A 288358-nucleotide genomic window follows, 5' to 3' on the forward strand; every position below is an offset into this window, starting at 1 on the left:
CACTAGACGTATTATTATGGTTTATTTTGTCAGGTAATCTAACGTAACGACCGCAAAGAATAGTTGACAAACTAAAACCCTCGTCCTGTCCCACAGACCCAGTCCCCCCTCGCTTTTTTAAAGAAGTCTGGTGTCAGGCTTGCCCTTGACGTTTTGGTTGTGTTTTAGTTTTTCCTCTGTGTGTGTGTAGTATTTCCTGTCAGCGCTCTTGTTTTGGTTCTGTTTCCTGTTTGTCTCCCTGAGTGCTGTGTCCCCTCAGCTGTGGCTGATTGGCACCTGGCCACACCTGGTGTCAATCAGCCAGCTGCTATTTATACCTGTCCTACCCTCCAGTCACTGCTGGATTATTGTCATTGTCATTGTCATTACTACCTGTCTTAATACTTGTCGTTGTAGCTCTGTCTACTTTTGTTTCACTCTGCTCATGTCCTAGTTCCTTCGTGTCACAGTAAGTGTTTTTGTTTCTTGTCCACAGTTAGCCTCTGTGCTATTTGAGTTCATAGCCAAGTTTGTTCTCCGCCTTGTGCGCGCCTTTTGTTGTTACCCTTTTGTTTGTTGTTTTGCCTTAGTGTTTAATTAAATCATGTTTTCTCACTCAATGCACGCCGTCATCTCTGCATCTTGGGGTTTGTCACCAACAAACTCTGACATAATAATCCAGCCAAATTCGAACCTCGCAGAGATGTCCATGGCGGAGAGGCTTAGCAAGGCTTTGGAATTAATGGCTAATTTGAAGAGAAGTTCGGCCGCTTTTCAAGCCCTCTCCCACCCACCCCTGTCGTCTGTGGGCCTATCTGGGGACGTCTGGGATCCGTCCCTTTGGGGGGGGGGGGCTATGAGTAGCTGTGCAGCTAGGGAGGCACAGCCACTTCTCGCCCCAGTGGGTCTGCAAGAGACGGCGCCATCATCTCCGAGGGTTCTGCAACAGACGGCGCCATCTCCGAGGGGTCTGCAACAGACGGCGCCATCTCCGAGGGGTCTGCAACCTACGGCGCCATCATGCACTCCGGTGGGCCAGCAGAGGGCACCACCACCATGCACTCCGGTGGGCCGGCAGACACCACCATGCACTCCGGTGGGCCAGCAGCAGACGGCGCCACCATCCTCGTCTCCGGTGGGCCAGCAGCAGAGGGCGCCACTATCCTCATCTCCGGTGGGCCAGCAGCAGATGGCGCCACCATCCTCGTCTCCGGTGGGCCAGGAGCAGAGGGCGCCACCATCCTCGTCTCCGGTGGGCCTGCAGCAGAGGGCGCCACCATCATCCTCTCCGGTGGGCCAGCAGAGGGCGCCACCATCATCCTCTCCGGTGGGCCAGCAGAGGGCGCCACCATCGTCTCCGGTGGGTACTCCCACGCCGGCGGACGAGCCGCCTCGCCAATTGCGGCGGCGTTCAACTCGCCGTCGCCACCTAACTCTTCCCCGCTGGTTGCGGGGACACTTCGCCTGGTGTCCCACCTCCTTGTCCTCCCTCCACCCTCCCGTGACTTTGGACTTTTTTTTGGGGGGGAGTGGGGGGATTTTCTAGAATGTCTGGTATCCGTTTTGGGAAGGAGGGCTACTGTCAGGCTTGCCCCTGACGTTTTGGTTGTGTTTTAGTTTTTCCTCTGTGTGTGTGTAGTATTTCCTGTCAGCGCTCTTGTTTTGGCTCTGTTTCCTGTTTGTCTCCCTAAGTGCTGTGGCTGATTGGCACCTGGCCACACCTGGTGTCAATCAGCCAGCTGCTATTTATACCTGTCCTACCCTCCAGTCACTGCTGGATTATTGTCATTGTCATTGTCATTACTACCTGTCTTAATACTTGTCGTTGTAGCTCTGTCTACTTTTGTTTCACTCTGCTCATGTCCTAGTTCCTTCGTGTCACAGTAAGTGTTTTTGTTTCTTGTCCACAGTTAGCCTCTGAGCTATTTGAGTTCATAGCCAAGTTTGTTCTCCGCCTTGTGCGCGCCTTTTGTTGTTACCCTTTTGTTTGTTGTTTTGCCTTAGTGTTTAATTAAATCATGTTTTCTCACTCAATGCACGCCGTCATCTCTGCATCTTGGGGTTCGTCACCAACAAACTCTGACAGTCTGGGACTCTATTGACTTGTATGTTACGGACATCATCAACAGCAGTTTGATTTCTGGCAGTGCGCCCTCTTTTTGTAAAGGACTTGCTGTTGAGCCTTTGATAAAAAAAAAAAGGTCTTGATCCTACAAGTTTGTCAAATTATCGGCTCATTCTAAAATACCTTTTGTGTCAAAACATTTTTGGAGAAATGTGTTTTAGCACAACTGCAGCGTTTTTTAGATGAAAATAGCACTTTCTATCAATTTCAGTCTGGATACAAAGCTTTGCACAGTACTGATCTGCACTTTTAAAGGTTTTTAATGACTTGCTTTCAATGTCTGATTCTGGCAGCTCTGCCATTTTAGTGCTTTTAGATCTTACAGCTGCCTTTGACACAGTCGACCACACAATTCTTTTAGATCGCCTGAGAGACTGTGTGGGTATTAGGGGGACTGCATTAGAGTGGTTCAGATCCTACCTGTCAGAGAGGTCCTTCTCTGTCAGGCTGGGTGAAGCCACCTCTTCTTCTGCTCCGCTTTACTGTGGTGTCCCCCAGGGATCTATTCTAGGCCCCATCCTGTTTGCTCTATATGTTCTCCCTCTTGGAGAGATTTTTAAGAGGCATGGTGTCTTATCACTTTTATGCAGACGACTGCCAAATCTGTATGCCGCTTTCAGAAGGACACAGCCCCCTTACACCCCTTCTCTACTGTCTATGCGATGTTAAGGCTTGGTTAGCCCAGAATGTTTTAATAATGAATGAGGGAAAAACAGAAATTTTTGTTCTTGGTCCGTCCCTCACTGACTTGGGACCATTGCAAAATTATGTGCGTCCCAAAGTCACCAGCCTTGGCGTCACTAAAGACAGTGATTTTAAACTTGACAAACAAGTCAATGGCGTTTTAAAATCGTGTTTTTATCATCTTCGTCTTTTAGCAAACGTAAAACCGTTAATATCTTTTAACCTTTTTGAACAAGTCTGCATGCTTTTATTTCAAGTCGCCTGGACTACTGCAATGCACTTTATGCTGGCATTAGCCAAAAAGCTATTTCCCGGTTGCAGTTAGTCCAGAACGCGTCAGCACGACTTTTAACAGGGGCCAGGAAACACGAGCATATAACCCCAATTCTTGAGACTTTGCACTGGCTCCCTGTTCATTTTAGAATTGATTTTAAATCCTTGCTGTTTGCTTTTAAAGCTTAACATGGACTGGCACCTCAGTATATCTCGGACCTCATCCAAATTTACACTCCTGCACGCGCTCTGAGGTCCGAGAGCCAGCTCCAGTTTGTGGTGCCCAAGACCAACCTTAAAACCAGGGGAGACAGGGCCTTCTCTGTGGTCGGCCTTAAGCTCTGGAACACTCTGCCCTTCCATGTTCCAACTGCTCCCACAGTGGAGTGCTTTAGGTTTCGTATTAAGACCCACTTTTATTCTTTGGATTTTAACACTATGTGAGTTGTGTGGTCCTCTGTTGTCCTCTGTGTTTTTAAAATTTAGATTTCTATTTATTGTTTTAATTGGTTTTACCCTTTGAAATTGTTTTTAATCATATTTATTTTTATATTGTTTTTATATTGTTTTTATATTTATTTATTTATTTGTTCTTTTTATTTAGTCATTGGTGGAGCTAAGGATAATATTTGAATCTTGTTTTTAATATTGTTGTGCAGCACTTGGGAAACAGTTTTGTTGTTTAAATGTGCTATATAAATAAAGTGGATTGGATTGGATTGAACGACCACAATGCATGTTTCCGGGCACACCCGCACACGTCTTTGGTAGCAAACATGGCGCGTGTTGTTTATTTGGCCATGCTCTCTTTATACACGACTCTGCCCATCCGTGACTTTTACTGCCATCTCGTGTCTACTTTTAAAGTTAAAGTACCACTGATAGTCACACACACACTCGGTGTGGCGAAATTATTCTCTACATTTGACCTATCACCCTTGATCACCCCCTGGGAGGTGAGGGGAGCAGTGAGCAGCAGCAGTGAGCAGCAACAGTGGTCGCGCCCGGGATTCATTTTTGGTGATTTAACCCCCAATTCCAACCCTTGATGCTGTGTGCCAAACAGGGAGGTAATGGGTCCCATTTTTATAATCTTTGGTATGACTCGGCCAGGGTTTGAACTCACAACCCACCGATCTCAGGGCGGACACTCGTTGAGTCTGTGTGATATAAAAAGAGTAAAACATCAATAATAATGAATATGAATACATACATGTTTCAATTGATTGTTTTTTTTAATACTTTAGGTTAAGGTTCCAAGGAACAGGTAAAACATTGATAACAAATACAAAAAGTCCTCAAAACTTTTGCCGCAACTTTCTGAAAAGGCTGCTGAAAAATTCAAACATTTTAGATCACAACAATAAAAAAAAGACTGCTAAATCCTGGAGGGACTGACTGTTCGTGCTTATCACTGGATGGCAAAAGCTTAATTGTTGTCCCACAATTACACTCATGTTAGCATTTTGTTTGTAGCTGAGATAGGCTCCAGCGCCCCCCGCGACCCCAAAGGAAATAAGTGGTAGAAAATGGATGGATGGATGGATGGATGGATAGCTAATCAGTTCTAGGATTATCAAAATGAGGATCAGTTGTGTTGCACACTGAACGTTCATTTGCACTTTTTCTTGTTGGATGACTGTAAGTTCCATTTTATATCAAAAAACTGACTTCACCTTCATAGCCTGCAAGTGGTGGCGTGGAAGGACGCTGGAGAAAGGAGCCAACAACCTCATGTGTGGCCTTCTAAATTATCACACGCGTGAAGCCAGAAAGTGTTTGGCAGGTGCAAGCTCACGTCCTCATCCTGGTCCCCTCCTTTGCCAGCAGGTCCAACTGTGTCCAAAGACCACACTCCCGTCATCACTCGGTTGAAAAGACCAACGAACATCATGGTGGGCGAAGACTTGGCCAACAATCTGCTGCCTGAAGGACATAGCGACCTTGCAGCGGTAGCAGGTGGCGCCCCCTCTGGAGGAGAAAAGGTAATAAGGCATAAAGCTTGTAAGACAGGCTCGGTTTATCCTGTTTATATCCGCTTCAGAGCCCTGAACCTGACATTATTCCCGGAACAGGTGTACTGTAGCTCCTGAACGGCCATTTAAAAAGAAAGAAAAAAAAAACTCCATCACACATCAAGGGCTCTTTTGATGCTAAATGTAGCGTATGTGCTAATTTCTCTTCTGAGGTGAACAACAATGGGAGGAGAGCAGCCAGTGAACGCAGCACACAGTAGGTTATGGATCTACCATGAAAAATTCATGAGCGTAATTGCTGATGAAAGTATCCCATCATCACTTCAAGGGCCTGCTGTGCGTATAATATCGATCTTTAAACCCAACAGCAATGCGATGATGTAAGCCTCGTTTAACAACAATCGGACAACATTTGAATAAAACAGTAATCAACAAAATACATAATAATAATATATTAAAAAAACATATTTAAAAAACGCAAGTGTAAACTTTTATGTTTTTATTATTCCGGAAAAAAATAAGTGAAAGATAAAACTTTTTTATTTTTAATAGTCTACAAAAACTCACAACGTCTTGATCAGTGGTTCTTAACCTGGGTTCGATCGAACCCTAGGGGTTTGGTGAGTCAGGCTCAGGGGTTCAGCGGAAGTCAAGACACACCCGACTCATCGTGTAAATAAAAACTTCTCCCTATCGGCATATTACGGATACGGCAACAGCAGAAGTCACACTGATATGCAGGTGTGTAATTTGTTGTGAGTTTATGCACTGTGTTGGTTTTGTTCTTTGAACAAGGTGATGTTCATGCACGGTTCATTTTGTGCACCAGTAAAAAAACATGGTAACACTTTAGTATGGGGAACATATTCACCATTAATTAGTTGCTTATTAACATGCAAATTAGTAACATATTGGCTCTTAACTAGTCATCATTAAGGAGCGGCGTGGCATAGTGGGTAGAGCAACCGTGCCAGAAACCTGAGGGTTGCAGGTTCGCTCCCCACCTCTTACCATCCAAAATCGCTGCCGTTGTGTCCTTGGGCAGGACACTTCACCCTTGCCCCCGGTGTCGCTCACACCGGTGAATGAATGATTGGTGGTGGTCGGAGGGGTCGTAGGCGCAAATTGGCAGCCACGCTTCCGTCAGTCTACCCCAGGGCAGCTGTGGCTACGAAAGTAGCTTACCACCACCAGGTGTGAATGAATGATGGGTTCTCACTTCTCTGTGAAGCGCTTTGAGTGTCTAGAAAAGCGCTATATAAATCTAATCCATCCATCCATCCATCCATTTTCTACCGCTTATTCCCTTTGGGGTCGCGGGGGGCGCTGGAGCCTATCTCAGCTACAATCGGGCGAAAGGCGGGGTACACCCTGGACAAGTCGCCACCTCATCGCAGGGCCAACACAGATAGACAGACAACATTCACACTCACATCCACACACTAGGGCCAATTTACTGTTGCCAATCAACCTATCCCCAGGTGCATGTCTTTAAATCTAATCCATTATTATTATTATTATTAACTAGTCATTATTAAGTACTTATTAATGCCTTATTCGGCATGGCCTTATTATAACCCTAACCCTCTAACCCTGGCCCTAACCCTCTAACACTAACCCTAACCAAATAACTCTAAATTAAGTCTTTGTTACTTAATAATAAGTTCCCCATACTAAAGTGTTACCAAAAACATATAACTTTGTCTTGAATTTGAAAAAATATATAAATATATTTTTCACTAAAGAAGGGTTCGGTGAATGCGCATATGAAACTGGTGGGGTTCGGTACCTCCAACAAGGTTAAGAACCACTGGTCTTGATATTATCCTATTATAGTTTACATATTTTGTAATTTAAAAATATATCAAAAAATTAGTATTTGTGGACAGTATTTGAATGTATTTTATTTTATTTGTATGTATGTATAATAATACTAAATCATAGTCTATCACCAATGTATTTTAACTCGGGCTGTCAAATGTTGTTGTTGTTTTTTATTTAATTGGATTAATCACTTTTCAGAATTTGGATTAATCATGAGTAATCCAAATCATGCATAATTAAAATTGGCTTTAATCAATCAAAGTTTACTTACATAAGTCTTAATCACAAATGTCTCAAAGAGCTGCACAAGCAAGTCGAGAGAATGCCTAGAGTGTGCAAAGCAGTAATCAGAGCAAAGGGTGCCTATTTTGAAGAAACTAGAATATAAAACATGTTTTCAGTTATTTCTCCTTTTTTGGTTAAGTACATAACTCCACATGTGTTCATTCATAGTTTTGATGCCTTCAGTGACTATCTACAATTTAAATAGTCAAGAAAATAAAGAAAACACATTGAATGAGGAGAAGGTGTGTGCAAACGTTTGGCCTGTACTGTATTTACTGTAATGTATTTGTATTTATTAAATTGGCCCTAGTGTGTGAATGTGAGTGTGAATGTTGTCTGTCTATCTGTGTTGGCCCTGTGATGAGGTGGCGACTTCTCCAGGGTGTACCCCGCCTTCCGCCCGAATGCAGCTGAGATAGGCTCCAGCACCCCCCGCGACCCCAAAAAGGGACAAGCGGTAGAAAATGGATGGATGGATTATTACTATAATAATTAATTAATTAATAATGACAGACCAATTTCATTTCTTTCAATTTATACTAAAACCACAGGTCTCTGCCATTTAATGTATTTAATACTACAGAATTAAGTGAATAATGGTGGAATATGTTGTTCATTAATTATTATTATTATATTATAGTAATATATAATAATTATACCGAAAAACTAGATTTTTGTTTTTGGATTTTGTTGTTTTGTTTGTTTCTGTTCTGTGACGTGACGTGACTAAAATTGGGTTTCCAAGCAAGCAGTCTGACAAGAGAAGAGTGTATTTGATTGCATTTAAGTGTCTGCCAAAGGAAACACAGAAAGATAAGCAGTTTAGATCTATTGTAGATTGACAGACAATGTAGATGTACTGTATATAGATTGATGATGCAGTAAGTGAATGCATTGAAGGACAGATATAGAGCCTGCTGCATCCAGACCAGGCGTGAACTCCACAAGGCGTTGCAAAGTAAATTTTTTCACACCTTCCCAGCTTGCCTGGCTGCGGTGAGTAAATATAACAAAGGCTTCGCTGGTTTATCAGTCTTTTTGGCAGCGTTGGAACAACAGCTTCTGCGAGATTTAAGTAAGGAAACAAGCACAAATGTGCACGATGGAGTGGGTGGAGAGAATAACATGAACAGTGCCAGATAAACTGGATAATAAAAGTCATAACTAAGAACCTAAACTGTTCATGTTCCCAAAAAAATTGCAGACATTTTAGAACCACGGCAGTGGAACATTGTTTCCCCTTGTATGTTACACAAATATTCTCATTAAATGGTACTGTAATGGTGAGTTTGTTTACAACATGCTGAACAAAGTTACATAAAAGGTACATCAAATGTTTATAGTTACACAAGTTAACATGTCAGAAGAGGAGTAGGAAGATGTACATTCAAAAAAAGTACTAAAGCGAAGCACATGGCGCGAACTGAATGTGTAATATTTTTTGGTAATGTTAATAGTATTTTTTTGTATTTGTAAACATATAATAATCTTCTGGCATTGTTGTCTTGTCGACAATTAAATGCATTTACTTTTATCGTTTTACTTTCAAATTGGCAAAGGTGCTGCAAATATAAAAGCTAAATAAAAAGTCAAACACTCACACAGCTAATCCTTTCAAGAGCTCTGAAAAACAGCTTGTATAATGTCCGAGGCCTCTTTGGATTGAAAATGTTTCAAACTTTATGTCTGATAATTGTTTGTTTTTCAATGACACGTGTCGAGGGACGATGTTCGAAATCGGTTGTCCCGGTTGTTCGATAAGAAAAGAACTGATTCCATGGACTCGAATCACTTTTTGAGAACCGGTTCCCGGTTCGAGGCCACTATAGTAAAGAAAAAGAGTTGGTTCTTTATTCGAATCCCTGGGAACGAATCCCTTCCCACGTACAGGAAATGCCCTGTGGGACCTGCAATGTTTGCAAAGTGATTTCCTTGAAGAAATAAATAAATAAATAATCAATCAATAAATCAATCAAAGTAGGTGTACTGTCACCATCATCAGCCCAGTTGATTGTAGACTCTTACTGACACCTTGTGGCGATATGAAAATACTACGCGTCATTAGTTAGGGCACTTCCGGGTTGAGACAACTGAGAAGTAGACAAGTTGTGTTAACTCTTACAAGCCTTGGAAAAGATAAGTCTGTAAGTAAACTGTTTAACTTGTTTATGTAACTCAATATTAAGGCGGAAAGTGGTTAAGTTTGATACTAAGATGTTTATTGAAAAATGATTTTTGTGCACTGTTTCAATAGATGTTTTGAGGACTTAAAATGGCTGCCAGTCGTATATTTCCGCCATCGAAATAGTTTCAACACTCAGAAGTATTTGTTTGATGATAGTACTGTATATTTGTGCAAGACAAAAGTAAAGATAGGAAAAGACAAAGCAAGATCAACAACAATAAGGAGCCTAAATGGATTAATCTGCTTTGGATTGTTTGTTAGCTGTCTGCCAAGCTGTATAACCTCAACACGTATAGTGAGAGCAGAACAGGCAATATGCAATTATTGCCAGGCTTCGCTCATGTAATGGGGGAAGAATTGTTGATTGATGACTGTGGTGTTCTTAGTGTCATAGTGTGTGTAGTTAGTATGTTCCAATAGCAGCAGAAGTGCACTTTTTGGAGAGCTGTATTATTTTCAGTTTTTTGCCCAAGGGACTGATTTTATTTAACACGATATTGTTAGGAAATGGTGGGGTGGATCCCAAGGATGTACAATTGTTCTTCCTTTTATTTAGGAGGAAGCACAAAGTAGCAAAACAAAGGCGATGGTGGTAAACACAACAAAACACACCATGTAAAAAACTACTAAGAGAGATAACACACAAAACTAAAAGCGCTAGACAAGGCTAGGAAAAATACTTCATGAAAGAAGTTAATATCAAAACAAAGTACAAACTAAAAACGCTAGACAAGGCTAGGAAAAATACTTCATGAAAGAAGTAAATAGATAAACAAAGTACAAAAAATGAAAACGCTAGACAAGGCTAGGAAAAATACAGGCAAACCTTAGATGAATGGCACACGACAAACTAGTGAGATCTCTGGCAAGATCAACAGGTTGCAAGCAGTGACAAAGTTCCGGCGTTCACAGGCCGTCAGCAGCCAGGTTAAATAGGCTGCTTCTAATCTAAGTCAGGTGTGTGCTGCTGCCTTTCGCCAGCTGCACTCCATACTGTGGACGAGAGAGAGAGTGAACATGGTGTGCAGACAACAACAGAAATGAGCAAGGAAATTTCAGATTACCACAGATATTATTATTTATACACCTATAGTGATCACAGAGACAGGTTGTTTTTGTGTTACTGTATATATTTGTTTTTCTGAAAAATCCCACTTAATATACTTTGGGTAACAACAGTCAATATTTTATTGTTTTATTTTTTTAGTGGGGTAACAGTCAATATTTATCTATTTATTTTATTTTATTTCTTCTTATAAAATAAAAGTGAGCTTTTGTTAAACCAAATATTGGATTCCATAAGATAATCGATAAGAGAATCGCTAAGGAATCGGTTCGATAAGAGGATTCGATAATGGGCTCGAACTTGATAATTTCTTATCAAACATCATCCTTACACGTGTTCCAATGCAGCTTAGGTGTTGTTAATATATTTTGATATAATACTCTGTTATTACTTCTTTATTTATTATTTAGTAATGATTATTACACAGAAAATAACGTGGCGTGGCGTAACTTGAAGGTTCCAGGTTTGATCCCGTCTTCCGCCATCCTAGTCACTGCCGATGTGTCCTTGGGCAAGACACTTTACCCACCTGCTCCCAGTACCACCCACACTGGTTTGAATGTAACTTAAAGATGTACATCATTGATTTCATTATGTAAAGCGCTTTGAGTCTCTCGAGAAAAGTGCTATATAAATATAAATCACTTCCCCTCACACTGTCAACAAACTATTACATATCATTTTCTTTGACTGAAAATTGGTATCCGAGTAAAAGTTAAAGACAGGAAGTAAAAAGAGTATAAAAAATTGCTTAAACATGGAGAAGGGGTGGAGATTGACGTTTTTTTTTCCCACACCACATCTTACAGACGTAACAAGCTATATGCTGCCCGTTTTAAAAGTGTTTAAACGAAATTAAAGGGGAACATTATCACCAGACCTATGTAAGCGTCAATATATACCTTGATGTTGCAGAAAAAAGACCATATATTTTTTTTACCGATTTCCGAACTCTAAATGGGTGAATTTTGGCGAATTAAACGCCTTTCTATTATTCGCTCTCGGAGCGATGAAGTCACAACGTGACGTCACATCGGGAAGCAATCCGCCATTTTCTCAAGCACATTACAAACGCCGAGTCAAATCAGTTCTGTTATTTTCCGTTTTTTCGACTGTTTTCCGTACCTTGGAGACATCATGCCTCGTCGGTGTGTTGTCGGAGGGTGTAACAACACGAACAGGGACGGATTCAAGTTGCACCAGTGGCCCAAAGATGCGAAAGTGGCAAGAAATTGGACGTTTGTTCCGCACACTTTACCGACGAAAGCTATGCTACGACAGAGATGGCAAGAATGTGTGGATATCCTGCGACACTCAAAGCTGATGCATTTCCAACGATAAAGTCAAAGAAATCTGCCGCCAGACCCCCAGGAAAAGAGAGCGGATGAGGGGTATGTCTACAGAATATATTCATTGATGAAAACTGGGCTGTCTGCACTCTCAAAGTGCATATTGTTGCCAAATGTATTTTATATGCTGTAAACCTAGTTCATAGTTGTTAGTTTCCCTTAATGCCAAACAAACACATACCAATCGTTGGTTAGAAGGCGATCGCCAAATTCGTCCTCGCTTTCTCCCGTGTCGCTGGCTGTCGTGTCGTTTTCGTCGGTTTCGCTTGCATACGGTTCAAACCGATATGGCTCAATAGCTTCAGTTTCTTCTTCAATTCCGTTTTCGCTACCTGCCTCCACACTACAACCATCCGTTTCAATACATGCATAATCTGTTGAATCGTTTAAGCCGCTGAAATCCGAGTTTGAATCCGACCTAATGTCGCTATACCTTGCTGTTCTTTCCGCCATGTTTGTTTGCATCGGCATCACTATGTGACGTCACAGGAAAATGGACGGGTGTTTATAACGATGGTTAAAATCAGGCACTTTGAAGCTTTTTTTAGGGATATTGCGTGATGGGTAAAATTTTGAAAGAAACTTCGAAAAATATAATAAGCCACTGGGTACTGATTTTTAATGGTTTTAACCCTTCTGAAATTGTGATAATGTTCCCATTTAGGACTCTAATAATAATAGGTAAGTAATATTAAAGACTAAAATGGTGCCACAAACAAAATCTTGTTTAGGGCCATCCAAAACCACCCCTACCTCAATCCTACGTTGTTAATACATGACGTGTATTGGGAGCAAGTGCAAGTCTGATTAATGTTGTTTTTGTTTGCACGCACAAGTCTGTGTACAGTAATCACATGTGCACAGTAAAGAAAGTTCCAACAAAGAAGACGTTGCGCGGCACTGCAGTCATTGTCGCCGTGACAATCTTTGACAGAATGTGAGTTTATTTTCATCAGGGCTATTTATAACCGGCAGCAAACAATGCGACTTTAGACAATGTGCTGTCATCTATGTGCTCACAAACATGTGCTAATTCAAACAAAGACGTCTTGGTTTTGCCGCCAGCGAACACAATTGCAAACGCAACATTTTGTAGTAGGATGGATGTTGCCTTTGCCCTGGTGGGACAGCTTGGTGGCTCAGAAAAGACTTCTATTCATCTTCATGCAAAGATGCAGAAACATGTGAGGGACAGACTCTTCCTTGGCAACGTAAGATTTTTTGATTTTTTTAGTTTTCCTGACCACAGGAACAGGATTACTTGTTGGAATCCTTGACTTGAACTCTGTCTGGTGTGAGGTACGAATTTGTGAAATGAACGAGTGTCTGTCATAAACCACCGGAGTTGAACGATGTGTAACACAAAGGAAAACAACAATCTGCTGACAGGCAGAAACAGTCCACACCAGGGATATTCAACATAGTTGTTTCCGGGGCCACATTTCCAGAAAGCTAAAGTCCAGGGGGGCGGATTTCTTCCTTCCATTTTAGATTTATTTTGTATGTTTGGAACCAGTGTCCTCTACAGTAGACATTTGATTTTAATCTATTTATTGTGTCAGAGTTATAGAAGCACTCTTCTTTTTTTAAGTACCTTCTGCAAAAAAAGCCATTATAAGATCATCTCTATTACAGCACTTTAGTGCTGTAATAGAGATATTTTATCCCTACAAGCCTGTTTTGCAGAGAACAGGGAACGCTGCGAAACAGGCTTGTAGGGATGAAATAGCCTCTGTGTTTTGTCCTGACCTAACATATATATATATATATATATATATATATATATATATATATATATATTTGGGGTGTGGGAAAAAATCGATTCGATTTCGAATCGCGATTCTCACATTGTGCGATTCAGAGTCGATTCTCATTTAAAAAACATTTAATTTATTTATTTTTATTTTTTAAATATATATATATATTTTTATTGTATTTTTTTTTTATTAATCAATCCAACAAAACAATACACAGCAATACCATAACAATGCAATCCAATTCCAAAACCAAACCCGACCCAGCAACACTCAGAACTGAGACACAAACACGACACAGAACAAACCAAAAGTAGTGAAACAAAAATAAATATTATCAACAACAGTATCAATATTAGTTACAATTTCAACATAGCAGTGATTAAAGATCTCTCATTGACATTAGAGATCATAGAACATAGTCCTTTACCATTATAAAAGCTGTTTACAAAAATCTACTACTCTGCTTGCATTACAGCAGACTGGGGTAGATCCTGCTGAAATCCTATGTATTGAATGAATAGAGAATTGTTTTGAATTGGGAAAAAAATTGTTTTTGAATCGAGAATCGTGTTGAATTGAAAAAAAAAAAGATTTTGAATTGAATCGTGACTCCAAGAATCAATATTGAATCGAATCGTGGGACACGCAAAGATTTGCATGTTCTCCCCGTGACTGCGTGGGTTCCCTCCGGGTACTCCGGCTTCCTCCCACCTCCAAAGACATGCACCTGGGGATAGGTTGATTGGCAACACTAATTTGGCCCTAGTGTGTGGATGTGAGTGTGAATGTTGTCTGTCTATCTGTGTTGGCCCTGCGATGAGGTGGCGACTTGTCCAGGGTGTACCCCGCCTTCCGCCCGATTGTAGCTGAGATAGGCTCCAGCACCCCCCGCGACCCCAAAGGGAATAAGCGGTAGAAAATGGATGGATGGATGGATATATATATATACATACACACACACACACACATATATACACACACTATAAATGAATATATATATATATATACATACACACATACACACATACATACATATATATATATATATATATATATATATATATATATATACATATATATATATATATATATATATATATATACACATACAATTATATAAACAATCTGTATATTATATTATATCAATACTACACTTTTGCCGAGAGGTGAGACCAAACCAATCAGAGCACTCTGTTCAGTATCGGTGCCACTGATTGGCTCGGCCTTAGACAGCGTTACTATGTTGGATTTAACGGACGTACAGGTGACTATGTTGATGTTATTTCATGCTTAGAGGCCTCTCATGATTAAAAAAAAATCATATTTAGAAAGTTGTAAACATGTTTTGTATGCTATAGCTATGAAAATATTCCATTTATTGTTCCTCATTCCTTCTGAGCAGAAAATAATTTACCAAGGACATGCTAAATAAAAGCAATAAACAAGTGTTTATTGTATGGTTGTATTATTTACATTTCAAAAAGAACAATAATAAAATCAGTTCATCGACAGCCGTGATAAAAATGAATCCCGCTTTGTTAACCAAAACTGAGCATCATTATCTTTACCAAAGACACACTTTGGTGATGTACTGCAGCTCTTCAGTATATTTTTCTCTAAACTAGCATGATTACTTTTCAAATGAAATCAAAACCTAAACTGCAACTTCCAGCTTGCAATTTAGCCTGATAAATGCACCCATTTGGACTGTAAATAACAAACTGCATGTCATTTAACTCAAGACTGCATTTTAAACACAGTGACACCCTCAGGTCATACTCAGAATTGTTTAATCCTCTTTCCAGTGCATCGTTATTTACATCTCTCTCGTTAAAAAACAAGAAAAAAAAAGGATCTGGCATCTTCGACCAATGCACTGTGACTTTCCAGAGTGGCGTGTGTCCATGCTCAGCAGTGCGTGTGTGCCAGTCTCGCTTGCCCATACTGCTGCTCTGCTCTTACATGTATCCTGCCTCCCTGCCCCAGGCGCTCGCTGCACTGCGAGTGTTCCTCTCCTAGTGTTAAGACATGCTGCGTGCACTTTACACAGGCCTGCATCCATGCAAGGCCATCAATACCATCAATGCCATTGATGCACTGGCGGCGCTCGCGGGAAGTCAGTAAGACGCAATAGCAAAGCTCAATTTTCAAACAGAACTATGAATATCTACAAAGAACTGTGTCTAATGTAAATATGAAATAACATGACAATGTGGCAGCTACAATAAGTAGCAAATATGTTATGCAAACTATCAACAAGTGTACTTACAAACCCCGTTTCCATATGAGTTGGGAAATTGTGTTAGATGTAAATATAAACGGAATACAATGATTTGCAAATCATTTTCAACCCATATTCAGTTGAATATGCTACAAAGACAACATATTTGATGTTCAAACTGATAAACATTTTTTTTTTTGCAAATAATCATTAACTTTAGAATTTGATGCCAGCAACACGTGACAAAGAAGTTGGGAAAGGTGGCAATAAATACTGATACAGTTGAGGAATGCTCATCAAACACTTATTTGGAACATCCCACAGGTGTGCAGGCTAATTGGGAACAGGTGGGTGCCATGATTGGGTATAAAAACAGCTTCCCAAAAAATGCTCAGTCTTTCACAAGAAAGGATGGGGCGAGGTACGACCCTTTGTCCACAACTGCGTGAGCAAATAGTCAAACAGTTTAAGAACAACGTTTCTCAAAGTGCAATTGCAAGAAATTTAGGGATTTCAGCATCTACGGTCCATAATATCATCAAAAGGTTCAGAGAATCTGGAGAAATCACTCCACGTAAGCAGCATGGCCGGAAACCAACATTGAATGACCGTGACCTTCGATCCCTCAGATGGCACTGTATCAAAAACCGACATCAATCTCTAAAGGATATCACCACATGGGCTCAGGAACACTTCAGAAAACCACTGTCACTAAATACAGTTCGTCGCTACATCTGTAAGTGCAAGTTAAAGCTCTACTATGTAAAGCGAAAGCGATTTATCAACAACATCCAGAAACGCCGCCGGCTTCTCTGGGCCCGAGATCATCTAAGATGGACTCATGCAAAGTGGTCTGACGAGTCCACATTTCAAATTGTTATTGGAAATATTCGACATCGTGTCATCCGCACCAAAGGGGAAGCGAACCATCCAGACTGTTATCGACGCAAAGTTCAAAAGCCAGCATCTGTGATGGTATGGGGGTGCATTAGTGCCCAAGGCATGGGTAAATTACACATCTGTGAAGGCACCATTAATGCTGAAAGGTACATACATGTTTTGGAACAACATATGCTGCCATTTAAGCGCCGTCTTTTTCATAGACGCCCCTGCTTATTTCAGCAAGACATTGCCAAGCCACGTTCAGCACGTATTACAACAGCGTGGCTTTGTAAAAAAAAGAGTGCTGTACTTTCCTGGCCCGTCTGCAGTCCAGACCTGTCTCCCATCGAAAATGTGTGGCGCATTATAAAGCGTAAAATACGACAGAGGAGACCCCAGACTGTTGAACAACTGAAGCTCTACATAAAACAAGAATGGGAAAAAATTCCACTTTCAAAGCTTCAACAATTAGTTTCCTCAGTTCCCAATCGTTTATTGAGTGTTGTTGAAAGAAAAGGTGATGTAACATAGTGGTGAACATGCCCTTTCCCAACTACTTTGGCACGTGTTGCAGCCATGAAATTCTAAGTTAATTATTATTTCCAAAAAAAAAAAATTCAATTGAATATGGGTTGAAAAGGATTTGCAAATCATTGTATTCCGTTTATATTTACATCTAACACAATTTCCCAATTCATATGGAAACGGGGTTTGTATATTAAATGCATTCATTGAACAATATGTCAATCAGTGTGGTTGCAGTATGCATTACGTCAACTAGTGTTCTGGCGAGACGTGCTCTACATTGGCATACATGCACCCACTGCTTCTGCGCAACATGCACATAGAATCAATTATATGTGAGTGCAATCCCTGCACTACATAATGCTATATTGTTTTTTCTGTCTTTCATATACAAGTTTCACACTTCAAATGATCAAGAGCATGATTTATTAAGTTGTTTTGCTCCTAACAGGCCTTAATTGCCGCAGATGATATTCGACATCTTAACGTGAAAACATGACCTTATAAACCGTGTATTAGATTGCTTAATAGTTTGTAGTGTGAAAACATGTATATTGAATGACAAAATAAAAACATATAACGTTATTTAGTGTAGTGGTTGTACTCAACGTGAATGTTTTTTTTATGTGCAATTACTTTGATTCATACGCATGCGCAAAAGGGGGGCACGTCCAGATAGGTGTCTCTCATGTTATCATTTTGGCATCGTCGCTGTCATCACCCCAGCAGGCACAAGTCATCAAAACAACGTTGAGAACTTGTTGAATTAGGCAATTCAAACATAACGTTGAAACTAGGGATGTCCGATAATGACTTTTTGCCGATATCCGATATTCCGATATTGTCCAACTCTTTAATTAACGATACCGATATCAACCGATACCGATATCAACCGATATATACAGTCGTGGAATTAACACATTATTATGCCTAATTTGGACAACCAGGTATGGTGAAGATAAGGTACTTTAAAAAAAAAAAAAAAAAAAAAGATAAATACATTAAAAACATTTTCTTGAATAAAAAATAAAGTAAAACAATATAAAAACAGTTACACAGAAACTAGTAATTAATTAAAATTAGTAAAATTAACTGTTAAAGGTTAGTACTATTAGTGGACCAGCAACAGCACGCACAATCATGTGTGCTTACGGACTGTATCCCTTGCAGACTGTATTGATATATATTGATATATAATGTAGGAACCAGAATATTAATAACAGAAAGAAACAACCCTTTTGTGTGAATGAGTGTGAATGAGTGTAAATGGGGGAGGGAGGTTTTTTGGGTTGGTGCACTAATTGTAAGTGTATCTTGTGTTTTTTATGTTGATTTAAAAAAAACCACAAAAAAAACGATACCAATACCGATAATTAAAAAAACGATACCGATAATTTCCGATATTACATTTTAACGCATTTATCGGCCAATAATATTGGCAGGTCGATATTATCGGTCCTCTCTAGTTGAAACAACATGCTTTTCGACAATTTTTAATCCAGGGGTGTCAAACTCATTTTAGATCGGGGGGCCACATGCAGAGAAATGTACTCCCCAGTGGGCCGGACTGGTAAAATCACGGCATGATAACTTTAAAAATAAAGACAACATCAGATTGTTTTCTTTGTTTAAACATAGAACAACCCCATCCATCCATTTATCCATTTTCTACCGCTTGTCCCTTTCGGGGTCGCAGGGGGTGCTGGAGCCTATCTCAGCTGCATTCGGGTGGTAGGCGGGGTAGACCCTGGACAAGTCGCCACCTACAAAAAACAAGCACATTCTAAAAATTTACAAATCATAATGCTGTTGTTTTTTTTTAACACTTACATGTTGTGGTTAATAATATTCTATCTTTATTTGTCGTTATTTATACTTTCTGAATAAATTATGTGATAATGTTCATCAGTCAACTCATTGGTGTTAATTTTCAATCTATGAAGATAAAAAAAATAATATAAAAATCAAATTACAGTATGTAGTTTGATAATTTTCCTCGACTGGTGTACTAACATCACGTGGTTTATTTTTTTTTATACATGTAGCATAATCTACAAAGATACAAATAATTGCTATTGCAACATCTAGTGGACACATTTTGAACAGCTGTTTCTTTCATTCAAACATTTTGGCTAATTTTTATACTTAGCAAACTCATCCCGCGGGCCGGATACAACCTGTTTACGGGCCCGATCCGGCCCACGGGCCGTACGTTTGACACCCCTGGTTTAATCAATGTTGGTTTCTGACATTGATTTGACCATTGAGTTTTGGTCATTTTCCAACCAATATTCTACAACACCAATACAATGTTGAAACAACGTGCTTTTTGACAACGTTTATTCAATGTCAGGTTGCGACGTTGATTTGACCATTGAATTTTGGTCATTTCCCAATTTTACAAATACAACTATTTTGCAACATTGTTTCAAAGTCATTTCTAAAGGACATGTACGTATAATAGTAATAATAATACATTTTACTTATAAGGCGCCTTTCTGGGCACTCAAGGACACTGTACAAAATCAAAACAATAAAATCAAATTGGATAAAAACAACAACAACAACAAAGATAGAGAAGATGAGATGGTTACAATGAATAAGCAGTCAGGAATAGGTGTGTTTTGAGTCTTGATTTGAAGAGGGATATTGAGTGTAAGTTACGAAGGTCTGGTGAACAGTTTAAATAAGGGGACAGTGAGATGGATGGATGCAGAAGATCTTAGGGAACGTGAGGGCGTGGCGACATGGAGCAGGTCAGAGAGATATGACGGAGAGAGGTTATGGATGGCTTTGAAAGTGAGGATAATTATTTGAAAGTGGATATGATGTTTGATGGGTAGCCGGTGGAGTTGCTGCAGAACATGGGTGATGTGCTGGATTAAAGGGGTTCTGGTGATTATCCGGGCTGCAGAGTTCTGGAGAAGCTGAAGTTTGTATCAATGTCTTGTGCCTGCTGGGACCTTGCTTTATTTTTGTCTAACTTGATTTCACGCAATAATACTTGTAAAGTTACATTGATATACTAAAATGTTATTTTATGAATCAGTGATTTATTTTTAAGGATAGCAACATTTTTATTTAATATTTAATTTTTCGATCAGCATTACATTTGTGTAACTACCCAATCAGTATATTTTTGTTGGCGATTAGTAGTATCATTTATTTTGAGGAATTCACATTTGTCACATCATTTTGGTCTTGACCTCTGTATGAGATTATCGCAGATCTTCAAGATGCAACCTTTTAATCAAATTTGAATAATAGGATATTGAGACTGATTTGGTGGATTTAAAGATTCCTTTTTTATTTATAAATGAAATTGTAAATGGGTATTTGGTGGGTAGATTTTGAAATGTATTGTATTGTACTGTATTTTGTACATTATATGATGATGTATATATTAACTGCGGGTCCATCCATCCATCCATCCATTTTCTAGCGCTTGTCCCTTTTGGGGTCGCGGGGGGTGCTGGAGCCTATCTCAGCTGCATTCGGGCGGAAGGCGGGGTACACCCTGGACAAGTCGCCACCTCATGGCAGGGCCAACACAGATAGACAGACAACATTCACATTCACAATCACACACTCGGGCCAATTTAGTGTTGCCAACCAACCTACCCCCCTGTTCATAAACTGCGTGCTTCTAGGGATGGCCTTTTTTGCAGAACGGATTCTGATATTAACAAAAGAAACAATAATGAAATACAAAATTATGTATGTCTAATAAATTGTGGAGGGGGAGACACACAGGTCCGGTGGCCATGGATGAAGTGCTGGCTGTCCAGAGTCGGGACCTGGGAAGGACCGCTCGCCTGTGCATCGGTTGGGAACATCTCTGCGCTGCTCACCCGTCTCCGCTCGGGATGGTTTCCTGCTGGCCCCACTATGGACTGGACTCTTACTATTATGTTGTAATATTATGTCAGACCCACTCGACATCCATTGCATTCGGTCTCCCCTGGGGAGGGGGGGTTACCCACATATGCGGTCCTCTCCAAGGTTTCTCATAGTCATTCACATCGACGTCCCACTGGGGTGAGTTTTTCCTTGCCCTTATGTGGGCTCTGTACCGAGGATGTCATTGTGGCTTGTGCAGCCCTTTGAGACACTTGTGATTTAGGCCTGTATAAATAAACATTGATTGATTGATAATAAATAAATAAATACATTTATTTTGCCTGATTTTTTTATTTTTTTTGGGTGGGGGGTGGGGGGGGGCGCCTCTTTGTCCTATAAAGCCCTTTCTATTTAGAAAACAACCTTAATATTGTCTATACTTAGTTGAGCTTCACTTGTGCGGACACTATTGATATATTGGGTGGGGGTGTTTAATATTAAGGCAAAGTGGCCATTAAAAAATAAAAAAAAAACAAAAAAAAAACGGATGCAGATTATTTTGGAGCTGTGTACCTAATCAAGTGTCCAGTGTATGCAAATGTACATATTATGCTGCATTTTTTTTTTTTTTTTTTTTTTACCTATCCTCGTTTATTGGAAGTACTTATGTTCAACTTGCAAAAGTGCCCCTTCTCCTTACTTTGGGAATCGAACCGACATCCATCTCTTCACAGTCCATCACACTCTAACTGAGATACCCATGAGTGACTCTTGACACCCCCCCAACCCCCTCCCCCAACACACACACACACACACACACACACACACACACACACACACACACACACCCACACACACACACACACTCTTTGAAAACTCCACCCGCGGCTTTTTGTGTATACACTACCCCACTCTGACACGGGCATCATCATCATCATCATCATCATCCTCCCCATCCTCATCCTCACCCGTCTTCACGTTGTAGTGGCAGACTGCGCATGCGCCCGGCATTGGAATTACCGCACTGGCAAGAATAAGTTGTGGCTCGTCTTGTCTTCTCTCTCTTTTTTTTTTTTTTGTTTTAAATAAAAAAGAGAGGGGCTCGGCAACCGACGCCATAAGAAGGAGAACATGTTAAGAAGAAGAAGATGGTGTTTTTGTGCCGAGGTGCTCCCTCTCGTAGTGGCCGTGGTGTGCGCACAAAGGTAAGGATGCTCCCACTCCTTCTTTCCCTTCCCCTGGACCAGCCAGGGGATGACACTTTGTGGTCCAGGGTAAACATGTTTTTTGGTTTTTTTGCCACCTTAATCTCTTTAATTGTGTGTGTGTGTGCGTGCGTGCGTGCGTGTGTGTGTGTGTGTGTGTGTGTGCTCCTCCACAGTGTCGGTGTGAATGATCCGAGCAATATGCCTTTGGTTAAAGAGACGGTGGATAGACTGTTGAAGGGTTATGATATACGATTGAGGCCAGATTTTGGAGGTAAATACATGCATCCCCTGCTTGTTTATCCCCTTTTTAATCACTTTTGTTGCCCAACGCATGCTAGTGGGATATTTGTGCATGCATTGAAATGTTGCAGATTTCCACTGTACACCAGTCCTAAAATGAATGCACATTGAATTAAAACAACTTTTTTTTTTTTTTTTTTTGCAACAAATACCGTACATTGGAATAGTGATCTTATTACTGCATCTGCTTGTTTGTTTGTTTTATTTTATTTTATTTTTTAAATTTGATTTGCACCCTTCCCAGGTCCACCAGTGGGAGTGGGGATGAACATAGACATCGCCAGCATAGACATGGTGTCAGAAGTCAATATGGTAAGTTATCTGTCAGTCTGAGCTAATTATCCTGCCAGGGGGAGGGGGAGATGGAAGGGTGGGTGGGGGAAAGAAGGGGATGTCCTCCAAAAAAACAAAAAAAACAAAAAAAACAACACAGAGGGGGGAACCCCTACTTTTTGCATTGGTAGCTCAGTTTAAAAGCATGCATGCTTGCAATGATGTGTACATATGCATTGTTATCATAGTCATTGAAGTTATTAACATACTTCATAGTGCAGTGTTGGCAAAATGTAGTTGCTGATATAATGTTTGCATTATTTTTCTGGAATTAGTGAGACAAGTGGAAAGCCAATGTGGGAGATTTTGCTCCATACAAGTGCACCTTCTAGTGTTGAGTCGAGGGAACTGCAGCCAACTCTTCACAGAAAAGGTCACTCATGATGCTGTAGTTTTTCTCCTCAAGCAAAAAGACAAATATCATAATTGTACCCGCGTGTGCCTTTTCTCGGGTTGCCGCTTACTGTAGTTTTTATTGTGAATGCTGAAAACGTGACTCACGTTTTTTTCCATGTCATGGAGAATATTTTTGGCAGCAGCAAGAGAAAACCCCCCAAAGGCTTTTTTTTTTATTGCTCATGTTGTCGCTGATGTGTTCGTGCACGTGCGGACTCGTGTTTGCATGAGCGGAGATGTGATGGAGGAGGGGGGAGGGAGGGGGAGACGACAGATGACGCCATGTCTGTTTACCACCTGCCGACCTGCACATACATGACACGTATAGGTTCATTCTAAACGTGTCACTGGAAGTCTAAATAGGGCTGAAAAAAGAACATCAAACAGGAATTAAACACCAGTGCTTAATAGGAGGCCTAATTATCCACTTGCAAGCAATTTCTGTTAAATAGTTTGACTTCACTGACCACATCATTGCACGAGGGAACTGTGTCGAAGTTTAAATTTGGATGCAATATAGTGTGAAATTAATTTCATCAAGAGGGAGGAGCGCAAGTGTACACACTGCAAGTGTACTCATGCACACATGCTATAATGAGCCGATAGGAAACGGAATTTATTGTACTCTAGGTCAGGGGTGTCCAAACTGTTTCCACTGAGGGCCGCACAACAAAAAATTAAATGTTTATTGTTTATTTTTCAAAATATGTATATATATATATATATATATATATATATATATATATATATATATATATATATATATATATATATATATATATATATATATATATATATATGTGTATGTGTGTATATATATATATATATATATATATATATGTCTTAATAAGGTTATCCAAAAAATAGTGCTCGATACCGTAGTAGAGCGCAATATATGTATGTGTGGGAAAAAAAATCACAAGACTATTTCATCTCTACAGGCCTGTTTCATGAGGGGGGGTACCCTCAATTATCAGGAGATCTCCTGATGATTGAGGGTACCCCCCCTCATGAAACAGGCCTGTAGAGATGAAATAGTCTTGTGATTTTTTTTCCCACACATACATATATATATATATATATATATATAATTTTTTTTCTTCAAAATATGTATAAATATATATATATATATATATATTGAAAATGACCCCCGCATGCTTTAGTATATATATATATATATATATATATATATATATATATATATATATATATATATATATATATATATATACATATTTTGAAAATTACCCCCGCATGCTTTAGTATATATATATATATATATATATATATATATATATATATATACACACACACACATATATATATATACATATACATATTTTGAAGAAAAAAAAACATATATATACACACATATATATATACATATTTCGGAAAAAAAAAAAAAAAAAAAAAAAAAAAAAAAAATATATATATATATATATATATATATATATATATATATATATACCTGTATGTGTATATATATATATATATATATATATATATATATATATATATATATATATATATATATATATATATATATATATATATATATATGTATATATATATATATATATATATATATATATATATATGTATATATATATATATATATATATATATATATATATATATATATATATATATAAACCAAAAGTTTGGACACACCTTCTGATTCAATGCATTTTCTTTATTTTCATGACTATTTACATTGTAAATTGTCACTGAAGGCATCAAAACTATGAATGAGCACAGGTGAAAAGTGAAATAGCTGAAAACATGTTTTATATTCTAGTTTCTTCAAAATAGCCACCTTTTGCTCTGATTACTGCGTTGCACACTCTTGGCATTCTCTCGATGAACTTCAAGCACACCTGTGAAGTGAAAATCGTTTCCGGTGACTACCTCTTGAAGCTCATCAAGAGAATACCAAGAGTGTGCAAAAAAGTAATTAGAGCAAAAGGTGGCTATTTTGAAGAAACTATAATATAAAACATGTTTTCAGTTATTTCACCTTTTTTTGTTAAGTACATAACTCCACATGTGTTCATTCATTGTTTTGATGCCTTCAGTGACAATCTTCAATGTAAATAGTCATGAAATTAAAGAAAACACATTGAATGAGAAGGTGTGTCCAAACTTTTGGCCTGTACTGTATAAATAACCTTTAGGGCTCCCCTCAGTTATGGTGCCGGGTACCCGCAATAAAAATGTTAAAAATAAGTCAAATATTATTTTTATTATTATTATTATTTTTCGATGCCTAAATCTCTTCAACTTCAGGTCTGTCTGTTGCTCTCAAGTGTTCTTTATGTTTTATGGCCTTTTTGTCAAAGAAAGCCCTGGTTTTTTTAATGGCGAAAAACACTAAATGTGCAATACCCCCTGTCCCCATAAAAAAAAATGTTCAAAGTGAAATATTTGATGTGAAGTAATTGGAGCCTTAAATAGGTCAATAAGTCATAACAACATTGATTTGAATGCGCTTTTTTTTTTTTGAGCAATGGCAATTTTTTAATTCTTGGATGCACAACCTACCAAGACCTACACTCGGTCAAAAATGACCCCAATTAAAATCAATACGTTTTTGCAATTAACCGGGTTGTTGCTTTGATCCATTCATATTCCAGGTATTCCTCATAAAACATGTTTGTGACATGAGGCCATTTGCATTTGTATTTATTTTGCATTCATTTTGAGGAATTGCAGTTTTTGTATCACGACCCTACTCTTCCACAAGTGGTCAAACATGGGTGGTGATCTCCTGGGTGGTGAGACCGCTGACGTCAGATGTGCAAGTGAGACAGTCTGAGTTGCTTTGAATTAAAGGTACATAGAAGATTCAATAGGAACTGTGTGGGGTCATGTTTGACCTCATGTGTGCATCTAAGGGTTAAAAAAACATAAAAAATACAAATCCAGCTGAAATTCTTGGAATCCAAAAAGGACCCACTAATAAAACTGTTGAAAATAAGTCATGCATTTTTTTATTTATTTTACCACTTAAGTCTCTAGATCAACTTTAGACCTATCTGCTGATTATACATTTTTATTTAAAACATTTTAATGCCCTTTTTGTCCAAAAAACCCTTTGTTTTTTATATGGTAAACATACAAAATATGCAATATTTTCCCCAAACAATATTTTCAAGTAGAAAATTTCATGTGAAGTAACTGGAGCCTTTAATTGGTCAATAATTCATAACAACGTTGATTTTTATTTTTATTGTTTTTAGAGCAACGGCAGCTGTAAAGAAAAAAATAGCCTGCGTGACAGCTTTGTGTTATTCGAGTCAACATTGCAACTTCTTCTTGTTACATTTCTCCTGTTTGCTCTTTTTTTCAATAATATTTTTAGAATGCACACCCACCCGTGCTGTAGGTCCACCAAATATCCTCCTATGAGGAGCAGTTGTTAAGTAACGTGTCCTCCATTTTTTACAAAGTATACACTAATATACCTCGTCATGCTAATTAGTGTACTCTATTGTACATGTTAAAGATACAGAGTCAACTTTTAAAATATCTTTCCACATAAAAATGTACATAATCCGTTTGAACTGTCACCGTCTTGTGCATGTCATACTCCCGAGTAAGTGTAAAAAGAAGTTAGCCCCCATAAAAAAGTAACATGTTTATAGGCTGACTTGAAGCAATATTCCACCAAAAAGAAAGCGTTGAAAGGACATTACATATCGCATAATTGCTGCAGGTATTCTAATACATGTCATCAAAATAATAATATATATTCTGCTGGGATTTAATTTAAGGCCAACATGTTCTGATTTGGGGGAGAGAAAAAAAAGAATCCCTCATTATTGCTTTTAATTGGTTTCAGACATGCCCACAACAAATACATTTCTGCAAAGTAGGAATCATTAATTATTAACAACATATGTTCATAGCTAGAGCATAGAAAACCTGTCAACGACCTTCTACGTACGTTTTTCAAGATAATGAGAGCCCTCAAGACACAAAATAACACGCTTTGGTCACTTTTACACTCTTTTAATCCAATATAGTAAACTTAGCCAATCAGTTGCTACCATACCGAACAGTGCGCTCTGAGTGGTTTGGTCTCATCAAGTGGCCAATACTACTGTAATGTAGATATTAAATATTTTTAACCAGGTTTATGCTTGAAAATTCCTAATACTAATAATTCTTAATTAAAAAAAAAAAGATATTCATGTATATATATATATATATATATATATATATATATATATATATATATATCCATCCATCCATCCATCTTCTTCCGCTTATCCGAGGTCGGGTCGCGGGGGCATATATATATATATATATATATATATATATATATATATATATATATATGTATGTGTGGGAAAAAAAATCACAAGACTATTTCATCTCTACAGGCCTGTTTCATGAGGGGGGGTACCCTCAATCGTCAGGAGATTTTAATGGGAGCATTCGCATACCATGGTTTATATAGGGCACAGAGTGGGTGGGTACAGGCTGGCCTAGGGGCGTGGTGATTGGCTCATGTGTTACCTAGGAGGTGTTTCCGTCTATGGCGGCATGTTGTTACAATTTCGCTGCGCTTGTTGAGGGATGACAGGTCTGGACGGTAAATAATAAACAGTTTGTATATATATATATATATATATATATATATATATATATATATATATATATATATATATATATATTACAGTCGTGGTCACTTGTAAAGAACATACTGTCATGGCATGTCAACATCTTTTTCATAGACACCCCTGCTTATTTCAGCAAGACAATGCCAAGCCACATGTTGCATGTGTTACAACAGCGTGGCTTCATAGTAAAAGAGTGCGGGTACTAGACTGGCCTGCCTGTAGTCCAGACCTGTCTCCCATTGAAGATATGAAGCGTCAAATACGACAAGGCAGACTGTTCGAACTGCTCCCACAGTGGAGTGTTTTAAGTCTCGTCTTAAGACCCACTTTTATTCTCTGGCTTTTAACACTATGTGAGTTGTGTGGTCCTCTGTTGTCCTCTGTGTTTTTAAAATGTTGATTTCTATTTACTGTTTTAATTGGTTTTACCCTTTAAATTGTTTTTAATCATATTTATTTTATATTGTTTTTAATTGTGTTTAATATTGTTGTGCAGCACTTTGGAAACATGTTGTTGTTTAAATGTGCTATATAAATAAAGTGGATTGGATTGGATTGAAATTAAGCTGTACTACAAGCAAGAATGGGAAATAATTCCACCTGAAAAAATGTGGCTCCTCAGTTCCCAAACATTTACTGAGTGTTGTTAAAAGGAAAGGCCATGTAACACAGTGGTAAAAATGCCCTTGTGCCAACTTTTTTGCAATGTGTTTCTGCCATTAAATTCTAAGTTAATGATTATTTCCCCCCAAAATTTAAATTTCTCAGTTCGAACATTAAATATATTGTCTTTGCAGTCTATTCAATTGAATACAAGTTGAAAAGGATTTGCAAATCATTGTATTCTGTTTTTATTTACGATTTACGTGCCAACTTCACTGGTTTTGGGTTTTGTACTTTAAGAGCCATAGTTTCATCTAGTGGCCAAATACGACTGTAGTAGTGACATTTCTAGTTCATTTAGCATTTGTTATGCTTGAAAATGCTTAATTTAAGTCACAAATACGCAATAGAGAATATAATAAAACAAATTAAGAAAAATAAATATAACTAATTTTCTAAATTATTTCCATTCATTTAGATGGGAAGTGTCCAGGTTTGAATATTTTCTACCAACAAACATACAAAATGAAAACACAATCTAGTGTCAATGAGTCAAGAATTCCTAGACTTTTAGTGTTATCCTGCAGTTTGACATCATTGGTCCTCTATTGTTGTCTCAAGGCCTTACCACAATACCCACCTTTCTCGGCTCAAAGTACAGCATTGATAAATTAGCCGAAAGTGTGTGGAAAAAACACTTGAAATGCTTCTCGTCGTCCACACGTGGAACGATGAGGTCAGTGGTTGGTGTCAGAGGCTGGAAGGGTGAACATACATGCGAGTGTGTAAGACCTAGGGGTCACATGTAAACACTTCTGTTTGTGTGGGAGAGAGAGATGGTAAAGTTGGTAGAGAGAGTTGAGTTACCATGCAGAAAAGCCAAGAGTGGTGCCAGTGTTGTGGGGAAGGTCACGCACCTCGTGCTGCTCCGAGTCCACTGTGCATGACTCAGTGATGCACATACAAAGAGAGACACACACTCTGATTGCCAATGTCATGTTAGACATTGAACCCTGGGCAGGTGTCCTGGCAACTCTGTGGGCAGAGAAAGAATATTCATATTTTTTGCTGTGAAAAGCCATGCAAATGTCTCATCTTTCACGACTATTTTAGTGTCTGATTGTTCAGTTGAGCAAAGGAGAGCCCTAGTGGGATACACACAGGACCCATACAATCTTTCACACAGAGATATTATTATGGATGTTGGCTGGAAAAGGCCTGAGGAGATTATTGCTTGCCATATGATAATAAAAGGGAGGGGAATTTCTGGAGCCACTTACCCGCCATGTAATATCTCATCTGCACCTGAGAGCTTTAAAATAATATTAAGTCAGCCTCACAGACTTCATTTTTCTGACAGGAAGTAGCATTGTGACATTCAATGTTGGATGGGATACATGTTGTTGTTTCCGAGCGTTTTGCATTTATTAGAAGTTATAGTTTGATATAATCATCCCCTTATTATAATACAAAACATGTAGGCAATAATTAAATGTATTCTTCAACCTCATTAAAATAGGTTTTATTTTATTTTATTTCGGACACAACAAAACAAAACAAAAAACTCTTGATTTACAAAATACATAATAAAAAATAGCATCTCAAATTCTCCAATACAAAATTATCATTTCTAAAAAAAAAAAACCCAAAAACCCAAAAACAATAGTAACATTAAGATAAATATATATATATTTTTAAATAAACAATTGTGTGTCCAAGATGAACAGGAAAGAAAAACATGTTTAAGGGGCAATAATTTAATATAATCTTTAACCTGATTTAAATATTTTTATTTTATTTTATTTCGGACACAAAAAAAATCAATACATAAATAAATACAAAAAAATAGCATCTCCAATTCTGCAATACAAAATTATCATTTCTAAAAAATACAAACAAACAAAAAAACAAACAATAGTAATATAAAAATAAAAATAATAAACATTTTGTGTGTCCAAGAGGAGCAGGAAAAAAAAACATGTTTAAGGTGAAAAATGCAGGAAGAAGCAAAGGATGAAAATGTCCTGCAACATCACCTGGATTTAATAATCTGATTATCTGATTAAATGAACAATAAAATACAAAATCACCTCACTATATAACTATATTCACTAAATTATTACAATATATATATAATCTATAATTGCATCCACATACACTCAAAATAATAAACCCACTTGTATTATCATATTGTCAATAATGAAAAAAGATAGTTATAAATAAATATCATTACAAATGAAATAGTTTAAAACCATGATCACCTTACAAAATAAATCTATGGACAACAAACAACAAGAATTCATGATAAAAATCTTACATTCATTTTAAAATATAATGTAGTGTTAACATGAAAACAAATGAATACATGAAAAAAAATATAGAAATACATGGATTAATATTCTAAAATATGATTATTTACAGGCCCATTCAATGCACAATATATGGTTTTATTTACCTAAAATAGTAAAACAACAATGAGTAAACTATATTAGGTATATTTGAAAACAATACACTAATTCATTAATGCATTTATAAAATAATCAATAAAAAAGCAATTATGGATTAAAAACAGAAACAATGAAAAACAGCATTAAGTTGCACATAAAAAATAAAATCCCCACTTTATGACCATCTACTCATATTTTTTTTTAAACTACATATACTCTATTTCTTTAGTGTCCCTCACAAATGGTTTTACAGTGACTAAAAAGGTGGGAATAGGTTTGACATTTAAAAATAAAAAGTTTACAAGAAATGTGTCCCACCCAATTCAAATATGCCCTGTCTAACTATTAATGATCTCCACACTCTACTGCACTCAAAAGTTGTTGAAGTCATTACTGTAGCAGTGATTGTAGCAACGCCAGTCTGTATTAAGCCATTGAGCATATGCATCATCATGTACGTGAAGCTGACGATGTGTATTGAGGACATGTACCATCTCCCTGTGTCCCACAAAGCCTCACCACCGCCTCTTCTGTCGACTCCACTCAGGGCCTGCAGCAAAGTCAATGTTTGGGTTACGTAACGGACAGAGCAGTGACAAACACGTTCTTGGTTCATCGAGGACTTGAATCGGTACCGTAATAGTTGAAGAACAGACTCAAATGTAATTTAGTGTCATTGAAATCAATACAACAATGGGATTCTTCTGAAGCTTAAAACCTTCCTATGGTCAATACTTGATCAATTGTATTGGTTTGCATAGACTATACAGACTATTGCATCAATCATTCAACCAATCAAGTGACAGGTTAGACATATTAGTTCCATGAGGGTCTTTATTAGAAATATTCCTGACATAACAAACTTTATAAACCTTAGTAATTTTTGTTTCACCCTTCCGGGACTTATCGCCAAAAGGGTATTTCATTATATTTTTCCCCCCCAAATCTATTGTCCACTTCAGCCATCGTTTCTTTGACAGGTCCTCTCTGAGATGTAATATATAAGAAAGAAAATAATTTTAAGTATGTTCTCACAAGCGTATAGTAGTACCTCAACTTACAAGCTTAACTGGTTCTGTGATGGAGCTCTTAACTTGAAACACTTGTATCTCAAATCAACTACTTCTATTAAAATGTATTGAAATCAATTGGTGCTTGTCCCCCCACACCCCCAAAAACTCATTTAACATGCCTTTTAAAAAGAAAAGCTCACTTTTAGATAAGAAATATTGTATAACAACAATACAATAGCATGTACTACTAACAACTACAGACGTTTTATGAAGTAATATGAAAACATCTATCTCAGAGCATGGACTTCCTTTTAGTTGATTCTACGTCAAATATCAGCAGCTTTTCTATATTTTCAGGGATAAATGTCTGCTCCTTCAATATCATGTTAACAATATGCTTCAATATGGTGCAGACCAGCAGTCAATCAATCAATCAATCAATCTTTATTTATATAGCCCTAAATCACAAGTGTCTCAAAGGGCTGCACAAGCCACAACGACATCCTCGGTACAAAGCCCACATACGGGCAAGGAAAAACTCACCCCAGTGGGACGTCGATGTGAATGACTATGAGAAACCTTGGAGAGGACCGCATATGTGGGTAACCCCCCCCCTCTAGGGGAGACCGAAAGCAATGGATGTCGAGTGGGTCTGACATAATATTGTGAGAGTCCAGTCCATAGTGGATCCAACATAATAGTAAGAGTCCAGTCCATAGTGGGGCCAGCAGGACACCATCCCGAGCGGAGACGGGTCAGCAGCGTAGAGATGTTCCCAGCCGATGCACAGGCGAGCGGTCCACCCCGGGTCCCGACTCTGGACAGCCAGCACTTCATCCATGGCCACCGGACCTGTGCCCCCCCCCCCCCCTCAAGGAAAAGGGGAGCAGAGGAGAAAAGAAAAGAAAGGGCAGATCAACTGGTCTAACAGGGGGGCTATTTAAAGGCTAGAGTATACAAATGAGTTTTAAGATGGGACTTAAATGCTTCTACTGAGGTAGCATCTCTAATTGTTACCGGGAGGGCATTCCATAGTACTGGAGCCCGAATAGAAAACGCTCGATAGCCCGCAGACTTTTTTTGGGCTCTGGGAATCACTAATAAGCCGGAGTTCTTTGAACGCAGATTTCTTGCCGGGACATATGGTACAATGCAATCGACAAGATAGGACGGAGCTAGACCGTGTAGTATTTTATACGTAAGTAGTAAAACCTTAAAGTCACTTCTTAAGTGCACAGGAAGCCAGTGCAGGTGAGCCAGTATAGGCGTAATATGATCAAACTTTCTTGTTCTTGTCAAAAGTCTAGCAGCCGCATTTTGTACCAACTGTAATTTTTTAATGCTAGACATAGGGAGACCCGAAAATAATACGTTACAGTAGTCGAGACGAGACGTAACGAACGCATGAATAATGATCTCAGCGTCGCTAGTGGATAAAATAGAACGAATTTTAGCGATATTACGGAGATGAAAGAAGGCCGTTTTAGTAACACTCTTAATGTGTGATTCAAACGAGAGAGTTGGGTCGAAGATAATACCCAGATTCTTTACTGATTCGCCTTGTGTAATTGTTTGGTTGTCAAATGTTAAGGTGGTATTATTAAATAAATGTCGGTGTTTAGCAGGACCGATAATCAGCATTTCCGTTTTCTTGGCGTTGAGTTGCAAGAAGTTAGCGGACATCCATTGTTTAATTTCATTAAGACACGCCTCCAGCTGACTACAATCCGGCGTGTTGGTCAGCTTTAGGGGCATGTAGAGTTGGGTGTCATCAGCATAGCAATGAAAGCTAACACCGTATTTGCGTATGATGTCGCCTAGCGGCAGCATGTAAATGCTAAAGAGTGCAGGGCCAAGAACCGAACCCTGAGGAACTCCGCACGTTACCTTAACATAGTCCGAGGTCACATTATTATGGGAGACGCATTGCATCCTGTCAGTAAGATAAGAGTTAAACCACGACAAAGCTAAGTCTGACATACCAATACGTGTTTTGATACGCTCTAATAAAATATTATGATCGACGGTATCGAAAGCAGCGCTAAGATCAAGAAGCAGCAACATAGATGACGCATCAGAATCCATCGTTAGCAGTAGATCATTAGTCATTTTTGCGAGGGCTGTCTCTGTAGAATGATTTGCCCTGAAACCGGATTGAAAAGGTTCACAGAGATTGTTAGACACTAAGTGTTCATTTAGCTGCTGTGCGACAATTTTTTCGAGGATTTTCGAAATAAAGGGAAGGTGGGACACCGGTCGGTAGTTTACCATGAGGTCAGGATCAAGGTTAGGTCTTTTGAGCAGAGGATGAATAACCGCTTTCTTGAATGCTAGGGGAACAGTGCCAGAGGAAAGTGATAAGTTTATAATATTTAGCACTGATGGACCTAATAATACAAAAAGCTCCTTGATAAGTTTCCCAGGAAGTGGGTCAAGTAAACATGTTGTTTGTTTTATCCCACTTACACGCTGTAATAGTTCCTCTAATGTTATTTCATCAAAAAGAGAGAGACTATTTTGTATTGCAGTATCCGTCGTAGATACAGTTGTATCTGTGTTCATAGAACCCAGTTGTAGCTGGGATGCGTTGTCTTTAATCTCCTTTCTAATGAGTTCAATTTTCTTATTAAAGAAATTCATAAAGTCATCTGCCGAGTGGGTGGAGCTATTGGGAGGAGTCCCTTGTTGGGTTAGCGATGCTACTGTACTAAACAAAAATTTAAGGTCGTTTTTGTTGAGGCGGATGAGATTTGAGTAATATTTAGCTTTAGCTAAGGTAAGCATGCGTTTATACGATATTAAACTATCACTCCATGCTTGATGGAAAACCTCAAGCTTGGTCGCGCGCCATTTGCGTTCCAACTTTCTACATGATAATTTATGAGCTCTGGTTTCCTCTGTAAACCATGGGGTGCGCCTTTTAGGGGCCCTTTTTTGTTTTAGCGGTGCTATACTATCAATGGTTTTGCGCAGGGCATTGTCAAAGTTGTTAGTGAGGTTATCAATAGAGCCGACATAATTTGGGAATGGTGCCATTACCGAAGGCAGTAGGTCAGCAAGAGTCATCGTTGTGGCGGCATTAATGTTGCGGCTGCTATAGCAGTTATTATTATTAGTTTGTTGACAATGAGTCAGAACTTCGAATTTTATAAGGTAATGATCAGACATTACTTTAGTATACGGGAGTACCATAACTTTGGAGGTGGTGACACCCCTGACCAGCACTAGATCTATCGTATTGCCGTTGCGATGCGTAGGTTCATTTATTATTTGTGTAAGACCACAGCTATCAATTATAGTCTGGAGCGCCACGCACTGAGGGTCCGATGGGGTATTCATATGGATATTAAAGTCCCCCATTATGATTATATTGTCTGCGTGCGTCACTAGATCAGCAACGAACTCTGAGAATTCATTAATAAAGTCCGAGTAGGGCCCTGGGGGGCGGTAGATAACAGCCATATCGAGAGGCAGCGGTGCGACAGACCTCATAGTAAGCACCTCAAATGATTTGTATTTATTATTTAGGTTAGGGGTAAGGTTAAAGTTTTCATTGTATATTAGTGCGACCCCCCCACCCCTTTTAAGGGGACGGGCAATATGCGCATTCGTATAGTTAGGAGGAGATGCCTCATTTAGCGCAAAAAATTTGTCTGGTTTGAGCCAGGTTTCGCTAAGACCAATGACGTTAAGATTGTTGTCTCTAATGACCTCATTAACTAATAACATTTTGGGAGACAATGATCTTATGTTTAAAAAGCCCATATTATAAGTATTGGGCTGTTTTGACGAGTTTTTGTTTAAATTATCCGTAGTAGAAATATTAATAATGTTGCGTTTATTATACGTAGTGCACTTTAAATAGTTTCGACCATATCTAGGAATTGATACGACGGGAATTTTCAGATTGTTTGCTTGATGCTGCGATCGACTGAACGCATCATGATTTGCCACCTCAGTAGAATGCATATCTACCCCGGACACATTCACAACAGAAAACACATTATGTGAGTTGTGTGTTATTCTAAGAAAATTGCTATGCGTACAGAAATTATCCAGCCTGGTGCTGGCTAGTTCTAGCTTAACTGACTCCTCACCCGGACTAGCAGGCTCTGTAATTGCCTGTGACCGGGCTTGCTCTAGTGTAGTTAGTCAAATGTGACTTAAACAGTAGTCTATATTCTTAGACAGGATGATGGCGCCTTCCTGGTTAGGGTGAAGGCCGTCCCTCATCAGCAAGCCTGGTTTGCCCCAGAAAGAGGGCCAATTATCAATAAACGTTAGTCCCTGTTGTCTACAGAAGCTAGCCAGCCACTTGTTAAGCGAGACTAATCTGCTATATCTCTCATCATTGCCTCTCGCAGGCAGGGGGCCAGAGACAATTACTCGATGCCTGGACATCTTTCTAGCGAGATCACAAGTCCTGGCTATGTTTCTCTTTGTAATCTCTGACTGTCTCATTCTAGTGTCATTGGAGCCAACGTGTACAACTATATTCGCATAACTAGTGGTGCGATTAGCCTGTCGTACGTGTTTACTAGGCCTGTTGCGAGTTAGCTCCCTAAGATTAGCCTCTATGTCAGGTGCTCGGGCCCCCGGGATGCACTTAATTGTGGCTGGTTTGCTAAGCTTTATGTTTCGGGTGATGGAGTCCCCTATGACTAAGGTGTGGTGCCCGGTAGACTGGGGTGTAGGACTAGCTAAAGAGCTAAATCTATTATGCGTCTCAACCGGTACACCGTAGCTTGTAGGCCGCTTAGGACTGCTACAGGCTGGGCTAGTTAGCTCGCTACAGCTAACGCTAGCAGATGTGTCCGCAACATCTAAAGTTACGAGATTACTCTGCTCTAGCTGGCGGACACGGCCCTCTAGCAGAGCCAGCCTCTCCGTGAGTAAGGTGCAAGACGCGCAGGAAGCCATACTCACGGTGTTTTCTGTCACCGAGTGAAGTTCCTGCTGTCTTCCGAGAAGTCCTGGTCACGGTGTGCAGGAGTAGACTCCTTCTGACCGGCGCCCGGCGACGCCTTTCTCCGCGCTAGCTTCGTTAGCTTGCGGGAGGGGTGGAGAGACAGAGATCGGGTGATTTGCAAGTTAAATAGTACTACTAAATATGTTGAGAAAGTAATAAAGAAAGCTGCAGAACAATTTAAAAGCACACAAATAGAACGATACTTAGCTTTTTCGAAACAGCGAGCAGTCAGCGAGCAGTCACGCACGGTGAACCGGAACCGGAAGTTTCGTTTTGACAATGTGCAGTGACACGCTTGAACTGCTTCGCCAAGTCTGCTACACGCCGTCATGTTTCTGATGATTTCTTTCCTTAATTTGTTGAGTATCACCCGCTTCTTCTTATCAGCACTGTCCTCCACACTCACGTTCTTCTTTCCCATAGTTAGACAAACAAAGTTATGTCTATATCGAGCTGCTAGCGAGTAAAACCAGATGTTTTGGGCGGATCTTACAGGGTACACTGTGACATTTGCTACATCAACTTTATATTGCAACTTAAAGGATAACAATTAGCCAAGAGACAGCTCTTATCTCAAAACTCTTCATCAACGACACAGCAGTGGAGATCGTAAGCAGCACCAAGTTCCTGGGGGTGCAGATAACTGACAATATGACCTGGTTCCTACACACCGGAGCTCTTGTAAAAAGAGCTCAGCAGCGCATGCACTTTTTGCGTCGGATGAAAAGAGCACAGCTCCCTCCCCCCATTCTCACCACATTCTACAGAGGCACTATAAAGAGCCTACTGACCAACAGCATCTTTCTGGACTGGAGCCTGCAATGCCTCAGACTGGAAGTCTCTCCAGAGAGTGGTGAGGACGGCGGTAAAGATCATCAGGACTCCTCTTCCTCCTATCTAGGAAATCGCAAAAAGCCGCTGCCTGACCAGGGCTCATTAAATCTGCAGAGACTCCTCCCACACCCACCAAGGACTGTTTTCACTGCTGGACTCTAGAAAGAGGTTCCGCAGCTTCCGAAGCAGAACCTCCAGGTTCTGTAACAGCTTCTTCCCTCAGGCCGTAAGACTCTTGAACGCATCATAATTAAATTATCCCCTCAACTCCCCCCAAAATGGATTAACTCGCTGGAATAAAAAAGACAATATAACATACATCCATAAACGTGGACGCATGTGAAAAAGTGCAATATATTTATCTGTACAGTAATATATTTATTTATTTATATATATTTATTTATTTAGACTTTTATAAGACTCTTGAACGCATCATGATAATCCCCTCAATTCCCCCCAAAAACGGATTAACTTGCTGGAATATAAAGACAATATAACATACATCCATAAACGTGGATGCATATGCAAAAGTGCAATATATTTATCTGTACAGTAATCTATTTATTTATATTTGCACCTTATTGCTCTTTTATCCTGCACTACCATGAGCTAATGCAACACAATTTTGTTCTTATCTGTAATGATAAATGATAAATGGGTTGTACTTGTATAGCGCTTTTCTACCTTCAAGGTACTCAAAGCGCTTTGACACTACTTCCACATTTACCCATTCACACACACATTCACACACTGATGGAGGGAGCTGCCATGCAAGGCGCTAACCAGCACCCATCAGGAGCAAGGGTGAAGTGTCTTGCTCAGGACACAACGGACATGACGAGGTTGGTACTAGGTGGGGATTGAACCAGGGACCCTCGGGTCGCGCACGGCCACTCTCCCACTGCGCCACGCCGTCCTGTACTGTAAAGTTCAAATTTCAATGACAATAAAAAGGAAGTCTAAGTCTAAGTTTGAAACATTCTTAAGCACTATACTTTGTTTTGTTTATAATTGGGTTTTTTTATACCAATATGTAAATATAAGTTTTTCTTTTTAAGGTCTGTACTATTTGAACTAAGATACCTTTATATTTGTATCAAGTCTAAGTATATTTCTCTAAAAAAAAACAAAAAACTGTAGTTTTAAATGACAAATTTGAGCGCTATCGCCAACTACTGGTCTGGCATGCATATTACAGCCTTTTACAGTCATCTTGTGTTCACTCCATGCAACCCAAGTCATGCAAAGCGCTGCAACTTGACTTTCAGCCTGAGCTGTACTGTTTTCCGTCAACAAGGTGCGATAGAGAGAAAGCATACATGATGATGCATAGCTTTTTATACCCGGCGTAACAAACACTTCCCTGGTATGTAAAACAAGCTGCATGTCACCAGCCAAGCAGAAGGTACTGAGCCTTGACATTTTGGGAGACTATAAAGCTTGGGAGGACTTTTATCTAGTGATCCGCTTACCTCAATGGAGAAGTTGTTTTCCGCAGGTGAAAACATTGCAGGAGGTGCCTGGGTGACTGACACCTTCACAGACTGTCTGTCACCACACAAGCTTGACTGCACTATTCTGTCACAGGCACATCACGCTGACTTGACAACACTTTGGCCTCCTTGTGGCTCTGTGACGAGTGATTTTCCGGATACAGACAGAATTTAGTTGTTGTTTCTTAATCAACAACCGAAAAAAGAAAAAAAACGCTCTCTGGTATTACAAGAACATTTATGTGGGAGGTGACGTCGTAGGATTTATTTTACAGTTCTACACGTTTTTGTTTAAAAAAAAGGTCGGAAAAAACTGAATCATGCAAAACATTTTTGTTTTACCGTAAGAAATCATTTATATCCACATACACCCAAATATACACTATATTGCCAAAACTATTTGGCCACCTGCCTTGACTCACATATGAACTTGAAGTGCCATCCCATTCCTAACCCATAGGGTTCAATATGATGTCGGTCCACCTTTTGCAGCTATTACAGCTTCAACTCTTCTGGGAAGGCTGTCCACAAGGTTGCGGAGTGTGTTTATAGGAACTTTTGACCATTCTTCAAAAAACGCATTGGTGAGGTCACACAATGATGTTGGTCGAGAAGGCCAAGCTCTCAGTCTCTGTTTCAATTCATACCAAAGGTGTTCTATCGGGTTCAGGTCAGGACTCTGTGCAGGCCAGTCAAGTTCATCCACACCAGACCCTGTCATCCATGTCTTTATGGACCTTGCTTTGTGCACTGGAGCACAGTCATGTTGGAAGAGGAAGGGGCCCACTCCAAACTGTTCCCACAAGGTTGGGAGCATGGAATTTTCCAAAATGTTTTTGGTATCCTGGAGCATTGAAACTGGAACTAAGGGGCCAAGCCCAACTGCTGAAAAACAACCCCACACCATAATTCCTCCTCCACCAAATTTTCACATGCAGTCCGAAATGTACCGTTCTCCTTTGTACTTTGTCAACACTTTAAGTTAGAAGAGTTTCTTGAAGTGGATAATATTAGTACATTGTTTGATTGCTTTGCTTAAACCATTCTCCTGGTAACTTCCAAACCCAGAATATTTAGGAGCGAGGAAATTTCACAACAGCATCCTATGACAGTTCCACGCCGAAAATCTCTGAGCCCCTGAGAGCGGCCCATTCTTTCACAAATGTTTGTAGAAACAGTCTCTATTAGAGATGTCCGATAATGGCTTTTTTGCCGATATCCGATATTCCGATATTGTCCAACTCTTAATTACCGATTCCGATATCAACTGATACTGATATATACAGTCGTGGAATTAACACATTATTATGCCTCATTTTGTTGTGATGCATTAAACAATGTAACAAGGTTTTCCAAAATAAATCAACTGAAGTTATGGAAAAAAATGCCAACATGGCACTGCCATATTTATTATTGAAGTCACAAAGTGCATTCTTTTTTTTAACATGCTTCAAAACAGCAGCTTGGAATTTGGGACATGCTCTCCCTGAGAGAGCATGAGGAGGTTGAGGTGGGCGGGGTTGGGGGGGCGGGGTTTTGGGGGTAGTGGGGGGGTGTATATTGTAGCGTCCCGGAAGAGTTAGTGCTGCAAGGGGTTCTGGGTATTTGTTCTGTTGTGTTTATGTTGTGTTACGGTGCGGATGTTCTCCCGAAAAGTGTTTGTCATTCTTGTTTGGTGTGGGTTCACAGTGTGGCGCATATTTGTAACAGTGTTAAAGTTGTTTATGCGGCCACCCTCAGTGTGACCTGTATGGCTGTTGATCAAGTGTGAATGGCATTCACTTGTGTGTGTGAAAAGCCGTAGATATTATGTGATTGGGCCGGCACGCAAATAAAGTGCCTTTAAGGCACGCCCCCTATATTGTTGTCTGGGTGGAAATCGGGAGAAATTCGGGAGAATGGTTGCCCCGGGAGATTTTCGGGAGGGGCACTGAAATTCGGGAGTCTCCCAGGAAAATCGGGAGGGTTGGCAAGTATGACACGGAGACGCAACTGCTCTGTACGTCTCCCTACGTCCGTGTACCACTCCGTACAGCGGCGTTTTATAAAGTCAAACATTTTACTTCTTGAAACCGATACCGATAATTTCCGATATTACATTTTAAAGCATTTATCGTCCGATAATATCGTCATAGAGACATCTCTTGTCTCTATGCCTAAGTGCTTGATTTTATACACCTGTGGCCGGGCCAAGTGATTAGGACACCTGATTCTCATTATTTGGATGGGTGGCCAAATACTTTTGGCAATATCGTCTATTTTATAATAATGATCATAATTTTACACACAGAAACCAATGCCAAATAAATTTAAGCGACAAGTTAAATGGATAAATAAACATTTAACATCGGAGGGGAGAGGTTTCACTCGAGTCCGTTGCAAACTTAACCTTCAAGAGTGGATGATTAGAGCCGTTAAAGTTGCTCATTTAAACTTTATTGCAATCTTCATAACACACACTGGACTTGCCCACTTCCTGCACTGTGCCTCTCTTAAACATCCCCCTGCAACTTAGGTTAAGTCGGGACGGACACTACTTTCGTAATTTATGACGAGTTCTTCCAAGAATTCCGTAGTGGTATTAAACTTCTTTATCTAAATGCTGACACTCGCAACTTTTCCTTTGCTTTTTTTGCAGCCATACTCAATAAACAAAAGACTGCGGCATATATGCAAATTTTTTTTGTAAGCTTATAATGCAAGATCGCCTAATGGTTGTATCGTATTTATTGTTAAAGCAAAATATCGCATCGCTATGTCCATTGTGCAGTATCGATTCACCTGCATCAGCTTGCATAACTATCAGATATGACAGAAGTATCAGTACTTTTATATTAAATTACAATTAAGTAATACGTTATTTAGTGTATTCACTGTATTGTGATATTTGCGGTGTTTTTGCAAAATATTACGATAATATCGCAATACAAGTAACTTCCATTGCTATTGTTAGTACCAACTTTTCCTCTATGGGAGTTCAATGGAATCAACACATTGTAATATAGAGAACTACAAAAAAAAATGTCCCTGAGATACATCAATTTGATTGAATCCAAACAAACATCCAAAGCTAAATGAGGATAGTGGCCCCAATCAGCAGCTCAGTGGCCTTGTGGTTAGAGTGTCCGCCCTGAGACTGGAAGGTTGTGAGTTCAAATCCCGGCCGAGTCATACCAAAGACTATAAAAATGGGACCTATTACCTCCCTGCTCGGCACTCAACATCAACGGTTGGAATTGGGGGTTAAATCACCACGTGATTCCCGAGCGTGGCATAGGACACATTTCACCACACCTAGTGTGTATGTGACAATCGTTGGGACTTTAACTTTTAACTTTAACAATCAATATATATTTTTATTTATTCAAATTATTATTTAAAAATTTTTTTTAAATTTAAAACACAATTAATTGATTGTAGCAAAATTAACATTATGATTGTATCAAAAAAAACAGCTATGATGAATGAAATGTATTTTTCTTCCAGCCTTTATTCATGACCTTTCAATTTTTTCTCAATTAATTAAAAAGCCTGGAAGTGATGTGTAGTGACGATCGTAGGAAATATCCTCTGGGTTACAGCTGGATGGCATTTACATAACGCTATAAATAACCCATGTCTTGTTCACCCACATGGGCTTCTTTATTTCAATGTTGTGCAAATAAATATGCTGTACTATACAGACAGGTGTGGTATCATTTTTACATGCAATTGATAAAAAAATAATCAATGCTTAAAATGCATTATAATTATTTTATTAAAGACTTTCACTAATCCATTGTGCTGACCTTAAATGCAGCACAGGCAAAACTGAAAGTGTAGACATAAAAGTGAAATATTTTAACAACTTGTCTTGTTTTTATTCAACTGCATGTCTCTTTCAATATTAAAACTTCTGGATTTAGTTAAGTTAAAGTTAAAGTTAAAATACCAATGACTGTCACACACTAGGTTAGGTGAAATTTGTCCTCTGCATTTGACCCATCCCCTTGATCACCCCCTGGGAGGTGAGGGGAGCAGTGGGCAGCAGCGGTGCCGCGCCCAAGAATAATTTTTGGTGATTTAACCCCCAATTCGAACCCTTGATGCGGAGTGCCAAGCAGGGAGGTAATGGGTCCCATTTTTATAGTCTTTGGTATGACTCGGCCTGGGTTTGAACCCACAACCTACCGATCTCAGGGCGGACAATCTAACCACTAGGCCACTGAGTAGGTTTAGAGGAACAAATACACAAGGAATGTGTTGAGTTTTTAGTGGCAACCTGTCATATTTTTTCCTTGGTTCGATAGGTGCTGCTGTTTTGGTTAGCTACAACATCCTGGCGATAAAAAATGAAGTATTTGATGACCAAGATATTAATTGAGACATTATTAAGAGTGGAGGTCACTATTTGAAGAAACACATGAAGAAGTCCCTCCAGGTTAAACAAACTCACCAGTGAGGTGTCTGAGTCACTTGTTCTCGTGACAGTGAATGATGCACGTTTAAGCCGTTCAACAACGGCCTGCAGCTTTTGGCATGGACACCACATTGCCGTTGTCCTCTTCTTTGCCGTGTCCGCTGGCGGCTGTGTCCACGTGTTCCTCTCGCCTTCCATGGTGACACGAAGGTCGGGGCTTTGGCCTGCGAGGCAGATTAGACGAGAGTTACAAATCAAAGCGGGTTAATCGGCCGGCCGTCTGTTTGAGTCCGCCGGCCCACTGCTCTATTTGTTTTTCTCCTCACGCTCACTAGTGCGAAGAATTTACTATGTGAAAGAGAAGGAACATTTGATTCGATATTTAATACAGATCAGTGATTCAATTGCAAACTTGGAATACATGCATATATCAAAATACGGTTTTCCATTAAAGGCCTACTGAAATGTGATTTTCTTAAACGGGGATAGCAGGTCCATTCTATGTGTCATACTTGATCATTTCGCGATATTGCCATATTTTTGCTGAAAGGATTTAGTAGAGAACATCGACGATAAAGTTCGCAACTTTTGGTCACTGATAAAAAAGCCTTGCCTGTACCGGAAGTAGCAGACGAGTAGCGTAACGTCACAGGTTGTGGAGCTACTCACATCTGCACATTGTTTACAATTATGGCCACCAGCAGCGAAAGCGATTCGGACCGAGAAAGCGACGATTTCCCCATTAATTTGAGCGAGGATGAAAGATTCGTGGATGAGGAAAGTGAGAGTGAAGGACTAGAGGGCAGTGGGAGCGATTCAGATAGGGAAGATGCTGTGAGAGGCGGGTGGGACCTGATATTCAGCTGGGAATGACTAAAACAGTAAATAAACACAAGACATCTATTAGCCACAACACAACCGGCCTTATATTTAATGTGCCACAAATTAATCCCGCATAACAAACACCTCCCCCCTCCCGTCCATATAACCCGCCAATACAACTCAAACACCTGCACAACACACTCAATCCCACAGCCCAAAGTACCGTTCACCTCCCCAAAGTTCATACAGCACATATATTTCCACAAAGTCCCCAAAGTTACGTACGTGACATGCACATAGCGGCACGCACGTACGGGCAAGCAATCAAATGTTTGGAAGCCGCAGCTGCATGCGTACTCACGGTACAATAAAACACCAGCTGTGTTATCCGGCACACCAGTCAAGGGGTGCATTCTACGACGGGGGTGCGTTATCCAGGACAACACCTGCCGCAATACACCGCTTCCCACCTACAGCTTTCTTCTTTGCTGTCTCCACTGTTCATTGAACAAATTGCAAAAGATTCACCAACACAGATGTCCAGAATACTGTGGAATTTTTTGATGAAAACAGACGACTTAATAGCTGGCCACCATGCTGTCCCAAAATGTCCTCTACAATCCGTGACGTCACGCGCAGACGTAATCATACCGAGACGTTTTCAGCAGGATATTTCGCGCAAAATTTAAAATTGCACTTTAGTAAGCTAACCAGTCGTATTGGCATGTGTTGCAATGTTAAGATTTCATCATTGATGTATAAACTATCAGACTGCGTGGTCGGTAGTAGTGGGTTTCAGTAGGCCTTTAAAACACAACCATGAGCCTGTGGGGCGCAAGTGATGATGCTCCGTGAATCCTGCCTAGCAAGAAGTGGTCAAGCAAACGTGTGACTAAAAAAATCGGAACCAATCTCTTGCGATGTCTAATAATTATATAAATATAAAAACTAGTGCTGTCAAGCGAAAAAGTAAATTGGTACGTGTACCTTCCGTTCATTCTTTTTCCAATTCTGAAACGCAAATCAAAAAACAAAGTTAGGGACCGTTTTTCGATTTTTACTATATATAGCAGATTTGAAAGCAAACAAAAAAGGGTTGCTTTTCATTAAAATATTGCCAAAAAAATTGGATTTTGTGCTGTTTTCCTTTTATGGATTTGTATTTTTCCAGATAAACACAAAAATCCAATTCAAGTTCATCCAAAATGCAAAAATGCGTGTTTATCTTGTTTGTTGTTTTTAAAGTATTGTCACACACACACTAGGTGTGGTGAAATTAACCTCTGCATTTGACCCATCCCCTTGTTCCACCCCCTGGGAGGTGAGGGGAGCAGTGAGCAACAGCGGTGGCCGCGCCCGGGAATCATGTGGTACATTAACTTTAACTTTTAATAAAGGCAGTTTCATTGTCAGAAGGTCACACAAGAACATTTTCTAAAGTCTTGTTCATTTGTCATTTATTTGCTGAAAACGTCGTTAACAGTATGGCTGCTGCTTTTGATTCTCTTTCGTTTAGTTTGTTATCGGAAAGAACACACTTTACGGCCTCAATGCATAATTTCAAAGAAAATAGTTAAAATGGAGAACAATTGTTCTGCTTGCCATAACCTTCATTTCCCCTCTAATGGTTGCACATCATCAACATTGAAATTGCACTTTTAACATGTATGCATTGATTAAAAAAACAAAAAACAAAAACCTGCTGTTCATTGTCACACAGATCCCGATCATCTGCGCTCTATTGCAGGGTTAGAACTATGTCCATTTTTTTTAAAGTTACTGGCATTTCATGCGATTTTGATTTGATACCCTCATTAAATGATTAATCACAGCAATAGAGTAAAAATCACACCTTTTTTTCTGATCGAATTAATCAATTTAATCGATTAATCATTGCAGCATTATCTAAAGCAGTGTTTTTCAACCACTGGGCCGCTAGTGTGCCATGAGATATTGTCTGGTGTACCATTGGAAATGATCCAATTTCACCTAATTGGTCTAAAAATATAATTTGAAAACAAATCAATTATCATCCGCAGATAATGTGCCGTTGTCGAGTGCCCGTGCTGTTTAGTGATCGGCAGAGTAACCTCTTTCATATCAATAAGTGGCAGCGTATGCTTTGTAGACCTATTTTGACAGAAGAGAATTAGTGATTCATGTGTCAGGTGGCGGTGACAGTGGCATTGTGGCGAGCGAGACTATACAGTGACAATGATGGAGAAGGTTTTGATAAGGAAAGACGCTAACGCCGAACTGGACGCTCGACAAAATTCTGACCCAGATGTAGGCCCAAGTTTGAGGGGAGGTCAAAGCAAAGACGGTTGGTTCACGCAAAGTCAATGACCAATACTTTCATTTAGATTTACATTCACCAGGAATGCAATCAAACCGACTCTGTTGTTCTTGGTGTTGGGTGAAAAGCTATGGTCCCAAGAAAGCTTAAACGCCATCTCCAAACTAACCACCCTTCGCTTCAGAATAGGAATGCTGACCATTTTGTTCGTCTGTGTGAACACACGGAGAAACAGGCAACTTTCATGAGGAACAACCACAAAGGTAAATGAGAGAGCCCTTAAAGAAGGGGTGTCAAACTCATTTTAGCTCAAGGGCCGCATGGAGGAAAATCTATTCACAAGTGGGCTGGACTGGTAAAATCATGGCATAAAAACTTAAAGGGGAACATTATCACAATTTCAGAATGGTTAAAACCATTAAAAATCAGTTCCCAGTGGCTTATTATATTTTTCGAAGTTTTTTTCAAAATTTAATCCATCACGCAATATCTCTAAAAAAAGCTTCAAAGTGCCTGATTTTAACCATCGTTATAAACCCCCGTCCATTTTCCTGTGACGTCACATAGTGAAGCCAACACAAACAAACATGGCGGAAAGAACAGCAAACTATAGCGACATTAGCTCGGATTCAGACTCGGATTTCAGCGGCTTAAACGATTCAACAGATTACAAATGTATTGAAACGGATGGTTGTAGTGTGGAGGCAGGTAGCGAAAACGAAATTGAAGAAGAAACTGAAGCTATTGAGCCATATCGGTTTGAACCGTATGCAAGCGAAACCGACGAAAACAACACGACAGCCAGCGACACGGGAGAAAGCAAGGACGAATTTGGCGATCGCCTTCTAACCGACAATTGGTATGTGTTTGTTTGGCATTAAAGGAAACTAACAACTATGAACTAAGTTTACAGCATATGAAATACATTTGGCAACAACATGCACTTTGAGAGTGCAGACAGTCCAATTTTCATCAATTAATATATTCTGTAGACATACCCTCATCCGCGCTCTTTTCCTGAAAGCTGATCTGTCCAGTTTTGGAGTTGATGTCAGCAGGCTAGGGAAGCTAGGGTCGATAGGGGGTTTAGCTCGCTCGTCTGCGGGAACAAACTGCCGCCATTGCTTGCCGTGCTACCGAGGTCCTTTGTCCCTGAATTGCTCACACACTCCGGCAGATTCAATGGGGGTCTGGCGGCAGATTTCTTTGACTTTATCGTTGGAAATGCATCTGCTTTGAGTGTCGCAGGATATCCACACATTCTTGCCATCTCTGTCGTAGCATAGCTTTCGTCGGTAAAGTGTACGGAACAAACGTCCAATTTCTTGCCACTTTCGCATCTTTGGGCCACTGGTGCAACTTGAATCCGTCCCTGTTCGTGTTGTTGCACCCTCCGACAACACACCGACGAGGCATGATGTCTCCAAGGTACGGAAAACAGTCGAAAAAACGGAAAATAACATAGCTGATTTGACTCGGTGTTTGAGAAAATGGCGGATTGCTTCCCGATGTGACGCCATGTTGTGACGTCATCGCTCCGAGAGCGAATATTAGAAAGGCGTTTAATTCGCCAAAATTCACCCATTTAGAGTTCGGAAATCGGTTAAAAAAATATATGGTCTTTTTTCTGCAACATCAAGGTATATATTGATGCTTACATAGGTCTGGTGATAATGTTCCCCTTTAAGAAAATATGTATATTTCAGATTGCTTTCTTTGTTTTGTGAAGGCATCACATACTCCCCCAACAAACAAATGTGGCTCCTGACACATGAGAATAACATACCCATAAACCTATCTTGTACAAACTAATACCCCCTACCCCAGTGGAACAATTATTTTTTATCAACTCAAAAATCACAACATTCAAATATCTCAAGAACTGTTTCCAACAGATGTATAATACTATGAATGTTTTAAAATGTGAAGAGGCACTCCTATGCATCTCTTATCATAATCTTCTTTTCCCTTCGCACTTGATTGTTGACTGTTTAAGATTGCAATCGGGTATGCCTCACTCATGTTTCTAGCCCATTTCTCAACATATCCTCTTTGACTATCGACTTTTTCATCATTCATGAGCTCAAAGAGAAGGCCAACAGGGAGACGGGGGTGTCTGCCATACAACCATAGGGGGGTAAGCCAGTAGCCTCATGTTTTGTGCAGTTGTATGCATTAATGTCATGTGGTGAATGGTCCTTCCACTGTTCCTTCTCATTTTCTCCGAGGGTCCGTAACATTTGCAACAGGGAAGGGTTTAGTATTTCAGCTGGGTTGCCAAAAAGTGAACATTAGGGGTGCACAACAACATTGATTCACACCCGAATCGCGATTCTTACTCATTCCGATTCTTAATCAATTCATCCATACATCCATTTTCTACCGTTTGACGCTCTCGGGGTTGCGGGGGTGCTGGAGCATAGAAAGCGGGGTACACCTTGGACAAGTCACCACCTCGTCGCAGGGCCAACACAGATAGACAGACAACATTCACACTCACACTAGGACCAATTTAGTGTCGCCAATCAACCCATCCATCCATTTTCTACCGCTTATTCCCTTTGGGGTCGCGGGGGCCAATCAACCTATCCTTCAAAATGTTCATCCCACCTCTTTAAGATGCTGGATCTCTTAGTAAAAAGTGTTTGTCCGCCATTGCTGAGGATTGGAGAAGGGGTAGAAGTGAGGTAGAGTTGCGCACGGGTCAGCCTCATTCTCTTGTACCTCCCTATCTGGGACCACAGGCAAGACAAAATCAAGACGACTGGAGGTAGGTCGGGACGCAGCACCAACATTAAGGTCCACCGTTGTCCATAAGAGGGATCTTGAGGTGCATCCCTGCTGCCAAAATGCATTATCCATAGCTGGGACCTTGACATGTACTATCTCTCCAGATCAGAGCGAACCTGGGAGCGATAGGTGATTAAGGGGTAGCTCCACTTTCCCCAGATCTTCAGAGTCCCCACCGGTTGCAGTTAATTGACATGCCCCGGACATCAATTGACCGTAATGTACAGTAGGTGCTACTCCTAGAGGCCACAGTACAGAACATGTGTGTTACTAAAGTTTGAGCAACATACATATGCCCCAAAAAATCCACACCTCACTTAATTTCGTTGATTGCATACCAATTGAGTCATTCTAGTACAGATTGTTTGTCAACTTCTCATGCATCTTCCATCGGGATTTAAGAGCATTTATAATCCCTGACTAATAATCTGCCTTGTCCTCGCCTGTCTCCCTTCTCTCTGAATGGCCTCTAACTCCACTATTCCTCTCTTGGGACACAAAAAGGGCTTGCAGATGCCCCAATTGACTCTAATAAATTGTATGTCGTCCGTTAAGCTGCACAGCTGCCAACCGGCTAAACCAAGCATCCCTGCTTCAGGGGAAGAGAAAAAACACAATGGTTCCTCTATATTTGATTCACCTTTGGCAACGGAAAGTGATGTCCAAGCCAAAGTAAATGATGAAAGAGTCACATAGGGAAATGGAGGTAGTATAAAGAAGAGGGAAAGTGTTGTGATGAAAAGCGAGCCAAGAACAAGTAAACACATACCCAAGGAGAGGACATTACATTGTGTTTCAGTGCTTAAGGTTATGCCCTTATGATGAATCCAATTTAATAAGCTTGACACGCTCACAAAATGCTTGATTTCCCTCCTCTCCATTTGCAAGGAGTATGCAGTGAGAATTTAATTAGTCTAGTTGCTGTCTGGTGTACACAGACAGAACCTTTACAGATCTGGACATGTTTGTATCATTATTTGCCATTCAAATATCAGAGTTTAGAGTATGTCTGGCTGTAAGTGTTGTTGTTTTTTTTTTTACAATATAAATTGCTTAACATTTCATAATTTTATCAATTATCCTTAAATTAATTACATTAGCATATATAATCCTAAAGTATCGTAATAAGCCAATGTAGTTATTTTTTATTATTTAGCTTCTTTATTTCATGACATGTATATGCATTTTATGGCCAATTAATACAGGTAACATTTATTTATGGTCTTTTATAAAGGATGCTGCATTATGAAATACATCAAGTACCAAGAGTGACGTGAGCAAAAAGAGAACTACACTAAACCATTGTTTATTGCTATTAATTGGTTTCGGGCCTGACTGTAGTAAATGTATGTCTGTGAAGTGGCAATTAATGAATGACAAATCTAATATTTGCAAAGCTAGAGCATACAACACCTGTTTATGAGCTTCTGTATATTATTTTTAACAGCATGAGAGCCTTCTAGACCTTAAATAACCACCACATAATTACCTTTCCACTCGTTTAATCCAATATTACAGTAATGCTGCCTGAGACTGAGCTAATCGGTGGCCACGATACTGAACAGCGCGTTCTGATTGGTTTGGTCTCATCGAGTGGCCATTTCTACCATAGTAGTGATAAATATAAAATATGTAGAATATGCCTTAAAAAATATATATGGCAAACTTTAATGTGCGATGTGGCAATGGACGAGAATTTTAGTGGATTATGATTCACAATACATAACATTGCAACAGGAAAAGAAAATAGTCAAAATTGCACCAGAAATCATGTTAAAGGGGAACATTATCACAATTTCAGAACTGTTAAAACCATTAAAAATCAGTTCCCAGTGGCTTATTATATTTTTCAAAGTTTTTTTCAAAATTTTACCCATCACGCAATATCCCTAAAAAAAGCTTCAAAGTGCCTGATTTTAACCACCCATCCATTTTCCTGTGACATCACATAGTGAAGCCAACACAAACAAACATGGCGGAAAGAACAGCAAGCTATAGCGACATTAGCTCGGATTCAGACTCGGATTTCAGCGGCTTAAGCGATTCAACAGATTACGAATGTATTGAAACGGATGGTTGTAGTGTGGAGGCAGGTAGCGAAAACAAAATTGAAGAAGAAACTGAAGCTATTGAGCCATATCGGTTTGAACCGTATGCAAGCGAAACCGACGAAAACGACACGACAGCCAGCGACACGGGAGAAAGCGAGGACGAATTCGGCGATCGCCTTCTAACCAACGATTGGTATGTGTTTGTTTGGCATTAAAGGAAACTAACAACTATGAACTAGGTTTACAGCGTATGAAATACATTTGGCAACAACATGCACTTTGAGAGTGCAGACAGCCCAATTTTCATCAATTAATATATTCTGTAGACATACCCTCATCCGCGCTCTTTTCGTGAAAGCTGATCTGTCCAGTTTTGGAGTTGATGTCAGCAGGCCAGGGAAGCTAGGGTCGATATTCTTCTCTTGATCATCTTCGGTGGCATAAGGGACGGTGTGAGCCAAGACATCCAGGGGGTTTAGCTCGCTCGTCTGCGGGAACAAACTGCTGCCATTGCTTGCCGTGCTACCGAGGTCCTTTGTCCCTGAATTGCTCACACACTCCGGCAGATTCAATGGGGGTCTGGCGGCAGATTTCTTTGACTTTATCGTTGGAAATGCATCTGCTTTGAGTGTCGCAGGATATCCACACATTCTTGCCATCTCTGTCGTAGCATAGCTTTCGTCGGTAAAGTGTGCGGAACAAACGTCCAATTTCTTGCCACTTTCGCATCTTTGGGCCACTGGTGCAACTTGAATCCGTCCCTGTTCGTGTTGTTACACCCTCCGACAACACACCGACAAGGCATGATGTCTCCAAGGTACGAAAAACAGTCGGAAAAACGGAAAATAACAGAGCTGATTTGACTTGGTGTTTGAGAAAATGGCGGATTGCTTCCCGATGCGACGTCATGTTGTGACGTCATCGCTCCGAGAGCGAATATTAGAAAGGCGTTTAATTCGCCAAAATTCACCCATTTAGAGTTCGGAAATCGGTTAAAAAAATATATGGTCTTTTTTCTGCAACATCAAGGTATATATTGACTCTTACATAGGTCTGGTGATAATGTTCCCCTTTAAATGTATCAATGCCTAACCAAACCACATTGGTTATGCTGATATATTTGTGTAAAACCTCCAACTAGAAAGTGTGCACGTGTGTTGCAGACTGACTGCATGCGGTGCGCAAGCTGTTCCACCTACATCTCTTGAATATTAAGGCCTCCATATTCAGCGGCGGGGAGACAGGGAATATATGTCACTCAGCTCTGCAGGGGCTGCCATGTTTATTATTAGGCCTCTTTTGGAGAAGCTGTGCCCTCTGCCAAGCTCCTCATAGCCCGTCGCTGCCGGCAAAAGGACAGTGCGGGACAGGAAATTGAAAGTCACTTGTTGTCGGAGGGCTTTTTTTCTAAGAAAGAAGGTGGATGATGGAGTGTAGCTTTGGATATGTGGATGATTGGTGGTGGGATTACATTTCCTTCTCCTGCAGGTTCAAGGGGGGGTGAGAGAAAGCATATAGTAGAGAGGATCTGTTGAGGCTGATGTGTTGAGATGCTTTGGTTAAAGGGAGACATGACTCTTTTAAGGGTAACTAATGGTGATTGCATGACAACAACCTGGTGGCACTTTTGAAAGAGGATCACTGACAGATGACCCCTGTTCAGAGTGACTGGCAAAACCGATTTAATGCTGTAGTATGCAATCCCAGGTGTAAAATATGTTGTCAGTATGAAATATGATACAGAAAATGTACACTTTATACAAACAACATTACTCACACTTGTCCATGTCCTTTGAGATTCATTCATCAAATATTTGCTTTTTTTTTTTCCGATCAGGGTTTTATACTGCTCCTTCCGACACCAATCATCCATGAGTGAGATCAGCTGATACCAATACCAATAACCTACTTCGAATGTTTAAAATGTATTTATAGTGAGTGTATTATGTTTGTGGGCTCTCATGAAGTCTGCAGTGAGTAATAATCAGTTATGAAGGGGGAAAAAAGCAAACGTGATGCGTTTTTAAATTAATGTGCCGCATATAATCAAAATTCCCAAAAAAGTGCAGTTCCGCTTTAGGGAGCAGCTCCTCACTGTGTATGGAGAATTAGCTCCTAGCCATTTCTTGGCCGGAAGACAAAAAAAAAAAAAAATACAGTGTCAGCCAGAGGGGATCAGCGTTTGTGATCAGCATTAAAAGGCATCCATCGTCAATGGCGTACTTTTTACGGAAAAATCGGCCGATTTTGGCACATTCGCGTCACACCACTTTAGCCAATCACAAGCAAGACAAATTAACCCTGTAGAAAATGTTCCAACACAATCAACAACGGCAAAGTCAGGAATATACTAAAAACTTTAAGAGAGGGGTCAGGAACATGTTTACTGACCTGACAGTGTCCTCCCTGGTGTTTGGATGCATGCAAGGACAGTAAAAAAAAAATGGTAGGGAAAGCCTGTGTGTGTGTGCAGTGAGAGATACACTATATTGCCAAAAGTATTTGGCCACCTGCTTTTACTCACATATGAACTTGAAGTGCCATCCCATGGAATTGTCCAAAATGTTTTGGTATCCTGGAGCATTCAAAGTTCCTTTCACTGGAACTAAGGGGCCAAGCCCAACTCCTGAAAAACAACCCCAGACCATAATTCCTCCTCCACCAAATTTCACACTCGGCACAATGCAGTCCGAAATGTAGCGTTCTCCTGGCAACCTCCAAACCCAGACTCGTCTATCAGATTGCCAGATGGAAAAGCGTGATTCATCAGTCCAGAGAATGCGTCTCCACTGCTCTAGAGTCCAGTAGCGATGTGCTTTTTACACCACTGCATCCCACGCTTTGCATTGGACTTAATGATGTATGGCTTAGATGCAACTGCTCGGCCATGGAAACCCAATCCATGAAGCTCTCTGCGTACTGTACGTGGGCTAATTGGAAGCTGTAGCAACTGACTGTGCAGAAAGCCTTTGCACTCTGTGCTTCAGCATCCGCTGACCCCTCTCTGTCAGTTTACGTGGCCTACCACTTGGTGGCTGACTTGCTGTTGTTCCCAAACTCTTCACTTTTCTTATAACACTGCAAAAAGTCAGTGTTCAAAAACAAGAAAAAAAAAAAAAAAAAAATTAGGGGTATTTTATTTAAACTAAGCAAAATTATCTGCCAATAGAACAAGAAAATTTGGCTTGTCAAGACTTTCCAAAACAAGTAAAATTAGCTAACCTCAATGAACTCAAAAATACCTTAAAATAAGTATATTCTCACTAATAACAAGTGCACTTTTCTTGGTAGAAAAAGAAAACGAGACCTTTTTCCTCAATATGTTGAAAAATATTCTTAAACTAAGTAAATACTAGTGCCATTATCTTGACATAATGATATGCGCTCGGCATGGTGATTTTTTTTGTCATGCTTGAAGTAAGAAATTATTACTTTAAAAAAGTAGTTTTGTACTTGTGAGTGTTGATGACACAGCTTTGCATCAGTTGATATTCTAGTTTCAAGCATGTTTTACTCAATATAGGTCATACAATCTCAGCAACACGCTGTAATATCTTACTGAGATCATTTAGGACCAAAACCCTTAAAACAAGTAAAACACTAACATAAAATCTGCTTAGTGAGAATAATCATCTTATCAGACAGAAAATAAGCAAATATCACCGTTATTTGAGATATTTAATCTTACTTAGATTTCAATTTTGGCAGTATAGAATATTTAGGAGCGAGGAAAGTGGCACTCCTATGAGAGTTCCATGCTGGAAATCACTGAGAGTGGCCCATTCTTTCACAAATGTTTGTAGTGATTAGGACACCTGATTCTGATCATTTGGATGGGTGGCCTAATACTTTTGGCAATATAGTGCACATTTACACGAGAGAGACATGACCAATGACAAAATTAGGTGTGCTGACAGAAGTCACCATCCTGTCTGTGCATGTCAGTATTATTAAAGAGCTGCTGTTATGCTGCCATCTGCAGCCTGTTTCTAGTGCAACACAATGGAGAAGACGTGATTGGAGTCACACATTAGTGATTAGTGCATATGTATTGTCTGCAAATAAATGCGACTTTGATGGAGATGGACGGAAAGTGGAAGTGGGGGTGACTAAAAAAGGGAAACAGAGCGATGGGAGAGATGATAAGAGGGCCAAAAGCGGCAAGCGTAAACATCAGACGGAGGTCACCGCTGGTGCCGAAATCAGATACCGGACGGAAGTGGCGAGCTGTGAGAATAACAGCAATTTGCATCGCCGCTCTACTGAGCTTTTGGACGCCTTTCATTTACCCTCTTGAAAACCTCCATAACAACCCTACCGCTCCATTCTGCGCCTCTCAAATGGAAATCAGGCTTTAAGCAAAGAAGAAAGACATGTGTAAACTAAGTGGTCCTTATTTTCCCTGCAGAGCTCCAACATCACCGCTACTCACATCAAACCAAATTCTGCCCGTTTTGTTTTTGTTTTTAGCCTTCCTTTCCTCTTGATTTGACCAGAAAGGTCTGTCTTCTAGCAAAACGTATATCTTTGCACAAGCATGTTCCAATCAACCTGCGAGAGCAAATGTCACCTCCAATGGTAAATTGAATCTCACATGTTGAGTGAAAAACTTGTCTTAGCTCCATCCTCACAGGGATCCTGTGACATTGGAGCCAAAGTGGTGACAAGACATGGTTCTTACGTAAGAAATGAGCCTTGAAGAGACGAGGGACGTGGTAAAACACTTGCTTATTTCGCCGCTCTTTACCTGATCTCTCGGCATGAATTAATGTAAAATAAAATCTAAAATGTAAATTAATGAATGACAGGGAGCTTCGAAAAACATATCCCCATCCCTTTCCTGCTCCATTATTGATAAGACTATGACGGTAAAATTCCCTGTATTGTTATGTTTCGTGTCACGGTGGTGTTTGTTTATGACCATAGAATCAATCAATCAATCCCCCCTCCCATCCATATAACCTGCCAATACAACTCAAACACCTGCACAACACACTCAATCCCACAGCCCAAAGTACCATTCACCTCCCCAAAGTTCATACAGCACATATATTTCCCCAAAGTCCCCAAAGTTACGTACGTGACATGCACATAGCGGCACGCACGTACGGGCAAGTGATCAAATGTTTGGAAGCCGCAGCTGCATGCGTACTCACGGTACCGTGTCTGCATATCCAACTCAAAGTCCTCCTGGTAAGAGTCTCTGTTGTCCCAGTTCTCCACAGACCAATGGTAAAGCTTGACTGTCATCTCTCGGGAATGTAAACAATGAAACACCGGCTGTGTTTGTGTTGCTGCAGTCGGCCGCAATACACCGCTTCCCACCTACAGCTTTCTTCTTTGCTGTCTCCATTGTTCATTGAACACATTTCAAAAGATTCACCAACACAGATGTCCAGAATACTGTGGAATTTTGCGATGAAAACAGACGACTTAATAGCTGGCCACCATGCTGTCCCAAAATGTCCTCTACAATCCGTGACGTCACGCGCAGACGTCATCATACCGAGACGTTTTCAGCAGGATATTTCGCGCGAAATTTAAAATTGCACTTTAGTAAGCTAACCCGGTCGTATTGGCATGTGTTGCAATGTTAAGATTTCATCATTGATATATAAACTATCAGACTGTGTGGTCGGTAGTAGTGGGTTTCAGTAGGCCTTTAATAACAAAAACATTGTGCAGCAGGGCAGTGTTTTTCAACCACTGTTCCGCGGCGCACTAGTGCCGTGAGATACAGTCTGGTGTGCCGTGGGAGATTATGTAATTTCACCTAATTGGGTTAAAAACATTTTTTGCACATCAGTAATTATAATCCACAAATAATGTGCCGTAGTTGAGTGCCGGTGCTGACTAGAGCTCGGCAGAGTAACCGTGTAATACTCTTCCATATCAGTAGGTGGCAGCAGGTAGCTAATTGCTTTGTAGATGTCGGGAACATGGTTTGTCGTGATCACAATATGCAGACGACAGCGGGAGGCAGCGTGCAGGTAAAAAGGTATCTAACGCTTAAACCAAAAATAGACAAAAGATGCGGCCCGTTAACCTTTTCAATCTGGCCTGCTGGACGTTACCAAATTAGAAAGTGTAGCTGCCATTATGATGTGCAGTGATGAAGTCTTGAACTATACTAAGTTTGCTTGCTTAGAATCTGTGCTTTTGCATGATATACTAGTTACTATGGTAATCTAATTAGTTACTATGGTAATCTAAGTCACAGCAGCTCAGACGAGGCACCAAGCAGTGTGGGTGGGCAGCGTTTCCACAGTGTTTTGCCGGAGCGGCCAGCCTGAAATGTGAGTGTCAGGGACAGATGCGGAAGGAGATTTTTACAACAAATTTCTAAGGCTTAGTGATGTATCACATATATCAGATTGTAGGTGGGGTATTTCTCTGTGTTTGTTGCATATTTGTTGCGTTTCGCTTCATTGTAAAATATGTTGATCAAGAGCGGGTGTGACGTTCATATGTTGTCATTATTCAGTGTTTTATCCTTCGTAGTTAATATTGTAAATCCCACATATTTTATTTTCATGTACATTCTGGGTGTCTCATTCAGTAGAAAATGTAAAAATCAATTCCGTTTTTTAAGACGGTGTGTCATAACGTTTTTAGCATTCAGACATTATTGTGAGGTTTTGTATTAGTGTCCTAAAAATAGATATATCGGCCCCCAGACACATTTTATTCTGTAAATTTGGCCCCCCGAGTCAAAATAATTGCCCAGGCCTGGTTTAAAGTCATATCCAACATTTGCGGGAACGACTTTTTAATTGTCAATATCGGCTGCTGAGTTTCATTTTTCAATGATTTCTGCTGGTGATGTGCCTCAGGATTTTTTCAATGAAAAAAATGTGCTTTGGCTCAGAAAAGGTTGAAAAACACTGCAGTAGGGGAGTCCACAAAAAGGCAAAACAGTCTCAGGAAACAGGGAAAGCTATGCAGCATAGAGGTATTAGCACATCCATCTAGCCCAGTGGTTCTTAACCTGGGTTCGATCGAACCCTAGGGGTTCGGTAAGTCGGCCTCAGGGGTTCGGCAGAGGTCAAGACACACCCGACTCATCGTGTAAATAAAAACTTCTGCCTATTGGCGTATTAAGGATACGACAGCAGCAGAAGTCACACTGATTTGCAAGTGTGTAATTTGTTGTGAGTTTATGCACTGTGTTGGTTTTGTTCTTTGAACAAAGTGATGTTCATGCACGGTTCATTTTGTGCACCAGTAAAAAAAACATGGTAACACTTTAGTATGTGGAACATATTCACCATGAATTAGTTGCTTATTAACATGCAAATTAGTAACATATTGGCTCTTAACTAGTCATTATTAAGTACTTATTAATGCCTTATTATAATACCCTAACCCTCTAACCCTGACCCTAACACTAACCAAATAACTGTAAATTAAGTCTTTGTTACTTAGAATATGTTACCCATACTAAAGTGTTACCAAAAACATATAACTTTGTCTTGAATTTGAAAAAAAAAAAAAACATTTTATTTTTCACTAAAGAAGGGTTCGGTGAATGCACATATGAAACTGGTGGGGTTCGGTACCTCCAACAAGGTTACGAACCACTGATCTAGCCCCATCTGGAGGACAGGGCTGGCAATTAAAAGCATACTGATTGGCAAGCCGTCCTTTAGAGTGTTAAATATCTTAAAATAAGTTTTGTGCCAATTCCAACTTTGACCACAGCGTCAGTTGCTATGTAGAGTGGCGCTTTCCATCATATTCAGCAGACTGCATTGCAAAATGATTAACCCCTCTCACTCCATATCCTCTTACACAAGATCCACCCAGGAATGGGGACATTTGAATCCCTTCCCTACTGTATATATTACAAATGAGTGTTTGTGATACATATTTGTTTTGTTCCTCAAAAACGTGGTCGCTGTCATATGCCAACACAACAACAGATTGCGCAATAACCACAGTCACCAACCGTCACACACTTCTAGCCAATCACAAGCCTGAAGGAAGTAATTTGTGAAAATAAAAAGTCACAATAACAACGGCTTGAAAAAAGTTTTGACAAAAACCTCATTGTCACAAAATGGTCGTCTTGTGTAAATCCTCCTGTCCAAACAAAGTACTTTGTCATGCACTTTGTAAAGACTTATTGTGTTTTTCCCCGGGCAGTGCAAGTCATTCGAAAATGAGGCCAAAAGCAACAATGTACGGCTTAGAGCTGGTGGTGGGGGGCTTGAAACAAGTCACATATCCTGTGAATAACTTGAATATTAATTATTTCCAGACCAAAAATCAGCCATGAGGTTGGAGATCGGGTGTGAAGGGTTAGTGGACGCCACTTAGAGGACCAGAAGGTTAACTGAGGTTAAAGTGGGCAGCAGGGATTTGTTTTCTCATTTTCATGGCTTCGATAGAAACTGTCCAGATAGAAGTTCATACATAAGCCAATCGTGAAATATGTGAGAAAATACTGATAATTTTTGGCTTAAAATAGCGGTCCCATGTCAGATTTGACCATGCCAACATACATGTTAGTATATTAGGTGCAGTGACAAATGTGTGTCACAGTGCCCCAATAAAGTAGTGAATAAAGGTGAATGATGCTCTGTTTGAAAAAGGGGGCCTGAAAACGTGGCCCTTGTATATTTAGTATACAGTCAATTAGTACATATATTGTTTTACTATCTGTTGCATCATGATGACAATTTTCTCATAACTACTCCATTACCTTGTGTGATATTACACAATACAGTTTCATTTATTGTCCCACGTTTTTTTTTCTATAATACATACAAAATATTACACTTTTTTTCCAATAAAATTACACATTTATTCTCACAATATTTAAAAAAAAAAATCAATCAATAAATCGATGTTTACTTACATAGCCCTAAATCACGAGTGTCTCAAAGGGCTGCACAAGCCACAACGACATCCTCAGGGCATGAAAATAAAAAAAATAATAAAAAATGACGTGGTTATTTTTGTGATATACCACATTTCTTCTCCTAAAATGAAAACCTGTATCCCTTGCGCAACCAATTTTTACATCATTTTACATAATTGTATTATATTATTAGTTGCATTGACAATTTTGCATCAGGGGCAAGTGTCACAGTGCCCATACAAAGCTGGTGAATGTTGCTGTGTTAAAAAAAATTAGCCTGGTATATAGCTACACAATCAATTGGTATACTTTTTTTTTATATTTGAGAGCAAATAGGGATGCAACTATAAACCAGGGGTCGGGAACCTTTTTGGCTGAGAGAGCCATGAAAGCCAAATATTTTAAAATGTATTTCCGTGAGAGCCATATACTATTTTTTAACACTGAATACAACTAAATGCGTGCATTTTTAAGTAAGACCAACATTTTTAGAGTATAATATGTATCTTATTCTTTTTAATAACATTGGTATTCTGAAGCTAACCAATAATAAATATAATTCTTCTTAGCATTAATGCGACTTCTTGAACAGGTGCGATAGAAAACGGATGGATGGATTAAAATGCATGAGAATGTTTTATATTTTGAACGTCATTTTTAACACTGTGATTCCCAGCAGATTTATTCATTACTTATCCTGTTAAGCAATGTCAGCTAAGATTGATCTGAGAGCCAGATGCAGTCATCAAAGTAGCCACATCTGGCTCGAGAGCCATAGGTTCTCTACACCTGCGATAAACGGTAGTAATGATAACCGCGGTAAAACTCTCGACGGTGAGTATTACCATTTTTAATGAATTATCGAAGAAACTAAATTAATAACTGCATCTTGATAAAGTCACCAGCTCGCTAGCTTAAATGCTAACATGAAAACAAGAAACATTAACGTCGTTCCTCATTAAGAAACAACACAAACCAATTTAAACTTATATAAAGTGTAATCATTTCTGAAGTGAACAAATGATACAATGCTATGGAACGTGCTGACTGGTTATGGATTTTCATATTTTGTACACATTTATAGTGTAGACCAGTGTTTACCAAACCTTTTTCACCAATTACCACCCCAGAAAACACATGGCTCTCCAAGGACCACCATAACTACCAACATTAAATATAAAGTAGAGTAGTACACTGCAAAAACTGAAATCTAAGTAAGAATAAATATCTCAAATAAGCATACTTGCCAACCCTCACGGATTTTCCGGGAGACTCCCGAAATTCAGCGCCTCTCCCGAAAACCTCCCGGGACAAATTGTCTCCCGAAAATCTCCCGAAATTCAGGCGGACCTGAGTGACGTGTCGACAGCCTGTTTTCACGTCCGCTTTCCCACAATATAAACAGCGTGCCTGCCCAGTGACGTTATAACTGTAGAATGATGGAGGGCGAGTTCTTGGTTTCTTATGTGGGTTTATTGTTAGGCAGTTTCATTAACGTCCTCCCAGCGCGGAAACAACACACAACAACAGCAGTCACGTTTTCGTCTACCGTAAAGCAGTTCGTCTGCCGTAAGCAGCAATGTTGTGACACTCTTAAACAGGACAATACTGCCATCTACTGTACATGCATATGTGACAATAACATCTACGGCTTTTAGAGAGTGCACTGCTGCGCACACAACAAGGAGACAAAGCAGAATGCATCATCAGAGAGGGCGTTCAGCATGGTTAGAAAAATAGTGACAAAGAATAAGACAAGGATGGACAATTCAACCCTTAACTCAACAATGAGTAGATGAGTGTCATGTGTGTGTATATGTGTAAATAAATGAATACTGAAATTCAAGTATTTCTCTTATTTATATATATATATATATATATATATATATATATATATATATATATATATATATATATACAAATATATATATATATATATATATATATATATATATATATATATATATATATATATATATATATATATATATATAATAAGAGAAATACTTGACTTTCAATGAATTCTAGCTATATATATATATATATATATATATATATATAGCTGTAAATATACTCCTCCCCTCTTAACCACGCCCCCAACCACGCCCCCGCCCCACTCCGACCACGCCCCCCCCCCACCTCCCGAAATCGGAGGTCTCAAGGTTGGCAAGTATGCAAATAAGGGTAATATTTGCTTATTTTCTGTCTGATAAGATCATTCTTCTTACTAAGCAGGTGTTATGTTAGTGTTTTACTTGTTTTAAGGGTTTTGGTCCTAAATGATCTCAGTAAGATATTACAGCTTGTTGCTGAGATTGTATGACCTATATTGAGTAAAACACGCTTGAAACTAGAATATCATCTGATGCAAAGCTGTGTCATCAACACTCACAAGTATAAAACTACTTTTTTAAAGTAATAATTTCTTACTTCAAGCATGAAAAAAAAAATCATGATGCCGAGCGCATATCATTATGTCAAGATAATGGCACTAGCATTTACTTAATTTAAGAATATTTTTCAACATATTGAGCAAAAAGGTCTCTTTTTTTCTATCAAGAAAAGTGCACTTGTTATTAGTGAGAATATACTTATTTTAAGGTATTTTTGGGTTCATTGAGGTTAGCTAATTTTACTTGTTTTGGAAAGTCTTGACAAGCCAAATTTTCTTGTTCTATTGGCAGATAATTTTGCTTAGTTCAAATAAAATACCCCTAATTTTTGTATTTTGTTTGTTTTTGTTTTTGAACACTGACTTCTTGCAGTGTAGGCCTAAGTATTCAATAAAAACAAGGCAGAGGTTTTATTTAACAAGTATATTTAATAATTTTGGCCACTGGGACATTGCACACAGTTTAAACAGTAACACTGTGTTTCAATATAGGAGAATGAAACACTTTACTTTAATCACGTAATTCTACGTCCAACCAGAAGATGGATCCCGCGTACCAGAGTTTGAGAATCACTGGTGTAGACAATTTAAACATAGCTTTTTATCGCCTTGCCATGACATGTTCATAAATTACCGTCCTGCCCCGCATCGCTCTTTGGCCGCGTCTCAGCTCACATAGTTTCTACAGTGATGCTCATTACCACTGTTATTATGACAGCCTCCCTTCCACTTCCGTGCGCGCGCACACAGCGTCTACAGTCTCTACGGTCATTTAGAGCCTCCTCCCACAGAGAGACGAGGCACACGACAGTCGGATTTTAGGAAAGTTTTTCGGGGGAAGCCGCGGTGTCACCTCCGCTGAGCCCTTCCCACAAATCAAGCATCCTCAAAGGCTGCAAGAAAAGCCTCTGGGGAATTGACAATGGAAATATTTAAAAGTCTGCCCCACTTATGCAGCAACACCCACTCTACTCAACAAAGATTGTCGGTTGTCTATTGAAGACGAATACTCATTTTGAAAAACGAAAAAGTGGACGCAATGTGGGAGGCTGCATTGTGCATATGCCAGGAAGTCTTCACAAAAACATGGGTTGCAAATTCTGGCGTCCGGGGTCTATTGTCTTCACGAGTTATGGAAAGCAAGGCACTACAGTGACAATAGTAGGCTTTTTGATTGATTGATTGAAACTTTTATTAGTAGATTGCACAGTTCAGTACATATTCCGTACAATTGACCACTAAATGGTAGCACCTGAATACGTTTTTCAACTTGTTTAAGTCGGGGTCCACCTAAATCAATTCGTGGTAAATTCAGAGCAATTAGTGTCAAGACTTGGTCCTTGGGTTTAGTTTTTCCAGAAGGCAACGGAAAGTTGGCTCGGACGAGACGGGAATGTGAGTACATATTTTATTTTATAATTACTAAAACAAAAAGAAGTAAACAAAAGGCGCACACAATGGCGGAGAACAAACTATGAAACCAAAAAGACTATAAACATGGAACAAAAACTTACTTTGGCATGGGACATGAAGCATGATCTAAGAGGATGAAAAGTGTGTAGAGCATAAAATGCAATGTTGCCAGGAAGACAAACTGAAAACATTGAACTTAAATACTACAGACATGATTAGTGAAAACAGGTGCGTGACTCATAACGTGAAACAGGTGCGTGACGTGACAGGTGAAAACTAATGGTTGCTATGGTGACAAATCAAACAAAAGTGCACACAAAGTCCAAAAACAAAACCGAACATGACTAAAACAAAACATGATCACACAGACATGACACTTTGCAGACAACAGGTGGATAGGCCGAGGTAGTCGAGGGCAGAGAGCTAGAAGTAGATGCTACAAAAAGGCGATGACAAAAGCTTGATTGTGTTGCAGATGTAATATGCATTACTGCCCCTACAGGGCTGGAGTAATTACTACAGTGTGGTATATAACATGTATATATTTTTTCAATCAAACTAGTTAAGCAGTTATTGTTCGACCTTGGTAGAGGTCTGTGCTCTGCAGGGGAGTTACTCGATAAGAATGTGTTTTTTTTTTCCATAAAAGTACTAAAAACAAATTGTGAAAATGAAGCCATGAAGCTAGAATAAGCCTAGCAAGTTTATGTACAAATGAAATATTATTATTATTTTTTTTTTTCAGGCTGTTGCACATTTTTTGATGTTCTCACTCTTAAAAAAGTTAGAGTTAAAGTACCACTGATAGTGGTGAGGAGGTGAGAGGAGCAGCGAGCAGCAGCGGTGGCCGCGCTCGGGAATCATTTTGGTGATTTAACCCCCCAATTCCAACCCTTGATGCTGAGTGCCAAACAGGGAGGTAAGGGGTCCCATTTTTATAGTCGTTGGTATGACTCGGCCATGGTCTGAACTCACGACTAGAGATGTCCGATAATGGCTTTTTTGCCGATATCCGATATTCCGATATTGTTCAACTCTTAATTACCGATTCCGATATCAACCGATACTGATATATGCAGTCCTTTGAATTAACACATTATTATGCCTAACTATGTTGTGATGTCCCGAGGTTTTCCAAAATAAATCAACTCAAGTTATGAAAAAAAATGCCAACATGGCACTGCCATATTTATTATTGAAGTCATAAAGTGCATTATTTTTTTTAACATGCCTCAAAAGAGCAGCTTGGAATTTGGGACATGCTCTCCCTGAGAGAGCATGAGGAGGTTGAGGTGGGCGGAGTCGGGGGAGGCGGGGTTTTTGATAGGGGGTTGCGGGGGTTGTATATTGTAACGTCCCGGAAGAGTTAGTGCTGCAAGGGGTTCTGGGTATTTCTTCTGTTGTGTTTATGTTGTGTTTCGGTGCGGATGTTCTCCCGAAACGTGTTTGTCATTCTTGTTTGGTGTGGTTTCACAGTGTGGCTCATATTTGTAACAGTGTTAAAGTTGTTTATATGGCCACCCTCAGTGTGACCTGTATGGCTGTTGACCAAGTGTGAGTTGCATTCACTTGTGTGTGTGAAAAGCCGTAGATATTATGTGATTGGGCCTGGGCCGGCACGCAAAGACAGTGCCTTTAAGGTTTAATGGCACTCTGTACTTCTCCCTACGTCGGTGTACACAGAGGCGTTTTAAGAAGTCATAAAATGTACTTTTTGAAACCGATACCGATAATTTTGAAACCGATACCGATAATTTCCAATATTACATTTGAAAACATTTATCGGCCGATAATATCGGCAGTCCTGAGACTGGGAGGTCGTGAGTTCAAACCCTGGCCGAGTCATACCAAAGACTACAAAAAATGGGACCCATTGCCTCCCTGCTTGGCACTCAGCATCAAGGATTAGAATTGGAGCTTGAATCACCGAATGATTCCCGAGCGCGGTGCACGCTGCTGCTCACTGCTCCCCTCACCTCCCAGGGGATGGAACATGGGGATGGGTCAAATGCAGAGGACACATTTCACCACATCCAGTGTGTGTGTGACAAATGTTGGGACTTTAACTTTAACTTAAAAATCCCCCCAAAAGGGCAGTTCGCCTTTAAAGGCAAAGACTACTCCCTGACGAGGCAACAAACTACAGTCTATACACTACTGAAGTGAAGTGAATTATTTTTATATAGAGCTTTTCTCTAGTGACTCAAAGCACTTTACATTGTGAAACCCAAAATCTAAGTTACATTTTTAAACCAGTGTGGGTGGCACTGGGAGCAGGTGGGAAAAGTGTCTTGTCCAAGGACACGATGGAAGAAGCGGCGATCGAACCTGGAACCCTCAAGTTGCTGGCACGGCCACTCTACCAACCGAGCTATACCAACCCACTCCTACCCTGCAAACTCTACTATAATACTTGTAAATGAGACTTAGAAATGTGGTAAGAAAACTACACATAACAACTGGACAGCACAGTACAGTATAGACATCTGTTAAGGAGATTCACATGTACAAACCCCGTTTCCATATGAGTTGGGAAATTGTGTTAGATGTAAATATAAACGGAATACAATGATTTGCAAATCCTTTTCAACCCATATTCAATTGAATGCACTACAAAGACAAGATATTTGATGTTCAAACTCATAAACTTTATTTATTTTGCAAATAATAATTAACTTAGAATTTCATGGCTGCAAATGGAAAAGGGTTGAGTGCCATCTCCGGGTTGGGGAGGAGATCTTGCCCCAAGTGGAGGAGTTCAAGTACCTCGGAGTCTTGTTCACGAGTGGGGGAAGAGTGGATCGTGAGATCGACAGGCGGATCGGTGCGGCGTCTTCAGTAATGCGGACGCTGTATCGATCCGTTGTGGTGAAGAAGGAGCTGAGCCGGAAGGCAAAGCTCTCGATTTACCGGTCGATCTACGTTCCCATCCTCACCTATGGTCATGAGCTTTGGGTCATGACCGAAAGGACAAGATCACGGGTACAAGCGGCCGAAATGAGTTTCCTCCGCCGAGTGGCGGGGCTCTCCCTTAGAGATAGGGTGAGAAGCTCTGTCATTCGGGGGGAGCTCAAAGTAAAGCCGCTGCTCCTCCACATCGAGAGGAGCCAGATGAGGTGGTTCAGGCATCTGGTCAGGATGCCACCCGAACGCCTCCCTAGGAAGGTGTTTCGGGCACGTCCGACCGGTAGGAGGCCACGAGGAAGACCCAGGACACGCTGGGAAGACTATCTCTCCCGGCTGGCCTGGGAACGCCTCGGGATCCCCCGGGAGGAGCTGGACGAAGTGGCTGGGGAGAGGGAAGTCTGGGCTTCCCTGCTTAGGCTGCTGCCCCCGCGACCCGACCTCGGATAAGCGGAAGAAGATGGATGGATGGATTCATGGCTGCAACACGTGCCAAAGTAGTTGGGAAAGAGCATGTCCACCACTGTGTTAAATCACCTTTTCTTTTAACAACACTCAATAAACGATTGGGATATGAGGAAACTAATTGTTGAAGCTTTGAAAGTGGAATTTTTTCCCATTCTTGTTTTATGTAGAGCTTCAGTCGTTCAACAGTCCGGGGTCTCTGCTGTCGTATTTTACGCTTCATAATGCGCCACACATTTTCGATGGTAGACAGGTCTAGACTGCAGGCGGACCAGGAACGTACCCACACTCTTTTTGTACTAAGCCACGCTGTTGTAACACGTGCTGAATGTGGCTTGGCATTGTCTTGCTGAAATAAGCAGGGGCGTCCATGAAAAAGACGGCGGTTAGATGGCAGCATATGTTGTTCCAAAACCTGTATGTACCTTTCAGCATTAATGGTGCCTTCACAGATGTGTAAGTTACCCATGCCTTGGGCACTAATGCACCCCCATACCATCACAGATGCTGGCTTTTGAATTTTGCGTCGATAACAGTCTGGATGGTTCGCTTCCCCTTTGGTCCGGATGACACGATGTCGAATATTTCCAAAAAAATTTGAAATGTGGACTCGTCAGACCACAGAACCCTTTTCCACTTTGCATGAGTCCATCTTAGATGATCTCGGGCCCAGAGAAGCCGGCGGCGTTTGTGGATGTTGTTGATAAATGGCTTTCGCTTTGCATAGTAGAGCTTTAACTTGCACTTACAGATGTAGCGACAAACTGTATTTAATGACAGTGGTTTTCTGAAGTGTTCCTGAGCCCATATGGTGATATCCTCTAGAGATTGATGTCGGTTTTTGATACAGTGCCGTGTGAGGGATCGAAGGTCACGGTCATTCAATTTTGGTTTCCGGCCATGCCGCTTACGTGCAGTGATATCTCCAGATTCTCTGAACCTTTTGATGATATTATGGACCGTAGATGTTGAAATCCCTAAATATCTTGTAATTGCACTTTGAGAAACGTTGTTCTTAAACTGTTTGACTATTTGCTCACGCAGTTGTGGACAAAGGGGTGTACCTCGCCCCATCCTTTCTTGTGAAAGACTGAGCATTTTTTGGGAAGCTGTTTTTATACGCAATCATGGCACTCACCTGATCCCAATTAGCCTGCACACCTGTAGGATGTTCCAAATAAGTGTTTGATGAGCATTCCTCAACTTTATCAGTATTTATTGCCACCTTTCCCAACTTCTTTGTCACGTGTTGCTGGCATCAAATTCTAAAGTTAATGATTATTTGCAAAAAAAAAAAAAAAAAAAGTTTATCAGTTTGAACATCAAATATGTTGTCTTTGTAGCATATTCAACTAAATATGGGTTGAAAATGATTTACAAATCATAGTATTCCGTTTATATTTACATCTAACACAATTTCCCAACTCATATGGAAACGGGGTTTGTACAATAATCAGTAGTGTATGTTTTCCATTTTAAAGATTACTTGCATGTCTAAATGTGAGTTTGATGCGCTCTTTTGGACGGCAGAGATTTCAAGATTTAAGAGTGTTTAATGCCTTGCCTTCACCCCCACGTGCCGCACTCCAGTGTACCAGTGCGAGTTGTTATATAACTGTCGACTGGAAAAGGAAGTGTTGCGAAAGCATCACGTGCAGTCGATAAGTTGGTGCAAGTGGGAGCCAAAAAGGAGAGAACGAGAGAAGACCTAGTTTCTCCCAAGTCATATCAGATGTGACAACATGCAAGCATAAAATGTGTTTTAAAATATGTATTTTTTTTTATGACTGTGCCAAAAGTAAGAATTTTGAGGCAAAGGGTTGATTTCATAATATAATGTGGCAATTAAGTCAAATTGGATGTATGGATTTTTTTTTTTACTGCTATCTAAACTCCTCCAGGCAACATCCAAGTCCCAAAGGTGCTGCGGAATATCACATTCATATCTTCCAGGCATGTTCAAAAATGCATGTTCAAGTCCCTTTGCCAGGACGTGGGTATGTCAGTCATGACGAAACAAAACAAAACAAAAAAAGTTCCTTGAAAAACCAAGTTTATGTAAGACTTGTTGTAGTCTATATCGAAAGTTTCTCCTGAATGATTGTGGGGGCTGATGGTGTCCTAGATTCATCATGAGAGAATTCCACAGGAGATGAAAAAGGAGTTCCTCTGTTTGTTTATGAAATATTAAAAAGTTTCGGCTTTGTATGTTTTCACGCGCGTCGGAAGTTTACAGAAAATATATCATCTCTCACAGTACAACTCAACAATTGAAAGAGACATGAAAGCAGTCTAGTGACAAGTGAGGAACAATTTACTCCCAAGGTAGAAAAGATGAGAGGATTGCAAGTGTATTGACATGCTGTTTGTGTCAGCTTGGGGAATTTGAGCATCGACAATTACAACATTTCGGTAATGGTTTATTTGTTTTGGACATGGTTAACATGTTACATGTCACGTTTACACTTAAACAATCCAACGTTAAAGGGGAACATTATCACCAGACCTATGTAAGCGTCAATATATACCTTGATGTTGCAGAAAAAAAGACCATATATTTTTTTAACCGATTTCCGAACTCTAAATGGGTGAATTTTGGCGAATTAAACGCCTTTCTAATATTCGCTCTCGGAGCGATGACGTCACAACGTGACGTCGCATCAGGAAGCAATCCGCCATTTTCTCAAACACCGAGTCAAATGAGCTCTGTTATTTTCCGTTTTTTCGACTGTTTTCCGTACCTTGGAGACATCATGCCTCGTCGGTGTGTTGTCGGAGGGTGTAACAACACGAACAGGGACGGATTCAAGTTGCACCAGTGGCCCAAAGATGCGAAAGTGGCAAGAAATTGGACGTTTGTTCCGCACACTTTACCGACGAAAGCTATGCTACGACAGAGATGGCAAGAATGTGTGGATATCCTGCGACACTCAAAGCAGATGCATTTCCAACGATAAAGTCAAAGAAATCTGCCGCCAGACCCCCATTGAATCTGCCGGAGTGTGTGAGCAATTCAGGGACAAAGGACCTCGGTAGCACGGCAAGCAATGGCAGCAGTTTGTTCCCGCAGACGAGCGAGCTAAACCCCCTGGATGTCTTGGCTCACACCGTCCCGAAGATGATCAAGAGAAGAATATCGACCCTAGCTTCCCTGGCCTGCTGACATGAGGGTATGTCTACAGAATATATTAATTGATGAAAATTGGGCTGTCTGCACTCTCAAAGTGCATGTTGTTGCCAAATGTATTTCATATGCTGTAAACCTAGTTCATAGTTGTTAGTTTCCTTTAATGCCAAACAAACACATACCAATCGTTGGTTAGATGGCGATCGCCGAATTCGTCCTCGCTTTCTCCCGTGTCGCTGGCTGTCGTGTCGTTTTCGTCGGTTTCGCTTGCATACGGTTCAAACCGATATGGCTCAATAGCTTCAGTTTCTTCTTCAATTTCGTTTTCGCTACCTGCCTCCACACTACAACCATCCGTTTCAATACATTCGTAATCTGTTGAATCGCTTAAGCCGCTGAAATCCGAGTCTGAATCCGAGCTAATGTCGCTATAGCTTGCTGTTCTTTCCGCCATGTTTGTTTGTGTTGGCTTCACTATGTGACGTCACAGGAAAATGGACGGGTGGTTAAAATCAGGCACTTTGAAGCTTTTTTTAGGGATATTGCGTGATGGGTAAAATTTTGAAAAAAACTTCGAAAAATATAATAAGCCACTGGGAACTGATTTTTAATGGTTTTAACAATTCTGAAATTGTGATAATGTTCCCCTTTAAGGAGTAGGAAAAGGAGTAGGAGTTGGAAAAAGCCCAGCTCATTTTCTTCTGACAAAGGGACCCAACACTACATTTTGCAAATCCAACAGTTATTATTTAAAACAACCTTTACTTTTGTTGAGTTGAGTTTAGTTGAGTTTATTTGGAACATGCATGCATACAACATGATACATCACAATTTCCAGTTTCTCTATTCAACATGTTCGAAAAGGAGTAGGAAGAAGCAGAGCTTATTTAATCCTACGCCTTTTCCTTTACATAGCAGTTGCTAAAACTTTTGTTCACTTCCTGTTCTCAATTTATTCACACTATACTCCATAAGTAAAAACAATAAAAATAAATTAATATATAAATAATAATTGATGAAGTAAGTTATATTTCATATGGTGAGATGAGTAAGATTATCTTGAAATTGAATGGATGGATGAGTTGAATTCAGAATGTTTATCATGGTTCTTCTTCTTTGTACTTTGTAAACACTTTAAGTTTGCAGAGTTTCTTGAAGTGGATCATATTAGTACATTGTTTGATTTCTTTGCTTAATCCATTCCATAATTTAATTCCACATACCGATATACTGAAGGTCTTAAGTGTTGTACGTGCATACAAATGTTACTTCGGTGCTCCACTCAGCACTTGTATCTGGTTTCTGCTACGAACATTCTTAAAAATCCATTCATCATGCCTTAATCCCAAATCAATGTTGTAACGACTGAGGCCATGCAACCTTAGGAAACACATTTCATTCCTTGAAGCTCTTACAAATATGATGCATTTTGACAAATTGTGACTGTTTTATAGCGCCTGGCTACGTTTTATGTATTGCAGAGGGATGTCTCACGTCTCAGAACATGACAGCTTACCACATGAAGCTAACAGACAACATGTAGCACTTACATCACGGATGCATGTATTTGTCATGTCTGTCTCTACCTAAAAGACATGTACAGTGTATAGGTTGACGTATCCTCCAAGATACATGAGTGGGTCTGCAAATGTAAGAACATGTAATACAAGGAACATTCATCTGGTGTTTTTTTTTAATTATTTCACTTGTACAGTTTTTCCTCAACCTCTCAGTGTGTTGAGGAAGAAAAGGGTGTGAATTTTTAGTTAAGACTGGACATTTTGTCAGTATTTCGTTATGCACCAGACAGACAGCCGTGACTTAGAGCCATGAACGCTATCCGTTCAACATTTTTTTTATCAATTTAATGTGTATTCGTAAAACATAAACAAACCTGCTCAGTGGCCTTTGTGGTTAGAGGGTCCGCCTTGAGACTGGAAGGTTGTGAGTTCAAACTTCCTTTTATTGTCATTCAAATTGGAACTTTACAGTACAGATAAGAACACAATTTTGTTGCATTAGCTCATTGTAGTGCAAGATAAAAGAGCAATAATGTGCAGATATAAATAAATAGATTACTGTACAGATAAATATATTGCACTTTTTCATATGCATCCACGTTTATGGATGTATGTTATATTGTCTTTATATTCCAGCGAGTTAATCCGTTTTGTGGGGGAGCGAATTGAGGGAATTATTTTGATGCGTTCAAGAGTCTGATGGCCTGAGGGAATAAGCTGTTTCAGAACCTGGAAGTTCTGCTATGGAGGCTGCGGAACCTCTTTCTAGAGCAGTGGTTCTTAACCTTGTTGGAGGTACCGAACCCCACCAGTTTCATATGCGCATTCACCGAACCCTTCTTTAGTGAAAAATATATATATATTTTTTTTTCAAATTCAAGACGAAGTTATATGTTTTTGGTAACACTTTAGTATGGGGAACATATTCTAAGTAACAAAGACTTAATTTAGAGTTTTTCTGACACTAGGAGAACAAATTCTAAGTAACAAAGTCTTAATTTCGAGTTTTTTGGTTAGGGTTAGGGTTAGAGGGTTAGGGCCAGGGTTAGAGGGTTAGGGTTATAATAAGGCCATGCCGAATAAGGCATTAATAAGTACTTAATAATGACTAGTTAAGAGCCAAAATGTTACTAATTTGCATGTTAATAAGCAACTAATTAATGGTGAATATGTTCTACATACTAAAGTGTTACCATGTTGTTTTACTGGTGCACAAAATGAACCGTGCATGAACATCACCTTGTTCAAAGAACAAAACCAACACAGTGCATAAACTCACAACAAATTACACACCTGCAAATCAGTCTGACTTCTGCTGTTGCCGTATCCGTAATATGCCGATAAGGAGAAGTTTTTATTCACACGATGACTCGGGTGTGTCTTGACCTCCGCCGAACCCCTGAGCCCGACTCACCGAACCCCTAGGGTTCGATCGAACCCAGGTTAAGAACCACTGGTCTAGAGTCCAGCAGTGAAAACCGTCCTTGGTGGGGGTGGGAGGAGTGTCTACAGATTTTCTGAGACCTGGTCAGGCAGCGGCTTTTTGCTATTTCCTGGATAGGAGGCAGTTCCGCCGTCCTCACCACTCTCTGCAGAGACTTTCAGTCTGAAAACCCCGGCCGAGTCATACCAAAGACTAGGAAAATGGTACCCATTGTCTCCCTGCTTGACACTCAGCATCAAGGGTTGGAATCGGGGGTTAAATCACCAAAATGATTCCCGAGCGCGGCCACCGCTGCTGCTCGCTGCTCCCTTCACCTCTTAGGGGGTGAACATGGGGATGGGTCAAATGCAGAAGATAATTTCACCACATCTAGTGTGTGTGTGACCTATCGTTGAGACTTTAACTTTAACTTTGTATAAACATGTTTGCATAAGTTTCTAATGGATAAGCGATTGGCAACACTGAATTGGCCCTTGTGTGTGAATGTGATTGTAAATGATCTGTGTTGGTCCGAGTGTGAATGTTGTCTGTCTATCTGTGTTGGCCCTCTGATGAGGTGGCGACTTGGCCTTCTGCCCGAGTGCAACTCGGATAGGTTCTAGCCCCTCCCGCTATCCCGAGAGGGACAAGCGGAAGAAAATGGATAGATGGATGGTAACATACGCTTGCCGGTAAATGTGTTTGTTCTGTATTTGGTAGTTTAAAAAAAAGAAGTCATTTTGACACAATGACATTCACTAGCTTCAACTTCTTTTTACACTTACGATTGTTATTTTAAAAAAAACAAGTCATAGCATCCCGGAGTGGGTGTTTGATTTGTGTCCACCGCATCAGTTGTAGATAGATAGATAGATAGTACTTCATTGATTCCTTCAGAAGAGTTCCCTCGGGAAAATTAAGTAGTCATACAAATTATGTTAGATCCACTATGGACTGGACTCTCACACCATTATGTTAGATCCACTATGGACTGGACTCTCACACTATTATGTTAGATCCACTATGGACTGGACTCTCACACTATTATGCTAGATACACTATGGACTGGACTCTCACACTATTATGTTAGATCCACAATGGACTGGACTCTCACACTATTATGTTAGATCCACTATGGACTGGACTCTCACACTATTATGTTAGATCCATTATGGACTGGAATCTCACACCATTATGTTAGATTCACTATGGACTGGGCTCTCACACTATTATGCTAGATCCACTATGGACTGGACTGTCACACTATTATGTTAGATCCACTATGGACTGGACTCTCACACTATTATGTTAGATCCACTATGGACTGGACTCTCACACTATTATGCTAGATCCACTATGGACTGGACTGTCACACTATTATGTTAGATCCACTATGGACTGGACTCTCACACTATTATGTTAGATCCACTATGGACTGGACTCTCACACTATTATGTTAGATCCACTATGGACTGGACTCTCACACTATTATGTTAGATCCACTATAGACTGGACTCTCACACTATTATGTTAGATCCACTATGGACTGGACTCTCACACTATTATGCTAGATCCACTATGGACTGGACTGTCACACTATTATGTTAGATCCACTATGGACTGGACTCTCACACTATTATGTTAGATCCACTATGGACTGGACTCTCACACTATTATGCTAGATCCACTATGGACTGGACTCTCACACTATTATGTTAGATCCACTATGGACTGGACTCTCACACTATTATGTTAGATCCACTATGGACTGGACTCTCACACTATTATGTTAGATCCACTATGGACTGGACTCTCACACTATTATGTTAGATCCACTATGGACTGGAATCTCACACCATTATGTTAGATTCACTATGGACTGGACTCTCACACTATTATGCTAGATCCACTATGGACTGGACTGTAACACTATTATGTTAGATCCACTATGGACTGGACTCTCACACTATTATGTTAGATCCACTATGGACTGGACTCTCACACTATTATGCTAGATCCACTATGGACTGGACTGTCACACTATTATGTTAGATCCACTATGGACTGGACTCTCACACTATTATGTTAGATCCACTATGGACTGAACTCTCACACTATTATGTTAGATCCACTATGGACTGGACTCTCACACTATTATGTTAGATCCACTATAGACTGGACTCTCACACTATTATGTTAGATCCACTATAGACTGGACTCTCACACTATTATGTTAGATCCACTATGGACTGGACTCTCACACTATTATGCTAGATCCACTATGGACTGGACTGTCACACTATTATGTTAGATCCACTATGGACTGGACTCTCACACTATTATGTTAGATCCACTATGGACTGGACTCTCACACTATTATGCTAGATCCACTATGGACTGGACTCTCACACTATTATGTTAGATCCACTATGGACTGGACTCTCACACTATTATGTTAGATCCACTATGGACTGGACTCTCACACTATTATGTTAGATCCACTATGGACTGGACTCTCACACTATTATGTTAGATCCACTATGGACTGGAATCTCACACCATTATGTTAGATTCACTATGGACTGGACTCTCACACTATTATGCTAGATCCACTATGGACTGGACTGTCACACTATTATGTTAGATCCACTATGGACTGGACTCTCACACTATTATGTTAGATCCACTATGGACTGGACTCTCACACTATTATGCTAGATCCACTATGGACTGGACTGTCACACTATTATGTTAGATCCACTATGGACTGGACTCTCACACTATTATGTTAGATCCACTATGGACTGAACTCTCACACTATTATGTTAGATCCACTATGGACTGGACTCTCACACTATTATGTTAGATCCACTATAGACTGGACTCTCACACTATTATGTTAGATCCACTATGGACTGGACTCTCACACTATTATGCTAGATCCACTATGGACTGGACTGTCACACTATTATGTTAGATCCACTATGGACTGGACTCTCACACTATTATGTTAGATCCACTATGGACTGGACTCTCACACTATTATGTTAGATCCACTATGGACTGAACTCTCACATTATTATGTTAGATCCACTATGGACTGGACTCTCACACTATTATGTTAGATCCACTATGGACTGGACTCTCACACTATTATGTTAGATCCACTATGGACTGGACTCTCACACTATTATGTTAGATCCACTATGGACTGGACTCTCACAATATTATGCTAGATCCACTCGACGTCCATTGCACCGGTCGCCCCCTCCAAGGTTTCTCATCGTCATCCCTTTGGGTTGAGTTTTTCCTTGCCCTGATGTGGGATCTGAGCCGAGGATGTCGTTGTGGCTTGTGCAGCCCTTTGAGACACTCGTGATTTAGGGCTATATAAGTAAACATTGATTGATTGATTGATTGAACGACAATGCAAACTGTTTGACTTTGGATTTTATTTGGATTTTAAAATGAAGCCAAAGAAAACACCCTCTGAAACATGCAAGGGAAGCTCAGATGGCGCTATCGTTCATTGGGTTATGGACTTGTATTCAATTATTGGTGTCTGGAAAGAATATTGCTCCAGTTCGGAGGTTCTGCTGTATAACATACAGTAGTGCTGTGTGATATTACAGCATGTATCGTCAGGGCTGCCTAACTGCACGATCGTACCTGGGCTGAACCCAGGGGGGCCCCCCGAATTTGACGGCGAAATGCAATGATTGTTGTTGACAGCTGTCAATCACAGGCAGCTCTGCTTCGTGTGGCGATTGTGTATGCTTGCTCTCGTCCACCTTGTTTTTTTTCCCGACTGCTCAGAATGGGGCGCCAACCCAGATTGCCGGTGTGAGAGACGAGTGTGCTGATTACTGGGCTAAAAACACAGGCAATCACCCAAATTGCCAGCACTATTTTTGAAGATGACTGGCCTCTGTTACACTCAAAGGAGATGTATGTCCCTTTTGTGGCCGCAGGGGGTGCTGGAGCCTATCTCAGCTGCATTCGGGTGGAAGGCGGGGTACACCCTTGACAAGTCGCCACCTCATCGCAGGGCCAACACAAATAGACAGACAACATTCACACTCACATTCACACACTAGGGCCAATTTTTAGTGTTGCCAATCAACCTATCCCCAGGTGCATAGGTGGATTAATGAACGGTGGGAGGAAGCCGGAGTACCCGGAGGGAACCCACGCAGTCACAGGGAGAACATGCAAACTCCACACAGAAAGATCCCGAGCGCAGGATCGGACCCAGGACTACTCAGGACATTCATATTGTGAGGCACATGCACTAACCCCTGTGCCACTGTGCTGCCCCAAAGCAGATGTATTATTGAACAAAATTATTTTTTAAACAGAATTATTAATTTGCATTGTTGCTGTTCTGTTGAGTAAAATTGTGATTTTTTTTTTTTTCTAACTGTGTTTCCTGGGGTCGGGGCCCAGAACCAACTGTGTATCGTAGAACGACATACAAATACCTCCATCCATCCATTTTCTACCGCTTATTCCCTTCGGGGTCGCGGGGGACGCTGGAGCCTATCTCAGCTACAATCGGGCGGAAGGCGGGGTACACCCTGGACAAGTCGCCACCTCATCGCAGGGCCAACACAGACAGACAGACAACATTCACACTCACATTCACACACTAGGGCCAATTTAGTGTTGCCAATCAACCTATCCCCAGACATGTCTTTGGAGGTGGGAGGAAGCCGGAGTACCCGGAGGGAACCCACGCAGTCACAGGGAGAACATGCAAACTCCACACAGAAAGATCCCGAGCGCAGAATCGGACCCAGGACTACTCAGGACATTCGTATTGTAAGGCACATGCACTAACCCCTCTCCCACTGTGCTGCCCCAAAGGAGATGTATTATTGAATAAAATTATTTTTTAAACAGGATGATTAATTTGCATTGTTGCTGTTCTGTTTCCTGGGGGCGGGGCCCAGAACCAACTGTGTATCGTAGAACGACATAAAAATACCAGTTGTACAATAACATTCTCTATTATATATACACTACAATATACTGTATTGAAGCAGACTTCATAGTGTCTTCTTCACACCGCTCTGAAAAGAGAAGGCATATCCCTCAGCTTTGTACTGACAGCTCCTCTGCTTTGTACTTGTGCTGTTCCACTTGCATTTAAAGTGGGCTTCATCTAATATTGAAGCGCTGTGTGGTTCTAAAATGAGAGCTGGCCATGTAAAAGTATCACAGAGCAGCAGTGTAAAACGCTCGCTTTTAAGAGTAACCCTCTCTTCTTCTTTTTTTTTATATATCCCCCCTATCCATCCTTCTCTCGTACTTTCCTTTGACTTTCTACCCTTTCGTTTTTCTTCCACTCCCTGCTTTGTCACTCCCATTCTAACAGGACTACACACTGACGATGTACTTCCAGCAGGCCTGGCGAGATAAGCGCTTGTCCTATTCGGAGATCCCCCTCAACCTGACCTTAGATAACCGCGTGGCCGACCAGCTCTGGGTGCCTGACACCTACTTCCTCAACGACAAGAAGTCGTTCGTCCACGGTGTCACTGTGAAAAACAGGATGATCCGACTGCACCCGGATGGCACCGTGCTCTACGGTTTGAGGTGAGCTTTTGTTCATGCCCTACACCACGACTTTTGTCGGTTTTATTTTTCAGAACATTGACTCGACACTTTCTCTCGGCCCAGTAATTAACTCATTAGTGCCAGATGAGGTTATTGACGCAAAGTGTAATCCTGCCTCAAAGCTAATAATAATACCAATAATAGAAGACTGATGAAGTGATCTGACCATGGCCCTTCATCAAGGACACATAACGACTTGTTTAGTGCTTTACGCTTTGGTTAAGTCTTTGCATAATTTATACTAGGACTAAAAATGGCTGGAAAAGCCTGAAAACTAAAAAAAAAAAAAAGGCAAGCCTGAACTGAAATGTATTTAATTCAGCAAACCTTTAGTTGTACAGCTTGCTTTCACCCTGTTATCAATTTCTTACTGACATCAGAGCATTTAATTAGTGTGTTATTTTTACATTTAAATTATTGATACATCCAATAACATAAAAGAAAATACCTATGATGAATCAAAATAAAAAATTAAAAAAAACATTCCAATGAGGCAAGATTTGCCGTGGTGTGCTGTAGGTGGGTTCAGGTGAGCAGATGAAGCGCTCCCTTTCTCCTAAGTCAGTGGTTTTTAACCTTGTTGGAGGTACCGAACCCCACCAGCTTCATATGCACATTCACCAAACTCTTCTTTAGTGAAAAATATTTTTTTAAAAATGTCAAATTCAAGCAAAGTTATATGTTTTTTTACTGGTGCACAAAATGAACCGTGCATGAACATCACCTTGTTCAAAGAACAAAAACAACACAGTGCATGAACTCACAACAAATTACACAACTGCAAATCAGGAGGTATCCATAATACGCCGATAAGGAGAAGTTTTTATTTACACGATGAGTCGGGTGTGTCTTGACCTCCGCGGCAGAGGCTCCGCCGAACCCCTGAGGCCGACTCACCGAACCCCTAGGGTTCGATCGAACCCTGGTTAAGAACCACTGTCCTAAGTGTTGTAAAATGACCAGTCGTAAACTTCCCCTGAGCTTACTGTAAACAAACACAATGTCGATAGTGTAGGGCTTCAAGACTGTTTCAGAAGAAGACATTTTCTGTGCTATTTGCACCAAATGATATGAAAAATGTCTGCGAGAAGGGAAAAAAAACATTTAGCTTCTATACATCAAATCTTGTCAACCGCCTAAAAGGCCAGCAGACATCGCAACAACAGTTGTAAAATCCTACGAAAAAGCCAGTGCTGCAAAAGAAACTACACAAACAAACTACAGTTAAATTTAAATCTAAAAAATAGTAGCTAGTGATTATAGGGGTGTGAATCTTTGGGCACTTAACGATTCGATCCGTTTCCAATTTCTTGGGAGATGTTTTGTTGATTTGGTATAATAATTAAAATATATCAATTATATGGCTTAAATATTATAAAACTTTTTAAAAACAGGTTAGAAAAGCTCATTGTGGTTGCATGGAGATGGCCTGAAAACTAATACAAAAATAGAATAATTAATTTCTTTTTTTTTTCAATCTATTTTTTTAAAATTAGATTTCAATTTAAAATCGGGATTAATAGGAATCATAAGTCGTTTGTGGATCGTTTTACAACTCGTTTACGACTGGTCATTTTTGTGCACCCTTAATAAATATGTTTACGATAACAGCTTAAAAAAGGAATTATTGTGCAACTACTTTGTCACTGGTTTAAAATTAACTGAAATAATGGGTTTCACTATGTAAATCGCTTTGAGTCGCTAGAGAAAAGCGCTATATAAATATAAATCACTTTACTTCTGCATCCTAAATGGTTACATTTGCTCAATTCAAATGCTCGAGAAGGAATAGGAAGAAATAGAGCTACCGGTAATTCAATCTGAACTCTTCTCTATGGCACAGAAGTTACTGATAGTTTGTTCACGTCATGTGTTTAAATGTTACAAATTTGTAATAAGAAATAAATTGCTAATGCATTGAGGAAAGAAGAGTAAAAAGAAAGAACAACATGTAAAAAAATGTAAACAAGTAAATAAAGAAACAATATAGAAAATAAAATAAAGATACATAAATTCAGGCGTAAAAACTGACAGAAAGACACTAAGTCATAGCTTTTTAATGACAAAGGAATTAAATATTACAATAGAAAAAAAACAAAAAACAATTGACTGACTTCCAATCCTCTACAGTCGCCATGATGACGGTGCACTTTGCTTACCACGCTGATGTCTCATCAGTTCATTTTTCTAAAATAGCCCTCTGACAGTCAAAACGCCATAAAACTGTTATTGAAAACTGTAACATCTTTATGGCTATTATGGTAACACACTGGCGCTGTTGAGGGAGACTGAGGAAATAGAGAATGTCGAAGAGAGGATTAGACACATACGTCTGCTGTTTGTCTCCATTACTCACCCACCGGCCTGCCACATTTATTGGTAGGACTCTGCAAGGACATTTCATTTTTTAACACCTATAGTGTATGCATTGGTCAAATCAATCAGTGTGTAATTCTATGCAAAATTCAGAAAAACATGCAAAAGAAAGATGAAGAGTTGAAGCTTCAGTGCATGAAAATTTCCAAGCAGCCATAAGCCCTCCGATTGTAACGCTATGTCTCTATTTATGTGCACCAACCACTTAGGGGCCAATTTGACACTGAAAGTGTCGTTTGTTTGCCGGTGTGAGCGCTCCCTGCTGCGCTGAAGCATTGTCAACTTCACTCCCCTCGCCTAAGCACATTTTGAAGATTAAAACATCGGACAAATTCATGTTCGAGCATTCGCACAGACATACAAATTAGAAGTATTGCATCATTAGAGTGATCGTTCGAATCACTACTCAGTATCAAGTATCAAATACCCAAAGACAGAACATCTAGAGAATAAGTGGGGCACTGCCAATGCTGCCCCTAACCTACAGTTACCACTGATCTACTTCAAAGGAACAAGCACTTGTAGGGATGTTCCGATCTAGGATTTTTATGCTGCCGATTCCGATTCAGATACCGATCATTAATGAGTGAGATCACCCAATACAAATGTCAATCAATTTCCATTCTAATTTCCCCCTCTGTCTTCCTTTTTCTTCTTCTTTCTATCCCCTCCTGCTATAATCCGGCTGCGCCAAATAATAATATAATAAACCCACTAAATAAAGTCAAATACAAATAAGGCAACAAGAGAAGTATCCCACACTTCTTTTTTGTAAAGTAAATCTGTACAGCAAATATGGGCAGGACACCCCCGGACCCCCCCCCCCCCCCCCCCCCCCCCCAAAAAAAATACCAATCACGTTTTAACTTAATTTTTTTCAGCATATTTATGGTGAGTGCTATTGATAGTTCAACAATAACAACACAATATTTAAACTGGTTCTTTATTAGGTTTTATTAAATACAATTGTTTGTTCAAAACAAAGTAAATAGTACACAATAACTTAGACTTAGACTTAGACTTAGATTTATTTTTTATTGTCATTCAAATTTGAACTTTACAGCACAGATAAGAACAACATTTCGTTACATAAGCTCATGGTAGTGCAGGATAAAAAAGCAATAAGGTGCATATATTAATAAATAAATATATATAAAATATGTATAAAATAAATAATTATATATAAATATACATAAATAAATAAATAGATTACTGTACAGATAAATATATTGCACTTTTTCACATACGTCCACGTTTATGGATGCATGTTATATTGTCTTTTTTATTCCAGCGAGTTAATCCATTTTGGGGGGAGTTGAGGGGATAATTTAATTATGATGCGTTCAAGAGTCTTGCGGCCTGAGGGAAGAAGCTGTTACAGAACCTGGAGATTCTGCTTCAGAGGCTGCGGAACCTCTTTCTAGAGTCCAGCAGTGAAAACAGTCCTTGGTGGGGGTAGGAGGAGTCTTTGCAGATTTTCTGAGCCCTGGTCAGGCAGCGGCTTTTTGCGATCTCCTGGATAGGAGGAAGAAGAGTCCTGATGATCTTTTCCGTCGTCCTCACCACTCTCTGGAGAGACTTCCAGTCTGAGGCATTGCAGGCTCCAGTCCAGACAGAGATGCTGTTGGTCAGCAGGCTCTCTATAGTGCCTCTGTAGAATGTGGTGAGAATGGGGGGGAGGGAGCTGTGCTCTTTTCATCCGACGCAAAAAGTGCATGCGCTGCTGAGCTCTTTTTACAAGAGCTCTGGTGTGTAGGGACCAGGTATAATAACCAAACAAAAGCAAAAAGTACTGTAAATTCCAGACTATAAGCCACTACTTTTTTCCTACATTTTGAACCCTCTGGCTTATAAAACACTAATGCATGTGTTTTTCTTTTCTGACGGCCATATTAAAAATACATTCATATATACAAAAAAAGCAAAAACACAGAGAGGGTGTTTTACTGTTTGTGCTATGGCGCCATCTTTTGGACGAATTCGCTCACTGCAGGTGCTGCAGTGTCCTTCCATTTGGTGCTTTTAACAACAGCAAGTAGAAGTGGCGTTCAGTCTTCTCGCTGTCCATAGCATTTTTATTCGTATGGATTCGTCTTTCATCACTCAAAGCAACGTTGGTAAGTTTTACAGTATAACTAAAACTGTTTATACTTTAAAAAAAAATGTCCCATGTGAAATGTCTGCAGGAGTGTTTTTATACATATTTGTACGTGCTATCATAATGTCGTTAGCATTAGCTAATATGCTAACACGTTTACGAGTGTCTGTGTCTGCATTCATTTTCACAAAATCCTCAGTAAATTCCCCAAAACGTCAGCGTGGAGTTATAGAGTCTGTTTAGCTGATTGGACAGCAAGCTTCCGCAGCTAGTGGGTCCATGACGATGACTTCTGTTTTGTTTGATCAGCCGTTTTACTGCCGTGTTAAAAGCACCGTTTGGAAAATGGGGAGACACACAATTAGCTGCTAGCGGCTTGTTAGCCTGGGGGACTAAAAAGCAATGCAGCATCAGCCAGAGGGGATTGGCGTTTGTGATTGACACTAAAAGGCATCAATTGGCAATGGAAATCCCATATTTTTTCAAGGCAATTGGCCAATCGATCGGCACATCCCAAACAATAAGACCTGAAGAATTGTTTTTTCCCAAATTGCAAACTCAAAACATTCTGACTGATCATTTTGGCCACTAAATGGGGCAAAATGATACGTATTAAGATAACTGGACTGACTACAAATAAGAGCCAGTCATGTTGAGGAAACTGAACAATAATTAGAAGCTCAAAGAAACACAGGTGATGTTTATAAGTTGATTACAAATATTGATGTGATACGTCCAACAAGACCGAGTGCCAACTAAACCAATCTACTCTCTGCATTGGGGGCAGATTGCGAGGGTTAGATTATACTGAAATAGACCTCAAACAGGACGCATCATCCCTGCGTCATGTCGTGTCATTCGAGTTAAAGCGCGTGACCTTCTGTATCGGCCTCGACGCCACCAAATCCCAATATGCAAATGAAATACCCAGAATCGCTGGGATTTGCTTGCCTGCGATGAGCCCAAGTTGTGACAAAAGTCGGCACAAAATATTACTTTGGATGAAGGGGTGGATTAGGAGGAAATTGGGGGGAAGAAATCCATCACCCTTGACACTCAATATCATGTGAGTAGGATGGCCAGAACTGGGTCAGGAGATCAGTAAGTTGCTGTTACAAGACAACACGTGCACTGTTCTAGCCCCCTAATACACACTTATTTATCTGCTATGAATTCATTAAATACAGTTAATGATAATTGGACAGTGGTTATGAAACTAAAAAAAACAATAAGTGTAAAATATTAATAGAGGCCATGTGTAAGCTTGCCAGGACTTTGCATGGTACTTCTTCCACCATCAGTTTATTCATGTTTATGTAAATGAGAGGCAATATTATAAATGACTTTGAGTACCATTAAGACGGAACAGCTTTGCCATTTCTCACCGGATAATAGCTTTATTATGTGACACAATAAATTCCAGTCTTGGCATCCCATTGCATTAGGTTGCCAAACAACCGGGTTATGATGTGCGTGTGTTGGGTAACTCTTAGAGGGAAATGTTACACTGTATAATAACATCCTCAGTTGTTTAAGTCATACAGTATATAAACACTATATACTGAGGGTGTAACGATTAACATAAAAATGGTAACTGTAGTAAAACTCCCGGAGGTCACCGTATTATTACCGTTTTAAATTCAAATCATCCAAATAACATGTTTGATAACTGGGTTTTGGTCAACTCACAGACTGACTGGCGCCAGCTCACTAACTTATATGCTAACATTAAAACGAGAGGATACCGTCTTACCCCATTAAAAAATCAAATTGTGGTTGCCATGCCTAAATATAACTACGAAGACCTGGTTGTGAAAATAAACTAACGTCGTGTACTAAGAAATATTTTTGATTGTTGGTCTAATCGAACGTATTTTCTTTCTCGATTTTCATAATATAAATTAAAAGCTTGGCTGTTGTTGTTGTTGTGCAGGAAAGCCAAGTGCTTTATTCGACACGGATGACCACATTATAGCGTCGTCGGTGCTATTCGTTAGCAACAAGAAAATATCCTCAATAGCATTGATAAACTAGATGAATACATTTTGCCGTAGGCTGAACAGGAATCTTGATATCGCTAGCAAACATTGCTGAACAACAGGGACATCTGTAGCTAAATAATGAGACACAATATGAACTTCACACCATAAAAACAACTGCAGACATGAATTGGAAATAAAACTAATATATGTAGCAGGAAATCAACTGCAAACAAACTTATCTTTTTTCTCATTAGCGTCACAATCACAGCAGCGTGGAACTCGTTATGTCAATCAAATACGGTACTTAGCAATGCACGATTAAGTCCAACTTTGTGTTTTACAGATTATTGTTTAATTTGTGGACCCCTCCAGATGTAAAGACATGATGCGCCTCCAATATTTTCCTCTCTAAATACCGTGATAGTCAAACAAAGTGAGGTCTTAGCAGGCAGATGATAAACGGTTAAAATCTTTAATAAATATATATTTTTCTTAAGAGTGTGAAAATCAACTTCATCCCATTTTAAATCTTTTTTTCATGATCACTTTTATATTTGTCTCTAGACCTTTCAAAATACACCAAAATCTACACTGATTCAAGTAAATAAACAGTGTCAGGGTGTCAAACTCTGGCCCGCCGGCCAAATTTGGCCTGCCGTGTGATTTCACTTGGCCCGTGAGGTGATATCAAATTAACACTAGAGCTGGCCCGCCGATTATATACACCGCTAATTCTCATACTTGCCAAACCTCCCGGGAGACTCCCAAATTTCAGTACCCCTCCCAAGAAGTTTAACGTCCTCTTTTCGTCCAGTCCAATGGGTGCTGGCTCAGTTACATAATATGTGCGGCTTTGGCACGCACACAGAAGTGAATGCAATGCATACTTGATCTTCAGCGATACAGGTTACACTGAGGGTGCCTGTATAAAAACCTTTAACATTGTCAGAAATATACGCCACACTGTGAATCCACACCAAACAAGAATGACAAACACATTTCGGGAGAACATCCGCACAGTAACACAACATAAACACAACAGAACAAATACCCAGAAGCCTTTGCAGCACTAACTCTTCCGGGACGCTACAAGGTGTGTGTATGTGTGTGTGGGTGGGGGGGGTTTGAAGGTAGCAGGGGTGTGTTCTGGGTATTTGTTCTGTTGTCTTTATGTTGTGTTACTGTGCGGATGTTGCGACTTGTCCAGGGTGTACTCTGCCTTCCGCCCGATTGTAGCTGAGGCTCGAGCGCCCCCTGCGACCTCTAAGGGACTAAGCAGTAGAAAATGAATGGATGGATGGATATATATATATATATATATATATATATATATATATATATATATATATATATATATATATATATATATATATATATATATATATATATATATATATGTATGTGTGGGAAAATATATATATATATATATATATATATATATATATGTATGTGTGGGAAAATATATATATATATATATATATATATATATATATATATATATATGTATGTGTGGGAAAATATATATATATATATATATATATATATATATATATATATATATATATATATATATATATATATATATATATATATATATATAAGTTACCTGTTGTTATACGATAATTCCTATCTAAAAGTTTGTTTTTCTTTTTTATAAGAGACATAACATTTCAAAATAGTGGCTTTTTTGATTTGATTTTATTCAATTTCAATGGGCAACTCTCTTTCACAATACAGCTATTTTGAGGTACGAGCTGCATCATAGAACCAATTAAACTCGAGGTACCAGTGTATACAATATATCCATCCATTCATCCATTGTCTACTGCGTGTACCTCTAGGGGTTGCGGGGGGTGCTGGAGCCTATCCCAGCTGCACTCGGGCGGAAGACCCTGGACAATTTGCCACCTCATCGCAGGGCCAATACAGATAGACAGACAACATTTACAGTATGTAAAATAATGAGATAACAACAATACAAATCGGACAACAAATAAAACACTATTAAGACTGTATTAGCTCATTTTTTTGGACAAATGCATAACAAAGCTCTGAAAAAAAAAAAACATTATTTTGGTAACTGGTGTCAACTTCAATTTTTTTTTTTAATCAAAGTCAAAATATCACAGATAAATATAACGTTAAAATTGTTTCACTGCTTTAACAAATTAGTATTGCATCTACTATTTACAAAAAGGATGTTGACAACCTTGAACCTATTCTGTACAACTGAGCATCATAGTTTTGAAGGCAATTTGTTCATACAATGCATTATTCTACACAGTATTTTATTTTGTATGAATGTATACTACCTATTTAATTTAGGTTAATACACCAATCAATACTTGGAATGTGTATTTATTTATTGACTTTAATCAAACCGTTAATCAGATGTGAATATATACTGAAAGTCTTAAAGGGGAACTGCACTTTTTTTTTATTTTGTCTATCATTCACAATCAATATAAGAGACAAGAAGACAAAACGTTTTTTTTTCCCGCTTTCTAACTTAAAAATCAGCTTGTTCTTGGTGGCTAACAATGTAGCTAATGGGATGAATCAATTTTACCCATAAATCATTTTAAAGATGGATTCAAAAACCATCGACAGTACTTAATTTATGTTCCGTAACCTGTATAATAACCAAACTGTAACCACGTAGTTATTGTAAGAGCTAACACTGAGGAACTCTTTTTCTAGCGTACTGTCACATCGGCATGCTACGGTATTAGCCGTAGAAGCTCACTACGGCCAGAGATAAGCTGGCTTCTATGTCAACACGAAACACGTTTGAGTTTGTAATGCACACACAACACAATGCGATAAGACACCGATTTGTACTGACTGAAAAACATGAACAATCATATTACAGTACCTGTAAAGTATTAGCCCACATTTCATGTTTTATTTGTACACAGCTAGCTCGACAACGTATGCTGTCTGTCATGATACACGCAGCGTGTAACATGATCAATATAAAGTGTGACTCACTCAATGGATAGTTGTCTGTTTGGTCCAGCTGGACAGGGACATTTTTTCCGGTTAATTATGGGTAAGGCACCATTTATGTCGAAATAGCCTGGCATTTTGCAGCATTGTTTCATTTTCACCTCACTCTCTCGGCTTCCGTCTACTCCAACGTCTCACTCTTCCTTTGTGCTGGCTTCGAGAAGCAGTAGTTCATCCTCCATAAATTCGGATTCAAAAAGATAAGGTTGTGAACCCTCGTTGTCCAAAAATAGTCGTCTTCTTTGTTTGTTACCAAGTTTGCCATGATTAGCTGCTATGGTAACGGAAATAAATGTGCCAAAGAAATAGATTAATCAGATGAAAATGACCAAACTATGGTAAATATTGTAAATATTACATATTGTTATGAACATGTCTTTTACTCCGTTATATATAGACTTGCAATGTGTATACAAAACGTTGATGGAGGGTTTTGAAGTTGTTTTAGAGCGCTTTGAAGGCTACAATGGTGACTGACCCATTAGCTGCATCTTCCAAGTGTTTTTTTAATCATCTTCAAAAAAAAAAATCCTCCCCCCCAAAAATTACCTGTGTGTTCTTGTCTCTCATTATGATTGTGAAAGATAGGCACAATTCAGTTCACCTTTAAGACAAACCCAAAAACAATAATGTAGGTCTGTCGATTCATATATACTGTTAGGGGTTGTCAAAAATATTGATACTTCGATACCAAGTTGATATCAATACAAAAAAAAACATCAATATCTGTTTTTTTCAGTGTCATTGATTCTGAATACTGTAAAGCACTGTTTATTTGGCAAGCTGCTTCAGTCCTCTTCTTAAAAAAAATTGCCATATACACTGTATTGTCAAAAGTATTTGGCCACCCATCCAAATGATGAGAATCAGGTGTCCTAATCACATGGCCCGGTGTATAAAATCAAGCACTTAGGCATGGAGACTGTTTCTACAAACATTTGTGAAAGAATGGGCCACTCTCAGTGATTTCCAGTGTGGAACTGTCATAGGATGCCACCTGTGCAACAAATCCAGTCGTGAAATGTCCTCTTCCCCTAAATATTCCAAAGTCAACTTTATTATAAGACAAGTGAAGAGTTTGGGAACAACAGCAAGTCAGCCACCAAGTGGTAGGCCACGTAAACTGACAGAGAGGGGTCAGCGGATGCTGAAGCGCATAGTGCAAAGGCTTTCTGCACAGTCAGTTGCTACAGAGCTCCAAACTTCATGTGACCTTCAAATTAGCCCACATACAGTACGCACAGAGCTTCATGGAATGGGTTTCCATGGCCGAGCAGCTGCATCTAAGCCATACATCACCAAGTCCAATGCAAAGCGTGGGTTGCAGTGGTGTAAAGCAGTGGTCCCCAACCACCGGTCCGTGGATCGGTGGATCGATTGGTACTGGGCCGCACAAGAAATATTTTCTTTAACTTTTATTTTTTTTAATTAAATCAACATAAAAAACACAAGGTACACTTACAAATAGTGCACCAACCCAAAAAACCTCCCTCCCCTCATTCACACTCATTCGCACAAAAGGGTTGTTTCTTTCTGTTATTAATATTTCTGGTTCCTACATTACAGTATATATCAATATCAATACAGTCTGCAGGGATACAGTCCGTAAGCACACATGATTGTATTTCTTTATGACAAAAAAAAATAAATAAATAAATAAAATAAAAATACCATTCCCCTTTCCGGTCCGTGGGACACATTTTCAAGCGTTGACCAATCCGCAGCTACAAAAAGGTAGGGGACCACTGGTGTAAAGCACATCACCACTGGGCACCTTCTCTGGAGTGATGAATCACGCTTTTCCATCTGGCAATCTGATGGATCACTCTGGGTTTGGAGGTTGCCGCAGGAGAACGCTACATTTCGGACTGCATTGTGCAGAGTGTGAAATTTGGTGGAGGAGGAATTATGGTGTGGGGTTGTTTTTTAGGAGTTGAGCTTGGCCCCTTAGTTCCAGTGAAATGAACTTTGAATGCTCCAGGATACCAAAACATTTTGAACAATTCCATGGAATGGCACTTTAAGTTCATATGTGAGTAAAGGCAGGTGGCCAAATACTTTTGGCAATATAGTGTATCTACTTATTCGTGGACGCCCGTCACGAATGCAGATTTGGCACATCTGGTTTGCCCTAATTTTGCCAGAAAATAAGACATAGAAATGATCCGTGATGCACTTTAGCAACGTTGTCACTATATTTAGCGAGTGGAGGCATATATTAAAAGTGAAAAAGAGTTGTATCTTACATCATGCATGTATTCCGTAATTCAACACAAGTGGTCAGGAAAGTATTCACCATGCAAGTGAGAGCGTAGATCCGCCACCACAAGCCTAGGGAGTGTGCATTATCATAGCGTGTAGAAAACCTCCCGAGGTGTGCAACCTAACCTTTATAAAGCACATTAGTGCTAAGAACACACAGCTTAGAGACAGTCTTCTGCCGTTTGGCAAAACTTTGAACACAACTGGTTTACTTATTTTACCATCGAATAAGTATCGAGAATCCTTGACATTTATAGGTATCAAATAATGAAATGATAGTATCGTGACAACCCTACAGTATATACTGTACATCAATTTCACTTTTTAATACCTCACACACACACACACACACACACACACACACACACACACACACACACACACGCACACGCACACCCACACACACACACACACACACACAATAATCATACTTTGATGAGGTTGTGTACCGTACATAAATAGTCGTAAGCATTGTTTGGATGTGATTTTTCATTATGAGACTCTTCAATGGAAATGTAATTGGATGTGTCAAGTCCATTGAAGCAGATAAGAAGAGTGGAATCGAGCGCCAACAGAGAATAAACACATGATGAATATTCACACGCTTACTTCCTGTGTTTGCCATTGAACTGCAAATTCATATCAGAGATTCATTAATGTGTCTTAAAGGAAAACAGCACAAAAGCTTTCACATCTAATATGCGTGACTTGCACTTACACTGCACTGTTATTTAAATAATTGCCAACATCTTTCATTGGACAGTAAATAGTAGAAATTGACTTTAATCTTCAACATGAGCCTTAGGCTGCAGAAAGTCCCCAGACTGTGGAAAACCTCATGCGTGGTCCCCATCCCCAAGTGCACGCGACCCAGCACGTCGAAGGACTACAGGCCGGTGGCTCTAACCTCCCATATCATGAAGACCATGGAGAGGTTAGTCCTGGAACAACTCCGCCCTACAGTCAAGCCCCACCTAGACCCACTCCAACTCGCCTGCCAGCCCCGACTGGGAGTGGAGGACGCAGTCATCTACCTGCTGAACCGAGCCCACACCCACCTAGACAAGCCTGCGAGCAGTGTGAGGGTCATGTTTTTTTACTTCTCCACTGCTTTTAATACCATATGGCCTGGACTACTGGGTGTGAAGTTGGAGACGATGCAGGTGGAGGCCCCTTTGGTGTCCTGGGTTGTTGATTACCTGACTGACAGACCATAGTACGTGTGACTGCAGGACTGTGTGTCTGACAGGCTGGTCAGCAACACCGGGGCCCCGCAGGGCACAGTCCTCTCCCCCTTCCTCTCACCATCTACACCACCGATTTCCACTATCACTCAGAGTCCTGCCACCTTCAGAAGTTTTCTGATGACTCTGCGATAATGGGGTGTATTGAGGATGGTGATGATGAGGAATACAGGGCACTGGTGGAGGACTTTGTCACATGGTGTGGAAAGAACCACCTCCAGCTCAATGTGACAAAGTCCAAGGAGCTGGTTGTGGACCTGGGAAGGAGGAGGAGTACTCCGGCGACCCCTGTTTCCATCAGGGGGGTCGATGTGGACATGGTTGAGGATTATAAATACCTCGGTGTACACATGGACAACAAGCTGAATGGGTCAAAACACGCGGAGGCACTCTATAAGAAGGGACTTCCTCAGGAGGCTAGGATCCTTCAACGTCTGTACAAAGATGATGAAGATGTTCTACGAGTCGGTGGTGGCGGGCGCCTTCTTGTACGCCGTGGCCTGATGGCGCAGCGGACTGAGAGCGAGGGACGCAAACAGACTGGACAAGTTGGTAGAGAAGGCCAGTAACGTGGTGGGAGTGGAGCTAGACTCTCTGGCGGTGGTGTCAGAGAGGAGAAGTCTAGCAAAGCTCCTAGCCATTATGGACAACACCTCCCACCCACTACACTCGGACCTGGCAGAGAGAATGAGCACGTTCAGTGGAAGGCTCAGACTCCCACAATGCAACACAGGAGGTCCTTCATACCGACAGCCATCAGACTGTATGATGCACATGTTCCTTGACTGCACTTAAATGTAGGGTATATGTAGAATATATTTATATTATTTATATATTATATCCATCCATCCATCCATTTTCTACCGCTTATTCCCTTCGGGGTCGCGGAGGGTGTTGGAGCCTATCTCAGCTACAATATATAATATAATATATATATTATATTATTTATTATTATTACTGTCTATTGTGAGCGAACTGTGGTGCTGAATTTCTCCCAGGGATCAATAAAGTACTTTCTATTCTATTCTAAAAAGCTGAGTAATGATAATTATCAAGAACAAGATTGTTCTGCAACAATTTGCGGAAATCTAAATTTGATTACTCTCTCTCTATCTTTAGGAAACATTGCAGAAATATGAGTATACTTCAAAATCCTTTGTTGCAAGTAGCTTTAAAGGAAAGATCAAGTTGTTCCATCTAATTTCATCTTTCATCTTTCTTGCTTTTGAACAATTTATGAGCAATCCAATGGAGATGAAAAGACATTCATTTACACTCAAATTTCCTGCACAGGGCTCAAACGTACAGCCGGGCTTATGATGAATAAATGACAGTACGAAAGTGTTCCTCGACTTAATCAATAATACATCTTTAGCATGCATTGAAGTGTAGTATTCATAGAGGGATTACATAGACTAGTTGTTTGGCCCGTGCCTTATTACTTTGTTGTGTATCATCTTATTGGCCCAAAGCCACGATTTGAGCAATTAATTTTGCAAGAAAGCCACTAAAAGCTAATAGAATATAACCATACTGTGCAAAAAAATATGTTAAATTAAGCATTTTACAGCCCATTTAATACAGTTAATACAATTATGGTTTAGAACGCTGGTACTGTAATAGAAACACAAACATGTTAAGCTTTTTTTTTTAGTAGTTCTGTCAATTTAAAGGGAACTGCACTTTTTTTTTGAATATTGCCTATCATTCACAATGCTTATGTAAGACAATAACACATATATTTTTCTTTTTGTTAATGCATTCCACCTAGTAAACAAATGCAATCAAAAGTCAGCTTATAATGGAGCCTATAGGAGTCACTCTGTTCTGCCTAAAAAGGACCTTAAATCATCCAAACACCTCCATTAAAATGTTATATAAACACTGTAAGTATATATGTAATGTAGTAACGGGCACATTAATATCAACACTTTATATATACGCATTTTGCTCATTTTAAGCATATGCATCATGACGTTCACTATCCCCCCCCCAACAACATAATTTATTATTACTCACTGCAGACTTCATTAGAGCCAACAAACATAATAAAACATCACTTACTGTACAATGTCAGCTGTCATTAGGACGCCGACTGATAGAATCTCGTTATATTCCCGTTTAGTTGAAGAATGACTCAGAATTGTCGCGGAAAAAAAGGGGGTGGAACCAAGCATCTTTTAGTGTCGTTCTAGCCATTCCCGGGTCTAAATTGTCTGTCAAAGTGTACCAACTTGTCGGATTGTGTCCTTGTCCTTCTACTATCCAGGTGACAGGCATGATTAATGATTTATGAATGAACGTCCATAAGCAAGGAAGCAGCTCACTACTCGATGATGTCAATATAGGCACATACATTTGTGAACACGGCACCGCTATAAATAGTTTGTCTGCAATAGCGCTTATAATAACAATATCACTAATACTTGGTTAATATTCAAGTCACAAAATGTAAATGGGGTGTTGTTGGCGGTTTTTGGATGGATATTTGGTGGCTTTTATGAGTGGAATATAGGACCTCCCATTGGTAAGAGGACTTTAATTTGTTTATTTACAAGATAGAATACATTAAAAAAAAAATACATGAACATGAACTATGGGCAAAGTTCCAAAAAATAGTGCAGTTCCCCTTTAAGACAACAATGTATTACATCCCTAATGGGTTCCGGTATGGTTTGCAGTTTTAGAATGGCGAATATGAGCATCTCGTGTGCTGACGAAGAATAACAAACATGCAGCCTCACTGATTGTATTGCAATCACTTCTGAACAGTTACATTTGCTGACCACCAATTTCGTAAGAGAAGGCAATACGAATATTAATAATAAATACTTAAAGTCCAAATAAAGACACATTTTTATGTCTGTTTTTCAGTTATATGAATGTAAGTGTTAATGAATGAGAGGCTAGTTGGCCCTAACACGACCTCAGTAGTGTCTTCCATGCAAACAAAGTGTAGAATATTGACGCCCATCGTGTCACTCTAACATGTGGAGCTCAGCTGGTGTGGTTAGTAACGTCCTCAGGCAGTCACAGCAAGCAAGCATGGGGATTAATTAAAAGGCTATTGCCAAGATCCCTGGTTTAATTGATATCATTTCGATTTTTTTTCTCCACGTGTAGCATAGTTATTACACAAAGACCTCAACTTACGTTCTGTGACAAAAACACTCGTTTCTCATTTAAATTAATTGAACTGTTTTGGGTGCTCCTCCCCCACCCAAAACAACACAATTTTAACATGCCTTTTATTGTATGAAAAACAAATATTGAATGAAGTACTAACAACGTCGGTAATTTGTAATAATGTCATAATAATGTACAACATTTACATTGAAGAGTGTACTTCAATGGTATCTCCTTCCAGTTGGTCCGCTGTCAAACACACTATCAGCAACATTTCCATAGTTCCATAGAGAAATGTTGGCCTTTTTTATTTTATTTTTTAATTCTACAATCCAACAAAATAATACTTGATAATACCATAATAATACAATTCCAATTCCAAAACCAAACCCGGCCCAGCAACATTCCGGATAGCAATCAATAGAGCAATTGAGAGGACACACAAACATGACACAAAACAATCCAAACGTAGTCAAACAAAAATTGATAATATCAACAACAGTATCAATATTAATTCGATTTCCAACATAGCAGTGATTAGAAATCCCTCATTGACATCATCATCACAGCCGTTTATAAAAAATTCAATAAAAACGTGAAAAAAAATGAACATTAATGTCACAGTGGCTTATACTTGCTTCACATCTCATAAGCTTAACAACATAGTGTGTCCAATATTTTACACAAAGATAAAATAAGTCAGATTTTAGGTTAATTTAATAGTTAAAACAAATTTAAATAATGGATCCCATATTCTTATACCTTAACCTTGTTGGAGGTACCGAACTCCACCAGTTTCATATGCACATTCACCGAACACTTCTTTAGTGAAAAATAAAATGTTGTTTTTTTTCAAATTCAAGACAAAGTTATATATTTTTGGTAACACTTTAGTATGGGAAACATATTCTAAGTAACAAAGACTTAATTTAGAGTTATTTGGTCAGGGTTATGGTTAGAGGGTTAGGGCTAGGGTTAGAGGGTTAGGGTTATAATAAGGCCATGCCGAATAAGGCATTAATAAGCACTTAATAATGACTAGTTAAGAGCCAATATGTTACTAATCTGCATGTTAATAAGCAACTAATTAATGGTGAATATGTTCCCCATACTAAAGTGTTACCATGTTTTTTTTACTGGTGCACAAAACGAACCATGCATAAACATCACCTTGTTCAAAGAACAAAACCAACACAGTGCGTAAACTCACAATAAATTACACACCTGCAAATCAGTGTGACTTCTGCTGTTGCTGTATCCGTAATACGCCGATAGGGAGAAGTTTTTATTTACACCATGAGTCGGGTGTGTTTTGACCTCCGCCGAACCCCTAGGGTTCGATCGAACCCAAGTTAAGAACCACTGTTCTAATATATGACTCATTATCTAAACTAAATGCAGTTAATCATGATCGCCTTTTAGATATGATTTTAGCATTCTTGGCTGGCGTTATACTTATTCTGCTTTATCACAGTTAGTCTACTGTGCAGACAAACTGTGATATGTGATTTTTTTTAAATGTTTTTTTATTCAATAAATGTCATCTGCTTCTTTTTCTCAGCACTGTCCTTCCCACTAACTTTGTTCCTTCCTATGGTAGTAAGTCAAAATAATGTCCAACTAAATGCCATTCTTGTAAATAATTTTTTGCTTGCAACATAAAGCACAACAATTAGCTCTTATCTCAAAACACTCCTAAGTTTCAGTACCACTGTGAATGTAAACATATACTACAACAAAAACTATAACATAAGCAAACTAGAAAAGCACTCGGAAAATGCAGACCTCTGCCTGGCCCTACCTCCCGTTATTAAAAAAGTCCTCAATTCAGACGGTGATGCCTTATCCAATTTCTGACATGTTCAGAAAGTTTATTCAAAATGTGGCCATAACGTTTTGAGTTATCGATAGTAGTAAAAAAAAACAACGAGTGAGACCTTTTTTGTCTCCACTGGACCATTAGCATACACAAAGACACAGAGTCGTAAACGTAAGGTTACGCAGCAGAAATTATCTGGATAAGGCCCAAAATGTAGTCAGTTGTTCCTTATCTCATTTTGGAGAATTCCTAAAAGTTGCATTAAAAACTGGCCATAACTTGTTGAGTTGTTTTGCTACTACTACTACTCACTCACTCACTCACTCATAAACTTGCCGGAGGTAAACATTTTAGTGAACACCATCAATGCAAAAGCTTCTGTGTCATATTGACACGATGATAACCTTTACCTCACCTGGCTCGTCTTCCCAAATTCGCTGCCAAAGGCCTTCAGTTACACGCCGCTGACTTCAAATCTTCACACCAACATCAGAGATTTGCCAGAACACAAGGAGCAATTTACTCCTTGGTTACACACTTCATCACCAGTCGCAAATCCACGCGGAAGGTAGAAATGCTGACAAAGACGGGAGACGAGGAACGAAAAACCCACCCAGCCCTGTCACGTCCAAACAGCATTTATTTACAACGCCTAAGGTGTGTAATACAAAAATACAATAGCTTGTTGTCTGCGAGTGGGTTTTTTTGGGACGGACAACAATGCCACACAATAGTATTGGTACACTAGGCCAGTGTTTTCAACCACTGTGTGCCGTGAGATACAGTCTGGTGTGCCATGGGAGATTATGTAATTTCACCTATTTGGGTTAAAAATATTTTTTGCAAACTAGTAATTATAGTCTGCAAATGATGCGTTGTTGTTGAGTGTCGGTTCCGTGTAGAGCTCGGCAGAGTAACCGTGTAATACTCTTCCATATCAGTAGGTGGCAGCAAGTAGCTAGTTGCTTTGTAGATGTCGGAAACAACGGGAGACAGCATGCAGGTAAAAAGGTATCTAATGCTTAAACCAAAAATAAACAAAAGGTGAGTGCCCCTAAGAAAAGGCATTGGAGTTTAGGGATGGCTATGCAGAACGGAACTACTTTGTAGCCAGTTCAGTTTTAAACAAAAACAGAATGCTGGACGACAGCAAAGACTTACTGTGGAGCAAAGACGGCGTCCACAAAGTACATCCGCACATCACATGACAATCAACAATGTCCCCACAAAGAAGGATAAAAACAACTAAAATCTTCTTGATTGCTAAAACAAAGTAGATGCGGGAAATATCGCTCAAAGGAAGACATGAAATTGCAACAGGAAAATACCAAAAAAAGAGAAAAAGTCACTAAAATAAGAGTGCAAGACAAGAACTAAAACACTACACACAGGAAAACAGCAATAAACTCCAAATAAGTCAGGGTGTGATGTGACAGGTGGTGACAGTACACCTACTTTGACACAAGAGTTATATTGATGCATGCTTGGTTATGGTTTGAAGTCAAATCCAACAAGTGCGACAACGACTTTTTACTGTCAACTGAGCTTCGTTTTTTAATGATTTTAAGGATTTTTTCAACGCAAAAAATGTGCCTTGGCTCAAAAAAGGTTGAAAAACACTGCACTAGGCTACTGCACTTATATACTTTACATTTGACTGGATGTATTTTATACAGCGCAGTGATACAAGTGTAAATGATGGCTTGATACAAAATCCCAACAGTTGATCTACACTACTGATTCAAAGAGTATTTGTTTATTCCATTTACACTATAAAGAATCATGTAGTCCAGTGTTTTTTCACTATAGGGCAGGGGCCCATTGTTGGGCCGCCAAAAAATGTGTTTCTGAGCTGTGGTCCATATGGGCCGCAGCGTTACTCGGTTGTAATACACTTTTTCACCAATCGTGGCAGTAGTGACACTATCAAACAGAAGAATTCTGGCGCTCAAGTAATTGGGAAGTTTTTTAAGTGCAAAAAAATATGACTAAAGTGGTGAAGCTGAATTTTTATCTGCACTTTAAATCTATTGATCCGTATGTGAAATTAAATCCATTGATGGATTAACTAAAGAAATCAAACAAAGCACCAAAATGATTCAGTTTAAGAGACTGTTCAAACTACAAATAAATAAATAAATGATAAATGGGTTATACTTGTATAGCGCTTTTCTACCTTCAAGGTACTCAAAGCGCTTTGACAGTATTTCCACATTCACCCATTCACACACACATTCACACACTGATGGCGGGAGCTGCCATGCAAGGCGCTAACCAGCAGCCATCAGGAGCAAGGGTGAAGTGTCTTGCCCAAGGACACAACGGACGTGACTAGGAAGGTAGAAGGTGGGGATTGAACCCCAGTAACCAGCAACCCTCCGATTGCCGGCACGGCCACTCTACCAACTTCGCCACGCCGAACAATAATTATGATGAATTATCTTGAACCCTTTTTTTTAGATAAAGATTATTTATGTATTTAATATTTGTTTACTTACTATGGTATATTATTATGTATTATTTATTCACTCTTCTGTTACAGAGAACAAGAAAATGTAATAGTATTGGTATGAAAAGGAGGTAGGATTAAATCAGCTCAGCTTCTTCCTATCCTTGGACGTGCTTTAATGAAACAACTGGAAATATGTAATGCCTTACATTTTATCGTATGCATGTTCAAAATAAACTGAAACTGAACTGAACTAATAGTTCAGTTAAGAAACATAGTCTTTTTTAATTTAATTTATATATTTTAACGAGGGCTGTAAAGTGATTCATCTTTTAATCAGATTAATTACACTCTTGAACTGTGATTAATCACAGGTTATTTCCTTGCATTAAAAAAAAAAGCTTAATAAAATACCCTAATATTTGTATACACATGGAATTTCATGAATAAATGTTTTTTTTAAATGTCTTACTAAACTGCAAGTAATTGATTTTCTCAAAACTTGGTGATGAAAAGTATAGTAGGAATTAAGTGCACATTTTGAAAGTCTTTGCAAAAATATAGCAAAAAATGTACAGGTACTAATAGTTAATGTAGTAAACACACACACACACACACACACACACACGTACACAAATTAAAATAGTGCACAATTATTTAGTTTAAATATTTGTTCAAACAACCTTATTTACCTTTTCAGATGCCAATGCTAATGTCATTTTTAGATCCAATGCTACCCCAGCTTGTCGTGATTACTTACAGATGTCCAACGTTTTCTATCGTAATCAAAATAAATTCACATTCAGCCAGTAGATGCAACTTGAAGCTCTTGTTTGTGTAGTACAGCTGGTTTATCCTTGCTGTAATTGTGCCCCTTTAAGTTATGGTAAGACGCATCAGCTGTGGTGATAAAAAAATGGCCTCTTCTTGCAGCTCTTGATGTTCACAGATGTTAATTGTCCTACATGCGGTGGCTGTCCATTTTGCAAAGGCATTGTCTAATTTATCTGTGGTAGTTTTGCTGACAACACTGACGCAGCGTAGCGTTCTCCTTTCCTTGTTGTCTATGCAGAAAAGAACAGGCTTTTATTGTCATTGCACATTTTAACAACAACAACATTGTGGAATACTGATGGCAGAAGCTGCCATGCAAGGCACTAACCACGACTCATCAGGAGCAGTTAGGGCAGGGGTCGGCAACCCGCGGCTCCGGAGCCGCATGCGGCTCTTTGATCACTCTAATAATATCGGCAGTCCGATATTATCGGACATCTCTACTTTTTTGTGTGGTTTAAACCATTGCTTGAATGTGTTTTTGTGCAAGAAATGTCTTGTAAGTAATGTACAGTAGGGAAGGGATTCACATGGTCCCATTCCTGGGTGGATCTCGCGTGAGAGGAAGGTGTGTGTGGGGAGGGGGGGGTAATCATTTTTTAAATGCAGTCTGCTGAAAATGATGGAAAGTGCCATTCTACATAGCAACTGACACTGTGGTCAAAGTTGGAATTGCCATAAAACACATTGTAAGATATTCAACACTCTACTGCCGTCTGGCGGTTAAAGTGGATAGTGTACGGCTCTAATGTGTCCACTGCCGCGCTGCGTCAGCGCTGCTGCCATCTTACGGCAGTCATTACTGCCCTGTCAACCAGTACAAGTCTATAAATAAAGTTGATTTGATTTGATTTGAAGTCAATGTGACAGCGATGTGTTTTATAACGTAATCACTCATGGCTGTCAAGAATCATAGTATAGATTTATTGTTATCAATGTACAAAAACTGATGAATGGGTGTAGCACACTTACAGTAGCAGCCATGGAGAGGAAATTCAATTAATTTAATTAAACTTCCCCCCTGAGTGCAGCTGGGATAGGCTCCAGCCTCCTCCGCGACCCCGAGAGAAATGGGTAGATGGATAAATGGTGACGGTCTTTCTTTAGAGCAGTTAAGTGACTAAATAGTATGTGAGGTACCATTTTGTTACTGTATGCATGTTCGAAATAAAATAAAATCCATAACGTTACATGATATGATTTATGTCAAAAATATTTGTTTTAAATATTAATTTGCGTAAGTTGTACGGCGTATAAGTTATACTATAGGATATTGCTGCTAAAGTCCCGAGCAATGACTGTTACAAGATGGCGGGCGAAGTGTTTAGTATATCCTGTATGTCTGTGGCCACCATATGTAGCCACTACCACAACTCAGCACGTCCTTATTATGCACCAATAATATTTACGGTGAGCAAGGTGCATTCACCAACCTCCGAAAATATGAGCATCAACATTACAATACAAGCTGGTCGTGTTTTGTATTTTTTTTATGTTCTGCAATAATCATAACAATTTTTTTGGGTGTTGTATTTATTTTTGTTAAATGTATCACTTATTTATCATCTAATTGATATAAATAATGTATTTCAATTAGCTGTCTGTTCAACTTTAATGCCAGAAAGTTCTTTAAATAATTAAAAAACATTGTTTGTGTTACAAACATGACATTTTTCCATTTTTAAGTATTGTCTGGGGACAGTTCAAGAACCGGTGTCATTTAAAAAAAAAAGTACACTGCTGCTAGCATTGGCTAAAACAGAGGTCGGCAACCCAAAATGTTGAAAGAGCCATATTGGACCAAAAATAAAATAAAAAAATCTGTCTGGAGCCTCAAAAAATGTAAAGCTTTATATCGGTGTTAAAATTAAGGCGACACATGAGTGTCTATATTAGCTATATTAGACTACTATCAAAATGACTATGTGTCGCAGGCTGATTCAAATCTTCGTTGACATCCATCCATTTTATACCGCTTGTCCTTTTTGGGGTCGCGGGGGATGCTGGAGCTTATCCCAGCTGCATTCGGGCAGTAGGCGGGGTACACCCTGGACAAGTCGCCACCTCATCCCAGGGCCAACACAGATAGACAACATTCACACACGAGGGCCAATTTAGTGTTGCCAATCAACCTATCCCCAGGTGCATGTCTTTGGAGGTGGGAGGAAGCCGGTGAAACGTTGAAATGTAATATTTATTTGACACATTTTTACAACATTGGAAACTAATACTAAAACGGAGGCTTTTCAGAGTGTGAGATAACTCCTGGAAATGACTGGCTTAGAATGGCCAAAAGTAAACATGCGTGTGTTCATGTTGAATGAAATGAAAACTACAAATAAAATGACTTAAAATATACCTCAAATACAAGGCATAATGATGCATTATGTATCATATGTTATCATAAATAGCATGTTAGCATTGATTAGCTTGCAGTCATGCAGTGACCAAATATGTCTGATTAGCACTCCACACAAGTCAATAACAACAACAAAGCTCACCTTTGTGGATTCATGCACAGCATAACATGTTGGATGGACAAATAGAGACAAAGAAGGAGTGGCATAAAACATGTCTTTCTGTGGCAGCATCAAGGAAAGTTGTACATGCAAACAAACTACGGTGCGTTCAAGGACTTCCGAAATCCGGACAAAATGGCGCGCACCAAATACTCCCATCAGTGAAGCATGTTTATTTTAAACAGTGGGATTTCTAACAATTAGGAAGGTTTGTGTCATGTTTGTCCTCCTACAGAAACCATATTAAAACAAAAAATACATTTTTTTTCCTCATCTTTTTTTTTTACATTTTCATACAATTTTTTAAAAAGCTCCAGGGAGCCACTAGGGTGGTGCCAAACAGCCAGTTGCAGCTCGAAAACCGCGCATTGCAGACCCCCGGGCTAAAATGTAAACGACACAAATCCCTAATTTCCATTGGAAAGTGGGATAGTCTCCACCGCGACCCAAAGAGGGACAAGCGGTAAACAATGGATGGATGGAAGCAAACAGTAGAGTACGGTAGTTTTCCACCAGAGCTGGATTTCACATAGTTTCTAGATTGAATGACAACTCTCAATCCTGGAAGAAGGAGTCCGGTTGTCTGCAGAGAAACTCACTAGGTGATTATCTCTGCACTTGGACTCGGAATGAGCTTCTCCACTGGCAAACATTTATCTGTGTTGTCAGGTGTGCCTACACGATTACCCACCATGCAACGCAGTGGGAGTCAAGTTTGCACACAAGAGCCGAGCCAGGGAAAGAATGGAAGGCTATTACTCACAGCTGCATCCTTATGTTCCCCTTACAAAGCCCGGTGGACAACACAAGCTTATCGACTGACTCATGGTTGGCTCTTGTCATCATCATGACTTCGTCCACCTATATGGGGGTCTTTCTTCCGCAGTGACGTGATGGCGACCATAGCAACAGTCATACACATAGTATGATATGGGTGGAGTATTATTACAATGTTGGTTCATGAATTCATCCATCAAGCAGATCCTATCTTAGGGAGTCAAGACAGTTGAGCTGCAGGGTTCACCCTTATGTCTCACTCTCTTTCCCTGAAGCTGAGTGTCAATCTGTATCAATCTCTAAGAGGCCATCTACCTTGAAATTAAGATAGCTATCTCTTTAGATTTATTGATCCTTTTTCTCTTATCCACAGAGTGATAAACCTAACTCCCTGAGACCTGCAGTTTAAAGCAGGTTTCAGTTGGCCCTACAACAATTTTATTTTTCTTAAATTTATTTTAATTTTTTTTGTCATCAAAATAACTGGGAGATTTGACATATGTCTACTACTAATCACTCAGTCGCCAAGGGACCACTGGAAATATTTTAATTTAGTGTATTTTAAATTGCATCTGACTATGCTTTAAAATATGGTTAAAATGGTAAAACAGGGGGAGCAAATCTGTTTTGTTCAAAATCAAACTTATTACACTTAGACTTAGACAAACTTTATTGATCCACAAGGGAAATTGTTCCACACAATAGCTCAGTTACAAAGGATTGAAAGGATAAGGCTGGAAAGGATAATGAACACAAGGGCACAAAAAAGAGGGCGAAAACAAAAAGGTATAAATTGGCTAAAAATGTACATAGTAGCAATATAAAATATAACATATATGTCGTATTTACATATTATATATACAGTTTATAATATATACGGATATATTATATTAAATGTTTATATACCATGTACAATATTACAGTATATGTGACAGCTGCAGCAAAAAAAAGGGCAGCATAAAATAGAGAGTAGATCCAGCAGAAAATATACATTATAAACAAAGAGAGATAGCTAGCATAGAAGCGGTCAGGTAATAGACAAATATTATCTATTGCTGTATGGGGAGTGATTATACAGCTGGATGAAGTGCGGAATAAAGGAGTTCTTATTTAGTTATTTATATGTTTACTGGTTTTGTTTGTTTTTATGATTTTTCAGAATCACGACTACTGCAGCTTGCATGATGGACCTCAGAAGGTACCCACTGGATGAGCAGAACTGCACACTAGAGATTGAAAGTTGTAAGTAATCCTTTCCTTTTTCAGATTCGTAATTTTGTGTTTGAATGTTGCCATTTAAAATCATTGTTTCCGGTGTATGTACCGTATTTTCCGGACCATAGAGCGCACCGGGAGATAAGCCGCACCCACTAAATGTTGGAAGAAAAACATATCCATCCATCCATCAATCTTCTTATCCGAGGTCGGGTCGCGGGGGCAGCAGCCTAAGCAGGGAAGCCCAGACTTTCCTCCCCCCAGCCACTTCGTCCAGCTCTTCCCGGGGGATCCCGAGGCATTCCCAGGCCAGCCGGGAGACATAGTCTTCCCAACGTGTCCTGGGTCTTCCCCGTGGCCTCCTACCGGTTGGACGTGCCCTAAACACCTCCCGAGGGAGGCGTTCGGGTGGCATCCTGACCAGATGCCCAAACCACCTCATCTGGCTCCTCTCGATGTGGAGGAGCAGTGGCTTTACTTTGAGCTCCCCCCGGATGGCAGAACTTCTCACCCTATCTCTAAGGGAGAGCCCCGCCACCCGGCGGAGGAAACTCATTTCGGCCGCATGGTCATAACCCAAAGCTCATGACCATAGGTGAGGATGGGAACGTAGATCGACCGGTAAATTGAGAGCTTTGCCTTCCGGCTCAGCTCCTTTTTCACCACAACGGATCGATACAGCGTCCGCATTACTGAAGACGCCGCACCGATCCGCCTGTCGATCTCACGATCCACTTTTCCTTCACTCGTGAACAAGACTCCTAGGTACTTGAACTCCTCCATTTGGGGCAAACATATTTTTCCATAAATTAGCAGCACCAAACTATAAGCCGCATATACGTTGTGAAATGAGTTATTTACACAGAAAGATTTTGTAAATCTTTATTTACATACTTTAATTGTGTCCAAACGGTGCTTGTAACACAGCAGTAAAACGGCTGATCAAACAAAACAGAAGTCATCATCATGGAGCCACTAGCTGGGGAAGCTAGCTCTCCAAATCAGCTTAACAGACTCAATAAGTCCACAGTGATGTTTTGGTGAATTTACAAAACTGGAAGCATACAAACAGAATAGTACTAACACAGACACTCGTAAACGTGTTAGCATTGCATTACAATAGCGCATACAAATATACATGCAAACACTCCTACAGACATCACACTTTGGACGGTTTGGTAAGTACGAAAAGTTTTAGTTGTATTGTAAAACTTACAAACGTTGCTTGGATTTAGGAACAAAAAATGTATATGATTAGAAATGCTATGCTATGCGTAGAAGACAGAACGGCCCTTGTACTTTTGGTTGAAAGCACTAAACGTAGCGTAGGAAAAAAGTAGCGGCTTATAGTTTGGAATTTACTGTACATTTCAACAAATAGGATTTTTTTTTTTAGAATTATAATGGATCAGTGTTTCCCACACATTAACGGCCCTACTTGTTCACCCTCGCTCATAAACACATGAATGTAGCTTGTCGTTACAACTCTGCACTGTAGATGGCATTGCAACTCTACTTTTAAACACACCTTATCAGCACGTGGTCTGCCAGAGAATAAGAGGACGAAGCAGGAGGGATCAGTGTTGCCAACTTAGCAACTTTGTTAATGTATTTAAGGAGTATACAGACCCTCCGGATTATCATGTTAAAAAAAACGACCAGCAACTAATCTGGTAACTTTTTCTGATATTATTTGACATTTCTGAATACCTTAGCGAAAGATGGTCCCATCTTTTTTTCTTCCAAGAACTACTTTTACAAAATAAGTATGGTCACGTCGGATTCGCATGATTTTGCGGTACTCGTTTCCCTAAGATACAGAAGGACGTCCGGAAGCAGTGTGCAGGTAAGAAGGGTGATTTATTCAAAATAAGCAGGACAAGAATACGAAAAAAGGAACACGAGCGTATGGCACGAGAAACTACAGCAAAGTTTAGCAAAAAGACAAGCTAAAAATGGAGCAGGAAGCTAGTAATTCTAAACTCAGATAAAAAATAACACCAACATAACTGTCGCGTGTTGCGAATAAGACAACCTATGGCGTCACATTAGTGCCAAAAATCCAAGCGCATAAAAACTGTTATCGCGCGCTGATTCTCCACTTCGTGCGCACGCACGACACCCTTTTGCGCGCGCGTGGTGCCTTTTTGCGTACGTGGTGCCTTTCTGTGCGCGCGCGGTGCCTTTCTGCGCGCGCGCCGTCTCGGTCTGTGCGCTGTCATGTTTCGTTTTGGCACTTTGGGGGCGGGTATGCATAGACGGCCCCTTCTTTCTGATTGGTCAGGCGAAAAATGCTCAGAGCCAATCAGAAGTATAGCAGGGCGGGTCATCGTCAATATGTATCAAGATTTATCAAGATTTACGGAGGAAGAAGTGGATAAAAAAATGTTGCGCGCTGATGAAGGTTATTTCATACCACATAAACACAATACAGGGTAATACAAAATGTGACCCAAATAAATAATAAGACAACAAACACCATAATCACATCTTTCAGCCAGAACTGGTCCACCAGCAATAACATCCAACCATAACATTATTTCATATTTTCACTTCTTCTTGAACATTTGTTTTCTAATTTATGGAATTTCTTTTGATTCAGCCATAAAATTAATGAAATAATCTTTGAATTTTGTTTTTAAAATGTTAAAAATAGCCTTTTAATAATGTATTCTGAAACAGTTTAAAATAATCAGAGAACTGACTAACACTGACCCTACACAACTATGTTGCACAATTAAGTCTTTTTTTTTTTTAAAGCGAAAGAGGTGATTTCAACAGGTACAGCATCCTATGTCATATCTACATGTAATAAGATTTGTAACAAGGCAAACCGTTTGTAAATTGGTCGAAAATCGAGCAAGTTATGGTAATTTAATTAGTACATGTATCATTGACATGAATGTAATGATTGAGGCTAGCTGTCCGAGGTAAGATGGCTACAACATTGCTACGCTGGAGAATTATTGGTCATGTGAAAAATGCTCAGAGCCAATCAGAAAGGAGGGGCCGTCTAAGCATACCCGCCCCCAAAGTGCCAAAAAGAAACATGACAGCGCGAGGAGAGATGCCAGGAGTACACAGAGAGCGCACAGACCGAGACGGCGCGCGCGCGCAGAAAGGCACCGCGCGCGCAAAAAGGCACCATGCGCGCGCAAAAGGGTGTCGCGCGCGCACGAAGTGGAGAATCAGCGCGCGATAACAGTTTTTATGCGCTTGGATTTTTGGCACTAATGTGACGCCATAACAGCCAGGCAGAGTGTGGTGCGAGGCAGGAATAAATAACTCTGTGATTAATGACCGGGAGTAGGTGAGCGTCCCGACCATTAATCAGAGGCAGGTGACAAAAATCAGCACCCATGGCAACAAAGAAAACAAACAAGGGTGCTGAAACAGAACTAAACAACTAATGAACGGATCATGACAAAAAAATGTCCGAGAGCTACTCATTTTTATACAATTTTTTTGTACAGCTTATTTCAACCCAAACCTAGGAAATACCCTTGTTTTGCCAGAACATGTTGCTATTGTTGCATTGCATTTGTTCAGTTTGTCAATGATGTGTGTGTAATCTATGACTCGAGTAGTTGACTTTACATCAGGACAAGGGAATGCCGTTGCATCTATAATTGAAGCATGTTTTAACCCCTTTTGTCCTCGGTCACTGTGTTACAAAACACCATTGTACTGTACGCTGTTATTCGGGTGCCCCGACTACAACAGAAAGCTGTTAAAATATGTCACATTGACTTGGCGAGTACAGCAGCGGCGCACCTTTTAATAAATCATGAAAAGTGTAGGGTCACTCATCCGTTTAACGCTGGAAACTACATTTTGTCTTTCTGATTAGCTTTAGCACATGTGCGATTGCAGAGGGCTCTTCAGTGCGGTAAAATTTAAAGTACGCAGACAGGCAAAGGTGACTCGCAAATGGAGACACACATCCGCAGTATTTCTGTGTGTACCGCCAAGACTGCTCTACCATCAAAATGAAAGCATCATTGCACTAATGTTTCCCTACCAAGTAATAGTTATATTTTCTGCACCAACGACCCACATCATATGGAGGAAGCCACATACACTCTCTCGCTACTGCTATCTATGGCTTATTTATTTAGTTATTTTCTTATCTTTAGATGTTTCGTGCTCGCCTGGGCATGCAGCCAGCTGCAGCCTTTCTGCACGCTGCAGAAATACAGGAGGCACTTTTAATTGGAGGCCTGGATTAACATTAAAGTCACTTTGAACTGCGCGGAATCAAGATTGAATCCTCAAGTTGAGCCATCTCAGCTCTCAGGGGAGTGTTGGAAAGAAGGCAGTTAGTGGTTAAGGTGCTTTATTTTGCTGCTTTGAATGTGACCAAGCGTGTATTCATCTGCGCTGAACCAAAATGCAAACTGTTTGTTTCATTTTAAACGGGTGCTTTCAGTTCCGGTAAATGAACGTCTCAGGTCGCCTACCGCTGCAGCCAGGCATGAAGGACTATTTGAGAGCCAATTTACACATCAAATTCCCTCTTCTATTGAAATGACATTGAACTTCCAGAACAATGTTTTCAAGTTGTGAAGAACAATAACAACACAAATGTGTTTGAATAAAACAAATGCCCCCTGTGGGCAATCGCAGTACTGCATGTTCTGCTGACTTGGTTACAGTAAGCTACAGTGGAAACTGTACAGGCGAAATCCCAAATTGACCAAGTGTTTTGGGGGGAAATATGCATCTGCTTACGAGCTTAATTGGTTCTGTGACGGTGCGCTCAACTCAAACCATTCGATCACCATTCGATCACCATTCGATCACCTACTCAGTGGCCTAGTGGTTAGAGTGTCCGCCCTGAGATCGGTAGGTTGTGAGTTCAAACCCCGGCCGAGTCATACCAAAGACTATAAAAATGGAACCCATTGCCTCCCTGCTTGGCACTCAGCATCAAGGGTTGGAATTGGGGGTTAAATCACCAAAATGATTCCCGGGCGCGGCCACTGCTGCTGCCCACTGCTCCCCTCACCTCCCAGGGGGTGATCAAGGGTGATGGGTCAAATGCAGAGAATAATTTCACCACACCTAGTGTGTGTGTGACAATCATTGGTACTTTAACTTTAACTTTAATCATCCTCTTCCACCTATCCGGGAAATCGCAAAAAGCCGCCGCCTGACCAGGGCTCAGAAAATCAGTAGATACTCCTCCCACCCCCACCAAGGACTGTTTACACTGCTGGACTCTGGAAAGAGGTTCCGCAGCCTCCGTAGCAGAACCTCCAGGTTCTGTAACAGCTTCTTCTCTCAGGTCATAAGACTCTTGAACGCATCATAATAATCCCCTCAATTCCCCTCATAAAGACAATATAACAGACATCCGTAAACTTGTATGCATATGCAAAAGTGCAATATATTTATCTGTAGAATAATTTATTTATTTGTATAAATATAAAATTACACTTTTTTTCTATTTTATCCTGCACTACAACAAGCTAATGCAACACAATTCCATTCTTATCTGTACTGTAAAGTTCAAATTTGAATGACAATTAAGGAAGTGCAAGTCTAAGTCTAAATTTGTATCTCAATTCCATCCTTCCATCCATTTTCAGCCTATCCCAGCTGCACTCGGGTCAAGACGCCACCTCATCACAGGGCCAACGCAGATAGACAGACAACATTCACACTCACATTCACACACTAGGGCCAATTTAGTGTTGCCAATCAACGTATCCCCAGGTGCATGTCTTTGGGGGTGGGAGGAAGCGGGAGTACCCGGAGGGAACCCTCGCAGTCACAGGGAGAACATGAACGATCAAACCCAGGACCTTCTTACTGTGAGGCAAAGGTGCTAACCTCTGTAAGACTGTGCTCAAATCAACGTCTCCAATTGAAATAATTGAAATCAATTGGTGCTTGTACCCCCAAAACAGCATGATTTTAACATGCAACATTCCTAAAAAACTGTTAAATAGGAAATATTGTATAAAACAATACAATAGAATGTACTACAAACAATTACAGTTGTTTTACGAAATAACGTAATAATAATGTACAGCATCTACCTTGGAGAGTGGACTTCTACGGGACAGTGGAACCTCGATCCACAAACTTAATTGGTTCTTGAACATGGTTCGCCGACCGAAACGTTTGTCGAGTGAAACAGATTTCCCCATACGAAACAAAGTAAACATGAATAATTAGTTCTAGCCTCGACAAAGGTCCCTATTTTATATCATAAAATGCACACTTTGAAGACACTATTATGTGTTTATATTATGTGTATTTTTCAAAATAACTGAAGTGGGAAATGGATGAACTATCGCTTTTCTTTTTGTCAACTTAACAATGCGTCCGTACACACACAAAATTCCCTTTGGTGCACTTCAAAATGTTACCACATTTGTTGCTCCAATTAAAAAAAACTAAACAGGAAAACCCTTTTGCGACTTTGAATTTTTGTGACATTTGTTGAACAGTCTGGGAAAGGTAAACAAGCATAGCGTCACCTTCCAGCCACCGCTAGCGTTAGCAAAAGGTATCAGTGAGAGGCAGTCCTTCATCGGTTTGTGTCCCGCTTGGGCTACTGCATTCTCTTTCGCTGTCATAAAGGTCTCCTCTGGATTCTTTTTCCAGAAAAAAGCCTGGTCTTATCACAGTTAAAGTTAAAGTACCACTGATAGTCACACACGCACACTAGGTGTGGTGAAATTTCCCTCTGCATTTGACCCATCCCCTTATTCCACCCCCTGGGAGGGGAGGGGAGCAGTGAGCAGCAGCGGTGGCCACGCTCGGGAATCATTTCGCTGATTTAACCCCCAATTCCAACCCTTGATGCTGAGTGCCAAGCAGGGAGGTAATGGGTCCCATTTTGTCGTTTGAACTCACGACTTACCGATCTCAGGGTGGACACTCTAACCACAAGGCCACTGAGCAGGCAATTAAAAAGATTGGTTGAAATCCCACTTCACGAAAAACGTTGTCCGAGCAGTCTCGCCATGCTGCACCCGGCGCTGTAAAAGACGGCTCCTCTTTTTAAATGTTTCCCATCTCCCAGGGCTTGCCTTAAATTGTTCTTCCGTGCTGGTTTCAGCATGCTTACTTTGTGACATCAAGTCGCCATATAAATGGCAAGCCATCTCTCAAATGATAACCTCGGGAATGCTATCGCCGGCTATCGGCTTGTCATTTAACTACACTATGAATAGCTTATCTACATTGTCTTGCACAATATCTCCGTCCTTGCGAAGATACTGTATTTAACTCTTTTGGCAAAGTCAGCAACCATTAAAGCCTCCTTTTTGATATTTGTTGCAATTGTGGACTTGTTTTTGCCATACATGTGAGCCAATCCATGTCCCCTCGGCGGCACTGCGAGGCGAGTACAGTACAGTACTAAAACGTAAACAAGATGTGACGTCTGGGGCCCGTCTCTTCAAAATGGTGTTTTACAGGAAGTGTTGTCATCAAAAAGGCAGCCTCCAATGAACATCTGACGGCAAACAAAATAAAATAAAAAATAAATAAATGAATGAAATAATCGTACACCAAGACATTGGTCGCACACGAGGCATATTTAGCTCTATCTCAACGTTCGTAGACCGAAAAGAATGTTTGCGAATTGAGGTTCCACTTTATCTCCTTTCAGCTGCTTCCATGTCGAACAGCAGCTGTTCCATATTTTCATGGATAAATGTCCAATGTAAAGATATTACTCAACGTCCTTGCCTGCCGTTAAACTCATTCTGCTTCAGTATGGCACAGACTAGCAGTGATACTCTCAAATACGAGCTATTGTGTTTTTGATGATTTCATTTTTTAATTCAATAAATATCATCTACTTCTTCTTTTTAGCACTGTCCTTCACACCCACTTTTTTCTTTCCCATGGTTGGAAAACAAAGTGGTCGATTTAGAGCGATAAGTTTACGCAATAGTGAGTAAGACGTTATGTTTTGGGCAGATCGTACGGTGTTCGCTGTGACTTTTGCTATGCCAATTAATGACGGGAATGCTTGTAAGTCAAATTGTTGCTTGTAACTTGAAGCATAACAATTAGCCGAGGGACAGCTCTTATCTCAAAACACTCTTAAGTGGATTTGATATGCAATCCATGCATTAAGTTTTAACTCCTAAGCTTTTTTTGGCTTTTAGCTGTATCTTTTTTTGTTTTTGTTTTTCAACACACATTCCAAATGAAGGTCCACAATAAGGATGTTAGGAGATAAAGACAAATATATACCAGAAGTGACAAATCATATTCAAAATATAAAAGTTAAGGTGGTTTGTATCATTGTTGTAAGCCTGTATGGAAGATAAGAATACATGTGTGAGAAACATCTCTGACTCACCTTTGTCACATTTAAGGTTTTTATTTCTTGGTATTAACTTATTAGCGATGAATGTTCAAATGTCACTTCCAAAAAAAGGTGTGACCAATAAAAAGTTTATTGACAGAAATTAACAGATAATTTTTTTTATTTCAAATAGTCGTCCAAAAGCACACCTACAAGTGTCCCTAGTAAGTTTTGAAAACTGAAAGTACCTTTGCGACAATCTGTATAACATATAAGCTGCCAGCCAGTATTTTATCGCACTGCAACATCCTCCTTTAACCATTAAAACAAATCAACAAAGACATCATTTTATAGGGCTGATAAAACGCCTGAAGTCAGATACAGACAGGGAGATAAGCCAAAGTCCCCGTTTAAAAAAGCCCTACTATTGTACTGCTATTTCCACAGATGGAATTGTGAACATTTGCCTTTAATATATTATATAATGGCATGCTGGTGCGTCCAGACTTCGGAAAACCAAGCTTTTGTACTGTCAGGAAATACTTGTTTTCTTTTCCAATAATAATGGGTTTTACAGGATGACGGTATTGATATCAGATATCGGACTGATAATATTGATATCAGATATCGGACTGATAACAGCAAAAAGATCGGATTAAATCGGCTTGCATTTAAAATCTCTGCTATAAACTGTGTTTACTTGTCAAAGCCAGTTAACAGTTAAATGTCCTTCAATAAGATAACAAGGTTGGTGTTTTCTTGTGTTTGAGTGACGTCACTAACAAAAGATAAACATGGTTAAACATAGGTTAGCTGGCAGCTAAACAACAGCTAAGCACACACTAGCGCACAAGCTAGATATACATAAGAAGTGTCCATAATTGAACAATATTGCTGTCATGTCTGTGATCATGTTTTGTTTAGTTATGTTTTGCTTGGTTTTTGGACACTTTTTAGTTCTTGTCTTCACTCCCTTTGTCACCATAGTAACCATTAGTTTCACCTGGTTCACATCGTCACGCACCTGTCTCACGTTTTCACATTTTGAGTCACGCACCTGTTTTCACAAATCATGTCATCACTATTTAAGCCTGTAGTTGCCAGGCAGTCAGGCTGGCGACATCACTCTTGACACACTCCTGACACTCTGTTTCATGTTCATAGTCCATGCTGCCCTGTTCACGTCATCGCAAGTAAGTTTTGTTGATTAATGCCACAGTTAGTGTCTTTTGGTTTCTTCGTCCATAGTTCTGCCTTTGTGCGAGTTTTTGTTTTTATAGCCAAGTTTTGTACTTCCGCTCTTGTGCGCGTCTTTTGTTTATTCTTTTTTTGAGTGTTAAAATTAAATATGTATTTACCTTCACGCCATGTCCGGACCAAATCCTTTGCACCATGGGAAAACAAACCACGCCAAAGTCCAAGTCGTGACAATTGCAGTCTAAAACATGCCATTTGTCAAAACAATTATAGTTGCATATTACTTAGATGCAAAGTCTCCAAGGCTGAAGCATATTAGAATGTATCCAGTAACAAACGTGTCTGCATCATCCGTGTCGTGAGCCGTGTCGGCAAAAAATATAATTAGCAGTCCACTTCAACTTAAAGACAGCATAAGTCCATTCTAAATAGTTAATAATAAAAATGTTACTAGTGTTTATACCTATCATTGTCCTCTAAGTAATTTTACTTAAACATAAACTTCTAACTTTCCACACTACAAAATAATTAACGTTGTTGTGTCAGTAAGCGTGTGAGGGTGTTCAAAGCACCCAATGAGGAGTCAGGTTTAATAATTCATTCCAACTAAATAGGCCAGTCAAAATTTAATTAAGGTGAGCAGGCGGCATGGATGGAACGGCGGTGAGGTAGAAAAGAGACAAATGACCACGTGCATACTGAACATATTCATACTGTCCTTTTCTAGCTGCTAAAGCTCCTTATCGCCACCATTCAGAATAGTAACACACGCAAACATACAATAAGGTTAGATGATATAACAATATCACTTATCATATGGGTTTTAGGATGCACGAAACTAGTGTATATTCATTTGTTTATCATGAGGAAGTGCTTGGCATTTGACATTGTGCAGAACCTTATAGTATAATCCTTGTGAAAGAAGGATTAATTGTAGTGCGGTTGTTTTAAACTGCATTGCTGAGTGAGTGTGCTGTATATACGCACACTTTCTACATGGTTTTAACTGAATTGCATGTAATTTCTGCAGGGCTTCAATAATAAACCACCCTCCGCATGCACAGGACCAGCTTCCACGGTCTAATGAGAATTGTTATTGCTTTTTTTTTTTAAGCAGCATTTGTCCTCAGATGTAACTAGAGTAGCATGTTACTCAATGATTTATTACTTGGGCCAGCTGGCCACTTTGCTGCCCATGTCTCCACTGATTTGGCCAAAATGAGAGCAAAAGTGGGAATAACTTTGGTTCAGATGAATATTAATGTACTTTTGCCCCTTTCACAGAGTCTACTTGTGATGAAAATGGATGCCATGTTCAGTTATTTAGTCATTTTTGTCTTGCTGTGTTAATAATTTAGTCTCACGTGGGACAAAGCATAATAGGCTGACTCATAGATTTAGTCCATATGTTGCATACATACACGCATACATACAGTAAAGGGGTTTCCTCTGCTACTATACATAAATAATGTTGTATGTTTAACATTACTTCATTATTTATTGGGCTTTTCCATAATTCATTTAAATAGAAGCATCAAGGCATTAGTCCATGCTTTGTTCGGGAGTAGGTCAAAGGTGGATGTTTGAAATCATAGTCAACATATGCAAAGCTAAAAGTGGTATATTAGGTTATTTAAGTACATAAACCCTAAATGAGACTTGTCAAGACTGAAAAAAACAGTTAGTCATTTAAATTATCTTTTAAAGTATTAATTTGGGGCAAATCATGCACCGTAATTAATGGGGTATAGAGCACACCTACAGTACATATAAACAGCACCCACGCCATATATTTGGACACATTTTATTGTGTACATATATTAGCCGCACAACTCCATGAGCTGTACACGTTTGAGTTTATTTACATATTTAACAAAAGATAATGCCTGGCATGGTCTTCATCCTTCTCCTGCTGCGTGCTAAAAACACTACAAACCCCGTTTCCATATGAGTTGGGAATTTGTGTTAGATGTAAATATAAACGGAATACAATGATTTGCAAATCATTTTCAACACATATTCAGTTGAATATGCTACAAAGACAACATATTTGATGTTCAAACTGATAAACATTTTTTGTTGTGCAAATAATCATTAACTTTAGAATTTGATGCCAGCAAGACGTGACAAAGAAGTTGGGAAAGGTGGCAATAAATACTGATAAAGTTGAGGAATGCTCATCAAACACTTATTTGGAACATCCCACAGGTGTGCAGGCTAATTGGGAACAGGTGGGTGCCATGATTGGGTATAAAAACAGCTTCCCAAAAAATGCTCAGTCTTTCACAAGAAAGGATGGGGCGAGGTACACCCCTTTGTCCGCAACTGCGTGAGCAAATAGTCAAACAGTTTAAGAACAACATTTCTCAAAGTGCAATTGCAAGGAATTTAGGGATTGCAACATCTATGGTCCATAATATCATCAAAAGGTTCAAAGAATCTGGAGAAATCACTCCACGTAAGCGGCATGGCCGGAAACCAACATTGAATGACCGTGACCTTCAATCCCTCAGACGGCACTGTATCAAAAATCGACGTCAATCTCTAAAGGATATCACCACATGGGCTCAGAAACACTTCAGAAAATCACTGTCACTAAATACATTTTGTCGCTACATCTGTAAGTGCAAGTTAAAACTCTACTATGCAAAGCGAAAGCCATTTATCAACAACATCCAGAAACGCCGCCGGCTTCTCTGGGCCCGAGATCATCTAAGATGGACTCATGCAAAGTGGAAAAGTGTTATGTGGTCTGACAAGTCCACATTTTAAATTGTTTTGGGAAATATTGGACATTGTGTCATCCGGACCAAAGGGGAAGCGAACCATCCAGACTGTTATCGACGAAAAGTTCAAAAGCCAGCATCTGTGATGTATGGGGGTGCATTAGCGCCCAATGCATGGGTAACTTACACATCTGTGAAGGCGCCATTAATGCTGAAAGGTACATAGAGGTTTTGGAACAACATATGCTGCCATCTAAGCACTGTCTTTTTCATGGACGCCCCTGCTTATTTCAGCAAGACAATGCCAAGCCACATTCAGCACGTGTTACAACAACGTGGCTTCGTAAAAAAAGAGTGCGGGTATTTTCCTGGGCCGCCTGCAGTCCAGACCTGTCTCCCATCGAAAATGTGTGGCGCATTATGAAGCATAAAATACGACAGCGGAGACCCCGGACTGTTGAACGACTGAAGCACTACATAAAACAAGAATGGGAAAGAATTCCACTTTCAAAGCTTCAACAATTAGTTTCCTCAGTTCCTAATCGTTTATTGAGTGTTGTTAAAAGAAAAGGTGATGTAACACAGTGGTGAACATGCCCTTTCCCAACTACTTTGGCACGTGTTGCAGCCATGAAATTCTAAGTTAATTATTATTTGCAAAAAATAAATAAAGTTTATGACTTTGAACATCAAATATCTTGTCTTTGTAGTGCATTCAATTGAATATGGGTTGAAAAGGATTTGCAAATCATTGTATTCCGTTTATATTTACATCTAACACAATTTCCCAACACATATGGAAACGGGGTTTGTACAGTCCGGCCCATTCGTGGTGGTGGATTTCCATTCCCTTTGTCAGCTTTTTCCTTTTTCAATGGCCCGGTCGATCGTATTCGGCTATGGAGCTGTGTCGGGTGCATTTTGTCGTTTCTTCTCCATGACGAGAATGAGTGCATAAAGCGCTAAATGGCTGATTGAATGATCGTGTGAGAGTGTTTGATTTAATGTGAACAATTTCACTGGTCCACTTTGACCCCCTGTGCAATTTCATTCGTCTGATGTGACAAGGCGACACGTGAAGCGTTTGAACCAGGGAACAATCCATAAATTGGCAGCAGGACTTTATAAAGTGCAGGGTTCAAAATGTTGTTATTGTACGGAAATGACCTTAAGTAATTTCAATTGTCAAAATTTGAGCAAAAGGTCAGACAGAAGGGACATTTCACTAATTTGACAGCAAGGCCCCACTATGTGAAATGTACAAATTTGCTTCAAATATCCGGATCAGGGGAAATTTCTGCATAGGATTAAAGAACGGAAACATGACCATTTAAATCGGGGAAATATCATAATTAGCTCTTAAAGGCCTACTGAAACCCACTACTACCGACCACCGGGTTAGCTTACTAAAGTGCAATTTAAAATTTTGCGCGAAATATCCTGCTGAAAACGTCTCGGTATGATGACGCCTGCGCGTGACGTCACGGATTGTAGAGGACATTTTGGGACAGCATGGTGGCCAGCTATTAAGTCGTCTGTTTTCATTGCAAAATTCCACAGTATTCTGGACATCTGTGTTGGTGAATCTTTTCCAATTTGTTCAATGAACAATGGAGACAGCAAAGAAGAAAGCTGTAGGTGGGAAGCGGTGTATTGCGGCAGGTGTTGTGCCGGATAACGCACCCCCGCCGTAGAATGCACCCCCTGACTGTTGTGCCGGATAACACAGCCGGTGTTTCATTGTTTACATTCCCGGAAGATGACAGTCAAGCTTTACCATTGGCCTGTGGAGAACTGGGACAACAGAGACTCTTACCAGGAGGACTTTGAGTTGGATACGCAGACGCGGTACCGTGATTACGCATGCAGCTGCGGCTTCCAAACATTTGATCGCTTGCCCGTACGTGTGTGCCGCTATGTGCATGTCACGTACGTAACTTTGGGGACTTTGGGGAAATATATGTGCTGTATGAACTTTGGGGAGGTGAACGGTACTTTGGGCTGTGGGATTGAGTGTGTTGCGCAGGTGATTGAGTTGTATTGGCGGGTTATATGGACGGGAGGGGGGAGGTGTTTGTTATGCAGGATTAATTTGTGGCATATTAAATATAAGCCTGGTTGTGTTGTGGCTAATAGAGTATATATATGCCTTGTGTTTATTTACTGTTTTAGTCATTCCCAGCTGAATATCAGGTCCCACTCGCCTCTCACAGCATCTTCCCTATCTGAATCGCTCCCACTGCCCTCTAGTCCTTCACTCTCACTTTCCTCATCCACAAATCTTTCATCCTCGCTCAAATTAATGGGGAAATCGTCACTTTCTCGGTCCGAATCGCTCTCGCTGCTGGTGGCCATGATTGTAAACAATGTGCGGATGTGAGGAGCTCCACAACCTGTGACGTCACACGCATATCGTCTGCTACTTCCGGTACAGGCAAGGCTTTTTTATCAGCGACCAAAAGTGAACTTTATCGTCGTTGTTCTCTTCTAAATCCTTTCAGCAAAAATATGGCAATATCGCGAAATGATCAAGTACGACACATAGAATGGACCTGCTATCCCCGTTTAAATAAGAAAATCGCATTTCAGTAGGCCTTTAAATGTCCCGATAAAGGGACAATGTTCATATGTATCATGCTTTCCGGACTATAAGCCAATACTTTTTGTTCAGCCTTGTCACATCAGACCAATGAAATTGCGGAACCAGTTAAGGTCGACCAATGAAATAGTTCACATTAAACCAAATATACTCACACAATCATTCAGTCAGCCATTTAGTGCATTGTGGACTCTCCGTCATGGGTAAAACACGACGAAATGCTTACAACGCAGCCCCAAAGCCGATCGACCAGGCCATCAAAGAAGGAAAATCCCACCGCACAGAACGACAATCACCCGCGCCATCCCCACACCCCAATAAAGGCCAGACCGCTGCGTGACAAAGACGACGACTGGTAGGCTACTGTATGCACTGTAACAGGCACTGACTTGTTACAACTGTGAATGAACACAAGTGCCTGTGTAAATAGTTCATGTTTCAATGTGTACACCTGTGGCTAATAAACGTGTGCAGCCATTATATGTACAAATTAAATTTGTCCAAAAATTAGGTGGGTGCGGCTTATTTTTAGGCGTGCTCCTCAGCCCGGAACTTACGGTAATTGGAATGTCTCAATAAGGAGGCAATGCCAGAATATACTGCAAATGTCTAGATAAGAGAAATAACCACATTGTCTAAAAAATGTCCCAATAAAGGGACAATGTTCATATTTAATTGGAATCTCTCATTACGGGAAATGCCTAAATGACCTCCAAATGTTCCAATGAATAGACAGTGTTGATATTTGAGTGAACTCTCCCAAAAAGGAGACAATGTAAAAATATGTAAAAAATTTCAAAGATTGTGAGGACAGAATTTCATATGGGATGAAAGGCATAATAAACACTGATTTCACAGACAAAAAGGGTCTCAAAATGTACTTAGAGTAATTCCTGACCTTTGTACCCTGTCTCAGATGGTTATACGACAGACGACATCGAGTTCTACTGGCGGGGCGGCAACAACGCTGTGACGGGGGTGGACAGGATTGAACTGCCGCAGTTCTCCATCGTGGATCACAAGCTCATCTCCAAGAACGTTGTCTTCTCCACAGGTGATGAGTCTGAACGGCATGAGCAATAATGAAAATAGTAACACTGTAATACGTGATGGGTAAAACAGTAGATTCAGTGATCGAGAAAGATTTTAGGTTGATTGTATCCAGCGCCCCCCGCGACCCCAAAAGGGAATAAGCGGTAGAAAATGGATGGATGTATGGATACATTTTTGTTTTGAGAGACACTACTGATGCAGTACCGCCAGAACCAATGCAGTTTGTTGCATGATTAAAAAGTAATAGCGCTATAAATAAAGATTGTAATGCAGCTTTTTGCTACTTCTGAACATCCTTATTATGCAGCAGGGAAATTCCCTTTAGTGGTTGCATGTATGGATCTGAGAAAATAAATAAAAAAATCCACTAATTGCTTGTACTATACCATGTCAGGATGAAAACATTCATACAGAGTTTATATCAAGGGCTACCCTCTGAGACGTAAGACACCATGACTTATTTAAAAGCAATAAACAAAAAGAGTGTTGTCTGATACAGTTAAATATTCATGTCTTACACACTTTCATACTCATGAGTCGGTTGTGCAAGCATGCAATGTGTAAACAGGACAGCTGTTCTGCTTTTTTCCGAGGTAGCCCGAGCAATGAATGATAATAATAATACTAGTCCTATGTAAAAGGGTTACAATGCAACATAACTCAATTTATATAAATGTTTGTGTTGGTTCCATTAATGGAATTTAAGGTGAGGCGGGGGGATTCCCTTTTAATACGCTGTCAAAGGCAGAGAGGAAGGAGTGACCCTGAGATGGCTCGAAGCTGCAAACATCAGCATCCTGTGTGTTCTTGGGCATTTATCCAATCCAAAGTGTCAAGTTTAAATCCAAGGAGAGCCAATGTCATTTCATCTCATGAATAACACATACTTGTGTGGCTTTGTTGTGTAATTTCTAACTTACAGTGTTTTCTTACCGTATGAACTTAAACCTACGGTGACTCATGCTTAACTTAGCTAAATTAAATAGGGGAGCCATGCCATGGTCTCACATACTCTTGGTGGTGTTTAATGTAATCTCGTCTCTTCAGCTGTTTGCTGTATCTGCATGACGTTTAAGTAAATTGCATTTTAGTTTGATCGTGACGCTCTTGTCAGGCCTTTTGTGCAACATTTTTCCATGTACTGGTAGTTATACACTATATTGCCAAAAGTATTAGGCAACCCATCCAAATGATCAGAATCAGATGTCCGATTCACTTGGCCCGGCCACAGGTGTATTAAATCAAGCACTTAGGCATGGAGACTGTTTCTACAAACATTTGTGAAAGAATGGGCCGCTCTCAGGAGCTCAGTGATTTCCAGCGTGAAACTGTCATAGGATGCCACCTGTGCAACAAATCCAGTCGTGAAATTTCCTCGCTCTTAAATATTCCAAAGTCAACTGTCTGCTTTATTATAAGAAAATGGAAGAGTTTGGGAACAACAGCAACTCAGCCACCAAGTGGTAGGCCCCGTAAACTGGCGGAGAGGGGTCAGCGGATGCTGAAGCACATAGTGCAAAGACTTTCTGCACAGTCAGTTGCTACAGAGCTCTAAACTTCATGTGACTTTCCAATTAGCCCACGTACAGTACGCAGAGAGCTTCATGGAATGGGTTTCCATGGCCGGTCTGCTGCATCTAAGCCATACGTCACCAAGTCCAATGCAAAGCGTCGGATGCAGTGGTGTAATGCACGTCGCCACTGGACTCTAGAGCAGTGGAGATCAATCACGTTTTTCCATCTGGTAACCTGATGGACGGATCTAGGTTTGAAGGTTGCATAGAAAACGGTACATTTTGGATAGCATTGTGCAGAGTGTGAAATTTGGTGCAGGAGGAATTATGGTGTGGGGTTGTTTTTCAGGAGTTGGGCTTGGCCCCTTAGTTCCAGTGAAAGGAACCTTGAATGCTCCAGGATACCAAAACATTTTGGACAATTCCATGCTCCCAACCTTGTGGAAACAGTTTGGAGCGGGCCCCTTCCTCTTCCAACATGACTGTGCACCAGTGCACAAAGCAAGGTCCATAAAGACATGGATGACGGAGTCCGGTGTGGATGAACTTGACTGGCCTGCACAGAGTCCTGACCTGAACCCGATAGAACACCTTTGGGATGAATTAGAATGGAGACTGAAAGCCAGGCCTTCTCGACCAACATCAGTGTGTGACCTCACCAATGCGCTTTTGAAAGAATGGTCGAAAATTCCTATAAACATACTCCACAACCTTGTGGACAGCCTTCCAGAAGAGTTGAAGCTGGAATTGCTGCAAAAGGTGGACCGACACCATATTGAACCCTATGGGTTAGGAATGGGATGGCACTTCAAGTTCATATGTGAGTCAAGGCAGGTGGCCAACCACTTTTGGCAATATAGTGTATTTCAGTTAAAGACACTGGTGACCAAAATACATCCAATTTCTTGAAAAGCATGCTGTTGTTTTCCATCCGAAACCTTGTATTTGCTGCATCATGACTGTCACTGATTCTCACTTTAACAATCTAAGGCGAGCGCATCCGAAACACTTGAACACGACAACTCCAAAAACAGACCCGCCTACTTTAAGATAGATTGGATGATGAAGCACTGACTCTTCCTTCCTTGTAGGATCGTACCCACGCCTGTCTTTGAGTTTTAAGCTGAAGAGAAACATCGGGTACTTTATCCTGCAAACATACATGCCTTCAATCCTCATCACCATTCTCTCCTGGGTCTCCTTTTGGATCAACTATGATGCGTCTGCCGCCAGAGTGGCTCTAGGTAAGTAAATCCTATGCTGGAACCACCAAATAAAACAACATTATAATGCTCATTCAGCTGAAATTTTGCAAGATTTTGCTGGACAATGCCTGTAATGATGTTTTTCAAACAGTCATGTTGCTAAATTGCATTGATATATCTACAAATATCTTCCCCAATTGGAAAGTTTGTGTCGGATGGTTTTCTTTTAGATCTATTGCAATCATCATGGTTTATTTTTGGTGTCTTTTTTTTCCATCACTTTCCAACAAATTTGGCATACTGGTTTGTTTGTATTTTGTTGATGGACAAATATTGTGGATGACTGACAGAAAGGGTTCACTCTGTTTATTCAATTCTGCCAATGAATAATTGCCGTCAGGTTGTGAGTGACACACAGAGTGAACCTTCTTGCACCCTGTTTTGGAAGCAAGAGATGATAAAAACAAACAATTTGGCAATGTATCGATGCCGACAAAGTAATTGAGTTTATTTTCATTTATCTTTTGATTAATTATTTATTGACTATCACCCAGGCTCATACAAACATGCAATTTCATGACAATTTTGGCTCGAAATGAAATTAAAAAAATTAAACCATACATTTTTTTTTACCAAAGATAGGTAAATAATAAAGGAAACTCATTGAGAGTGGCTCATAGCTGGGTTGCTATCAGGTGACCTAGAGGCACTTCCGGGTTTCAGGTGATGCTCTAGAGTCCCATTAGGCTATGGTTGATTTACCTGCATCAGTGCAAATATTTCAATTTGCATCACAGTAAGTTTATCAAACAAATCAAATGTTCAAACAAACATTTTACAAAGTGATCACTGCAGACACGAGCACGGTCTGATTGTGTTCCACAAGATGATGAAAGTGATTATCTTTAAGAGCCATTTCCTTCGACACACTTTAGTTTTTTCCCTGACTTTATAAAATTATTAAACCACTTCTTTCGGTACTCTATGAAAGCAATTTCCTATCTCTCTATTTGAATGATTGTATCACTCAAGAATAGAACAGTAATATGAAATTGTCTCCTCAAACTCTACACTCACACTCACTTGTTTTAATGCTACGCTCAAGCTGCTTGACCATTGTGTGAATTAAGCCGCGAAGAAGAAAAACAGATGTGACATCATATGCAAGCCAGCTGGGTAATGGGTAATGATGCTTGCTCTATGAACAAGGATACCTGTGTTCAAATCAATTAAGGTAAATAACATACTGTGTCATTATGATTATTTTCACTAAAATAATATTTATATGTGTATTATTACAATTGTATCTTTTTTTTTTTCCAGTGACTGCTGAAAAAATTATGTCTCTTGGAAAATGTGATTGAGGACCCTTAATCTAGACTTTTAAAAAACCCCACGTTTTAATAGATACCCAAAAAATACAGCATTAAAATGGATAGCATACATTTTTTTTCTCAACTTCGCTAGGATTTCTACCGTCAGACTCGATTATGTAAACCAAAACATTTCTTAAGTGGTTCCTAGCTTGCCGGTACTCTACCTGTTTACTGAGTGCTCCCTATCTTCTTTTGACCTGACACTGCCCTAGTCAGCTTCATCCATCCATCCATCCATCCACCCATTCCTCGCTCTAGTCGACAAGGCAATTTCGCTGATTGAAGACTGAGCTGCATTTAGTGATTTGGGGCTTGGGCGGTGGTCAGGGGCATTTAGGGGATTTAATGAAAAGAAAAAGGTAATGCCTCATAATGGAAACGGGTCAGCAGAGTTGGCAAAACGTTTAGTCACCCCTCAAGTTATATGAGATTCAGGGAGCTTTATTCTGACATTGATTTTCGGCATTAACATGTTTGTTTGCAGATTGTTCTTTTTTTGGGTGATGGTCAGCTGGAAGCTCTGTGGCAGATGTCTAATAATTTGGTAATTGTTAACTGATGGTCATAGGACAACATTGTATTATACTGCATATAAAACTATGGGGAATCTCAATTCCATTCATAAGCCTGGAAAATAATTTAAATGCAAGATCAATCCAACTAAAAAACATCTCTACAACCTTTGAAAGCAACTACAACTTTTCTCAGTTATAGTTCTCTGCTAATGAACAAGACCAAGTTTGACATTTGAATTAAACAAAGCGTATTATTAGCAAATCCCCCAATGCAAGGTTTAAAGTTGTTTAGGTAAGACTGACAAGATAAATAGGCAACCACAAGGTATTGTTGGAATAAACCACAACAACATTTATTTTCCAATCTTTGCAAATCCTCTGTTTTTTTTTACTGTGATGATTTTTTTTTTAAGGTATTACCACAGTGCTGACCATGACTACCATCAACACCCATCTGAGAGAAACCCTCCCCAAAATTCCATACGTCAAAGCTATTGACATGTACCTCATGGGATGCTTCGTCTTTGTGTTTCTGGCCCTCCTGGAGTACGCACTGGTCAACTACATCTTCTTCGGAAAGGGTCCTCAGCGCCAGAAGAGAGCTGCGGAGAAAACGGCTACAGCCAACAATGAAAAGATGAGGATGGATCCAAACAAAGTAAGATGGGCAGTGACATTCCAAGATAAAAAAAAATATAAGTGACCCAAAATAATTATTGTAATATCAATAAAAACATGTGATGAATTACTAAATTACAAACAAAATATTGGATTTATATTGGCTCACATCTACACCATATGCAGTAAACGCCTCTCAGGCAAACAAAAGTTGGATGTAAATAAAAAAAATAGCTTAGCATACCAATCCACAGAGTATTTGCTTTGTTATCTTTGCTTTAATTTCAATTTTTTTTTAGAATTTGAGAAAACTACTGATAGTTTGTGTCTTTATGGTCACCACCATTTTTGTGTGACATCAGACTATTCCATCTTGGGTAGATCCCAGTCAACGTTTTGAAATACACATGATTTTTAGACTTTCCCAATTTCTGGACTGTAACAATGGGATTGCATTAGCTTTTGCATAATCTGAACCCCAAAAAGCCACCGTCACATGTGCACGGTAGTTAAAATGGCCTATTAGTCCTGTCAAAACAAAGAAAATAATCTTCTAAGAAGTGATTTGTATACTGTAGCCGGTGTCGTTACCTGTGAATTTAAGTAGTAATTATTGCATAAACTGCATGTTAGTAATCGCTAGGTAACCACGGTGATCATGTGCGCTTCCAGTGGCTGGTGGGCAATGTCGTCGGCCGAGATGACACCTTGTACACGAGGATGAAACAACGGGAGCTCGATGGTCATGACTCAATGTGGGAGCCCATTTTTATGGACGACGCCGGCATTGGACTTGGGGACCAGAAGAATAAGGTAATAGAAAACGATGCAGTAGCTCAGCTCGACTGACTGTTTTATTTTATGGGCCGCTTGATGTCGTAAATATCAGTGTAAAAACAACTTAGCTCTTTATGTAAGACAGATAGTATACACCTGCAAAGCACTTTTTGCCTAAGTCACACTAAGCTAATATGTATTTTAATTTTCATATTTTCATATGAACAATTGAGCATTAATGTTCATCAAACAGTTATGTAATCCCCGGCTGAATTTTGCCTACTTACAAAGACATAGACAGTGCATAATTGGTTGGTAGCTTTATTTAACAGAGAGAGAAAGTAATAAAATATATAAAAGGTACTTGAAATTTGATTAGAGTTTAGATAATTAGGGATGTGCCGATTGATCAGTATCGGACGATTTTTCGGGAAAAAGTACATGATTGCCATTGCCTATTAATGCCGATGCTGGCTGACACATTTTATTTTTAGTCCCTTAGCTTACAAGTGGCCGGCAGCTAATTATGTGTCTCCATACACAGTGTGGACCCGCCCCCCTAAGCTAAAAAAGAAACACCTCCATTACAGGAAATAAACTAAATTTCTTAATATCTTAAGTTAACTATCACTGGAGGATGAGGCAAAAACATGTTACACACCGAGAGCAATCTAGAAGCAGGCATGCTAATAGTAAAGCTAACCACTAAGCTAGCGATGAAGAAGTCCAAGATACAAGTGCTTAGTTAACTTTAATGAGTGTAGATGGAACCACGTTATCGCAGAAAGTAAGCAGCTATTAACAGGAAATTAACAAATAGATCATACTTGCCAACCTTGAGACCTCCGATTTCGGGAGGTGTGTGTGTGTGTGTGTGGGGGGGGGGCGTGGTCGGGGGGGTCGTGGATAGAGTGGAGGCGTGGTTGGGGGCGTGGTTAAGAGGGGAGGAGTATATTTACAGCTAGAATTCATCAAGTATATATAAGAAACACTTGACTTTCAGTGAATTCTAGCTATATATATATATATATATATTTATTTATATATATATATATATATATATATATATATATATATATATATATATATATATATATATATATATATATATAAATACAAGAAATACTTGAATTTCATTGTTCATTTATTTACACATATACACACACATAACACTCATCTACTCATTGTTGAGTTAAGGGTTGAATTGTCCATCCTTGTTTTATTCTCTGTCACTATTTTTCTAACCATGCTGAACACCCTCTCTGATGATGCATTCTGTTTCGTCTCCTTGTTGTGTGCGCAGTTGTGCACTGCACTCTCTAAAAGCCGTAGATGTTATTGTCACATATGCATGTACAGTAGATGGCAGTATTGTCCTGTTTAAGAGTGTCACAACATTGCTGTTTATGGCAGACAAACTGCTTTACGGTAGACGCAAACATGACTGCTGTTGTTGTGTGTTGTTGCCGCGCTGGGAGGACGTTAATGAAACTGCCTAACAATAAACCCACATAAGAAACCAAGAACTCTCCCTCGATCATTCTACAGTTATAATGTGATTGGTCAGGCACGCTGTTTATATTGTGGGAAAGCGGACGTGAAAACAGGCTGTCGACACGTCACTCAGGTCCACCTGAATTTCGGGAGATTTTCGGGAGAAAATTTGTCCCGGGAGGTTTTCGGGAGAGGCGCTGAATTTCGGGAGTCTCCCGGAAAATCCGGGAGGGTTGGCAAGTGTGAAATAGATTGATTAGAATCTAGAGAGAGGATAATATAATAGCAACTGTTGGTGTGTCAGCACTGTAAATATATGGCTAGTGTCGATACCAATGGTCGTACCACTTTATGATTGATACTAAAAGGATAAGGTTGATATTTTTATTTTCTCAAAATATTTTTTTTTGTTTTGTTTTTATTAATGTTTACAAATTTAGAGAATACTTTTTTGGACACAGAAGGACAAAGGGCAAACACTGAATGATTTAAATGAGTAACAGATAGTAGTTTTTACTTTTCTTTATTTATTGTGTACTATTGACTTTGTTCGATCAAATAATTTTATGTAATAAAAGAGAACTAAGGAACTTGTTTAAAAACTGTGTTGATATTTTTAAATTGTCACTAGCACCCACTATAAATACACTATATTGCCAAAAGTATTTGGCCACCTGCCTTGACTCACATATGAACTTGAAGTATCATCCCATTCCTAACCCATAGGGTTCAATATGATGTCGGCCCACCTTTTGCAGCTATTACAGGTTCGACTCTTCTGGGAAGGCTGTCCACAAGGTTGCGGAGTGTGTTTATAGGAATTTTCGACCATTCTTCCAAAAGCGCATTGGTGAGGTCACACACTGATGTTGGTCGAGAAGCCTGCCTCTCAGTCTCCGTTCTAATTAATCCCAAAACGGTTCTATCGGGTTCAGGTCAGGACTCGGTGCAGGCCAGTCAAGTGCATCCACACCAGACTCTGTCATCCATGTCTTTATGGACCTTGCTTTGTGCACTGGTGCACAGTCATGTTGGAAGAGAAAGGGGCCCGCTGCAAACTGTTCCCACAAGGTTGGGAGCATGGAATTGTCCAAAATGTTTTGGTATCCTGGAGCATTCAAAGTTCCTTTCACTGGAACTAACAGGCCAAGCCCAACTCCTGAAAAACAAACCCACACCATAATTCCTCCTCCACCATATTTCACACTCAGCACAATGCAGTCGGAAAAATACAGTTTTCCTGGGAAACTCCAAACCAAGACTCGTCCATCAGATTGCCAGATGGAAAAGCGCGATTCATCACTCCAGAGAATGTGTTTTCTCTGCTCTACAGTCCAGTGGTGACGTGCTTTACACCACTGCATCCGACGCTTTGCGTTGAACTTGGTGACGTATGGCTTAGATGCAGCTGATCGGCCATGGAAATCCATTCCATGAAGCTCTCTGTGTACTGTACGTGGGCTAATTGGAAGGTCACATGAAGTTTGGAGCTCTGTAGCAACTGACTGCACAGAAAGTCGGCGACCTCTTTGCACTATGCGCTTCAGCATCTGCTGACCCCTCTCTGTCAGTTTACGTGGCCTACCACTTCGTGGCTGAGTTGCTGTTGTTCCCAAACTCTTCCATTTTCTTATAATAAAGCCAACAGTTGACTTTGGAATATTTAGGAGAAAGGACATTTCACGACTGGATTTGTTGCACAGGTGGCAACCTATGAAAGTTTCACGCTGGAAATCACAGAGCTCCAGAGAAATGTTTGTAGAAACAGTCTCTGTGCCAAAGTGCTTGATTTTATACACCTGTGGCCTGGCCAAGTGATTAGGACACCTGATTCTGATCATTTGGATGGGTGGCCAAATACTTTTGGCAATATAGTGTATATGAAAACATTTTAAAATTGATATTGGCCAATATTACGCATGGATGAACAGAATTGTGAGCATTAAACCCTGATTAAAACATCCTTGCTCCAAATCCGCAATATTTTGTGGCGATCGCTTAGCAAAGTTTCAGACCCCACAAATATTTTATTAATCCCTCAAAATTGGGCAGATAATGCTTATTCATCTCACTGTAAGAACAGACTGTTGCATTATACTGATTGACCGGAAGCAAACTTGATGTTTCCCTTAAACAGATGGACCAACATGAAAACATCTTGCTGAGCACTCTCGACATCAAGAACGACATGGGGATTACGGAGCTGGCCCTGGGTCTGAACGACCCCCGGAACACCATGCTGACGTACGACAGCTCCACCCTGCAGTACCGCAAAGCAGGGCTGGCCCGCCATAACTTTGGCCGAAACACATTGGAGCGCCACATGACTCAGAAGAAGAGTCGACTAAGGAGGCGCACCTCGCAGCTAAAGATCAACATACCAGACTTGACTGATGTCAACTCCATAGACAAATGGTCGAGGATGATCTTCCCAACGGTCTTTTCCTTCTTCAACATCATTTACTGGCTTTACTATGTCAACTAAAAAGGAGGACTGCAGAAAGAAAAATAACTTCAAAATGTCTTTTATGTATTTAATTTAAGTATTTATGTTTGTGTCTTGTAAAACTGGACTGACACTACATCCAGGACCGGATACATCATGTCTTGGAATGCCACATTTTGCTGACTTACACATGAAAACCTTATAGAGGGAAGATAAAACAAAAGGTGCCTGTTCTAAAATATTTTTTTTTAGAATTTACACATATTGGTTTTTCATACTTTTTTTTAATTAATTATATTTGCAGTACAGTATGTTATTGCCAAACTATATACACGTTTAAATGTATCAGGTCATTTGAGATGAATACTAATGAAATTGTTATGTTAATGATTTATTCTAACATATTGTAAATACTATTTTTCGGACACTCTTTATTTATCATTTGACTAATACAATAATAACACAGTTATGAATAAGCATTGGAAGTGTATTGATTTAGTGACATTTGACTATGTTTACACTGCAAGCCAAAGTAGCCCAAAACTGATTTTTTTTTTCATCAGCTGACTGGTTACACTGCAAGTAAAATGTGGTCTTTGTCAGACTCCAGTATTAACGCGCACAGGCCCCAATGTGGCCCCGACGTCACTTGCATGCGCAGTTCGATAAAGTAAAAACGATGGAAGTAAACCGGATTCCGGAAATGAACAAAGAAGTTGCTACTACTACTACTTTGCAAAATAAAAGTCACCACACCTTAAAAAAGTTTTTTTTTTTTTTACATGAAAATAAATTAAAGTTATAAAATGTATAAATGGATATATTTAGTGTAGTATATTTGTGAGGGTTCCAAGTTTTTTTTATGGCTGTTAAGTACAGGAGACACTGACATCAGCGTGGATCTACGTTAGCATTATTTTTCAACTCCGCTACGTAAAAAACGTACGTAATGTACGCAACATGCAAATACGCTACTGCGTACACTTCAATTTCAGTCCTTCAACAACTGCTATTTCTTTGCAATCAAAGTATATTATATATATATATATATATATATATATATATATATATATATATATATATATATATATATATATACATATATATATATATATATATATATATATATATATACCGTATTTTTCGGAGTATAAGTCGCACCGGAGTATAAGTCGCACCTGCCGAAAATGCATAATAAAAAAGGAAAAAAACATATATAAGTCGCACTGGAGCCCGGCTAAACTATGAAAAAAAACTGCGACTTATAGTCCGAAAAATACGGTATATATATATATCTTCATATATTACATATAGCCTATAATTTGCGCATTATTGACTCATGATGCACCTAAAATTTGGCTACTGATAAAATACTTTGATCAGCGAAACCAGGTGTTGTGATGACGTATCCACTTTTGCTGAAGAGCAGCGTCTTTTTTAGTGCACAGGAATGACGTAGCGTGCCCATTGATGACGTAAAAGTCCAATTCTGGCCGCATTGCTGTTTAGACTACAGTCACATTTGAAAAGATCAGATTACAGTCGGTTTCAGATTTTAAGCAATTCGGAGCGTCTAGACTGGCAAAGAATATCCGATCTGTGACACTTGCAGTGTAAACTGGGCCAAAGAGAATTTCATCCAGTAATATTTCTGTAAAGACAAACAACTGCATACTAGATGTACTAATAAGTAAAGAAAGTAGCTTTGCACACATACATAAAAGCACAAACTTTAGCTCATTATATTAATTCCTAAAATTACGTATTTCTCTTGCTGACAAGGCTGTGATTCAATCAGGTCATTATAAGAACAGTAAGTTGAAAATAATATAATTTAAAAATATACATTTCAGTGTCCTTTCGCATTTACAAAGGGAAATTGTATATAAACGTTTTGCACACAAAATGCTAAAAGCCATAGAGGCTGCACCATTGGTACAACGCCGGTGCTTATACTGTAAGGCTCTAATTAACTGGAACTTTAGTAGAACGTGAATAATCAAACATGTTAACATTTTCTTTTAAATAATATACAATTAAAACCAAAAAGGTTATTTCAAATATTTGAGAATGTTTTTTTTTTTCTATTTACTTCCATTTTTTTCGCTAATTAAATACCGCAGTGGGGCTTTAATACGAAAAAAAAATGTAGTTTGTTGATGTAGAATTTGAAATATACCAAATACCCAAATACCTTCCAAAACTGACATTTCAATCCACAATGTAGACTTTGATCCTTTGACTTGGCAAAGGTATACGGTCTGTTTTAATGGCTACAGTCACTATCAGATTTGAGAAAAATCTAGCTGTTTATGTGCTGTAACGGACACATCACTTTACTTTGTGTTTTCAGGGGAATTTTGTATGTTTATGTATGTTGGTTTTTCATAGAGTCAGAAAAACTAACAAATACATTTCCCGTGTTTACCTAAAACATTTATTTTGTCTCAGTGACTATTAGGGTTGGGCGATGTGGCCTAAAATCTATATTGCGATATGGTTTGCAGCCTACTGCGATAACAATATTAATGTAACTATTTCAAAACAAGTTATAAAGCCTAATAATTTGGCAGCCGATGTATGCGCTAACACTCGTGGCAGTATTATTACTTACTGTTAATAGCCGGTTGCTTTCTGTTGGACAGCAACATGGTTCTATTCACTATTCTGATCAAATGTGACAATATCTTATTATTCTGTTGTGTGGATATTACAATACGACACATTTGGGTATGACCCAAAACAAAGCAGTTATAGGGGCAGTATTGGCCATACCAATGTTCACATCTGTGAATTTAAACACAATCATAATCAGATAGACAACACAGAGGATGGCAGTGCAACAATACACATTAAATATCCTTATTCACTTCCATTACATACAATATTTTGAGCAAAATAAACCCAATACTTTAAAATAACTAAACATAAGCAAAACATTATATTGGCTCTGACTTAAATCCGTTGTTTTTATGCACTTAAAGCTTTTCTGAGTTTGTAAACAATAACATTTTTCTGAGTTTGTAAACAATAACATAGGTATCTTGAGATAGTAAAATCTTGATCTAATCACTGTAGTATTGGCCATATGCAGATAATATACTTATTGTATCCTCCGACACTATACACTATGGAGTGTAAGGAATTTACACGATTTACTACAATGGAGGTGATGTCTAGTTGGCCGCTACATTGCCTTGAGGACGCGGCTTTTTAACTGTGGAGGGACAATAGCCACCAGCTCTTTAGCAAAGATGCTACATTGCGTTGAGGATGCGGTCGTTCCCTTGTTGCTGTCAAATTTACGGGACACAGATAGAATGTGCCATCAACATGCATTATCACCATAGTACTAAAAGCTCTATCGTCCACCAAATGTATATCATTTGAATAATATATTGTCTATATCGCACAACCCTAGTGACCACTTAATATTTCAGGTGTCTACAAAAACATAGCCATGATGCTCTGTCTATAAATGACTAATTAGTCAAATAATTTTGATGACTCACATGTTTCTATGATATCATTTCAACTTGAGAAAATTCAGTTTCAACCTGGCAGCCTTGGACCTGATGTTTACATGCAATCATCAGGGTCATGACCTTGTGCTATGGAAGCCACTGACATTTGCACACGGACGTTTTGCTGTTTTTTGTTTATCGTTTAAAACAAAACATACCTTTATCTTTGATGAATGAGTTTATTGTATAAGTAAGTAAAAAAATATTTATCATATTAAGTTGTATCCGAGAAAATTATGTTTTATATAGGTAAAGATGATTTTAACGCGCATTTGAGATAATGTTCCTAAAGTCCATTCTAGCTAAGTATGTAAATATCAGATATAACCTTACTAATCAATTGGAATATGTAAGTGTTGTAAATAAATACATGATTGTGAGCTTTCTACAGAACTGAACAGTATGAGAATCCCAGTGTAATTTCTATTTTATCATAAGAACAATGCATAGGCTGATGTGGGAAACAATGTACATAGTATATTTTACAGTGTCACTTGATCACTTTTTGTTCCAAACTATTTTGGTTGGTTTTGCCAAACATGTAATCATGAATGTAGAATATATTATTTTGCAGCTTAAATGTTTTTTTTGTTTTGCAGCATTTGTTGCACCAGGAATTAGCAAAACAAAACTGTACCTTGTTTTCACTCACAAGCAGTAGCCCCGAATTTGAATCATCTCAGGTCACGGCGATGCACACTACTGAAAATATAACAATTACACACAAAAAACTTCAAGGACAGAGAACTCGTTTAAGATGTTTCTGTGGAAGATTTGTGTTTTATCACAGTTAATATTGTTTACAAGTGTTTTACTACATACGGTACACTAAGTAATAACATTACGGTTTCAATCCAAACAAAAAACATCAGCCATTTTAAATATGTTCAATTTTAGTCATTATTATTTACGAGGGAGTAGTAGGGCCACACTGAAAAGGAAACCATAATCATATTATGACAGTAGTTATAATATTACTGGAGTATCATCGAATTCCAAGAATAAATAGGTTATGTGACATTCTGAGCGCTGATCTTTTTTTTCTAATATTATTGCTTTTTTTCTTGAGAAAAAAACTAGAATTATATTATATTATGTTTTCCTCATTTTGTAACTTTTCAGTGCTGCCCTAATACTGCTTTGTAATAAATGGTAGTAGTTATTAGTGAATGTAAGATAACAAGGAGTATGTTTTAGTGAGAGTGCACTGTGCATATTTATCTTTTCATTTGTATGTATTTCCTTCTCAGAGTACACTGGCAACTGGCATGTAAGAAAGGTCTACTTCAAGTTCAACACTTTAATATGTCTTTGTACTTCACAGCATTTTTGTTTCATATATTTTTATACTTGTGTAAAAAAAAAAAAAAATGCAAAGACTGCTCTTTGGCAAAACCTTGTAAATTTAAATTTCACATATTTATACTATACAAAGTGACTACTGTATATTGTCCTTAAGGGGCTCTGAAAGCGGATTAACATGTATGCTCTTGAAAGCCTTTCAGAAACCCTTGTAAAAAAAAAAAGGAGAAAAAAAAGAAGATTCTTTGTGGTTGTCAATGGATTTAAAAACGGCTCTTAAGGTTTGTGGAAATGTTTTGGAATGGTCTCTAGGGGAGAAAGACAGACTGACATCCTAAAAGCCTAAATGACTCATCTTGGTGACAGTGTACTTTTGCACACACTCACAGAAGAAGCCTTAGACTCGTGCTGCCCTGGACTACTTTTAATCCGAGCGGCGTCAATCCTTCTTACCTTCTCAACACCATCCACCTCGAACAAATCTTTGTATGTGACCCTCACAGAAACATTCCCAGGAACTCAGAACTGTACCAGCTCCGCCTCCAAGATATTCCCTGTAAAAGCCAATGTCTGTCTCTACAATGAAAAAAAAAACATGGAAATGATAACATCATCAATAAATATTGTATACAGTTCCATCTGTAGATTTTAATTACTGCAAACCGCATTCCATATAAATATTTTCTTCATATCCAGTATGTTTTTCTTATCTGAAAACACTCAATATACAGAAGTTAAAGCCACTTATTGTTGATGCTCTTCCACACAATTACCGTATTTTTCGGAGTATAAGTCGCACCGGAGTATAAGTCGCACCTGCCGAAAATGCATAATAAAGAAGGAAAAAAACATATATAAGTCGCATTTTTGGGGGAAATCTATTTGATAAAACCCAACACCAAGAATAGACATTTGAAAGGCAATTTAAAATAAATAAAGAATAGTGAACAACAGGCTGAATAAGTGTACGTTATATGACGCATAAATAACCAACTGAGAACGTGCCTGGTATGTTAACGTAACATATTATGGTAAGAGTCATTCAAATAACTATAACATATAGAACATGCTATACGTTTACCAAACAATCTGTCACTCCTAATCGCTAAATCCCATGAAATCTTATACGTCTAGTCTCTTACGTGAATGAGCTAAATAATATTATTTGAAGTTTGACGGTAATGTGTTAATAATTTCACACATAAGTTGCTCCTGAGTATAAGTCGCACCCCCGGCCAAACTATGAAAAAAACTGCGACTTATAGTCCGAAAAATACTGTACACCTTGCAAAATATTCAGTTGGTTCAACAATGACCAAATGTTTTCATGTTCAATTAAAAATGTTATTATTTGAACAAGACGACGTACGTTAATGCAAAGTAAAGCGACAAAGCAATATCGAGCGATGTAGCTTTAAACTATATTGTAGACAAGACCAAATCTACAGTTTCTCTACAAATTGGGTAAAATCATAGCTAAATAAAACCTTAACAAACGTAATACAATTCTAGTCTGATTTATTGCAAAATGACTAAATATCATCTACATAAAAATTATACAGGTGTCATACTTTTTGCCTGGTCACTAACTGGAACGCAATATTACAATGCATAGAAATGCTATTTTAAAATGTATTAAAACAAATATTTGAAGCAACATATACAATTTTTCTTTTTGACAATTGTATTCATTTGGAAGTTGTTTATGGAATAGCCCCCAGCCCACCTAACATACATTAATGATGAATGATACAGGTTTTGGCACCAGAGCCTCCTCCAGAGAAGACCTTTACGTCCCCAACAGAAAAACAACCTTTGGACAGTTATGTCAGTCCAAGGAAGTCGTTTTTGGAATAGCCTCCCAATAAATGTTTGAGAATGTCACACTTTCTGAACTTTTACAAAGCATCCTAAACTATGGCTTGAGGATTTCCAGTCGAGTCATCACTTTCACAATTGTATTATTTTTTATTATTATTTGTACATTTTAAATTGATATTGTCATTTATTTATTTTTTCTGTGTACCTGTTTTTTCTGTTTCAGGACTACAGATAATCTGGCTAATGTATAGTCTGTAAAGCATTTGGTTTATTAATATTCACTCTCCTGAAAAAAATATTAATAACAACTGGATTGGGCTTAAAGCGGATCCATGAGGAACACCACTGGTTCCGTCAGCAACACTCCCAGAAAGACGTCGACAAAGAAAATAATACCAACTCATGACCAAATATGTCTAAAAAAAATACAATATATGTTTATAGATTATATACTTTAACATGTGAATCCTTCAAACATGCAAAGAAGACCATCTGTTCTCACGAGAGATGTGATGCTCAGTTGCATGAGAACAAAGAAACCTTCATATTTCACAACCACAGTTCTGAGCTCCTAGAACTTGGTTAATGCTCTTAAAGGATAGTTCTTCATGGCATTGTAATAAGCACCACACAGTCGAGGTCATCTCTTTTTCCGGGTTCATTTTCTCACTAAGCTCCAAATCTTCTGAGTAATATGATTGTCAAATGGAATAAGGCGGGCACATTTTTTTTTCTCCACCCATAGGTCAAAATAGCAGCAACCAGAGTACTGTGAGGATGAACGTGTCTTTACTTCACTGATTTCATTTTCTCATATCTTTTCTGAGTCTTTCACCATTTGTGAAAAACTCCAGAGCTACAGTAATAGTTTCTTGCCCTGATGTGGGATCTGAGCCGAGGATGTCGCTGTGGCTTGTGCAGCCCTTTGAGGCACTCGTGATTTAGGGCTATATAAATCAACTTTGATTGATTGGTGATTTTAAGTCATGTATGGTTAGTTTGTTGTAAGTCTGATCACCTGCATGCACCCCACATCTGCAGTCACCTCCAAGGTTTCTCATTGTTCCCTATGGGTTGAGTTTTTTCTTGCCCGGATGTGGTGTCAGAGCCGAGGACGTCACTGTGGTTTGTGCAGCCCTTTGAGGCATTTGTGATTAAGGGCTGAAGGATGATTGACTGATTTAACTTACAGTTGTGATGTCACGATCGATGACTTGCCTGCTGATGGCATCATAGGAGAAAAATTCAAATGAGTCCTTTTCAGTTTATCCCAGGTGTACACATATTACAATGTGGAACAATGTAAAAGCCACACATTTTGTTTTTGTTTTTGGCGGGAACTACTGACTTCCTAATCTGAAGATGAAAAGCATTTGATTGGCCGTCCTTCATAATTAACTCCCACCCCTCTTTCAATGTACGCCATCATAGAGCTGTGATTGGATATACTCCGAACTTGTCCCACCCATCGACAAGACAAAAATAAACATGATTGGATTTAGTTTAATTAGTTGGTAGAGCGGCCGTACCAGCAATTTGAGGGTTCCTGGTTCGATCCCCAGCTTCTGCCATCCTAGTCACGTCCGTTGTGTCCTTGAGCAAGACACTTCACATTTGCTCCTGTTGGGTCGTGATTAGGGCCTTGCATGGCAGCTCCCGCCATCAGTGTGTGAATGGCTGAATTTGGAAATAGTGTCAAAGCGCTTTGAGTAACTTGAAGGTAGAAAAGCGCAATACCAGTACAACCCATTTACCTTTTAGTTTATGTCAACCTTTTGGCCCTTGTTTTCATTAAATATTGTCATATTTTTTTCCTGCTCGGATTAAAATAAATAAAATAAACACCTTCCAGCCCAGGGCGGGCACGGCTTCCTTTGCAGGTGAGCACGGCTCATGACGCCTGGGCTGCTTCAGTCCGTAAAACTTATTTTAAGAACACACAACCACCATTACGGAGTATGTGAGGACGACTTGTTTATTTCTTATTTCTTGTGTATTTCTATTTCAACATACTTGACAACAAAGAAAAAAATAACGAAAGGAACTTTCGACTTGCAGGAACTTTTGTGGGGCATCTTTGAGCTGAAGAACGCTGATAAGTGGAACTATCTAGTAGTGTCTTTACTATGTTACAGTCTTTAAACAAGATGCAGTTTAATGATGTTTATTTTTTTTTGTACAAACTTAATTTCAATACGCAAAGCGACGAGAAGTGGACGGACTCTTTTAAACGTATTTACAGAGAATTCGAAGCAACGACCTCAGTTGTTTACTACTCTGAGACTTTGTTGGATACATTTGAAATAAAGGAGGCAGTACACGAGTGGAACGAAGGTAAATCACATCAAGTGTTCACCTTTTAGTTTGTTACATGTTGTAAAAAATAGTCACTGACACTCCATGTGTGTAGTTATTAGCCTCAACTCAAGTTGAAATGGACAGTATGAACTCACCTGACTGCCATTAATTCATCATTTACTGAGAGGACGACTCTTTGACTCTTGGACACTGAGGACAAAAAGCCTGCCTTTTTATGAACAGTTCGGTCCATTTTTTTAAAAATCATATTGTTTAGTATATTATTGTTTTGTATTTAATTTACTTCAATCAGTCAATCAATCAATTCCTTTATTGTCATTGTCATAATAACACTTAAGTCATACATGTCAACGAGATTTAGTTTGAGCTTTGTCTAGCGGCATAGAAACTGCATAAAAGTGCAGGTTGACCATAGTTTACAGTTTAGCATTGTCAAGAAGATTGCGAATAGAGGGGTGTGGGGGTGGGAACAGTCAGATATCTGATGTGTGTTATGTTGATGTTGCAGCAATGCAATGTCCAGAACACAATTATTGAGGTGGTGAAGAGTGGGGTAATAAGATGGTCCGGGGCAGCAAAGGGGCAGGCTGTTTATTTAGCAGTCTCACAGCCTGGGGATACAGACTGTGAGACATTCTGGTGTCTATACGATCTATACCTCCTTCCAGAGGGTAGCAGGTTGAAGAGGCCATGTGCTGGGTGGTATCTATTCTTCAGGATGTTATGTACTCGCTTTAGGCAGCGAGTTGTGTACATGGAACTCATCTCTGGGAGTATCGTCCTTCTAATTTTCCCCGCCGCCTTAACCACTCGCTGGAGGGCCTGTTGGTTCGCTTTAGTGCAGCTAGCAAACCACACTAAAAAGCCATAAGTCAGGACACTGCTGATGGCACAATTGTAAAAGTTGACCATTGATTTCTGCGGAATGTTTGCGCATTTTAGTTTCCTTAAAAAAAAAAGACGTTGTTGGGCCTTTCCGACTGTAGAAGCAGTGTTAATGTCCCAGCATAGATCTCCTGTTATGTTCACCCCTAAAAATTTGAAATGCTTGACCCTTTCTACGAGATTGTTATTAATTACTTGCACTTAAGTAAAATAAATTACCTAAGGTTGTCTGTTTATTTACATGCTATCAGTGTAGAAATATACTAAACCACACCTACATACTGTATAAACTACCTTGAACTGTGAAATGCGGTGGAAACACAAACCACAGACTTCTACAGGAACCTATATTTCCAAAAACTAGCGGTTCCAGGAACTTAAAGTTCCTGGACCTTTGGTGGAAAAGGGCCAACCCATAGTGATCTACATCAATGGGCCTGCTGTGTCGATGTGGATCTCGTTCTCTTTGGCCTTCTTTATCATTTAATTTATTTTTTTGAAATTGTCACTTCAAATCATGTGTGCTACGACATGCATGTTGGGTTTCTGCCTGCTGGAAATGTTTTTTTTAACGTTTTTTTCCCCTCAACCACAGCAACAAAGAGCCCCCCAAAAAATCTTAACGAGTCTTTTTTTTGTTTTGTTCCCCTCATTATTTTTTCATGTGAGCCACTCTTGTTCTCTCGCAAATCCTTTTGACTGCGCTTGTTTTGTTCTCGCCTTGCCGTCGTCTCTGTTTCATCACATTTCCATTACAGTTTCACCAGTTTTAAAATCCGCCTGCTCTGCGCCACGTGCCTTACTATGATGAAGGGGGGAATCCAGCAGCTGTAGGCTATAACAATGTGTGATTGCTCATGGAGTACATGGAGCTCCACAGTATTAAAGGGAAGTTTCATAGCTAGTCTTTTAAAAGGAGTCTGTTCTGAGTGCATAAAAAGCCAAGAATTGTAAAGAAGACTTGATTAGCAATACATTGGCTACCATTCTTAATGTACTTATGGTAGTTATCCATGTTTTCAGATCCCATCTAAAAACCTTTATTATTAACTATCTCACCACAATATTTAAAAGGGACTCACAATCCCCATGTGAGACAAGAAGACATATGTTTCTCTTCTTTGTGAATTTTAAATCGTAAAATACGTCTCAAACTAGATAGCTAACAATGAAGCTAATGGCAGTTATCTATTCTGCCTACAAAGACCTCGAGAAAAAACCCTCCAAAAATCGCTAACAATACTCCATTTACATGCCGTGGCCTGCATTTCCGTGAGACTCCTGAATTTCAGCGCCTCTCCCGAAAATCTCCCGGGACAACCATTCTCTCGAATTTCTCCCGATTTCCAGCTGGACTTAAGGCACGCCCCCTCCAGGTCCGTGCGGACCTGAGTGAGGACAGTCTGTCGTCATGTCCTCTTTTCCTTCATATAAACAAGAAGGAGACGAAGCAGAAGAACGAAGAAGAGACAGTAATGGCGACGACGAGGGACAGAGAACTTCATCACCTCGCCTGGTTATTGACTCCAACCCAGAATATTACACTGCCCATACCTACGCTCCTTCAAAGGCTGTGCTCCTGGCTGCAAAGCATTGCACTTTCAAATACAACAATGAATAGAGGAGTGTTATGTGTGTGTATATGTGTAAATAAATGAACACTGAAATTCAAGTATTTATTTTATTTATATATATATATATATATATATATATATATATATATATATATATATATATATATATATATATATATATATATATATATATATATATATATATATATATATATATATATATAGCTAGAATTCAGTGAAAGTCAAGTATTTATTTTATTTATATATATATATATATATATATATATATATATACAGTATATATATATATATATATATATATATATATATATATATATATATATATATATATATATATATATACACAGTATATATATATATATATATATATATATATATATATATATATATATATATATATATATATATACACAGTATATATATATATATATATATATATATATATATATATATATAAAATACTTGGATTTCAGTGAATTCTAGCTATGAATATACTCCTCCCCCTTTAACCCCGCCCACCTCAACCCCCCACCCCACCCCACCCCCAAATCTCCCGAATTTGGAGGTCTCAAGGTTGACAAGTATGATATTAACCAAGTATTAGCAACATTGTTATGACAAGAGCTAACACCGAGGAACTACTTTTACCCTCTGAGTTGGTAAAAGTTTGTGAAAGGTTATAAATCATGCTTCTCACTTGTATCGTAGAAGGTTGTGGCTATTAGCTAAGAAGTTGATCAACTCACATCTGCACATTGTTTACAATCATGGCCACCAGCAGCGAGAGCGATTCAGACCGAGAAAGCGACGATTTCCCCATTAATTTGAGCGAGGATAAAAGATTTGTGGATGAGGAAAGTGAGAGTGAAGGACTAGAGGGCAGTGGGAGCGATTCAGATAGGGAAGATGCTGTGAGAGGCGGGTGGGATCTGATATTCAGCTGGGAATGACTAAAACAAGACATATATATATTCTATTAGCCACAACACAAGCAGGCTTATATTTAATATGCCACAAATTAATACCGCATAACAAACACCTCCCCCCTCCCGTCCATATAACCCGCCAATACAACTCAAACACCTGCACAACACACTCAATCCCACAGCCCAAAGTACCGTTCACCTCTCCAAAGTTCATACAGCACATATATTTCCCCAAAGTTGCGTACGTGACATGCACATAGCGGCACGCACGTACGGGCAAGCGATCAAATGTTTGGAAGCCGCAGCTGCATGCGTACTCACGATACCGCGTCTGCTATTCAACTCAAAGTCCTCCTGGTAAGAGTCTCTGTTGTCCCAGTTCTCCACAGGCCAATGGTAAAGCTTGACTGTCATCTTCCGGGAATGAAAACAATGAAACACCGGCTGTGTTTGTGTTGCTGCAGCCACCCGCAATACACCGCTTCCCACCTACAGCTTTCTTCTTTGCTGTCTCCATTGTTTATTGAACAAATTGCAAAAGATTCACCAACACAGATGTCCAAAATACTGTGGAATTTTGCGATGAAAACAGACGACTTAATAGCTGGCCACCATGCTGTCCCAAAATGTCCTCTACAATCCGTGACGTCACGCGCTGACGTCATCATACCGAGACGTTTTCAGCAGGATATTTCGCGGAGAAATTTAAAATTCCACTTTAGTAAGCTAACCCGGCCGTATTGGCATGCGTTGCAATGTTAAGATTTCATCATTGATGTATAAACTATCAGACTGCGTGGTCGGTAGTAGTGGGTTTCAGTAGGCCTTTAAACTACCAATGATTGTCACACACACACTAGGTGTGGCGAAATTATTCTCTGCATTGCTTTCACCTGAATTAAATTGATGTGAAATAATGTTGATTTAATGCTGGCGTCGGGTCAGTCATGTGCCGCCCCACCCTAAATGCAGAATATGCACTCTACGTAGGGCTTCTTCATGCATTTTGCATGAAGAAGCACGCTAAAATGTAAATTATTGAATCACAAGGCGCTTCATATAATATTTTACCCCAAACGTATTCCTGCCCACGTCATGCTCTGTCACAGATTAGATTATTAGAAGAAAATGTCTTCCTTTACTTCCGGTGGCTCCGTGGCGGACGTCATTAGTACTTGCAGTGCAAAGCAGAAGATCTTGGCTTTGAACCCTGGTAGTGGTTGAACATTTGGTATGTCTTTTTTACATTTACATTTTAATGATGTTAAAATTGTTTAATATGGTAAACTTCAGGATATTAATAAAAAACGTGGACTGTTACAAAATCATGCTAATGATCAAAGATGTTAGATCAATTAAACATTCAGTTATTCTGGAAATTCATTGTGTTGTTCAAAGTAATATAAATTATATGGTGCTGTGATACCCATGATTTCAGCCTTTCAAACTTCCTCTTGGAAAACCAATTATTTAACCTCGGTATTTGTCAAATCCTAGTTACGACCCTCGTCATGATAGTAGTAGATGGAAATCAATGCACCCAAAAATGCTTAAAATGACCAAAATACGGTTAATATGACATGTTACTATGAATGTGCCTGTTAATACATTACATACAGCTTGTAAACACATTGTTGGAGGTTTTTAACTTGCCTTTTTAGGAGGGATAGATCAAATTGCCATTACTTGCATTGTCAGCTGGCTCTTGCTAGCGTTTAGTCGCGATTGAGAATGCAGAAGAAAAGAGAAAGACATATGTGTTCTTGTCTTATATGAAGATTGTGAATGATAGACAACATTCCAAAAAAAGGGCGGTTCCCGTTTAATGAGTTCTTATCGACCTTACTTAACATTACCGTTACTTGACATTTATTCATGCATGGTTAAAACATTTACACTAAGAGTAGACTAGAACATTTTATTAAAGAAAATTTCATGAAAAACACATGAACTTAAAGTTAAAAGAAATGTACAGCAAAAAGGGACCACCTATATTATTTAAAATGAAATGAATGGGACATTAGAGGACATTTTCTTGAGCTACAAGTGGTTTTTGTATGTTATTGAAGTGAAGTGAAGTGAAGTGAAGTATTTATATAGCGCTTTTCTCTAGTGACTCAAAGTGCTTTACATAGTGAAAACCCAATATCTAAGTTACATTTAAACATTTTTGGAATGCATCTACATTATGAAAATTAAAAAAAATAACTATTTGTTTTCCACAACTACAGTACCTCTGTTTTTGTACGACCCACTGGTCATATGATTCAACAAAAATATAATAAACTTGTTTGCCTGGGTATGTTTCCACAGACTTGGGTGCCCAACAAAGAATTTTTAACGAGCATGTCTACCAAATAATCAAATAAATTAGATTAGCATTACATTATATGGGAATCATTGTTTCAGCTTTCGTACAATTCAGTTTTCGTCTGACATTTTGCAGAGGACTGCTAACTAAAACCAAGTTACTGCCGTATTTTATCCTACCTTGCTTTTTTTTTTTTTTTTAAACATAACATGTTGAGATCTCCAGTATGGTTGCAAATGTGCAGAATATGAACATGGTTAAAAGAAAACTATGACCTGTGTTCGGCAGTGGCAGAATGAGCTCATCAATTCGCAGCATGCATGTCACGTGTGTGAAGGAAGAAGGGTACTGTGAAGGCCACATTGTGGGTCGACTGTGCCAGGTGACTCCTACAGGGAGCCCGAGCTGTGCACAAATGTTGTATGATTTTAAAAAGTATGCATGTACGGATGAGAAAGGCAAGGCAGGGGAAAAAATAATCTAACAGACAGGACTGTCCATCTGTTGAAAATGAAATAATTAGTCACACAAGTACTAAAATACAGTCTGTGTGTGTGTGTGGTGTGTGTTTGAAATAGCTGTGCTGTCACTAGGCAACAATACTGACAGAGAAAAATGAGGATCATCGACAAACGCAATACCAAACACACACAATCGTTCATGTTTTCATAAAATGTGACGCCATGTATAAAACTCAATCTACACGTATACAAGTGTTTGAACTATAAAAACAGTACATGTTTAGTCGTTTATTATTCTTTTACATTAGTACATACAATAATATTTTGAGAACTATTTAAACAATCTAAAAACAACCAATGCTCTAGCAAAATGTATAAATGATTTAATCTGATGCAACGAAATATCACCGATCACCTTTGATTCATTATAAAAGTAAGCAGGAATTGGATTTTAGCTACTGAGCACATTTTGCAAAGTAGATTTATGGAATTGCTCTGATTCCGTGTCCTAATTAGGGCAGGTATCATGGCCAATTTCAATTGTACTTTGTTTTTATTCTTCACCATAAACAACTTTGCAATCTTAAAAGAAGAAAACAATTCCAAGTGAAAGTGTATCGCATCATATCATGACTGCAAATTGCATTAAGGTAGTATTTCTTCTGGTGCAAAATATCAACAGTAAATATGTAAGCTATTCTTCCTGGGTTCCTATTTGATCAGTCAGTTGCCGTCAGATAAAACGTAACGCACAGCAATTTTATTGTGAAAGCCGGAATTGTGTGCTTTGTTTTTCTAGCACGCTTGAGAACAGTGTGGGTTTGGGGAAATTTACAAACAAAAGTACCTCCCATCTCCCGAGTTACGTCTTTTCTTCATAGTAAGTTTACACATCAGCAGACACCTTTCAAGACTCTCCGTTACATATCTAATCAATTAAAATAAGACTTTCATTCAGATATTTTTGTTGTATGATCATAATGTTGGGTGGTTCATTTTGAGCGCCCCAAAGAGACGCTTAAAGCTGGCGAGTACAAACAGAAATCTATATCTTTAACATCCTCCGCTGTTGCCATTTCTAATACAAAGTATAGCGTACAGTTCTAACTTATATCTGTCAGTAGACTCGCTATGAAAGCGCTAAAAATACCGGTACAACAAAGATGATGGGGAGAAGACGCTGTCGAAGTCGATCCACGTAAATAAATCCGACCACAAAACGGGGAATCCTAAAGAGACGGTCAGAAAGCAGCTTGAAGATGGTCTGTAAAATATAATTTATGCAACATTTTGACCAAAAAAAACACCATTACATTTTATGTAGACCACAAAAAAATGTTTTAAATTTAGAAAAACAAAAAGAAAATTAGGGACGGGATTAATGAGATTTTTCCGGTTCCTAGTTCACTTTTGATTCTGCTTAACAATTTGGTTCTTTATCGGTTCTTATTTGGAAAAGAAAAATAACAAAAAGGTGGATTAGCATCAATAACATGACCCTACAAAGCCAACCGTGAGGTATTAAGAGGCACATAGCCTAGAAAAAAATGAACAAAATAAGTATAAGAAATAAATATTCTTCTTTAGAATTTAACAAAATTGAACATATATGAAAATTACACAAGAATGTGACATTTAGTAACATTTTCGAAACTTAAGAATCGGTCATCTCTCTAGAAAATATACTGGTGAACAGGGCCGGCCCGTGGCATAGGCCGTATAGGCAAATGCTAAGGGCGCCGTCCATCATGGGGCGCCACGCCAGTGCCACAAATGTTGGAGAAAAAAAAAAAGAAAAAAAAAGTTGGTACTATTATTTCTAAATACAAAAAATAATCTCACGTTAATTAAACTGCAAAGTAAAGCCTATTTAATAGAAATATTATTTGTTACAACATTACGCACCCCCCCCCCCCCCCCTCCTCCCCCCGCACGGTGCGCCCCCTCCCTTCCCATATCATGACTCTTTTTGGACGTCACCACATCAAAAAATCAACACAAGATGTCAAAACGGCCAAAACTGTCAGGTGCCCAGGGAAGAAAAAAGAGAAAAGAAGAGGAGTAGAAACGGGAAAAGACAGAGGTAGCAGTTGGGTAACGTTAGCCTACATGAAATTATTTGTCTGTTACAGAATGTGATAGTAACCTGGCTTTTTAGCATTAAGCTAATGTTACATGATTCGGCAATTGCTAATCAATAAATAGCTAGTTCTGTTTTAACGTCGGGTTAATATTGTAGAGGGGGCTAAATTGTTATGGAAAATAATAATGTAACGTTAGGTAATTACAGTACTCCCACCTTACATTCCTCAGGGACATTTGTATTAGATCTTTTAAGCAGGTGTTTTTTTGTTTACATTGTTATTGCCTTCTGGTTAGCTAATGTTTGCCCTGCAGATAATAGTCACTTTTCCACCCCTTTATATATTAGGTATAGTTGTAAGTAAAAAAAAAAAAGGTCAAAGACAAAGCTATTCGGGTTCTTGTGAGTATATACACTTCACTGCCGATGTGGGGGGGCGCCACCTAAAATCTTGCCTAGGGCGCCAGATTGGTTAGGGCCGGGCCTGCTGGTGAATCTAAATAAAATTGAATATTGTGCAAAGGTTTGTTTAGATTTACAAAGTGAAACTAATATATGACAGGCTCATAATGTGCAACACAACATATTTCAAGCCTTCTTTTGATGCAATTTTGATGATTATTTCTTACTGCTTAACCTTCCTCTTGTGTTAGCTTTCTGCTCCCATCTCTTATGTTAACGGGTCGGTTTTGACCCATGTCTTAAATCAGCTGTAAAATACACTAAAAACAATTATCTATCATCCAATTTGTTTCTCATCTCTTGGTTACCTTGTTAGGCTTCCTTATCCATGAAAATATTGGTTTTAATATTTGTCAGTATACCCCTTGATTTCAATTAAAAAACTGTAAAATGAATCTCAAGAGAATTGTATAAATAAATAAAAGGTTGTTGTGTTACCTGACTATAACTGAGGGGTATTAGAACACATCTCTTAAATACATTTGTTTAATTTATTTTTTCATTTTAATAATTTTAACTAAAGTAACATCTATGGTGTTACGGGTCAATTTCGACCCATATATATTTACTTCAAGAAAAAGGCTAAGAAGTATTTTTTTCAGCAACAGAACTTTAAGACAAACACAAAATGAAAAGCAGAACAAGTCATAACACAAAATATAGATTTGCAAAGTCAAACAAACAACAGCAAATCAAGTTAAGTTAAGTTAAAGTTAAAGTACCAATGATTGTCACACACACACTAGCAGTGGTGAAATTTGTCCTCTGCATTTGACCCATTCTCTTGTTCACCCCCTGGGAGGTGAGGGGAGCAGTGGGCAGCAGCGGTGCCGCGCCCGGGAATCATTTTTGGTGATTTAACCCCCAGACCTACTCAGTGGCCTAGTGGTTAGAGTGTCCGCCCTGAGATCGGTAGGTTGTGAGTTCAAATCCCGGCCGAGTCATACCACAGACTATAAAAATGGGAGCCATTACCTCCCTGCTTGGCACTCAGCATCAAGGCTTGGAATTTGGGGTTGAATCACCAAAAATGATTCTTGGGCGAGGCCACCGCTGCTGCTCACTGCTCCCCTCACCTCCCAGGGGGTGATCAAGGGTGATGGGTCAAATGCAGAGAATCATTTCGCCACACCTAGTGTGTGTGTGACAATCATTGCTACTTTAATTCCAACCCTTGATGCTGAGTGCCAAGCAGAGAGGTAATGGCTCCCATTGTTATAGTCTTTGGTATGACCTCCTCATCAGACTCATCAGATGTGTCTGTGTCTTCTGGATGATACTCCTCCTCAGAAACCTGTTCATCCGTATCACTATGCTGCTCTGTGTCCTCTCCCTCATTTTTACCAGAAATATTATCCAGAATTTCTCTCACTGTAAATCTTTTTTTTTCATTTTTGCATGCTGCAAATTGGAGATGTGCACTCTGCAAGTCACCAACTCTATACTGAATTGACCTCACATGCCCGTCTTTGTTTGTTTTTGTACTGGATGACAAGGTAAAATGAGAATCCCCTTAAACTCACATGATTGGGAGAGGAGCTGGCTGTCAGTGTGTTCGGTTTTGCCTCGAATTATTGCTTTATAATCTTATTTTTATAACTGGGTCGAAACCGACCCTAACAACACCAAGGTCATAATTTCAACCAGAACATTTTATAATTAAGTGAAAAAAACAAAAACTGTTTTATTTTGTTGAAATAGAGGTTCCTGACAAAGTCAAAAAGCCTTGATGCAAAAAAATACATTTATGTGGTTCTTTTATGCATTTAAAAACTAAAACGGGTAGGTACCGACCCTAACACAAGACGAAGGTTAAGAAATAGTCAATTGTGAATCTCAGAAAATGTAATGAGTTAATATCACGTATTAGTTTCACATTTGAAGTTAAATTGCTGACATGAACAGACTTTTACACGATATTCTAATTTTATGAGTTCCACCTGTATAATATAATGACTGAGTGAAAATGTCATTGGAGGAAAACATTCAACTTTTCTCTGACTACAATTGAACATTCACATACCAAAGGAGCGTCTACTGTGGCAATTGTGTGCAAGCTTTTGACCACAAACTTAGTCACTGCTCTGTGACAACTGTCTTTCCCTGTTGCAGTGAAAGCTAGCGGCAGACGTGAACTGAAGCTATTACGGCCCGCCTCGAAACCAGTCAGAATATGTCTCCTCTTGCTTATCTAAATAAAAAGGCATTCATTTTAATTCAACAGGTAATAGTGTTAACATTAGAGGTGGTATTAGTACCTTTTGTATTTACGCCAGGTGCGGTTCTAAAACGCGACATTTATTTAAAGTTACTGTATTCTGTGTCTTCAAACCATTCAGCATATATTGCTCGTTTGTACTTGATAAAATTGCTACCTTGCAATTATTACAAACGGCGCTGTTGCATTTTTTTCTTGTAATATGTCGGCAAACTTTGTAGCGCTTTGCCGCCATTTTGCCCGCAAAAATTGTTAAGGGAATTGTTTTATAAAATGGCAAGTGATTCGAAGGAATTGATAAAAGGGGAACAGTTATAAACAAGAACCAAAAGACCCTGAGGTCTTTAGTTTTTGATTCCCATCCCTAATCATAATATGACCCTTTTGTAACACTTTAGTATGGGGAACATATTCTAAGTAACAAAGACTTAATTTAGAGTTATTTGGTTAGGGTTAGGGTTAGGGTTAGATGGTTAGGGTAAAGTTTAGAGGGTTAGGGATGTTGTATAATGCAGACTAAGGCATTAATAAGTACTTAATAATGACTAAATAAGAACCAATATGTTACTAATTTGCATGTTAATAAGTAACTAATTAATGGTGAATATGTTCCCCATACTAAAGTGTTACCGACCCTTTTCATGCGCCAAATCTGGTCCGCCTTTTGTATGAAAATAGACTTAAACTTAGACCAGCTCATCGACAGTGCGCCTTATAATCTGGTGTGCCTTATGGTTAGAAAAATATATTATTACAAACATGCCTTGCCATAAAAGAAAGCAATAACAATCACGACAAAGTAGATTTTTCTTCATCCAGATTTGTTTCATTATTTTTCATATTATGTTTTGTGCGTTTTGACATGAGTGATGAAACGATTATGTTTCCCTGCTGCAACGCAAGCTCCTGATGGGTCCAGACCGATGTGATAGGTAACACATGTAATGTGTGATGTAACATGACAGACTTGCCTCAAATACGCATGTTTTTAAGCACTGGGACCAAATAAAATGATCACATTGGTCGTGAAAATTGGCTGATCAAACACATTGGTAGATCCAATGTAGACTCTCTAATAACTAGCTTTTTTTCCCCGATAAAATCTATTGTCTGCACTGCAGTATGAGATGCCATCCATCATCTACTAACATCCTTTCATTACACACGAGACAATGATAGTGATTAAGAGTTATGGCCTTTTCTGTGATCCGAGATTTATTTAATATTCACTTCAAGTTTGCTCTTATTTGATATGCACGGCAGAACTGTTTGATTTATGACCGTGATGTTCTTATAGCTGTTCTATGTGATGTATAATTTTTGGGGGGTTTGTTTAAAAAGAAAAAAATCACGTTGAGCATCATTTTTCAGGCAAGTGCAATCCTCAAACTTAAGGGCCGTGTAAATGGGTGCTAAAAGATTATGTCCTAACTACGCTATTTTTTATTGCACATAATGCTGCATACAAACAAGAGCAATCAGGGAGCTTCTAAATTCAACAAGGCTAAATTGTGTATGTATTTACGTATGATTATACAAACACTACTTTTCAGTAGAAATTTTCACAAAACTTTGTGAAGAGCTCGACTCATGACGAAACCATTGCCCATTTGCAGTCTCGCAGCCACTAAGGTCGATCTATTAAAAGTAAAAAATACATTCCTGGATTTGCAACAAACAGGAATAGTTTTTTTTATTGGTCAGGATTCACCATTTATAGTGAATTACTTGCCAATTCGCGCCCATGCCTCTGCAAATCCCTATTTCTTGATAGCGGCCATGTTTTTCAATCAGTCTTGCGTGTAGATCCCCGAGTATTGTGTACAAATTTACATTGTGATTACGCTCAAATTATAACATGGACCTGATCAACTAAGATCCAAATATCAAGTGCTAAACAGCGTGAGCAAAATATAAGTTTGAGTGTACTATGACTGAGCATGTTGAGTGCGACCAACCAAGACTATGTGTACAATTGATAACAAATATAAAAATGGTGCAGATCGCCTTATTTAAATGTGGTATCTGTGTGTACTATGCAGCTTTCACCATGGAAACACTTATTTACTGCACATTCATATCCTCATGCTCCTACCTGTGACGTTTTGTTATGTTTTGAAACATGCAGCAGACATGTACCACTTTTTCAGGGCATTTTAGGTTTCGACAGGTTCCTATGTCTATAACATATCATAACCCCACTCCCAACATAGGCCACTTGGTTCACAAATTGACATCAGCAAACCGCTCTCCCACACGACGCAACACACTCTGACTGCCATCTGCCCTGAACAGTGAAAACCGGGATCCATCCATGAAAATAACACCTCTCCAATGTGTCAGACGCCATCGAATGTGAGCATTCGCCTACTCACGTCGGTTACGACGACAAACTGCAGTCAGGTCGAAACCCCGATGAGGACCACGAGCATGCAGATGAGCTTCCCTAAGACGGTTTCTCACAGTTTGTGCAGACATTCTTTGGTTATGAAAACCAATTATTGCAGCAGCTGTCCGGGTGGCTGGTCTCAGACGATCATGGAGGTGCAGCTGCTGGATGTGGAGTTCCTGGGCTGGTGTGGTTACACGTGGTCTGCAGTTTAGAGGCCGGTTGTGTGTGCTGCCAAATTCCCTGAAACGCATTTGGAGACAGCTTCCGGTAGAGAAATTAACATGAGCGCTCTCAAAACTTGCGACATCTGTGGCATTGTGCTGTGTGATAAAACTGCACATTTCAGAGTGCCCTTTTATCGTGGGCAGCCTAAGGCACACCTGTGCAATAATCATGCTCTTTAATCAGCATCTGGATATGCCACACTTGTGAGGTGGGATGTATTATCTTGGCAAAGAAAACATGTTCACTAACACAGATTTAGATAGATTTGTAAACAATATTTGAGAGGAATGGGTCTTTTGTGTATATTGTATGTTTAGATCTTTGAGTTCAACTCGTGAAAAATGGGAGCACAAACAAAAGTGTTGCGTTTATATTTTTGTTTAGTGTAATTCAATGCTTTTTCATGCCATTTTTAATGCCACTTAAAAAAAATAATGCCCATGTTCAACCGCATATGGTTATTAAAAGCTTACAAATTATAATTTTAAATAGTTGAACAATTTACATGAACTAATCTCGTGAATTAGAATTGGCTTGCAAGACAGTTGCATCTGAGAATTTATTCGTATTTATATATCGTTCTGTAGTAGCACAACAGTTGCTAATGTTAGCCAAGTTAGCTCATGTGTGTTGATTTTGCCATGATTGATTTTGCTACGATGACTCAGCCCTTTTCTTGCTTTCGGACCTCTTGTATTCAGTTTTAAAGCCAGAGACGAAGAAAATATACTCACAGATTTACAATTACAATTTTGTCAATGACCGCCACGTTCTTAAATTAATTTTCTTTTTTTTTTGATGGATTGACGTAGTAACTATCGGCCGAGTCCTACGATTGTATTACATATTTAATGCCTCTGGGCATCACATTTAATGCATTTTAATGCCATTAAAGGCGTTCATTTTTGCAAAATCCATTAATTTCTTTTAATGCTTTTTAGTGCCCCATGGAAGCCCTACAGCAGTCCTGCTGTGCAGCCACATCGGAACCCACTTTTTTAGCATGTTGAAGGTGTGTTCATGGAAAATGCTGGCACTTACTGCGGGTGTCCATTGGCATGTTCCAGACGCAAGAAAATGCATGTTGTTTATTAAAGTTGTTTTCATACGTATGACAAAACAAACCTCATTTAAAAAACGCCAGCAGACATCAAAATACATCCACTTAATTTGTTTTAATCAGTCCCTTAAGTCTTCCAGCAGCTATAAAATTACAAAATGACATTGCTGAATAGACAATATGTCTAATATTTATATTTTGGAAAGTCTATATACAGTATGTTGACAAGCATACGTACGAAGAGATACAGTGTAATCGTCTCTTTAAGAAACATAATCCTATGCACACAACCTTAGTAGATCAGCTTTGCGAGTGCTATCAAGTTTGCACGTGTTTTAATACACGCAAACCTTTAGAAGATTTGGCCCTAAGAGTTTTATCGAGTGCATTGAGATACTGTATGTGAGACATTTTAAGTTAATAGTCCTTATGATGTCAAACTTTAGGGGTTCATACCAGTGCAACTTTGTGATGTATTCGTAACAAAAATGATATCTCCGCTAGCAAATCCTATGCGAATAAAAAATGTACCTCCTTGTGTTTTTTTGGAGATAATAGGCACCATTGAATATGGATTAAGAATTCTGTTTATTGTGTGAAATTGGTTGTGGATTGATCTTGAAGCAATTGAGAAACTTAAGAGTGCTGTTTGGCCGCAACCAGCAAAGGCATTGCTGATTCAGTTAACTTGTTTGTATTTTAAAGGGGAACTGCACGTTTTTGATTTTATTTTCCCCATCGATTACAATTCGTATGTGAGACAACGACACACGATTTTCGCATTTCTGTGCATTCTAAATATTAAAAAACTGCGAGTACGAGGCAGCTAACAATAGAGCTAAATTAAATTGATCTATTCGGCCTATAAAACAAACATTGAAAAGCTGCCAACAACGGCACATTTACTTGCCCTGACCTGCATATTAACCAAACTAGAGCAACTTTGTTATTGTAGGAACTACTTTTCTGACATGGTGACACGTTGCCTTGCTCACATACTAGCTGTGTCTCAATTTGGTGGCTGGATCCTTTGCTGTGCACATTTTTGGGGTGCTGACATCATCGCCGTGAAACAAAGGATGTCCCAATTCAAAAAAGCTCCCTCCAAGTGTCCTTCGAATCCGCCTGACAAATGTGTCCTATTCTCCCATTAGCAACATGTGTGCATCTGTGTACACTTCGCCACCTTTCATATTCCAAGATCCTTTGCGCACTCAACCCTGAAAAATATTTTCAACATGGTTGCACTACGCGGAGCAGAAAGAGCTAATTTAGAATGCAAGTATAGTTTTATTTAATAATTAAAAACAGGCATGTCAAGCTGGGGTGACAGTAGTACTCTACATGCCCCTAAAGCTGACCAACACGCCAGGTTGTAGTCAGCTGGCGGCGTGTCTGAATGAAATTAAACAATGGATGTCCGCTAACTTCTTGCAACTCAACGCCAAGAAAACGGAAATGCTGATTATCGGTCCTGCTAGACACCGACATTTATTTAATAATACCACCTTAACATTTGACAACCAAACAATTACATGTGGCGACTCAGTAATGAATCTGGGTATTATCTTCGACCCAACTCTCTCGCTTGAGTCACACATTAAGAGTGTTACTAAAACGGCCTTCTTTCATCTCCGTAATATCGCTAAAATTCGTTCTATTTTATCCACTAGCGACGCTGAGATCATTATTCATGCGTTCGTTACGTCTCGTCTCGATTACTGTAACGTATTATTTTCGGGTCTCCCTATGTCTAGCATTAAAAGATTACAGTTGGTACAAAATGCGGCTGCTAGACTTTTGGCAAGAACAAGAAAGTTTGATCATATTACGCCTATACTGGCTCACATGCAATGGCTTCCTGTGCACTTAAGATGTGACTTTAAGGTTTTACTACTTACGTATAAAATACTACACGGTCTAGCTCCATCCTATCTTGCCAATTGTATTGTACCATATGTCCCGGCAAGAAATCTGCGTTCAAAGAACTCCGGCTTATTAGTGATTCCCAGAGCCCAAAAAAAGTCTGCGGGCTATCGAGCGTTTTCTATTCGGGCTCCAGTACTATGGAATGCCCTCCCGGTAACAGTTAGAGATGCTACCTCAGTAGAAGCATTTAAGTCCCATCTTAAAACTAATTTGTATACTCTAGCCCAGTGATCCTCAACAGGCGGACCGCGGTCCATGTCCGGACCCAGCAACGTGTCCGTCCGGACCCAGCACGAATTATAGTAAAAAAAAAAAAAAAAGTTTTTTTTATTATTATAATTATAATTATTATAAAAAAATATAATAATTGTATTTATCTGTGAGTTATCGCTAGCGCAAGTCAACGTTCTTTGTTGTTTTTAGTCAAATATCTCCACGTTTCGTTTACACTTCTCGTGTCTCACTCACTCCGTCTCTCTCTCTCTCTCTCTCTCTCTCTCTCTCTCTCTCTCTCTCTCTCTCTCTCTCAGAGAGAGAAAGAGAGAGAGACGGAGTGAGAGCGAGAGAATGCCACTCTGATTGGCTAATTCCGGGGTATGGGTTGTCATCTCTTTCACAACGACGCGCTGATAGGCTGTTACCACCTGGGTCATGTGCACAGTGCATGGAACCTTTCGCTGCAGGCACACAGTTGTCTCGTATCGCTACTTCACTAACTGTTCACTTGTCAGTCACTGAATGTGAATCAAATCACAATGGCATGCTCCAAGTTGGCTCAGGCTGGTAAAAGACAGGTGGACAGGGAAAACCGACGTTTCAAGGAAGAATGGACTGAGCAATATGTTTTCATCCTACCTACTGCAAGTACCAGACCAATGTGTCTACTATGCAACACTACTGTTGCTCTGGTGAAAAGTGAAAATCTGAAACGTCACTATCTGAAAGAGCACCGCGAATTTGAAGAGACATTTCCTCATGATTCAGAGCTAAGAAAAAAAGAAATCACGAGGCTGAAAAAGCCATATGAAACATCAAGCAAGATTTTTGTTAAATCTATGACACAACAACAAATAGCAACAGAGCAGTAACGTGCGGTGAGGTTGATGGCTGGTGAGGCACTGACTTCAACACAGTCAGATTTACAAACATATGAACCCTAAAGAGTATCTTATTCACCATTTGATTGGCAGCAGTTAACGGGTTATGTTTAAAAGCTCATACCAGCATTCTTCCCTGCTTGGCACTCAGCATCAAGGGTTGGAATTGGGGGTTAAATCACCAAAAATGATTCCCGGGCGCAGCGCCGCTGCTGCCCACTGCTCCCCTCACCTCCCAGGGGGTGATCAAGGGATGGGTCAAATGCAGAGGACACATTTTTTCAAAGTTCTTATTTATTTTTGTTTCAAAGAAAATATTTCATGTATTTTATTGGATATTTATTTTATTTTTGTTAATTTTAAGAAAATGTTAAACTACCTACCTCCTGCTATTATATAAGCTTGACCGATAATAAACGGACCCAGCCTGTTTCAAAAAAACATTTGTGGACCTTCAAGATTTGTACTTGAGGACCCCTGCTCTAGCCTTTAAATAGACCCCCTTTTTTAGACCAGTTAATCTGCCGTTTCTTTTCCTTTCTCCTCTGCTCCCCCCTCTCCCTTGTGGAGGGGGGGTGGCGGGGGGCACAGATCCGGTGGCCATGAATGAAGTGCTGGCTGTCCAGAGTCAGGACCCGGGGTGGACCGCTCGCCTGTGCATCGGTTGGGAACATCTCTGCGCTGCTAACCCGTCTCCGCTCGGGATGGTTTCCTGCTGGCCCCACTATGGACTGGACTCTTACTATTATGTTGGATCCACTATGGAATGGACTCTCACAATATTATGTCAGACCCACTCAACATCCATTGCATTCGGTCTCCCCTAGAGGGGGGGTTACCCACATATGCGGTCCTCTCTAAGGTTTATCATAGTCATTCACATCGACGTCCCACTGGGGTGAGTTTTTCCTTGCCCTTATGTGGGCTCTGTACCGAGGATGTCGTTGTGGCTTGTGCAGCCCTTTGAGACACTTGTGATTTAGGGCTATATAAATAAACATTGATTGATTGATAGTAATATATATTTGTGTTAAAATGAGACCTCAATTATCTGTGTTCTTTACCCCGAGGGAGAGCCATATATCCAGCCTTTGTAGACGGCTTTGTGCCCTGAGTTTATTTCAACATTCGGGGTAAAGCCTTCCACATTTTAATTTACTCTTCTGGACCGCAATAAGTTGACTTACTTATGTCCTATTTATGTGTGGTCGGAATAATCAAGTATTGTAAATATGTGCATCAATGTATCGATATTAGTTAATGCTGCAATATGGACAAGTTGCCACCAACACAAGTAGACAAACAACCATTCACACTCACATTCATAAACTAGGACTAACTTAGTGTTGCCAATCAGCCTTTCCCCAGGCGCATGTCTTTAGAGGTGAAAACTCCACACAGAAAGACAGAATCTCACCCAGGACCTTCTCGCTGTGAGGCACAAGCACTAACCACTACTCACCGTCCTGCCTGATTGCCAAATTGTAAATCATGCATCTCACAAGTATATCAGGAGGTTTAGCATCAAATGTGGTCAACTTTGTAAATACAAACACTACAAACTTGACACATTATGGCTCTCAACAAATGGAACACAGCATAAGATGACCGCAACATTGCGAGGAAGCATTTTTTTTATCTGAGGGGTGACGATTACAAGCTCAAGAAGAGCACGTGTTCTGAAAGATACAACCATCCCATCAGTTTCATCCCGGTGAGAGCAGACAGTGTAAGTCACTGTTTAATGTTCTTTTTTGAAACATTTAGAAATATATGCACCCAGAAAATAAGTTTTGGTAATGTTTATATAATAAAATACTGTAAATATGTTATCATGAATGTACCTGTTAGTTACTACATTACATATAAACGTACAGCATGTATATAAAACAGTGTTGGACGTTTTTGGATGTGTTTTAGGGGGCTTTGTAAGCTGAATTAGTGCTGGGCGATATATCAATATATGCGATATATCGCGGGGTTGTCTCTGTGCGATATAGAAAATGACTATATCGTGATATCGAGTATACGTTCTCACGCAGTTGCTTTTAGCTGCGGGCATTAAACTACATGCTCTACTCGCTCTTTCCTGTCTCTCCTTCTCACAGACAGCAAGCGCACCTTCTTACACACGTCACATACTGTCACGACATACGTCACATACGTATACGCCCTCCCTGAGCAGAGAGGTAGCAGCATTGCTAATGTTAGCTGTGATGCTAGCGGAGTGGTGTGAGCCGTAATACGAGAGAAAGAAGGTGCGAATCTGGCAACAAATGAAGGAATAATTAATTCCCAAGAAAAACAGCAGTCGTCTGGCGGTGGTTTGGCTTCAAGTGGGAAGATGTCGAACAGACAACCGTAATTTGTCAAGTGTGGGGCAAAAGCGTTGCTATAAAAAGTAGCATTACTGCTGTAACAAACAGTTCAGGGTGTCCCAAGTTACCGGAGTGTGTTAGGTAAGGAGGAGGAGATGTGTGTAGTGGTTGTGGAAGGAGGTTTGTGATGTTGACATTAAAGAAGTGGTGGCTACCGAACCTGCTCTAATGTCTCCCGTTTATTATTTTATTAGATAAGTACACTGTATAGGCGAACCCAGGACACTCGGCTACACTGCTAATATGTAGCATCATTTGAAAAGTCACCCGCTAGACAATGAAGAGTGCTTACTCCGCACGTCAACATCGTTCGGTGCCACACGTCCACACCATCACAATGCCGAGGCAAACATTTCCAGATCAACACCGAATGAAAAAAATAGTGATTTTTTTAGTTGTGATTTCCTTCTCTGCATGAAAGTTTAAAAGTGGCATATATTAATGCAGTATGAAGAAGAATGTTTTAATGTAGACACAGAGAATCATCATACTGCTGTGATTATATGCATCAAGTGTTCATTCAAGGCTAATCAAAATATCGAGATATATATCGTGTATCGCGATATGGCCTTAAAATATCGCGATATTAAAAAAAGGCAACATCGCCCAGCCCTAAGCTGAATATATTGTATTCATATTACCTGCATTGTTAGCTGCTTTTTATGAGCAGCATTTTTACTTTTTAGAACGCTCAAAAAAGGTAAAGATGTGTGCTCTTGTCTCAAATAGGGATTGTGGATGATGGGCAAGTTCCCCTAAAAAAGTGCAGTTCCCCTTTAAAAAACATTACATCATTTACAGGAAGTTCTGTTCAATGGTCTGTCCCACAATAATATAGAAATGTGCCTTCAAAAGCAAGAATTGACGAACAAACTAATGCATTTGTTGGTTCTGACCCTAAGCCAGATGGCTGAGTGTGAGTCAGTCAGTGTCACTTTATGGCAACTGCTGTAGGCCATCAGCATACATAATGATCGGCCATTTAAGTCATGACAGTACACGCCGAGTACCCTTCCATCATCATAGGCGGCAGATCCGTGAGAGCCGTACCCACCGTACTGGCTGCCATCACACTCGCAGGCAGTCATTGCATTATGATGGCTCCCCATTATCGCTTACTGCCTATTTATATGGTGATAGCAGGCTTCAGAAAAGACACACCCGACATAACAATGAGCTGAAGTCCGTCTGGAGAGTATGGTAATGATCACTTAGGGAGAACGCAAGAATAATCTCCTGATTGCTGTTTGGGGCGTAAACACACATTTGGCTGTATTATTTTATGCTCCATGTTTGAAAAATTGCTGGTGTGTAGGCAAAAATATTGAAATTAGACTTTTTAAAAAGGAATATCATACCTCGGCCCAGTTATGTCAGAGCAAAGTATCAAACGAAATGCAAAGCATATGACCCTTTTCTAGTGCACAATACAAAAGTGTATATACATGCATTTTCATTTCCTGGTCGTGGAACTGTGGACCAGCTCTATACTCTCGGCAGGGTCCTTGAGGGTGCATGGGAGTTTGCCCAACCAGTCTACATGTGCTTTGTGGACTTGGAGAAGGCATTCGACCGTGTCCCTTGGGAAGTCCTGTGGGGAGTGCTCAGAGAGTATGGGGTTTCGGACTGTCTGATTGTGGCAGTCCGCTCCCTGTATGATAAGTGTCAGAGCTTGGTTCGCATTGCCGGCAGTAAGTCGGACACGTTTCCGGTGAGGATTGGACTCCGCCAAGGCTGCCCTTTGTCACCGATTCTGTTCATAACTTTTATGGGCAGAATTTCTAGGCGCAGTCAAGGCGTTGAGGGGATCCGGTTTGGTGGCTGCAGGATTAGGTCTCTGCTTTTTGCAGATGATGTGGTCCTGATGGCTTCATTTGGCCAGGATCTTCAGCTCTCACTGGATCGGTTCGCAGCTGAGTGTGAAGCAACTGGGATGAGAATCAGCACCTCCAAGTCCGAGTCCATGGTTCTCGCCCGGAAAAGGGTGGAGTGCCATCTCCGCGTTGGGGAGGAGATCTTGCCCCAAGTGGAGGAGTTCAAGTACCTCGGAGTCTTGTTCACGAGTGAGGGAAGAGTGGATCGTGAGATCGACAGGCGGATCGGTGCGGCGTCTGCAGTAATGCGGACGCTGTATCGATCCGTTGTGGTGAAGAAGGAGCTGAGCCGGAAGGCAAAGCCCTCAATTTACCGGTCGATCTACGTTCCCATCCTCACCTATGGTCATGAGCTTTGGGTTATGACCGAAAGGACAAGATCACGGGTAAAAGCGGCCGAAATGAGTTTCCTCCGCCGAGTGGCGGGGCTCTCCCTTAGAGATAGGGTGAGAAGCTCTGTCATCCAGGGGGAGCTCAAAGTAAAGCCGCTGCTCCTCCACATCGAGAGGAGCCAGATGAGGTGGTTCGGGCATCTAGTCAGGATGCCACCCGAGCGCCTCCCTAAGGAGGTGTTTAGGGCACGTCCGACCGGTAGGAGGCCACGGGGAAGACCCAGGACACGTTGGGAAGACTATGTCTCCCGGCTGGCCTGGGAACGCCTCGGGATCCCCTGGGAGGAGCTGGACAAAGTGGCTGGGAAGAGGGAAGTCTGGGCTTCCCTGCTTAGGCTGCTGCCCCCGCGACCCGACCTCGGATAAGCAGAAGAAGATGGATGGATGGATGGATGGACAAATGGAGTGCTAAACAGTTGGACCAGAGTATCAACTAGTAATTGCTAACCATATGGCCATTTTTCACTGCACAATACAAAAAGCACCTGATCACTGATCTACAGTATATGCTTATCCATTGGAAAAATGGAGTACTAAACGGTATTATTTCTTATATCCGGTCAGCGAAGGTTCCAATCTGATATTATATGGGTGACGTACAAAAACCACCATTGGTTGCTCATTTGCCAACCATATTGCTTGTTGGTCCAACACCAACATTATATATTACATTCAACCTTGTGGGTTATAGTCCATTTTAGCACTGTGACGAGCTTTGTTGTCACATTTGACAACCACTGTAGGACTGGGGATAAGTTGATTGGCAACACTAAATTGGCCCTAGTGTGTGGATGTGAGTGTGAATGTTGTCTGTCTATCTGTGTTGGCCCTGCGATGAGGTGGCGACTTGTCCAGGGTGTACCCCGCCTTCCGCCCGACTTTAGCTGAGATAGGCTCCAGCGCCCCCCCGCGACCCCAAAGGGAATAAGCGGTAGAAAATGGATGGATGTAGGACATCTATTTACATGAGGTTTTGTTTTCCCAATGTTGCATTTGCCAATTATCAGACTGTCCTATCCATACCAATAGAGGACAGTAGTTAATGGCTAGTGGTCTAAACGTTGACCCTTTGTATAGATCAGTATGTTGGAAAAAAAAAAGCTACAGGTTTGATTAGATAAAGCCTTGTGTGACTCTGCAGGCCAACACAATGGATTATAGGGGAAATGATTAAGGCTGCAGGGCACATGATATAGATAGCAGAAGAGCAATGCATCTTTTAATAACAGTATGCAGTGAGAAGTCTCCTTTATATGGATTCAATATATATATATATATTTTTTCTTCAATTTCAAGACTTGCTGTAGGCTATGTCAGATAACATTCAATTGAATAAATACGTCCATGTGGCAAATACAAATGTGGAAATTTGCTGTATATACATAACAGAAGCAATGCAGTATTTGTAATGCTGCATAGGCTGGCTGAAGGCAGCAATGTTTAAAACAGTGCAACTCAACATGTGTGGCTATCATGGAGATCAGGATAAAAGCTTTTTCCAAAGTCACTGTGTGCAACTCCCAGTAGCTTGGCAGCCAATAAATGAATATGTGCTTTAGAGTTTAATCTTTAGCCCTAAATTATTTCTGCTGCAGCTGCTTCTTGACACTGATGAACTCATGGAAAGGCTTTCATGCCAAGTCATTATAAGAGATTGGCATGTTGTTTTATCTTGACATTAGTACAGCTATTCATAAATTAAACACGCAGGAAAACTTGCGATAGTTTGACTTGTGGCTTTAACAGTTGTATACATTTTAGTTAGGGCAAGAACCAACGGAAATAGTCATGGTGAGGTTTTAGATTAAGAAACTGTGATAAGATTTTATTAGACAGGAGGTGATCAAGGGTGATGGGTCAAATGCAGAGAATAATTCCGTCACACCTAGTGTGTTTGTGACAATCATGGGTACTTTAACTTTAACTTATTAGGGATTCCAATGAAGTTTTTACTCACAGTCCCAAAACAAGCCACCTCAGCGTAGAGCCGCTTTTAAGCATCCACCTGCAACAAACTTTCCTCGGCAAGATTAGATAACCCTCCAAAAATTAAATCAACGTCTGTGTTCGGGAGCCACTCGTGTAGAGAGAACGGTGTCACTACCACAGCTCTGGGCAGTTTCTCATTCTGCAGACATATGTGGCGTCTGGTCAAATAGTTGTCTCAAATCTTAAGTTAAAGTTAAAGTACCAATGATTGTCTCACACACACACTAGGTGTGGTGAAATGTGTCCTCTGCATTTGACCCATCCCCTTGTTCACCCCCTGGGAGGTGAGGGTAGCAGTGGGCAGCAGCGATGCCGTGCCCGGGAATCATTTTTGGTGATTTAACCCCCAATTCCAACCCTTGATGCTGAGTGCCAAGCAGGGAAGTAATGGGTCCCATTATTATAGTCTTTGGTATGACTCGGCCGAGGTTTGAACTCACAACACACCGATCTCAGGGCGGACACTCTAACCACTAGTCTCAAATCTTGTCTTTACAATCGTGAAAATAGGTCTTCAGAGGATACAGGTTACAGCCATACAGATGTGAGCCCATCGGCTTTGTTAGCCCCCAACCAGCACACAACACGGCATGTTTAAACGGCATAAAAGTTCGGAGCATTCATGGTGCTCTGAAGTCACCTGAGTGCCTTTTGAGCAATCATTGAAGAGATCGTCTGAAACCACGTTATCCAAACCCTCTCTATACACGGCTCTGACCAGCACAACACAGCAGCGCCTCCTAGAGCGCACCATGTTTTCTGCTTTCTGGATCACACTTTGAATACTGCACAGAAAAAGTGGTACATATTATGGCTCAGATTATAGAGACGCTGTGCCAGTAACTTGAGGGTTCCAGGTTGGATTCTAGTTTATGCCTCCTAGTCACGGCCGTTGTGTCCTTGGGCGAGACATTTCACCCCTCTTTGCTTCTAGTGCTGCTCACACTGGTGTATGAATGTAAATTAATGTTTGGTGGTGGTCGGAGGGGCCGTAGGCTTCCGTGAGTCTACCCCAAGGTAGCCGTGGCTACAAATGCACCTTATCCCCGTAAAGTGTGAATGTGGAGTGAAAAAAATTATGTGTTCTCGTTTCTCTGTAAAGTGTCTAGAAAAGCGCTTTGCAAAAATCTATCCATCCGTCCATCCATTTTCTACCGCTTGTCCCTTACAGGGTCGTGGGGGGTGCTGGAGCCTATCCGAGCTGCACACGGGCGGAAGGCGGGGTACACCCTGGACAAGTCGCCACCTCATCGCAGGAGCAATACAGATAGACCGTTTACACTCACATTCACACACTAGGGAGCATTTAGTGTTGCCAATCAACTTATCCCCAGGTGCATGTCTTCGGAGTTGGGAGGCAGCAGGAGTACCCGGAGGGAACCCACGCAGTCACGGGGAGAACATGAAACATCCTGACCCCAGGATCAAACCCAGGACCTTCATATTATGAGGCACACCGAACTAACCCCTGTATCACCGTGCTGCCCGCAAAAATGTAATCCATTATTATACTATTATTAGTAGTATTATTATATTTGTATGATGCATGTCAACACAATGAGAAAACAACACATGTTGGACAATGTAGTGCCATAAATGTGGAGGGAAATAAGTGTATCCATGGTAACAGCCGGTATACACTCAAAAACCTAATTTAAGCAGGGCCATCGGCACCACATTTGCACTTGCTATCAACTGTACGTGCAGACTTTGTATAGATCACCCGCAACACGCCCACTAATAGTACACACAATTGTATAGTTTGCACACACTATTTAGTACTTGTTATCTGGATCACATTTGGGTTTAGCTGGTGTTTCCCCTACCATTATATATGGGAGGGGCACTGCCCCCCAACTACCAGCACGCTTCCTACACAGTGAAGTTAAAGTTGGGTTTTTTTGCATTGTAGCCCTGTTATCAAGAGTCGTACCTCCAGTTTTTGTACGCCCACTTTTTTCCTATGACTTGGTTCCTGGTATCCCCTACCAACCCGCTCCCGCTAACTCCCACCACCTCAAAAACAAGCCCCCCAAAGTACAAACCTTGAAGACACACTTACACTCACTTCACCTCTGTAACTCATAGTGTTAAAGTACAAACCCCGTTACCATATGAGTTGGGAAATTGTGTTAGATGTAAATATAAACGGAATACAATGATTTGCAAATCATTTTCAACCCATATTCATTTGAATATGCTACAAAGACAACATATTTGATGTTTTTTTGCAAACAATCACTAACTTTAGAATTTGATGCCAGCAACACGTGACAAAGAAGTTGGGAAAGGTGGCAATAAATACTGATAAAGTTGAGGAATGCTCATCAAACACTTATTTGGAACATCCCACAGGTGAACAGGCAAATTGGGAACAGGTGGGTGCCATGATTGGGTATAAAAATAGATTCCATGAAATGTTTAGTCATTCACAAACAAGGATGGGGCGAGGGTCACCACTTTGTCAACAAATGCGTGAGAAAATTGTTGAACAGTTTAAGAAAAACCTTTCTCAACCAGCTATTGCAAGGAATTTCGGGATTTCACCATCTACGGTCCGTAATATCACCAAAGGGTTCAGAGAATCTGGAGAAATCACTGCACATAAGCAGCTAAGCCCGTGACCTTCGATCCCTCAGGCTGTACTGCATCAACAAGCGACATCAGTGTGTAAAGGATATCACCACATGGGCTCAGGAACACTTCAGAAACCCGCTGTCAGTAACTACATTTGGTCGCTACATCTGTAAGTGCAAGTTAAAACTCTCCTATGCAAGGCGAAAAACCGTTTATCAACAACACCCAGAAACGCCGTCTGCTTCGCTGGGCCTGAGCTCATCTAAGATGGACTGATGCAAAGTGGAAAAGTGTTCTGTGGTCTGACGAGTCTACATTTCAAATTATTTTTGGAAACTGTGGACGTCGTGTCCTCCGGACCAAAGAGGAAAAGTACCATCCGGATTGTTATAGGTGCAAAGTTGAAAAGCCAGCATGTGTGATGGTATGGGGGTGTATTAGTGGCCAAGGCATGGGTAACTTACACATCTGTGAAGGCGCTACTAATGCTGAAAGGTACATACAGGTTTTAGAGCAACATATGCTGCCATCCAAGCAACGTTACAATGGACGCCCCTGCTTATTTCAGCAAGACAATGCCAAGCCACGTGTTACATCAACGTGGCTTCATAGTAAAAGAGTGCGGGTACTAGACTGGCCGGCCTGTAGTGCAGACTTGTCTCCCATTGAAAATGTGTGGCGCATTATGAAGCCTAAAATACCACAACAGAGACCCCCGGACTGTTGAACAACTTAAGCTGTACATCAAGCAAGAATGGGAAAGAATTCCACCTGAGAAGCTTAAAAAATGTGTCTCCTCAGTTCCCAAACGTTTACTGAGTGTTGTTAAAAGGAAATGTCATGTAACACAGTGGTGAACATGCCCTTTCCCAACTACTTTGGCACGTGTTGCAGCCATGGAATTCTAAGTTAATTATTATTTGCTAAAAAAAAATAAAGTTTATGAGTTTGAACATCAAATATCTTGTCTTTGTAGTGCATTCAATTGAATATGGGTTGAAAAGGATTTGCAAATCATTGTATTCCATTATATCTAACACAATTTCCCAACTCATATGGAAACGGGGTTTGTACTACTTATCACAGTACCAGGTTTTTCTTTCATTCCCTGAAACCTCAACTTCATGAAAACTAGATGGGAAAATAATACATAAATAGAAATAATTGTGTCAAACACTTTCATGTACAATATAAGCAAGACAAAAGCAGCCCGCTTTGACTCATTATTCAGCCCGAATTGGAAAACTGTTGTGTTTGTTCGTTAGGATGCCATGGGAATCAGAAATGGAGGAAAGCTTTCAACAAGACCTGAAGCTTTACAGTTAAACCCCTGCATCAATTGTCAGAAAATTGAATCGCAGCCAAAAGTTGCCATTTGACGTCGGAAGATTCCTAAAGCGTGACGCGTTTCCAGCGGCATTTAAAATGCAAAAAGGGGGCTTTAGTTGCAGCTCTCTGAGGGGTAAGGTGGAGAGCTACTTGAGGGATCCATGTTTTTTAATGGGATATGTCATATCCATCCATTGTTGTTTATGTATGCTACAAACTACTTCTTGCGAGAATGTAATTGTAGATGTTGGTGCTTGAACACAAATTCTATTATTGTTTTGTGCAGATAAAAAGATTAATTACTTGTTCACTTGTTGGCATACAATGAAAAAAACATGAATTATGACATTATGGTTGACTTCCAATTAGGGATGCCGATAAATGCGTTAAAATGTAATATCGGAAATTATCGGTATCGTTTTTTTTTTATTATCGGTATCTTTTTTCTTTTTTTTTTTCTTTTTATTAAATCAACATAAAAAACACAAGATACACTTACAATTAGTGCACCAACCCAAAAAACCTCCCTCCCCCATTTACACTCATTCACACAAAAGGGTTGTTTATTTCTGTTATTAATATTCTGGTTCCTACATTATATATCAATATATATCAATACAGTCTGCAAGGGATACAGTCCGTAAGCACACATGATTATGCGTGCTGCTGGTCCACTAATAGTACTAACCTTTAACAGTTAATTTTACTAATTTTCATTAATTACTAGTTTCTATGTAACTGTTTTAATATTGTTTTACTTTCTTTTTTTTTATTCAAGAAAATGTTTTTAATTTATTTATCTTATTTTATTATTTTATTTTTTTAAAGTACCTTATCTTCACCATACCTGGTTGTCAAAATTAGGCATAATAATGTGTTGATTCCAAGACTGCATACATCTGTTGATATCGGTATCGGTTATCGGATATCGGCAAAAAGCCATTATCGGACATTCCTACTTCCAATACTTGTTTAGCCTTAACCTCAGCTCATATAGCGAAATAAAACAGTTTGTCTACATACGTGGGTCAGTGTTTCCCACAGGCCGGCAATTGGTGGTGTCAAAATGGCTATAACTGTTACTTTTCCTCATGGCGGATTTGGCGTGACCACAAAATGCGGAAACAGGAGACGCGCGTCCACATAAGAATTACATTTTAAATCCCCAAAAAACACAAGGAGAGTGCAGCGAGTATGCCATGTAGCATGGCATAGCATAATGTCATTAGTAAGGAATGACATTGTTTGAGCAAAGCCCGGGTTAAACAAACATTGACAACGATCCAGCTCCAACTAAACAGTAAGGCTGGCTTATAAAGCCCTCTGATTAGTGATTGAGTCCAAGCTGTCAGGGGTAATCCTGACAAAGAAATTGTATTAATTTATGTTATAAGTATCAGCATATCTTTTTACTGTTACTTTGTTGTTATCATATAATTGTGCTGTGTTTTTTAATAGTTGCTGCTTACTTTATTACTAAAATTTAACATAGGCTGCACTTTGTACACTACTGGTTTATTTACATATATTATTCCGCACTCCCTGATTGTTTAAATTTAGTCTGGCAGATAGGTAAACAGTCCTTTATATTCGAGATGAATAAACTTTCAACAGTGTGTTTATTGATAGTCTAGAGTACGCAATGAAGATACTCTAAGACTAATCACACAAAGAAAAGTAAATTAGCTTACACATGAAGTGCACAGACATGTAAGAATCCTATTTAATCAACAATGTAGTTGCAATAAACAGTGAAAAAAAAGGAATACAACTATACAGAATAAAGGTTGGCCCTTATGCCTCTGGCTTAATGAAAACATTAGCCCCATTGACAGGCTAAAGAAAATTAGCATCACTATTGTTTTAAACTTTTAAACAAATTCTATATATTTTTAAAACAAATAACGAAGTTGATATTTTGTGGAACATGATAGAAAGGAGATGGCAGCACATAACACCTGGAAGGTGTAGTGTTATCTTGCTGTATCTCGAAAACTTTAAAAAATAATAAACATTTTTGTCCATCCATCCATCCATTTTCTACCGCTTATTCCCTCGCGGGGGGGTGCTGGAGCCTATCTCAGCTACAATCGGGCGGAAGGCGGGGTACACCCTGGATAAGTCGCCAACATTTTTGTATTTTATTTTATATATATATAAATTAAGGGTCGCTACAAGTAGAAAAAATAGTATTCTTTTTTTGACGCTGTGAATGTATGGGGAACACTGGGTTCTGATTGAAAAATTATGTATTTTAAGTAGGGCTGTGAAATTCAACAATTTAACTCATACGATTAATCACAAAACATTATTGCATTAATCATGTATAAACGCAGACTAATTGCATAATTTATTGAACATAACTTTGGGTTATGACCGAAAGGACAAGATCACGGGTACAAGCGGCCGAAATGAGTTTCCTCCGCCGAGTGGCGGGGCTCTCCTTTAGAGATAGGGTGAGAAGCTCTGGCATCTGGGGGGAGCTCAAAGTAAAGCCGCTGCTCCTCCACATCGAGAGGAGCCAGATGAGGTGGTTCAGGCATCTGGTCAGGATGCCACCCGAACGCCTCCCGAGGGAGGTGTTTAGGGCACGTCCGACCGGTAGGAAGCCGCGGGGAAGACCCAGAACAAGTTGGGAATCTATGTCTCCCGGCTGACCTGGGAACGCCTCGGGGTCCCACAGGAAGAGCTAGACGAAGTGGCTGGGGAGGGGGAAGCCTGGGCTTCCCTGCTTAGGCTGCTGCCCCCGCGACCCGACCTCGGATGAGCGGAAGAAAATGGATGGATGGATGGATGGATGGGATATTTAACATTACGTTAACTGCGGATGGTTACCTGAAAGGCATAGTAGGTTGCTTTGTGGCCAGTAATCAGGTCAATGCATAGTGAGGAGACTGACTTGTGTGCTCGCTGGCAAATTGTGCTTTAAAATACACCCCAATTGGACTTTACATAAAACTGTTAGCAAATTTTGAAAAAACAAATGAAATCATGAAATTAAATTAAACAATGAATTCATGTCCATTCACGTGTATGACATTCTGACAATAAGATTGCATTTATGTCAAAATATGAAGGCCTTTAAGTTATGTTCCCTCAAGTCAGTTACTGTGATTAATCACAATTAATCAAAATGCAAACATGTGGTTAATCTGATTGAAATATGTAACTATTTGACAGTACTGTTCTCAAAATATGTTTCTGCTACATACATTTAAAGTCAAAGCCACTGTATAGTTGCACGCTTAATAATCCGATTAGTCAATTAATTATTAAGATGCTCAGTGACTAGTCGATTATCAATTTATTCGTTAGTTTCAGCCCTAGAGTGAAGAGTGGGGGAACATAGGGGAGAGGGTACCTACATATTTTGCTGCATTTTTTTTCAGAATTGTTTCATACTTTCTTCGTCAAAGTGCTGGCACGTTTGTTTGCCCCAAAGTGGCTTATTTAGCAGTTCGACTTGAATAAAAGAAGTAGAGAGACTGAGTGACTAATTCTTGGGATGCTTTGTTTGGGCAATCGATTCAGAGGAACAATATGAGGGCAAACTTTGTTAAGCGCAATGTTTAGCCGTATGATAATACAAAAAGACGGAGCATTATTATAGGGGGTGTATGAAAACCTAATGTATGTTTTTATTTATTTTTGTTCAAGGTAAAGCAAAACGCTTGCAGAATCAGAACTTGTATACTAGCTGAAGTGTGCAGAGACACCTTTTTTTCCAAAAATGTTAGTATAAAAAAAATGTACAATCATTAAGAACACTGTATAGCTGTTATTGTCTTTTGTGTAGTAAAATGCTGCTCAAATGACTTTTACTTAACTTGTATAATCAATCAAGTGCACACATATAAAATGACACAAACCCAGACTAAATATGTTTCAAAACATTTTATTTTCATCCATTTTCCACACCATTAGATTTGCAGGGTCAAATTAAGAAGAGGAACAAGATAACTATTGACTTTAATAAGGCCATGACAAGATAAAACATGCAAGTAAATCACAGCATGAACGAATGATAAAATCCAATTAGTTTGCTAACATTTTCTGGCATTTCATTATATGGTTTGCCAATTTCCATATGCCTTTTTGACCAGTCATAATGAAGATTGCATTAGAGCAGAAAGGACAGCATCTTATTCAGTATTGTCACAAGGATGGATGAAACAAAAGACGACCTTCAGGGTGCCATTGTGGTCCTAATTTCTCGATGACTAGATTTAATGGGTACTAAAACCGAATACCCTAAGTGCCCAGACGTTCTGCTGTGATTTGAACAAAACGGCAAGATTTGTAGTCCGTTCAGTAGAACTCTACATCTTCCGACATTTTGTCTTTGGTCAAACTTCAACACTATTTATTCTGTTTGAAGGATTTTAAGTCACTGCTGGTGTGCCCCTGCATTTAAACGTTGCTTAATAAGAATTACTCTGCAGAGTGCTGCTTCTCCTGCATTAGCATATTTCCTATAGGAAGAAAAACACTTATCAGACAGAGGCAGCTACACTAGAGTAGGAAATAGGGATCGACCAATTATGGACCGATTATTGGTGCCAATATTTTGCATTTCAAAGTATTTCAACATCGGCCTTCTTTTATCGGTATCGGTCAATTAAAGGCCTACTGAAACCCACTACTACCGACCACGCAGTCTGATAGTTAATATATCAATGATGAAATCGTAACATTGCAACACATGCCAATACGGCCGGGTTAGTTTACTAAAGTGCAATTTGAAATTTTGCGCGAAATATCCTCCTGAAAACGTCTCGGTATGATGACGTCTGCGCGTGACGTCACAGATTGTAGAGGACATTTTGGGACAGCATGGTGGCCAGCTATTAAGTCGTCTGTTTTCATCGCAAAATTCCACAGTATTCTGGACATCTGTGTTGGTGAATCTTTTGCAATTTGTTCAATGAACAATGGATTCAGCAAAGAAGAAAGCTGTAGGTGGGAAGCGGTGTATTGCGGCAGGTGTTGTGCTGGATAACGCACCCCCGCCGTAGAATGCACCCCTTGACTGGTGTGCCCGATAACACAGCTGGTGTTTCATTGTTTACATTCCCGAAAGATGACAGTCAAGCTTTACTATTGGCCTGTGGAGAACTGGGACAACAGAGATTCTTACCAGGAGGACTTTGAGTTGGATACGCAGACACGGTACCGTGTCTGCGTATCAACCCTTAACTCAACAATGAGTAGATGAGTGTTATCTGTGTGTATATGTGTAAATAAATGAACACTAAAATTCATGTATTCCTCTTATTTATATATATATATATATATATATATATATATATATATATATATATATATATATATATATATATATATATATATATATATGTATTTATATATATATATATATATATATAGTAAATATATATATATATATATATATATATATATATATATAAATAGAATTCACTGAAAGTCAAGTATTTCTTATATATATATATATATATATGAAATACTTGACTTGGTGAATTCTAGCTGTAAATATACTCCTCCCCTCTTAACCACGCCGCCAACCACGCCCCACACCCCACCTCCCGAAATCGGAGGTCTCAAGGTTGGCAAGTATGAATATTACTGCCAAAAGTTTTAACTTGACGAAAATTGTTTATATACTTCCAAATTGTTTTTATTTACTTGCAGAAAATAGATTTTATATATTTGCAAATTGTTTTTGTTTTTTTACATGCAATTGTTTTTTACGTGTGAATCGTTGGGCAACAGTAAAAAAAAATGTGTGTGTTTGTGGAGTTTTGGCAGTAATTACACTACATATTTAAGAGTGCAACTTTTTTTTTTTAAACATAGGACTTCATTTTTGGAAGACTACCAAGTAGTATGAAAAATACGACCTATGACTTCAAGCTTTTGACTTTATTCTCGATGTCAAAAACATATTTGTTTTTGCCTCTTACAAAATCTAATGAAAAAGATGGTATGGTTGTCAGAATATAAACAATGTCAATAATCAATCAGATTGACGTAACTTGTGGGATTAATTAACTAACTGTAAAATCTAAATATAACATTTAGATGTATGTTGGTAGATTGAGGTGGGGAAAGGGTGTAATTGGAAGTGACAACACAAACTTCAACAAGACATGTCTTTGAGGCTTTAATTAAGGCACATGTAGTGGGGAAATTCATCAATCCCTTAAAAACATAAAACTGATTAATTAACACGCATCTACCTTTTGTCCTAATTAGATGGATCTACGCCAAAGGGGGAAGGCTTTACTAGATAGAGATACACATGCTAACAAACTACTGTGCTGCAGTGGGATTGTTTTTTTTTAAGCATTCAGCATCACAGAGCATGCTCAAGTAGCTCGGCAAATATCAATATTGCAAAAGGATGCCTGTGTGTCTTTTTTACTCAGTGGCCTAGTGGTTAGAGTGTCCGCCCTGAGATCGGTAGGTTGTGGGTTCAAACCCCGGCCGAGTCATACCAAAGACTATAAAAAATGGGACCCATTACCTCCCTGCTTGGCACTCAGTATCAAGGGTTGGAATTGGGGGTTAAATCACCAAAAATGATTCCCGGGCGCGGCCACCGCTGCTGCCCACTGCTCCCCTCACCTCCCAGGGGGTGATCAAGGGTGATGGGTCAAATGCAGAGAATAATTTCGCCACACCTAGTGTGTGTGTGACAATCATTGGTACTTTAACTTTAACTTTATTTTGAATTCCTTTCTGGAGCCCAATTCAAACACACAATAAGCCATTCTCTATCAAAAGGCACTAGGGTGAAATTTCATCAACAGTCACATTGATATTGTTCAGTGTGCGGGAGATGTCAGTGAATACTCGCAAATATGAGTGCAAAGCGCAAATCGTTTTGACAACAAATAGATGTGTATGCTAATGTGAATTATAACCAGCAACAATAGCTTGCTACAATATTAGAACCAGCACCTGCACAGCTTATTGATATGATATGCTAAGAATGCATGTACAGCTGTCCTTTACCACAACATACACAGTCATTTGCTCCTCTGCGTCAAATACAGTCCTTTTTATGTGTATACATCACAATGTATGTTTGTAGTAGTCCAATTTTATATACTTGGCTACTTATATAGTATGTGTACATTTTTTTAGAGAGGCAATCAAAACATTCCTTGATTGCAGTTGTAACAAATAAATGTGTTGTTAAAACATCCTGTTTTAACCGCAGTCCCTGAACGCGGACCATATGCGTTTTTTTTAAAGGCGCTGTTAGCAACGGAAAGTTGGCTGCCTAGACGCTGCAAAAGGATAACATTAAAGTTACAAAAGTAGTGTGGGGAAAGTGTAAGTTTTCACTAACAGCTTCAACAGCAATATAGCAACATTAGAATCTGTTTTAAAATCCTTTAGATTTTGAACCAGTTGATCTGCCGTCTCTCTTTTCTGCTCTGCCCCCTCTCCTTTGTGGGATCTGGCATGAGTACTACAGAGTTCTCCCTCTGGTGGTTTCCTTGTTCTACTGGGGGACTTTAACGCTCACGTTGGCAACGACTGTGAGACCTGGAGAGGCGTGATTGGGAGACAACGGCCGCCCTGATCTGAACTCTGATCTGGTGTTTTGGTATTGGACTTTTGTGCTCGTCACAGATTGTCCATAACAAACACCATGTTCAAACATATTGTTGTCCATATGTGCGCTTGGCATCAGGACACCCTGGGCCGCAGTTTGATGATTGACTTTGTGGTTGTATCATCGGATTGGCGGTCTCATGTTTTGGACACTCGGGAGAAGAGAGGGGCGGAGCTTTCAACCGATCACCACCTGGTGGTGAGTCGGGTGCGATGCTGGGGGAAGATGATGGACAGACCTGGCAGGCCCAAACGTATCGTGAGGGTCTGCTGGGAACGTCTGGCAGCGTCTCCCATCAGAGAGTATTTCAATTCCCACCTCCGGGGATAACTTTGAATATGTTAATAGAGAGGTGCTAGATAATGAGTCTGAGTGGACCATGTTCCATGCCTCTATTGTTGAGGCAGCTGATCGGAGCTCTGGCCGCAAAGTGGTCGGTTGCGCACCATATTGCTTGAATGTGCTAACAAAATAAGAGTCCCAGAAGAATACCTTGCATATTTCGTGGTAATATTTTTCACATGAACAACAAATATTTTGATGCAATGTATAGCAATGGAATGTTCCAATACAAGTACATTTTTACTTGCAATTCCTTATTTCGGTAAATTGAGAGCTTTGCCTTCCGGCTCAGCTCCTTCTTCACCACAACGGATCGATACAGCGTCCGCATTACTGAAGATGCCGCACCGATCCGCCTGTCGATCTCACGATCCACTCTTCCCTCACTCGTGAACAAGACTCTGAGGTACTTGAACTCCTCCACTTGGGGCAGGGTCTCCTCCCCAACCCGGAGATGGCACTCTTTTCCTTTTTCTCTTAATTTACCGGTCGATCTACGTTCCCATCCTCACCTACGGTCATGAGCTTTGGGTTATGACCGAAAGGACAAGATCACGGGTACAAGCGGCCGAAATGAGTTTCCTCCGCCGGGTGGCGGGGCTCTCCCTTAGAGATAGGGTGAGAAGCTCTGTCATCCGGGGGGAGCTCAAAGTAAAGCCGCTGCTCCTCCACATCGAGAGGAGCCAGATGAGGTGGTTCGGGCATCTGGTCAGGATGCCACCCGAACGCCTCCCTAGGGAGGTGTTTAGGGCACGTCCGACCGGTGGGATGCCACGGGGAAGACCCAGGACACGTTGGGAAGACTATGTCTCCCGGCTGGCCTGGGAACGCCTCGAGATCCCCGGGGAAGAGCTGGACGAAGTGGCTGGGGAGAGGGAAGTCTGGGCTTCCCTGCTTAGGCTGCTGCCCCCGCGACCCGACCTCGGATAAGCGGAAGAAGATGGATGGATGGATGGATGGAATTCCTTATTTCAAAAATGTTCTTTTGAGAAAGCTTAAACTGTCCAAAGTTGTTTATGGTGAAGAGAAATAAAATAAATAAATACAATTGTATTTAAATTCATTCATTCAAATTTGAGACATTTTCAATATTTAAGTGCAGATCAAATCAAATCGAATTGTGATCAATCGATTTAGAACCTTACAAAGTGAAATCGAAACAATTTGAAAAAGTGGCCATGGTACTCAACCCGAGTCAACACTACCAAAGTTTTGCAATCGCAAACTTGTAAAAGCATAATCTCAAAGAGATACTGCCACAAAAAGTTAAATGGCTCTCATTATAGTATAGTTTTGTTGTGTATGGGAATGCAGGTTTAGAAACAGATCAACGTGAGCTTCAGCCATCAGACAACGTATTTCCAAACTAGACTGCATTGATGTCATTTTCAGGTAGGACCCTTGAGAAGAAGAAAAAAAATCCAGCTTGACCCCTTTTACAGCCTCAGGGATAAAGTTCAGCATGGGGGGCCGTGAAGGGTTCTTTGCAGTAATTACTCTTCCAGTAGCCTCAAGTCCAGGAGGTTACACGACACTTGCAAAGCTATTTTGTCTCAAGTCAGTGGAGGATTCCCGGAGAAATCGTCTGCCTGGTAATATTGATGTCGAAATAAGGAGTTCAGGGAGAGGCCAAGTTAGGGCGCACTTCACTGACCTTCAACTTACATACAACAATGCACCTTCACTTTTTTACTGCCATGTATTTATTTCCTTTCAGCTTGACGACGTAAAACACACTTGTTGAAACACATAGGATGTTACAGATAATGAAGGGCCGATCTTTCCATTGTCAATCCCATTTAAGGATGGGAACCTATCTCCTTTGAACCGATACAGAACCAATTTCCGGTAGCTCGGAATCCATGCTAGTACTCAACGGTACCAATTTTTGGTACTTACGCGAGTGTCTTGTGTTAATTGGTTTAATAGTAACGTCTATTTTTTATGTAACATTTAAAAGTGAACTAATAATAATAACTGTGCTGTCCAGTTATATGTATCTTGTTATTTTACACTTCTGCGTCTCATTTTCAAGTATGCATTCATTTCAGTTTGTCCTTGTGTGTGTTGCCATAGTCAGGAAGTAGTCTTTTCCCATTAAGCTGAATATGCCAGTCGTGTATTTTGTGGAGCCCTACAAAGTGTTTATACTGTAAATATGATACTTATTACACACCAGCTGTTTGAATCTAACATGCATCTTAGTAGTAGTTTTGATTGCCAAATTTGGATAACTAATGCTGATTGTTAGCATAAATATAATAATGAAAATTAGCATCGAGCTAGCACATTTTGGGAAAAGCAGAGCTCAACTTTTAGGCACTTTCTATCAGGCATTCTTGCTTTGTTTGCATGAAAAAAATGCAAAATTACCCAGAGGCCTCGAGTACCCCTGTTTGCCTGCCAAATGCTTGAGCCAGTGCTGAGTCTGCAACCAGGCGGGCAACAAATGTATCCAAACACCATCCGTTTCGCATTAATCGGTACATGGTAGCACCGACTGAACCTATAAAAGTAGTGAATTCAGTACCTATCTCTGATTCTATTACTAGTAAGAACTGACATGTACATATGGTGGTACCTCGGTTTTCAATTGTAATCCGTTCCAAAACATCCGGCCACAGCAATTTGTCCCAGAAAAAAATAACACAAACCCAGACAATCTGTTCCAGACATCTAAAAATATCAATCCATACCACATTTGTAGAGAATAAATAGTTTTACATCCAGATGCAAATGATAAATAAAATGAATAAGTGACCATCATGATACACGGGCAAACATACAAGCTAGCTAAACGCAGCATTTGGTCATACGATAACTGATAACGGTATTCAAACACTGGGGCAAAGTGTGGCAAACATTTTCGTCGGAAAACTAATCCTGCAAAGAGTGGGATGTACGAAATTTGAGGTACCACTGTAATGCGTTTGGAGGTGTCTTGAATCACATTTTCCACCATTTGGTTTGCATTGTGTAACCAAAAATAAATGTATTGGAGCACATTGACATTTTTTTTTGCCTTGCGGATTGTGTCAAATGTTGTTTTGAGTGTATTTTGAAGAAATTATACAGATGTTACCAGTTTAATTTTGCCTCAATTTTCACTTTAAGCGTGAGTAAAGAATGCACTACCGACCTGATAAGACCTAAAAAGTCCGAAAGAGAAAGAGATGATACCTGGTGGTTGTTTGAACACACTGCAGCTAGCCCTGGGTCGTCCTACTCCTTAATGCCTCAGTCACACGCAAGAATCTCACAAGAATGGGGCAACATTACAGTGGTACCTACTGTACATGGTTATTTACTTCGTGTTTTATGTCTCCATAGTTCATCCCTGAACTTATTGACTAAAATACATCACGTATGGTGATATATTGTACATAAAGAAATGAAACATAAGACCCTATTGCTGAAGAAATGTGTGATGACTCAATAAAAAATTACCCTTAACTAGGGATGTCCGATAATGGCTTTTTGCCGATATCCAATATTCCGATATTGTCCAACTCTTTAATTACCGATACCGATATCAACCGATACCGATATCAACCGATATATACAGTCATGGAATTAACACATACACACACACTACTTTAGACAACCAGATATGGTGAAGATAAGGTACTTTAAAAAAAAATAATAATAAGATAAATAAATTAAAAACATTTTCTTGAATAAAAAAGAAAGTAAAACAATATAAAAACAGTTATATAGAAACTAGTAATTAATGAAAATTAGTAAAATTAATTGTTAAAGGTTAGTACCGTATTTTCCGCACTATAAGGCGTACCGGATTATTAGCCGCACCTTCTATGAATTACATATTTCATAATTTTGTCCACCAATAAGCCGCCCCGGACTAAAAGCCGCGCCTACGCTGCGCTAAAGTGAATGTCAAAAAAACGCTGCGCTAAAGTGAATGTCAAAAAAACAGTCAGATAGTTCAGTCAAACTTTAATAATATATTGAAAACCAGCGTTCTAACAACTCTGTCCCAAAATGTACGCAAATGTGCAATCACAAACATAGTAAAATTCAAAATGGTGTAGAACAATAGCAACATAATGTTGCTTTAACGTTAATGTCACAACACACAAAATAAACATAGCGCTCACCTTCTGAAGTTATTCTTCATTCGTAAATCCTTCGAATTCTTCGTCTTCGGTGTCCGAATTGAAAAGTTGGGCGAATACGGGATCCAAAATGGCCGGTTCCGTCTCGTAGAAGTCATCGGGAGTCAGTGTCGCTGTTGTTCTGTGAATCCTGCCTTCCGGAAAGCTCGGACCACAGTTGTGACCGAAATATCTGCCCAAGCATTTACGATCCACTGGCAAATGTTGGCGTATGTCGTCCGAGGCTGTCTGCCCGTCTTAGTGAAGGTGTGTTCGCCTTCGGAGCTGTGTGAAAAAAGCCACCCGGCCTCTTCGCGTAAACTTCCCTTAACCACTCGCTCATCTTTTCTTCATCCATCTATCCCTTCGAGTTAGCTTTTATGATGACGCCGGCTGGAAAGGTCTCTTTTGGCAAGGTCTTCCTTTTGAATATCACCATGAGTGGAAGTTAGCATGGCAAGCTAGAACCACAGTGAAGGATGACTTCATTCCCTGTGGTGCGAATATTCACCGTACGTGCTCCCGTTCCACAGTGCGGTTCACAGGAATATCAGTTGCTGTGAAATACGGTAGTAATCCGTGTGCGGATGGAGAGATTGCGTCTTTTTATGAACCGGATCGCTTATTAGGAGCCATTTTGTGGTCTTTACAGATGTAAACAGGAAATGAAACGTACGGTGATATCCGCGCGTTTTTTCTTCTTCTTCCGGGGGCGGGTGAAGCGCTTCCTTTTCTATGGGGGCGGGTGAAGCGCTTCCTGTTCTATGGGGGCGGGTGCTTTCCTTGGCGGTTGCTTGCGTAGAAGAAGAAGCGCTTCCTGTTCTACCGGGAAAAAAGATGGCGGCTGTTTACCGAAGTTGCGAGACCGAAACTTTATGAAAATGAATCGTAATAAAGCGCACCGGGTTATTAGGCGCACTGTCAGCTTTTGAGAAAAATTGTGGTTTTTAGGTGCGCCTTATAGTGCGGAAAATACGGTACTATTAGTGGACCAGCAGCACGCACAATCATGTGTGCTTACGGACTGTATCCCTTGCAGACTGTGTTGATACAGTATATATTGATATATAATGTAGGAACCAGAATATTAATAACAGAAAGAAACAGCCCGTTTGTGTGAATGAGTGTGAATGAGTGTAAATGGGGGAGGAAGGTTTTTTGGGTTGGTGCACTAATTGTAAGTGTATCTTATGTTTTTTATGTTGATTTAATAAAAAATAAAAAAAATTAAATACAATTTTAAAAAAAGGATACCGATAATAAAAAAAATCGATACCGATAATTTCCGATATTACATTTTAACGCATTATTATTTATTAATTATTATATAATCGGACATCTCTACCCTTAACCTATTTGAGGTCCAGAACCACAGTTAGGGAAACACTGCTTTTGGGCTGTCAGATGTTTTCTCCACACTTATCTTCTGCCAGATAAACTTTTTATAGTGCTATTAAGTAGTTTCTCTGACAATGTCTACATTTTTGTTGTCAATTGGTCTTTAAATGCCTAAAAAAAACCATCAAGCGTTTCTTGTTAGTCACAACAAAGTGGTTCATCTGAGGTTCACGTATTCTAAATCAATCCTGATGGATAGTATGCTTGCAGAGATCCATTAGTGGAACCATCGGTGCATTTAAATGTTTTTGTATCTTTCTAAAAGAACACTTCTAGAGTTTTGTGCCTTATCCTATGTTGTTAAACCTTCACCATTCAGTGTCCACGGTTGTACTCTAGCTAACAGAATGGCGTGACAGAAAGACATGTTAACATCTAGTTGCATAATTGGCCATGGCACATGTGTATGTAATTTTTATGGATGCTGTAGGAGACAAAAAGTGAGCAATAAGCCGTCCATCCGGGGTTTTACTGTCTATTTTTGTGATTGTGGAAACTTTTTCAAAAAATTGCAAAAAAGTTGTGATGTTTTTAGGCTGATTTTTTCAATAACTTGTGATTTTAAGAATTTTAAGTGTCCATTGTAACCTTAATCTCAAAAAGCACAGGATTTAAACAAAAACTATTGATTTTATACCTAAAAAATAGACACTACAGTAGAAGGCAGTACAAGCACACACTCAGAACTCATTGTCAAGTGAATGTACTAGTTTAATTATTTATAACTAATAATAGTAATTAGGGCTGGGCGATATGACCTTTTTTTAATATCTCAATATTTTTACGCCATATCGCGATACACGATGTATGTTAGCCTTGAATGTGTCAGAGTATGTTGGTGACGAACCCCAAGATGCAGAGATGACGGCAGGCATTGAGCGAGAAAACATGATTTAATTAAACACTATGGCAAAAAAAAAAAAAAAGGGTACAAACAAAAGGCGCGCACAAGGCAGAGAACAAACTTGGCTATGAACTAAAATAGCACAAAGGCTAACTGTCGACAAGAAACAAAAACACTTACTGTGACACGAAGGAACTATGACAAGAGCAGAGTGAACAAAAGTAGACAGAGCTACAACGACAAGTATTATGACAGGTAGTAGTGACATCGACAATGACAATAATCCAGCACTGACTGGAGGGAAAGGCAGGTTTAAATAGCAGCTGGCTGATTGACACCAGGTGTGACCAGGTGCCAATCAGCCACAGCTGAGGGGACACACCACTCAGGGAGACAAACAGGAAATACTACACACACAGAGGAAAAACTAAAACACAACCAAACTGTCAGGAGCAAGCCTGACAGAATGAACATTTGATGCATATAATCACAGCAGTATGATGATTCTATGTGTCTACATTAAAACATTCTTGTTCATACTGCATAAATATATGCTCATTTTAAACTTTCATGCAGTCAAATGACCAACACTGTATTTATTAAACAGTTATTAAACAGTGGCACAAACATTCATGTCATTTCAAAACAGAAAGTACAAGATTGTCAGAGACATTTTAAAACAAGCTATTAGTGCACTTTTGTGCATGATGTCCTCAAGATGACATATCAAAACAACACTAAATTAAAGTGCACTTTTTGTACAGAACGCCACTACAATAGTTAAAAACAAATAAAGTGCACTTTTGTGCATGATGTCACACAAGATATTTCAATAACTGTCAAAAAAAAAATAGCTGCATAATAGGAAATCAAATTGTGTACATCCTTCGCTATGTGGTAGGTTCCGGCGGACGTTATCTCCTTATGTTGTGGACTATTTTTTTCATACGGTGTTGTTGTGGAAATAGTTGCCTCTGCATTTTGTTGGTGTGGCACCGAACGAAGATGTTGACGTGCGGAGTAAGCATTCTTCATTCTCGAGCGGGTGACTTTTCAAATGATGCTACATATTAGCAGTAATGCTACTTTTTGTAGCAACGCTTTCGCACCACACTTGACAATTACGGTTGTCTGTTCGACATATTCCCACTTGAAGTCAAACCACCGCCAGACGATGGACCCTGTGCTGTTTTTCTTGGGAATTAATTCTTCCTTCATTTGTTACCAGATCCGCATCTTCTTTCTATTACCACTCGCACCACAGCTAACTTTAGCCATGCTGCTACCTCTGCTCAGCGAGGGCGTATACGTATGTGACGTATGTAAGAAGGCGCGCTTGTTTAAGTATCTGTGAGAAGGAGAGACTAGAAAGAGTGAGAAGAGCCTGTAGTGTAATGCCTGCAGCTAAAAGCAACTGTGTGAGAACGTAAACTCGAATATCACGATATAGTCATTTTATATATCGCACAAAGACAAACCCGCAATATATCGAGTATATCGATATATCGCCCAGCCCTAATAGTAATAATTACAGAAATTGCCACCATAGGTGTCCAAAAGTTGCACTTGTGTAGAAAGGAGATCGTTTAACCCCAAATATGTGTTTTTGAAACTCTCTGTGTTCGTGTGGACATGGCCTTAGAGAATGTAAACACTTAGCTAACAAGCTAACTATAGCATCCGCCATGTTTGTCACCAATAAGTGGACAAAATGCACCATTCAACGCTCCTTAACGTGTTATTTGACTAGTTTCAGTACCATTCGAAATAAATACGGTTGTATTTGTAACATTTACCTGTAATGACGAAAAGTAGATCCACAATTGGCCATTGACTGACAGAAGTAGACATATTTCTTATTCTGCTGACACGGGTGAATGTACAGGGCGCCTCCTATTGGCAGTGGCTGGCATTGCAGGTATACATAAACACTATCAAGGAAGTGGCCCCCAGTGAATGCGTTCTACACACCTGATGGCTCAAGCAGCTGCATAGGGCAGTGTTTTTCAACCTTTTGGGGTTCCAAGGCACATTTTCTTCATTGGAAATAATCCTGAGGCACACAACCAGCAGAAATCATGGAAAAATGAAACGCAGCAGCTGATATTGACAATAAAAAGTTGTTTTCGCAAAGTGTGGATGTGAATTCAAACCATAACCAACCATGCTTCACTTTGACTCTTGTCTCAAAGTAGGTGTACTGTCACGACCTGTCACATCACACTGTGACTTATTTTGACGTTTTTTTCTGTGTGTCGTGTTTTAGTTCTTGTCTTGCACTCCTATTTTGGTTTCTTTTCCTGTTTTGTTGGTATTTTCCTGGAGCAGTTTCATGTCTTCCTTGAAGGCTATTCCCCGCACTTGCTTTGTTTTGGCAATCAAAACTATTTAAGTTGTGTGGACGTTATCTTTCTTTGTGGGGACATTGTTGATTGTCATGTCATGTACGGTCGAATGCCTTCTCCAAATCCACAAAGCTACATGTGCTTTGTGGATTTGGAGAAGGCATTCGACCGTGTACCCCGAGAAGTCCTGTGGGGAGTGCTCAGAGAGTATGGGGTATCCGACTGTCTGATTGTGGCGGTCCACTCCCTGTATGATCAAAGTCAGAGCTTGGTACGTGTTGCCGGCAGTAAGTCGGACCCGTTTCCAGTGAGGGTTGGACTCCGTCAAGGCTGTCTTTTGTCACCGATTCTGTTCATTACTTTTATGGACAGAATTTCTAGGCGCAGTCAGGGCGTTGAGGCTATCTGGTTTGGTGGCTACAGGACTAGGTATCTTCTTTTTGCAGATGATGTGGTCCTGATGGCTTCATCTGGCTAAGATCTTCAGCTCTCACTGGATCGGTTCGCAGCCGATTGTGAAGCGACTGGGATGGGAATCATCACCTCCAAGTCCGAGTCCATGGTTCTCGCCCGGAAAAGGGTGGAGTGCCATCTCCGGGTTGGGGAGGAGATCTTGCCCTAAGTGGAGGAGTTCAAGTACCTAGGAGTCTTGTTCACGAGTGAGGGAAGACTGGATCGTGAGATCGACAGGCGGATAATGCGGCGTCTTCAGTAATGCGGACGCTGTATCGATCCGTTGTGGTGAAGAAGGAGCTGAGCCTGAGCCGGAAGGCAAAGCTCTCAATTTACCAGTCGATCTACGTTCCCATCCTCACTTATGGTCATGAGCTTTGGGTTATGACCGAAAGGACAAGATCACGGGTAAAAGTGGCCGAAATGAGTTTCCTCCACCGGGTGGCGGGGCTCTACCTTAGAGATAGGGTGAGAAGCTCCGTCATCCGGGAGGAGCTCAAAGTAAAGCCGCTGGCTCCCCTCCACATCGAGGGGAGCCAGATGAGGTGGTTCGGGCATCTGGTCAGGATGCCACCCGAATGCCTCCCAAGGGAGGTATTTCGGGCACGTCCGACCGGTAGGAGGTCACGAGAAAGACCCAGGACATGTTGGGAAGACTATCTCTCCCGGCTGGCCTGGGAACGCCTCGGGATCCCCCGGGAGGGGCTGGACGAAGTAGCTGAGGAGAGGGAAGTCTGGGCTTCCCTGCTTAGACTGCTTCCCTGCTTAGGCTGCTGCCCTCGCAACCCGACATCTCATAAGCGTAAGAAGATGGATGGATGTCATGTACGGATGTACTTTGTGGACGTCGTCTGCTCCACGTGCTGTAAGTCTTTGCTGTCGTCCAGTATTCTGTTTTGTTTACTTTGCAGCAAGTTCAGTTTTAGTTTAATTTTGCATAGCCATCCCTAAACTTCAATGCCTTTTCTCAGCGGCACTCACTTTTTGTTTATTTTTGGTTTAAGTGATAGATACCTTTTTACCTGCACGCTGCCTTCCGCTGTCGTCTGCATATTGTGATCACGACAAACCATGTTCCCGACATCTACGAAGCAATTAGCTACCTGCTGCCACCTACTGATATGGAAGAGTATTACACCGTTACTCTGCCGAGCTCTAGATGGCACATTATTTGCGGATCATAATCACTGGTTTGCAAAAAATATTTGTAACCCAATTAGGTGAAATTAGATAATCTCCCACGGCACACCAGACTGTATCTCACGGCACACTAGTGGTTGAAAAACACTGGCGTAGGGGGGTTGGTCTACTTGCTAAAGGGCTTTTCAAAGTCATCACCATGTCCGCCTACCCCGCAGATAGCAGTGGCGTGCAACTCTAATTACCCTTGATGCATGAGTCCAAATAACATGGCAACACAGTGCACCACCTGAGTAAATCAGGACCAAATTAAATCGAGGTAACACACACACACACACACACACACACACACAAGTGGTGGTATTTTGGTGTCATCTCAATGGCCTTGTCTGGAAGTTGAATTCTCTAATCAGACCTCAATCATGTTACGAGACAATTAGTGTCTTGGGGGGAAAAAAATAAAAAATTATGAGGTACTGCCCATCACTGTCCCTTCTGCTTGGAATATTTTAGAGGAGAAAGTCACACAGGAAAGTTAAAGATCTTTATAGAGAACAGTGTCACCTACTGGCTTACCTTGAATATACTTTATTTATTTAATACACTTCAGGTGCTGGCCTAGTAAAAAAAAAAAAAAAAGGTAGCACTTTAGTATGGGGAACATGTATTCACCATTAATTAGTTGCTTATTGTCATGCAAATTAGTAACATATTGGCTCTTAATTAGTCATTATTAAGTACTTATTAATGCCTTATTCTGCATTGCCTTATTATACAACCAATAAGCCATTAAGTAAGAGTCTTACCTCAATAATCTCAGAATTATTGCTTATTAGTAACTCTAACCCAAACCCTTATATGTTCCCATAGTGTCCAAATAACTCTAAATTAAGTCTTTGTTACTTTAATAAGCAACTAATTAATGGTGAATATGTTCCCCATACTAAAGTGTTACCAAAAAAAAGACTTTGTACACTTTCAATTTAAAGCAGTGATCACTATCTGGAGATTTTTTCAGAATAGTAAGCTATTTTGGAGATGTTTAATAAAGGATCTGTGCTTAGTCGCAAACTGAAGGTCTGACCTAATGTGTGTTTGTATTTTTTTGAATCAGCTCTATTGAGTTAGTTTCCCCAAAAATGGTCTATGAAGCTAGATTTGACATGTACCCTCTGAGGCAGAGCCTGAGGGAGGCGTCACACTAGTTCACAAAATCATAGTTAAACACATTTCTCACAGGCCAACAAAGAGAAGCTTACGTAACATGCAAACTTTCAAGCCTTATATAGTGTGTGGTTTTTCTGTGTTTAAGGTTTAATTCGGTTTCGGCCGAAATAAACCTTTGGTTGCTAGGGGCGCTGATTGAACAATACAGCCTTTGTTTGTTTATTAGGACCCGCACCTGTGCTCAATCGTAATCATGCCCCTATTTAGGCTCGCCTCGTTGCCGGTCGAGGGTTTGCTTCAAGCTTTACATTCTGCTTAACGTCTACTGTTTTCTGTTATTTTGCTTGTGCATGTACTCGCACTTCCCTGCTGCACTCTATTGTGGATTGTGTACATTTGGACCTTAAAAATTCTCTTGCCTGCACGCTGCTTCATTCTGTTCTTCCGCATGCTAGGAACATACTGCATACATCATTTAATCTATTTTAGACCTTTTTCTGCCCTGTTAGACATATTTTTTCCCATTGAAAATACAGTACAGGTAATTACTTCCAAGGAGTGATCTATTTTTTAAAAAGTGTAAAAATAATTATAAACATGTAAAAATAAGTTAACCAGTATCGCGATTGTTATGACCTCATATAAGTTGTCAGTTTCTTGTATTTTATTTCCTCGCGAACACTCTATTTCCTCTGGACTGGATCATGTTACTTTCTGCTTTGTACTTCCATGCTGAATAGCTTTCCCAATAGCTTCCTGTGCACGTCCCTGCTGCACTATTTTTTGTTTTGTCAAATACATTTTTTTGGGTTATGGGTTGTACTTGTATAGCGCTTTTCTACCTATAAGGTACTCAAAGCGCTTTGACACTATTTCCACATTCACCCATTCCCCCACACATTCACACACTGATGGCGGGAGCTGCCATGCAAGGCACTAACCATGACCCATCAGGAGCAAGGGTGAAGTGTCTTGCTCAAGGACACAACGGACGTGACGAGGTTGGTAGACGGTGGGGATCGAACCAGGAACCCTCAGGTTGCTGGCACGGCCACTCTCCCAAACGCGCCACGCCATCCCCCATTTTTACCTGCACTTCGCCTGCCATCTCTGCCTTTTGGGGTCACGGCCAACAACATCCACACTTAAACGCAACTGTGAAAGCAATGAGATATTTACTCTTGCTATAAAAGTATACAAAGAAGCGTTATTGATCGTAAAACAATACAACATGTTGTGTTAGTACTGTTGCTGGTGGGTGGTGCAGTCTCTCATGGTAGAGCGGCCATCCAGAAACTTGAGGGTGCCTGGTACGAATCCAGCTTCTAGGTGTCTTGAGCAAGACACTTTACCCACCTTACTACCCAATGCCGCACACACTGGTGTATGAGTGTTTGGTGGTGATCGGAGAGACCATAGGAGCAGACATGCAGGGCAGCTGTGGCCTCAAATGTAACTTACCACCATAATGTGTGAATGTGGTTCTCAGTTCTCACTGTAAAGCGCTTTGAGTGTCTAGAAATGCGCTATATAAATCCAAGCCATTATCATACAGAGAAATTAACAACTGTTAATAGGTAAATGTAAAAACAACAAAACGTGTACTTGACAGAAAGTTGGGTGTGCGTATTACTGCATGAAAGACACCATTAAACCCACTTTTATCATTAAAGTGTTGATAAGTTAATCACTGTTCTTTACATAATCATGGTGAGTCAATCAAACTTAATTTGACCTTTTTTCAACCTAATTTTTTACACTTTGGTGGTGTTTTTGCAGCTGTTTTAAAATTATCTATACTGTTATGTTGTTATTGTTATATCATATACTGAATACTTATAATAACAACTATAAAACTGTACTTAAGGATGACAAATAGCGAAGTTGGGGCGGGATGGTTATTACTTAAACATTTTAGGCATTTTAAAGTATGACAAAAGTGTGGTAAAGAAAAATCAATTATACTTAAAAAAAATTAAAATCATGTTGCCTTAACTTAAGTGTACTGAGCAGCCAGTATCAGTCTTACTTTTATTTTGGCTTATCCATACTGTACTATAGCCGCTCGGACAGCGACACAATTTCGAAAGATGGAGAGAGAGGTCTTTGACTTTTTCAAAATGATCTCGGAAGTGTAAAAATTAGTTAACTACTGTTATTAGTAAAAATATATACTGTCTGTGAATACAATAACACACATTAGCTTTGAAAACATGTGGAGAGCGAGTCACTTAGCATAAGAACGTTACATCTTCCAGAGTATGTTGTTTCATTATTGTTGGCATTTATCCCAGCAGGCACACGGCATTGCTACAACGTTGATTATACATGCTTGTCCTTAAAAAACAGACTTTGAAAGAAGTTGCAAAATAGTTGTATTTGTAAATTGAGACAACGTTGATGTCCAACGTTGGATCCATGTTATTGGTTGGGAAATGACCAAATTCCAATGGTCAAATCAACGTCACAACCGGTATTGCTCGGTTGGTAGAGTGGCCGTGCCAGCAACATGAGGGTTCCAGGTTCGATCCCCGCTTCAGCCAACCTAGTCCCTGCCGTTGTGTCCTTGGGCAAGACACTTTACCCACCTGCTCCCAGTGCCACCCACACTGGTTTGAAAATGTAACTTAAATATTGGGTTTCACAATGTAAAGCGCTTTGAGTCACTAGAGAAAAGCGCTATATAAATATAATTCACTTCACTTCACACTTCACAACCGGACATAAAATAAACGTTGTCAAAAAGCATGTTGTTCCAACGTTGTATTTGCGTTGTAGAATATTGTTTGGGGAAATGACCAAATTCCAATGGTCAAATCAACGTCTGAACCCAACATTGATTAAACGTCATCAAAAAGCATGTTGTTTCAACGTTATGTTTGAGTTGCTCAATGTCAGGACCTAATTCAACAAGTTCCCAACGTTGTTTTAATGTCTTGTGTCTGCTGGGTATGGTACTGAGCAGCCAGGACAGAGTTGAGGAAATGAAAATAGAATATCCTTCTTGCCAAAATTTGATTCATGACCATCTGTTATAAATTCATGACCTCGCTTGTGAAACGTCAAAATGTTCACTACAGAGGACAAGTGGGCGGGACTTTCGACCAAAGGTGAAAAATCCTGCCTACTTGTCCTCTGTAGTCAGGGACATCCATCCATCCATCCATCCATTTTCTACCGCTTATACCCTTCGGGGTCGCGGGGGGCGCTGGAGCCTATCTCAGCTACAATCGGGCAGAAGGCGGGGTACACCCTGGACAAGTCGCCACCTCATCACAGGGCCAACACAGATAGACAGACAACATTCACACTCACATTCACACACTAGGGCCAATTTTAGTGTTGCCAATCAACCTATCCCCAGGTGCATGTCTTTGGAGGTGGGAGGAAGCCGGAGTACCCGGAGGGAACCCACGCAGTCACGGGGAGAACATGCAAACTCCACACAGAAAGATCCCGAGGCCGGGATTGAACTCACGACTACTCAGGACCTTCGTATTGTGAGGCAGACGCACTAACCCCTCTTCCACCGTGCTGCCTAGTCAGGGACATTTCAGGTTAAATAGGGGCCCTAATGACAATTTTATTTGGAGGCCCGCCATTTTTTGTTCACAATTTTATACATACATATATATTTAAAATCAAACTTGAATTTATTTAATGCATGTTTACTACTAAAAATAGTTGATGGAAAATGAATTGTTCAATAATGTAATACTTTTTGTGTGCAAACTATTTTTAAACATTATTAGTAAAAACATAAATGCATATACCTTGCCATATCAACTTTGACCGGGATTTGAACCCCATACCTTTTGCTTTGACAAGCACTATTGTACTGTGCCAAGAGAATGTTGAGAAGTCTGCTATAATATTCTGATCAGTGACGGAGTGGAAAGCACCTCAAAATACGTTTGCGGCCACATTTCATTCCACCTGTACATCATTAATAGACATTTTACATGCGTTTTGTCACGCAAAATGGGGGCCTCGTGTTCTGCTTTTAGGGCAGGGCCAGTACGGTCTGTAATGGACATTTTCACGAGAAGGGTCATAAATCATTGATGGGTGGAGGTCATAAATCACATTTTGAAAAGGATATCCTATTTTCTTCTGAGATGTGTTCAGTTTCCTATGTCAAAATGAGTTACATTTCCAGCTCTATGGTTGTGGTCACATTTTTCCTCTTTAGCTTGCCTTCACGTTTACTCTTTTAAAATGGCATATATATGGTGATTAGGGCTGTGAATCTTTGAGAACCACACAGTTTAATTCAATTCTTGGGGGCAACGATTCGATTCAGAATCAACTCTCGATTTAAAAAGGTTCTCGATTAAAAATCAATACTTTTTAATAACATTGGGTGCCAGTTCTATGATTAACTGCATCCATCCATAAAATAAATTAACAACTATGATATATTTCTCTCCTCCTTGAGCTGCTACTTTACCGTGGTAGACGAGTTTGCTTGTCCCAGTGATCCTAGGAGCTATGTTGTCCGGGGCCTCTATGCCCCTGGTAGGGTCTCCCATTACAAACAAGTATTAGGTGAGGGACAAGACAAACAGCAGCTGAAAGACTTCTATGAATACAAAAAATCCACTCTGGCGTTGGGCGGTTATGGCAATACTTGTTGCCCCGAGGCTCAGAGCCTCAGAGCCAACTCAGACATGGGAGGATTTCGGAGAAGCCAATCGACTTCCGGACGGCTTTGAAGCGATTCTGGACCACCATTTGCCGCCACAGAAGGGGGAAGCAGTGCACTGTCAACACCGTGTCTCATGGGGACGGTGTGCTGCTGACATCGACTGGGGATGTTGTGGATCGGTGGAAAGAATACTTCGAAGACCTCCTCAATTCCACCTACAAGTCTTCCAATGAGGAAGCAGTGCCTGGGGACTCCGCCGTGGGCTCCCCTATTTCTGGGGCTGAGGTTGCCAAGGTAGTTAAGAAGCTCCTCGGTGCAGGGCCCCGGGGGTGGATGAGATCCGCCCGGAGTTCCTTAAGGCTCTGGATGCTGTGGGGCTGTCATGGTTGACAAGACTCTGCAGCATTGCGTGGACATCGGAGGCGGCGCCTCTGGATTGGCAGACTGGGGTGGTGCTTACTCTATTTAAAAAAGGGAACCGTAGGGTGTGTTCCAATTATTGTGGGATCACACTCCTCAGCCTTCCCAATAAAGTCTATTCAGGTGTACTGGAGAGGAGGCTACTTTGGATAGTTGAACTTCGGATTTAGAAGGAGAAGTGTGGTTTTTATCTTGGTCGTGGAACTGTGGACCAACTCTATACTCTTGACAGGATCCTTGAGGGTGCATGCGAGTTTGACCAACCAGTCTACATGTGTTTTGTAGACTTGGAGAAGGCATTCGACCGTGGCCCTCAGTAAGTCCTGTGGAGAGTGCTCAGAGTGTATGGGGTATCGTACCACTTGATTGGGGTAGTCCGATCCCTGTATGATCAGTGTCAGAGCTTGGTCTGTATTGCCGGCAGTAAGTTGGACCCATTTCTAGTGAGGGTTGGACTCCGCCAGGGCTGCCCTTTGTCATCGATTCTGTTTGTTACTTTTATAGACATAATTTTTAGACACAGTCGGGGCGTTGAGAGGATCCGGTTTGGTGGCTGCAGGATTGCAGGATTCTGGCCAGGATCTTCAGCTTTCACTTGATCGGTTCGCAGCAGAGTGTGAATTGACTGGGATGAAAATCAGCACTTCCAAGTTTGAGTCCATGGTTCTCACCCGGAAAAGGGAGGAGTTCCATCTCCGGGTTGGGGAGGAGATCCTGCCCCAAGTGGAGGAGTTCAAGTACCTTGGGGTCTTGTTCACAAGTGAGGTAAGAGTGAATCTTGAGATCGACAGGCAGATCGGTGCAGCATCTGCAGTGTTGCAGACCCTGTATCGGTCCGTCGTGGTGAAAAAGGAGCTAAGCCGAAAGACAAACCTCTCAATTTACCGGTCGATCTACGTCCCCATCCTTACCTATGGTCATGAGCTTTGGGTTATGACCGAAAGGACAAGATCACGGGTACAAGCGGCCAAAATGAGTTTCCTCCGTCGGGAGGCAGGGCTCTCCCTTAGAGATAGGGTGAGAAGCTCTGTCATTCAGAGGAGCCACATCGAGAGGAGCCATATAAGGTGGTTCGGGCATCTAGTCATAATGCCTATCGAACGCCTCCCTCGGAAGGTGTTTTGGGAGCGTCCGACCGGTAGGAGACCACGGGGAAGACCTAGGACACGGTGGAGAGACCATGTCTCCCAGCTCGCCTTGCAATACCTAGGGATCCCCCGGGAAGAGATAGACGAAGTAGCTCGGGAGAGGGGAGTCCGGGCCTCTCTGCTGAGGCTGCTGCCCCCGCGACCCGACTTTGGATAAACAGAAGAAGATGGACGGATGGATAACATTCTATGCTATTTAAAAGGAAACTGGTTTTGTTTCTACCTAAACATTTTATAAAGTCAAATACAAATAAGTCAACAAGATAAGTATCCCACACTTCTCTTTTCTAAAGTTAATCTTTACAGCAGATATGGGCATCTCCATCAAAAGTATTATTTGACTAAAACTGACAGAACAGATTAAAAAAACAAACATAGATCGATATTTTTTTTAAATAATGTTTGATTTGTTTTAACTGATTAAGAATCGTTACAAATAAGAATTGTGATTCATTCTAAAAAAAAAAAAAATTGACACCCCATTTCTCATTACAGCATGACCGAAAAGAACTAGGAGGAAGCAAGCTTCCTACCCCTTTTTGTTTCATAGCAATTTCTAACACATATGATTGTTTTCAATCTGTAACACAACAGTGAACAAATAAATAAGTAAATAGATAAATAAACACAGGAGTAAGTAAATAATTATTAAATACATAGATAAATAAAGTTCTCCTATATTAATAGTTAAATAAGTTGTATTTCACATTCTGAGATGAATAAGATTATATTTTGTTTACTAGGATTCAAGATGTTGTTCAGAATTCTTCTTTGTACTTTGTAAACACTTGTAGCTTGAACAGTAAAACTGGGTCATATTAGTACTTTGTTTGATTTCTTTGCTTAATCCATTCCATAATTTAATTCCGCACATTTATATGCTGAAGTGTGGAACGTGCATAGAAATGAAATTAGATTTTCCTCTGAGGTTATATTTCTCCTCTTGTTGAGAATATTTTTTGTCCAGTGTTGGGTAGCCGCAGGTTATGGTTTGCTTTGTAAATAATCTTAGCCGTTTGCAAATGCATCAAATCATTGAATTTCAATATTTTTCAGTAAACAAATAAAGGGTTTGAATGTTCTCGATAGCCAACATCAGAGATTTTGGACGAGTGTACGAAGTATGGCAAAAAGATAACATATTATAATGTATTCCCATTAATCAAGCCAATAATAAATGAAGTCATACAAGCCACCAGTGAAGGCAGGGATATTAAAATATATTTAAGTGTTTCCTTTTGTTAATATATTTGCATATCCTTTGACAAGTAAGCCCCCTGGACTCGTTTTTATCTCTTTCAGTTTGAGAGAAATGAAACGCATTTCTCATCTTTTCTGGCGCCTTGTCTTGCCGAGTGGACCGGCCTCGTCGCTTTTAGTATCGCTGTCACGTTTCCGTACTTTATAGCTTCTCTTCCTTATCACCGACCACCCTGGGAACACATGCGGTCCACACACTAACACAGCTACCTGCATGACCAGGCAGATAAGGCAAACTGCTGTTCAGAGTTATAGAGCGGGATATTAAATTGCCCATTTCAGTGGGTTTCTTCCCTTTTTCCCCCTGCAAGAGAGCCAATGTATTATCTAAATTATCGTCTATGCAGCCTTTCCCCAGATGCGCACACTATCATGTCTGACAGTGCGGTCCGTTTGTTTCTTCACTTTCTTAGTGTGTGCAGAAGCATATCTACATGTATGTGTTAACCTCTGGCATCATTGAGCCATGATGGTCAAGCCGCGTGTCTCCTCTGCAGAAGAATTGTATCCCGGAAAGGTCAGCCGGCTCCACATAAAACATATACGGACCACTGATCTGGAAGTGTAGACCATCGTTGGAGGCATTGAATAAGAAGAATACTCACTGTCAGTCTCAACCCTTTTACCACAGTACAGTCTATTTCACGACTTTTTAACTATCCTCTAAATGACATGAGCGTTCTGCTGTGTTTAAGGACCTGCTGCAAAGATACGAGGCAAGAGATCGCCGACAGTGCATCCGGAAAGTATTCACAGTGTTTCACTTTTTTCCACATTTTGTTATGTTACAGCCTTATTCCAAAATGGATATGATTCATTTTTGTCCTCAGAATTCTACAGACGGAGACATCCGGGATAAAAAATAATGATTCCCATCCAACCTGATGGAGTTTGAGAGTTGCTGCAAAGAGGAATGGGAGAAATTACCAAAATATTGCCAAAAGTATTTGGCCACCTGCCTTGACTCACATATGAACTTGAAGTGCGATCCCATTCCTAACCCAAAGGGTTATATATGATGTCGGGCCACCTTTTGCAGCTATTACAGCTTCAACTCTTCTGGGAAGGCTGTCCACAAGGTTGCGGAGTGTGTTGATAGAAATTTTCGACCATTCTTCCAAAAGCGCATTGGTGAGGTCACACACTGATGTTGGTCGAGAAGGCCTGGCTCTCAGTCTCCGTTCTAATTGATCCCAAAGGTGTTCTATCGGGTTCAGGTCAGGATTCTGTGCAGGCCAGTCAAGTTCATCCACACCAGACTCTGTCATCCATGTGGCCAGGCCAAGTGATTAGGACACCTGATTCTGATCATTTGGATGGGTGGATAGTGTAGGAGTACCAAGCTTGTGGCATCGTATATAAAAAGACTTCCATCCATCCATCCATTTTCTACCGCTTATTCTCTTCGGGGTCGCGGGGGGCGCTGGAGCCTATCTCAGCTACAATCGGGCGGTAGGCGGGGTACGCCCTGGACAAGTCGCCACCTCATCACAGGGCCAACACAGATAGACAGACAACATTCACACTCACATTCACACACTAGGGCAGCGTTTCTCAAAGTGTGGGGCGCGCCCCACTGGTGGGGAATAGAGACATGACAGGTGGGGCGCGAGGAACGGGAGGAAATTTCACTTTAAACATTTTTTTTTAATTATTATATTCTTAGATTATTTTTTTTACTATGCTTTCATTTTCTATACACACTGTAAATCACTTTGTGATTCTGTCTGTGAAATCCGCTATATAAATAAATGGAAATTACCGGTACTTATTTTTACTGTAGGCTTTATATTTCTCGGTACGAGCGAAAATTTGACAGACATAGCAACAGTAACTAATGGGGGCGGGGCTAAGCGGAACAAACTTTTGCGCGGATGGGTAGCAGGCTAATGTGTGGATCACAATTACACAAATATATGCATTTGTGACTCGCACCTCAAAAGTCGTCGAGCCAGAGCCAGCGCCTGCAGAGAAACAAAAATCTGACGGGCACACACTGTGTCATTCACCGGGAAGCACTAGCGTCAAGGCAGCTCAGCCCCGAACTCAATGAGGTTTTAACAGATGTGAGCGCGGTAAATTTGATCAAAACACGACCACTGAAAGTGCGACTGTTCTCTGCACTGTGTGAGGAAATGGGAGCTGATCATACAGCCGTGCTGTTTCACAGTGAAGCAAGGTGGCTCTCCTGGGGGAAAGTGCTGTCACTTGCCCTGTCTTGCAAATGCATAACTCCTCTTTTTTTTTTTTGCAAAGATTGCAAAGTGGCACTTTTATTTTATTTATTATTGAACTTGATGCAAGTTATTTGATTTATTATTGAACTTGATGCAAGTTATAACACTTTTTTTGATTTATTATTGAACTTGATGCAAGTTATAACACTTTTTTTTATTTATTATTGAACTTAATGCAAGTTAACACTTTTGTTTTATTTATTATTGAACTTGATGCAAGTTATAACACTTTTTTTTATTTATTATTGAACTTGATGCAAGTTATAACACTTTTGTTTTATTTATTATTGAACTTGATGCAAGTTATAACACTTTTTTTGATTTATTATTGAACTTGATGCAAGTTATTTGATTTATAATTGAACTTGATGCAAGTTATAACACTTTTTTTGATTTATTATTGAACTTGATGCAAGTTATAACACTTATTTGATTTATTATTGAACTTGATGCAAGTTATAACACTTTTTTTGATTTATTATTGAACGTGATGCAAGTTATAACACTTTTTTTTTTTTTATTATTGAACTTGATGCAAGTTATAACACTTTTTTTGATTTATTATTGAACTTGATGCAAGTTATAACAGTTTTTTTGATTTATTATTGAGCGTGATGCAAGTTATAACACTTTTTTTGATTTATTATTGAACTTGATGCAAGTTATACCACAGCTGCACAGTTATTTTATTTATTATTGAACTTAATGTTATTTTATGTTATTGAGTTCGAATGTATACAACTTGATGTTCAATAAATTTGAAAATGTTAAAGCTTGGCAATAGCGCTCTGTTGGGGCGATGGGGGCAGGTGGGGCTTGAAAACTCCCCCTTGTCCAAAGTGGGGGATGACAAAAAAAGTTTGAGAACCACTGCACTAGGGCCAATTTAGTGTTGCCAATCAACCTATCCCTAGGTGCATGTCTTTGGAGGTGGGAGGAAGCCGGAGTACCCGGAGGGAACCCACGCAGTCACGGGGGGGACATGCAAACTCCACACAGAAAGATCCCGAGGCCGGGATTGAACTCACGACTACTCAGGACCTTCGTATTGTGAGGCAGACGCACTAACCCTTCTCCCACCGTGCTGACCTATAAAAAGACTTGAGACTGTAATTGCTGCCAAAAGTGCATCAACAATGTTTAAATGGGATTTTCTTTTACTTAGTTTTTTATTAAACATTTGTTTATTGATTTTTTTTTTTGGACAAAACAGTTAACAGAAATAAAGTATAATGGTCCGTGTACCTTCCGTTCATTCTATTTCCAATTCTCAACTGCGAATCAAAAAACAAATTTCGCGCCACTTTTTCTATTTTCATTTCTGAAACAAAAGTTGGACAACTATTTAGTGAGACTTGTTTAAAACGACGATAGGACTCCTGCTGAATAAAGATGTTACCGTTCTGCTAAAAACATGCTAAATGCAAAGGAAAAGCTAAAATACTGCTTCCAGTTCAATTTGTCATCACACAGATAACCACGCATTTTTGCATTTTGGATGAATGAATATTACATTTTTGTGTTTATCTGGAAAAATAAAAATGCATAAAAGGAAAACAGCACAAAATCTAATTTTATGGCAATATTTGAATGAAAATCAACCCTTTTTTTGTTTGTTTTAAAATCTGCCATATATAATAAAAAATCGAAAAACGGCCCCAATTTTGTTTTTGGATTTGCGTTTCAGAATTAGACAATACAAATAAATCCTACAATACAAATCAAATGTCATTTTTTATGTTTTATAAATTAGCAAAATTATTTGAAAATAAATAAATCACATTTTCATTATGGGGTATTGTCTGTAGAATTTTGAGGACAAAAATAGATTTACTTCATTTCGGAACAAGACTGTTACGTAACAAAATGTGCAAAAAGTGAAGCGTGAATACTTCCCGATTGTACCGTAAATGATATGAGCATGTTGCTATTTTGGAGGAATTACTGCAAATATCACCTAGGACGGTAGCATTTTTCCATCGTCTTAGTGCTGTCAAGCTATTAAAAAAAGAGTGATTAACAAATGATGATGTGTAATCAATGGGAATGTAACGATATCAAAATGTCACGGTACAATAGTATCACAGTTTTAAGGCCACGGTATGATATTATTGCAGTATATGTCCAAAGAAACCCCATAAATTTAATTGCCATAGTGTGTAAAAAGTAAGTGGCAGTAGTGTTAAGGATAAACACACGTACTGTAATTCAGCGCTTCTCAAATATTTTCTGTTGCAAGGAAGAAAATATTTTGCGCCCCCCCCCACCCACCCCTCCCACACACACACACACACACACTCTTCACCGTGAATTTAAATATTGTATAAATTGTCTATAAAATTGTTATAACTATACCTCTGTAAGCTTATTAACAAAGGAAAACAATACTCGCCTCCCACCGGGGTTACAGGGAAGAATAACATACGCTTCATCATATTCTGGTAGGGCAAAATAAGCATGTTACCTGAGGTCACACATCCTTTGCATCGCACCCGCCCCACTATTTGAGAAGGACTGCTGTAATTGAACGCAAACATCATCCTCAAATGTTCAGAAAAGATCTACCGTATTTTCCGCACTATAAGGCGCACCTAAAAACCGCAATTTTTCTCAAAAGCTGACAGTGCGCCTTATAACCCGGTGCGCTTTATTACGATTAATTTTCATAAAGTTTCGATCTCGCAACTTCGGTAAACAGCCGCCATCTTTTTTCCCGGTAGAACAGGAAGCGCTTCTTCTTCTACGCAAGCAACCGCCAAGGAAAGCACCCGCCCCCATAGAACAGGAAGCGCTTCTTCTTCTACCCGCCCCCGGAAGAAGAAGAAAAAACGCGCGGATATCACCGTACGTTTCATTTCCTGTTTACATCTGTAAAGACCACAAAATGGCTCCTACTAAGCGATCCGGTTCATAAAAAGACGCAATCTCTCCATCCGCACACGGATTACTACCGTATTTCACAGCAACTGAACCGCACTGTGGAACGGGAGCACGTACGGTGAATATTCGCACCACAGGGAATGAGAAGTCGTCCTTCACTGTGGTTCTAGCTTGCCATGCTAATGGCCAGAAACTTCCTCCCATGGTGATATTCAAAAGGAAGACCTTGCCAAAAGAGACCTTTCCAGCCGGCGTCATTATAAAAGCTAACTCGAAGGGATGGATGGATGAAGAAAAGATGAGCGAGTGGTTAAGGGAAGTTTACGCGAAGAGGCCGGGTGGCTTTTTTCACACAGCTCCGAAGGCGAACACACCTTCACTAAGACGGGCAGACAGCCTCGGACGACATACGCCAACATTTGCCAGTGGATCGTAAATGCCTGGGCAGATATTTCGGTCACAACTGTGGTCCGAGCTTTCCGGAAGGCAGGATTCACAGAACAACAGCGACACTGACTCCCGATGACTTCTACGAGACGGAACCGGCCATTTTGGATACCACGCTTGCGCAACTTTTCAATTCGGACACCGAAGACGAAGAATTCGAAGGATTTACGAATGAAGAATAACTTCAGAAGGTGAGCGCTATGTTTATTTTGTGTGTTGTGACATTAACGTTCGAGCAACATTATGTTACTATTGCTCTACACCATTTTGAATTTTACTATGTTTGTGATTGCACATTTGCGTACATTTTGGGACAGAGTTGTTAGAACGCTGGTTTTCAATATATTATTAAAGTTTGACTGAACTATCTGACTGTTTTTTTGACATTCACTTTAGCGCAGCGTTTTTTTGACATTCACTTTAGCGCAGCGTAGGCGCGGCTTATAGTCCGGGGCGGCTTATTGGTGGACAAAATTATGAAATATGTAATTCATAGAAGGTGCGGCTAATAATCCGGTGCGCCTTATAGTGCGGAAAATACGGTATTACTAAAAACATTATTTTTGAAGCACAAAAAGTAGTGCAGGAACATTCACTGTTCCAAGCAAATATTAAAAAGGCAACTTACAGTTGATGTCTTTAAAGGGACAATGTAAACATCGTATATAGTAACAAGTGTAAAACAACCATGTTCACTTTAGTGTCCTTCAACTTTTACCCTCTGAGAAGCAGTGTCCTCTGCAGTGGACATTTTTTTATATCAGTTTGGAAAATTTAGCTGCTCAGAAAGGTTAACTCGCAATCTAACTTTTAATAATGTGAATACCTCACAAATTGATGTTTAGCCTGACTGGCTTCAAATATATTTCCCCTCGGCGCCGTGTGCCTTGACCAAGTCTGTTTTGGCTTGGAACGATCGAGACTTTAACTTTCCATTTGATACTGTCACATGTCACGGCATGATTGTGAAGATTTTGAAACCGCAACAACGCGTTATCTACAATACCGTTACATCCCTTGTAATTAATTCATCCTACAAAATGTTGAGAAAAGCACTCAACTTGAGGTATATTTATTTAAACTCATTACATTGTTGTTGCAGCCATTTGTGCGTAACTGTGCCAGTTTGCAGGAACATTTCAAATGTGCTAAATATAAATGCAAAACAGTTGAAGTCTTGATAAATTATATTGTGAGAGTTAAGTGATTATACTTGCATCTCCTCCTCCCAGTATTGTGGGCATTCTAATAATCAGCATATATTCTGCAAACAGACACACTAAATGGATTGCACTCTCTATTTTCTTCATTTAAAGGGACTATTTGCAACATTGCATTGATGTCTAGAAAGCGCTAACTTTCCAATCCCTTACGGCTTCTAGAACGCAATGGTGTACACTATGCACAAACTACTGTTACACATGCACGCATATTAGCTTTGAGTGTAGTCAGTTAAAGGCCTACTGAAATGCGATTTTCTTATTTAAACGGGAATAGCAGGTCCATTCTATGTGTCATACTTGATCATTTCACGATGTTGCCATATTTTTGCTGAAAGGATTTAGTAGAGAACATCGACGATAAAGTTCGCAACTTTTGGTCGCTGATAAAAAAGCCTTGCCTGTACCGGAAGTAGCAGACGAGTAGCGTGACGTCACAGGTTGTGGAGCTCCTCACATCTGCACATTGTTTACAATCATGGCCACCAGCAGCGAGAGCGATTCAGACCGAGAAAGCGACGATTTCCCCATTAATTTGAGCGAGGATGAAAGATTCGTGGATGAGGAAAGTGAGAGTGAAGAACTAGAGGGCAGTGGGAGCGATTCAGATAGGGGAGATGCTGTGAGAGGCGGGTGGGACCTGATATTCAGCTGGGAATGACTAAAACAGTAAATAAACACAAGACATATATACTGTATACTCTATTAGCCACAACACAACCACGCCACAAATTAATACCGCATAACAAACACCTCCCCCCTCCCGTCCATATAACCCGCCAATACAACTCAAACACCTGCACAACCCACTCAATCCCACAGCCCAAAGTACCGTTCACCTCCCCAAAGTTCATACAGCACATATATTTCCCCAAAGTCCCCAAAGTTACGTACGTGACATGCACATAGCGGCACGCACGTACGGGCAAGCGATCAAATGTTTGGAAGCCGCAGCTGCATGCGTACTCACGGTACCGCGTCTGCGTATCCAACTCAAAGTCCTCCTGGTAAGAGTCTCTGTTGTCCCAGTTCTCCACAGGCCAATGGTAAAGCTTGACTGTCATCTTCCGGGAATGTAAACAATGAAACACCGGCTGTGTTTGTGTTGTTGCTGCAGCCGCACGCAATACACCGCTTCCCACCCACAGCTTTCTTCTTTGCTGTCTCCATTGTTCATTGAACAAATTGCAAAAGATTCACCAACACAGATGTCCAGAATACTGTGGAATTCTGCGATGAAAACAGACGACTTAATAGCTGGCCACCATGCTGTCTCAAAATGTCATCCACAATCCGTGACGTCACGCGCTGATGTCATCATACCGAGACGTTTTCAGCAGGATATTTCGCGCAAAATTTAAAATGTCACTTTAGTAAGCTAACCCGGCCGTATTGGCATGTGTTTCAATGTTAAGATTTCATCATTGATGTATAAACTATCAGACTGCGTGGTCGGTAGTAGTGGGTTTCAGTAGGCCTTTAATGATAGGGATTTGGATAGTTGGCATTAGCTGTCATCGAAGGTATATTCTATCATTATAACAACATGATTGCAAATTGAAATAAAAAACAATCTTTTTTTTGGGGGGACCAGTAAACATTTTTTACTACACAAATTTAGTAATTGTAAAAAACAGACACATTTCTTCTGTTAAACCACTAATTGTAACACAATGGTGTTATTGTTATATGTTTTGCTTGGAAAAATGTAACTGTAGGCGAGTTGCAAACAGACCCTTTAAGAGACGCAATCGTGTGCACTATCAAGTTGGCATGTGTTTTAATAAAAACAAACCTTTAGTAGATCAAGTCCATAACACGCTAAATTTAACTGTAATTAATTAATCGCCTCTCTTTATAACGGGAGTATTCTGCAATGTTTTTTAGGATACACTGCAAAAAGGTGTTCTGGTGCTTCTAGGGTATTTTTAGGAGGTTAGTCGTCCCCAAGTTTTGAACCGACCTCCGGGCCAAGTCTGATTCATGGGCTGTATTTGAGGAAAACAGGTTGGGAAAAAGTTTAAAAGGGCAACTTGTAGGAAAGTGAAGCACACAACAATTTGCAATAACTGCAAAACAGTCCAACCTGGAGCTGCCGTGTACAGCAAAGGAAAAGAGAGGATTAAGGGGTCGACAGATAGAGGGGCATAAACTCCCCTGAGGCCAACTTGGCAGAAGAGAAGCACTAAATACAGAAGATGGATGGAGACAATCTTGAGGATTATTGTTGTAGTTTTATATTTCACCTAGCAAATACACTTTACTCCTATGGGGAAACATTGATAACACAAGCAATAGAAAAACTTGAACAAACTTATGTTATATCTTTCAGTATTTGCTGCAGTTTGACATTGTTTTGATACCTTTTTTTTATGTCGATTCCTTTTATTATGGAATTTTTGTGTTAAATATTGTCAATGGAATATATACATTTATATGCAGAAGTAAAAATATTTACTAGTCCACTCAATTGTTAAAACAATTATGTTTTGTTTCTATTTGTGTTAATATTCCTTTACCATACATTCTGGTTTTGGAGAGGCGGTCAATATATACTTAATATTTATTTGAAATTGTTCTTATGTGAAATTGACTTTAATTTTCATATACAGTATGTGTTGTGATTACACCTTTTGGGGTTGTTTTAGCATGCATATGGATTTTTTTTATTGTTGATTCAAAAGTGATATATGTAAATAACAATTTAAAAAAATAGTACATGGTTTAATAATCCTACTAGTGTGTAATTTGTCAAATCTATGTATACCATGTATTAATACATATCTAGTATATATATTTATATATACAACATATATATTTATATTATACATCCATCCATCCATTTTCTACGGAAAACATTCACATTCACACACTAGGGTCAATTTAGTGAGGCCAATCAACCTGTATCATATATGTATGTATGTATGTACATTTGTACATATGTATAAATATAGGTATATATATGCATATATAGGTGTATATATGTATAAGTATGTATATATGTACCATATATGTATAGGTGTATATATATAAAACTTGAATACACCTCACGGTGATGCTTGGACACGTCATCAGTGATAAACCCGGGGTCATAGGGTGTTTCGGGTCTTTAATCATCAGACACCCTCGCCCGGGCGACCCAGCCGGGGGTGATCAGACCCCGGCCTGTGTCCAAGTAGCGCACCACGAATCCCCCCTACGGATCCACAGCCACCGGGAGGCCTTTTCTGCGGCCTCTAGGATGTTCTTGGTGGCTTTTCTCGACTGCAGTCCTCTAATCCCAAGGATTCTGAACACACGCTGTAGTGAGTGACCAGCAAAACCCCTGCACCCAATTTCGACTGGTTCACAGCGGGCTCTCCAGCCGTTACTCCGACACTCTACAGTGAGCTCAGCGTATTTGGCCCTCTTACGCTCATTTGCTTCGTCAATTCGCTCCTCCCAGGGGACAGTCAGCTCCAGTAGCACCACTTGCTTGGTTGACTCCGATGTTAACACCATGTCTGGGCGGAGTGACGTGGTAGCGATATTGGCCGGGAACTTGAGTTGCCTTCCCAGGTCAACATGGAGCTGCCAGTCACGAGCGGTGGCCAGGAGCCCTCCTGAGAAGTTGGGCTGACAGCTTGCCTTCTGTCCTGCTCTGATGAAGGTGATTGACTGCTTCGGGGCGGCCTGGGACTTGCTGTTTTGTATCGCTGCGCAGATAGAATCCGCCAGGGCTTTTAAAACTTGGTCGTGGCGCCAGCGATACCGCCCCTCCCCTAGTGCCTTTGGGCAACAGCTCAGGATGTGCTCCAAGGTGCCCCTCCTCTGGCACAGTTTGCACTCCGGAGTGTCTGCTAGGCCCCAGATGTGCAGGTTGGCGGGGCATGGGAGGACATCGTACACAGACTGTATGAGGAATTTTGTGCGCAGAGGTTCAGCTCTCCAGAGCTCTGCCCAGGTGAGTTTTCGAGGTTCTGCATGCTCCCACCTTGTCCACGCCCCTTGTTTGGACATGCTGACCATCCGGCAGCAACGTTCTTCCTCCACCTCTGCACGGATCTCCTCTTGGACCAGTTGGCGCTTCTCCTTGCCACGGGCCCGGTCCCAACGTGGCTTTGGAAAGCTGCCGAGGCCTGCCCTCCCCCTTGCCACAGTACCCAACAAGGTTTTGTGCCTCAGCCGCGCCTCTGCTCTGCTTACGGCTTCTTGTGCCTGCCATTTCCTCCCGGTCTTAACAACGATTCCTGCCGAGGCTACCTTGACATCTGCGGAGTCCCTGTACATCATTACCTCTCTGGAGCGGGTGACCTTGAATTCCTCCGACAGTCCCCTGAGAGGGAGCTGCAGCTTGGTGGAATGGGCATAAAGAGCAATGCTGCTTAAGGACCGAGGGAGCCCCAGCCATCTCCTTAGGAACTGGCTGATGGTCTTCTCTAGTACCTCAACCGTTGTCATTGGTACCTCGTAGATTAAAAGAGGCCAGAGTATTCTAGGCAAGACTCCGTGTTGGTACATCCAGGCTTTAAACTTTCCTGGGAGACCAGATTTGTCGATGGCTGTGAGCCATGAGGTCAGGTCGCTCTTTGTCTGCTGCAAAGCCACTGCGTCCTTCAGGGAGCTATCAAAGATCTTGCCCAGGCTCTTGACAGGTCTTTCGGTCACCGTTGGAATCAAGTAGCCTCCAACAGTAAAGCGGAAATGGTCGGCCACTTTACCTTTCTTTAGGACCAGAGACCTGGACTTTGCTGGCTTGAAGCTCATCTTTGCCCATGTGATGAGCCGTTCAAGCCCCTGGAGGAGCCACCTGCACCCAGGCACAGATGTGGTCATCACTGTCAAGTCATCCATAAAAGCTCTTATGGGGGGCTGCCGGGTCCCAGATCTTGATTTTGGCCCTCTGCATTCAACCTCCGCAGACTTGACAATCATGTTCATTGCCAAGGAGAAGAGTGACACTGAGATTGTACAACCAGTGATTATGCCCTTCTCCAGGCGGTGCCAGGCAGATGTTACTTGGCTTGAGGAGACTCTTGCTTCGAAGTTGTTGTAGTAGTCCATGATGAGGTTGCAGATTTTCCCAGGAACATGGTGTCTTGTCAGAGCTATTTCAACAAGTTTGTGCGGGATAGATCCGTAGGCGTTGGTTAAGTCAAGCCAGAGAGTTGCCAAATCTCCTTTGCTCTCCCTTGCCTCCCGGATCAACTGTGTCACCACTCCTGTATGCTCCAGGCACCCAGGCACTCCAGGTACTCCCCCCTTCTGGACAGAGGTGTCTATGTAGGCGTTCTTCAAGAGGAACTCGGTAAGTCGTTGGGACAGGATCTTAAAGAAAATCTTGCTCTCAACGCTGAGCAGCGAGATTATACGAAACTGCTCGATGTTGCTGGAGTTCTCTTCCTTCGGGATCCAGACGCCTTCCGCGTATCTCCACTGGGCAGAGACTTTCCCTCTCCGCCAAATCACCTTCAAGATCTTCCACAGACGCTTGAGGAGCCGTGGACACTGCTTGTAGACCTTGTAGGGTACACCGCTGGGGCCGGGAACCGAACCAGATCTTGCAGCTTTCACAACTTCCTTAACCTCTGCCAGGGTGGGTTCATCACTGTTGAAATGGGACACTGGATCTGCTGGAGTCACCAGTGCCTCAGAAGGGCCAAGCTCTTGATCCCTTGAAAAGTCACTGAAGGTGGCATTGAGATGATGGTCAATCTCTTCTACAGGGCAAGCAAGGTGACCACTTCGCTTCTGGCCCAAAAGCCTCTTAGTAAAGGTGAAGGGGTTGCCAATGAAGGCGCTTCGCTTCCGTGCCCTTTCCTTTCCCCTCCTTCGGTGCCATTCGGCCCTTCTCAACGTGATGAGCTTCTTTCTTACGATGTTAGTGAGTTCCGACAGAGGAGTTCTCTCCTCTTCCTTGGCTGCCTTAAACTGACGTCTTAAGGATTTGAGTTCTTGCCTCAACTCGCTTATCTTGACTTCCCGCCGATTGAGTTTTGCTGGGTTTCTAGCTATATATATATATATATATATATATATATATATATATATATATATATATATATATATATATATGTTAGGTCAGGAGAAAACACAGAGGCTATATCATCCCTACAAGCCTGTTTCGCAGGTCATTTTAGGGATGATATATATATATATATATATATATATATATATATATATATATATATATATATATATATATATATTTAGTGTATGTATATATATACATATATATATATGTATATATATATATGTGTGTGTGTGTGTGTGTGTGTGTGTGTGTGTGTGTGTGTGTGTGTGTGTGTGTGTGTGTGTGTGTGTGTGTGTGTGTGTTTTAGTGTACCTTGCATGCTGTATTTGACTTGAAAGGTGCCTATGATAAAATGTTATTACTTAATATTCATGTATTGATTTTAGAGATAATAATTATAATTTTATGACTAATATTATTTTCATTATTATTACTATTATGTAGCCTGGTAAGAATTACAATATAACATTTCAAATAAATGGCATGTTCATAATGCAGGATTAAGTGTAAATCCTTTTTAAACTGCACATATGTTTTTTAAAAGTATTCCTAAGATATATAATTTTACCAAAAGTCAACATTTATTATTTATTTATTATAAATTATGAGTGATTTAAAGTACTTCACTCCTGTCGTTTATGGCGTAACATGGTTTTCATGAGAAGATGTTTGTGACATTATTTGGTTTGAAATTTGTTTTAAGTGTATTGCTTGTATTTATTCATGTGACTTTCTCCCAGAAGTGAAAAGTAGTGGTTGTCAACCAAGCCAGATGGCTGTTGTGCGGCAAGCAGCAGGCCAACTCTCTGAGTATGCAAGGGGCATAGATCTACCTGCAAAAACAAGATACGAGCAAAAAAATGTGACTTTGCAATGGAATAGATTCTATACCTTATCAAAATAGATTTGTCAAGTGATATCAAGTATTATCCGTCCGTGAAGTCCCCAGACATGTCGAACCATCTGGTGCTTCAGATGTCATTCTACACAACAAAACAGATGAAACTTGGAAAAGCATGGAGGTGTACTTCTTTGTGTGCGGCCGGGTCAAGGAAATTGGTATCTAGTGAAGTGAAGTGAAGTGAATTATATTAATATAGCGCTTTTCTCTAGTGACTCAGAGCGCTTTTACATAGTGAAACCCAATATCTAAGTTACATTTGAACCAGTGTGGGCGGCACTGGGAGCAGGTGGGTAAAGTGTCTTGCCCAAGGACACACCGGCAGTGACTAGGATGGCGGAAGCGGGGATCGAACCTGGAACCCTCAAGTTGCTGGCACGGCCACTCTACCAACTGAGCTATACCGCCCCAAAATCCCATATCTAGGCACTCTCGGCGAACGTTGCATTTGATGATTTAACTTTGCATCTTGTAAACAAACTTCTGTACGACGACTTGCGCCTGACAGCTAACACCCGTGACTGCATATCTGTTTAACCAGTGGCGGGCTGTTCGTTTCCCACCTTGGCCTTCAGTGATGTCCGTCTTCAATGAATACCTCTCAAAATACCTTCATTTATGTCTCCACATGACCATTGCTGGAAAAATACAACACAGAAACACATTTAAACACTACTGGGCATTGAAGCACCACCAACAGTGTACAAAACAGGTTATTTTCTGGCGCATTTAAAAATCAATAAACCCGAATCAGCAATTAAAACATATCTTATGTGGTACTGTCAAAATTAAAATTGCAAAAAACATAGTAAACTTGAAAAAATAAAGAAATAAAATTGTCATGTCTGTGTAATCATGTTTTGTTTTAGTCATGTTTTGTTTAGTTATTGGACTCTTTAGTTTCTGGCTTTTCACTCCCTTGTCTTGTTTCCATGGTTACCCATTAGTTTCACCTGTTCCACGTTTGGACTCATTGTGCACTCTTGTTTGTCACCATAGCAACCCATTAGTTTTCACCTGCCCTCACGACTCACGCACCTGTCTTTAATCATGTCACTATTATTTAAGCTTCCAGTTGCCAGGCTGTCTGTCTGGTGACATCATACCCCTGTCACACTTCCTCTGCGCACTTCATGCCATGTCCAAGTAAGTTTTTGTTTATTAATGCCACAGTTAGTGTTTTTGTTTCGTTGTTCATAGTTTCTGCCTTTGTGCAAGTTTTGCGTTCATAGCCAAGTTTTGTACCTCCACTGTGAGCGCCTTTTGTTTGTTTCTTTTTTTGAGTGTTAAAATTAAATATGTCTTCACCTTCACGCCATGTCTGGTCCAAATGTTCATTTGCACCACGGGAGAACAAACCACGCCATAGTCCAAGTCTTGACAAAAATATCTGAACTCACAATTTGTAGAACCCATTCGAACTTCCCAGGTTGGCCGACATCGTCTCACAAGATGTAGATTCTCTTTAAATATCCTTCTTGAAAATGGCCTTGCAGATATATGTGATGTCTTGTCTAATCATAAAAGATGTGTTAGCTGAGTTCTTAAAGTTTACTCCACAGCGTGCTCATCAAAAACATCCAGTTTCCGGCATGTCTACATTCAACAACCTAAACGGGGCTACTGCGCATGCTCTTCACTACTGTGGCAGCTAAATCTGTTGGTTTTCTGACATGGACTTGTTTCTTCAGCATTGTCCACACGTTTAAGTCAGGACTTTGGAAAGGCCATTCTAAAACCTTAATTCTAGCCTGATTTAGACATTCCTTTACCACTTTTGACGTGTGTTTGGGGTCATTGTCCTGTTGGAACACCCAACTGCGCCCAAGACCCAACCTTTGGGCTGATGATTTTAGGTTTTCCTGAAGAATTTGGAGGTAATCCTCCTTTTTCATTGTCCCATTTACTCTCTGTAAAGCACCAGTTCCATTGGCAGCAAAACAGGCCCAGAGCATAATACTACCACCACCATGCTTGACGGTAGGAATTGGTGTTCCTGGGATTAAAGGCCTCACCTTTTTTCCTCCAAACATATTGCTGGGTATTGTGGCCAAACAGCTCAATTTTTGTTTCATCTGACCACAGAACTTTTCTCCAGAAGGTCTTATCTTTGTCCATGTGATGTCATCATCATCACCATCTTCAACGTACATGACAGCGAAGTCACTCAATATTTCAGTGTATGGTTGGTCGCCTTAACTGCTGCAAGAAGAATTTTAAAAGTCAGCTTGCTTTAGCTTGTTCTGACTTGCTGTGATTAATACACACACGCACACGCGCGCACGCACACACATCCGTCAGTCGGTCTAATGATGTCCACAGAGCCGTGGAGGGAGACTTTATCCTACAAACACTCTCTGATCTGATGTGTCCCCTCATTAGCAGCAGCCAGATTCAAGGCTAAAACAGAAAGGATTTACTCCACAAAAAAACTGTTTAGAATATACCTACTTTCTAGAGCCAGTCCCTGCAATTCTTTAAATATGCAATAACAAAACGGAAATGTCAAGAAAGTGGCACATTTTTTTAAGTTTAATTCAGCACTGCATGGGGCTATAAAAGATACTCTATAAAAGATTCAATAGCTTTCGTGGGACTGACGAACAAATAGCAGTTGTTGTGTTTTTTTTAGGTATTCGGCAATCAGTGTCCTTGTTGCATTGCAAATATTTGCAAGCCAGCCTTGTTTGCGAGCTTTGTGTGCTTATCAAACCGTGTGTGTGCTCACTCACTAGTAGCAATCTGCACTACCAGTCAACAAGCCACCACTACTCGCGCCGCATGACTTTTGAGGTCAGCCATGCTCATAAGCCAGGCGGCAAATGGAACCTGACGTCGGTAAGCAAGCCGCCCAAAAATTGCGCAGGTGGCGCACCAATCAGCTGTCCTGGACTCTAAGTAAGGTTGACTGGTGCAGAACCTGGGAACAAATGAAGGAACGCAAATCCAATTGCTTTTTTTGTGTGTGTTTACCCTGACAAAACACAGTCTTTGTGTATTGATCAGGTGTGACGCCATCGTGGATGAAACACTAAAAAAGCATTGTTTTATAGTCTGTTTATGGCCCTCAAGATACAATCCACACTAATGCCCCCCATAGGTATAATAAATATAATGTAAGGGACTGTTTTTCTTTTACATTTTTATGGGTTTGACCATGTACTGATATGTTTTCTTTTACATTTTTATGGGTTTGACCATGTACTGATATGTTTTCTTTTACATTTTTATGGGTTTGACCATGTACTGATATGTTTTCTTTTACATTTTTATGGGTTTGACCATGTACTGAGATGTTTTCTTTTACATTTTTATGGGTTTGACCATGTACTGATATGTTTTCTTTTACATTTTTATGGGTTTGACCATGTACTGATATGTTTTCTTTTACATTTTTATGGGTTTGACCATGTACTGATATGTTTTCTTTTACATTTTTATGGGTTTGACCATGTACTGAGATGTTTTCTTTTACATTTTTATGGGTTTGACCATGTACTGAGATGTTTTCTTTTACATTTTTATGGGTTTGACCATGTACTGATATGTTTTATTTTACATTTTTATGGGTTTGACTATGTACTGATATGTTTTCTTTTACATGTTTATGGGTTTGACCATGTACGGATATGTTCCCAAGGTGTAAAATTCAAGGCTCAATGGCAAAAACACAAGTTTTTGAGGGTTTCATGTCTAGTAACAAGCCACTGCAAACCAAGAGGGCCAACAATAAATGACTTTGAATGAGCGCAAGATATTTTCTGCTTTTAAAAGAACCTACAGTAGTAAGAGTGAAGCATCAGGCATATGACGTTTTTTTTTATTGGCCTATGGAGCGGCTATGATTGAGCCCTTTGAACTCTGCCTAGAGACGAGTGGCCAAGTGAACAAACACAGAGATTTCAAACAATTTTGATGATCGGCGTTGCTGCGCCTGTGAAATAGCTCAATTGTGAGACGACCCTCACAATGCCCGGGTGTTGTGACACTGGTAGGAAATTGAACCCACACCAATTGCACAAAAGCAGAAGCATGTACCACTAGACTTGCAGATTTGAAGCTTTTTAATGAATAGCAATTGTTGTCGATGTGATTATAATTTGGAATAAAAACACATCAGATGAGAATTTCGATTGACAACCTACATAGATATTTGAAAATCAATATAGCCATCTACGCAGGATCGAAATCAATAAAACTGAACATATTCAAAGTAAACATATTTTCCTGACTGTGGAACAGAATCAAACAAAATGAAATTCCTCCCCAACTCCTACATTTTAAATTCTTATATAGGTAATAATGTTAATGTAACTGAGAGTGTACATATGGAACCAAATGGCCCCAATAAGGGTCTATTGCTATTCACTGTCATTTAGCAGGGGACACCCTACAACTCCCTCCCTATAATATTATTAATTTTATCTGCCTACAGACATTAAAACAGTGTCTATCTATAGCTTGACATAAAAACAATGAATTGTGTATTGTTTGGGTACAGTTGATAATAGTTATGTGCAGTAAAACTATGAACTATGAACTTAAATGTGTGTTCTACTTCTTACAGGTTGACAGCAGTTTAGATTTGGGCTCATAAGATAAACAACTAAAATTTATGTTTTGGGCATTGTTTTATTGAAACCCATACAATTCTCAAAAAGTGGCAAAGTAGACGAATTGTAAGTTTCCTGGACGTCGTCTACCTCGCTAAAAGAAAATTCTAAGGAAGAGAATCCCTCTGACATCTTCTACTAGTTTTTTTAATTTTTTTAAATGCCCGCTTCAAAATGCATTCTTTTATTCTTCGACTACCTCGTCATCATTTGGGATGTGCATGTCTGTTGTGATTTCCCTTCCTGGTTCGATGACCTGCCCTATCTTCCCTCTGATTGGTCTGTCCGTAATGTGTTGCCCTAATCTTAACCAATCGTGACTCATGGTAGTAAACCCACCAATCATCATGGATTTTTCCCATATATTTTTGTCCCCTGCCTATGGAGTGGCACTTGTCCATTTCTTGCTTTCTTTTCTCTTTCTCTTCTCCCTCTCTCTTCTTTTGTAGCTTGTTAGCTTTGTAGCTAAGTTACCCGCTACATTGGTCTTAAAATAGCTGAGCTACGGAAATCGCTACTCGTTTAAAAGTAGCGAAGCAACTGCCAAGGTACTGGGAAATGTAGTTAAGCTACGAAGCTTCTCTACTTGTAACGAGTTACTGCCCAACACTGCATATACACATGCTGACACAGAAACCACTAGACTTGCAACAGGAGGGGAGAGGGCGGGCATCCACCATGTGGGGTGAAGCGTAGAAGGCGTGGGATGGGGGTGGGGTACGTGGGTGTGGCGTGTATTGTATGTGAATGCATACGTGTCTGTGTTCTGTGACCTTGGTGCTCCCGCAAATGCAAAAAACACAGCCAGTCAGGCCAACAAAAGTCAACAAACAACAAGTGTATGTCCATTAGGAGTTTGTTGCATATTCGCTGCACTGTCAAGAGAAATCTAGAAGCACCGACCTTGCTTGGTTGCTTGCAGCCAAAGATAAAATCCACATTAGAATGTTTGTATTTGAGCGAGCGACAGCACATTTAAACTTCTCACTCTAATTGTCCATTTCTGGTTTCTCAAATTCATCATACTTCTCTATGCAGAGTAGGCGGCGCCTCCAAGATGTTGTCAACCTTGCGATTTAGTCCAAAACCACAAAAGTCCGAGTGCCCGGGACAACCTCGAGTATGTGTTTCGCTTTAAGATAGTAGTTTGAACTTGATTTGCGCCAGAAATAAAAACGTTTGTCGCTGCAATACCAACAAGTTATTTTAGTTTCATCTAAAGTTCTGTTTTGAAGCGGAATGCGTTACCCGTCCGCGCAATCACAGACCGTGGAACAAATGTGCACGTCTTACGGGTTAAGCCTTAACCTGGTAGTAATTCATCTTCAGTTATATTTGATAACACAATCATTTATTTTTATCAATCACATGCGCTAATGCGTTAATGTTAACACCCCTAATAATAACATGCCAAATTTTCGTGTTTTGTTCATTTTAAGCATTACAGCGGCACATCGATTTCACAGACGCAACACAACATTTGCATGTGCCTTCAACAACGACTGCTATGTAGTCTGGCAGATTTTATGAGCGACAACAAAGACTACTTTGGTATCCAGAACCTTATAATTTTGAGCCTGAACATACAGAGGATGAGCAACAAGTTTTAGAAGCTGAGTGATAAGCAGATCCAGCTATAGTGAAACACTACAGGTATGTAAATCACAAGTTTGGACCCCAGTGCTCCATGTTTGTTTGCAAAGTGTAACATGTCAATGCAAGGATCTACCAATGTGTTAAAGGTGGTCCAAGTTGCTCTATTCAACAGAAGAACTCGAGTGCTTTTAGAAATTTGATGCAAAACTGTTTGTTCGCAAAGTTTAGATCTGAACTTGGGGGCCAGTCTGGTGTCAATTCTCTGGCCGGGTTTGACCCCCAGCCGCCACTTGAATAGGTCTGACGTAATGGGTTCCTATAACGATGTCTGTTTCTACCAGGCAGAAGATTAGTCATAGGGTACAACTTGCGTATTAAGTATACTAGACATGTGTCTTCCTCTGTCATCTCTTAAAACTCTGTTGGTATTCACGTCAACCAACTTTGTGTAAATTATTACATTGGCAGCTGTGCAAAATCACTATTCCACTGCTAAGAGAACCAGATGGTTTGTCTACACTAGAGTGTCATAGTATTGACAGTGACCTGTCATCTGTACAAAGATGTTTGGATGACGTGTTTTGAATATATCCCTTTTAAAGAAATTTTACAGCCACATGATTATCACGTGAAGCTGCAGCTCACCTGGGAAGGTGCAGTAATTGCTTGCAGTTTTTCCCAAAAGGTCCAGCTCGGGTTAACAATGCTTGGCAGCGTACCAGTTTATTTGTTTGGCAGCAAGGCGGCACATTGTACATACTGGCTGGGATAAAATGTGATTTATAAGCCAGCTTCATGCAGCCATGTTTACTTACGGACAATATATTCCAACTGTAGCAGGAAAAGCTTTGAAGAGGACAAAATGACTTTGGTTGCTTGTTGTAATTGTGTCCACTTGTTTTTAATTTCAGCAAGAATGATTGCTTTGGTCTGAAGCCTGAAACTTTGAAAGTCTGTCATCACATGACGACTAAATAAAAATATATACGCTCGCTGTCTCTTTCTCTCTCTCTCTCTCTCTCTCTCTCTCTCTCTCTCTCTCTCTCTCTCTCTCTCTCTCTCTCTCTCTCTCTCTCTCTCTATATATATATATATATATATATTTATATTTAAATATATAATATCTTAAATGTATATGTTGTGAAACAATTCAAATATTTAATCGAGATAATCACATAATTCATAGTTAACTCACAATTAATTGTGATCAATAGCAGTATGATTTCAGTTTTCGTCATTAAGTGTACCCTACCCATTAGGTTTGTAATACCATGGCTGGACAATTAATTTGCTTTAATAAAGTGTTTTTAAACATTTTGCTTTTTGAAACAGCTCCACACAAAAAGGATATAAACAAGTTTTTGAAATGCCAGATTTTGTAGGAATTCTGAATATGTATTCCTTCTTAAGGAACACTTGCATTTCGAGGAGAGGAGCTACACGTCCATGTTTGCATAACAGTTTCACGCATTACACAATGTGGATTGTTATACAATCATGCTTTGATTGTCAAAGATGCTAGATGATATTTTTCTACCTCAATTAATGTTTCTGATAATCTGTACTTTACATGTTGTACAAGTTTATGGCATTCATATCCCTGCATAACAATTGTTTTACCTTCTCGACCTACTTATTAATACAATTTGATATTCAGCCTGTTAAACATTCTGTAATTGCGGACTATCAATCATAACAGGTTATAAAATAATATACCATAGTAATATTGTGTTGTGAACTGTAATTACCCAATGTGGGCTGCAGAGTACAGTAGCAGCCATGCCTGCAGTATTAAACCTAGTATCTGTGGTGGCGCAGAAGAAGACGAGTTTGTTTCTAAGGTCCTCCTGAATATATACATATTTATATATATTTATATATTTATTTATATATATATATATATATATATATATATATATATATATATATATATATATATATATATATATATATGTATTCATATACTTCTACATATATAGACATATAAGTAGACAAGTCGTGTGAAAGCAAGACCTGCTAAATCCACAGCATGTAGCAGTTAAAGTAGAGGAATTTTAACAATTTTTACAAAATTAAAACACAAATTTGCGAAACTTCCTGACACAGCTCAGACCGGAATTCAAACCCAGTACGGCAGACTTACAAGGAAAGTACTAAAGTTATGCGCCATGGAGGACAGTATTATTAGGGAAATTTGCCATTTTATTATTATCAGTGACGGAGCAGGACGGTGCTGGGAATATATTTGCAGTAAAAATTCATATGAAGCGTCCTGTCATTCATTTATTACGCACAGTGCGTGAACTGCGTATAAGGAAAAAAATATATATGCAAAACAATTCAGCTGGATAGTTCGGATAGTAAAGTGTGCCGAAATTGTGGGGCACATTAATCTGTATTTGTATGCCATTTCCATTCAAAAGTCCTAGTATTGTGACATTCAAATGGCAAATGGCAATAAATAGAATCACAATACACATAGAACCGCAGCTTCAATATAAAAGGCTGGGTGCAGTTTCTAGCTTCATATAGTCTCATAATTATTCAACAGTGTGAGAATGCGTGACCATATCAAATCGTTTAGTAACAAGTAATGCGTTTTAATTCAATCCTCACCTATATTTGCAGCCCGGTATATTATTAATATCAAGTATACAATGCCAGCTGCCTACTGTCATTTTTTTCCAGCATAGTCTATGTTTGTGTGCTGCCTTTGATTGAGCAGCATGGGAAACAGAAAATCTGTGTCTTTTTGTTTGGATTCCAAATAGCCAGGGGGTGGGTGTGCAACACAATGGTGCCATTGAACAAAACCTAATGGTATGTTCAGAAATATGTTTTCTGAACATTTATGGACTTGAGACAACAAGGTTGCAACAATACCTGTAAATCCGCTACTATGTTTGTTTAGGGGGAGTGGTAATACAGTAGTAATATTGTCTTAAACTGAACAAAACATTACAACTACCACTTGTATGACAAAATTAGGGTTATACTTGATTACATAAAATAAATGCGGTTGTTGTTTTGATTTTTATATCTGAGCTTGGACCTTTATTCATTGTCATCAATAAATGGAGATGTATTATATTTTTTGTTCACTACTTTAAGGGGCTGTTTGCAACTACCTCACATTGACATTTTTCAAAGCAAAAACAAATAACACCGCCTTTAGTGGTTCAACAGAACACATTTGTTTTAAAACTATTTATATTTTTCAGAATAACTAAAGTTTTTGTAAAAAAAAAAATTACCGGTCTGGAAACATGTATTGGTGTTTACGGAGATCACTTATGTGTATATTTTAGGCCATATGTGTATATTTTAGGCTAGAGATGTCCGATAATATAATGTTATATTGGAAATTATCGGTATCATTTTTTTTATTATCGTCATCGTTTTTGTTTTGTTTTTTTGTTGTTTTTTAATTAAATCAACATAAAAAACACTAGATACACTTACATTTAGTGCACCAACCCAAAAAACCTTCCTCCCCCATTTACACTCATTCACACTCATTCACACAAAAGGTTTGTTTCTTTCTGTTATTAATATTCAGGTTCCTACATTATATATCAATATATATCAATACAGTCTGCAGGGATACAGTCCGTAAGCACACATGATTGTGCGGGCTGCTGGTCCACTAATAGTACCAACCTTTAACAGTTAATTTTACTAATTTTCATTAATTACTAGTTTCTATGTCACTGTTTTTATATTGTTTTACTGTCTTTTTTATTCAAGAATTTTTTTTAAATTTATTTAGCTTATTTTATTGTATTAATTTTTTTTTTAAATACATTATCTTCACCATACCTGGTTGTCCAAATTAGGCATAATAATGTGTTAATTCCACGACTGTATATATCGGTTGATATCGGTATCGGTAATTAAAAGGTTTGACAATATCGGAATATCGGATATCGGCAAAAAGCCATTATCGGACATCCCTATTTTAGGCCATTGGTTCTTTGTTTTATTTTTGCAAAAATAAATATATCTATTTTTATATTGCTCTTTTTATCTTTGGTATGAACATTATTATGTAAACTCAAAGTTATTGGGGGTTTTTTTTTGGTTCTTTGTTGTTGTTATTTTTGTATTACAACATTTTATTATTTGATCATGTTGTACTGCATTATAATCTTTTGTTTTGTGATTGTGTGATATTTTTTGCCTGGACCCCAGGAAGAATAGTATCCACTGCGGTGTAGACTAATGGGGATCCTTAATAAACTAAACTAAACGTATCATGGTTCGTCAACACAGGAGTGCGTGCAAACAGTGGAAAGGGGATTCATATGGCCCCAACAACGTGACATGACATGACTATATTAGGGTGTTGAATATCTTACAGTTTGTTTTGTAGCAGTTCCAACTTTGACCACATCATCAGTTGCTATGTAGAGTGGCGCTTTTCATCATTTTCAGCAGACTGCATTGCAAAATGATTAACCCCCCACCTTCCTCTGAAGTGAAATCCACCCAGGAATGGGGCCATATACTGTAAATCCCTTACCTGCTCTACATACAAAAACTGTCCAAGAGGAGCAACAAACAAATTGCAGTGAGGTTGTTGTTATGATCGAATATACATTCAATGACAGCCTGCTCAGTGGCCTTGTGGTTAGAGTGTCCGCCCTGAGATCAGTAGGTCGTGAGTTCAATCCCCGACCGAGTCATACCAAAGACTATAAAAATGGGACCCATTATCTCCATGCTTGGCACTCAGCATCAAGGGTTGGAATTGGGGGTTAAATCACCAAAAAATTATTCCTGAGCATGGCCACCGCTGCTGCTCACTGCTCTCCTCACCTCCCAGGGGGTGAACAAGGGGATGGGTCAAATGCAGAGGTTCATTTCACCACACCTAGCATGTGTGTGACAATCATTGGTACTTTAACTTTAACTAATGCTAGCTATCCAAATTGCTATCATTGGCTAACAAAATCCATCCATTTTCTACCGCTTGTCCTTCTCGAGGTCATGGGAGTGGCTTGAGCCAACACCCAAAGCTAATGCACGTGCACGTGTTACGTGCGTACGTAGTTGTGTCAATACGTCCTAGAAGAGGTAGGAGGGTGGATTATACCGGTTAAAATACACTGGAAAGTTAGCACCCGCTAAGCCAGTGGTTCTCAAATGGGGGTACACGTACCCCTGGGGGTACTTGAAGGTATGCCAAAGGGTACGTGAGATTTTTTTTAAATATTCTAAAAATAGCAACATTTAAAAAATCTTTTATAAATATAAATAAAAACCTATCTTTTTTTTTAAAATAGTTCAAGAAAGACCACTACAAATGAGCAATATTTTGCACTGTTATACAATTTAATAAATCAGAACGTGATGACATAGTGCTGTATTTTACTTCTTTATCTCTTTTTTTCAACCAAAAATGCTTTGCTCTGATTAGGGGGTACTTGAATTAAAAAAAGGTTCACAGGGGCTACATCACTGAAAAAAGGTTGAGAACCACTGCTCTAAGCATCTGTGTAAATGTTGCAAACAGTCCCTTTACGTAGAACTGATGCAATTGTTTTTATCATCTTAGAGGACAAATCATTTACACAAGTTAGAGGGCTGATACTTTGGAGCAGAAGTGTCCAACTTGTTTTAATTAAGGGCCACATTGCAGTTATAGCAGCCCTCAGAGGGTCACTTGTAACAGTGAATTATTTATGAATTTCCATCCATCCATCCATTTTCTACCGCTTATTCCCTTCAGGGTCGCGGGGGGCGCTGGAGCCTATCTCAGCTACAATCAGGCGGAAGGCGGGGTACACCCTGGACAAGTCGCCACCTCATCGCAGTATTTATGAATTTTATTGATGGATTTGCCTCATGAAATAGCTATACAATTGCCGGTCCATTTTAATTTAATTTAATTTAATTGTTTTTGTGTACACTGTAAAAAATATATGTACCAGTAAAAAAACAAATATAGGGCTCAGTTGCCAGAACTTTACCAGGTATTGACCATGGTTTTGTAGAATATTACTGTAAATCCAAAAGCAGTTACACTGTTTTGTTTTACTGTAAAATCTACTGTTGCTGTTTTATTGGAAAACCATGGCAACTAAGCAAACAGTTTTTACCATAAAATCATTTTGTCATTTTTACAGTGTAAAATGTTATGGATACAATTTTATTAAATTATGAGTCACGTATATAATTTTTAATTTTTAATTTAACAAAAACAATTTCAGAATATATGATTATAAAATAATTGTTACATTATGAGATTATTTTAAAGTTTAAAAGATGAATTTTGTTATGTCAAAATGGAAAGAGCAATTGCCTTTATTACAAACGTAATAAAAGATAAAGTACTTTATTGACGCATATTATTTCCAGACTTTCGCAGGCCACATAAAATTATGTGGCTGGCCAGATCTGGCCCCTGGGCCTTGGGTTTAACACCTGTGCTTTAGCGTAATATGACTCGAATAAAAGTCAAAAGTAGTCATCTAAATATTCACAGGGTTTCTCCTTTATATATTTTTTTTTTTTTTTTAACGTAAAAACAAATTAAAGTAATATAATATATTTTAGCCCCCAGAAGAAGTCAAAAGTAGCTATTTTAACTTTTATTGCCAATTCCAACAGATCTTACCATCTGTTGTCTTCGTGCTCCCCCTGACACACAACAACACTTCCTCACTCTCCACAAATCCGCTTTCAGGCACAGACGGTGTGTTTGTGATCATGGGTAAAATAAACATCAAATCAAAATCACACAAATATAAAACATAATCCCGGCAGGTCGTTACAATATGAATGAATATATAGCCTATTATGTGTGCACTATTGACTAATGATGCACCGAAAATTGGACCGTCGATAAAAAAAATGTATCACCAAAAACAGCGCTGCCTAAACTGGATGTTGTGATGTAAACAAGACGCACGCAATTGTCTGCAAGTTTGCAATGTGTACATAACTTTGAAATATCTGGGATACACCAGCGATCTACAACATGTGCAAATATTAAGAGGGCAGTTGCGGCTTTTAAGGAGAGAGTCCAACTGGAGCAGCAGCGCGAAGCAAGTGTGACATCATGCTCGCTGCAGTTCATTTTTCGACTGGAACATCAAGTAGAGTCACGAGTACAGTCTATATCAAGGGTAGGGAACCTATGGCTCTAGAGCCAGATGTGGCTCTTTTGATGACTGCATCTGGCTCTCAGATAAATTCTAGCTGACATTGCTTAACACGATAAGTAATGAATAATTCCGCTGGTAATCACAGTGTTAAAAATAACCACGTATCAACCAGACTACAAAGCCATCAGCAAAACCATAGAGCACCAGAAGTCGCATTAATGGTAAGAAGCATTTTATTTATTATTGGTTACCTTCAGAAAAACATCGTTATTAAAAAGAAAAAGAGACTTATTATACTCTAAAAATGTTGGTCTTAGTTAAAAATGCACGCATTTAATTGTATTCAGTGTTAAAGAATATTATATGGCTCTAAAGGAAATACATTTTAAAATATTTGGCTTTCATGCCTCTCTCAGCCAAAAAGGTTCCCGACCCCTGGTCTATATTCACACCAGAAGAAGATGCTAGATTTGTTGCTAGTCTAACAGAGGCCAGCCACTGGTTGGTATGGATTATTTTACAAAGAGAAGTTTTCATACGGTATGTAAGCAATGTCCAGTTGGAAAACAATGGTTGTTCATCCTTTTGGAGGATGACCTTTAGAAGTTTACCAATTTTGGTACTCTTAAGTGGCGTATTTGGTGATATTGTGCTGACCAAAAGGGGAGGAAAGACGGCTGGACAGCTGATGCGTGTTTGAACAAGAGGTGATCACATCAATTCGGCTCATTAAGCACGGTTTGTTTTACTAATTGATGGTGCCAAAGTGCCTCCAGTCGGACCTGAAGGGTGACTTAACAATTGCTGACTGGAAAATGTTGGACACCGACGTACTTATCTGCGCAGATGCTACGTACGTTTTCAGGTGACGTTGAGGTATTAATGGAAGGCAGACCTCTTACTTGACAGCGACCAGTTCTCAGCAGTCTTCTAGACAGGACCTCCTCGTCTATCTTATCAAACCCTTTCGGTAAGACAACTGAGTTATGGACTTCTCTAGTTTGTAATTCCTACTATATTTTTGTTTCAAAGATTGCTTAACTGCTTGTCGTACCTTTCGTTGGTAGCTCTTTCCCATCATGGCAGCACTGTGGCTTCATTCTGCCCCAATCCTGGTCTTATTAGTTATGTCATGGCCGTGCTCCAGAGCTCTTTCTTCGCAACGCCTGTGTGGCACTCACCTGGTGGAGGCCCTCAATATGGTCTGCGAGGACAGAGGCTTTTTCACCAGTTCCCGGAGGGACCTCAACTCTGTGCTGCGTAAGGGTGTCAGATAGTCACTGGCATTTTCAATAATGAACAAATCATTCATGCCTCCTCGTCCCTGCAGGTCTCTTACCGTCAAAGACTGAGGGGGCGACATTGACCGGCAGCATGAATGAGATCGCGGGATACGCCTTCAACAACCCGATGGACATGATGGTGAAGCGTGAGGGCATTGTGGAACAATGCTGTCACAATCCATGTAGCATGCTTGTCCTGGATAAATATTGCAACTAGAACGGGGTCTAACTCAACGATTAGCCATAGCTTAGAATAGTTTACCTCTCTGTAATTTATCCAGGAAACCAGCAATAGAACTCTGTAAAGTGAATTGAATAGTGATACATATATTTTCCTAAAAAATAAAAGTTTTGTGAATTGTTTTTTTTTTTTTTGTCCCAGCCTAGATGTGTTCTCTTTGGTTGTGTTGAATATGTAGTCCCAGGTTGTAATAGCTTTTTTATGAATTATGGATAACCTAATTCTGCATTTCAGACAACTCGGATGTTTTCCCACTTTAAAAAATGCAGTTTTTACAGGAACTGTTCAAGGTAGGCTTGTTTGATGTCCATTGGGGCTATTTGATTTAGCAAACTATGTATTTGACAGGGCAGCACGGTAGGGGTTAGTGCGTGTGCCTCACAATACGAAGTTCAATCCCGGGGCTCGGGATCTTTCTGTGTGGAGTTTGCATGTTCTCCCTGTGACTGCATGGGTTCCGTCCGGGTACTTCGGCTTTTTCTCACCTCCAAAGACATGCACCTGGGGATAGGTTGATTGGCAACACTAAATTGGCCCTAGTGTGTGAATGTGAGTGTGAATGTTGTCTGTCTATCTGTGTTGGCCCTGTGATGAGGTGGCGACTTGTCCAGGGTGCACCCCGCCTACCGCCCGAATGCAGCTGAGATAGGTTCCAGCACCCCCCGCGACCCCGAACGGGACAAGCGGTAGAAAATGGATGGATGGATGGATGTATTTGACACCCTACTTACCAGCAAGAAGTGTGACCCCCCCACACATAAATACTGTAAGTCCTGTACATTCAGAAAGACTACATACAGTAGAATCTTAGTTAGTCTTGCATGGGTCTTCCGACATAGCATTGACCAAACACATTTGTCAACACTTCAGTGGTTATGTGAACGAGCCAGTCTGCTGACCTATTGAAACGGTTGAGTGGGCTGAAATTTCAAGTCTCCAGAACACACCCTAAAAACCTTTTAGGATTTGATCTGTAAAGAGCAATGGGCCAAAATCCCTCCTGGTGACCAACTACAAAAAAGGTCTGACCTCCGTGCTTGCCGAGAACTATATAATTTTCTCTGTATTCACGCATTCTGTCTGATACTCTGCAGCATTATTTTTCTATTCCTTGCACATGTCTCTTTTGTGCTCCACCAATTGTTGCATGAACAATGAGCAACACGTTCTTTGGGTCTCATGTGCTGAATCCAAGCAAAGAGCCCACAGACAACCAGAGAGTCTCGTTAGTATTCCACTTGAGTTTCCATATTGCAATTTCCTGTGCTGAGTCTTATCTAGAGTGAACTAGGCTTCACACAGCTCCCTGCTTCCCACCTGCTGCTGCTGCTGCTCCATCTCTATGTCCATTTGCCACTTTTTCATTCTCTGTTCTCACTTTCACACACCCCATCTACCATTTCTTGGTTGCGCAATGTCACAATTAGAATGCTAGAAATCAGCAAAGCTTTAAACGTTCACCTCTGTCAGTTGGCTTGTGTTAACTTATGCCGAAATATACCTACGGTGGCCGAGAAGGGTCACAACATCTGCAAACGCCACAACACAGCAACTTTCCGTAACAACACAACTTTACAGCACAACACAACAACATGAAGACTAAGCCACAACACAACAACTTTACGGCACAATATAAAGCAACAACCCAACTGCAAAACCACCGCGCAATAACATTTAGCGGAAAATTGAAGTGACAAACACAACGGAAGTGACAGCGGATAAAGTTTTGCCGACGGACCAAGTGGCTAAGGCGGGAGGTTGAAGACATTATAACAGTGGCGGGCCGTGCGTTTCCCACCTAGGCCTTCAGTGATGTCCGACTTCAATGATTACCTCTCAAAATATCATAATTTATGTCACCACATGACCATTGCTGGAGAAATACCATACAGAAACACATTTACGCACTACTGGGCATTGTACAAAACGGGTTATTTCCGGGCACATTTAAAAATCAATAAACCTGCATCAGCAATTAAAACATATCTTATGTGGTACTGTCAAAATTTAAATTGCAAAAAACATATTAAACGTGAAAAAAATAAAGAAATACAATATCTGAACTCACATTTCATCGCCGGGACAGCTGAGCTAGCTTCGGCTCACAAGATGTAGTTTCTCTTTAAATATCCTTCTTGAAAATGGCCTTGCAAATATATGTGTTGTCTTGTCTGATCATAAAAGATGCAGACAAAGCAAGTTGGCTGAGTTCTTAAAGTTTACTCCACAGCATGCTCATCAAAAACATCCCGCTGCCGACTTGTCTACATTCAACAACCTAAACGGGGCTACTGCGCATGCGCTTCACTACTGTGGCATGCTGGGTAATGGAGTTTGTATGTTACCTAGCTCATAACATCAATATATATATCTGCCTTAGGCCAGCTAGAAGGCCTTACTGACAACTGTCTGTCAAATGTTTGTGTCCGTTCACTGAGAGTGCATAGACGCCCGCATGGTTGATTCTGAAGGCCTCGGGCAGATTTGGTACAGCATGGCAACATAAGATAGCTGAATTCTGATTGGATAAAAACTCTATGACCTAAAAATAACAGCGCTGGAAGGAGCATAATATGACATGAAGATAATGTGAATACTTTTAGATATTTAGGGAAAGTATATTTTAATGAACCTAAGTGAAAGTACAATTTTATGAGGAGTAAACCAGGAGGCTTGACTCAGGTAAAAAAGGACAATTATGACTAATTGGATTCATGCAGACTTAGGCCTGATCAACCTGTTGATTAACGTTTATATAAACGACATTTGTAAAGTTACAAAGGACTTAAAATTAGTTCTATTCGCAGAGGACACAACTGCTTTCTGTTCAGGAGAGAACACACAGAAGATAATGCAAATAATAACAGAAGAAATGAACAAATTAAAAAGATGGTTTGACAAAAACAGACTATCTTTGAATCTCAGTAAAACTAAAATAATGCTATTTGATTACAGTAGAAAAGAACATCATACACAAATACAAATAGACAGAGTAGACATGGAAAGGGTAAAAGAAACAAAATTTTTGGGGGTATTAATAGATGATAAAATGAACTGGAAATCTCATATACAAAATATACAACATAAAGTGGCAAAAAACATTTCAATAATGAATAAAGCAAAATATATCCTGGGCCAAAAATCATTTCATATTCTCTACTGCTCGCTCGTGTTACCATATCTGAGTTATTGTGTAGAAATATGGGGAAATAACAACAAATGTGTGCTACATTCGCTAACCGTGTTACAAAAAAGATCAGTTAGAATAATACATAATGTTGGATATAAAGAACATACAACCCCTTTATTTATTGAGTCAAAAATATTAAAGTTTGATGATTTGGTAAAATTGCAAACAGCTAAAATGATGTACAAAGCAAACTATAACCTGCTACCAAAGAATGTACAACAATTCTTCTCAACTAAAGAGGAGAAATATAACCATAGAGGAAAATCTAATTTAAAACATTTGTATGCACGTACAACACTTAGAACTTTTAGCATATCAGTATGTGGAATTAAATTATGGAATGGATTAAGTAAAGAAGTTAAAAATTGTACTGATATGATCCAGTTTAAGAAGTTGTTCAAAATAATAGTGCTTACAAAGTACCAAGAAGACGAATTATGAGAAATACTTTCAACCTTATTGAAAATTGACATATATTGATTCAATATATGTCAGTAAAGGTTTACAGGTTAATTCCCATTTATTCATATTTGTAGAGTTTATGAATCTTATCTGAAGCTTTTTCTAATACTGTTGTGGCTAAAAGTTGTTGTGCTATGGTTTTGTGTTGTTGTGTTGTGGCGTTTGCATTTGCTGGCCATCCAACAAGCCATTTTCTACCACTTGTCCCTTACGGGGTGCTGGAGCATTGTCCATCCATCCATCCATTTTCTACCGCTTATTCCCTTTGGGGTCGCGGGGGCCGCTGGAGCCTATCTCAGCTACAATCGGGCGGAAGGCGGGGTACACCCTGGACAAGTCGCCACTTCATCACAGGGCCAACACAGATAGACAGACAACATTCACACTCACATCCACACACTAGGGCCAATTTAGTGTTGCCAATCAACCTATCCCCAGGTGCATGTCTTTGGAGGTGGGAGGAAGCCGGAGTACCCGGAGGGAACCCACACAGTCACGGGGAGAACATGCAAACTCCACACAGAAAGATCCAGAGCCCGGGATTGAACCCACGACTACTCAGGACCTTCGTATTGTGAGGCAGATGCACTAACCCCTCTCCCACCGTGCTGCCCGCTGGAGCATTGTGTCTTTTGCAATTGTGTTGTGGATTGAAATTGTTGCGTTGTGGCTTTATATGTTGTTGTGTTAAAGCGGGGGTCAGCAACCAGCGGCCCTCGAGCCTCATTCGGCTCTTTAGTGGCACCCTAGTGGCTCCCTGGACAATTTTTTAAAAAGGATTGAAAATGGAAAAATATGGGGGAAAACTTTGTTTTTTGTTTGAGGACAAACATGACACAAACATTCCCAATTGTTAGAAAGCCCACTGTTTAATATGTTTGTGTGTATTCTTCACTGATGAGAGTATTTGGTGAACATCGTTTTGTCCTACTCATTTTAGCGGTTTTTGAACTCACCATAGTGTGGATTGTGACGCAACAATTTGTTTACATGTAAAATCTTCCACTCCTTCTTTGTCTCATTTTGTCCACCAAACGTTTTATACTGTGCGTGAGTGCACAAAGGTGAGCTTTGTTGATGTTATTGACTTGTTGGAGTGCTAATCAGGCATATGTGGTCAGTGCATGACTGCAAGCTAATCAATGCTAACATGCTATTTAGGCTAGCTGTATGTACATATTTCATCATTATGCCTCATTTGTAGCTATATTTGAGCTCATTTAATATCCTTTACTTTTATCCTCTTTGTATATAATTTAGTTTTCCATGTCTCATGACACATTTCAGATAGGTGTTTGTGTGCCATGTTGTTCCAGACCACAGCAAACATTACCTAGCTTGCCAAAGATTGTAATAACTCTATTAAAAGAAGACAGCCTGCTACTTCCTTTAACTTGGACACACACATCTATACCTTTGGCCAATCTGAGCCAGTAATTTTCAGGAGTTAAATCACCTTCTGAGTAGCCTCTGATTTACTAATGGTTTCTAATGTTTTAAAAAATGTGTAGAATAAATATTATATTTTAACATTTCTTTCAACAAAGATATTTTGCGGCGTTGATGGTGGCCATGTTTTTCAACCAATGGTTTTCAAATGTTGCATATGTGTTCTTGTCAGCCCCTTTTAAATGTGTGCGGGTTAAATCATCAAATATGATTCCGGGGCACGGCCAAGCGCTGCTGCCCACTGCTCCCCTTACCTCCCAGGGGGTGGAACAAGGGGATGGGTCAAATGCAGAGGACAAATTTCACCACACCTAGTGTGTGCGTGACAATCATTGGTACTTTAACTTTATTTTAACTAAATCTCGCATGGATATGACAAAACACCTTAAAGGGGAACATTATCACAATTTCAGAAGGGTTAAAACCATTAAAAATCAGTTCCCAGTGGTTTATTTTATTTTTCGAAGTTTTTTTCAAAATTTTACCCATCACGCAATATCCCTAAAAAAAGCTTCAAAGTGCCTGATTTTAACCATCGTTATATACACCCGTCCATTTTCCTGTGACGTCTCACAGTGATGCCAATACAAACAAACATGGCGGATAGAACTGCAAGGAATAGCGACATTAGCTCGGATTCAGACTCGGATTTCAGCGGCTTAAGCGATTCAACAGAATACGTATGTATTGAAACGGATGGTTGTAGTGTGGAGGCAGGTAGCGAAAACGAAATTGAAGAAGAAACTGAAGCTATTGAGCCATATCGGTTTGAACCGTAAGCAAGCGAAACCGACGAAAACGACACATATATTTTTCCACGATTTCAGCACTCAGGTTAACCATACCTAAATAGACACAAAATACTGCATTACACAAGACTACCCGAATGTACTCGAATGATTGAAAAAAATAAAAGTTTTTAAGCTAAATTATTGGTAAACACAGTTTATGTATAATAATTTACGTAAAACCGCGAGTAATGAATAAAGTTTTCATCAATTAATATATTCTGTAGACATACCCTCATCCGCTCTCTTTTCCTGAAAGCTGATCTGTCCAGTTTTGGAGTTGATGTCAGCAGGCCAGGGAAGCTAGGGTCGATATTCTTCTCTTGATCATCTTCGGTTCATTCTTGCCATCTCTGTCGTAGCATAGCTTTCGTTGGTAAAGTGTGCGGAACAAACGACTGACCATTTCGTCGGCTTTCCCCACACCCTCGTATTTTGAACAAATTTCGTCCAATTTCTTGCCACTTTCGCATCTTTGGGTCACTGGTGCAACTTGAATCTGTCCCTGTTCGTGTTGTTACACCCGCCGACAACACACCGACGAAAGTGAGAAAATGGCGGATTGCTTCCCGATGTGACGTCACGTTGTGACGTCATCGCTCCGAGAGCGAATAATAGAAAGGCGTTTAATTCGCCAAAATTCACCCATTTAGAGTTCGGAAATCGGTTAAAAAAATAGATGGTCTTTTTTCTGCAACATCAAGGTATATATTGACGCTTACATAGGTCTGGTGATAATGTTCCCCTTTAAAGTGAGAGTGTGTTGTTTTAAATCAATTTAAAATGTCAAATAAGCCACACTTAAATAACAGAGACACCACATAGTTGTCAAAAAATTACTAGCACAAGTAACCAACGAGCACAGTTTAGATTCTTACGGAGTTTATATGAGTAATAGGGTGATATTTTTACATGACAAACCTCCAACAATGTATTGTTTGTAATTGACATACATGTTTGATTCAATGGTATAAAGCAAAGGACTTACTCTGTGTGACTCCCTAGATGCCATTCTCTTCAGGACCTGAGGCAGAGAGAAAGAGGCAGATCAAGCTTCAGCCACAGAATATGAATTTGCTCTCTGCAATGCAGCCAAAGATGGAGACGCTATCACAATGCAGCCTGCTTGTCTTGGTGCACAATGCAGCTATAGACTATTTTATTATTCACATCAATCACTAATTGAAATATATAATTGCATGACAATGCAACTTCTGCATTATTGATGTCATTCTTCAATGGTTTATGGCTTAATACGTTTTATTTTTTCAAAATAAAATACAGATGTGGCACAAAAGTTGATTGGTTCCTATCAAAATGAATTATAACCTGTCAGGCCACACCACAGTCTGACAAATGAAGATGGATTATGCCCTCGTGCCTCTTGACCTTCTCTCTCACTTTGTCTTGGTGCTAAAGTAAGGCTAAGTGCCACTTTGGAAATTAGCAAAATATTCAACATCAGAGGTTTGTTCACTTGGTTTTAAGCATATTGTGCATATTGTGTCCATAAAGGGTTTACTCTGAACTAATGTTTTGCTTTTTATTTAATTGTATACAGTATTTTTATGAGGGAGTGGGGGGAGTTGGGAGTTCCAAAATAATTAACATAATTATGCTATAGATAACATATTGTACTAATTTGGAAAAAAGGGAATAATTCAAACAGTGTTTTCTAAATGATGTTGAGAATCAGATCATTTAAAAAATATATATTATTTGACTGTTAAGAATGATTATGAAAAATAAAAATACATAACATAATTGAAAAAAATTCAAAAGAAAATAACTGATAAAAACATGATGACTGATAAAAAACTGTTAAGAATGTCAAAAAAAATTCACAAAAATTTAAATTTTGGAAAAGGATATAAAAAACTATTTTTCAAATACCATAATGGTTAAGAATGTATAAAAAAATAAAAACACATCCTGATTTAAAAAAATATTTATATTAAAAATTATTTCAAAAATGCTTGACTGTTAAGAATGTTTAAACAATTAAAAACTCATAAATTAATTACAATTAATTTTAATACAAAATAATTAAAACATATTTGACTCATATGAATGTCTTAAGCAGGGGTCCCCAAACTTTTTGACTCGTGGGCCGCATTGGGTTAAAAAAAATTGGCCGGGGGCTGGGCTGTATATATATATATATATATATATATATATATATATACATATATATATATATATATATACATATATATATATATATATATATATATATACATACATACATATATATATATATATATATGTATATATATATATATATATATATATATATATATATATATATATATATACATTGTCTTTTTAATCCGTTTTGACATTTAACTTTGTCCCGTTATCGATGGGAAAATTCATTTTTAGACAATATGATTTGCCTGAGCGGCTAGGAGACACCGAGAGTAACAAGCGGTAGAAAATGGATTAGAAAGGAAAGATTAAAAAAATAATAATAATTAAAAAAATTTAAAAAAAATAAATAAATTTAACTTGGGACTTCCCGTCGGCCGGATTTTGGATGCTGGGGGGCCGGATCCGGCCTGTGGGCCGTAGTTTGGGGACCCCTGGTCTTAAGACTAAAATAAATGTTTGAGGCGCATTTGCAACACTAAGTTAAATGTGAAATTCTTTTATTGTTTTTTTTGCCTTGGAAATCACAAGAGGTTAACTTATTTTTACACTTCACTAAAATAGAATAGAGCACCGTTGTTGTCATTGTGCATTTCCATAGTGTATTGACAGAATTATGCTTGATACACAAAATCAAACTATACATACAAACACAATGTAATGTATAACGAGCTAAAAAATGCTTGACTTTTAAAAACGCAAAAAAAAAACCAACATATATTTAAAGTTAATATGAAGATGCGAGTGTTTCATTGTTTTTACAACTAAAAATTAAAAGTGGTTGACTTGTTTTTACACTTGAACTGATTATAATTAAATAGAATACATAACTGATAGAAAGAATGCAAATGCCATGGATTGAAAAATAGATATATTTTTTAAGCACAACATAAAATATCAATAAAATATAATCCACATGCGCGGCATCTGCAAATCTCACAAGAGTGCGTTTGACGGTGAGTAGTTTTATTTTATTTTATGGCTCTCTGTTCATGACTGGTAAGAATGTACAGTTATTACAGGTTTTATGATGGCCACAATTCAACCCTGAATTTTTTTTATTTTTTTTTTCTATTTAACTATTGGACAAGGGAATCAAAGGATAAAAACATACATCTATCGGTGTAGTGGTAAAATTAAATGTTGAAATTGTACGTGAGCATGTTTTGTGTCCAAATTTGCCAGCAAGTCATGAATACAATAAAACGGTGACAATTTCAACCAAAGGAAATATCATGTAAAAAAAAAGAGGAGAGGAAAACCTGTCACTTTCTGTTGCTGAATGCCAGTCAAACCAAACATTGTAAAGGCAGAGAGCAAATCCATCTACTTTAATATGTATAACACCATTTTTTTTGTTTTTTATGAAAATGAAACACAACATGGAATAAGAGCTCCTCCATGAGGCTCATCTACAAAAGAAGAGATTGTGGGCGGTTATTCCGAGCAGCCAAAACAACCCACGTACGCTCAAGCACACTAATAAAGACACACAGCAACAAGCTGGTGTGCTACAACACACCAAGAATTATGCAAAATGAACAGAATAAAACCATGCCAAAAAAACACGCACAATTCTTGGACGAACACTGACTGGTGACGTGAAAAGAAACACATGAAGTGAAGACATGGCCAAAGGCAGGGCGTCTCTGTTTATTCTACACACGCCAAGCCCGTGGCAAAACGGCGCCCCAATGTGTCGCATGTCACGATAAGCCTGTGCACACATTTAGGCTTGCCAGGGATGAGCGCCACACAAAGTCATCCTATTCCGGGAGCATGTCATGTATGTCAGCTGCGACGGTGCCACGGGCCGACATGTGCCCTTCAGTGTCTTTATCCCAGCCATGGGACTAAACATGCTGGCCCATGTGCTCACTTATAGTGGGAGACACAACACCTCTAATTTAACAACCCTCAAGTATGGCCATAAAAACTCACAATATTCCACACCATTTTTTGTTGATAATGCATTAAAGTGGAAAGAAAGTGAGGGTTTGCATCAGTTGTGCTCTTTGAATATTAAAATCCACCATTTAATCATCTCAATTCTCACTTTGGATGTTTTATTATCCATGCCTGTCCTCTTCCTTCCTCCGCTGTGTTAAAAAATGGATATTTTAAGTCATTGCAATAAAATAAATGACCTAAGCTATTAGGTACAAAGTGTTTTGGGACATTTTTATAGGAGGATGTAGTAATAACCTAAAATGCATGGTTGGAGATGACCACGAGCCCCATAACACTTATTTTTAATTGTTATTTACGTGAAGAGCAAGGCATAGAGACATTTAGATTGAACTGAAAAATAATAACTTGACCACGATGTATCTCAATAAATTGTTATGTAATAAACTGTATATATATGTACATATGTATATACTTATATATGTATACACATATATATATATATATATATATATATATATATATATATATATATATATATATATATATATATATATATATATATATATAAACACGTATATATATACACATATATATATATACATATATATCATTAAGTGTCTCAAAGGGCTGCACAAGCCACAACGACATCCTCGGTACAGAGCCCACATAAGGGCAAAGAAAAACTCAACCCAGTGGGACGTCGATGTGGATGACTATGAGAAACCTATATACATATATACATACATATATACATATATGTATACACATGTAAGTATATACATACATATACAGTATATATGCATATACATACATATATACTTATTTACATATATACATATACATACATACATACATATATATATATATACATATCATCTGTGCATCAGTTGGTGACGTCTCTGCGTTGCTGACCTGTCTCCGCTCAAGACGATCTCCTGCTGGCCCCACTATGGCCTGGACTCTCACTATTATGTTAGATCCACTATGGACTGGACTCTCACAATATTATGCTAGATCCACTCGACATCCATTGCACTGGTCGCCCAGGGGGGGTCCCCACATCTGCGGTCCCCTCCAAGGTTTCTCATTGTCATCCCATTGGGTTGAGTTTTTTCTTGTCCTGATGTGGGATCTGAGCCGAGGATGTCGTTGTGGCTTGTGCAGCCCTTTGAGACACTCGTGATTTCGGGCTGTATAAGTAAACATTGATTGATTGATTGATTGATTGATTGATTGACATAGAAAACCCAAAATCAGTGAAGTTGGCACGTTGTGTGATTCGTAAATAAAAACAGAATACAATGATTTGCAAATCCTTTTCAACTTATTTTCAATTTAATAGACTGCAAAGACAAGATATTTAATGTTCAAACTGAGAAATTTTATTTTTTTTGCAAATAATCATTAACTAAGAATTTAATGGCAGCAACACATTGCAAAAAAGTTGGCAGAGGGACATTTTTACCACTGTGTTACATGGCCTTTCTTTTTAACAACACTTAGTAAACGTTTGGGAACTGAGGAGACACATTTGTTGAAGTTTTCCAGGTGGAATTCTTTCCCATTCTTGCTTGATGTACACCTTAAGTTGTTCAACAGTCTCTGTTGTGGTATTTTAGGCTTTTAATTGCATCACACATTTTCAATGGGAGACAGGTCTGGACTAGTCTAGTACCCGCACTCTTTTACTATGAAGCCACGCTGTTGTAACACGTGGCTTGGCATTGTCTTGCTGAAATAAGCAGGGGCGTCCATGGTAACGTTGCTTGGATGGCAACATATGTTGCTCCAAAACATGTATGTACCTTTCAGCATTAATGGTTCCTTCACAGATTTGTAAGTTACCCACACCTTGGGCACTAATACACCCCCACTGGTTAGAGTGTCCGCCCTGAGATGGGTAGGTTGTGAGTTCAAACCCCGGCCGAGTCATACCAAAGACTATAAAAATGGGACCCATTACCTCCCTGCTTGTCACTCGGCATCAAGGTGTCAGGCTTGTCCCTGACAGTTTGGTCAAGTTTTAGTTTTTCCTCTGTCATTTCCTGTCAACGCTCTTATTTTGGTTCTGTTTCCTGTTTCTCCCTGAGTGCTGTGTCCCTTCAGCTGTGGCTGATTGGCACCTGGCCACACCTGGTGTCAATCAGCCAGCTGCTATTTATACCTGCCCTACCCTCCAGTCACTGCTGGATCATTGTCGTTCTTACCTGTCGTGTCGTTGTTCTTAATACTTGTCGTTGTAGCTCTGTCTACTTTTGGTTTCACTCTGCTCATGTCCTAGTTCCTTCGTGTCACAGTAAGTGTTTTTGGTTTCTTGTCCACAGTTAGCCTCTGTGCTATTTTTAGTTCATAGCCAAGTTTGTTCTCCGCCTTGTGCGCGCCTTTTGTTACCCTTTCGTTTGTTGTTTTGCCTTAGTGTACAATTAAATCATGTTTTCTCGTACAATGCCTTCCGCCTTCTCTGCATCTTGGGGTTCGTCACCAACAAACTCTGACATAATGATCCAGCCAAATTCGAACCTCGCAGACATGTCCATGGCGGAGAGGATGAACAAGGCTTTGGAATTAATGGATAAATTAAAGAAAAGTTCGGCCTCATTCCAAGCCCTCTCCCACCCACCCCTGTCGTCTGTGGGCCTATCTGGTGATGTCTGGGATCCGTCCCTTGAGGGGGGGGCTATGAGTGGCTGTGCAGCTAGGGAGGCACAGCTACTTCTCGCCCCAGTGGGTCTGCAAAAGACAACGCCATCATCTCAGGTGGGTCTGCAACAAACGCCACCATCATTTCCGGTGGGCCGGCAGACGCCACCATCATCTCCGGTGGGTCTGCAACCTACGGCGCCACCATGCACTCTGGTGGGCCGGCAGACGCCACCATGCAGTCCGGTGGGCCGGCAGACGCCACCATGCAGTCCGGTGGGCCGGCAGACGCCACCATGCAGTCCGGTGGGCCGGCAGACGCCACCATGAAGTCCGGTGGGCCGGCAGACGCCACCATGCACTCCGGTGGGTCTACAACCAACGGCACCACCATCCTGTCCGGTGGGCCAGCAGCAGACGGCGCCACCATCCTCCTCTCCGGTGGGCCAGCAGCAGAGGGCGCCACCATCCTCTTCTCCGGTGGGCCAGCAGCAGAGGGCGCCACCATCCTCTTCTCCGGTGGGCCAGCAGCAGAGGGCGCCACCATCCTCCTCTCCGGTGGGCCAGCAGCAGACGGCGCCACCATCCTCCTCTCCGGTGGGCCAGCAGCAGACGGCGCCACCATCCTCCTCTCCTGTGGGCCAGCAGCAGACGGCGCCACCATCCTCCTCTCCGGTGGGCCAGCAGCAGAGGGCGCCACCATCCTCCTCTCCGGTGGGCCAGCAGCAGAGGGCGCCACCATCCTCTTCTCCGGTGGGCCAGCAGCAGAGGGCGCCACCATCCTCTTCTCCGGTGGGCCAGCAGCAGAGGGCGCCACCATCCTCCTCTCCGGTGGGCCAGCAGCAGACGGCGCCACCATCCTCCTCTCCGGTGGGCCAGCAGCAGACGGCGCCACCATCCTCCTCTCCTGTGGGCCAGCAGCAGACGGCGCCACCATCCTCCTCTCCGGTGGGCCAGCAGCAGAGGGCGCCACCATCCTCCTCTCCGGTGGGCCAGCAGCAGAGGGCGCCACCATCCTCTTCTCCGGTGGGCCAGCAGCAGAGGGCGCCACCATCCTCTTCTCCGGTGGGCCAGCAGCAGAGGGCGCCACCATCCTCCTCTCCGGTGGGCCAGCAGCAGACGGCGCCACCATCCTCCTCTCCGGTGGGCCAGCAGCAGACGGCGCCACCATCCTCCTCTCCTGTGGGCCAGCAGCAGACGGCGCCACCATCCTCCTCTCCGGTGGGCCAGCAGCAGAGGGCGCCACCATCCTCCTCTCCGGTGGGCCAGCAGCAGAGGGCGCCACCATCCTCCTCTCCGGTGGGCCAGCAGCAGAGGGCGCCACCATCCTCCTCTCCGGTGGGCCAGCAGCAGAGGGCGCCACCATCCTCCTCTCCGGTGGGCCAGCAGCAGAGGGCGCCACCATCCTCTTCTCCGGTGGGCCAGCAGCAGAGGGCGCCACCATCCTCTTCTCCGGTGGGCCAGCAGCAGAGGGCGCCACCATCCTCTTCTCCGGTGGGCCAGCAGCAGAGGGCGCTACCATCCTCCTCTCCGGTGAGCCAACAGACACCGCCACCATGCACTCCGGTGGGCCAGCAGAGGGCGCCACCGCCATCCTCCCCGGTGGGCCAGCAGAGGGCGCCACCGCCATCCTCCCCGGTGGGCCAGCAGAGGGCGCCACCACCATCCTCCCCGGTGGGCCAGCAGAGGGCGCCACCGCCATCCTCCCCGGTGGGCCAGCAGAGGGCGCCACCATTGTCTCCGGTGGGTTCTCCCACACCGGCGGACGAGCCGCCTCGCCAATTGCGGCGGCGTTCAACTCGCCGTCGCCACCTAACTCTTCCCCGCTGGTTGCGGGGACACTTAGCCTGGTGGCCCACCTCCTTGTCCTCCCTCCACCCTCCCGTGACTTTGGACTTTTTTGGGGCGGGGGGGTTCTAGAACGTCTGGTATCCGTTATAGGAAGGGGGGCTACTGTCAGGCTTGTCCCTGACAGTTTGACTGTGTTTTAGTTTTTTTCTCTGTTTGTCTTAGTTTCCTGTCAGCGCTTTTATTTTGTCTTCATTTCCTGAGTGTCTCCCTGAGTGCTGCTTCCCCTCAGCTGTGGCTGATTGGCACCTGGCCACACCTGCTGTCAATCAGCCAGCTACTATTTAAACCTGCCTTCTCCTCCAGTCATTGCTGGATCATTGTCATCACTACCTGATTGTCATTGTAGTGTCTACCTGTCCTTGTCGCTGTCGTCATAGCGGTAAGCTGTTCCTTATAGCTATTTACGGTTGGTTTCTCCTAGCTTCTTGTTTTCCTGTTAGCCAGATCCTGTTAGCCGTTTGCTATTTCCAGTTTTTCTGTTTTCTGGTTCCTGTTTCCATTTTGCCTGTTCCTAGTTTGTGTTTTTACTTTATTTCGAACATTAAATCATGTTTTCCCGTATAACGCCTTCCGCCTTCTCTGCATCTTGGGGTTCGCGTCCTACAAACTCTGACACAAGGGTTGGAATTGGGGGTTGAATCACCAAAAATTATTCCCGGGTGCTGCACCGCTGCTGCCCACTGCTACCCTCACCTCCCCTCACCTCCAAGGGGGTGATCGAGGGTATGGGTCAAAGGCAGAGGACAAATTTCACCACACCTAGTGTGTGTATGACAATCATTGGTACTTTAACTTTAACACCATCACAGATGCTGGCTTTTGAACTTTGCGCCTATTACAATCCGGATGGTTCTTTTCCTCTTTGTTCCGGAGGACACGACGTCCACAGTTTCCAAAAACAATTTGAAATGTGGACTCATCAGACCACAGAACAGTGTTCCACTTTGCATCAGTCCATCTTAGATGAGCTCAGGCACAGCAAAGCCAGCGGCATTTCTGAGTGTTGTTGATAAATGGCTTTCGCTTTGCATAGTAGAGTTTTAACTTGCACTTACAGATGTAGCAACTAACTGTAGACAGTGGTTTTCTGAAGTGTTCCTGAGCCCATGCGGTGATATCCTTTACACACTGATGTCGGTTTTTGATGCAGTACCGCCTGAGGGATCGAAGGTCACGGGCATTCAATGCAGTGATTTCTCCAGATTTTCGTAACCTTTTGATGTTATTACAGACCGTAGATGGTGAAATCCCTAATTTCCTTGCAATAGCTTGTTGAGAAATGTTGTTCTTAAACTGTTCGACAATTTGCTCACGCATTTATTCACAAAGTGGTGACCCTCGCTCCATCTTTGTTTGTGAATGACTGAGCATTTCATGGAATCTACTTGTATACCCAATCATGGCACCCACCTGTTTCCAATTAGCCTGTTCACCTGTGGAATGTTCCATGATGAGCATTCCTCAACTTTCTCAGTCTTTTTTGCCACTCGTGCCAACATTTTTCAAACATGTTGCAGGCATCAAATTCCAAATGAGCTAATGTTTGCAAAAAATAACAAAGTTTACCAGTTCGAACATCAAATATCTTGTCTTTGCAGTCTATTCAATTGAATATAGATTGAAAAGGATTTGCAAATCATCGTATTCTGTTTTTATTTACGAATTAAACAACGTGCCAACTTCACTGGTTTTGGGTTTTGTACATAGTGCATATAGTATGTGTCATAAAAGTTAAATAAATCCACAGTAGGAAGGGGATTCGTATGGGGTGGTGCACTATCCACTTAAGCCACCAGATGGCAGTCGATTGTAGAATGTCTTAAAATGTGTTTTGCGGCAATGCCAAATTTGACCGCAGCGTCAGTTACCATGTAGAGTGTCGCTTTTCATCATTTTCAGCAGACTGCATTGCAATCTCACGTGAAATCCACCCAAGAATGGGGCCATATAAATCCCTTTCCTACCGTACAATTAAAAGCACCACAATATATTCCACTGTGCATTACCAATTATATATGTTATACTCTATGTATTTGTTCAAATTGGAAAAAAGAATACAATTAATAAAAACAAATAAACAAAAAAATATTTCATTTAAATAAAACATTAAATAATTCGATGGATTCATAAATAAATACAAGTGTTTGTGTCATTCATTCTTTTTACGATTCTAAATGATTTTGTGTAAGGCTTAAAGAAAATACCTACTTTTAAGTTTTTCTTCTGCTGATTTGTAATTTGTTCACAATTGTTTCCCTGCAGACAGAGAAGTAGAGAATGTTTTTTTTGTTTGTTTTTTTTCATGTTGTACAATGTTGCCAAAGAACATTTCAGGGAGAAAAAACAATGACATAAGGTTATCTTGTTCGTAGCTTAGCAGGGTGTAAAAGTGTTGAAAATTAAACTGTAATTAGCATCTGTTTGGGACCGTGTTCTCTGTAAGGTCATAAAGCGAGACATCTATGAAAAACGTCCCTTCAGGACTCAAACCTAATTAAAACCGACTCCAGCAGCTCGGGCGCTAAAAAAGTTATCAGCGCATTAATAGCACTAATAGGCTAAGTTTACCAACATTTGCTATCGATGCTGCTTCTCTGGGAGAGTTCAAGGATATAAAGAAATGTATAACTTGTTTCATCTAAAACAGCTTGCATTTTATTGGGAGACAATCTACACCGCTTTTGTCCATTCAAAATACTGCAGTGAATGCATGGGAATAGATTTCTTCTTTACTTCTTTACAGTAGTGTTTACTAGAATGCCCCAATGAAAAGTAATCAATATGGGCAAAGGGGCTCTCCATTGTTGGCAAGTGATGTTATGTTAAAAATTAATTGCAATTTAATATTCGGGTGTGCATTGTTTTTAAACTCTTTCAGTGCAGTCTGCCTTGTAGCTCTGTTGTTATCAGTCGCAAACAATAACGTTACTGTCGTATTACATCATCTGAGAAGTCTCGCAAGATGAAAGCGGCCATATATTGTAGCAGGGCTCCAATCAACCGATCCATGACTTTCCAACCCATACTAAAAATTGCTCGCCAAACGATGGGACTCCATTGTCGTATTTTACGCTCCGTAATGCGTCACACATTTTCAATGGGAGACAGGTCTGGACTACAGGCAGGCCAGTCTAGTACCCGCACTCTTTTACTACGAAGCCACGCTGTTGTAACACGTGCAGAATGTGGCTTGGCATTGTCTTGCTGAAATAAGCAGGGGCGTCCATGAAAAAGAAGTTGCTTGGATGGCAACATATGTTTCTCCAAAACCTGTATGTACCTTTTAGCATTAATGGTGCCTTCACAGATGTGTAAGTTACCCATGCCTTGGGCACTAATACACCCCCATACCATCACAGATGCTGGCTTTTGAACTTTGCGCATATACCAATCTGGATGGTTCTTTTCCTCTTTGGTGCGGAGGACACGACGACCACAGTTTCCAAAAACAATTTGAAATGTGGACTCATCAGCCCACGGAACACTTTTCCACTTTGCATCAGTCCATCTTAGATGAGCTCAGGCCGAGCAAAGCCGGCGGCGTTTCTGGGTGTTGTTGATAAAAGGCTTTTGCTTTGCATAGTAGAGTTTTAACTTGCACTTACAGATGTAGCGACGAACAGTAGTTACTGGTAGTGGTTTTCTGACGTGTTCCTCAGCCCGTGTGGTGATATCTTTTACACACTGATGTCGGTTTTTGATGCTATGTTAAAAATGCATTTAAAAAAATAATTATATTGTACTGAGCAGTCAAATTCATACTTTAGGTATTGTCCCACTTATATGGTTATCATCACACTGGTCCTTTTGTCAACATAGACACTCTTAGCTAATGTCACACACCAACAAGGTTCGATTTATACATTTTGTTTGACTTTCAAGGTATATGTTTGAGAAAAATTGGATGAAATTGTTGAGTAAAACTATAAAAAAAGAAAATCAATCCAAATTTGAAGACATCTGACAGCCACAAAATGGGGAGAAAACAAGAAGGTTCGCTTGTATTTTTTTATCTGACTTTCTTTTTTTAAGCAAAACCAGAATTATTAGGTTATAAGGCGCACTGTCAAGTTTTGAGAAAAAAAAAAGGATTTTAAGTGCGCCTTATAATCCGGAAAATACGATATTTGTGTTTCCTCTGTAACCTTAAAGCACTATTTTATTTTTACTTTGAATCAAAAATAGTTTGTTTTTGTCAAACATTCTCTTCAATGTATTCATTTCTCCCGTTAATATTCGTATAAGATTATGTGTGTTCTGAACAAAATGTGGTTGTATCATCTGCAAATATTAATAATTTTAAATCTTTTGTGACTTTATAGATGTCGTTTGTATAGAGATTGAACAATTTTGGTCCGAGTATTGACCCCTGGGGTACACCGCAAGATATAATTAAAGCTGGAGGCTTCACGTATTCCTCCCTATTGGTTAAATAGCTTCTTCTTACCCAGTTCAAGACCAACTCTCTGATGCCATACCGTCCCAATTTGATTAATTATATCAAATGCTTTTGTTTTTCTAAAAAAAAAAATAAGGAGTGGTATTTTTGGAGCAAATTACTCAAGAATCGTGTTTATAAGTCTGTAAAACGGTTGTCTCGTACAACAAAACAAAACATCAATACGATGATTTGTGTGTTTTGTCATTCTACCAGACAGGTTAAAGATTGCTTTTATTGACGTTTTCTGAGTAAAACGTCAGAGCGAATAAGGCAGCGGGTGAGTAGAAGATGGTCCACGAGGAGACACGTTAACAGAGACGGAGCATCACCCAAGTTGTTTCATCTTAGAAACAACACACGGAGGAGGAAATAGGCGGCGTGATGGAAATCCATTTTTAACGCTAATGATCTGCTGGTCCAAGCAAGCAAACACAAACTACTCGTGTTTGCAGCAAGGCAACAGACTGCATTGGGGATCACAAACATTTTATTATTACCTGAAGCCTCATTTCCAAAACTTCACATTCCTGTGATCTGCGCGTAAATCTCATAACAGTTTATTTTCCAATGTTTCCCAGTACGACTTTCACTAAAAATATGAATCCTTGATGCCTTGTGTTGTCTCGTTTTAGTCCACTTTAATTCATCATGTGCTTGGTTGGGTCCATTAAATGCTTTATCATATTTTTGTCTTTGTCTTCGGTTCTATTTCCAGAAGATTAAACATCGCCTGCATGGAATACTTTAATCTTCACCAAGCTTCTAAAATATAAATATAGTGGAAACTGAAAATGTAACCACCGATTTATGGACAAATATGATTGTATAATTTAAAAAACCGTCTCAAGTTTCATCAGCGTATATCATTAGAGCGTGTATTTTGTTTTTTGTTTGGCTCTATTTTTGTGTTTGTTTTATAATATTAGTAATTTCCTGCCCAGAACTCTAATTTATGTTTCCATTTCCTGTTTGCCTCTGTTCGCCACTGTTACTCTGGCCTGGGCGCGGACTTCCTCACCTGTCCCTGATTGGCAATCAGCATACTTTTCATGCCAACCCTGTCCTTTGGATCATTGCTTGACTTATGCGCATTAATTCGACTTTGTTTCCCTCTGCCGTCTCTGTATCCCGTGGTCACGACCACCACAACACCTAAGCCAGACCATAACACAAGGAGTGTTAACAAACTACTGTTTTTTCTTACTTTATTGAACAATATCAATGCAACACATTTTTTATACAAAGGTATGATGGAGAAGCATTACCATTTTATTTTTTTTGTCTGTAGAGCTGCAACGTTTAATCAACTAAATCAATTATTCCAATTAAAAAAAAGCTTCTGTTTATATTTTATGGCTTGAATCAATCGTCTAATGAGTAACTCATAAAAACTGATCAAATATGGAGTGCCTGTAACTTTAAATAGGCAGACATAGATTTAGCATGGCTGCTGCAATAGAGCGAACATGAAAGCGGTGGTGTGTGGGTGCCTATATCTTTGTGGTGGCAAACAGTGAATCTTTTTTTTATTTAGGCAATGTCAATGTCAATGTCAATAATGTGAATGTATTATAAATAAGGAATACAGATTATGGCAAGCAAAACAATATTTGTTCCAACTATGTTCCCTAAGATATGCATTGAGGTTTGAAGTCTGTGAGTGTGTTTTATCCGATCACTCGGTTAATCAGACAAACTAATCGATGGATTACTCGATTACCAGAATAGTTAATATCTGCAGCTAGGATGTCCGATAATGGCTTTTTGCCGATATCCGATATTCCGATATTGTCTCTTTAAATACCGACACCGATATCAACCGATATATACAGTCGTGGAATTAACACATTATTATGCCTAATTTGGACAACCATTTATGGTGAAGATAAGGTACTTTTTTTTAAAAATTAATAAAATAAAATAAGATAAATAAATTAAAAACATTTTCTTGAATAAAAAATAAAATAAAACAATATAAAAACAGTTACATTGAAACTAGTAATTAATGAAAATGAGTCAAATTAGTTGTTAAAGGTTAGTACTATTAGTGGACCAGCAGCACGCACAATCATGTGTGCTTACGGACTGTATCCCTTGCAGACTGTATTGATATATATTGATATATAATGTAGGAACCAGAATATTAATAACAGAAAGAAACAACCCTTTTGTGTGAATGAGTGTAAATGGGGGAGGGAGGTTTTTTGGGTTGGTGCACTAATTGTTAGTGTATCTTGTGTTTTTTATGTTGATTTAATTAAAAAAAATAAAAAAGATACCGATAATAATGGAAGTCAACCATAATGTCATATTGTCATGATCCGTGGTCGGATCATGTTTTGTTTAGTTATGTTTGGTTAGTTTTGGACTCTTTAGTTATTGCTTGTGCACCTGTGAGTTTGTTTCGTCACCATGGATACTTATTATTTTCACCTGCCGCTTGTGTTCCCGACGCGCACCTGTTTTCCATCACTGACACTATTTAAGCCTGCCTTTCTGTTCACTCGTCCTGTGCTCCTTGTTTGCGGTAAGCTACATTCACGTTTTTGTTTTCATGTTCCTGAGTCCTGTGATAAGTTTAGCCTTAGCTTCCCGTGCGTTCGGCACGCTTTTCTTTTGATTGTTTTCTGTTTGCCTATAATTTATGTAATTAAATCATTTCTTACCTTCACGTCTTTGTCCGGAGTGTCCGTGTTGTGCACTGAAGGAACGATCCCGCATGAATATGCGATCCCCACATGACACATATTTCATGTTTTTTTCATTGTATGCCAACAAGTCAACAAGTAATTCATCTTTTTATCTGCACAAAACAATAATATAATTTGTGTTCAAGCACCAACATCTACAATTACATTCTCGCAAGAAGTAGTTTGTAGCATACATAAACAACAATGGATGGATATGACATATCCCATTAAAAAACATGGATCCCTCAAGTAGCTCTCCACCTTACCCCTCAGAGAGCTGCAACTAAAGCCCCCTTTTTGCATTTTAAATGCCGCTGGAAACGCGTCACGCTTTAGGAATCTTCCGACGTCAAATGACATCTCTATCTGCAGCCCATTTGGTCTGTTTCTCAAATTCTCTGTTCATAATTCATACTTGCCAACCTTGAGACCTCCGATTTCGGGAGGTGGGAGGAGGGGCGTGGTCGGGAGGGGGGGGGGGGGGGGGGGGGGCGTGGTTAAGAGCGGAGGAGTATATTTACAGCTAGAATTCACCTAGTCAAGTATTTCATATATATATATATATATATATATATATATATATATATATATAAGAAATACTTGACTTTCAGTGAATTCTAGCTATATATATATATATATATATATATATATATATATATATATATATATATATATATATATATATATATATATATATATATAAGAGAAATACTTGAATTTCAGTGTTCATTTATTTACACATATACACACACATAACACTCATCTACTCATTGTTGAGTTAAGGGTTGAATTATCCATCCTTGTTCTATTCTCTGTCACTATTTTCTAACCATGCTGAACACCCTCTCTGATGATGCATTCTGCTTCGTCTCCTTGTTGTGTGCGCAGCTGTGCACTGCACTCTCTAAAAGCCCTAGATGTTAATGTCACATATGCATGTACAGTAGATGGCAGTATTGCCCTGTTTAAGAGTGTCACAACATTGCTGTTTACGGCAGACGAACTGCTTTACGGTAGATGAAAACGTGACTGCTGTTGTTGTGTGTTGTTGCCGCGCTGGGAGGACGTTAATAAAACTGCCTAACAATAAACCCACATAAGGAACCAAGAACTCGCCCTCGATCATTCTACAGTTATAACGTCATTGGGCAGGCACGCTGTTTGTATTGTGGGAAAGCGGACGTGAAAATAGGCTGTCGACACGTCACTCAGGTCCGCCTGAATTTCGGGAGATTTTCGGGAGAAAATTTGTCCCGGGAGGTTTTCGGGAGAAGCGCTGAATTTCGGGAGTCTCCCGGAAAATCCGGGAGGGTTGGCAAGCATGTCATAATTTCAATAACAAGGTATCAAAGTTCCAGCGTACCTGATGTGATTTCAATTTAGCAAAGTATTTTGTTACTTTCTTGTGTTACTTCTTGCCAAAAGATACTCATTCAACAGATAAAAATCACTTTATATTAAACTTGACCAAGGTATGAATAAAATGGGGCTAAATATAGAGTACATTTTGATTCTTAACTGGTTTGAACACCTGGTTAGTTGGTTGAAGTTTATTTGGAACATGTATGAAGTTTCAACATGACACATATTTTTTATTTCTCGCGGGGTGGTATAGCTCGGTTGGTGGAGCGGCCGTATCAGAAACTTGAGGGTTCCAGGTTCGATCCCAGCTTCCGCCATCCTAGTCACTGTCGTTGTGTCCTTGGGCAAGACACTTTACCCACCTGCTCCCAGTGCCACCCACACTGGTTTAAATCTGCCATCATGGAAAGAAAAAAAATGTAAAAAGAAAACATTTTTATTAAATTGTTAAATGTATCCAGTGATTATACTATAAAGTTATTTTCCATTTAACTTCACCAGTTTTAGATAATTTTTATTCAAAATCGCTGAATTTTCACATTTGCCGTTCAAATACTGAGAAGAGACGGTGCGGTGAACAGCAGCCAGTTGAGGCACGTCATTCAGTGCCGCAACATGGATTGCGGACTCGGCTAACTGCTGGCCTGCTGTGCAGTGAGACCGTATTGCTATATGAACTATATTATACATTTCCATAGTTTAGTTAGCTGAGGTATATAATGTACAGTGTATTTTGTCAACAACTGTATGTGTGTAACGTATTTCTTGCGCTGAGCGATCATAAAACGGCTGCAAAAGACGTACTGGCTGAGGCTCGCCTCCTGCACCCCCGCCGTAGAATGCACGGCAACCCCTGACGGGAGTGTTATATCAACTAAAGCCCACACTTAAACTTTCCATGTGCAAGATTGAATCTATTTAAAAAAGTTATCTCATAAGAAGCCAAAAAGTGCAAAAACAATAATGTTTGTGTTGGAGGAGTTGTGAATGACTGCAGGGCCACAACATTAGGTACACCTGCAGACTGCAGGTGTACCTAATTCACAACTCCTCCAACACGAACATTATTGTTTTTGCACTTTTTGGCTTCTTATCAAATAACTTTTGTAACCTATTTTCATGGGCTTTCCTCTTTGTGATGTTAAGTTCCTGTTATGCGCTGTTATACAGTATATGCCTTGAGCTCTTATTTTGAAGGCGCTAAGAGCGGAAGTGATGACACGTTGGAGTGGAGCGGAAGTTTTTGAAAGAAAGTGAATAAAGTGGTCCTCGTGTAAACTGGAGCCTCTGTGTTTGTTATTTTGTAGTTTCATACAGTATAGGCGACATTTATAAACCCTCGGTACACTTTTTTAAATAGATTCAATCTTGCACGTGGAAAGTTTAAGTGAGGGCTTTAGTTGATATAACACTCCCGTCAGGGGTTGCGTTAATCCAGCACAACAGCGGCGAATGGACTTAATTTATAAGTAAAGGTAAGACCATAATAACGTTTTTTTTTTAATTAAATGTGCTTTTTTGTGTGCTACAGTTTGTATGTGTAAAGTTAAAGTTAAGTTAAAGTACCAATGATTGTCACACACACACTAGGTGTAATGAAATTTGTCCTCTGCATTTGACCCATCCCTTGATCACCCCTTGGGAGGTGAGGGGAGAAGTGGGCAGCAGCGGCGCCGCGCCCGGGAATAATTTTTGGTGATTTAACCCCCAATTCCAACCCTTGATGCTGAGTGCCAAACAGGGAAGAATGATGGTATGAGCTTTTAAACATAACTAGTTAACTGCTGCCAATCAAATGGTGATTAAGATACTCTTTAGGGTTCATATGTTTGTAAATCTGACTGTGATGAAGTCAGTGCCTCACTAGCCATGAACCTCACCGCACGTCACTGGTTTAAATGTAACTTAGATATTGGGTTTCACTATGTAAAGCGCTTTGAGTCACTCGAGAAAAAGCGCTATATAATTGTAATTCACAATTCACACACAATTTCTCATTTCTCTCTCCTTGTTTTCAATTTGTAACACAATTTACATCAATGATTTCTAAAGAACAACAGTGTTACGTCTTGGCAGCATGGTTACGGTGGTCGTGTCCTCAAGACGCAGAAGGGACAGCGGGGGAAACTTCCACAAAGCTTAACTCAGGAACAATCAACGGCTAGCAACAAACAGGAGAAACCAAAAAACGCAAGGTGTCGCAAAAAGTGAGTGACATTGCCAGACGGAGTGCGGCGCGAGGCACAAATAAATAGCTCTCTGATTAGTGACCAGGAGCAGGTGAGCGTCCCGACCACTAATCAGAAGCAATCATTCTTAGCACCTTGTCATCCATGGTTGAATGTTATTTTGCTTCTGAAAAAGATGTCTCCACAGTGTTATGCTCATTAGGGTTCAGGAGGTCAGTGTTGCAGTCAAAACATAAGAAAATTACTTTTGGATTGATTGACTCCAAAAGGGTAAATTAATTCAGTTCTCAAACATTTCGATGCTTGACTTAGGTGTTTTACATATACAACTGAACAATACGTTTTTGTTTTTTTCATGTCATATTTAAACAGTTATACATTCCAAAATATTGTCAATAGCAAATGACATGTTATTTACCATGTTAGTTCAAATCCTTCTTCACGTACACAGCTACTCCTCCTCTGTTCTTGTTGGTTCTGTTGATGTAATTCAGTTCGTATCATTCCAGTTCAAAATATCTTCCTTTTTTTCTCATCAGTCCATGTCTCTGAGGTAGAAATCACTTTGAAGGGATCGTTGACTTCGTCCAGAAACTTTTTCCTGTTGGTGTAATTTACATACAAGCTTCTGCTATTGAAAGTGTCATGATCCGTTGACCGGGTCATGTTTGGTTTTAGTTCGATATTTCCTTAGTTGGTGGTTAGTTGAGTTTCAGCACCCTTGTTTGTTATCTTTGTTGGCATGGGTGCTAATTTTTGTCACCTGCCTATGATTAGTGGTCGGGACTCTCACCTGCTCCCGGTCACTAATCAGAGAGCTATTGATTCCTGCCTCGCACCACACTCTGCCTGGCAGTCTGATTCGCATCACGCGACAGTTACGTTGGTTCTACTTGCTTCTTGCTCCTTTTGATGGCTAAGTCTTGTTGTTAAGCCTCTGCCGTAGCTTCCTGCGCCATCGGCACATTTTCTATTTTTGTATTCTTGCCTGATTATTGGACTAAATCATCTTTCTTACCTACATGCTGACACCCATCTGCATCTTGGGGAAACGACCATCGCATAAACATGCGATTCGAAGTGAAGAAAAGGAATAAATGACAGTTTGTTGTCGCTTTAATGCTGTTATTATACTGGATCATAAAAAAACAATTATTCCTGATGTGGGAGAAAAGTTTATGTCTGGATCTATATCATTTTCCAATTACAGATGTTTATGTTCCATGTTGAAAAAGGTTACCAGTTCTCTATTGCATTGAGTGCTGCCAGTGCTGTGTATCATGGATTTGTGTGGAATGATGCTCGTCCAGTCCTACAACAAATCAGTTTATTTCCAGTTTATGTTCAAGTTCTCCATTCTTCACCACCAAAACTTTGATTGTATGTATATCTTACAAATGGATACCCAGGTATGTTGTCTTTTTCCTTGTTTCCTCAAGTGTCTTGCTTTTTCTTTTGGCAATGTCAGCATTCGTTTTGGTTAGATGTTCAATTACTCTATGTATACCAGTGACGTGCAGTCAGGAAAGGCAGGTGAGGCGGGGCCTCAAGTGCCATCATGGAAAGAAAATTAATTAAATTGTTATATGTATCCAGTGATTATACAATAAAGTTATTTTCCATTTAACTTCACCAGTTTTAGATTATTTTTATTCAAAATCGCTGAATTTTCACATTTTCCGTTCAAATACTGAGAAGAGACTTGCGGTGAGTCACCAGCCAGTTGAGCCTCGCCATGGATTGCGCAATGACTCGGCTAACTGCTGGCCTGCTGTGCAGTGAGACCGTATTGCTATATGAATTATATTATACATTTCCATAGTTTAGTTAGCTGAGGTATATAATGTACGGTGTATTTTGTCAACAATTGTATGTGTGTAACGTATTTCTTGTGCTGAGCAATCATAAAACGGTTGCGAAGACGCACTGGGTGAGGCTCGCAGTAATCCCGCCTCCTGGTGGTAGAGGGCGGTAGTGATCCCAGAGATCATTCTTGCGACTACTCGGCTGCAGCAACAGTTAGTGATCGTTTATTGTTTCCTCTCGCCTGGACTATTAACATGGAAGATTACATATCTAAAATAAAACAGTTTTCTAAACTGGACTTTCAATCGAAGCAGGAGGTAGTATTTAAAGGAAGATCTCCATCGAGACAGAGAGACTTTTAAAACTGAAGAAAGATAAGGAAGACTTCTATAAACAAGTTATCGATGCTTTTGTTCAGAAGGAGCGGCGCGTGGACTTCATTTATAAGTAAAGGTAAGACCATAATAAAGTTTTTTTATTAAATGTGCTTTTTTGTGTGCTACAGTTTGTATGTGTAAAGTTAAAGTTAAGTTAAAGTACCAATGTACCAATGCCGCATTGTGTGAGGCTCGCAGTAATCCCGCCTCCTTGTGCCGGTTAATGCACCCCCGCCGTAGAACGCACCCCCCCGACGGGAGTGCCACACCAACCAAAGCCCACACCCAAACCCTCCACGTGCAAGACCGAACCCACTCAAAAAAGTCACTCAACAAGAAGCCAAAAAGTGCAAAAACAACAATGCTCGCGTTGGAGGAGCCGCAAACGACCACAGGGCCACAACATTAGGTACACCTGCAGACTGCAGCACGGATTTCACATTTCATTCATTCACAACTCCTCCAACACGAACACCACTGTTCCCGCACTTATAAGTAAAGGTAATACCATAATAATGTTTTTTTTTATTGAATGTGCTTTTTTGTGTGCTACAGTTTATATGTGTAAAGTTAAAGTTAAGTTAAAGTACCAATGATTGTCACACACACACTAGGTGTGGTGAAATTTGTCCTCTGCATTTGACCCATCCCCTTGCTCACCACCAGGGAGGTGAGGGGAGCAGTGGGCAGCAGCGGCGCCGTGCCCGGGAATCATTTTTGGTGATTTAACCCCCAATTCCAACCCTTGATGCTGCGTACCAAGCAGGGAAGAATGCTGGTATGAACTTTTAAACATAACAAGTTAACTGCTGCCAATCAAATGGTGAATAAGATACTCTTTAGGGTTCATATGTTTGTAAATCTGACTGTGATGAAGTCAGTGCCTCACCAGTCATCAACCTCACCGCACGTCACTGATGTATATATTTGATTTGTCCCTTTCAGTTTACGCCCTTGCCTCATGAGCGCAATTTTGTCTTTTCTGCTCACAAACCCTCATTATGACAACTGTTTTTTCATATGCTCTTTTGGGCAGCAGGTAACAAGCCTCAACGGTCAACTATTATTCATTTGCTTTGTAAGTATGATGTTACCTGTTGCTCTGTTGACCCTTCATTTTGTTCACTGACGTCGTGGCACAGCGCGGTCTCACCTCCATCCCGGGGATCACCACATTCATGAATATTGCTCCAGGTCGTTCAGCCGGTGCTCTTTCTCCTCGTTCCGGAGCCTCAGCTATTTGACCTCCTTCAGGAGATCAAGGAGCTGCTTTTGCTGTGATCTGACAGCAGTCATCTCTTCTGTCAAGAAGTTGAGTGATTTTTTTTTTTCATGTCTTCAATTTCTTCTAATGGTGCTAGCATACCCCCTTGACCAGTCAGCTGTCGTGAGTTCCAGCACGGCTTCACTCCACTAGCTTCCTCGAGGTTCAGCCCTGTCCCAACAGTGAACAAGTTCGGTCCGTGACCCAAGAAGCACCAAAAATCCTGCAATGGTCATATTCCAAAAAAAAGCAATCAAGAGTGTCGGTAATCTAAAATCGAGGTCAATAATCCGGAAAAATAGTGTCGTTTCACAAAAAAGCGTGACAGTTTGACAGAAAGTGACGTTGAAAAAACAGGATTACACTTTTCTGTGTAATGCTCCTTTTATGCGGAATGTACTTTTAGTGATTTTATAACAGTAATGTGTGGCCCTCATGTTTGTTTATGCACACCCAATGTGAGGAAAATCAATGATCTTCCTCACTTAGACGAGCAAACCGTGTGTATATGTTGACCAGCTTTGCAAAAACAAATCAGGCTTTGCTACACATGTTATGATCCGTTGCCCGGATCATGTTCCTTCTGTAACGACTTGGTTGCATGGTTATGCGACGGTCGTTCTCCCAGGATGCAGACGGACAACTCCGAACGAAGCGTGCAGGTAGGAAGTTATTTATTTGTATAAATCATGCAGGAAAAAAACAGGAAAAAACAAAAGCTAAGGCAAAGCTAAGGAGGCTAGCGCGGGAGCTAGCATATAAACAGGAATCAAAAAACTATATAAAGCTGTTGCGTGATGCAAACAAGGAAGCCAGACTGATTGTGGAAAGAAACGGGAAAAAATAACTCTCTGATTAGTGCCCAGGAGCAGGTGATTTGCAGTCATGGCAACTGAAACACAAACCCAGGGGAAAAAAACAGAACTGAAGTAGTCAAAACTAACAGAACCAAACATGATCCAGGCAACGGATCATAAGAACACAACTTTAAAAAAATCCAACAGCACTGCCTGGTCGGGGTGTAGAATTGTTTTTATTTTTGAATGAATCTCGATTCTTATTTGTTACGATTCTTGATTGATTAAAAATAATAATCGATTTTTCAAATTTATGTATTCATTTTTTATTCTATACTGTCCAGCCATTCAGGCAAATCATATTTTTGATGTTGATGCCCATATTTGAGCACAGATTTACTTTAGAAAAGAGAAGTATGGGATGCTTCTCTTGTTGCCTTATTTGTATTTGACTTTATCAAATGTTTGGGTAGAATTTTATAAAACAAAGTTTTCTTTTAAGCAATATAAAAACTTAGAGCTGTGTATCTCTTATTGAGGAATGCAGATAATCATAGAAGTGGCCCCCACTTTTTGAAAAAAGTATTAAGTTAAGTTAAAGTACCAATGATTGTCACACACACTATGTGTGGTGAATTGTGTCCTCTGCATTTGACCCATCCCCTTGTTCCACCCCCTGGGGGGTGAGGGGAGCAGTGAGCAGCAGTGATGGCCGCGCTCGGGAATCATTTTGGTGATTTAACTCCCAATTCCAACCCTTGATGCTGAGTGCCAAGCAGGGAGGTAATGGGTCCCATTTTTATAGTATTTGGTATGAATCGATTATGAATCGAATTGCTACCCCCAAGAATGGAATGGAATCGAATCGTTTGGTGCCCAAAGAATCACAGCCCTACTGCCTACTATCGGTCAGCCAACTACAGATGTACGATGTGTAAAGTTCATTGTTTAGTTTTTTCTTCAGTGAATAGGCTAACTTAGCATTGTAAGATTGCAATGTTAGCATTTTAGCTCACATGGCTGTTCCACTCTTAACGGAATGCTGTTGTGCCTGATGTATAAAGCAGGATGTAGTATCATGTTCCGCTCATTTTTAGTCCTAAAGTCTACTGACCTAACAGAAATATAAGTCATTAATGTCGCCATCATGCAGGCCTCATGTTATTTCTCCAAGGCGGTTTTTCACACCAATTTCATAGCCTGCTGTTTTCCTGGCACAGCAAAATGGAAGTGTGAAAATTACTGCATGACACATCTTTTCTCAGTTTCCACACGACCACAGATGTCACTGATTGAGTGGCGACTAGTGTGTGTGTGTGAGAGAGTGTGTGTGTTACCTGGCGAGGCAGGTCGTGTCATTTGGACACAGTAAATCCAATGAGGGCCATATGTCTTAATCAGGGGGAGGCTGAGCTGCAAAAACCCGAACCTGTGGTCAAGCACTGGGGCCCAACTGCCACAGCATATGGGGAGGACTGAAAATGCGGCTTTTGAAAGAAACAAAAGTCACAAGTCGACTTGATGAGTTGTCTTAAAGGGGAACTGCACTTTTTGGGGGAATTTTGCCTATTGTTCACAATCATTATGAAAGACATGAAACAGATTTTTAAATAAATAGTAAATAATGGCAATCAAAAGTCTAATTACAATGGATTTGCTCTATTGCGCCTAAAGCATGCTTAAAAAACATCCCAACACCTCCATTAAGGTTTTGTATACACAACGTAGTAACAGGCACATGCATAATAGTATTTAACATTTTGCTCATTTTAAGCATATGCAGTGCATTAATTAAAAAAACATAATCACAACATTTGCCTTTTTTTTCCCCTTCATCACTGATTATTACTCGCTGCAGACTTTGAGAGCCAACAAACATAATCAAATATTACTCACTGTACAATGCCTGCTGTTCTTAGGATGCCGACTGCTAGGATGTATATACATTACCATTTAGATAAAGAACGACTCATAATCCTGGTGAAGAAAAGGGGGGTGGAACCAAGCATCTTTGTGTGTCGTTTTCGGCATTTCCGGTTCTAAATTGGCTGTCAAAGTGTACCAACTTGTCGGAATACGTCCTCATCCTTCTACTATCCAGGTAAGAGGCATGATTTATGATCTAGAACAGGGGTGTCTAACCCGTTTTAGCTCAGGGGCCGCATGGAGGGAAATCTGTGCACACGCGGGCCATACTATTAAAATCATGGCATTAAAACTAAAAAACAAAGACAACTTCAGATTTTTTTCTTTTTCTTACTTTGGCCAAAAATAGAAAGAACACATTCTGAAAATATTACAAAAAAAATATAGAAAAAAATACCGGCAGCGGTAAAGTTTAGATCCATGAAGAAAAGAAGAAAGTGAATGAATGTTTATAACTGAATACGTTTCCATATGCATAAAAATCAGTTTTCTTTTGTGTTATTTCTTTTAATGAATTAAGTAACGTTTATGACAACATTTTTTCAAAACACAATATAGAATGTGAGATGTAACAGGATAATGCAAACATTTATCTTTTTTTTTTAAAACGCTTACAAAAAAGTGGGACCCCAAAAATTTACTGTGGGACCCAAATTTTATGACTTAATGGGGTCCCTGGGACCACATTTTGAAAATTCCTAGCACCAACACTGATGGAGTATTGGTGCGTGCAAAACAGCAGCAGGTGGCTGCGGCCTGCGGGCCGGTTCTAATACTAATCAAATATCATCCCGGGGGCCATAGATCATTCATTTGCGGGCCGGATTTGGCCCACAGACCTTGACTTTGACACCACTGATCTAGAACAAAGTTTGACGACCAAAGGAAACGAGGAAGCAGCTGATAAGTCGATCATGTCAACATCGGCACACAAGCTTAATCACAGCGCTGCTTTAAATAGTTATTTTGCATTATCGCTTATAATAACAATATCACCAATACTTGGTTAATAATCAAGTCATGAAATGTAAATGGGGTATTGTTGGCGCTTTTTGGATGTTTTTTTATTGGGTTTTATTGGCGGGATGGAGAACCTCTCATTGGCTCGCCTGTAAGCGGACTTTTATTTACGTTTATTTACGAGATAGAATACAATAAAAAAAATTGTTTTAAATCCATCCGTCATGTCTTTCAAATTGACTGAGAACGATAGGCAACATTCCAAAAAAAGCGCAGTTCCCCTTTTAAAAGAAAAAAAAAACTGAAAAAAGAAGTAGAAGAATAACAAGAAGTCATATAAAAGAAACAGACTTGTATTCAAAAAAGTCACAAGCTGTTTTTATTGTTGTTGTTATTTTAATTGCTCCGTGCATTATTTTTCTCCAACTTTGATCACACTTTTGAGGCTTTTAACGTGCACAAAAACGCACAAATCTTTGCAAGCTCGTCCGGTCTGGTGAAAATGTTATATTTTTGGTGGTGGCGAACACGAAATTTCAAAATTGACTCTCTGGCGCCCCCTTGAAAACTTGAAAAACTTAGCCCCTGACACCAGATTCACGTATCGTCACGGAAATCACTGGAGATGTCCATCACGACGAAACACACGTAAAATTCTCGAAAACCCTTATCGGGGAAAATAACAGGCCTTTAACAAACTTTCCTAAGGACTTTGACCAATGAGTTGGGGTTAACATGACAGATAAAACGGGGGCGTGTTATAGCGCCAAACTTTGATCTGATTGTCTCCACAAAATGTTCAACATTTATAACTGGGTGCACACATTCAGAGCTTGATCAGAATTGGTTCAAATGCAGTGACATCCTAAAGTGCTGACTCGGTCAGTACCTATTTGTATCCATTGGCAGTGGGCGGAGCCTGGTGGAAAAAATTGCTCCTCGCCATCAACCATCAACATGTTGCACTCAAGATGATCAGATCTCCTTGTAAATTGATATAAAGCTTTAAGGTCGGGGTATGATCGCGACCACACATTGATATCGATGCCAATATCGCCCCCCTGGAGTGGAAAATTATAACAGTCATAATTTCCCTCCACATGCTAAAATCTTCATGAGATTTTTGATGGTGGGTCGGGGCATTAGGCACGACGCAACTGCGTAGCTTCTGTGGTACCAATATAGCACTCTTGTGGTGTAAAATGATAACAGTCGTAACGTCCTTCCACATGCTCCACTCTGGACTGTTTAATGGTGGGTTGGGCATTGGGAAGGACGTGACTATGTATGCATCATGCGTGCTCGCCGACTTACCCCTGAGGTGCAAGGATGGGGGAGGGCCCTCTCTGTGTTGCTCGCAGCTTTAATTACACTTGTATTAGAGTTAAAGGGGAACATTATCACAATTTCAGAATTGTTAAAACCAAAAAAAAATCAGTTCCCAGTGGCTTATTTTATTTTTCGAAGTTTTTTTCAAAATTTTACCCATCACGCAATATCCCTAAAAAAAGCTTCAAAGTGCCTGATTTTAACCACCCGTCCATTTTCCTGTGACGTCACATAGTGAAGCCAACACAAACAAACATGGCGGAAAGAACAGCAAGCTATAGCGACATTAGCTCGGATTCAGACTCGGATTTCAGCGGCTTAAGCGATTCAACAGATTACGAATGTATTGAAACGGATGGTTGTAGTGTGGAGGCAGGTAGCAAAAACGAAATTGAAGAAGAAACCGAAGCTATTGAGCCATATCGGTTTGAACCGTATGCAAGCGAAACCGACGAAAACGACACGACAGCCAGCGACACGGGAGAAAGCGAGGACGAATTCGGCGATCGCCTTCTAACCAACGATTGGTATGTGTTTGTTTGGCATTAAAGGAAACTAACAACTATGAACTAGGTTTACAGCATATGAAATACATTTGGCAACAACATGCACTTTGAGAGTGCAGACAGCCCAATTTTCATCAATTAATATATTCTGTAGACATACCCTCATGTCAGCAGGCCAGGGAAGCTAGGGTCGATATTCTTCTCTTGATCATCTTCGGGACGGTGTGAGCCAAGACATCCAGGGGGTTTAGCTCGCTCGTCTGCGGGAACAAACTGCCGCCATTGCTTGCCTTGCTACCGAGGTCCTTTGTCCCTGAATTGCTCACACACTCCGGCAGATTCAATGGGGGTCTGGCGGCAGATTTCTTTGACTTTATCGTTGGAAATGCATCTGCTTTGAGTGTTGCAGGATATCCACACATTCTTGCCATCTTTGCCGTAGCATAGCTTTCGTCGGTAAAGTGTGCGGAACAAACGTCCAATTTCTTGCCACTTTCGCATCTTTGGGCCACTGGTGCAACTTGAATCCGTCCCTGTTCGTGTTGTTGCACCCTCCGACAACACACCGACGAGGCATGATGTCTCCAAGGTACGGAAAACAGTCGAAAAAATGGAAAATAACAAAGCTCATTTGACTCGGTGTTTGAGAAAATGGCGGATTGCTTCCCGATGCGACGTCACGTTGTGACGTCATCGCTCCGAGAGCGAATATTAGAAAGGCGTTTAATTCGCCAAAATTCACCCATTTAGAGTTCGGAAATCGGTCAAATATATGGTCTTTTTTCTACAACATCAAGGTATATATTGACGCTTACATAGGTCTGGTGATAATGTTCCCCTTTAATAATGTTAAAATGTTACTCAAAACATTGCCTACTGGCAGCAGCCTAGCTTTGGAACAGATTATTTACACTTATATACCGTTATATCATATTGTTGTTTACCAATAAATAGTGTGTATTTTCCATTTTTTTAGATTTATCAAAACAAATTAAAATAAATAAACTAAAATATTACATTTCCAGAAAGCTGAAGAACCAATGTGCTGACATTTGATTTTCGTCTATTTATTTTACAAGGGCACTTTGCTGTTTTTAAGGATATTTTTGCAAAAAAAAAAAAAGTGTAAAAGAAAGCATTCCAGTGTTTATTTATTTATTTGGATTAGGACCATGTATATTCTTCAATGTAGAGCAACAATGTAAATATGCCGCAGTTAGCACAATAACAGCCTGTTCAGTGGCTCAGAGTGTACGCCCTGAGATTGGTAGGTCGTGAGTTCAAACCCCGGCCGAGTCATACCAAAGACTATAAAAATGGGACCCATTACCTCCCTGCTTGGCACTCAGCATCAGGGGTTGGCAGGCCCGGCCCTAACCAATCTGGCGCCCTAGGCAAGATTTTAGGTGGCGCCCCCCCACATCGGCAGTGAAGTGTATATACTCACAAGAACCCGAATAGCTTTGTCTTTGACCTTTTTTTTTAACTTACAACTATACCTAATATATAAAGGGGTGGAAAAGTGACTATTACCTGCAGGGCAAACATTAGCTAACCAGAAGGCAATAACAATGTAAACAAAAAACACCTGCTTGAGAGAGACCTAATACAAACATTTATATGCACGTACAACACTTAGAACTTTTAGCATATCAGTATGTGGAATTAAATTATGGAATAGATTAAGTAAAAAAGTTAAAAATTGTACTGATATGATCCAGTTTAAGAGGTTGTTCAAAATAATAGTGCTTACAGAGTACAAAGAAGAAGAATTATGAGAAATACTTTCAACCTTATTGAAAATAAGATATTCTTCATCTCAGTATGTTAATAATGACTGAATTAATTAATTAATTACATATTACAAAACTGTTGTATACTAACTCATAGATGTTATTTTATTATATAAAAAGGTCAGTAAATGATTCTATATATTTGTAAACGCTTTGAAGTGGGAAAGAGGTAGGATTAAATAAGCTTTGCTTCTTCCTACTCCTTTTCGGGCATGATGTAAAATGAAATGATATGAAATTGTGTGATGTATTATGATGTAAGTGTGTTCATGTTCAAAATAAACTAAAGAAAGAAAGAAATGTCCCTGAGGAATGTAAAGTGGGAGTACTGTAATTACCTAACGTTACATTATTATTTTCCATAACAATTTAGCCCCCTCCACAATATTAACCCGACGTTAAAACAGAACTAGCTATTTATTGATTAGCAATTGCCGAATCATGTAACATTAGCTTAATGCTAAAAAGCCAGGTTACTATCACATTCTGTAACAGACAAATAATTTCATGTAGGCTAACGTTACCTACCTGCTACCTCTGTCTTTTCTCGTTTCTCCTCCTCTTCTTTTCTCTTTTTTCTTCCCTGGGCACCTGACAGTTTTGGCATCTTGTGTTGATTTTTTGATGTGGGGACGTCCAAAAAGAGTCACAATACGGGAAGGGAGGGGGCGCACCGTGCGGGGGAGGAAGGGGGGGTGGGGGGGCGTAATGTTGTAACAAATAATATTTCTATTAAATAGGCTTTACTTTGCATTTTAATTAACGTGGGATTATTTTTTGTATTTAGAAATAATAGTACCAACTTTTTTTCTTTTTTTTTTTTCTCCCAACATTTGTGGCACTGGCGTGGCGCCCCCTGATGGACGGCGCCCTTAGCATTTGCCTATACGGCCTATGCCACGCGCCGGCCCTGGGGGTTGGAATTGGGGTTTAAATCACCAAAATGATTCTCGGGCACGGTCACCGCTTCTGCTCACTGCTCTCCTCACCTCCCAGAGGGTGAACAAGGGGATGGGTCGAATGCAGAGGTCCATTTCACCACACCTAGTGTGTGTGTGACAATCATTGGTACTTTAACTTTTTTTAACTTTTTAATAGCTAATTTTCATCCGTTGTCCTAAGGCAGGTTAATACAAAATAATACATAAATCACAAGACATTACACATTACAAGCATACCATAATCACAGACCATGGACAAAAAAATAAAACAAATAAACAAAAAAAACAAGTGTATATTTTAATTGTGGGTGCATGTCTGATTACTTTTCAACCGCTGTTTCAGTGCAGTTTTGAATGTTAAATAGGTGTCACAGTTTCTGACATAGGCGGACAGCCTGTTCCATGACTGTATGCCTCTGATAGACCCCACCATTTGGCCAAATTTAGTCCTGCGTCTTTGTACGTTGCAGTCCCCTCTGGCCACTGCTCTGGTGTTTACTTGACTGCTAATTTTTTTATAAATAAAATCTATCAAGGGAGGGGGAGCAAGTTTATTTAGAACTCTAAAGATGAGGCAAGCATCCATGAATATCTGATAATTATCTCAATCCAAAATATGTTTATGAACCTGCTGCAAAAATATGAGTAGCTCACACGATTTTTGAACTGAACTCACAGGCTACCAGTTAAGTAGCCCAAATGATGAAAAAAGAGGACCTAAAATGGAACCTTGAGGAACACTGCCAGTATAACTAAAAGAAGTTGAACAGATGACTAGTGACTGCATCTGAGGTAAACAAGCTACAGCAAAACCTTAGTTACTTCAATCACATTCTTTACAAAGGACAGGACTTAAGGGGGTTTCTTGAAGAAAGTCTCAGTTAAGAAAAAGACACGTTTGGAGCACAGTGTTCAGTGTTTGCTAGCAAAGTTACACATGTCAGTGCAAGGATCTGCTCATGTGTCTATGAATGTTCTCATTCATCTAGGTCGTTGTCATCTCAGGGCATTCAATCGATCGCAACTGGACTGCTTGGTTTGTCTTGGAAGACGTTTCGCCGCTTATCCGAGTAGGCTTCATCCACTAGTCGACTAGATCTGACCAATCTAAGTCTATTAGCATGAACTGATGGAGCCTACTCCGATGAGCGGCGAAACGTTCCAAGATCTGCGAATGTGTTTACAGTGGTCCAAGTTCCTCTATACAACAGGAACACTCTAGTTTTTAGGAATTTGCAGCAAAAATGTTTGTCGACCAAGTTTTGAACTGGACTCGGTGGCCGGTACGGTGTCATTCCTGGGTCAGATTTGGCCCCAGGGTGTGGTAATCTGAAATTCCTTGCTCAATTCTGTTTTGTCTGCACACCTTGTTCACTCTCTCTCTCATCCACAGTATGGAGTGCAGCTGGCGTGAGGCAGCAGCACACACCTGAGGTAGATTAAGTGGCAGCCTATTTAACCTGACTGCTGACAACATGTGAGCGCCGGAACTTTATCTATTCTTGCAAACAGACGCATATGTTGTTGGTCTTGCCAGAGGACTTCCTAGTTCGTCTTGTGCCCGTCTTCTCAGGTTGGCCTGTATTTTTCCTAGCCTTGTCTAGCGCTTTTGGTTTTGTGTAGGTTATTTCTCTTAGTGGTTTTTTACATGGTGTGTTTTTGTGTTTACCACCATCGCCTTTGTTTTGCTACTTCGTGCTTCCTCCAAAAATAAAAGGAAGAACTATTGTCCACACACAATACGTCTCTGCATCCTTGGGATCCACATCACCTATTCGTTACACAGGGCCACCAGTTGAATTGCCCTGTCTTAGAGGCTCCTGCATCTACAGGTCACTGGTGTGTCTGTGTGCGTGAGTGACAGGAAGAAAATCTTTGGGGAGAAGTTATTTGGTGCGACCCTGACGATATTGCAAGACCGGGCATCTTTTCCAGACTGTTTGCTGGGGAATAATACAAACCCCGTTTCGATATGAGTTGGGAAATTGTGTTAGATGTAAATATAAACGGAATACAATGATTTGCAAATCCTTTTCAACCCATATTCAATTCAATGCACTACAAAGACAAGATATTTGATGTTCAAACTCATAAACTTTGGGTTTTTTTTGCAAATAATAATTAACTTAGAATTTCATGGCTCCAACACGTGCCAAAGTAGTTGGGAAAGGGCATGTTCACCACTGTGTTACATGGCCTTTTCTTTTAACAACACTCAATAAATGATTGGGAACTGAGGAAACTAATTGTTGAAGCTTTGAAAGTGGAATTCTTTCCCATACTGGTTTTATGTAGAGCTTCAGTCGTTCAACAGTCCGGGGTCTCCGTTGTCGTATTTTACGCTTCATAATGCGCCACACATTTTCGATGGGAGACAGGTCTGGACTGCAGGCGGGCCAGGAAAGTACTCACACTCTTTTTTTACGAAGCCACGCTGTTGTAACACGTGCTGAATGTGGCTTGGCATTGTCTTGCTGAAAAAAGCAGGGGCATCCATGAAAAAGACGGCGCTTAGATGGCAGCATATGTTGTTCCAAAACCTGTATGTACCTTTCAGCATTAATGGTGCCTTCACAGATGTGTAAGTTACCCATGCCTTGGGCACTAATGCACCCCCATACCATCACAGATGCTGGCTTTTCAACTTTGCGTCGATGACAGTCTGGAGGGTTCGCTTCCCCTTTGGTCCGGATGACACAATGTCGAATATTTCCAAAAAACAATTTGAAGTGTGGACTCGTCAGACCACAGAACACTTTTCCACTTTGCATGAGTCCATCTTAGATGATCTCGGGCCCAGAGAAGCCGGCGGCGTTTCTGGATGTTGTTGATGAATGGCTTTCGCTTTGCATAGTAGAGCTTGCACTTACAGATGTAGCGACCAACTGTATTTAGTGACAGTGGTTTTCTGAAGTGTTCCTGAGCCCATGTGGTGATATCCTTTAGAGATTGATGTCAGTTTTTGATACAGTGCCGTCTGAGGGATCGAAGGTCACGGTCATTCAATGTTGGTTTCCGGCCATGCCGCTTACGTGGAGTGATTTCTCCAGATTCTCTGAACCTTTTGATGATATTATGGACCGTAGATGTTGAAATCCCTAAATTTCTTGCAATTGCACTTTGAGAAACGTTGTTCTTAAACTGTTTGACTATTTGCTCACGCAGTTGTGGACAAAGGGGTGTACCTCACCCCATCCTTTCTTGTGAAAGACTGAGCATTTTTTGGGAAGCTGTTTTTATACCCAATCATGGCACCCACCTGTTCCCAATTAGCCTGCACACCTGTGGGATGTTCCAAATAAGTGTTTGATGAGCATTCCTCAACTTTATCGGTATTTATTGCCACCTCTCCCAACTTCTTTGTCACGTGTTGCTGGCATCAAATTTTAAAGTTAATGATTATTTGCAAAAAAAAAAAAGGTTTATGAGTTTGAACATCTAATATGTTGTCTTTGTAGCATATTCAACTAAATATTGGTTGAAAATGATTTGCAAATCATTGTTTTCCGTTTATATTTACATCTAACACAATTTCCCAACTCATATGGAAACAGGGTTTGTACATCCAAGTCAAATCCTGTATTAGTAAGTTGACTTGTGCTCTCGACTGCAGGAAAATAAAATATAGGATGTGTGTTATGATCCATTGCCCGGATCATAGTTTGTTCACGTTTTATGTCACTTGTTGGCTTAGTTCTATTTCAGCACCCCTGTTTTGTGTCTCCTTGGTTGCCATGGTTATTTATGGTGTTCACCTGCCTCTGATTAGTGTTCGGGACGCTCACCTGTTACCGGGCACTAATCAGAAAGCTATTAAGTCCTGCCTTTTCGCCACACTCAGCCTGGTGCTTTTATTTGCTGTATGCAACTGTCACGTTGGTTCCCTGTGTTTTTATCGCTTCCCGCGTGTTCTGTTTGTTTTGTATTGTTTTCCATGATTTATGCGAATGATCATTCTCCTATACCTGCACACTGTCTCCGGAGTTCCTGCTGCACCCGTTGGGAGAACAATCCGCGCATCACCCTGCGTTCCCCACGTTACAATGTGAAAACGGGGGGAACGGTGTGGCGCAGTTGGGAGAGTGGCCGTGCCAGCAACCTGAGGGTTCCTGGTTCAATCCCCACCTTCTACCAAGCTTGTCACGTCCGTTGTGTCCTTGAGCAAGACACTTCACCCTTGCTTTTGATGGGTCGTGGTTAGGGCCTTGCATGGCAGCTCCCGCCATCAGTGTGTGAATGGGTGAATGTGGAAATAGTGTCAAAGCGCTTTGAGTACCTTGAAGGTAGAAATGCGTTATACAAGTATAACCCATAAAATAAAGTTCTGTTGAACTTGTGTCCAGAAAATGAAGTGTCCCATTCAGATCATTCATAATTGGTACCATGCTGTGCTGCTGTAATAGAGTGCATAATCAAGATACCTCACACTGGCTGTAATAGCTTTGGGTAAATAGATAGGCTCCATCTCAATATGATCCCCTATATGTGTGCACGCACGTGCCTGGGTGTGTATATGAAGCCGAATGGGAAGAATGGCTATTCCACTAGATTGGGGCACCATTCAGATTGTACTGAATTGTGTAGAGGTAATAAATCTTTTGCTGTATTACTGGTATTATTGCCTTTTACCCAGCATGAACTCCTTGCTAGGCGGTTTTCATTATGGACCACACATGCAAGAAGAATAGCAAGTAATCCATATCAATTCGAAGCAAGGTTAAAGGTGGTTAAAAGTGCGTGTTGAGCCTCCAAAATGCGTGTTGTTTGCCTTGTACTGTTGCCGGCAACATACATCAGAGGTGCATGCGGTTTCCTCTCCTTTATCGCTTCTGTCTAATCAGTGTCACAAAACATAAAAGCGCCATGTCAGTCGATCCATGGCAGCAACTTTTCTTCCCTCGGTGAAGGAGAGCAAAACACAGCCTTCATTCACGTATGAGAAAGCCTGTCAAAAAATGATAAATAAATAAATAAATGGGTTGTACTTGTATAGCGCTTTTCTACCTTCAAGGTACTCAAAGCGCTTTGACACTACTTCCACATTTACCCATTCACACACACATTCACACACTGATGGAGGGAGCTGCCATGCAAGGCGCTAACCAGCACCCATCAGGAGCAAGGGTGAAGTGTCTTGCTCAGGACACAACGGACATGACGAGGTTGGTACTAGGTGGGGATTGAACCAGTGACCCTCGGGTTGCGCACGGCCACTCTCCCACTGCGCCACGCCGTCCCTGAAAAAAAAGCCTCTTTTTTTCCCCCACCGTTGACCGACACCCGCATTTTTTTTTTCCCTTTCATTTCGGCAAGCAAGGCTGTTTTCATCCATATGCATCACTCTCAAGGCATTAAAACATGACTCTGGTGTGGGTCTCCTGTGCAACGGCATGTGGGTGAAGCTGCTTCATGTGGGAAAAGTCGAATAAATAGAACGTGTGGATGAACCCTCGAGAGACCATCTATCACTCCTAGCTACCAAATCTAACTGCATTTGGAGCAAATAATGTTTTATTCTGGAGTGAACACATGTGGGTGTTACTCTGACTCATTTCAATGTAAAAATCAGGGCATTAGGCTGTCACTGCAGGCCTATAGGTGGCAGTAATGTATTACAAAATCAGATTTTGCGATGTCGCAATTGCGCTAATCCCTGGGAATTATGCGCGGCCTCGCAATTTCATCCAATACCTCCAACTTGTCTGCATATTTTGGCCAATCAGCATAATTTTCGCCAATCAAATTCAAAGTGTCTTGATCTCACATGACAGTTTAGACCAGGGGTCCCCAAACTACAGCCCGCGGGCGTCCAAAATCCGACCCGCGGGAAGTCCCAAGTTTAAAAAAAATATATATAAATATATATGTATATATTTTTCTTTTTTATTTATTTTTTTAATTATTATTATTTTTTTATATGTCCTTCCTAATATTATTTCTACCGCTTGTTACTCTCCGTGTCTCATAGCCGCTCAGACAAACCATATTGTCTGAGAATGTATTTTCCCATCGATAACGTGACCAACGTTCCCTCTAAGGTGCGCGCCTGTGCAATTGCGCACTGCTCAAGCGTCCTCTGCGCACGGCAAATCTATGCCACGCACAAAATCAAATAAAAAAATAAGCGCATAACAATTTTCGTCACGACACGGACATGACAGTGAAAACAGTTTTCGTCATCATTGTTCAAATATTGTAACGTCTGTCGAGACGCTTTGAGGACATGAATTCCATCCATCACTTTACTGAGCAATACTATTTATTGTCGGCCATAAACACATCACCAAAACATTAGTAAAAAAAATTATATTTAGCAAAACTGCTCATTTTCTGCAGTACAAACCAAACCAAAAGCAACTTTGTTATATGAAGAGCAGCCGCTCGCTCTTTCTCACTTGCGCCAACACATGCACATATGGCACTTAGCCAGTGATGCGTTTACAGCCACACAAAAAGTCGGACAACTCCAACACCACACATAAAGTGTAATTCCAGGTCGTTACACTATGACTTACCAATCAAATGTGTGCTTATTCAAGTGTGATTTATTAGGAATCTTAATTTATAAATATTAATCATGAAATGCTGTTAGTATATTAAATAAATACTAATAAAAATATATTTTTTACAAACAGGAAGTTGCAGGAATGATCCCCTGCTTACATCTCATTGTGCAACATGTGAATGTTTTAATGTGAACTAAATGCAATGTCTGAAAGGGGTACAAATTATTTCCAAAGCAGGACCTCCACCCAGACAAACAATACAAGTACACAGTTCATGAAAAACAATATTTTTTGTTATTGTCATTGTAAGTGGGCCTAAACACTTATATTAGAAAATAACCTCATGGAAATGACTGCTGTCATTTGATTATAATAATAAGAGAATGTTATCTGTCTATCTGTGTTGGCCCTGCGATGAGGTGGGGACTTGTCCAGGGTGTACCTCGCCTTCCGCCCGAATGCAGCTGAGATAGGCTCCAGCACACCCCGCCTCCCCGAAAGGGACAAGCGGTAGAAAATGGATGGATGGATGGAGATTGAACTTGTTATTTAGTCAGGTTTGGGACAGGTGTGCTGCTGGTGTAGCCACAGTGTGCACATCTGATGTTGCTCACATGGGCTCCACTGAATGCTCATGGAGATTTTGCGTTTGCTCACACACATGAAAAATTAGAGGGAACATTGAACGTGACATCATCGCGCTCCGAACAAGAACTGGCCACAAAAGGAAGTCGCAGTGGTGACGACGCTGGAGATGAGGGCGGCGCCGTGGGACGGCCCGCCGGAGACAATGAGGATGGCGGCGCCGTGGAAGGCCCGCCGGAGACACGGGATTGGCGCGTCTTGGCATCGAGTCGAAGCCTTTCTGGATGGCTTCCGTCATCGCTGACGCGTCCGGAATGGCTGTGCAGCGATGTCCACCGGGCCAGACGGAGTCCATGGGGACCAGCGAACCTCCGGGGCCCCACATCATATCCTCCAGCTCCTCGGGGGAATAGCTTCAAGCACCATCCACGTATCCTCGTCAAACTCGTCGAAGCCGGCAGAGGAAGAACAGTATGCTGGTGCTTTTCTGTTACAATACCGGGGCATGATTTTCAGGATGCGGAGGAACGTCAGGAAACAGCTTGCCGGTAAAAAGAATGATTTGTTCCATAAATCACCACAAAAATATGCAGTGCGGTGCCCACGGCACGGAAAACAAGAATGGCCAACTAGTGAAATCAAACCTAAACAAGCTATGATCCGGGCAACGGATCATGACAACATCAATAACAAAAAAAAACGCCTGCGAAAGTGCCACAAACTGCAAACTTTTTTTTCTTTGATCATATCGCCACCTACTCAGTGGCCTAGTGGTTAGAGTGTCCGCCCTGAGATCGGTAGGTTGTGAGTTCAAACCCCGGCCGAGTCATACCAAAGACTATAAAAATGGGACCCATTACCTTCCTGCTTGGCACTCAGCATCAAGGGTTGGAATTGGGTATTAAATCACCAAAAATTATTCCTGGGCGCGGCCACTGCTGCTGCTCACTGCTCCCCTCACCTCCCAGGGGGTGAACAAGGGTGATGGGTCAAATGCAGAGAATAATTTCGCCACACCTCGTGTGTGTGTGTGTGACAATCATTGGTACTTGACTTTTGACTTTGACATCTGTTGGGTCAGTTCCCCACTTGGCCTAGGTGTAAGACTGTAACAACAAAAAATAATAATACTAATAATACTAACATAATCAATATTGATAAGTTCCATTAAGCATTTTTGAAGACAGTGTACAAAGAATCACATAAAAATAAAAAGAGCAATCAAAAAATGGCGGGGTGACGAGTGCTTCCTCGGAAAACATTTGAACTTCATCCAAAAGGTGACTTTCCCCTGAGATTAAAACTGACCGAGCTACATGTAGCTGCGGAGGCGAGAATGTGTTCTTTGATGGACATGTTGTGTACATGCTGTACACATGGGTCTTATTGCTGACACTCTGAGCAGACAGACATCAAAGTGTGAAAGAACACCATTGAGACCACACTGCTGTTCCATCAACCGCCTCCTCTTCCCCTCGGAGTGCAACTACTGTACTCTCTCCATATTAACTCAGGATAATCCGCCGCTTCATTGGTCCTGACAAAAAAAAAAAAAAAAAATCGACTTGCCTGTCAAAGCCTGCCGGTGTCAGCACAACAAACATAATGGTGCACTTACTCAATATCACTGCTTGAGATGTACAATGTGTCCGGTGTGATCAGCCATTAATAAATCTGTCAGAAATATTCTTCTAGGACCACGGCCGTAATCACTATTTGTTGCACCATTGACATTGTGTCACAAGTTCCATTATCACTGCTGGTCACTTTAATTGACGATTGTATGCCTTGTACTGTAGAGTGGGCCTTGGGAACCACAATGGACAAGCTATGTGGGCTATTCCACCAAATCGGTGCCATTTACATTACCAAGAAATTAAACATATGCACAATTTTGGAATGTTGCCTATCATTCCCAATCATTATGAAAAACATGACGACAGGTGCATTTTTTTTTAATGCATTCTATGTCAAGACGTGGACTAAGGTGTGTTTGTTTTCCCGAGATGCAAGTAAAGCTGGATGTGGCATGGCGTGAAGGTAAAGACATTATTTATTTTACACTAACAAAGGGACAAAAAGCGCGCTCAAGGCGGAAGAACAAACTTTGACTAATGAAACAAAAAGACTTGCACGTGGGCAAAAAACTATGGACATGAACAAAAGTCGCTAACTGTGGCATGAATAGAAAAAAACTTACTTGACATGGCATGAAGTGCGCAGAGGTAAACAGAGTGAGAAAGGATAATGTCACCAGGACGAATAACAGAAACAGACAGGCTTAAATAGCAGTGACATGATTAGTGACAGGTGTGCGAGTGCAAAGAGTGAGACAGGTGCGTGACGCCAAACGTGGAACAGGTGAAACTAATGTGTAACCATGGAAACAAGACAAGGAAGTGAAAAGGCAGGAACTAAAAAGAGTCCAAAACCCAAACAGAACATAACTTAAACAAAACATGATCCAGACATGACATTCTAATTCGTAAATAAATTGATTATTTCCTTTTTTGCCAATGGTAGATCCTCTATTCCACCCATAAAACCCAGTAAATAAAAGCGCCAACAATACCTATTTACATTTCGAGACTTGAATATTAACCAAGCATTAGTGATATTTTATTATAAGCGCCTAAACTGACAAACTATTCATAGTATATACTGTACTCGAGCTTGTGTTGCCAAAGTTGACAATATTGAACGGTGAGCAGATTCCTTGTTTCCCTGCTCGTGGAAGTTTATTGTAGATCATAAACCATGTCTCTCACCTGGATAGTAGAAGGATGAGGACGTATTCCAACAAGTTGGTACACTTTGAAAGGGATTTTACACCAGGAAATGGCGAGAACCACACAAAGACGCTTGGCTCCGCCTCCCTTTTCTTCGCTTATGAGTCATTCTTCACTCAAATGGGAATATATGAACATCTTAGCAGTCGGCATCCTACTGACAGCAGACATTGCACAGTAAGTGATGTTTTATTATGATTGTTGGCTCTCATGAAGTCTGCAGTGAGTAACAAAGTGCACATAGTTATGCGTTTTTTAAAGTACATATTACTAATTGTTTAAAATGAGCAAAATACACAAATATTAAATGGTATTATAAATGTGCTCGTTACTCAATGACATATATACTTCCGTCATGTACATAAAACCTTAATGGAGGTGTTAGGATGTTTTTAAGGGCTTTATAGGCAGAACAGTACGGTTCTCATAGGCTCCTTTGTAACTGGACTTTTGATCGCATATTGAAACATGAACTATTTAGACCAGGGGTGTCAAACTCATTTTAGATGGGGGGGCCACATGGAGAAAAATCTACTCCCAAGTGGGCCGGACTGGTAAAATCACGACACAATAACTTAAAAATAAAGACAACTTCTGATTGTTCTCTTTGTTTAAAAATAAAACAAGCACATTCTGAAAATATACAAATCATAATGTTGTTGGGGTTTTTTTTACACTTACATGTTGCGGTTAGTAGTATTCTATCTTTATTTGTCGTTATTTATACTTTCTGAATACATTATGTGATAATGTTCATCAGTCAACTCATTGGTGTTCATTTTCAATCCATCAAGAAAAAAAAAATAATAATCAAAATCAAATTACAGTGTGTTATTTATGTCGTTTGCTCATTCCTCGACTGTTGTACTAACATGTGGTTTATTTTGTACATATGTAGCATCATCTACAAATAATTGATATTGCGACATCTAGTGGACACATTTAGAACAGAAGTTTGTTTTATTAAAAAATGTCGGCTCATTTTTATACTTAGCAAACTCATCTCGCGGGCCGGATAAAGCCTGTGCCCGCGGGCCGTACGTTTGATACCCCTGATTTAGATAGTCACTTGTGTTCATTCACAAATTGAACAAAAGACAGTGCCTGTAACACGGAATACAGGAGCCTACCAAAGAAGCAATTGAGCACGATCTTTGTCCTTCTCCTCCTCCTGTGGCAATCTGGCCTTTCGGGGCTCGTTAGTGGTGGTAGATTTCCGTGTCGATCATCTTAGGCTTTGGGGCTGCGTCTTGTGCATTTTGTCGTTTCTTCTTCATGACGACGGTTAGTCCATAACTCGCTAAATAACTGACTGAATGAGTTTGTTTGATTTTAAGTGTAAAATCCCATTCATATAAACAAAAATGTAACTAACAAAAGGTTCGCTGACTAGCAGGGTGGCTATTTTTTTTATGATTCTAAGAAAACTGATTCTGTATCAGTCATTCCATCTAATCTCTGCATATTTCCAGATGTCCTGACACACTTTCCCCGAGCTCATGTTGTGTTGTTTGATTACGAGCATAATTGCACCGATTGCGGTGATGATGCTAATGATAATAAAGAGATTTGACCCGCCGGTTGCCTGTCTCAAGCAAACAAGCTAAGAGTGTACTGTTACTTTCAGCTTGTGAACAAGGCTTCACAAGAGGCAATTATTTGTGTCTAACAAGCAAGCTGAGCGCTCACGTACTTACAATTAGGGTCAATTATATTGAGTAATACTTAATTAATCAATGCCGCCAATCAATTATCTGTACGAATTGCTCTTGACCTTTCAGTTTAGAGGTGGGTCCAGGGAGCGTGCACGTCTTTTGTTGGTTCTTGGTGTATTTTTCAGTTAGGAAAGTGTCATTTTGAACAAATTGCAAACGTCCCCTTTAAGTCCTGTAGGTGTCAGTTGTATTTACCCACAAAAATAGGAGACAATGAGAAAATCTGTTAGTGTTATACTTAATGTTCTTCATGAATAATGCATTCATGTTGGAGGACCGATAGAATTCTAGCTGCAGGCCGAAAACATTTGGAAAACCCTGAATTAAGCTAAGAAATTTGATGTCCTATCATTTCACTCACGTTAAGAATTTTTTTTTTTTTTTTTTTTTTTCCAAAAGTGGGTCGAGAAAAAGAGAGGTTGTCTTATATTCAGGTTTGTATGATATTCGGGAAAATATTTTATATATATATATATATATATATATATATATATATATATATATATATATATATATATATATATATATACATATACAGGGGCGCCGCTAGGGATTTTGGGCCCCATGAAAAGAATCTTTACAGGGCCCCCAACACAGTGTCATTATTTTTTCTGTATTATAATTTTATCATCATTAGGGGCCTCTCTGGGCCCCCCTCCATTATAGGCCCCTTGAATCCGTCTCCTTTACCCCCCCTTTTTGGCGCCCCTGTATATATATATATATATATATTTATTTCCAGTATATATATATATATATATATATAAATAAATATATATATATATATATATATATAAATATATGTATATATATATATATATATATATATATATATATATATATATATAAATAAATATATATATATATATATATATATATAAATATATATATATATATATATATATATATATATATATATATACTATATAGTATATATATATATATATATATATATATATATATATATATATATATATATATATATATACATATATTTACAGTATATACAAAACCCAAAACCAGTGACGTTGGCACTTTGTGGAAATCGTAAATAAAAACAGAATACAATGATTTGTAAATCCCTTTCAACTTATATTCAATTGAATAGACTGCAAAGACAAGATATTTAATGTTCGAACTGAAAATCTTGGTTTTTCTACAATATACACCCCCCAACTCCGCCCACCTCATCCTCCTCATGCTCTGTCAGGGAGAGCATGTCCCAAATTCCAAGCTGCTGTTATGAGGCATGTTATAAAAAAATAATGCACTTTGTGACTTCAATAATAAATATGGCAGTGCCATGTTGGCATTTTTTTCCATAACTTGAGTTGATTTATTTTTTAAAACCTTGTTACATTGTTTAATGCATCCAGCGGGGCATCACAACAAAATTAGGCATAATAATGTGTTAATTCCACAACTGTATATATCGGCATCAGTTGATATCGGAATCGGTAATTAAGAGTTGGACATTATCGGAATATTGGATATCGGCAAAAAAGCCATTATCGGACATCTCTAGTCTCTATGAAATGTGTTTTGTGTTAGTATTTGTTGGGTGTAATTAGATTCACATTATTTCTTATGGGAAAAATTGTGTTTGTTTACTTACGATTCGGCTTTTGTTTGACTTTTTGGAAAGGAACACAAATGAAAACCGAGGTATCTATGTATTCAATTTAGTATCTGAGTCAATAAAGTAATTTGGGTTGTGTATGGCCTGATATATAGTTCGGTAACTAGGGATGTAGCGGTAAACAGTATAATGATAAACCAAAGTTAAATTCCAGACGGTTAGTATTACCGTTTCATTTTCAAATGATCAAACAACCCTCATTTATTACAATTTTAGGCAACACTGCTTACTTCCTGGAAACAAAAGTCGCCGCATGGGCACCAGCTCAACAAAACATGGCGCAAAGCAACTACACGGACCTTGCTCCAGGAGATTCTACGTCAGAGTAAACAGAGCCAAACACTTCGTTCCACTTTATTTCCCTCGCTTCACTTCCGTAGCGTAGAGTCTTGGTGTGCGTTCAAGAGTGTGTGACATTATTGGAGACAGACACATTTGCCACACTAAAATTATACAGCGGAGGAGAAAAATATTTGAAGTTGCTTTTACAGTTTGTATTTCCTCTCTCTCTCTCACTTTCACTAACCTGCTGTGAGTGAGAGTTAATGACTTGAGGAAACAAACAGCAGGTGGTGTGTAGGGAACGTTGCCACAACTTTATAAAGTCTTTAGTTTGTTTACTGGGATGCTCACTCGTTTTTTAATTTAACTGCTAACTTTGTTAGTGTTCCAATAACATCAACACGAGCTAAAATGTTTTGTCATATCGTGGAATTAAATGTAGGCTGTGAAGTATGAACACGCTGACGTACAAATATTGTGTATTAGATGCAAGAGGTATCACTCCTGTTTATCTTTTTTGGCTAAACTGTTGCACTGAAACACATAGTGTTGTTGGAGAAGAACAACGCTTGTTTATTAGACTATATCTTCTACTTTGTGTTTTATATTGATATCAAAAGTTGGTAACACTTTAGTATGGGGAACATATTCTAAGTAACAAATACTTAATTTAGAGTTATCTGGACACTAGGGGAACATATTCTAAGTAACAAAGACTTAAGGGTTAGGGTTAGGGTTATTGTAGTTTTGTGTTTTGTTATGTAAGAACAGACCATATTCATTAAGTGGTATTAAAGGGAGAATCATATACAACAACTTCCTTACTTAGTACTAATAAGCAATAATTCTGAGATTATTGAGGGAAGACCCTTAGTTAATGGCTTACTAGTTGTATAATAAGGCCATGCAGAATAAGGCATTAATAAGTACTTAATAATAACTAATTAAGAGCCAATATGTTACTAATATACATGTTAATAAGCAACTAGTTAATGGTGAATATGTTCCCCATACTAAAGTGTTACCCAAAAGTTAAACACCATTTTTTACATTACTTGTGGGTTTTTCATGTCTCTGACTTATTACTTAAAAAAAATGTGACATAGCCTATTAATATTTTATGAAGTAAAGTTAATTCCTATACAACATATTTCTGCTCAAACTCTGAATAGATCTGTCCCGATACAGTATGTACATGTACATACATTGAGTACATGTCAATGTAGACAAAATGCAGTAAATAAAAAACGAAAATACCCCTCTGTATCAAAATGTAAAAATAGAGATAAAGACAATCATGTAATGACAAAAAGCCGACACATTGATACTATTAATGAACAAAAACACAAATATTTGTCTTTAAATATATGAATAATGTTTATCGCCTTTTTATTAGACATTCTAAATTACATAATGGTGTCCCGTTCACGCAAAATTGTGATTATTATTGTGGTCATAATCGTGCAGCCCTATGTGTAAGACTAGATCTCATACATGAACATTATTTGTATCTATATTGACAAAAAGTGCGTGTGGAAGTCGCCTACCAGCAGCTCCACTGCAGACGCGGCACAAGAGCCCAGCGTGCAGGTTCAACAAGGTTTTGATCAGGGTTTTCTTTCAAACAATAGTTTTCTCTTACTAGAACATGACTTTTCAGCCACGTCCGTATCTTCCTCCCCTCCTGCACCCGGCCGCTCACTGTTAAAGACAACAGATGATTAGATTAACACGTACCACCTGTGCAATCTAATCATCTGCCAGATGTGTCTCGCCGTCAGCACATGCTCTGTTTTCAGCACCATGGACAGAGGCGGTGACCTTTGCTCCTGCAAGCGCACTGATCACACTCCCTCTCCACAGTGCGGTTACGTCTAAAGGCAATCAGGTGCCATCTTGCAAAATTCTTACATATTTTGTATTGTTTATCTGTTATATCCATAAGGTGCCATCTTGCACAATATTCAAATGTAGTTATGATTGTGTTTCTGCCTTTATACAATGTTGCTTTCATGTGCACATTCAATTTCTACCTGAGGTACACAAAACAGTGTTCTTATCTACAATAATGTTTATTCGACAAAGGAAATCATTTTGAATGTGCTGTTTTAAAAAAATAAATAAAACTTGGTTAAAGATTTCAATATAAATACTTTTTGAAAATGTTGAGCCCATTTAAAAATACCGCTATAATTAAGTTAAAGTTAAAGTACCCATGATCGTCACACACACACTAGGTGTGGCGAAATTATTCTCTGCATTTGACCCATCACCCTTGATCACCCCCTGGGAGGTGAGGGGAGCAGTGAGCAGCAATGGTGGCCGCGCCTGGGAATCATTTTTGGTGATTTAACCCCCAATTCCAACCCTTGATGCTGAGTGTCAATATTGATAACTGTGATAATTTTGGTCACAATAACCATGATAAGAAACGTTCATACCGTGACATCGCTACTGGTAACATGTCCGTCTCACCTCAAGCTCCACCTGCTTCTGGTGTTACAACACCACAATATAAGCCACTTGAGCACAAGTTCCACACAATTGCAACGCTACCGCAAACATCCTCTGGCAACGCCGCGTAGGCCGACTGTTTACACACACGCTCACACACACAGGAGCGTCCCCACCTCCAGCAGCTGCGATGGGTTAGGAGTGTGATAAATTAGCAGCATCTGCAAGACTGCAAATTAATGAGAGGCATCATCTGTAAAGAATTCAGCATGGCACGTATTCATATGCTCACTGGCGCAGGCAGGAGGAGGGTGAGAGTCATAACATGCAATAAGGCAGCGGTCTCCTCAGTCTACTGGAGCACATTGTAATCATTTTAATGTCTCTTGTGATCAACCTTATTTATTTCTCTGTGCGCTGTACAAACTAAGCACGCAATTCATGAATCTTCTTACAGTGTGAAACTACAACTGCACGGTCCCCACTTGGCATCGGTCAGTTTTTTTACCATACACAGCTTCACAGAGACATCATTTTTAGCTTTAACAACACTTTCGAGTGAATGAGAAAGTGGAAGGGAAACACTTTGATTACATGGTCCTTTGGTGTACTACACAGTTCTGCAGCAGCAGAACCAATGTTGGAAAAGGAAACTGTTCAGTCAGCAATAATAGTGGTGATGAGTTAAAGGAGCCATATGAAATAATGTGGCCAGAAATGGTACTGCAATCACGGTCATAATTCTGTAGTCTCCTCCCTCTCTCCCTGACTGAGGTTGCCAGATACGCAGCCGAATCCACCAATTATTCTATTAATGTCAAAAGTGCACATGTCCAGCACTAGCGCTCCTGAGAGTGGTGGCTTTTGCTCCCAGGAAATTGGGATCCTACAGGAATGCAAGTTTGGAGTTTAGGAAGAAGTATAAAGACATTAGCAACATCTGGTAGGAAGCCCTCACAGATAGGGGTAGAGGATAGGGGTTGGAGGTCGTCTGACTCAAACCGATCACAAGAAATAGGTTAACTGGCCAAACAACAAGATGGGCTTTTGTACAGACGGACCAGCTCGAAGGCTAGAGTTACGAAGAGTGGGGATGTTTGGGTAAAAGAAGAGTAATCAGGAATTATCTTTCTTTTGGAGCTGCAGCTCCAGTCTGAGGCTTGCTGACACAAATAAAGCTTTTTGTTCGACGATTCCTCATTGGCGTCTTCTTGGCTCATCACCCATCGCACGACCAACAAATATACAACAATTGTTAAGCTACCTAGCTTCACTACATGTAACGGGTTACTGGCCATCACTGGTTAACAGTAATAAAACACCAAATCTAAAGACACCAATAGAAAACGGTCACCAAACTAAACACCAGAATATGCGAACCATAATAAAGTGAAAGGAATCATACTGCACACACAAAATATCATCCACCTTTAACAAGATGCCAAACATCAATTTTTTCCCTAAAATGACAACATCTAAAGCCCCCGTCTACCTAAACCACCACCTTATTGCTGCTTTGTGATAACGATTCGAGCTTTTGTCTGTGTGCCTGACCTCTTTTTCACCTTTCCGGTGGGCCAATAATGCCAGCAGGAAATTGGAGATTTTGTTCATCTGGGCTCTTTGCTTTGAAGCGCCGGGGAGTATGTGCCGAAGCACTCCGAATTTGGGTCATTCCCATAATAAAACGAGACCACATCAAACTTTACGCTTGACTAATAAAACCAATTATGTTAAATACTTGTGTCACTCATTTGCTGTAGACACATTTCACCTGAAGACAACAATAATGTTGCTCTAACTATTTGATAACATCTTGTAAAGTAAACTGATGAGGAGGGAAAAGTACTGTTTTTACTACAGTTGAATTAATAACCAGTTACATCAAGGGGTTTTGAATCTTTAAATTGAAGGGTTTAGGAGGCCACTTTGATATTCTTGACAATTTTAATCATTCAACACGCTAATATCAGTACTCTGTGGGTCAAGATATGCAAAGCAATTAAGTAAATCTAACTGTTGAAATCGTTTCTTGACACGACATTTTGATTTTGGTGTAATTTTGAGGGATTTCAATTTCTTTGTTTTCTGCATAACATTCAAAAGTAGGCCATATTTAATTTAATCTATATAATATTTCAGTCTATATAAAAACTGCAGGACCGCAATTGACATTCAAAACCAGAATGAAAAAACTAAAATTCTAGACATAAAAATCATTTTTATAGTAAAATAACAAATAATAAAATCAGTAATATTATATAGAATATGACCCTATTACTTTTTTATTACTTTACTATGTCACATAAACTCATATCTTGTTTTGTTTTGGTTGTGGTGTTCTTTTTTGTTTAATGTTTAGTTCTGTTCTCAGCGCTTCTGGCTCCATTGGTTTACTTTCTTGTTGCTAGGAGCGCTGAGTATACACACTCAACTCTGTTTATTGATTAGTGTCTCGCCATTCACTCATCGCAGAATCATTGTTTAATATTGTTTGCCATAAGCGACTGTTATGTGGTTTGTTCGCTCCATGCGACTATTGACGTTTTCTTGCTAGCTTTATGCTACTGTTTACTTTTAATGCTAATCTGTTTTGCCTCAAATTTTGCGCACGCTTCCCAGCGGCGCCTTTTTTTTTAAATTTGCCAGAGAATTAAAGACTAATTTTGCTTTGCAGGCTGCCCTCCACATTTGGGATCACAAACACATCATCATGCCACACCGCTACACAATATTGATTAATTGTGTTTTAAGAAATTATTTTGCATTACAGCACATAGTCAAACTATTATAACATTTAATCGTGATTAATTGCAAGTGTTCTATAGTTACTTTGTGATTAATCATGATTGATCAGAGATATAAGTATGTATCATTTTGAAAATCTTAAAGTGTACCTATGACAGTTTTTTAATACTATCAACATAGAACTTGACAATTTGTTTGCTTTATAAAAATGTTTGTTAGTTGAAGATTATGCTTTTTTGAAACAGCTCAACATATAGTGGCCATAAACCCTCTTTTCCTGACTTAAAAATGGTGTTGTGCTAGGTTTTGTATCCCTGACAGAGTGTGTATCCTCTGCTGCTGGGGCACTTGCATTCAGAAGAGTGGAGCTACATGTCTGTGTTTAGATACCAGCTTATAACAAAATGGGGATTGTTACAATTGTGTCTTGATTGTCAAAGATGTTTGATAATGTATCTATTTATTTCTACCCTGAACCGTGTTTTTGATATTCTGTACCTTTTGTGTTGTACAAGTTAATCGTATTCATACCACTGTATGACAATTTCTAAACCTTGTCTATTTTGCAATAAAGTGAAATATTGCACAGTGATCAGCATGTTAAACTATATCATTGGCAACTATAAACTAGAACTTGTTATGAGGGAATATACACAATATTTCAGCTGGACAGAAAATGTACCCACCCTCTATAATCATCAATTGATGCACTAGCCTTTATTTTTGGTAGAAATATATTCATCTCACGTAAAACAAAATGTGCTATCAAAGTTCCCTTAACTTATTGTGGCATTAACTTTGACAGCCCTATTAAAAATATATAAAACCCACAACCACAGCATTACAAATTATATTGACCCGAATATAAAACGATCGTGAATATAAGACGAATCCTATTTCTCAAAATCTGGAAAACATTTTTAAGGAAAGTAAAAATGTTTTTGCCATATAAGAGAAATAATAACTGGGACTGTAGATTTGAATAATACATCTTAAAAAGCTTGGAGAGCACAGACCTCAGTGAGGCCGTACTGTATCTTCCAAAAAAAGAGTCCATTTAAAAAAATGTATTATTCGGAACACCCCAAAAATCGAATCCCTTGTTCCTTGTCGCATTTCTGACATTACATGAAAGTTAAGTCAAAATTCGCCTCTAACCTTTTGAGCTCTCTATAACATAATGAAATAAATGATTGCTCTTTTATCCTGCACTACAACAAGCTAATGCAACACAATTCCGTTCTTATCTCTACTGTAAAGTTCAAATTTGAATGACCTAAAAGGAAGTCTAAGTCGAAGTCTAAATTGAGTGAACCCTCTTGTCAATCAGCCACTGTCTTTGTCTCCGTGGGTGGAGGCGGACACGGCAGCATAGATACGCACAGAAAGGCTCGTAACGTAAACAAAGCTAACGTAGTAGAAATGTCCCGGATCGCCCTCAAAATATAATCAGTTGTTCTATCCCATTTTTGAAAATGTTCTCAAAGTTTAATGAAAATCCATCCATAGCTTTTTCAGTTATGACGCTAACTAACTAACTGATGAACAAACGCCGGCGATCACATAACCTACTGCCGCAGATAAAAAGCCTGTTGTATTTTGTGACTACTTGCCTTTGAAAACAATTTTACAACAGCTCTTTGTGACCTAGCTTCATCTCCTTAGGTAAGAAAAGCTTAATTCAGGGGAAAGTCGTTTTTGGCTGATTTGCCAGTATAAATAGCTATAAACCACGAATACAAGGCGACCTTTTACGCCCTTCACAGACTTTTTTCTTGGGAATTATTTTTTTTGGTCTCACGTTGCACACTGCTTTTAACTTATGACTTTTGTAAAACTTTCACATTTATTAATACAGCACATTATAATATGTTGATCTTGCTTTCTATATAGGTGCTCCACAGGGGACTGTCCTGTCTCCTTTCCTGTTCACCCTGTACACCTCAGACTTCCAGTATAGTTCCAGGTCCTGCCACCTGCAGAAATACTCTGACGACTCTGCTGTGGTATCGGAGAGGGACAGGAATTGGAGTACAGGACACTGATCGCTGACCTTGTGGAGTGTTCTCAGGCGAACCATCTGCTCCTTAATGTGGACAAGACCTAGGAGCTGGTCATCGACTTCAAGAAGAAAATTATCCATTTGGAGCCCATCAAGATCCAGGGCCGGGAGGTGGCAGTAGTGGGGCAGTATAAGTACCTGGGAGTCCACTTGAACAGCAGACTGGACTGGAAGGACAACAGCAAAGCTGTATACAAGAAGGGCATGAGCAGACTCTTTTTCCTGAGGAAGCTTAGGTCCTTTAATATGTGCAGCAAGCTGTTGGAGATGTTTTATCAGTCTGTTGTGGCCAGTGCCCTGTACTTTGCAGTGGTTTGTTGGGGGAGCAGCACCAGCAAAAGGGACTTAAACCGGATTGACAAACTGATCCGGAAAGCCGGCCAAATTATTGGCACGTACTTGGTGGCGTTTGTGTCAGTGAGGGACAGGAGGACACTGGACAAACTGCTTGCACCATGGACCATCCTGCCCACCCACTCCATCTGACAATTGAGGGACAGCAGAGCTCATACTCCAACAGGCTCCTTCAGCTTCGTTTCCACTGTGTTCGATTCAAGAACTCCTTCATTCCGTACTCCATCCAGCTGTATAATCACTCGCCATACAGCAATAGATTGTATCTGTCTATTACCTGACACCTTCTATGTTAGCTATCTCTCTTTGTTTATAATGTATATTTTCTGCTGGATCTACTCTCTATTTTATGCTGGCCCTTTTTTTTTGCTGCAGCTGTTACATATACTGTAATATTGTACATGGTAATTGGGATTTGTTATGTATTGTATATATTATATAACAAATTATATAATATAATAATAATATATCAGTATATATTATATACTGTATATATAATATGTATATATTACATATGTTATTTTATATTGCTACTATGGTACATTTTTAGTCTACTTTAAACCTGCCTTATCCTTTCCATCCGTACCCTTTTCATCATTTGTAACTGAGCTGCTGTGTGGAACAATTTCCCTTGTGGATCAATAAAGTTAGTCTAAGTTTAAGTCTAAGTTTATATTTAATTTTAAACTGCATTTGTTGTGTTTTGTGTTTTTTTTTTTATCTAGGTACCTATTTTTATTACTGTTATATTTGAAATTGTATACACTGGTCTTTGTTTTATAATATGTACTGTTGCACTCTATAAATAAATTGCATTATTATTATTATATGTGGGTCAATCATGAATTCTGCAGGCCCTAAAGATGAAAGAAGGTTAATTCTAGGACATATTGATCCATTGGACTCACTTATATAAAGAACAGGCTAGTTTGAGTTCATGTGTCAACTCTGTTTACTTCCTAAGATGAGTTTTCCCAAACATCTCATTTTATTCAGATTGTATCACGCAGCTCTGAAGCAGAAAAGATGTCATCTTGATTTAAATCTGCTCTTTTTCATTCTAATGAAAACTGGTTTTACAACTTGTCCTTGTGCGTGCGGCTAATAAGAATACACATTGTCGGAGGAAGGGAAGAAATAAATAAAAAAAATGAAAAAAAATGTGTCCTTCAAGTGGCGAGGCCAAAACATTGAAATTAATTCACATAAAAGTGTGTGTAAGAAGTGTTCCGCCCCTGTGCCGCGCTGACCTTTATTACATTGCGTCTGCCATCAATCACTGTCAGCTCGCTTCATTGTTTCAACTTCTTTGCCGTCACTTAGTTGCTATGAGCTGCTTGTCTGGTTGCTGTTGTTTTTGTTTTTTTACCGAAATAATTGCTTGAGTCACCGTTTGATGACAATGATAAAACCTCAACACTGCAATAGTGCTTGTGGGCAAACCACTAATTGCTGTTTTAATTGACATTTTCCGGTGCTGCTTTGCATTTGTTTGACACTTTCAAAAATGGGTCTCTTTGTTTTCTGAAAAAAAAAAAAAAATGCAGACACCGTTCGAGTTAATTGTATTGGCTGAGTGCAGGTGGATAAATCTCTGCTTTGATAAGGTCATGCTCATGTTAGAGCAAAAGTTGTTAAACACGGAAATGTCAGCATTGTTTTTTTTTTCAAAATACAAAAAAAATCTCCAAAATCAATTGGTGTTTACTAGATTTTTCACGAAAAATATGTCTCAGAAAGTCGGACCACGTCGTTCCCGTTTTGTGAATAGGATAGAATAGACATTTACTTATCCCACAATAAGGGAATTATGTTGTTGCAGTGCAGATTTTTACATACAGTAACAACAGTAAAACGTCATGGAAAATGTAAAAATGAGTGATCAATTATATCATAATAAACCACTAGATGGTGTTTGACAAAATTACACACCGTATTACGGTGTGTAATTTGACTGTGTGTAATGTTACAGTGGCCAAAAAGAATAAATATACTTGTCAAATAAAACCTCTGCGTTGTTTTTAATGCATTCTTAGGCCTACTATGCTACTGTATTTTAATGCTGAGATAGGCTCCAGCACCCCCTGCGACCCTCTGAAAGGGACAAGCGGTAGGAAATGGATGGATGGATGGATTATTGTGGTACTTGGTGAAAAAAGTTTGAGAACCACTGATGTATACTGTAATATCAGTAAAAGTGTTCAGTAATTTGACAATGAGCGCTGAGTGTTTGCTTTTACTGCCATCTAGTGTCTACTGTTAAGTTTAAAACAAGTAAAACATCAATACAGTCTTTGGGGGTTTTTTTTTTTGGGGGGGGGGGGGGGGGGTTGCAACCCTGTGCTTGTAATGGTTAAGGTTGCACTAAAGGTTAAGGTTAAGGAACACTTTTTGTCAGGAAAGTTGCCAGTGCCAAGGCCAATACTATAACACCGGCCATCTTTTCCCTACCCGCTTCACCCTAACAACAGCCACTATTTTTATAAGTTATTACCTAATTCCTTAAAAGACTTAGCAGATCTTGTGCATTCAATGAAGATCTCTTTGAGTCCGTTAGACATCCTGCCCACAACTTTTGTTAAAGAAGGTTTTTAGCACTATTGGTCCATAGGTAAGAAGGAACTTATAGAAATAGTAGCTGATGTTAGGGTGAAGTAGGTAGGGAAAAGATAGACAGTGGTATAATATTGGTCTTGACACTGGCAACTTTGCTGACAAAAAGTGTTCCTTGCAACCTTAACCTTAACCTTAACAAACACAGGGTTGCAACAAAAATATAAAACTCAAATACTGCCATGCCTGCTTTCCTTAATAACTCACTGGTTTCTAGTTCTGTTCAATCCCATTTCAAGCCAGCAGTTGTCCAGCCTATTCTTAAAAAGCCAAATCTTGACCTTAGCAACTATCGGCTATCTTCAAGCTGCCCTTCCTGTGAAAAATGTTTGTAGAAAATGTGGCAAACCAGTTAGCCTCAGCTTTAAATCAACACAATATCTTCGATAAATGTCAGTCCGGTTCTCGTCAGTTACATTCTACAGAAACTGCATCATGATGGCCTCTGATGCTGGTAAATGTACAATACTGGTTCTGATCGACCTCAGTGCAGCCTTTGACACTGTCTATTGACTATCAAGTCCTTGTAGGTCTACAAATCATATTTGGCAGATAGATCTTTCTCTGTGGCTGTAGGCCCTCAAAAGTCATAGTCTGTTCCCCTCTCATGCGGGGTGCCCCAGGGTTCAGTTTTGGGGCCTATCCTCTTTACCCTATAAATCCTTCCAGTCATCAGGAATTTTTAAGGTATCTCATGCCTTATGCCCACTGATGACCTTCAGTTATTCTTTTAATTTAACCACGATAGGACACATGAAATTGTTTTGCATCATCCACAAAAAATATACGCCACGCACACATACCCTACCCCCAATCCAACGCCCTAGACGCGAATCCCTTAAAGGTGATGGACGGCTGGGCAGCACCTGAAGAGCTGCAGCCTGCCACTGTGGCTCCCACTCCCTCCCCTCTGTTGCTAGATATCTAGAGATGTATGTTGTAATATGTATATGTGCTTTGCTATGGAGGTTTTTGTCAGAGTTTGTAGGTGACAAACCCCAAGATGCAGAGAAGGCGGCAGGCATTGTGCGGAAAAACATGGTTTAATGTTCAAAATAAAGCAAAAACACAAACTAGGAACAGGCAAAATGGAAACAGGAACCAGAAAACAGAAAAACTGGAAATAGCAAACGGCTAACAGGATCTGGCTAACAGGAAAACAAGAAGCTAGGAGAAACCAACTGTAAATAGTGTCGGAGGCAGATATTTACATATATCCGAATTTAAGTGTTACTTCTTTTTATTTCATTGTCATATTACAAAACAGCTAGTGTTTTTCTTCCAAATGTGGTCTTTTGGTTGTCTGCAAAACCGTGTGCTTAACCTTGAAGTGAGGAATGTTAGAGAGAGCGATAATAAGCATTTGTTTTGGCTAGAGAGACATGACTGCCAGGGGAGACTTAAGAAGAGAGGGGTTTTGGTCGAGGGGAACAGACCATCTTCGCGGCGCGATAGAATGTTCTATACTAGACTGGTCTAAATGTATATATATATGCAAAGCTTTGCAAATATATTACAAAATACCTATTCTGTCTCTGGTGGTTTTTCAACTCAGCTTTAAGTGTCGTAAAAAGCTTGGGAGCGACTTGTGACTTGAATTCCCTGGGAGGAACAACTGGTCCAAAACGCAACAATAATAATAATAATAATAATAATAACTGGGATTTATATAGCGTTTTTCTAAGTACCCAAAGTCGCTTTACATGTAGAACCCATCAATCATTCACACCTGGTGGTGGTAAGCTACTTGCATAGCCACAGCTGCCCTGGGGTAGACTGACGGAAGCGTGGCTGCAATTTTGCGCCAACGGCCCCTCCGACCACCACCTATCATTCATCATTCAATTCACCGGTGTGAGTGGCACCGGGGGCAAAGGGTGAAGTGTCCCGCCCAAGGACACAACGGCAGCGTTTTTTGGATGGTAAGACGCGGGGAGCGAACCTGCAACCCTCAGGTTTCTGGCACGGTTGCTCTACCCACTACGCCATGCCACCCCTATAAGGAACAGCTTACCGCTATGACGACAGCGACAAGGACAGGTAGACACTACAAGTATTCATGACAATAATCCAGCAGTGACTGGAGGGCAGGGCAGGTATAAATAGCAGCTGGCTGATTGACACCAGGTGTGGCCAGGTGCCAATCAGCCACAGCTGAGGGGACAGCACTCAGAGAGACAAACAGGAAACTGAACCAAAATAAGAGTGCTGACAGGAAATAAAACAAACACAGAGGAAAAACTAAAACTTAACCAAACTGTCAGGGACAAGCCTGACAGTTTTTTCCCACTCCTGACTGGGCCCCCTTAGGAGCCCAGTCTAAATTGGAATTTTTTTACTCATCCATCCCCAGCGTTGACCTTTTTCCCCATCATTTACGTGGCGCCTTGAACGGGTTTGTGCTGAAAACAAAGTATGGTTGTACTTGTGCAATAACAATAAATATCTACCTACCTAATAATTGTCAGACTGAGGTTAAAAACTGGATGGCTGGTAATAATCTTCAGATGAACGCTGCCAAAACAGAAGTGTTCATTATTTCCCCTGACACTGTAACTTCTTAAGTAGCCAACTGCTTAGGGTCCCTTGGTGCGAATGCCAGCCCCAGTCTGAGAAATATTGGGGTCACATTGAACCCCACCATGCTTTTCCAGGAGCACATCAAAAGTATTACCCTCTCCTGCTTTTTCCACCTCAGAAACATCTCTAAACTCAGATCCATATTATCTCATTCTGAACTAGAAATGATCATTCATGCTCTTGTTTCCTCGCGCCTTGACTATTGCAACTCACTTTTCTGTCTCAACAAAACGTGTAATTAGAACAGAACGCTGCCGCTAGGCTCTTGTCAAGATGGCATAAATTCAGTTGTATTACCCCCGTCTTGGCACTGGCTTGTTCATTTCAGGATTTAGTACAAAATCCTATCCATTACCTACAGGGTACTCAATGGCCAAGCACCAGCTTACTTAATGGATCTGTTGTCTCTTCACTGTCCTGTTAGGTCTCTGTGGTCTGCTGACCGCCTTCTGTTTTTTGTAGAGCACTGTAAAAAACAATCTGGAGCTTTTGCAAGAAAAACAAACAAACTGTCTGCTCAGTCGCCAGAATTTTCATGTAAAATGTACTTTTTGTTACAGCATATTACTGTAAATGGAACTGCCTGATTGTCTAGTAATTTTTACAATGTGTATAATTCTATGAATTTGTATTTTAACACACAAAAAAATTAATGTATATTTGTTTTATAATGTGTCCTGTTTATATTTGATATTTGATAAAATATATACTGCAGTCATATTTTTTTTGTCTGTAAAAATTTAGATAACTAGAAAGATAAAGTACTTTGACGCAATGTATTTCCATATTGCCATAAAAATTGTCACGTTTGACCCCCGGGCCCTGAGAGTGACACCTGTGTACTAGGAGTTTAAACATAAATGTACAGTAGGAAGGGGATTCCTATGACCCCATTTGTCGCAGTTTACCTAACACATGAAAAGTGACGGATTGGGGGGGTGCACACTAGTCGCATTAACTGCCAGAAAAGTGTTGACTATCTCAGAGTCGTGTATAGAAAGAGTATAAACAACTAAATGACAGGCGCCATGTTGGTACCTAGGACGTGTGCGGCTAATTATTGAGAAGTTCTGACATTAGTTTTCCTGATGAAAAAACCCAATATACAAACCCCGTTTCCATATGAGTTGGGAAATTGTGTTGGATGTAAATATAAACGGAATACAATGATTTGCAAATCCTTTTCAACCCATATTCAATTGAATGCACTACAAAGACAAGATATTTGATGTTCAAAGTCATAAACTTTATTTTTATTTTTGGCAAATAATAATTAACTTAGAATTTCATGGCTGCAACACGTGCTCTCAGATAAATTTTAGCTGACATTGCTTAACACGATAAGTAATGAATAATTCCGCTGGTAATCACAGTGTTAAAAATAACGTACAAAATATAAAACATTCTCATGCATTTTAATCCATCCATCCATTTTCTACCACACCTGTTCAAGAAGTCGCATTAATGGTAAGAAGTATTTTATTTATTATTAGTTAGCTTCAGAATAACAATGTTATTAAAAAGAATAAGAGACTTATTATACTCTAAAAATGTTGGTCTTTTTACTTAAAAATGCACGCATTTAGTTGTATTCAGTGTCAAAAAATATTATATGGCTCTCACGGAAATACATTTTAAAATATTTGACTTTCATGGCTCTCTCAGCCAAAAAAGGTTCCCGACCCCTGATATATACTGAAAAGCAGCGGGCCCAAATAGATCCTAAATAGTAAAATCAGACAATTGATTTATTATAGTTATGTCACCTTTTATTTGAACACATTGTTGTCGCAATTCCAGATATGATTTAAGCCAATTTATAGTTAGTTTTTTCAAATCTAAGAATACTGCTCCAACA

The 288358-nt window shown here is 40.0% G+C and overlaps 2 protein-coding genes and 1 pseudogene across 2 annotated transcripts; 2 read left to right on the forward strand and 1 right to left on the reverse strand.

Annotated features, from left to right (window-relative positions):
• Positions 1-21900: 21900 nt before the first annotated feature.
• Positions 21901-131867, forward strand: LOC133607672 (gamma-aminobutyric acid receptor subunit beta-2-like). Its single transcript, XM_061962522.1, has 10 exons — positions 21901-22176; positions 22353-22450; positions 22724-22791; positions 79035-79255; positions 104931-105013; positions 120700-120837; positions 123442-123594; positions 125860-126104; positions 126737-126877; positions 130473-131867. Exons 1-10 carry the CDS (start codon positions 22103-22105, stop codon positions 130818-130820), a joined length of 1569 nt encoding a protein of 522 aa, XP_061818506.1. The 5' UTR covers positions 21901-22102; the 3' UTR covers positions 130821-131867.
• A 72846-nt stretch (positions 131868-204713) lies between these two features.
• LOC140679022 (uncharacterized) lies at positions 204714-207573 on the reverse strand (annotated as a pseudogene).
• A 15167-nt stretch (positions 207574-222740) lies between these two features.
• Positions 222741-223329, forward strand: LOC133607138 (insulin-like). The gene is made up of 3 exons (XM_061961603.1): positions 222741-222799; positions 222897-223089; positions 223160-223329. The coding sequence occupies exons 2-3, from the start codon at positions 222909-222911 to the stop codon at positions 223327-223329; spliced, it is 351 nt and encodes a 116-aa protein (XP_061817587.1). The 5' UTR covers positions 222741-222799; positions 222897-222908.
• Positions 223330-288358: the final 65029 nt, after the last annotated feature.

This window comes from Nerophis lumbriciformis, linkage group LG09, assembly GCF_033978685.3.
Source record: "Nerophis lumbriciformis linkage group LG09, RoL_Nlum_v2.1, whole genome shotgun sequence".
Taxonomy (NCBI): domain Eukaryota; kingdom Metazoa; phylum Chordata; class Actinopteri; order Syngnathiformes; family Syngnathidae; genus Nerophis; species Nerophis lumbriciformis.

Coding starts and splice junctions, on each gene's coding strand:
- LOC133607672 (XM_061962522.1), top strand. CDS start 22,103: ATGTTAAGAAGAAGAAGATGGTGTTTTTGTGCCGAGGTGCTCCCTCTC. Junction 120,838..123,441: donor GAACGTTGTCTTCTCCACAG/GTGATGAGTCTG, acceptor CCTTCCTTGTAG/GATCGTACCCACGCCTGTCT. Junction 123,595..125,859: donor TGCCGCCAGAGTGGCTCTAG/GTAAGTAAATCC, acceptor TTTTTTTTTAAG/GTATTACCACAGTGCTGACC.
- LOC133607138 (XM_061961603.1), top strand. CDS start 222,909: ATGGCAGCACTGTGGCTTCATTCTGCCCCAATCCTGGTCTTATTAGTT. Junction 223,090..223,159: donor GGACCTCAACTCTGTGCTGC/GTAAGGGTGTCA, acceptor TCGTCCCTGCAG/GTCTCTTACCGTCAAAGACT.